The 288,358-nt window shown below is 42.7% G+C and overlaps 1 protein-coding gene and 1 long non-coding RNA gene across 6 annotated transcripts; one reads left to right on the top strand and one right to left on the bottom strand.

Annotated features, from left to right (window-relative positions):
- Positions 1-55,843: 55,843 nt before the first annotated feature.
- SMARCA2 (SWI/SNF related, matrix associated, actin dependent regulator of chromatin, subfamily a, member 2) lies at positions 55,844-230,144 on the top strand. Of its 5 annotated transcripts, none has more exons than XM_055309673.1 (34): positions 55,844-55,959; positions 70,356-70,616; positions 73,978-74,107; positions 80,245-80,631; positions 87,931-88,186; positions 95,822-95,948; positions 97,902-98,075; positions 99,151-99,324; positions 101,829-101,999; positions 110,514-110,567; positions 113,263-113,393; positions 113,620-113,677; positions 115,255-115,355; positions 116,722-116,869; positions 120,546-120,709; positions 122,512-122,578; positions 123,249-123,359; positions 126,175-126,417; positions 128,019-128,132; positions 136,641-136,748; positions 137,346-137,432; positions 140,538-140,584; positions 142,900-143,066; positions 148,222-148,385; positions 154,310-154,537; positions 158,134-158,211; positions 162,960-163,178; positions 191,795-192,012; positions 199,950-200,003; positions 209,437-209,542; positions 210,046-210,147; positions 213,170-213,302; positions 228,010-228,152; positions 229,198-230,144. In XM_055309673.1, exons 2-34 carry the CDS (start codon positions 70,392-70,394, stop codon positions 229,231-229,233), a joined length of 4,725 nt encoding a protein of 1,574 aa, XP_055165648.1. In that variant the 5' UTR covers positions 55,844-55,959; positions 70,356-70,391; the 3' UTR covers positions 229,234-230,144. The 5 variants fall into 5 exon arrangements, with proteins under 5 accessions (XP_055165648.1, XP_055165649.1, XP_055165650.1 ...); XM_055309674.1 differs by lacking the exon at positions 55,844-55,959 and adding an exon at positions 57,703-57,855; XM_055309675.1 differs by lacking the exon at positions 55,844-55,959 and adding an exon at positions 58,022-58,159.
- Positions 186,195-188,136, bottom strand: LOC129499799 (uncharacterized). The gene is made up of 3 exons (XR_008662456.1): positions 187,838-188,136; positions 187,219-187,752; positions 186,195-186,239 (listed from the first exon to the last, which is right to left on the bottom strand). It is a non-coding gene; the product is annotated as an uncharacterized LOC129499799 (long non-coding RNA).
- Positions 230,145-288,358: the final 58,214 nt, after the last annotated feature.

The raw sequence follows: 288,358 nt of genomic DNA on the forward strand, positions 1-288,358 counted from the left end.
CACTTGCTTTTTAGTTTTTACATTGTACTCTCATCTCTGTTTCTGAGGTTACTATCATGCATCGTGTCTACGTGGTTTAAATACTCTAGAACTGTGCACTCCTGTGCACCTCTTCCCAAGTTCACGTTCATCACGTTGACATCTTGAAACCCCACAGGATGGAAGTATTTACATCAGGAAAGTAGATGATCATGCCACAAATCTGCTCTTTCTTCTGATGCCCCCTTCCTGGAGAGCCAGTAAACACTTACCAGCACCACACTGGTCATCTGTTTTGCTAATTAAAAGTAAAACTTCCAAATTTGCAACAGTTTGAGAGTTGGATGAAAAATCCTTTAAAAAAAGGAATCATTGCTCTAACCCTGAGCTACCTGTCAATCCATGAAATTTATTCACCAACAACACCCACAACTTTATATGTTATATTCTGCACTAGAAAGTCCTACCCATAAAAAAAAAAAAGAAACACATTATTTTGGGAAGGAGGAGGTGATTAAATGTCTCTGAAACTTACACACAGAAACCCATATACATGCACCTGTACAAAATGCCCAGCCGAAAAAAAAAAAAAATGCCCAGCCGAGAATAGTGGTACATTCACCTAATGATGGATTTTTTTTTCTCTTTTACCTAATGATGGGATGTAAGCTGCTTGAAACAATTACAACTTACACTTCAAATCAGGTGTTTTACTGTCTCTACTGCTACACATACTCTTGAATACCAATGAAAACAGAGACCAACTTTTTACTCCACATTTTTGATGCATGATGACCTCATTAGCTGCCAAACAAATTCATCCTAATTATAACCTTTTGAAACATTACTCCACTAATAGAATGTGGAAGAAGATGACAGATTGAATCTCTGGTTAATGTATTTTGTCACTTAAGAGGCTGTCAAAGTGGCTGAGTGTTTCAAATGTCCTTATAGAACAAATGGAGAGAGGGACAGCAAATAGAAAAATATAGCATAATTGCACTTGGACAATATATGTGGGGGGTGAGCTTTGTGAGTCTGGCAAACAGGCAAGGTGGGCCTGCCATAAGTCGATTTGTATGATGAGCTAAGGAGCCTCCCAGGCAGGTCTCATCAGGATGGAAAAAAGGAAGCAAGTGCAGCTCGGTTAGGAACAGAGCCAGGGAGAGGTGATTATGAATACATCAGAGCATCTGTCACTTGGATGAGCTCCTGGCCTAGTCCTCCACCCTATGTCTGAGTCCTGAGGCAAGCTGAGATAATAGAAGTAAAAATGATAGAGCTGCTCAGGAGATCCAGAGCTGAGATCTTAGAGCACATAGGTTATTGCTTTGAGAACCCTCTAGTGCTAACAGAAGGCTAAAGAGAGAAAAAGTGCACCTCCACCCCCATTTCACAACAGGATTCTGAACAGCTGTGGTATCTCATGGGTACTTGGCCATTGGTGGCGGAGGAGCCCTGGGGGTAGAGGCCTGCCAAAGGAGCAGCTGGGCCCATCGGAGGCTACAGTCCCCCTGGTAAGGTGATCAGGACAGGCAAATGTATCAATATCTAGTAGTCAAGGCAGAGGTAGACATCACACTTGGACCCCACACCAAGCACAGGACATGGGGAGCAGTGTCAGAAAAACAAAAGCAGAGACAGTGCATGGCAACTAACTTGACTTCTTCTTTGGATTCCCTGGATGTACTATGGAAGGATTTCTGAGAAACCTGGGGGAAGGGGAAGAACCTGCAGAGGCCTACAATCTTGCATTAGTGGGTGGTGACAAGAACTTTTCAAAAGGAGTTCCATCTTTTCCTGTTGGAAGATTCCCGCTGCAGATCTGACTCACATAGAGCCAAGGGCATGTTCTCACCCCAACTGCTCATGCTAATCAGCCATGGAGGCATGTACCGGTGGAGTCACGGGTTGTGCTACTCACTGAGTGGCTCCGCCAAACAGGAGGAAAGCCATTTTGCTAAAACTTCAGGGAGGTTTCTGGAGGCACGTGAAAATACTCACCCTCCTACCTGCAGTGCCGTAAGAATGCCCACTTCCTGCACTGAGGTACGTGCACGAGCTTCCTCTCTTGCAGCATTCGGGTAGCATCTGAGTGCTTAGGGCAGGAGCCACCTGGGTTCCTTGCATGAGAAGCTCTGTGAAGAGACCTAGGGCTGGCCCGTGTTCTCTCTGCCAAGTGGAAAGACCGTTGGAAGGGCAGAGACAATGAAAAATCTAGGCTGGCTCCCAGAGGATGTCATTAGGATGGAGAAATGAACCACTCCTACCAACACCTGTCAGGGCAGCACAAACAGTGTCTTTGTGCAAATTCCAGAAAAATGCATCCTCTGAGTGGCCAAGTTGCAAGGAGGTGCATCTTTTTCAGGCTGACAGCCCCTTATGGGGGCACAGCTTGGCCAACAAGGAACAGGCTCCCAGCACCTTGGTGCATTTCTGCATGGCACAAAATGCCCTGCTGTCTGGAGCGGCCCACCCATCCTTAACAGGCTACGGGAGGGGAGTTCATTGAAGGCCCCCCAAGCGAAGAACCAGGAGTAAACCCAGAAGGATGTGCTCCCAGAGATAGAGCCAGAGGCTTTGCTGGGCCTGAAACATGAAGGGTGTGTGGCTAGAGCAGTAGCCTGAGGAATTAGCATTTCCATCTGGCCGGACAGTACATGCGGGGCACTGCTTGTCGTAAAGGACACAAAAGGCCAGGAAAATAACATTTGCAAAACCAGAAAGTGCCCAATCCGTACCTGAAAAAAACCTCATCGCAGGCCTGGAACAGATCCTGGAACTGCTGGAGGTCATGTGCTCACAGGAGAGACTAAGAAATCCACAGGTGTCCTGGCTGTTGGAAGTGCCCCAGGCGCCTCAGTGGAGGTGGCCTCATGCACTGATGGGCTCCCCAGCGACAGGGACCCTGGCAGGTGAGTCCCCAGGGAGATGGATGCTGCTGGACAGACACAGACACGCGGGGGAGCAGCAAATTGAGAGACAATTACATCCACTCCCAGGGGCTCAGCCACTTATATTTGCATGACTCCCAAGACCAAGATCTATTTAGGGGAACAGCGAGCTGGACTCCACACACGTCCTTCTGAGGACCCATGGGTGTTCTGGCATCCGGGACACAGGTGAAAGCTGAGATTACATCCACAGTCAGAAATGATCTTTGGTATCCTATAAGAGCTTGTCGCCTTTCTGAACTCAGCTGTAAAATGTGAAAATATTCAGGCTGCTGACGCAGAGGCGCCTCACGCCTTGCCTGTTATGCTCAGGCCTCACTCCTCACCGGCCTTATCGGTCCCTGGAACATTCCAAGCTGGCTCTCACCCGAGGGTCTTTTCATTTGTTGTTCCCTCTCTCTCTGGAATATTCTCCCTCCAAGCTGTGTAAAGTGGGCTCCTTCTTGTCATTCAGATCTCAGCCTAAATGCCATTTCCTCGGAGAGGCTTTCTCTGACTATACAATTTTTTATCCCATCTTTCCACCCACAGTCCCTCCCGCACATTATGTAGTTTTATGGTTTTAATGACACTTATCATTAGCTGAAATTATCTTGTTTGATTTTTTTTTTTTTGGTTACTTATCTATCGCCTGTCTATCTCCAACAAAATGTAAGTATTAAAAAAGCCAGGACATTTGTCTATCTTATTCCCAGCTATAATCCCCAAACACGTTACTGCCTGGCAGCTAGTAAGTACTCTTTAAAAATTAGTTCGAATCAATTAATTTTAAATGTTCATTTTCAATTTCTCTGCCATTGGGGTGAATATTCACCATAGGTCAACATAAGAAAGGGTGTCCCTAGACCCTTCGCCTTACCATTTTCCAGGTAAATGAGAATGAGGACTCCTGCCTCAAACTGAGCAGGGAGTTGTGATTTGTTCCTGTGTGCTGACAAATGATTTTCAAGTTCATGTCTCCGACGTCTTTGTGCCCTCACCCTTTGCTCATCTCATACTTAGCATTCATTTTGCTGGAACACCAGATCTCAATTGTTCTGGCTGCACCGCTTCTAACCCAGTGCTGTTAAAACAACACCTCGCTACTGAGAATTTGTGATCTATCAGCGACTTAAAGCATCACATTTACTCCCTTAGCAACGCTAACACCATCCTCATACTTTGTGGCGATTCCCATCCTCAAAACTGTGCCTGTTTAAACGTATTGTAGCCAGAGACCCTGTTTGGAACAGAATTCAGGTCCTTCCCTTGTGTTTTAGTAACTTTGCATACCCACTGGGATTGTGTGTGATGTTTTCCAAGTTCTTTTATGTGACTGGTTTGACACCAAATGAGCTTCTAAGACACACTGCTGAATCATCTTTATTGGGAAGTTTTAAGAATAAAATAGGAAACTGCCTATGCTAGATGAGATGTCACAGCACTTAGAAGCTGGGGAAAGAAACCCATTCACCCCTTGAGATTTGCTCCTGCAAGGTGATTTTTCTACCTTTGGATAATAATTAATCCTCTAAAACTGTCAAGTTTTTGCTCTTAACAAACAAAACTATCTTGAGGGGAGAAAAAAACACTTTATTAATCAATATTGGGGAAAGTATACATATTTTTTATACTTACATATTTTATATATTTTACATTCACATACTATATGCCTATATGTTATATATTTTTTTACATTTATATATATTTTATATTTATATATATTACTTCCCCCTGCCCCAGTTAGGATTACAGCAGAGTATTGAAGGGATGTTTAAGACCCAAAAAGACTATGACTTTTGGGGATATTTCCTGATGTGTTTGGCACTTTTAAATTTTTTTTGTTGTTTTTCTTTTTTCATGTAAATCATCCCCTAGTAACTAGCGTAGGGTATTTCTGAAATTCATTTACTGCCATTTTGCTGTATTGTCCAACAGATTGTTTCTAGTACCTTCTGATGTGTGGCAGCTGTGTTTTAACAATTCCAAGTGTACCATATGAAAGTAATCAAAGACATTAACACACTAGTGTCTGCAGCTCTGGAGGTATTTCCTGAACGTGGTACTTCTGGGCCAAGCAAAGTTGTACGTAAATTACTTTTTCTTTTCTTTTCTTTTTCTTTTTTTTTTTTTGGCATGCTGAAGTGTTCTCTAAATATATGTAGGATCATCACATGTTTGTGTTTGTGAATTCCTGCCTTCATGGACATAGCTCTCTACAAAGGGCAAGGGTACTAAAATCTGCATTCAAGTGCCATTTTTACAGAGCATAGAATACCTAACACATTAATCTGTGCAAAGTGATCTCTCAGATTCCCAAAGGAGGAAATAGTTAAAGTTTAGTGTTTTCTCTGATATAGTGTACCCTGGGTAGAGTAGTAATCGCTCACGGCGTAACATCCTAATGTAAGCGGTTATTGGGAAATGTTTCACAAACAGTATTTTATTATAGTAAGATTGCGGTGTACTTAAAGTAAACATCCCTGGATCCCCTCCAAAGCCAAAAGAATGGAGTTAGGTTACAGAATCTGCTCATTCAGCAGTTGTGTCATGATAAATTAGGAATTTGAATAAAAGAGCCCTTTGTTCATCCTAAAAGGTGCGGAGACGTAGAGTAACCTGAAGAAAGTACACTTTGAGAGTACTGTTGGTCAACAAAATGACACATTGGGCAATCTTGAAAGAAGGTATCACAATATGCATGTCGTGTTACATCACAGATTGTCAAGTCACGTATGTCATGCAAGCTGGGTACCCAAGGATAAAGCTTCAAAGAGGGAGGGTCCATACGTGGCAGATGCTGTCATAAGTCACATTTCAAGATTGAAGTTTAGCTTTCCACACACCCAATTTTACAACACTTTTATGATCTTTAGCAAAAAAACGTAAACTTTTTCACTAGTTGACTATGGATTCCGTATTTCAGTGGACATACATGTTACAGACAGAGGTACAGATCTGGATAGAGATTTAGGGAGAATGCCTAGTGTCACACTTTATTGTACCAGCTTCACTTTCCTTGCTAGAGGAAATACACTTTCCAAACATGCTTTAAATAAGGGGTTCTAGGACTCTGTGGTAGAAGCCAAGAGCCTGCGTTTATTTGACATTCCACTTCTCCCCTATGACCACTACTGACAGAGCCTCGGCATGTCTGGCCCTTGTAGAACTTTCACTCTTAATTAAAATAGTGACACCAAACGCTTTTAATGATTCCCCAAATGCTATTATAAGGTACAGGGTAAATGTTAGAGCTGGGGCCCATCTTTGGGGAATAAAACTGTTTGGAAGTAACATTTTCCGTACTGCTTTGTCCATTGCCTTCCTTTGGCCTTCCCACAGGACTTCACTAGGCACTGGGCCACATCTAACCTTAACTCCTTGCTGAAGGAAACTTTTTGGAAACATCAAACACCAGAATAGGACATTTTTCCAATCAGAAAGAAAAATATTAAAATGTTCAACTCTGTCTTTTCAGTTCCTTGCTTTCTTCTGGATTCCATTGTCTTACTTCTTTACCAGGATAAATATGGAGGAACCATGAAAGAAATTGTTCCCTTCCCAACAGCACCTTGAAAAACTTACACATTATCAGTCCCTCGTGGAGTTTGTATTTTTGGAGTACTTACTACTGGCAAACAGTGATAACGAAGATTTCTCTTTAATTTCTTTTTCATCCCTGTGCTTATAGTTGTGCATGAATATAACCTATTAGATCGTCGTGGATCTATTGACAGACAAATAGATGTTGCTTTGGGAAGGAAGAGTTAAGGATTATCCTGCAGTACAGAACTCTTGCTGTCTACCTCTCTCACTTCTGAACCTCAACTTTGCCTGTTTTTCTCAAGCAAAGAAAATGAGAAACAGTTTCTGAAAAACTGCCATTTGGATCAGCTACTTTAATTTACTACACAAATTCTTTTGATGATACTTAGAATGTGCAAGGTACTGTGCTATGCAAGAGAGGTGCTCAAAATGTGAAATCAAGCACCCTTTCCTACCATAGTTTACTACCCAGTGGGAAGCTGGGTATTTTAAGGAAGGGACTTCCAGCTGGCAGAGGAGCAGAGTGAAGGTCCTGAGGGAGAGGTCCTGAGGAGGCCACATACAAGGGAGATCTTGTATGGCATGCTTAGAAATGAAGAAATTGATTTGGCTGAAGATTAATCTGCATGGAAAAATAAAGAGAGGAGAGGGGCTAAGAATAGGAGTGAGGCTGAGGAGAAAGCCTGTATCCAGATTATAGGACTTGGAACATCAATCTTAAGGTTTGGGTGTCGTGTCCTAAGCAACAGAGGATCACTAGGGGCTTTGCAGTGACAATGACCATTGTGGTAAAATATCTTTCATAAGATCTTCAGTATAGAAAACTCTGAAATTATTCAGGAGACCCTTAACAGCATCCCCAGGACCACCTAAATTTTGTGAGAGCACAGAGGTTTTAAAACTAATAAAATCACAACAGAAAAGGCAGGAATTACATTGAAAACCTGTATTTTCCACTTCAAGAAGCTGTGTGCCTAGTCATGGTTCTTCTGAGCACAGTGTAGAATAGGTTTGTCTTGGGACACACCCCCTGTAACACCCTTCCCTCTCTCCCCTGCATCCTCTGTATTCATTTTCCAACCCAGACCACCAAGAAGAAGAAAACTAGCTCTCCACACTCACCTGGCCGTTAGTTGACGTAACTAATGCTTTCATGGTGTTGAGGGGCAGGGTATTATGTAAAATGAATGTCAGAATAAGTGGAGGACTCCTTTGTTGTGATTCATGAGGAGATTTTCATCTTCTTGCCCTTTCCTCCCCCAACCAGTACAAACTCCCCCTGACTGTTTATCCATGAAATTCCTGGGAACCAAAAATCTTTTAGTGCCCTGATTGGACTTAAAATCACAAAGAGCCAAGGAAGGAAAAAAAAAAAAAAACCCTTGAACTACATTTGTATTAAGATGTAATGACCAATAGTGTACAATAGTGTATCCATCAGGTTCTAGCAGGAAATAGATGGCATGCTGAAATTAGGATCATTCCAGGCAAATTTAATAAATTTAATAAAAAGACTATTTACAGAGTTGTAGGGAAGCCATAAGGGTTACTGCAGCACCCTGAGCTAATAAAAGCGCAGCTGTTAACATTTCTAGGCCCAAGAGAGGAGGGGAGGGAGTGGTTACCAGACCCAAATGAGAGAGTCCTGCAGAGAGGGGTGTCATGAGAGGAGCTCAGACCTTCAGGCAAGTGACACCACTGGTTCAAGGTGAGTGAGGGAGAGAGCCAAAGAAATAAATATGGTGATCTCACTTTTATCTCTCCCTTCACTCTTTTCTCTGGGGCTCCCCATTGGCTGAACTCAACCAGAAAGGGGTGGGGGGGCACTGATGAGGTTATTGTAAGTCAGCTTTCCTGTGCAGAGCCAGGGAGAAGTGAGTGCAGAGCAGATTTGGGGAGGGGGGTGGGGAGTAGTATACCCAGCACTAGAGGGAGAGAGGAAGAGAAAGTAGAAGAAACAAGCTTGGGGGAGGGATGGGAGATGTTAGTGAAGGAAGGGCTAATACTTACTGTTTCAGAGAATTGACCTTGTTGAACACACACACTCCTTTCAAAACTACAGAAACACAATGTTGGGTCTTCCTTGATCTCAAGCTGAAGGGAGACATTCTCAGGCGCTCTTTACTCCACAAGATGATAACCCTTCTCTCAGTGAGAAAAACAAGCTCGTTGAAATCCAGACGCTAATGAGATCTCAAAGCATGGAAACAATTCACTGCGAGGTGTGTAGAAAGTTTTATTAGCCAGCTGAGAGTACCCATGAGGAGCCACAGTTAGAGCAAAGCATTGCTTCCCTCTTCCTATAGGATTACCATTCAGGGATACAAAGTCAGCCTTGGGTGGAAACCCAGGTGTTCCTGAAGTGTCTCCAACATTGTTCTTCCCTCTTTTATGCCTTTGTCCTTCCTCCAACCAGGGTTCCCCTTCTCTAAGTCAAAGCTTTGGAAATCTTCATTCCTGGGTCTGTCCTGGGAAGGTACTGAGAAACTTCTGTTCTGTACCTCATTACTTTTCACCAGGTGTAAGATTCTTCTGCCTGCAGCATCTATAGGGGAAACTTTTCTCTTGCTAACAATGAACAACTTTGAAACATGATTATGCTGTGGAAACCTCTTTCACCTGCACGCATCTCACCCCAACCTCTTCTTCAAAAGACATAGGGGTAAAAGAAATCTGAAACCTTGTTTTGTCACACTAACTTTAGGGAATTATTTTTTCTGCCTCTAATTGGACAATGAGCTTCTTTATTGGTTTAACTGGTTTCACAAAACATGTTCATCTTGTATGTGATTAAATTGCCTTTTTGTTTTCAAATTTTTATTTGGTTATGTGTAGTTACATAAAACTATGCCAAAATGTGGTGACTTGAAACAACAATGTATTAACTTTCACACACTTACAGGTTGTCTGTGTGCTTGCTTTTTGCTTAGGATTTCTTGTGCAGTATCTTGAAGGCTCCATTGGGTTAGCCATCCACCATGGCACTCTCACATGGCTCTTGGCTGAGATGAGCTGAGGTCTTTGAGAGAACACCTCTCTATGTGGCTCTCATTTCTCATAGAATGGCAGTGAGGTTCTGAGAGGGTGAGCCTTCCAAGAGCCCCAGGTAGAGGTTGACAAATTGTTATAACCCAATGTTAGAAGTCCTACCTCAAATCTTCCCCCAAGATCACACAGATTCAAGGGGAAAGGGATTAGACTCAACATCCACCAGAGGTGAGGAGTAATTTCCACCTACAAAGAAGTAAGGAATTAATGATGGCCACATTTGGAATCCAACATAAAATTTCATTTCTTCTTTTGTGTTTTCCTAATGAAATCATGATCATTCATTTGTGCTATCATTATTCAACAGTCTGCTTATTACAATGGAAAGAGCACTGAATTCAGAGTGAGAAGACCAAGCCAACAGCCCCAATCAAGGGCAAAACGTGGCCAAAGCAGCAGCTGGGCTCTGAGGTACCTATGCATCGTTAGTAGCTCTTGGACTCTGGGGCATTTCTATGTCTTCTAATCCTACTCCAGGGAGTGCAGAGTTCATAAGAACTAATCTGCAGTTGTTTCTTCTCCCTTTTAGCATCTCCTACCCCATGAGACATTTAGGGAAGGAAACTGAGCAAGCAGATTTACCTCAAAAATTCAGAGTAAATGGAACAGGGTATCATCTGGAGTGTGCCAACACATCAGTATGTACTAATCCCAAAGTTGTCAGGTACTACCTCTTGGTTAGTCACTTTCTAATTTTCCTTCTTTTTCTCTTTCATTTTTTTTTTTTTGAACTGGAAATTCCTATTGGGCTTTAATTGTCTGAATTAAGAGATTGGGGAGAAACTTAATATCAATATCAATTGATATATCAATATATCAACATACTTCCATTATTGGAAGCATATCAGTATACTTCCATTATTTCCATCTTGACTCCATCCTATCTTTAACTCTATCCCTGTACACTTTGGATTTTATTCTTATTTGTTTTATTTTTAATTGAAGTATCATTCACATTCGATATTATATTAGATTCAGATGTACAGCACAGCAACTTGACCTTTCTATACATTATGCTATGCTCACCACAATAAGTGTCGTCACCATATGTTATTACAATATTATTGACTATATTCTGTTTTTGTTCATTCATTTTGTTTTCTGTTTTCACATATTAGTGAAATCATATGGTATTTGTCTTTCTCTAATTTTTTCCTGTAAAATGGGGAGAATAGACATTTCAGAGGTGCTAGGGGACCAAGATAAATAAGATATGTAACAATGTTGTCAACAGTAAACTCTAGGTACAAGTAAAGTGTTTTCAAGAATGTTGCCTAAATCAGGACAAAATTTCTCAATAAGGGGCCAGTTTGTTAATCTTTTCAGCTTAGGAGACCATATGGTCTCTGTCACAACTGCTCAGCTCAACTGTTGTGGAGTATGAGTGTGAAACCAAACAGACAAAAAATGGTAACAAACAGATGTGGCCAGATTTGGCCATCATGCCTTCTTTGCCAACCTCTGGTCCAATTTATGGTTTTACCCCGGAAAAGAATGGGGAGGAAAGTCCGGATGAGTGAACTTGTAATAATGTCTTTTATTCATGCTTACTATGGTTTAGACACTGAACAAGGTGAATTAGAAATGCACAGAAGCAGGAAAATACTATTTGATCCTACCAGTTGACACCAGATTTCCTCCTAGAAAGAGAATAGTAAGAGAAAATATCCTGACAATGGAGAACATAGGACCTTGGGGAGAAGAGAGCTGGTATAGTTGAGAGAGGAAGAATAATACTCCATGTATTCCAGATAGGAATTGAAATGACAGAGCAAGTCTAAATGATTCTCATTGTAGTCCTACCCCATAAACCTCCATTTATTTCCCTACGAGGGTGGTTTAATTCATGAAATGATTAGTGAGTGATTTATCTGTTTTAAAAACCAGTGAAGAGATTGGGTCCTCATACCTGTTTCATTTAGAGCAGATCCTTGGTCTCCCACCAGGATCTTGGAGTGCAAATGCAAAGAAAAACATAAAAGAGAAATTCCCAGAAACACCTAGAAATCACAGAGAGGCCTCTGCACCATCACAAGCCATAGAAATAGGGTGTAAAGGGAGTTAACCAGATGTCCAGAGGGTGGGGGCCCCAGCTGGAGTCTCTGACAGAAACTTTGAGCATACCATGATGCAAATAACAATGATTATAACACTCTTATAAACACTTCCTATTAAAATGATAATTAAAGTTTTTTAAAGGTCACTAACTGTCCCATTCCATTGAATATGACAATTTTTTGAAAAAGAAAAAACATAAATAACTGGCCAATTCACATGTTTTTTAATGGAGATTTATTCAATTTTGCCTTTCTGAGGTGAAACTTTTTTAAAATGAACAATTCTTTTTGTGAAGAGGTTTCTTATATAGGATATTCTCTGCAATCACATTTCCAAATGGCTCATTGCCAGTTCTGGTTTAAAAAAAAAATAGAAGTTAGCAATTAACACTGGGCACTTGAAGAAAGAATGTTCACAATAATGAAAGACTCCAGATACCCCTTCCATAGTATAGTGACTCGTAAATGTGCGTGTTCACTTCTCTGGGAATGAATGGTGCTAAGAATGTCATGATTGGCTCTGTGCTCACATATCCTGGCATATACTTGGCACATTATATTTGATTCTCGGCTGTAAGATTAAAGTGAGCCACTGCTAATGATGGCTAAAGAAAGCATTTCAGAATGTCTTTATTTTATGGGCAAGCCACTATGATTGAGAAGAAAACCTTCTGACTAAGGAATGAGTGATCTGAATTTGAGTTTGAAATCTGCTACTTCTTAACTCTGTATCCAAAGTTACTACTAGAGATCTAAGCATGACGGTATCATCTGTGAATGGTAATAATACTGACCCTTTGTATATCACCTGATTGTTATGAGAGTTAAGGGAGAAAAGTAGGCAGAAAAACCTTTGCAAATTGATATAGAAATATAAGTTCTTCTAAACTGATGTTTGACATGGTATCATAACTAATTGTTTGATATTTTAACTATATTTTCAGATTTCACTTAGGATTCAAGCATGAATCTATTTAGAATATGTGATTAGCAACTTATGGCCAATACATTTGACTCTTGAACAACTTAGGTTTGAACTTTGGGGGTCCACTGATACACTGATTTTTTTTATATATATAAATACAGTTCTGTCCATGTATTTTTCTCTTCCTTATGATTTTCTTACTAACATTCCCTTTTCTCTTACTTTTTTATAAAATACAATATATAATACATATAACACACAGAATATGTGTTAACCAACTGTTTATGTTATAGTAAGTAAGTATAGTAAGGCTTATGGATGACAGCAGGTTATTAGTAGTTTTGGGGGGAGTCAGAAGTTACACGTGGATTTTTGACTAGGGGTGAGGGGCAGAGTCAGTGCCCTGGACCTCCACCTTGTTTGAGTGTCAGCTGTTTATGTTAAATGTAATATTGTCTTTGCCTCCAGTCTCTTCTCCCAACATCACTACTGTCAGCAAACTGATAATGAATAGAATGAAAGTAACTGGCAAGTTGTGGGTTGTGCGGTCAACACTGTTGGTTGCCTCCCCAAGAGCTGTCTATTCCTTCTCCCCTTCCCTGTTAGCAGAATCCAGGTTTTATTCATATATCCATATATAAATCCACATTTTTGGCTCCCATTTCAAGGAAAAATATTGAGTTTTCAAAGCCACTCACAGTAACCCCATTCCCTTTGCCAGTGACTGATTATGAGCTGGATGTGAAGCTCAATTAGTTTGTTGGATGCATGATAATGGACACTTATGGAGCACTTACTATATGCCAGGCACTTTTCCCAGTACCTTATGTATATTCATGCTAATCCTTACTCCCACCCCATGAAGTAGGTTGTATGACTGTCTAAGTTTTGAGGAAATTCAGAGCTCGGAAAAACTAAAAATACTTGTCCAAGAAGTGTGTAAGTAGAACTAGAATACAAACCCAGGTAGTATAGTTTATTGTACACACTCATTGTCACTGTGTAACTCTAAGGTGGAAGTCTCCTGAAGGCTTTTGGAAAGAGTCTTCTCACTCATAAAAAAAAAAAAAAAAAAAAAAAAAAAAGAGTCAAAAAAATAAAAAAGAGTCAAGCAGGATACAGTCTATTCCTTCAGCTGGATGTCTGATGATTGCATGTGATGGCCAGAAGAATGGCAGCCATCTTGTGACAATGAGGAGCACTAAGCCAATACACTGAGAATAGCCCAGTGAAAAGAGAAAAATCCTGGGTCTTTGACATTGTGTTGAAAACACTGATTTTTTGCAAACTGTGAAACTTGCCCACCTCAGCACTTCCCATTAGATGAAATACTCTATTTTCATCTTTGTATAAACAATTTCAAATTGGAGTCACCTAAGACTTGCAGCTAAACCCATCCCAGCTGAACTAACATGGACATGCTGTTGAGTATAGTATGTCCAACCTAAGAGATTGGCTTCTTTCTGAAGTAGCAATTTACTATCACTAGAAATATGTCCAGGATGCTAAAAGGGGATTAAAATTTTGGGAGAATGGGTTAGACAAAATGATCCAAGGTGCCTTCCATTTCTAGTTGCTGATTTCAGTGAAATTATGTTTTTCTGTATCAAATAGGATCATGAAGATGGAAAGTGTTAAAATACAATTGAACAGTCTTCTGGAGAAAAAAAACACAAATATTTGGAAGATAAAGGAAGAAAAGATAAATTAGGAGAAATGTAGGCAGATCCTGTACTTTGGTCAAGGAACTGAAACCAAGAATAACTTGGAGACCCAGGATAAGCCAAATTTAATTTGGAGACTTGATTCCTCAGTTCCACTCTTAAACATCAAATCAACAAAATTCTTAGTGCTCAGAGCATTCTCCCAACCTCCAGACCCCTGTTTACAGCTCTTTCCTGGATGGCTTCTGTATACCCTGGGAAAACAGCAGTCATCTTGGTTCCTCTATCTCTCTCTGCCTCTACCTCCGTTATATCTCTGGTCAGTTCAAACCCTAAAAACATGTCCTTCATTTGTCCCTGATCCATTTCCATTTCCAATTCCTGATCTGCATCTCTCCTCTAGGCTCCCAGGGGGCCCACCCACAAATTCCATGCTGACTACCAGTATAGTAAGTCTGAACATGAATCAGATGATACTTTTTTCACTTTTTTACTTTGGATGATTACTCATTGGTTTGAATGGTGATTGCCTTCAGAATAACACCCATTTTTCTTTGGGTATTGTTACAATTGGCCCCATCCTACCTACTAGCCTCAGCTCCATTCCCTTCATGTACCCTGTGGTTTTCCTGTGTGAAATTGCCTGCTTTTCTATCTCTGTGCTATGGATGCATGCTGGTTCTTTGATTGAATTGTTCTCATCTACCATTGCATGGCCTGGCAAACTCATCATATCTCAAGGCACAGCTCAGATTGTGTCTTTTCCTTTTATCTTGCCCACCACCAGGCAGACTTTTAGCTCCCCATCTGTTTCTATAAACATGCCTCCATTCAAGCATGCATTGGAAAAGCAGGAGCTGCCTGGATAATGCAATGTATCACCACCCCCAGCTCCATAGAAGTGCCCAAGGCCTGAGGAGCTAACCACAGCTGAGCCAATGTGTCCCTTTCTGGACATCTTTTGAGACCAGAGAGAACTGGAATAAATCTCTCTGACATTCAATCAGGGAAGAAAATGATTATGCTACAGAAGAACTGAACTCAGCCTTAACCTAAAACTTCTGTAAAGAGCAAATGTTTAAAGATTTTTATAAGAGGAAATTGTAACCCAATAGTTTTAACCTAAACCATTTTTTATATGAGTATAAAAATCTCAGAATCTGAGGACTAAAATTAAAATACCACCCATATGTTTGTCTTGAAAACTTCATGAGAGGAAGCAAAACTAGCACTCAATACTAGAAAGGTTGAGTCATTAAGGACTAATGGTAATCTGGGATTATTATTTTTAACCAAAATTAAACACAAATATCAAATTAGCTTTGATAAAGAAGATAAAATAATGATTCAGCAATATTGATCTGGGTATAAAATCACAAAAGACAAAAGAGAAAACAAAGTTATTCACATAATTAAACATTACGATTAAGCATTTTTTGAAGTTCTGGCCTATGCAGTAAGGTAAGAAAAATAAATGGAATACAAATAAGAAAATTATTATCATGATCTTGAGATGTTATTTATGTGAAAAACTCAAAAGACTCATTTGAAAATAATAAAATTAGCTTATTATATGTGAAAAGAATGATCATGTTATGTATGCAAACTTCAGGAGTTTTTCCTATATATCTGCAATAACTGATTAGAAAATATAATAGGGAAATAAACTGTAGTATTATGATGTGTTGGGGTACAAACTGAAGAATAGATAGTTCTTAACTAAAGAGAATTTTTTCCAAAACAAGAGTTACTAAAAAATCATTAACAAGAGTAACCAAAAAATACACACAATACTTAAGGAAAAAAAATCTACCTTAAAAAAAAATACTATTCCCAGAAGACCATAAATTTTTTTGAGGAGCATAATGACTGTAATAAATGGAGAAACATAGCAACAGGAAGCCAACATTAAAGAAACGTCAACGCCTTGTCAAATAGTCCTTAAACTCGATAAATCCAATCAATCTCAATATATTTTTCTTGAAATGCAACTTAATGATAATTTATAGTTCCATGAAATCAAAACAAAACAACAAACGAAAAAGTTTGAGAGATTAATGAGAGGACCTTTGCATTAAGATGTCAAAATGTGTTATGAATCTACAATAAAATAATATAACACTGATGTCATTTTGTAACCTCAATTTTTTTCTCTCTTTCTTTTACAAATATACTCCTGATCCACTCAAAAGCATCCACTTCTATGAAACTTCCTTGGACCACCCAATCTGGAAGTCTTTCCCCATAATATGCCCTTCTCTTTGGTCATTGATCCATACTCTTGACTAATAACAAAATTGGTACATGCCTTTTTTTCCCACAGTTTAATTTCCTCTTTTTATTATCTTTGTCTTAATAGCTTCATACCTCCAAGATAAAGACAGTCGTTTTCAGTACCATCATTGGCAGAGGGCAGTGTGAGATATAATAACATCATGATGTCAAGACTTCAGAGTTAGCTCTGAGGACCACCAGTGTCAGCAGTATCTGAGAGCTTAGAAATGCACAATTGCAGGCTTCATCCCAGATATACAAAATCAGAAGCTGCATTTTAACGTGATCCTCAGGTGATTTGTATGCACATTAAATTTTGAGAAGCAGTGCCCTAAAGAATTTCATGGAATAAAAATATTTCATAGCACTCCTGAAGCAATCAGACATAGTCGGATATCTTCCTGTGCTGCAAATGAATAGAATTATTCAAATCTTGTTTCTTTGATAGGCAAAAATTTAGTGACACCAAAAGAGCACTAAAGAAATGTGGGTTCAGGGCATGTGGTAGATCGGATGATAAAAGCAGACTGAGGAGATGTGTACACAGGGGAATGAATGTATAGGCAGTACTTTGTAATGTGCAAATGATTTGGTTACTTCTATAGTATAGGCCTTGCTAATTACTCCTCCTATTGCTGGTTTCCCTACTAAGACATTCTTTACCATTGCTCTACATTTTAACATGCACTGCCCTAATCTCACCTCCAACTCACTATCTTCTAGCAAAAGCAGTCCTCCCTCATGAGTCCCCCAACCTTCCCACTGTTGCTATCAGCCTAAGCCACACCCCCCAGAGCATCCATTAGGATGGAACTTCCCTAGCAGCCAGAGTGAGGCTGCCTGGTTTACCTGCTCTATCTGCAGGGGATGGAGTAGTAGCACCAAGTACGTAGTAGGCATTCAACAATTGAATAGTCAACAGATGAATCTAAACAAAACAATTTAGACAAACTTTATTATACCAGGTCCCTCTAGGGAATAATATTTGGACTGATTAGCAATCAATCCACATCTCCTTAGAATAGTGTTTATTTTACCCTGAAAATTCCTTTATGTCTCTTTTCATTGTATCACTACCGTCACCCCCTCATGGCTGGACTGTCATAATAAAATCTGAAAGACTCTCCTTTCTCTGATTCCCTAATCTATAGAACCCTTATTCAAAGGATTACACCCAAGCCCTTGACCCTGACACTGAATTTTTAGAGTTCAAACCTCAGCGTCATTTCTAGCTTTGTTTCTTGACTTCCCAAAGGGAACCTTCCTTTCTAGCCAAGACGATCTATTCACGTTTCTTTACTATGTTTTCTCTCCTAGAATTGCTTTCCCCAAAGTAAAAATGTTTTTCTTATCATATTTGCCTGTCGAAAGCTACCCATTCCTCAAGACATGGCTCATCCACCTTCTCAATGAAAGGTGGTAGCCAAGTACTCTAACCTGGCAGGATTCATCACTCATTCATTCTAGGAATATCCAGTGATTTCTTCTCTGAATTCTCCTATTACTTATTATGTATAATGCCCATCACTATACATGGTCTTTGGAACATATATCATTCTGCATATGTGTTGTGCATACAGGTAAACAAAGAGGTCAGGATAGGGTGGCCAGCATCTCTCTACCACATAGTAATGATGTAATATTAGGCAATGTTCTTCCCCACCTGAGGTCTCAGTGTCTTTATGTGTTAAAAAAAAAAGTACCTACTTTACATGATTGTTATAATTAAAACAAATCACATACTTTTTAAAGCTCTTAGCAGGTGTCTGGAACATAAAGAATACTCAACATGGTATTCCTTCCCTAGAGCACCTCACTTACAGTTGGTGCTATTTTATATTCTTATGTATTTTGGTATGTCAAAATATTTATTTATTCATTGGTGAATTAGTAAAGATTAGTGTTGGCTATATCAATACCAACTTTCCACTGAAAGATCTTAAAGAGCAAAATTTCCTACTCCTTTTGGATCAAAGAGTAGGCATTCTTCTCTAAAAGAAAGGTCTTTGGGGAGTGTGTGGAAGAGAGACCAGCAGACAGATAATGTGATTAGAGATTTAGATTATTTATTCTATCTTTGGTAACCTATCTTGTAAGGGAGTCTGGTTTTGTCATTAAAACAATGCTGGGAAATGGAATATGTTGTAAAGAAACTTCACTGTTGTAGCCTTGAACAAGGGGCTTAACCTCTCTAAGCCTATCTGCCCATTTAACTGTGAGATTAGACCAGGTGCCCCCTACTGTCCCTTGGATTGCTAGAAAAGTATAGTTACTTTGCTGTGGAATACCGAGACTACATTATCCCCTCCATCTTCCATCTATGTAGCAGCTCTAAGAAATACCCTTCATCTAAGTAACAAATAATTACAAGATTGATTTCAGATTATAGAATAAGTCTACCAATTGTTAGGATATTAGGTTGTCACTTCATTATTACTAAACCCCCAAATCTTCATACTTACTTTGAAAAAGTATGATGGTCTTATATTATTTAACAGTAAATAATAACAATGCTTAGTCTTACTTCTTTCTGGAAAAAGACAGATTATTATATATATGTTGTTGAGCTTCTTCAAAATTAATTGATATCTACCGGCCAAAGTAAAGATGGCCAATAGGTTCCTTTTTTCTACTTGATTGTATTAAATACTACACATGGTCTTTGAGTCTGAATTAGAATTATGTTTAAGTATGGCAAAGTTCAAGTAGGATACTATCACTTTTTATTCAGTAATACAAAAAAATATCTGCTATTGGGTCTCGTGCATGCCCTGACTTGACAGGTGATGTTGTGTTTAAGACTCACACACACATATTCCCAGCAAATCAACATCCATGCTCTGGGTGACATGGGATGGGAGGGCATGTCTACACTTGCCTTTGACATAGATTTGTTGATATGGGGGATCCCAGGGTGGCTCAGCGGTTTAGCGCCTGCCTTTGGCCCAGGGCATGATCCTGGAGACCCAGGATCGAGTCCCACATCGGGCTCATGGAGCCTGCTTCTCCCTCTGCCTGTGTCTCTGCCTCTCCTTCTCTCTATGTCTCTCATGAATAAATAAATAAAATCTTAAAAAAAAAGAGAGAGAGAGAGCAGAGTAATACATTGGTATTTATTTCCCATCAGCCTTAATTTAGGGTTCTCTTTAAGAGTCTGTGGAAGGCCAGCTTGAAGCCATACCATGGCTGTCTGTGGCTACCCATTCAGTGGCCCATGGTGTGGGAGCCACAGTCTCCTGCCTGAGTCCCCAGGCTTCAGTAGGGAACTGTTGAAGGAGTAGCATGTGTTACATGGGCTTTCTAAGAGACTGCAGCCCTGAGGTCAGTAGCACTGGATTCAGGAGCTGGGCATCCCATTTACGCAAGAACTTTGGTCGCTATCTTTCCAGCAGAGGCTGGGTCTTCCTTTCCTATTTCATCTGTCTCTCTGTACAAGAAAAGTTCAGGTATGACTTTCCATGGAAGCTCATGGGGAATATGCTGTGCTTACTGAGGACTTCCTAGGCCAGTTTTTCCCCACATCAGACCCCTGATGGCTCCCTTATGGTTGCACAAAGTGACTGTCCATATGACATGGGAACACAGTGGGGCAGCTGTGCCGCAGAGCCAGGGGAGAGGCTGGTGGTCTGTCCTGAGGTTGCTACCCGCCAAGATTGAGGCTTCTGGCACACTGCTCAGAGCTGGATGGACAGGGCTCCACGTGTTGATCATTCAGCAGCTGGCAGACCTCCTGAGGCAATAAGCAAACCTCAGAACAGCATGCTGGCTGGTGTTCCTGGGGAACAAGGCATGACATCAGCTGGGTTTTCAATGGTAATTAGGGCCCCAAACTGCCATCAGAAGCATCTCCCAAGTGTTCTATCTCTGCATAGGTATGAGGTTGCCATTTATAGGTACACTGTTCCATTTGAAAATCAAGCCTGGTACGACCCAAATGGGTTCTTCAGCAAGGAACTTGGGGATATTCTTGTTCTTGATCTGTAGGATGCAAAGGCTCTGGGTATTGTGAAGGTTTTCCTTTAAGTTCCTTTGGGAATAAAGGACCACACTGTATGAACCCTTCTGGACAGCATGGAAAGGCTTTAATTTTGTTCTGACTAACTTGACTCATATGATACTCCCAAGAGGTCAGAGTGAAATCTGAGCTCTTACTAAGGTAAAGGACAAGCCAATTCAACATGACTTGGACCATGTACCCTCAGCCTCAATGATAGACACTTTTCAGTTATGGAGGCTAGAAGCACACCCACATTCATGAGACCCTTGACTACCAGTGTATATCTTAGAACCAACCAGGATCATTTTGAACAGATAAAAACACTGTCTCTGTCCCTAGAGAGTCCTGGATCAGAATGCAGGAAGTGGGGGTGATGTCCTTCTGTGATTTCCCTGTGCAAATTAATAATCAGATCATCATTTTACCTGGGGAAACAGTGACTTAGCCAACCTCTCTCTCCTTTCCTAGCAGGCTCTGGGCAGGGAGGCCAGTGATGAGAGAAGCATGGACAGAGATGGGGGTGGGTAATTCAGCACCGCCAAAATGTTGGCCCATCCCAGGTCAGCCTTCTCTCCCGCCTCATAACCCCATTTCTTCTGCCAAAATGAGTGTGCTGGATCAGTGTGCGACCCTTCCTTGAGCTGGACGCTGTCATCTGGCCAGATAAACTAACAGGCTAGGAAATCCAGCTGGGGCTGGTTGTACTTTGCCCACGTCTGTTACAGCATATGGTACACTCACTTGAAGTGACTGACAGAGCTATTTAATTTTACAGTTTGTCTGATGCCCCCACCCAAATACCACGCATACTGTCATGTGCCGATGCAAAATGGTATTTGTGAGCAGTGTCAGCTTGGTTACGGTCCTGGGTTTCATGAGACGAGGACTTCAGAACTGAATTTGAGCTTCACAGACCCCAGGATGGCAGAGCTGAATGGAAATATAAAGAGACCTGTTACTAGGCCCCTTCACATCCTTCACATTCTTCGAAGAAAATTGAGACAGAAAGATTGAGTGAGCCCCCCATCCCCCAGGTCTCACCCAACCAATTAGTATAAGCATTAGAACTCTTGGCCCCTGACTTCCAATCAAGGCTCTCTCCAGCCCAGGCTGGCATCGCATGGTCACTTTCACTTTGTCTTCCAGGTCTGGCCCCTAGAACCTTCCCAGAACTGGACCTCTGGCCCTAAAATGGCTTAATACGCACTTTTGGGAAGGGAGAGCCACAAGGCCTCTAAGTGGTTTTGATCAAGTTTGCCAATATTTACACCGTAGGGTAATCTGCATAAACTTCATAAATAATGTAAAATTCCTCCAAAGTGAGTTAACCGTGAGCTACAGCGGTCTTTTGAAAAATCCATGTTATGCAATCATCCCGACAAAGTTAACAACTCGATGGAGCACTGAAGGTAACCACTGATTGCAGTGACTGCTATTGACCATTTTAAGTGTGACTATTTTTAAAATACTGTATGCCTCATTAAGCTGTGCTCTGAAAATGAGAAATTTGCTTTAACTGCATTGTTTTGAATTGCTGAGAGAAGAATCTATCAACCACAAGGTGCCCTGCTGCTGAACTCAGCCAAAAAGCTGTTAATAACCCCAGCAGATGTTTCAGCTTTTTAGGCCAATAGACTCCCTCTCTCCCTGCCCTCCCCTTTCTAGAATCTGATGCCAAGATGACTGAACTCCAGTTTCTGTGGCTGCTGCCGTGGCCGCCACCACCAGGGCTGGTGGTACTAGTGCTGCTGAGGAATTGATTCTTCAAACCACCAGTGGCTACCGGGCCTCAGCCCTGTACGGTCAGAACATTATTGCTTTTACCGTCAGAAGTTTAAATCTTCGGGGGGACATGAAGGTAGGGCCACCGAATCGGTGTGTCTCTGTTTCGTTGTCTGCCTTCATTGCCAGTCATTTGCCCCACTTGTCATGATTTCTCCTTGCACTCCAAGTCCACTTCTCAGATTCCCCAGGGGGTTGGGCTTACTGGGTGGCCGTCATTAATACCCTGGTGTCCCCACTGGCCGCTGAGAGATGTGGGGTTAACAGCTTCACAGAAGGGTCCTCTGTGTGATGAACAGTTTGGGGTGGCTGTCTTCCTGGCACCACGAGGCTCAGGATGCCCTGACCTTAGCAGGTCTGCAATATTAGAAGTGTGTGTTATAAACACAGCGACAGCCCTGTGAGGTGGGTACGATTGGAGGGCATCCGGGGCCACCACAGCCCCATGTGGGGATTTGTCAACATCTCTGCACCAGGATAAACCTTGCACCTTAACCTGAAATTAAATCTACGTTCCAAGGCTTTGCAAATGAGAAGAAATAAAACAGAGAGAGAGAGCTCCTCTTCCTTCTCCCAGACTCCTGCCCTCCCCTTCCACACTCACTTCTTTTGGAGAGAGCACTCGAAGGCACCCCAGTGGCAGCAGGGTGACCAAGAAAACACAGGTGCACCACATTTCTGGAATATCACGTTGGCTAGGAACGCATCCCAACTGCACTTCTATCCGTACTATCGTGCAGAGAATTGCCATTGCAAAGGGGGGGATAATTGAAAAGCAGAATTAAGTTCATAAATACTTCGCTTCCTTACTTTGATGCAACACAAAGGCGGAATATCCAAGACTCTGTGGACCTCTCTTGTCGGCTGCAACATTTGCCAACCATCGTAATTCAACCCCCAAACCTCTGCTCTCCACCACAGTGGCCATAAAATGTAAGTACCCTTTCCCTGGTGCCACTGCCACCATATTGTTCGCATCCGCTCCACACCGTGTGTTTCTCTCAATCAGGAAGAGCTCGGGAGTGTGGTGCAAGTCCTTTTCTTTTCCTTTCTCTTCTTTTTCCTTTTTTTCTTTTTTAACTGGATAAGGTAACAGAGTCCACTGTGACTTTAGGACCCCGTCCTTCTCAGTACCCACACAGAGGCACCTTAACGCTACTGGAATTTGAGCATGTGCATTGAAGGGAAAACACCAGCGTTGCCTGCACCAGTGTGTTCTCTACTCTCTTGTCAGGCCAAGCACAACACCGTACACTTGGGAGTTCAGTGGCATCTACATCTTCTAGTTCTCAAATTTCAGTAACTTGAATTAGAAATGATCCCAAGCATCCTGAAATGGGGTGTTCCCCTTAGCAAATGGGATGGACGTTTCTGCTTAAATTACTATGATTCCAAGAAGGCTGATGATGAGTCTTTAGTAAAATAAATAACCAATGTCATAATAATAAAATAGGCTAACAAACCCCCAGAACCTCCCTACCGAATCAGTAGAGACTAGATCCTCATTATTAAAAAATTCCATCTTAAATTACCCATACACATCTCCAGAGGAGTGAAAACACAAGATGAGGGAAAGAGAATTGAAAATAATCATTATTTAGTTGAGATTCCACACCTGCTGGCAGTGAATATTGGTACGAGGCATTAATAAACTATGTGGAGGTGTCTGGGGCCCATGGAAATCCAGACCAGGCACTTCATTAGGTCCTGAACTTTACCTGGAATCTTCTACTGCAGGTGATGGCTTCCAAGCTATTTTGTTCTTGATTATTTCCAGTCCAAGTGAAATGGACAACAAAGAAAAGATACTTCTATACTATTTCCATGATGGATGTTCACAACCAAAATAACTCCACCATCTGATGTATTTCACAGTTTTAAGTTAAAACAGACCTAGTATAATATGCTTGTACATCTGGCTCAGGTGCTTCGTTTGCCATATGTTTGTGAAATAATCCAAGGAGATGTTACAATTGTACCGCTCCCCTTGGGACCTGAATAAAATGTGCCCGCAAAGAGTTACCTAATTATTCATTCCTGCCAACAACATCCTCGCCTAATAATAAGGGGGTGCTTACAATGAGACAATAGTGCTTTCAATCTTGAGAGATGTCAATGCCACTTATTGTTTCAAAAACAGAAAGTCTTTTGCATTTTTTTAAATAAGAAAAAGATCTGTGGCCTTTAAAGCAAATAAAGTACCCTGCAGGTGGTATATTTGGTATTCTGGTGGGGACAAATGCTGTGCTAGTGAGCAAGGCCAGTGCTCCCTGGCGCTCAATGGACGAAAGCCCACGTAGCCACTGTGGAAATTACTGACCCCCCCCGAAGTTGATGGTCCCTAAGAAGTGGCAGCTCTGATAACATTACACGTGACTGGAGAACTTTACAGTTGGCAAATTGCTTTCATATATGTCTACCACATTTAATTCTTATACCCACTTTGTACAGCAGGCAAAAGAGGCACACCTCATTTAGCCTTGCCAGTTGTGCTGATTCTTTATAGCACTGATTAGCCAGAAATGTGAGCATCTTTTTTTTAAATGTAAAAAAGTGTTTTAGTCTTGTCCCATAAGGCCCAGTTGCCACAAGTGGTTCTCACTTTGAGTCATTGGCAATCTGCTTTCTCCTTGTTCCTGAACTTGCATCCTCTCTCTCTCTCTCTCTCTCTCTCTCTCCATGTCTTTCTTGATTCTCTTTTGATTCAAAAGACATAATTTGATTTTGATTTTCTATCAAGGATTTAAAAAAGGAACAGGGATGCCTGGGTGGCTCAGTGGTTGAGTATCTGCCTTCAGTTCAGGGTGTGATCCCCGGGGGTCCTGGGATCCAGTCCCCCATCGGGCTCCCTGCAGGGAGCCTGCTTCTCCCTCTGCCTCTGTCTCTGCCTCTCTCTGTCTTTCATGAATAAATAAATAAAATCTTTTAAAAAATAAAAAATTTAAAAAGAAACAGCAAGGAAATTAACTTAATGATTAAAATACAGGCCTGCCACAAAAATGCCGATTTTAATGAGGCTCCAGGCCAGGTCGTAGGTCAAGCAGATAAATTTTGCTCTTGGCCTAGCTTTGTCTACCACTAAATCAATCTAAAAGAAATGTAGCAAAGATGAAGATATCAGCCAATAAATCTCTAGACGTGTGTTAATTGTGTACTTATGGAAGTGCCAAATGCCAGGAGAGCTGTGTCTCCATAAGAATTAGGTTGACCTGACCCCAAAGAGCTAGATTAGTATACAGGTTGTTTTTCCCTGGAATTCAAATCTGAGGGTCAAATAGGACCCAGAGGATGAGAGAAGGAGGATAGGACGTTTATCTCGGGTTACCCAATTTGTAAATGGATACCAAGGTCCATTTGCCTCTGGCTCAAAACAACTGGGAGTTACAAAGCATACCTTGGTTCTGCTTTGCTAGTTAACCTTAATGGTTTTGGATTGCTCAATAGATAATATTTTCTGGACATACCTTCCCCATAAAAGGAAGTGTTAGATATTATAAGGAAGTAATTGAATATTGGCCTCTTGTTAGGGTAAGAGATTCCCCAGGCAAAATTTTTCCACTCATTGCAATTATATACTTTCTGATAATGTATACATTTCTTTCATTTACTTAATGTTTACTGAGTGCCTACTAGTGACCACATGCTATAGATACAAAGTGGAGAAAGCAAGGTCCTACTATGAGGGCATTTAAGCAAGTGGAGACTCAGACTTGAGGACAAGTAAATACAATAAGATTTACAAAATTGGATGATCCACAAAGTTGATTGACACATTAGGATAATACATTTCAATCTGTCCTGGAAAACTTCCCAGAGGAGGGAAAAATATGAATAGGTGTTTCCAGGCAGACAAAAGATTTCAGATTGTATGCTCTGAGTCATGAGATGCTAATGATCGATTGTAAGCATGGCAGTAACGTAATCAAATTTTTACATTTGAACTCTGGCCCAACAATGGAAGGAGGGGTTGTAAATGAAAATTCCTGGGGAGAAAGGGAGTTGATGGACCTAATCAAGTAGAATGGTGGCCCCCTTAGACATAAGAGATAAGCAAGAGGAGAATAAATAGTGTATATTGCTTAGAATGTGAGGAAGTGGTCCAAGGCTCCAAGAATGTTGGCTTGGGAAACTGGGGGAAGGGTCTAAGAATAACTAATATAAAGAATACAGGAGAGAGAGCTGTTTTTGTGTGGTAGAGAGAGATGGGCACAAAAACAGAGATGAGCATGCTCGATTCTGGACATACTGGGTTTGCAGTGCCTGTGGGATACCCAGGTGGAACTATTTAGAAAACAGTTGGAGATCCGGGCTCAGAAAAGAGATATAGATGTAAAAACTTGGTAGGGAGAAGAGTCCCCAAAAGTGAATAAATTTGGAAAGAAAACACATTTAAGGAGGAGAGGAGAGAAATAAAACCCAGTCAAGGCACAGAAAAGGAGTAAGCAGTGCAGATGTAAAGAGAGAGAGAGAGAGATGTCGTGAAAAGCAAAGCCAGAACTGCAAGAATGGCAGAAGAGTCAGCAGGACAAGTGGTATAAGATGAGAATCAAAAATGCTTATTCCCTCGAGTCAGGAAGTGAAGCAGGGCAATCTCAGTGTGGTGACATGCCTGGAGCCAGGTTAGACTGGATCAAAGAGCAAATGGGTGATGTAGACTCAGAGTGAGTAGAACTAGCTTACACTTTGTTAAAGAATAGTTGTTCAAGGAAGAGAAACATGAGGGTGCTAAAAAAAAAAGTTGGTTATTTAAATAGTTTTTGTTTTTGAAGGAGGGGAGTGAACATATTGGAATGCTGAGGGAAATAGCCAATAGAGCATCAAAAATAAGAAAAGGATATTATTGATAAAGCACATTTTCAAAGGAGGCAAAGTAGAATAATGTCCACAGCCCCAGTGGATGGAGTTGCCTTTGACAGGAAAACCATCTTTTGCAAGAGTTGAGGACAGGGAGAGAATGGGTGCAGATGCAGATGGGCTTGCCGGTGAATGGGCAGGAAAATGAAAGCAGCCATTTTGATGGTGACTGGTCCCTAACTTAGAAACCAGGTCATCCCAAAGAGAAAAGACTGAAAGCCTTGAAGAGTGGTCAAGGTTTGGAATAGCAGGTCAGGGAAGTGGGAGAAGCACATGCAATAGGACTGCTGAGTAGCACTGGAGGCACAACTGATATTAGTTTCACTCCAGATTTATGGTCTCCGTTCCCTATGGTTGTGATTTTTCTTTTTCCTCCAGCAGAGCAGTGCTCAAGGAATGTTTACAGCTAAAGAGGCTCCATGGAGGATTGCTTGAAGGACATGAAGTCCATCCATCTCTCTAGATAGTTTACATTATATCTCAAGATCAAGGTAAACCACCCAAACTAAATACTTGAACCGTATTGTTTTGGCTCCTATTACTCACTTTTAGTGAATTGTGTTTTGGCATTGGGCCTCGGCTTGCACTGAGGGACCCAACAGGAAATAGCCATTGGCCCGTCAGCATTGCTAGTGTCATGGAGGATGTTGAGCAAGTCAGTGGCCTCTGAACCATGCATGTTCCACTCATGAGGCCATTTCCCTCAGACCCAAACACCAGGAAACAATTGGTTTTTCATTAGCTTTACCTGGTGTAAAGCTCGTGGCCTTGAACCCACAATACTTGGGTTCAAATCCAACATCCATTACCTAGTAACTGGCTGACCTTGAGCTTCTCAATTTCTCTAGGACTCAGTTTTCTCTTCTGTAAAATAACAAAAATAATCCTACCTACTTCGTAAGGCTGCAGTAAGAATTAAATGACACAGTCAATGTCAGAGTGTTTAGCCCTGCTGTCTGGCAAATCATAAGCCCACCATACACATTTGCCAGTAGTGTTCTTATTATAAATATTATCATACAACTGCTCTTCTTTGGTTTTTGTGTTTACATACTGCCCTCATCCTCATTGTGGCAGGCATTTGCATGTATTAATTTATTTCTGGTCGCCAGTTAATATTTTTTTCCTTTTATTCTTTTCCTATGTCTCAATTCTTGGTTACCTGCTCTCTACCTAGCATCATTTCTGAATGAGGCAGATTACAAAAAAGTAAACTAAAAGAGCCTTATACCAATCGATAGGTGTAAAGACATGTCTATTTTTGCTCTTGCTGTAGGAAAAGTTTCAAAGATGGTAAAAAGGACTTGGAACTTTCTTATCACACATTTGTTTCTAGAAATGCAAGTTTCCTTGAAGTCTGAGTCACCTGATATTTACTTTTCTTACAATTATTCTTGATTGGCCCCTGCAGAGACTTAGTCCTAACTCAATATTTGCCTACACACTTCTCGTTGTGAATAAACCACATGTTAATTTAATTGCGGAGAGGGATGGATTATTGTAGTTGGAGAAGCAGCTAGAGTTTCATGGTGGGATGAGGACCAGATTCGGTAGTCAGAGGGCCTGGGTTTGGCAGCCAGCTCTGCCACTAGTAGCTCTTTGTCATTGAAGCCCTCTGGCTTCAGTTTTGCTGTTGGCTAAGTAGGATTAACAACAGTGATCTCACAGTGTGGTTTCAAGAAATAAAGAAGGTGCTCAGCAAAAATTAGCTAATCTGCATCTAGTGTGAGAGGTGGCATTCAAGTTGCCATTCAAACTTGCACTTGAAAAATTGGACCAAATAATTGAGGCTTCTTTTCAACATATTTAAAGGTAACTTGAACATACTTATCCAACTTCATTATTTGAAATATATATACTAGCCATTTAAGAGTATTTAGTCAAAAGTCAAAACAGAAAGCCCTAATTCCCTTCTAAGAATATTCAAGAAATTTTGTTTAATATCAGAATATCACCGTGGCCTGTAATGTCATCAGAGAAACATGAAAAATATCCCAGATTGTATTCTTTGCTTTCAACTAAACAAATAATCTGCAAAACCCCCAATATACAAATACATCTGCTTTGCCTCCTGGCAGGTAATAGCTTTTTGGTTTGGTTTGGTTTTTCTTATTGTTATTGCTGCGGGGGGTAGGGGAGTGGGATTTGCTTCATGGACCAATACGTACACGCAGATGAAAGGCAGTTTTTGTTTTGTTTCAAATCAAGGTATGTGGCATGGGATGGTTGATCCTACATGTTGTTGGTATCAAAAGGAGAGCAAAAGATTAGGGACATTTCTTTAAGGAAATCAGAGGACCGACTTCTCTATCCTCTGTCCCCCATCCAGGCCCAATGAGGAGAACCAGAGGGCGGGTGTTAGTGGGCCACTCCCACTGCCACAGAACATCCCTGAAAAATCAGTGTCGGATGGCACAAAAAGAGCCCAACTACAATGGTTGGTCTTCAAAGGGGCTCATTTATTATATTGCTCAGTGCCCCACAGAGTTGCTCCAAGCTCATAACTGCCACTGATTTCAAAGAAAGCTCTGAACTTGCATACGCTTCACAAGGCACGGCGCAGGATGAGAAATAGGCTGAGTGGCTTGAAGCCATGTTCAGACATTTTTTAATGTTCGTAAATGTCTTTGGCACCATCACTTTCACATAGAAACCCACTTACCTCCTGCCGCAAAGTGTGAAATAAAGCCATTTTCAAGCCTGGGTAGGGGATGGTCTGGAAATTGGGCTAAATCTTAAAACTGCATGAAGACAGAAAATAGGATTCACAAGCTGGGGCTCAGCTCTCACTAAATCACTTTTAAAGTCAGGTCACCCCAACCCCCGGCTCTGCTAGGTACTATCAGTGCCACCTTTAAAGGGTTAAGACAGTAAATGTGGTCTCCATAATAGCTCCCAAACTGAAGGCTTCTAGCTCCAAGGCATCCCGCAATAAGTGGTCTATAGGAAGGAAGCACTGTTTCAATTGGGGTTTGATAGGGACTCAAAATGGCACAGCTCTAGGGAACCTCCAGGTAGGCATTGGCATTTCCTACCACCCTCCTGTCTCCAGGGATGCTATGGGTCCCCAGTTGATCCAGGAAGTTTGTGGGAGTCAGATTGAGATCCATCAAAAGCTTTCTTATTGGCCATCCACAAAAAGATCAGACACCTGCCCCATTTCTGTTTCTGCAGCTCTCCAGCCACTGACGCAAGGAGAGTTTCCCTGGGGACTCAGAAGTGATTTCTATACTCCAGGAAGCTTTGGGGTAGGTAATTCTGGAACTCTCTGGACAGTTGTCTGAGTGCCTTTCTTTTAGAAGGATGCAGGAGAAAGAGGCATTCTGTCCCCATCCACTATTCAAGAAGCATTCCCTAAATCTTGGACAATGTGTTATCCTGGGTAGCATCTTTAGTTGGAAACAGAAAGGGAGAAAAAGAACTAAATAATGAGACATTAAGGGTGCTTTTCAGAAATCCAGAAATGCCCTCCACAAGTCTGAAAGCATACAGCCTCTTCTCTCAAGTTCCTCAAGAAAATACTGCTAAGCATTTATCTACTACGAATCCTCACTCTTTCTTTATCCTGGTAACCAATGCTTGCTGAGCACCTGCTGTGTGCCGATGTCATTGCACTTTCTGAGATTCAGCAGCGGACAAAGCAGACAAAAGGCCCCACCCTTGGTGAGATTGTGTCTTAGTGGTGAAGGCACAAGATAACAAAGTCAGTCGGAAAGCTCTCGAGAATCTGAGACATGGTTAGTGTCGCGGAGAAAAAGAGCAGGAGAGATCCGGGAATGGCAGGGCGAGAAGAGGGTACAATTTGTGACGGAGTGGTGGTGTCAGGCATTGTTTGAGTAAAGAATGTTTAGGGAGCTTTATTTCTAAATGCTTGCCTTTTTTTTCCCTGTTAGTTGGAATGTTCGTAGAAAGTAACTCTGAATTACCTGTGACATCTTTTTAAAGCTTAAGAAGTAAAGGCATCTTGCCTAAAACAATGAGAAGGCAAAGCAGCCCTGCTCTCAGGCGGCCCCAGTTTGGCCATGCCGTGGAGCACAGTCCATGGAAACAGGCCTACCACCTGGAATCATGTTCTGCACACAGCAAGTGCTCAGCAAATGTGTTCCATGGTCTTAGATCAGCTCTAAAACTAATGTTTTTTGACAAAGAGAATGTCTCCATGTTTTTCTCTGTCTTTTAGGGCCTATGGGTAGATATAGCCATGGAGACAGATGAGGCATCACAAGTAGTTTCTGGATATTTATCAGGCCATGTTTATTCACAGTAGCATCCCGAAATTTCCCCGTCATCCATACATGTACCTTTGACTAATCTGTCTTCACTTCCTGCCACCCTTAAATATCCAAGGCAAAATCCCAACAGGTTGCCTCCTTTCTTTCTGGAACATCTCCTTATCTCCAAGATAAGACAGCCACCCCTACCCCTAACACACAACGTATTTCTCTATTTTCTTCTTTCTTTCCCCTTTCCTTGATCTCGCCTTTTCTTTTGTCGGCGTCCATATCGTGCCAGGCATGTTGAACTCCCACAGGCTCCATCCTAACCACAATAAAAAAATTAATTCTTCATATAGGTATTGTTAGAAATACCCGAAGAGCAGTGTAGAACAGAAAGACATGAAAGTTGGTAATATTTTTTGTTGGAGAGCATTTCTCAGTGGAATATATGAATATTGGCGCTGTTCATGTCACTCACTTGTACCCTCACTTGTACCCTGCAGTTTACAAGTCCTTTGACATGTATATCTCATACAGTCCTCTAAATTTTGGCTTCTCAAAGTGTGGTCCATGATTAGCAGCATCAGCATCTCCTGGAATTTGCTAGAAATGCAGAATCCCAGCTCCACCCCAAACCTACTGAACCAGACTACAGCTTGACAAGATCTTCAGGTGCTTGGTAGTTTGAGGAGCTCTACTTCCAATAGTCCTGTGGAGAAATAAAAAATTCCCTTGCCGATCTGACAAGTAAGAAATAAAACTTGGGTTCAGAGCTACGCATTTCACTAATAGGTAACAAGACAAGACTTGGAGTCAAAGACCAATACTCTTTCCACAAAACTATGTCCCCTCTTTGGATGCTCTTGGAAGAAACTATTGCATACCTCTTTTTGGATCTGACATCGCCCAGCCCAGTATTTTATAAGGAGCATCTGTACAGTAATTATAGCCTGATATTGTCCCCTGGTGGTAAGTCGGCAAATGTTAATCTCCACTTGATTATATATTCCTTATGTAGGCTAGTCTTGCTGCCTCTTGTCTAAAAGGTCTAAGGTTAATTACATGAAAGAAATGTCAGATTTAGCAATATCTCCAATTTCCTCCTGGTTCCTTATCAAAGAAGATCATGTTCCCTGGTTAACATAATTTTTGAAGAATCTATTGCAATTTTGTTTTCCTAAAGCGGGTTCTTAAGGGTTTCATCTGATCATTTTGGGGGGGGAAGGGAACGGCAACTAACACATAGCAAGCACTTACTTCTGTACTGCGCTCCATGCTCTGTATGCATTACCTCATGGTTCTCAGAGAGACCTGGGGCGTTGGCTCCATTACCCTCTTTTTATAGTTGAGCTGAGAGGCAAAGGTGACACATGTGGCAGTGCTGGGAACCAAGTCTGATTCTCTCCTACCATGCTGGCCTCTTCCTAAAAGAAACTCTGGCTGAATTAGCATGGAAGGCAACCCAAGGCAGGAGAAGGGATTACCGTCGCCTCCTGCCTTTTGTCACCATTGATGTGACAGGTACTACCCACCATATTTTCTAAAAGAGAAAAATGACTACCTGACTCCTGGTTTTAAGAATGAAGTAACAGGAGTGAAATCAAATGAAAGAGGTATCAACTGGAAGGACACAAGTTAAATATGCAGGACCCCCCACCCAAAAAAAATGGACCAAAAAATCAGCACAGTGGCTGTTGCTGGGCATTATACTTGAGAATAACCACCTCTACACCAGACAAATTGGCTAAAATCCAGACACATGATCAAAACAAGGCCCTCTAAACTGGTTAGCTTTAAATTCTTCATGCTCAGCAGAGAGGCAGAGAAATGTCACCTTACTCTTTGAGAAAGGAGAAGGATGAATAGATTTCTCCCTGAGAAAGATATCTCGCAGACTCTCTCATATCCGTGTTCTCAAAACTCTAGCTCTGTCATCTTGTCCCAGCTGAGACACTGGACTGAAATGTCCTCCTATGTGACTCTCTGGGAGTCTGTAGATAGTTTGTGTGGCAGTCGCTCTGCTAGTCTTAAAATTTAAATAGAGTTATAACTACTCAGATTTTAATATATGCTACAACTGTTTTGCTGGCTTGGCATTTAAGGATGCAAACTTTCCAATCTCTTCTAGAAGCATGACACCATAAAAGGGACTACCGTAATTAGGAATAAAGCTGTACAGTCCTCATTAACCAGAAAAGCACTTTCTAAACCCAGGGAGGCTCTACTTTTATTCCAAGAGAAGTCAAGAAAATGGTGCCTCAAGAACCCAGTGAAGATTTTGGGTCAACCTGTCCTTGCTGGAATTGACTGGGGTTGATGCAAAATGCTTTTCAAAGGCACAGAACAGCAAGTAGTCTAGCAGAGGAGATGTAAGCAAAGGCTGAAGAATCATGGTAAGCTCAATCTTGCTTCAAGTTGTGTTATTATTTAAGTCCTGATTGTCCAAGTTCATTCAGTTTTAATGTGTTGCAATAGAGCCTACCCTTATTAGCCATGAATATTCTGGTAACCGGTCTACTGCTCTCATGGTTACAACATGTGACCAGAAGAATGCTCTCTGAATTGAGGCTGGGAATGATAAGTCCCCAGTGACTCAAAATAGCTAAAGAGTGTATATAAAACCAGGCACAAGCTAGTCTCTAAGATAATTGCAGGCTTTACTTTAGTTCTTTAATCTCCACATCCATTTCTGTCCTGCCAGAACTGTCTACACAGGGGCCTCACTATGGCATTAGTCACAGTAAGTACCAAACGTTTTGTAAGCCGGTGCCTTCTTATACCTGTCTAAGGGGATTTGGTCACTCAAATCACAAATGAACCACGTTAGAAGGGGTTTGACTGTAAGGCAGTCCCACACGTAGGAGGAAGACAAGAACATTCTGAAGGAATTTGATTTATTTGTGTTTTTTGCATCAATACTTGTGATGTGTCTGCTTCCTGGAAAAGCTACATTGATAGATTGCAGATAGCAGGATAGCTAGCTCTTATTCTCTCTTTCAACTGAAGTTCTTATCACCCACATTTTAAAACCTAATTAAGCTATGGTTCATTTATAACAAAAGGACACCGGACAGGATCCGGGCTCCAATCTCTGCTTCGTCACTAACCAGCTCTGTGGCTCTAGGCAAATTAGCTCTCCACCGGGACCCTGTTGCTCTGTCTTATAATCATAACAGCTCTATTTATTAGACACTTTCTCCAAAGCAGGAGTTCCGCCAAGCACTTCAACTAGATTATCTCATTTAAACCTCACATAGCTCCCCATGGGTAGGTTCTGTTATTACCTCCATCTTTCAGATGAGGAAGCTGAGGCATAGAACAGGCCTAGAAGCTAATCAGCTTGTGCAGGGTGACACAATATGCATGCCAAAGAGCCGAAATCCACCAAGTTTCCTTAGCCTGTGCTCTAAGCCCCTGGGTTGCTTGTTTCTGATCACCCCACTCGCCCAGCCCAAGGAGGTAGGTATTCCTGCTCTAGAAATCCCGAATTGTACTTAGAGATGATATGGTTTAACTTACATGGCTCATCTAAGCCGCTCTGTGTTGTTTCATTTTTTTTTAATTTTTTTCTTAATATTTATTTATTTATGATAGTCACAGAGAGAGAGAGAAGGCAGAGACACAGGCAGAGGGAGAAGCAGGCTCCATGCACCGGGAGCCCGACGTGGGTTAGGGTTAGGGTTTAAGTCTTAAAATTATTTCCGTTTTTAAAATCTTGTTTCAACTAAGTAAAATGTCTGAATGAGTCCATGGGAAGACCACCTCCTTGAAGATGATGAGATTTCCTGCCCTTTATAGATTCCTCCCTTTATAAATGGAAATAATAATGCCTGGCCTAAGGGTTGTTTTGAGGCTCAAAGCAAAATGGCTATAGGGTGAAAAGTACTGTATGAATAGAATTTGTTACTAGTATTTTAAAATATAAGCCATGTGCAAGGAAGACTTTCTTATATGATATATGGAGCACTGTGCCCTCAGAGTTGTGAGATGCCGAAGTGGATGTGTGGATCATTTCTTTGATTGTGGTTTTCAATTAAAAAGAGAATTCTTAAATGCATTCTTATTTACCTTCGCACCATAAATTGATATAGCAGGAAGAACAGTTTAATGGAGATGCTGAAGCAAAAGAAGAGAACTAACATTGGCTGAGGACCTAAATTTGTCCTAGGCGTTACTTCACTGAATTCCCACCATCTGTCTATGAGAAAGATAAGTGAAAACCGAGTACAGAGATGTTAGGTAGCTTCCACAGAATACACAGCTTTTCACTAAGAGCTAGGATTGAAACAGCGACCCGGGTCTTGCCACACCATACTGAGGATGAATTTTCTCTAAGATTTCTGAGCTTAAAAGTCTATGTGCATATTGTTCATGTGTCATGATATTAAAATATCCAACTTAATAGCCAACATTTTCATAATAAATATGATGATCAACCATTAAAGAGTAAAGCTAAGAATCCTATAAGTGTACATTGGAAGTGTCCTTGAAATCAGCAAGTTCAGCAACCAGCCCATGGCTTTTCCAAATTTTACTTGAACCCTTCCTGCAATGTGGAACTCACTGTCTCCAGTGGCCAACAATTTCATCTTGGACACTTAGAAAGCATTACCATTAGGCACTCCCTCAGGCATTTCAAACTTCAGATGCTTAAAACTTAGTTCATAAAGTAGTTTCATAATTTTGTTTATAGTTAATGGGGGAGTTAGGCTTACCAGAAGAGAGTGAATGCTACAGAAGGGAACATTATCCCATCAATAATTAACCACAGATTACTTTCTATACAACCATTCACTTTTTCATTACTGAGGCCAAAGGAAAAAGTCAGTAAAAATTGTTACCCTATCTCCTTGGGATTTTCCAAGATTGTCTTGTCAGAGTTTCAGTGCTCTATTTGCCTTAGAAGACAATTGTATCCATCAGGCCTCCCAGCAAGAAGCTGATGGTGCATTCAAATGGAACTTGAGGCAGGTTAATGAAGGGACATTTACAAAAGTATAGGCAGGGTTCAGGGAAATCAGGAGAGAATGGTAAAGCATCCCCAGACTGGCAATAGTGGAGAATTTCATACCTGTGGACCTTACAGGGGAAGGGGAAGGAGATCCCAGAACCCAAGAAAGTCACCGTGGAAGATACCACCCCACCTCCCAACACACACACATGTAGAAGAACTATGGCCTGAGGTGGAGGTTTGTTGATGATCAGAAGTTCAGCAGAAGAACAGGCACCCTGACCACACTATCCCCAGCCCCAGAGTTCCTACCCATGGCTCAGGTTTTACACTGGTACCAGCTGGAAGACAGAAGACAACGGAGATTACTAATACAGTTTAAGAACTCAGCTGCCTTCAGGACACTGAGCAAGACACAGGTAAGCAGAGAATTCTGGTGCCACTATGTTCCATGTGACCCCAAATATTCCCCAAGCCTTGTTTTTCCTTCTTACTCCTCTCTTGACACTGACCTACACCATTTTCTCCCATATCCACCTACTAAATCGGCAATAAGAAGGACAGCTAGTTTGAAAGTAGTTTTAGGTCAGGGCACCTGGGTGGCTCAGTTGAGTGAGCATCCAATTCTTGATTCCCGATCAGATCATAATCTCAGGACCCTGAATCGAGCCCAGCATCAGGTTCTGTGCTCAGTTGGGGAGTCTGCTTAAGGTTCTCTCTCTCTCCCCTTCCCTCTGCCATCCCTCTGCTCACTCACTCTCTCTCACTCTCAAATCTTTCTTTTTTTTTTTTTTTTAAAGAAAGTAGCCTTGGGTCATGGATAGAAATAATAATCCTAGAACTTTACCAGATTTTGCCATTCAAAAAGGTTAGAATTTGTCTCTTAGGTTGCACAAATTAATTCTAAAAGAAGTTGTATGACCCTATTTCCACATTTTTGTGTCATAATCAGAAGACCAAACCTGTGAAGAAATACATAGAAATACACACACACACACACACACACATACACATTTAGAGGCCATTTAGTGTTCACACATCAAATAAACTCTTTTCTTTTTCTCTGACTTCTTTCTGAGACTTTGTCTAATTATTCTTTGTTAAAGCCTTTATTAAGCTTTAAATACTGCCAATGTAAGTTCTAAGCTCTGAATTACTAGTCTAATTGCTTTCTCCCTATCCCCAATATGTTCAAAGTCTTGCCTATTGGGAATTATGTCTTAACTAAAGTTTCCTGAGACTAAAGTTTTCTGAATAAGGGGTCTGCTCATATGCTTAAAGATAGAGCTGATAAATAGCATTCATTTCAGACAAGCCAGGTCCATTGGGAGAACCATTTGTTGCAGAATCCCTGAGATGGAGTTGACACAATTTGATCAAGTTCAGGGAAATTTTTGCATCCATATTACTTGGATCCTGGTGTGATGGTCTGTTCATAGGCATTTTGAGCCTGAGAGTTTTTTCCAGACTCCGATAAATCACATATTAGTCTACTCCACCATGCTGTGGAACACCAATCACAAGCAATATACTTTGGTGATAAAGATGACAGATTCTTAGGCAGCATGAGCAGAATAAGGGCAACATTTTGTCTTAGAAGGTAGCTGAGACATTAGTAAGCTCACTAGTGAGGGCTTCAGAGTTCCATAATTATTTAAGGTGCGTGTGTATTTCCCCCCCTCATAATATTAGCAATATGGCAGGGACACCGAGAAATAAGCCTTTTAATTCACATACTCATTCAAGTACTTATTAGGCCCCTACTTTGAGGCAATTATGGTAGTAGGAGCGGGTCGTGACAGAGGGAGTAAGACATGATCCCTCTCCTTAAAGAACTTGTAGTTCAGATGAGTTACATTACATCAAAATGGGGGTAAACTCTAAAAGCAAAATATTATCAGAGACTCTGTTTTACTGGGACCTTTTCATTTGTTTCTTACCACAGCCCTTAAACTGACAAGGATCCATGAGGCCATATGCATGACACTCTTGTGACACTCTTGTGATTGCATATGTGCCATGGGCTCAACAAATCATGACTACTGTGGTTATCAGTTGATTGTTATAGCCATCCCTGGCCCCAACCTGATGACACTGTGTGGCCTAGACATTTGCTCTCGTATTAAGCAGTTGTAACAACCTCCTCGTTGATTTCCTTGTTTATACTTGAGTGTCTTTGCTTTATCCCCCCTAAATCCATTCTCTAGCACCCCTGTAATGATCATGGTAAAACATGCATCTGGTAGTCCTATTTCCCTCCTTTAAGGCTTCACAGTTTCCCACATCCTCCAAGGTAAGGTCCAGATTCACCAGTGAGCACAACTGCAATCTGATCTCTGCAGACTTCTCCAACACTTTCCCGTGGCTCGTGCATCTACACCTTCCCATGGACTCTGCCATAGTGACCTAGTCTGGTAAGCCACCCGCAGCTTCTGCTTCATACTTTAACACATCCATGTATTTGTGTAGGGCATAAGACTACCTGGGCCAGTCTTCCCCTTCCCTTCCTAACTCTACCCCTGCTTTATTGGTCTAGCTCCATGTCTGTCCATCTCTACTTCCACCTCACAAGCACCATAATCTATTCCCTGGACAACTGCAGTGGTTTCCTAACTGATCTCCTCTCTCTATCTACTCTTGCCCCCCTCCAGCCCATTCTTGACTGCCAGGATGGCGGTAACCATTACGTGAGCCCCTTTACTTTCCTAACATGTTTAAGATAAAGAACAACGTCTCTCCTTGGGCCAATGCAGAAGGGCCCTTCCGGGCCCTGCTTGTATCTCCAGCTTCATGCTCCTTATGCAGCTTACTCCAACCACTGCCATCTTCCTTTATGCCCTCAAATGCCTTTGAATGTCAGGCTTCATCCTCCTGCAGCTTTTGCACATGCTGGTCCTTCTTAGCTTGTTCTCCTTTCCTACCCATTTCATGGATCTCAGCTCAAGAATTCCTGTCCGAAAAAAAAACCAAACAAACAAACAAAAAAAAAACCACCTGTCCAAAGGAAGCCTTCCTTGATTTCTCATCAAGGTTTGATTCTGCACTCTCATGAGGAGTATTCCTTTTCTTCATCACACCTACTTCAGTCTGCAGGTGGTTGTAATCATTGTCTGGCTCTGGCCCCAAAGCAAGCTTCATGAGATATGGATAACATCTGATTTTGCTCATCATTGAATTCCTAGCCTAGCACAGTACCAGGCACAAAAAGGATACTCAAAAGCATTATAATCAACCAACCAACCAACCAACCAACCAACCAACCAACCAATAAATCCTTCAGGACTCTTCATTTGGAAAGTGCTACCATCATTACCAGTATCATCCCAGGTGGGATTGACCTCAGGCAGCCTGTGTATGTGTTGGAGCACAGACTTTTATTCTGTATTATTTTACTTGCCAGTCCCTTAAGGACCTCAGAGTCCAGGGAGAGAAGCAGTATCTTAATTAACTCTATACCCACTATGATTGACATGTAGATGGTGAACAATACATTCATCAGTAAGTTCTTTTTTAAAAAATTATGGTAAAATTTGCATCACAAAAAATTTTAACCATTTTAAAGTGCCTAATTCAGTGGCATTTATTGCATCCACAATGTTGTACAAATATCACTATCTAAAAAAAAAATATCACTATCTAGTTTCAGAACATTTGCATCCCCCCAAAAGGAAGCCCCTTATCTGCTGAGCACTAATTCCCCCAACCTTCCCTCCCCTCATCCAACTCCTGGCAACCATGAATCTACTTTCTGCCTCTTTAGACTTTTCCATACCGGGACATTTTGTACCAAGGGAATATAAATATGTGGCCTTTTGCATTTGGGTCCTTTCACTTCGTGTAATATTCTCCATGTGATAATATGTATCAGTATCTCATTTTTATGGCTGGATAACGCTCCATTGTAGAGATGCATCACATTTTGCATATTCATTCATCTGACAGACATTTGGGTTGCTTCCACCTTTTGGCCGTTGTGAATAGTGCTATGGACTTTGGTACACATTTTTGTTTGAATACCTGCTTTTATTCCTTCTGCTCTATACCTAAGAATAGAATTGTTGTGTCACATAACTGTATGGTTAGCTGATTGAACAACTACCAAACCATTTTGTACAGAAGCTGCACCATATTACTTTGCCACCAGCAGTATATGAAGGCTCCAATTACTTCTTTTTTTTAATTTTTTATTTTTTTTTTCCAATTACTTCTCAACATCTTCCCCATAACATGTTATTTTCTAGAGTTGGCATTTTTTGAAGCAATCAGTATTATAGCCATCCTGGTTGGTCTGATGTGGTATCTCATTGTGGCAATGCCACTCCATATCCATTAAGATGATTATGATTTAAAATTTTAAAAAACAAAACAAAAAAACAAATCAGAAAGGAACAAGTGCTGGCGGGGATGTGGAAAAATTGGAATCCTTGCACATGGTTATTGGGAATGTAAACTGGTGTTTACAAAGGAAAATCTGTTATGGGAGATAGTAGAAAAGTTCTATTCTCAAAAAACTAAAAATACAATAAGCTATAGCATCCAAGCAATTCCACTTCTGAGTATATACCCCGAAGAATTGATGGCAGAGACTAGAACAGGTAATTGCACATCCACATTAATATCAGAATTACTTGCAATAACCAAAAAGTGAAAGCTACCCAAGCACCCTTCAGCAGATGAATGGACAAACAAAATGTGGTAGGTACATACAATGGAATATTACTCAGTCTTGAAAAGGAAGGAAATCCTGTTAAATGCCGTGAGATGGACAAAGCTTTGAGGACATTATGCTAAGGGAAGTAAGTAATTCACAAAAAGACTTCCATCACCCCAAAAGGAAGCCCCTTACCTGCTGAGTGGTCATTCCCCTGCCTTCCCTCTCTCTCCCAACTCACTCACTCAGTATTGTCTGATTCTACTTATGTAGTCATATTCATGGAGGCAGGAAGTAGAAGGGTGGTTGCCAGGGGGGCTCCAGGAGAGGAGAAGAAACTGGGCAAAATGTTGAGAAAGGCTTCTATTCTCTCCAAAGAGGCAAAATGTAAGCAGCCACTCATGTGGGATTGTGGTCTGGATGTTTCACTGTCCTCTGTGTTCGTCCAACAGCAAAAGGAGGCTCTTCTTAATCTAAAGACTCCCTAACAGCTGGAGATGACTTTAAGCCTGGCACTCAGAAAAGAAGTACCAAATTCACAGCAATAGGAGGGAAGGAACCCCAGAGAAAATGACCAAGAAGGAACTAGACTTTGCTAAAGCACCATAAGAAACCATTTTGTTACTGGGTGTTATACTATATGTTTGCAAGTTGAATTTAAATTTTAAAAATTAAAAAAAAATCATGAATGGAAAAAGCAAATGAAGAGTTCAGAATTTGTGACAAAACAGCTAATCAAGAAAGAGGAAGACATTCTAGAGAAAAATGCTGAGGCCTGGGTTTCTGGCTGATGAGCAGAATTGTTGGCTGGTCAACTTCCGGTTTAAAGAGAGAAAACCACCCTGTTTTCTATAGGTAGCAATTAGTTATTGCTTGAGTGTTAAGTTAGTTCTGATGAAACAGCCAGCATATTATGATATTTGTAAGCAGGTAGTTTAGAAGTGGAAGTCATAGAAGCACCCACTGAAATCAAAAAGTAGAAAGCTCTCTTGTTCAGAGTCCCATGTTTTGGAATTCTTTTTAATGAAAATTCCTATTTATTTTATGTCAGGAAGAACACCATGGAATAAAATTACTTTGAAAAGAGGCTAGATGAAGTGCAATTCATATCTCCCCTGCAAAATGGGCAATAAGTAATTGTATCCGAATAAACTTTCACATCTAGCTGTTTGAGTAAGTACTTAGGCTTTTCTTAAAATGATTATTCAGGAAAAAAATTTCAGTTGGGATTATCCTTACTTTTTATAACCCCTTTTCTTTCCTGGTATGTGGCTTTTAGCCAGTCCTCTGATTCTTAGAATGCTTCTGAAAAAGATGAATTAAGGAAAAGGAAAGGAAATTCAAATAAGTCAATGGGGGCTGCTTGGCAATAGTGAACATAAAACATGTGGTTAGGAAGAGGTTGAAATGAACTAAAATCAAGGCAACTGCTTTTTTTCAATAGTACTTGCTATTTCTATCCTCCATTTCCATAGAGGAAGGGAAACTAAAATGTTATAATAAAAACAGCTAATATTTATCCCACGAAGCATATGATGTGCCAGGGCCAGTTCTAAATGCTTCACACGTATTAACTCACTTAATCTTTCCATCAACCCTGTATGGACAGTACCGTGGAAGAGTCCATTGCTAAATTTTCAGGAATTTTGTGAGCCTGTCAGGAGCTTGAAATCAGTGATTGTGGGAGTGTTTATTTATACCATGGGAATCGACATATGTTACAAATCGGGGCTTTTGAAGGGGGAGAGCCATTTGTTAAACGTTTTCTAGAATACCACTGCTGTTGTCCTTCTTTCACAGATGGGGAAACTGGGACACAGAGAAGTTAGGTAAATTTTCCATGATCATGCAACTAGTAGTTAAAATTGGTAGCTGCCTGTATGCCAGGCAGCACGACTTAAGAGCCCAAGCTTTTCACCATCATACCATACAGTTTCTGATATGACTAACTTGCATTGGCTGGATTTAGAAAGCCTAGGACTCTAATTTGGATGCTTCTACTATCCACTATTTAAGCTTTCTGGGTCTCAAGACATTTTTATAATAGAGATGTTACAATCTAAGAATGTTTCACATTGATCTCTGCTATATCACAAATGAAATAGACTGTGTGAAAATGCAAAATAGTCCTTGATTTTCTCCATCCCTCCCTCCTTCTTCCTTCCTTCTTTTTTCCTTCCTTCCTTCCTTCCTTCCTTCCTTCCTTCCTTCCTTCCTTCCTTCCTTCCTTCCTTCCAATTTTGATTATGACTTTGCTATAAAAGTAGAATATATGTAAATCTCTTCAGACTTTTGGCAGCATTTAAGGAGGACTATAGTGAATTTTCTCCCTAATGCTCCCATACTGCTTTCCTCATTATCGTAGAAAACAGAACAGCTGTGCTGACAGTGGGTATCATCATCATCATTAATAAATATTTATTGAGCATGCCCTTTGTGCAGAGCTCTGAGGACATGGAGAGAGGTAGAAGGAATTGTCCTAGAAGCTTGCCCAACAAGTGGCCCAGGTAACATGCAGAAGTTGTGAAAAAGAAGAGAGTAACCGGGGCATGTGAGGAAGCCTTTCTCGGGGAGGAAGTAGCATCTAAGCTAAGGGAAGCGTCAGACAGCAAGTGGGCACCATAGGTAGGCAGAATGGTTAGAAGGAAGGCACTGGGTAATTTTCATGTGTGGAATAATAAGTGATGTAATTTGGCCCAAGGAGAAGTTCTGTAATAGGGGATGAGCCTGGCAAAGCTAGACTGCTGTTTGAAGAGGGCCTTTGAGCTTGACTCAGGAGCCTGGGCTTCATTTTTTTTTTTTAACAGTAAGGAATCACCCATGGTTCTGAGCACACCAAAGATGCATAAAGCTGTGCTACGAATAAGATGAAATTTAGCCAGGTGTGTCGAATGAACTGAAGGAGAGAGTTGCTGGAAACAGAGATAACAGTAAAACAATAATCTATTATGAAAGCTTCTCCAACATGAAAAATCCTTATGGAATAATTAGAATTGTAAGCAAGATACAATTAGAATTGCAGACTTGCGGTTACAACAGTATAAATGCCTACGCAATGGCAAAGACTGGGAAGACCCATAACTGTATTAGCACAGTGATTGGGGCTGAAGAATTATGGGAGATTTTTTTTTCTTTCATCAAATTTTTGATTATGTGGTCATAGTTTATCATTGTGAAAATGCATGGAAATAATAAAAAAGTTTGATAGAAAAAGAGGTGCTCAAAGGAGACATATATTTTAGGAAGTTTTTCCTGTGTCAGCACCGTGATATGTGCACTACATCTATTGTCTTTTCAAAGTCTCCTAATGGTGCTTAGTGTTGGGAGCCATTATTATATGATCCTCATTTTACAGATGGAAAACCAAGACAGAAAATATAAGCTGGCAGAGATCCTTCCATTTGTAAGTGAAGTTAAAAGTTCTCAAGTCAAGGTCACATGACTTCTCCAGAGTCAAACCTCATTTGAAGAGGGAGCTTTTGTGGGAGGGAGGTTATGCACACAAATTCCCCTCCATGGTGGCCAGCCTACTCTCGAGTTGCTGAGCCTTGCCATAATTTGTTATGTGTTTTCACTATTGATATTGAAAGGATTTGGTGGTATTTCCTCATACTTACTTTCCACATTTTCTCGATACATAAATTGTCTAAATGTACAAATTTTGATGCCTATGTCGCTCAGTGTTATCTGAGTGTTCCAAGTAGCTTTCCTAGTTCATTATTAGCACTGTATCCAATGTCATATATGGCAAAGCTTTTAAAGCCTGGTAATGGGACACCTGGGTGGCTCAGTTGGTTAAGCATCTGCCTTTGGCTCAGGTCATGATCCTGGAGTCCTGCTTCTCCCTCTGCCCCCTCCCCCATCTCTCTCTTGCTCATGCTCTCTCTCTCTCTCAAACAAAAACAAAAACTTAAAAAAAAAAAAAGCCTGGTAATGAATCCATCACTAAAGTGAGAACTTTTTCTTAGAGCTGGGGCAGGGTAGATGTTGTTCAGAAGACAGGAGGAATTGTGATCAGTTAGCAGAACACTGATTACAAGTTTAAATAAAGTCATATACATTGGTGATTGAAACCTACAAAACAAGGTATTTAGGTTATTAGATACCTAAGTGATGTTCTCCTTCAATGTTTATGTTAATAGATATTGTCTTTGATGCACAGAGTTACTCATAGTTTTGCTCGGTTTTCAAAAAGACGCTGAATACACAAATCAGCGGAGGCCAGTATTACGCCCTTCATAATGACTAGCGACCAACAAATGCATCATGAATCTATTAAAACTCGGGGCCCTGGAAACATGACTAGCAAATTTCACACTCTAAATTCTTACCAAGGTGGAAAATTTTATAGATTTTGCTGTTAACATAATATGTAACCTGATACTCATGTGAAAATGTAATCATAAATGACAGTTTTCTCATTATTAATTCAAATTAGGAGATTGTATCTATTTTACTAGCTTTCCCAAAATCTAAAACTGTTGCATATACAGCTTTAGATGTATTTATCTATTATTAATTGGCTTAAAATACTGGTTAAATTTTACAGTTAATATCTTACTACAGTTATGTCTGTATGACTACAGTCATCTACTACAGTCATATATACATATACTATATATGTATAACATGCATAGTATACTCATGCATACTAACCCTCATTTGTGTACCACCAGGATCTTCGTAAAAATGACTTACAAGGAATGATTCTATTATAAAAGTTTAACTATTATTGCTATACTTGGAAGTTTCTACAGAAAAAGAAAAAGGAATTGATAAATCTCTATTATATCTAGCTATTTGCTGATTTTGTGGAAAAAATAAGGCCTTGGAACTGACATGTTTCATTGTCATCCATTATCATTTACTTGGTATCCACACACCACCACAAAAGATGGCCTGAGTGTAGAAGCCTGGTGGAATTTTTTTTTTAATTTTTATTTATTTATTTATTTATGATAGTCACACAGAATGAGAGAGAGAGGCAGAGACACAGGCAGAGGGAGAAGCAGGCTCCATGCACTGGGAGCCCGACGTGGGATTCGATCCCGGGTCTCCAGGATCGCGCCCTGGGCCAAAGGCAGGCGCTAAACCGCTGCGCCACCCAGGGATCCCATGGTGGAAATTTTTATTTTGCTAAGTTTCATATGATAGAATCCATAAAGTCTTGATCACCAGACTCACATTTAATAGCCTGAACTGAAAGAATATTTAGGTGAGGGCAAAAATTTGCTGACATGTGTATCCCCTTTTTGGTCCAAGGAGTGGTTTTTAACTCACTGTGAATTCTGAGTCATGGTGGGGTGTGTGCAGCAGTGACAAAAATAAATAAATAAAAGAATAACTTCAGAGGGCATTGCTGTCGGAGGAGGGCGAGTGTGTCGGAGGAGACTCTGTTGTCCTTACTGTGTCTGCTGGCCCGAGATCCATGCTTCACTCTCCTGCTGGGCTTTCTGATGCAAGTGGGAGCTGACTCTTTGGGGTGCACTTCCCAGGTTCCTGTATCTGCTGCAGTCAGCCCCTGGGAGGCTCTGGTAAGCAACAGGACAGCTGGAGGACAGGAAGGAAGGAGAAGACAGGGTGCTCTTCCCCTCTTCTCCTTCTGCCTCTCACCACATCTCTAGCAACAGCTGTACCTCCATGGCGGCTTGGAGAACCATCACGGTTTCACATCTCTCTAGGAGACCATGGTTCCGGGGCTCTTGGTTAGGCCTCTTCCCTTGGTTCCCTCAGCTCCAGGATGATGGTGACATCTTTCTGTTGCTGTTCCCGGTTCCATATTTGACTTCCCAGTGCTTCCCCTCACCTGTGTAACTGATTTCTTGAATTAAATTCCTCTGTCTTCCTGGTTGGACCCTGACTGGCAAAATCCACTATATACCTAAGTATGTGTATATTGGGTCATGATATAGAACACATTTTGTGCTGGGAGTAGTTGTTAAAACAGTTTGAAAGCCACGGTCTATGAAAATAAATTCGACAGCATGCGGTGGGCTGTGCTCGGCCTACTTCTTCACTTGGGCATCAATGGCTATTACTCAGCTGAAGATCACGAACTTGGAGACTTTTTTTTTTTTCTTGTGTGGAATCAGAAAAGACCCCGAATAGCCAGGGGAATTTTAAAAAAGAAAACCATATCTGGGGGCATCACAATGCCAGATTTTAGGTTGTACTACAAAGCTGTGTTCATCAAGACAGTGTGGTACTGGCACAAAAACAGACACATAGATCAATGGAACAGAACAGAGAACCCAGAAGTGGACCCTGAACTTTATGGTCAACTAATATACGATAAAGGAGGAAAGACAATCCACTGGAAGAAAGACACTCTCTTCAATAAATGGTGCTGGGAAAATTGGACATCCACATGCAGAAGAATGAAACTGGACCACTCTCTTGCACCATACACAAAGATAAACTCAAAATAGATGAAAGATCTAAATGTGAGACAAGATTCCATCAAAATCCCAGAGGAGAACTCAGGCAACACCGTTTTTGAACTTGGCCACAGTAACCGGAGAAGGACAAACAGTGTATGTTCTCATTCATTTGGGGAATATGAATAATAGTGAAAGGGAATATAAGGGAAGGGAGAAGAAATGTGTGAGAAATATCAGAAAGGGAGACAAAACATAAAGACTTCTAACTCTGGGAAATGAACTAGGGGTGGTGGAGGGGGAGGAGGGCGGGGGGTGGGGGTGAATGGGTGATGGGCACTGAGGGGGACACTTGACGGGATGAGCACTGGGTGTTATTCTGTATGTTGGTAAATTGAACACCAATAAAAATTAATTTATATAAAAAAAAAATAAAAAGGGAAACAGAGTGGTATTGGAGAAGGTGTGCTGACTGGGAGTGAGGAGACCAAGATTCTGACCTTGGTGAGTGGCCATGGGCAATCCATGCAACCATGTATTCTAGTATATTATGCTGCCTTTGTGCATAGAACCAAAGGTTCTCAGGTGGGTATGTCTTTTTCTCAAGGGACTCCTATAAGAAGTTAGAGTGTTACTATTTGAAATAAGACTTTGATAGATAGCCTGTGACAGCTCACAGACCAGGAGGACTAGCATTTGTAGGCTGTTTATTTTTTTTAAGATGTTATTTATTTTTTTCATTAGAGATACAGGCAGAGGGAGAAGCAGGCTCTCCCTACCAGGACCCTGATGCAGGACTCAATCCCAGGACCCCGGGATCACAACCTGAGCCAAAGGCAGGTGCTCAACCACCGAGCCATCCAGGTGCCCCCAATAGGCTGTTTAAAAGAATAGTCACTTACCTAGATCATTCCATTATACTTGCATTAATGATTTTCCTCAATTGATAAGTATCTATTTATTATGCTAGCATTATAAATAATAGCTCAACATTCTGGTCATATGTTCTTAGGGAATAAATACTGATATGGGCCATAGGGCCTTCAGAATATCAGGTAATGGGGTGGTTACTATCATTAAGGTGAGTAAATAAATCACACCATAAAACTGAGGTGTCACATCAAGACAAATGTCCCCATAGGTACGTATATTTTTTAAATAGGTTGATAAAATATAGGTAAAGTGTAAGCTGTCGATCTCCTGAAGTTGCAAACCTACCCTAAGTCCTATTCCACAAACAAAAAATGTTGCATGTTATGATGTTCTTTTACCTTATCAGCAATTCCCTTGCTTTTCTCCATATTTAAGAAAAGTCTGTTACCAAAAGGCCCCAAATTGTCTTCAAAATAGTAGAATTCCAACAGATATCACAATGTTTCTGGAAAGATAAGCAATTGAATATGCACAATTCCAGACCAGATGTGAGCTGTTCCTTTATGCACTCAGTGAAGTCAGGTCCTGTTCAGGGACTTTTATCAGGAGATAGAAGATAAAAGCTTCCTGTCTAATGTTAAACCTTGCACCCATGTAGAATCCAGATACTTGCAACCCTTTCCTCAAACTTCATATACTTGGGGTTTTTTGTTTTGTTTTGTTTTACATGTTTGTAGGTTTTTATTTATTTTTTTATATTCATCACTTTCTGGCTGGTAACACCATTGGAAACTAAAATAAAGCCATATTGTTGTGGAATGTATTTTATCCCCACCTGTGGAGAGACTGATTTTTTTTTTGATCCCCAAAGCAGATTATTTATCTCAATTTCTTTAAAGAGTCATCTAAGGTAATTTTCATGGTTATTTCTGTTTTTATATGTTCCCGGTTTATTTTCTACTCCTCTCTTGAATTTGCATAGAACGGCTTCAAGCGCAGAAAAATGGCTGGAATAAAACGACAGCAGATTGCGCTTTTGTGTGCTCAACTAGAAGGGAGAATCTGGTGGGTGATGTGTTGGAAGTCCAGCTGGAAAAGGGTCGCAGACAAATAAAATGCAATGAACGGCAACTGAAAAGATAAGTCCAGTGACAGCTGAAGGGGGTCTAACAGTAAAACACTGCCATAAAAATCTAATAAAACAGGGACACCTGGGTGGCTCAGTGGTTGAGCATCTGCCTTTGGCTCAGGTTGTGATCCTGGGGTCCTGGGATCGAGTCCTACGTCGGGCTCCCTACAGGGAGCCTGGTTCTCCCTCTGCCTATGTCTCTGCCTCTCTCTGTGTGTGTGTGTGTGTGTGTGTGTGTGTGTGTGTGTGTGTCTCTCATGAATAAATAAGTAAATAAAATCTTTAAGGAAACATCTAATAAAACAGCAAGGTAAAAGGATATGGCATAGTCTACCACTGTGGTATTTGGTTGAGGGGCCTTGGAGATGAGCTATAGTCAGTCTCTCACTGGTGCAGTAGCATGTTATCATTCAGAGGAACACAGTATAAGTCAAAGGGCAGTCAGGACAATGGCATCCCAAAGAAATATTAAAATATTTGAACAATTTATAACAATAAAAAAATTTTCGGCTTTGAGTTCATGTTCTGGCTCCTAACACACAACTGCCCCAAGATGTGTCAAAGCCTCAAAGAAACGTTGATGACAACATTCATAGAAATCCTTTCTTGTGTAGTCAACAGTATATATAGAGTATTATTGAGAAAATCCTTTGGAATGAAATTATCCTCAGAAAGCCTATCTCCAGAGACAGATGAAGCCTTCCTTTGGGCAGTTAGAATGCATTTGAACTATCTAGAGAAATATTGAGTTCTAAATGGTTTTTCTAAGGACAGACCTGATTGGATGCATAAAGTACACAGGCTTCACTTTATGAAAGTTAAAGGAAAGATTAATTTCTTATCCGAAAAGTATCCTAGATCGTTAATGCTGCTGATACCTCTATATCAGTAATTCTTACCCTCTGTGATGAAGATCCCCTTGAGAATCTGATTGAATGTATGGATTCCCTTTGCAGAAAGTGCACTTTAACATGATCATGGAATTTCAGACCCAGTTTCAATGGATTGCCAAATGCGCCCAAGCTCATTTATATTCCACCTCCCCTCTGTCCCATAATAGGTTAAGAACCCTGTATTGATGACAAATGATTGAACAGTTTCTACATGAGCAACATAGATCATTGCTGACTCTGGAGTTTTACCGAGCTGGGTTAAAAATTCTGACTTCATCATTTAGTTCTCTCCAAGTTATTTGATCACATTCCCCTTGCAGTTAAAAAAGAAAAAAATAATAAAAAGGACAGTGTATGACTTATGTATGTTTATTCATAATACATGTATTCAGCATTAATATATCAAGTGCACCATAAACATACACAAAATAGAAGTTAGAGTGAGATGAAGATGAGAGAATAAAATATCTTGCTAATCATGATGATATCATACTCTATCAATAGCTAATATCTCACGGCAAAATATATGCTCAGATCAGAATTCATCATTAATGATAGTGCATATAAATCCAAACTGCAAAGAGTCTTGAATAATTGTGAATGTTTTTGACCTATTTCTCGTCAGATCCAATTAGACTGTCATTGTTTTTGCTTCTCAGTGTGGCTGATAAAAAACTCTTAGAACGTAAAGGGGCAGATTTGATCTTTATTTTCACCTGTGAGTGCATTATTGGATTTATCTCAACCTTTGATTTTTTTTTGAAGGAATTTTTTAAGCCATTTGTTTTCCAAATAAGAGAGTTAATTGGTGAAAACCAGACGAGACACTTTGTGGAAGGTGTAAGCTTCGGGCAGTGTCGACACACTGAAAGTGAAAGAACCAGAGGGGTGCCACAGTCATCCTGCCATCTGTGGCTCTTCCCTAAGTACTCCTCAGATACAATACTTTGCAGTGACCACTTTACTTGGCACCATGTAAAGGTGCTAGGGTAAATGAATATCATAAACATTTGTACAGCTCTTCTCTTTCGGGTCATTACATATTTTTTTTAATCATTAAAGGAGAAAGAAATAGAATTTCTTTTTTTAAATTTTTTTTAAAATGTATTTATGATAGTCACAGAGAGAGAGAGAGAGAGGCAGAGACATAGCAGGCTCCATGCACCGGGAGCCCGACGTGGGATTCGATCCCGGGTCTCCAGGATCGTGCCCTGGGCCAAAGGCAGGCGCTAAACCGCTGCGCCACCCAGGGATCCCAGAAATAGAATTTCTAATGTTCTTCCCAAGTCACAGCGAATTCCCTTGCTCACTCCACTTTGGAGACCCCTGTCTTAGGCAAATTATTTACTGCCTCTCAGTTTCTTCATCTGTAAAATGGGGGTAATGTCACATAACTAATAGGGTCACGTGGATACATGGCATAAGTAATGGTCTGTGTACAAACAGTGGCATGTGATTTGAAGGAGAAATACAAGGAGATGCTATTATAATGATTATTGCTGATCACACAGTTGCCAAGTGTACACTCATGTTATTCCTAGCCTAATTTAAAAACCAAACAAAACCTCCTCTCTGTGCTCTTTATATGACTGCAAGAGATGAAGCTTCTCACCTCCCACTTTACACCCCCCAAAACAAAACAAAACAAACAAAATAAAAACATATTAGCCTTTTCAGCTTGGAAAACAACAGATTCTGAACACTTAGTAATCTTGTTCATTGACATGAGAATTATGAATTGGGAAGTCTGGTTAAATCCTATCGGATAATTTTAATAAACATATCTCATCCTGTCATTCAATAAAGTTGTGGGGGGTTTTTTGTTGTTGTTGTTGTTAAACAACGTACAATGTACTGTACTAGACATCCGGCTAAGTGCTGAGGTTTCAAAGATGAATTGAACTTGCTCTACCCCCTCCAGGCACTAACCATCTAGTGGAGGATACCAAACAAATAATCGCATCAAAGTGATAAGTGCTGTAATGGAGGTACACACTGGTTGCTATGGGAGCAGAGTAGGATAAGCAGCTTCCTTTGCCTGGGGAGGGCAAGGAGGGCCACTGGAAGGATGCTGCGCCACAGCTGAGTCTTGGAGGACGTGGACTGGGAATGTGCATTTTGGTCAGAGGGAACTATATCCAATATGGCTCCTTAGGAACCAGTAGGTAGGCCAGGCCTCTGGAGCTAAGTGATGTGAGGAAGTCAACAAGGCTGGCAGAAATCTGTCCTTGCCTGGCCTTGGAAGACATGCTACTGCTGAAATTCATCATGGAATGGACTGGAAGTAGACAAAGGCTCTCAAGCTAGAAGGTGATACCATCACAAAGAGGACTGGGTGGTATTTTGGAGGAATGACTGGTGAAACAAAATCTCTTGAGACTATTGGGTGGGAAGAAGAGCAAGGAGTGTTTACCTCCATAGTAAATTTACTTACTAATTCTACACTCGTCGCTAAAGTCAATTGTCGGCTGATTCACTTTGTCCACGTTTAGGTTCCGTTACTGTAGATGAATGTACTCATTGCCCAAGTGTCTGACTTGCTCCTGTTTGAGCCAGGCAACATTTCAGCCAGCAGTACCAGCGTGCCTGGTGGGATCACAAGCCTCCTAACTTTGCGCACGGCATCTTTCTTTATGAGGGTGTTATAACTAGATATCAATTTTCAAACCCAATATCTACTCTAAACAGAACATCAACCAGAGCCGACTTACATAACAAGTGAATGTGGCCAGACAGACATGAAAAAGCGACTTCTATCTCTTGATGCCAAAGTAGAAAGAGAAAAGCAAGTTCAGAGAACACATTATGACTCATCAAAGTCCAAAAGGAAAAGCTTCATGTGAATATAGCATCCTGTGCAGCCTCTTGGGGTCCTTTTAGCCTCCAACCATACTGGCCTTTGTGTGGATCTTCTGCGAAACAAAAGGACCCCATCTTTTTCCTCCTTAACATCAATTGTTAAATGTTGCTTTACCTCAGAGATGAAGCTTATGCTATACGTTCTACAATCTCTCTCTCTCTCTTTTTTTCCCTGAATGCCTTTTCATTTCTCCTGAGTGTAGGCCTTATTTTTCTAACATTTCTACTTGCTGCAGTGCAAGCTACAAACAAGACGGTGAAGGCAGAAAAGACCTGAAGGGAGAAGGTGGTGCTTTCTTAAACCAATACGAAGGGGAAAGGAGATGCAATATCTATATTTAAGCTCTGCTCCAGAGATAGAGATAGATTTTATTTTTCAATTCCCATAGTTGAGCATATAATGCATTGAAACCAATCCCTCCAAGTACTGCATCAAAATTTTATATGGGCCGAAGAATATACACATGCAGCAAAGTGAGTATTTTCTTTTTAACTCTCCCCCCTGACAAAACGCTGCAAGGAATGTCCAGCTTCTTCCTCCAGCATCTTACCAAGACGATTGTTCTCTCTTTGAAATTTGGCATGGCAGGTAAAGGTGGAACCGTAAAGGGAACACAGGTACTTACACACAGGGGAATAAAGGTATGGGGTTGGCATGCCAGAGAAACCAACTGGGCCTGAAAAAAAAATTAAAACCTAGCTATTAGCTAATGTAATAAGCATTGCCATTAGGTTAAAGCCCTTTTAGAGACAACTAGGTTATCTGGCTATATTATTAGTTGCAATTTATGAGGCAGTTAGAAGTCATACTTTTACTACATCGCTAATTTTAAGGTTTCTCACTGTTTATTTCCCGGGGAAAAGTTATACAGGCATATCCTCAGGCAGAAAAACAAGTTCTTACAGTGGACTGACTCTTCAGGGCATACTATATTGTTTCTCTTAGATGCATTTTCTTTTGTTGTCCTGAGGTTCATCCTAGGATAGACAGGAAATTATAACACCAAAGTCATGGAGCAAGTAACAAAGCCTTCGAAACTACAGGGTGGCTGACACTGGCACTCCCAGAGGCCTGAACTTGGTGCCCTTGCAAACTCTACTTCCCCCCAGCAGCGGGACCAGCCCCGTAAGCGATTTTTGCCACTTACAGACCATGTGCAGCATTGGGTGCACTTTCCATTGCTTCTTGACGGAAACTTCTCCAGTGCCTAATTTCAAGCATCCGAGAAGTGCATTTCAGACCTGGTTGCTCCAAGACTCAATTTTGCAACTGCAAAATGGTCTTAAAATAGGATTTTACTCTAGGGGGAAAATTCTCCACTAGAGAGTCACGGTGCACTTTGAATGACTAATTGAAGCCATTACATTACAAAATAAAGGATACATCATTCTTTTCATAACACTACCATATAGGAACAGTTTTAATTTTAAGAGTCAAGCACTTACATTAATCTGAGTCTGAAATAATAGGCCCCTGATTTAAAATCTCCTAACATTCTTTCACACTTCATAAAACTAAAAATAAAATTGTCTCAGCAAACACTGACCTATTCCGCCAGCCAAAGAACTGTATTTCAAGGAGAATTGGAACAAGAGGTCTCCAAACTGCCAAGTGCCAGCAGTTTACTGTTTGCAGCCTTAATGGGTCTGCAACGTGAGGTGGGAGAGGACAGACTGTGGGCTGCACAGGATAAGAGATTTAGTCCCTTTCTTAAATCAAAAGCAGATTCCACGCTTCAGCTGTCCCCTCACCCGCTCGCCCCGCCCCCACGGGGTTGTTTTTCCCTCTCTCTGTATTCCTTGTATGCATTTTATTCGAAGATGACAGGTGAGGGAAGCTTCACGTGCCGTATCTGGTCCGCAAAGTAAACAGAGGGGTTAGGGTGGGCTTATTTATTTACAAGGCATTCAGCCTCTCAGCTGTTTTTCCCTCGCTGGCATTTGGAAGCTTGCCGTCCTTTAGAAAAGAGACAGATTTGGCAGGAATGTTCTTTGTGCCCGCCTCCCTTTTTTACGGGGGAGAAAGGGGACAGATTTATAATTACAACCTTGGGGAGGGGGGAGGTAACGGGGGGGGTGGCGTAGAAAAAGTTTCAGCCGGCACGACAATGCCTGCTTTTTTTTTTTTTTTTCCCCTTCTTCTTCTTCTTCTTCTTTTTCTTTCATGGTCCACACTGTGCAGTGCACCAACAGCTCCGGTGCCACTCGGAGCCCTCCCCCGGTCCCCTCCCCTCTTCCCTCTGCAGGCGCGCTCCGGCAGGCGGAGGCACAGTTAAATTCCAGCACCTTCTCCACCTACCCCCAAACTACTACGCGCTATTACTACGGCCGCCCTCCCCTCTCGCCTCCCACCCCACCCCCCACCGGGGTCGGGTGGCGGGACGGGGTGGGGCCGCCCGGCACGTCCCTTCCAAACCTCCCCGCTCCCACCCCGAGGCCGACCGCGGGGACAGGGATGCCGGACGCCCAAGTCCTCCGGGGCTCGCCGCTAGCTCCGCGTCCTGCGCAGTTTCTCCGCTCCAGGCACCAGCACGGCCCGGGAGCCGGCGCCGCGCAGACACACACACACACACACACACACACACACACACGGATCCACGCATACAGTAGAGCGGTCTCGGTGCACATTCTTGCACACCGCCCCCTCCCCCCCCCCCCCCCGCCCCGAGCTCCCGGAGTCGCTGAGCGGGCCGAGTGACAGGCGCGTCCCGCCAACCCGCGCCCGGGCGGGCAGGGAGGAGCGGCGCGCGGGGCCAACTGCGGCGCGTCTTCCGGCGCCCGTGGAGGCGGCGAGGGTGGGACGCGGGGCGGAGCCCGACTTTAGGAAGAGGAGGGGATGGCTGTCATCAATGAAGTCATATTCATAATCTAGTCCTCTCTCCCTCTGTTTCTGTACTCTGGGTGACTCAGAGAGGGAAGAGATTCAGCCAGCATACTCCTCGCGAGCAAGGTAAATATAACTTACAACTCCTTTCTCCTCTCCCCCCCCCCCCCCGCCCATCCATCCCTCCCTCCCTCCGGCCTCCCGGGCTGCAGCCGCCGCGCAAACCCCTCCGGCACCGCGCCGCCTTCGCCGGGGAGTCTTCATTATTATCCTAATGATTATTTATCGTGCATGCACGGAGACCAAAACAAACAGGCGGGCCAACCGCCGCCACCGCCACCGCCACCGCCACAACAAAAAAGCCCGCCTCCTCCCCGCGGGCCTCAGGTGGAATGCTCTAACGACAGCTCCCGGGCGGCCGTGGAAGAAACGGGAAAGTTTCAACCGAACCTTGCTGTTCTAATAATAACAGTGATAATTACTACTTCGGGGAGGCGAGGGGCGGGTGGGGGGGATCCCGACACAGCACAGCCGTGGCCCCAGGTGGGCAGTCAGCGATGCGCTCGCTGCCAACTCCAGGTTGCAACACACACACACACACACACACACACACACACACACACACACTCCGCAAGGTTGCAATCCCCCCCGCCCCATCCCCTCGAAGCTGGGGGAGGGGGCCGGCTGGAGGACCCGGGGGGAGGATGGAAAGGCGACAGTTCACCCCGAGCCGTCCTCCCCGGAAGAGTTGGAAGGGGCGCGGGAGAGGAGGGCGAGGAGCCCGGGCTGGCGGCGGGGCGCCAACGATCGCGGCTGCCACCCGCTTCCCGGGGACTTGTTTAAAGGGCTCCGGTGGCCGAGACGCGAGCTGATCGCGGCGGGAGGAGCCGGGGCTGGCGCGCCCGGGAGGCGGCAGCCACCGCCGCGGGGCCGGTGCGTGCGGGATCGGAGGTGTCACCTCCACTTTGGCGTTCCCTCGGGCGGGGGTGAGGACGCTGACCGGTAGGCAGGCCCTTTTTCGGCGGGCGGAGGGGTTCCCGGGGCGCTGCGCCCGGGGCTCTGCGGACGTCCCCGCCTCTGGTACCTGGCGGCCGCGCGGGCTCGGGTGTTGAAGTTCGCCGGGTGTCCGGCCCGGGCCGCGCCGCCGGCGGGGAGGGAGGAGGCCCCAGAGGAGGAGGTCGGAGGTGCCCGCCGGGCTCGCTTACGCTGCCCTCCCCCTTCCCCGGGTTTGTTTTCGTTTGCTCGGCGTCTTTCCCCCCAGCCTGAGCCGCGGGGACCTCGGGCGTGGGTCGCCCGCGATCGTCGGGGTGCTAGGGGCTCGCCGGGGCCCGGGAGAGCCACGGCGGCTGCGGGCCGGGAGGCCATGATCCGGATAATCCTCTCTGCCTGACTGTCACAAACAGGACCCGCGCGCACCCGGCCAGCAGTGGTGGCGTTCGCCGGAGAAGGGGAAGGGCTGCGAGGGGGTGGGGGGTGGGGGGTGGGGGGAGGAGGAGGGCGGGGGTGGGGAGGGCGGGAGGCGGGGAGACCGGGTGGGAGCCTCCTCCCCACGATGACACGCACCCCTTCCTTCTCGCTCCCTGCTTTCGAGTTTGCTTTATTCCCATCCCAACCTGATTTACCCCTTCCTCTGCTCTCCCCCTCCATCCGGCCGTCTTCCCTCCTCCCGTTTGCGTTGCAAAACAGGGCCATGCCATCTGCAAAGGTGTCGCGGTGCACTTCCCCAAATAACCGGTCCGGCGTGCCGGTCCCCAGGCGCCCTCCGGCTGCGGGCGCACCCCGAGCCCGGTGCTCCGGGTGCCCCGCCGCAGGCCTCGCAGCCTGGGCGCAGTTGCACCGCGCGGGGCGGGGCGCAGCAGTGCGGGCTCCCGGGGACACCCGTGCCCTGGCCCCGGCGCCCGGCCGGTTTCCGGTACACGCGGGGAAATCGCCTCCTGCCAGCGTCTTGGCGCTCGCCCCTGCCTCCGCCGCCTGGATTGCATTATTATTTTTATCCGGGTTGCAGCTTTGCGGCGGATCCTGGTGAGCGCAGGGCAGGCCGGACTGCTGGGGGTGGGGGGTGGGGTGGGGAGGGAGGGAAGTTGGACGCGGATCAGGCAGGAAAAAAGAAAAAAAAAAAAAGTTTGGCAGGGCGGCTAAGTAGGGAGGGGGTGGGAGGGGGCGGCGAGCTCCCGCGGCTCGCGCCTCCGCGCCCTCGGGGCCGGCGCGAGTGTGTCTGCGCGGGAGTGTGCGCGTGTGCTGTGCGCGCCGGGGCCGGTGCCCCCGTCGCGGGTAGAGGCGCGGGCAGCCGCGGGGAGCCCGGGGAGCCCGGGGAGCGCGGGGCGAGGTTCGGCGGCGGCGGCGGCGGCGGCGGGGGCGGGTGGGGGTGGCGTGCGCGTGTGCCTGCGGGTGTGAGTGTGAGTGTGAGTGTGCGCGCGCGAGCGGCAGAGAATCAGGAAGTCACAGCAGCGAAGCGCACACAGACATGTTTGATCGCCGTGACATGACGCGCGCGAGGGAGGAAGCGGCGGCGGCGGCGGCGGCGGCGGCGGCGGCGGCGGCGGCGGCGGGGGCCGGGCCGCGGGCTCGGGCTCGGGCGCGGGCCTAGGGCTCGGGCCGGGAGCCCCCTCGGGCCGTGCGGCCGCCGCAGGCTCGGCGAGCCCCGCGCCTCTTTTTGTTCCGCGTCCCCCAGGTAAGGAGCCTGCGCCGGCGCCGCCCGCCGAGCGCGGAGCTTGCCAGCGCTCTCCCTGCCGGCCCCCGCCGGGCTCCCGGCTCGCCTTTCCTGCAAAGTCAGGCCGGCGGGGGCAGCGGGCTCCTCGCCCCGCGATCGACCGCGTGGAAACTTTGCAGCGGGCAGCCCCGCGTCGGGGAAGCAGGAGGCCTCGCCCGCCGCCGCCGCTCGTCGCTCTGGCTCCGCCGGGTGCGGAGAGCGGAGCGGAGCGGAGCGGCTGCGCCCTGGGGCTGTTGCACATCCAAACTTCGGGCCTAACTCTCGCACGGTTTACCCCAGCAATAAAATGCATATATTCCGAGTCGTCCTTTTGGGATTGCCAGGCGTTTGGGGGAAAGAAAAAAAAACAACATTTTTTTTTTTTTTAAGAGAAGGAGACGGGCTTTGGGGAGTCGAGCAAAGTGGGGGTGTTGTGCAGAATCCGTTCCTTCTCTAATGCCTGCGCCGGGTGTTATGTAATTTTAGTGGCACATGGGTGCAAAGCCCACACTGGGCTTCTCCCCTCCTTTGTTTATATAACTTTTGGGAGAGTTTTGCAAGGTTTCGCCTTTTTTCCTTCCTCCCCAGTCCGATGGACGTGGGTGCTTTTGAAACAACAAAGCGACCGGGGTTACTGGCTTACGGAGAGGTGTCATCGTCGTCTCCCGGTCATTGGGCAGACTGGATTCCTAAGGACGTGTAATGGTAGAGCATGAGGGAGGCATGAAGGATACACGTTTGTCTGCTGCATGGAGTGGTTATTTTTAACGTCTGTGCGTCATGAAGAGCAGAGTTAAATTTTAAACTTCCATTTCAGAGGACTTTTTTTTTTTTTTGAATTTATTTACACCTGGTTGTGCCATGCCTGTAGGAGCAGAATGCTAGTATGAACCGAAAGATTGTTTGTGGTGCAGGGTGTGGAGTGGAAGAGAATTTCTGTCTTAACCAAATTAAGACTCCAGAAGGCCCTGAGAGCTGTGCTAAGATAAAAGGCATGCCCAGTGTTGTGTGTGTGTGTGTGTGTGTGTGTGTGTATACACTTAGATATGCACATTCAAATATTTCCGTAATATTTTCCATCAGTTTCTTGGAGGGCCACTGCCCCAGGCTTGTTTGCCAACACCAGACTTGGTAGGCTTCCAGCCCACTTTGAGCACACTGGTTAAGTGTTAAGAGGTGTGGCAGGTTTGAATCCAAGTTGGTGCATTGTTATGCAAATCAAGACACACTTTCTCTTTTAGGGATCTAATTGCGCTTTTATTCTCCTGGACTTTTTTTTTTTCTTTCTTTCTTTTTTCTTTTCTTTTTTTTTTTTTTAAAGCTCTCTGACGACTCAAATGTTTGCTACTGAAAGAAGGGATTTGCAGATACCTGTTAGGTACCAAAGATATTTATTGCAGTGGACTAAGGAAAAAAATCCAAGCCTGGAGACCCAGGTCCATTAACCTGGTTGGAGGCCTTAAGAAGAGGCGCCTTGTAGGTAAAGAGCATTGTAAAAATAAATTAGGAGTTTGGGGTATCAGAAGCATTGAAGGATGGTCAGAGGTGAGGGAGCGCTACCTTCAATGCAGCCTTTCTCTTATGAGTGACAGCAGTGACATCCTAGCTCCGGGACTGAGGACTGGCTGCACTGTGGCGTCTTAAGAAAATATTCACCGCAAGAGTATGTTCAAAGAAGCTTTAGATCTTTTCTTTTGTTCGGTTTTAAAGTGGTTTTTGAGCATTTCACGTCAACTTTCTTGAAAAGTGCTTTGACCAACACCTGAGGCTTGGAATTGACAAAAAAAAAAAAAAAAAAAAAAAAAGTGCCCCTGCTTGTATTTTATCGCCAATGCTTGAATTCTGTTTAAGATATTTCTGACAGTATAGCTAGCTGGAAAGTAACACTTCGGCAAATAATTTTTTTTTGAACTTTTTGACTTTGATTAAGAAGACATTTACAGATTGATATAAAAGCATATTCTGTTCTCTCTGGGAGACCATTGTGATACCCCTGATATTACCATAATATTTTGACATTTCATTTTAAAGGCTTATTATGTATTGGAGCAAGACCATAAAAGAGAAAACTTTCATAAATTTTAAAAGTGGTGGTGTCTTTCAGTATTTTCTTGGCTCTCCCCCCCACCCCCTTAGAAGTCTTGCTTTGTAAACAAGGCCTTTGTTTGTCAAACTCCCCTAGGTCAGCAGCTTTTTGATACTCTAGAGAAATAATAAATCACGATTTGTGATAACTTGACATGCTGCCATGAGGACAACTGAATTATCACAAATATAATGCTAGGCAGTGTTTGCCAGCCCTAGCATATTGAGGGAGTGTTGATAGGACCTGATTTCAACCAGCACAAGTTTTGATTCCCATTATTTGTGGTCATGATGATTTTAAGGGGAGCCATGGACAATTTGTTGCTTAACATGAGTGGACTTGGAGAACTCCCTATAAATGAGTCACTTTTCTCCCCAGCAGTATTTCTGGTGAACAGATGAGAAAATTTCCCTAATGTGAAAGCCATATTTGGGAGCTACTTTTCTGATTTTTTTCTCTTGTCACTTTTTTATGTGAAAGAATTATCTTCTGAATCACTCCTTGTCCCTAAATGTGTTCTGGTGGATTGTTTTAGACCAACAGAGGATGCTGAATTCTCTGTCATCTTTGGAAGACTTTGCATTATGGAACTTTAATCTTTAGCCAGTTGAAAAAGTCCTGGGTCATTCTGTAAGTGGTTGGGAGCAGAAGATATGGAAGGTGGTGAAGTTATTTAGTAGAGTGCTTAGGAAGGCCTGAGACGTTTCTTTTTTCTACATAGAAAGTCATGACTTTCTCTTTCTTTGCCAGAGAATACAGAAGTCTAAAACTTAGTTCTGCCAGAATCGTTGTGGAAGACAGCATGTTTATTTTGAGGTTATTTACCAGCAAGTTAAATGGGATCTTGCAACGTGGGTTTGGAAAACTTTTATGACCTTATTACTGTTTATTATCCCTTCTTTTTCTCTCATGTTAATATGGTACTTTTCATTGAAAGTATTGAGGGTACATTAAAGATTTTAAGTAATACAGGCATTAAAGATACAGTCAAAGATGCTAGAATAATTATACCTTAGCAAAATATAGAATGGAGCTGCTGAAATTCAGGAGCCAGATAGCTGGGTCTTTTCGGATGTTGGGCATAAGCATCGTTTAATCCTAATTATGAGTGAATAACTCATTAATTCACTCTTTTGGAGTGATGGTTTAGATATGGACTACAGAATTTGTTTTTGAGATTTTATTTATTTCTTTGGAACAGAGAGGACGAGCAGGGGTGGGGGGGGGCAGAGGGAGACAGAGAAAAAGACTTTGTGTTGAGCACTGAACAGGATGTAAGGCTCGATTCCAGGATCCTGAGATCATGACCTGAGCTGAAGGCGGACACTTCACCGACTGAGCCACCTAGGCGCCCAGACGACAGAATTTTTGACTGAAATATTGACATAAATGGTGCCCTTCTGGACTTCCAGATTTATAACATTATTATATAACTATAACTATGAATTGTGATGATTTCTTCATTATGCAAGACTTGCAGAACATTCAGACAGTTGTAATCAGGCTTTATGCCTGTATCATGTAAAACCTTTAAAAATCGCAGTATTCCGTCATATTTTTCGGTGCATAAGCATCAACTTAAGCGTCGCTTTTTACACCAAGACATTATCTATCTATGGCTCTGCGAGCACTAATGTTCTTGAAACTGTTTAGAAACATTGAATTTAAATGTGGGGTGACCCTTTTGTGAATTGTCCAGTAGAACCTATAGAAGGCTGAAATAAGTTTGAAAAAGCCACTAAATATAATTATAACTCCGCCCTCCTCCCCTTCTTTCGAAACCAAATTCAGTATTTGGAAATTTAAATCACTTAATAATAGAAAACAAATCTCTGACCACATATATTGTTTTATAGGTTGACAGTGGTCCAAGGGAAATTGTCTTATCAGTTTTTGTTTGTGTTTTCCTTGTTTAGGGTGATTATATATTTCTTCACCTACTTGATTTGTGTGTTCCAGTTGTCACCATCCCACTGGAAGATGAGTCATTGATGTGGAAATTGAATGTATAGGAGGAAAGCCCTCTCCCACCTTCCCCCAGTGCTTTTGAAGTGGGCGTATGTTTACCTTTGCAGTATCTGCACCTCTTCTGTACTTTACTGCTGTGCTGTATTCATGTGTGTGCTAAAATGCTTTAACTCTAAAAAATAAACAATCTACAGGGCACCTGAGTAACTCATTAGGTTAAATGTCTGCCTTTGGCTCAGGTCATGATCCCAGGGTCCTGGAATCGAATCCCATATTGGACTCCCTGCTCAGCTGGGAGTCTGCTTCTCCCTCTCCTTCTGCTCCTCCCCCTATCTCTGCTAGTGCTTTCTCTCTCTCTCTCTCTCTCTCTCTCTCAAATAAATAAATAAGATCTAAAAAAAATAAATAAATAAACAATCTACAATTGAGAATTTGTGTTTTAAAGAATGTACCTAAGCATCTGTGATAAACTGCACAGGCCTTGTAATGCAGGGAGAGGTCAGGGTGAGCTGTCACAGGTCCATGGGGTGGCCTTGCAGCCAGAGGAGGGCAGGGGTGTCGGGGTTGGGGTGCAGATCATCAGAAGAAATTCCAGAGATCACAGAGACTGTCTGAAGAATCCACGAGAAGGCACTTGACCTGACTGTTCAGGGAGGTTCCAGTTGGGGAGAATTGGTGGAAGATGACATTGGAGATGGTAGAAAGACTTGATGTCCAGGCTAATGCATGAATATTTTATGTAGTGTGTATTGGAGGCTTGTGTCAGAAGTTTTGATCAAGGGAATCCATGAGCAAAAACATTCTAGATTAATCCGTGGTTTCAAGTCCAGGGTAGGTATTGAAGCCGTTGAAAGGATCCTGGAGATAATGTACATTTTTACACCATAGCTCATAAGGTGTCTTCAGAGGTAATATTTTACTTGATTCGTATCAGAATTGTGGTTGTAGCCTGAGACTATTTTCCCTGTTTTGTAGATGAAGATCTCGAAACTTGAAGAACTCCAATGAACTATGGTGGTGGTTTTTTTAAATGGCACGCTCATCTGTAAATGGCCATGATCCATTTTAATTGCAGTGAAGGTGAAGGGTTCCTTCTTGAACTTTTGTTGCTACTGTGAAAGTCAGGGCAAGTGGGGGCATGTCAAAACCCGGCTGTCATATACCTAGGGCTCATTTGGCAAGTAAGGGTTGCATTCTGCTGCTGGGTCATTGCATCTCAGCCAGAAGAGTTTTAAAAATATATATTTCAGACTCTTCTATGTTTAGTATATAAATACCATTATCTTAGCAGATAGAGAAGAAAGTGGCTATCATTGTTCTTATCAGCATCCCAAATGAGGTTGTTCTGCAAAGGGGCCTAATAGAACCTAGGAGAGATGGTTGTGTGTGTAAACGTACGCAAGACGTTACAGGTCAGGGTGGCATGCCCTGAAACTAGCTTTTGTTGGTTTCGTTGCTGTGGTTTGGTTTTGACCAATTGCGCAGCATAAATCCAGCTAAATGTTGGAAAAGATAGTAATCCATGATAATCTTTATAACTACCAATGGACATGGGTCCTGCGTTAGAAGGATGCTCCGTCGTAGTTTACTCTTTTGTTGAGGGCCTTCTTCTGATACTTTGGGTTTTCTCGTAACCACCTTCCTCCAGGGACTTTTTCCTTGGTGCTAACCTCGGGTGTCCTCCTGGAGGAGGTCCTGGGGTTGTATGATAGGCAGGCTTTTTGTGAGAAAGCAATCCACCGCCCCTGCAGGGTGATGATGTTAAGTGCCAAGTTTCTGTCGAGCATCGCCTGGGGATGGTAGGGGCAAGAGCTGCCCCCCCCCCCACGCCCTGAGCCTTGGCCAGGTCTTCACTCTGGGCAAGGACAGTCCCAGGGCAGGTTATTTAAAGGAAGGGCAGCCACGAACGTTGTAATTTGCTTCCTTGACTGTACAACCGAAGAGCCCACAGAAGCCTGACAAATAGAGCACCGTGTTTCAATCCAGCCCCTGTTTTTGTTTTTGTTTTAAGATTTTATTTACTTATTCATGGGAGACATACAGAGAGAGGCAGAGGGAGAAGCAGGCTCCCTGTAGGGAGCATGCTGCAGGACTTGATCCCAGGACCCCAGGCAAACTGGGGCCAAACTCAGACACTCAACCACTGAGCCATGCAGGTGCCCAATCCAGCCCCTTTTTAAGATCTAGCTGACTTCGAGTGGGAAGCTAAAAGTGAACAGTTTAGCACACGAAGGAAAGAAAAATGTATTCCATCAGTAAGGCCACTGAATCAGTGACAGGTCATTTTTGTCATGACACAATGCACCTTATTTATGATGGGGAAAAAGTCACAGGAATTTCCATGTCCATCAAGCTTTGGAAGAGCACTAGGAGGAAAATGCTTTCCAGGTTTTTCTAGAGTCTTGGGTCCAGGATCATGTAATGTTTCACACTAGGCCCAGCGTGGTTTTTCACGGTGCGGAGTGTTTAAAGCTGTATGTCTCAGATGGAGAGGCAGGAGGACTTTGGTCATGTCTCACCGTCTATCCAGGCAACCTTGGTCTCTGAAAAAGAAGCTTCTGGTAGATTTATGTCCTTTATCTCCACTGCTGTTCTTACCCACTGCCCTCTCCCCCGTTAAGAATAGCAGTGCTTCTGTTCCACTTGGAGAGATGTTGCTACTTCTTGTAGGGGAATTATCAATTCCTTTATAGAGAAAGCTACATAGAAAAGCGAGAAGCCCTTCAGGTCAGGAGATGTTCTGAATCAGCAAACAGACATAAAAAGAACTCTTATCTTAACTATCTCCTGAGCCTTGCAGTTCTCCCGAAACAGCCAGAAAGACTTGAAAAAGACTGAGCTATTCTCAGGGCTGTGAGCGGGGCCTAATTTTTATTTCTAATGTTCCACCTTTGACCTGTACCCCAGTCTTTCTGTAAGTCCAGCAGCATGATAAAGATGCGCTGCAAGGCCAGGATCTGACCATGCTTGGTGAAGACTTATTTAAGAGGTGCTGTCTGGTCGGGGTGGTTGTATCTCCCCGAAACTCTCCGTGACTCGAAAGCAAACATGTCTGGGAGACATCCATTTATTTATCTGTCTGTTTGTTTATTTATTGATTTATTTCTATGTATTTTTTTTTCCCAAGGCCTAGCTGAAATGGCATCTTCTCCAGGAAGCCTTCCCTCATCCTCTCTTCCTTCCTCCACCCAGGCTGCAAGCAGTCTCTCCTGTCCACCCTTAGCTGTATACCTCCTTGTCCTGCAGGAGTTTCCATTTGATTTTGTTTTTGTTTTAAACATTTATCTGCTTATTCAAGGGAGACACACAGAGAGAGGCAGAGACACAGCAGAGGGAGAAGCAGGCTCCCTGCAAGGAGCCCGATTGCGGGACTCAATCCCAGGACCCTGGAATCACACCCTGAGCCGAAGGCAGATGCTCAACCACTGAGCCAGCAGGGGCCCCAAAGAGTTTCCAGTTGTTTCCCACCCCACCCCCCATGCTATTTATGGATAAGTCCCCTTTTCCTATCTGACATGCAGAGCCTTGGGGGAAGCCCTTGGGGCCTCTTTGTACATCCTACACTCCTTGTGCCTGGTGGAGATTCGGGACAGTTGGCAATAGATAAGTAAACGGGCCCCTGGATGTTTGGTTGGACATTACCAACCTTCGCTCATGAGCTATGTCCACCTCATATTCTCTCCGGGGCTTCTCTGAACTTCACCGATTGGTCTGTCATCACAGCCAAACCCTGTCTGGCACAGTATCCCTCCCATTGCTTCCATCTTGGCTTCTAGGCCATTCTCTCTGCGTCCCTATGCATGGTGGCACTCCAGCCACAGTGGAAACCCTCCACCCTGGTGGATGGCCTTGCCCTGGGCTGGGACGAGAGATCAGAAGTTCCCGCTTACAGACGTGACTTTGGGCCAGCGGCATGGTCCCTTGCTGACTTCCCACCCTCATCTCTTGAAGGAGGATGTGACAAAATGTGTCCTCAACTCAGCGTTGTTCAGATTGCTGTGAAGGCCACGCGAGTGTGTTTAAATATTACCACGAGAGGGCGGGGTGGTCGGTATTCCAGCTGATTGCCGAGGGACAGCAAGGTGTATGTTTGGTCGCGGTTGTCATGGTTGGACTGGCGACGCTTAAAATTCCAGGAAGTTGAACTCCTATTAAATGTGCTGATGGGTGTGCTGGGGCTCCGAGCTAAGGAGGGAGGGAAGGAGGTTTGGGCTGAGGGAAGGTGTCTGCGCTGGTTGCAGCTGTGGGAAGCTCTGCTCCGACTTTTATTTTTAAAAACACACACTCCCCTGGTTGTAAAGGCAGGGTCAGGACACAGAGAAAGACAGGGTGTCCCGCTGAAAATGTCTTGGCCAAGAACACAGCGACCAGTCCTCGGGGAGCACATGAGCAGGAGGATGGGGACTCGCGGTGCCAGGGCATGGGGAGGCTGGGGTTGCCAGGCTTTACCGGCCCCCCACCCTGGACACCTTTCCTTCATTATTTCAACCACTTAACTGTGGAACAGGCTGTGCTCTTCTACATTGTGACAATGTATAACTGTCCCCACCCTACCCCCCAACATGAAAGAGAAGCAGATTTTGAGCAGATTTTGAGCGTGAGCTTGTGCACAGACACACGGCTCCTACCCTGTCCAGGTGGTCTGGGCTGACCCTCCGCTAACCGTCCCCGCTGTGCCCACCGCCTTCGCTGTCTGTCTGCGCCGGTCATCAGTGCATTGAAGGAGGAGGAAAAGGGTTTGAATCTTAGGGACGCCGGCGGCATGGTTGGTGAAGGAGCAGCCGAGTTGGCCAACACTGGACTTTAAACCATAACCCCAAGACCTTGGTCACAACCTGCGCCTCCCCCTGCCTGAGAGCTGTGGGAACGTCTAGCTGCCTGCAGAAATGAGGAGCGGGGAGAAGAGGCCAGGGCAACGACCTCCTCTTTGAGAGTCTCTCCTCTTCAGGATACCGGGGTGCTAGTGCAAGGCGGGAATCCGGGGGCGGCCCAGGTCCTGCCGTGGAGGTACCCTGACGTATGCCACCACTCACCAGGTTGGAGCACGGGGGCAAGAGGCTGCGAGTCCCTAGTGGGCAGGTGCAGGAAGCGTGGAGATACTCTTCTCTGAAGCCCAGAAGGACACAGAGACTGTCGAGGAAGAGCACTCTGCCCCAGGCCCCAGGGTCGGTGACAGCCCTGGGACACGACAGGACCAAGTGGAACCCCGCATCTCAGGACACCCAGTCAGGACAGCCAGAGTGTCCCAATCGAGGTGTACGATCGTCCCGGATTCCTGCCTCAGCTGTTAGCAGGGGGCAAGGCACCTCAGCTGTTAAAACTTCACTGTTTCTCTGGGCTACTACTTTCTCTCTTTTGTTTTTTTGTCTTGTTTTTTTGTTTTTGTTTTTTTTAATCTGTGCTGCTTCTTGGACACATGCGGGAGGCCCATGCATTGGGCCCTTCTCTGCTTATTAAGAAGTTTCTTCTACAACACGTTCCTGTGTTCACATTCCACTTAAGTGTCCAGTATTTTTCCACTCTTCTTCTCATCTGTTTTCCCCTTCTAGGAGTTTCCCTTAACAAAAAACGAGGAGCATTTAAAAAAAAATTTTTTTTTTTTTATGGTACCGTATACAAGGCATCACAGCACTCGGCCAGATTCCCCGCCGAAAGCGGTCGCAGAGGCACGAGGTAGTGCTGTGGGGTAACGTACACTAAAATATACATAAAATGTGGAAACTGGGACTGCCAGGCGGTGTGTTTGTCTCTTCATTGTTCAAACTGGTGGTAGGTTACCGGAATAGCTATTGAAGCCCATTTCAAGGTAAACCATAACAGGAAGTAAGCAATTTCCTTTTATTCACTAAAAAATAAAGGGGTGTATTAGTTTGCTGATACACATGAAAGAACATTCTAACTCGTAGTACCTCTGGATTGATGTCAGCTTCCTAAATTAAGATGCTGACTGAAGGAGCCTGTATGTGAGGGGGTGGCATGCCAAAAAAAAAAAAAAAAAAAAAGTTACTTCTGCCTGCTTTGTTAATCATAAAGAATAAATAATAACATTTGGCTCTCTAGTGAATTCAAGGCTATAATTCACCCTTGAAGCTTCCCTGTTGTTTTAGAAACCACTTCAACTGGGTTCTCTGAGTCCCATCTTGTACCAGCAAAACACAGTGTCACAGTCGCTGCAACGCAAAGCCTTTCATTGCTTCCTGTTTTTAGCCCAAATTCATTTATCAGAATGGCCTAAATTCTTGCCGACACTTCTTAGATTTCCTTACGCGAACATAGCTCGGGCACGGATTACTCTCTAATTTTTTATTTATAAGATAACTTGATTCTTAATAGTTTGCCCTTAGCATTCGCGGGCAGTTCATTGAGATCTTTTTCCGAGCACTTGCGACGTGCGGGCCCCGGGGGAGTGAGGAAGAGCCAGCAACACCCTGTCCTCCTGCCGTCACCCGCGAGGGACTCCGCCGGGGACACAGCAGCTTGCGGGGAATGGTGCTTCCCCTGGGACCTCATTTCACTGGAAAGGCCCCGGCTGTGAGTGGCCGGGAACCCTGTGGTTCATTCCACTCCCGTCACTGGGCAGTGGCTGAGTGAGCAGATCACGGAGGGGGTCTCATCCTGTGTGTCCTGAGGTTGACAGCAGCGAAGTTTCTGTGCATACAGGTGTGTGGCCCCAGATAACAGAAGGTCCTGTGTGACACTTAACTCTCACTAGGGTCACTAGGGCTGTTCAGTGATCATTGATGGGAATCTGAGAAATAGCTTATTTGCGTAGTTGGGCTCATATCCAAGATGCAGGTGTACCCGCACCCTGAGGTGTTCCCCCCCAGGATGGTGGGCTGGGGGGTGGGGGATGCCAAGAAGTGCTGGAGTGTGGATGATGGAATACGCCTTTCCCGAAATCGGGAACTGGGATTTTCTCACCTCGCCTGTGCGGCCCCATCTGGTAGTCGTGGGTGACTTCCCTTGGGAATCCTGGAGCCCGGAGCAGCCTCGGGTGATCCCTGGTCTCAGCTCTCCCAGTGGTCTTCAGTTCATCAGCCGGCAGGAGGACCACGGGTGAAACCGTTTCTTCTGGTCGCTTGGGGTCCAGCGGAGGTGGTGGGCGACGTGGCCCTGCGTGGGGGTGCTGCTGGCTGTGGGGCCCAGAGCTCGACACTGCCTTTCCGGCTCGGCCAGTGGTTGTTCTGCGTGGGTATTTGGACCCGTATTTTGTTTGACTCCCACAGTCTCTGCATTTGTCACGATGGGCAAATTCTCTTTAAACCTCAATTTCTGAAATTGTACTTCTTTCCCCTTTTAACCATCTAGAATTCTCTGTAAAGTTTCCAACGCTCATTTACTTATGAAAACGTGTCTTGGTTGGATATTCTTTCAGAGGTTTTATGGTTTAATGGCTTTGGGGGGTTAATGACTTGTAAGGTGCCCAAGCCAGTAAGTAATGGAGAGCATCTGTTGACTCCAGTAATAAATTTCAAACTTGTTTAGAATTCTGCTTATGTGTTAAATTTGAGTTTCTCTAGTGAGTCTTTTGTATCTTAGATGATTTATATCTTTCTGGGGAATCATTTAGAGTGTTTTTTTTTTCTTTTAAACAAGTGGTCTTCATAAAGACTGGGGCAGATGGATATATATCACACTCACTCAAACATCTGGACAAGACAGGGCAGTTCTGTTTGATGTTCGTTACAGAAATGGCACCATGAAATACTAACAAGTTTCATTCTGGTCTTAACATCATGTTTAAGACATTGCCTTTCTCTTTTCTTCTTTCCAACTCAGCATCACTCTACTGACTGGCAAAGACAGGAGAAGTAGATGTCCACACCCACAGACCCTGGCGCCATGCCCCATCCAGGGCCTTCACCGGGACCGGGACCCTCTCCTGGACCAATTCTTGGACCCAGTCCAGGACCCGGACCATCCCCGGGGTCTGTCCACAGTATGATGGGGCCAAGTCCTGGGCCTCCGAGTGTCTCGCACCCCATGCCAACGATGGGCTCTGCTGACTTCCCACAGGAAGGCATGCATCAAATGCATAAGGTAAGAGTTTCTTTTCTTTTAAAGATTTTATTTATTTATTCATGAGAGATACAGAGAGAGGGGCAGAGGGAGAAGCAGGCTCCCTGCGGGGAGCCCGATGCAGGACTTGATCCCAGGACCCCAGAATCATGCCCTGAGCCAAAGGCAGGTACTCAACCACTGAGCCACCCAGGCATCCCAAGAGTTTATTTTCTTGTTCACTCTTGTCTTCTGAGTCATGGATGGCTAATATCCCTGATAACTCCCCCCACTTCCCCCCCCACACCCGCCACACACATACTTTTTTTTTTCTACTATTGTTAACAAGAGAATCAAGCGAGGTCTTTGTCTTATCTTGTCTGTTATTAAAAACATACGTTCCAAGGCTCTAGTATTGTTACAGATGTTATACAGGAAGATCAGATCTTGGCTTTTTGAAAAATACTAGATAGAATTTGCAGCTCTGACGACAAGATTCTGTGATTTGTGGGCTGCGGGTTGTGGGCCTGGTGAATAAGTGTATTCACGAATAAGTCTTGATTTTTTTCCCCGACTGTATATGTAAAATAACATATCATCCACAGATGGATTGTATTGAAATTTATTCTTATTCCCTAAGAATGTTGATATTTATTTTTCAAAAAAACAGATCCCACAGAGAAAGAAAGAAAATGGGTCATTTTCTAAGGCATAATTTTAAAAGGCTTTATTGTAATGAAATAGTTTTCCAGGGAATTCCTAAAATGCACTTTGCTATCTCCTCTGTCAAGTGGCTTTATTCTGATTTTGGAAGAGGGCTGGGACTCTGCAGAGCACAGGCCCATTTGTTTGTCTCTGGACTACGGTTATAATTTCTATTTATGAGGCTTGGATTGTGGCTGTAGGAATGATTTTATCAGTGCAACTTGGTGGTAGGCCTTTTGCAGGAGATGCAGAGAAGAGCATGTAGCCTCTTGAGAAAGCCAGCCAGGTCCGGTGACAGTTTGCTCTGAAAGTGAGTAAGTAGCCAGTGAGAATCAGTGAGGCCACACTGCACGGGACCTAAAGGTCATGCCTGGCTTCTGGATGGTGGGGCTGCCTCCTGGGATTAAGTAGGCAAGCGGTGGAATTCGACGTCAAAAGAACATGTCTTTCCTCTAATTGTGTAAGACTATAGGTCAGTTTTTCAGGTATAGCATCAGAGCCCAGAAGGGAAGATCCTTTTTCTTTCTTTTCCTTTTCTTTTTCTGTTTTTTTTTTTCTCAAATTTTGTTGATGATTTCCCAATCAGGAGAGCAATATATCCTTATTTTGAAGAGTAAAACCATACTGAGATAAAGAAACGGTTAATCCTGGCTTCACCCCCAGGTAACAGCTTTGTGCTTGCTTTTTATAAGTTACCACCCATCTGCTTGTTCTGCGAAAGTACTGTGGAAAACCCAGGTACATACATCAAAGAGGTCTGATTTTTTTTTTTTATTGTTGTTTTGCTTTGACCTTAACAGAATCCTATCATCACTGTTTAATGACTCTGAAACTTTCTCTTTTTCTTTGACAACATATCCTGGCCCACCCTCTCCTATCCCCAGGTTCACTCTTCGCTTTTTAAGGTTTTTTTTTTTTTTTTTCCTCAACACATTTTTTAGCTTGTCAGGTATCTAAAGAAATAAAGCCACTTATTTTCCATATCATATTCTTTAAGAGATGTATTGAACATATAGCCATACTGAAATCATTACACTGTCTTGTGTTCATATTAAATTAATTTGGGAGCTATTATAAGGTCTGATCTGTCACTTTTGGGCCTTCATCCAAGTGGGTTGAGTAACTTCAGGATGGTTGGAGGCTGTCTCACCTCCTGAAGGAGAGATTGAGCTGACCTTTAGTATTATTCAGGCCTTGGGAAGGTAAAGGTGTGACATGGTATAGGGTCACCCGGAGGATTTTGCACTGGGTTGTTTCTCTGGGTGATTATCTCTTCCGATCCCTTCCGTTTTGTGGCCTAGCATCTTTGTCACATTTTCTCATATTCTCTCCCCACACCACCCCATTTCTCTTTTTTGTTTCAGTTTCTTTTGTTTTGCCAAGAGTCTGCATTTTTTTTTTCCCATCCTGCTTTTCCTTAATCCGCCACTCAGATAATTCCCTGCGAGGGGACACGGTTAAGTGCCTGGAGTTCACACCTGCTGACCAGATGCCTTTTCCTAGAGTCTTTACAGGCAGCTCTATGCCTTGTCTTTTTCCTCCTTCTCCCTCTGAGAGTCAGCTTTTTGCTTTTCAACATCACTGGAAATAAATAAACAAGTGGCCTAAATACATCTGCTTGTGTTGCTTTGATTCCCTCCCCATTATTACTATTTAACAGACTCAGAGACACTCTTTATACCAAATTCTTCCCATTTTTCTTCTGAGCATCCTCTTTATGGTAAATTCTTCCTCTTTTCAAGTGCGTGCTTTTGACTCTGCAGAAATTAACTTTCCTTTCTGTAAAACTGCAAACACTCATACTTTCTTGCTTGAAGTCATTTGGTTTCTATAAACTCCTGGAAATATTTCTTTCAGGCGGTTCTGAAAATTGCTCTTCCAGTTTGGGGAGGAATAGACTTTTTTCTTTCTTTTTTTTTTTTTTCAAACACATGGTCCACTGCCCAATTCTGGATTGGATTAATGTCAACTCGATGGCTCTTTATCGTGTGCCTGTTATGTACGAGGCCTCATGTCCTGTTTCCAGTCCCTGTGTTTTTAACCCCCCTCCCCCAAATTCTGCCTTTAAAACATTTTCAAGTCTTCCTCTCTCTGTGGTACAGATTCATCCATCGTACCTTCTTTCTCCTCTGACAGTACTCTGCTCCTCCCTGGCTGTTCCTCTTTTCCCAACTGCGTGGAACTTTCTGGTTTTGACTTTTAAACTTTCCATAGAGTTCTTTGCTCTCCGATGGAAAAAAAAAATTTACCAAAAACATGGATCATCACCTACATTTCAAAAAGTCTCCCTTTGGTCTTTGAACTAAACTTCAACCTACAACAGGTCTCAGGACTTAATTAAAAGGGTAGTGAAGAATAGCTTACACTTGTCTACCTTGTGAACAGACTTCATTTTTAGTTGTAAGCTTTTGACATTGTTAAAGAAAAAAATCCAATTGTTTAAAGCCTTAACTTTTGACTAATGGATGGTTTTGCTGATCCTGTTGGTGTCATCTTATTTTTTTTTGCACTCACCTATAAAACATATGCAATATATGATGATGCAGGTAGGATAGTTGTGGAAATATATAACTGTCGTATGAGCAACAGATGATTATGTCACTGTTTTGAAGACTTTAAAGGTGAGCGATCTCAATGGTCCAGAGGGAAGTATTGTACCTTAAAGAGGCATCTAACTGATGTTCTTTAACTATTTCAGCCCATCGATGGTATGCATGACAAGGGGATTGTAGAAGATATTCATTGTGGATCCATGAAAGGCACCGGTATGCGGCCACCTCACCCGGGGATGGGTCCTCCCCAGAGTCCGATGGATCAACACAGCCAAGGTTTGTGTCCACCATATACCTGATACCAGCTCCATACCAGAGTCTTTCATCTTACTTATTGGTTGTTTTACTTGTGACTTCCAAAGAACGTGTCTAAGAAAGATTGAATCCCACAGTCTTCTTTTCCCCTTACCTGGACCAATGCAGCTATGATTTGTGTGGGCAGTTTTATTTTCAAAATACTAGTAAATTCTACATGAGCCACCCTGGGTCCAAGAAATTTGCAAAGGGGCTTTGTGTACTTTGTGCAGGTTCTTTATTATGATCTTCTAAGATAAATTAGGTCCCCTCCATTTTGTAGTTGGGGAAGGCAAAGCTTGGAGAATTTACTGTGTTTTTCCTAAGTTAAGGGCCAGAAGAATCCAGGTCTGCCTCCAAATGACAGCATAGATATGAAGGTAAGATGAGCCACCTGTGTCCCTTGAAATGCATGCTCATACATTGTAAGGTGGCTTTTTCTGGCAGTGGAATTAGCTGTCATTGCTGGTGGGTGGCTGTATTAGTCTCTTTGGGCCGCTGTAACAAATTCCTACAACCCAGAGAGCATAAAACAACAGAAATTCATTTTCTCCCAGTTCTGGAGGCTGGAAGCCTGAAATCAAGGTATCAGTAGGGCTGTGCTCTCTCTGAAGGCTTTCGGGAAGAATCTTTTGTTTTGCCTCTTCCTGGCTTCTGATGGTTGAGAGCAATCCTTGGCATTCCTTGGCTTGTAGATCTCTCATTCCAATCTGTCTTGGTCTCCATGTGATGTTTTCCTGAGTGTCTGTGGCCGTGTCCAGATTTCCCTCTTCTCATAGAGGCACCAGTCATTGGGTTAGGGTCTCGCCTAATCCAGTATGGTCTCATCTTAACTTGATGACATCTGCAAAGCTCCTATTTCCAAATAAGGTCCCATGCCCAGGTACTGGGGTTTAGGGCTTTGACATATCTCTGTAGAGAACATAACTCACCCTGCAGTAATGGCCAATCAGTATATGGTATATTTCTCTTCTCCTTGGTGCTTTCTTCCCTCACTGTTGAAGTATCATAGCAAAGATACCTCAGTCTTTGAGTACAGTGTAACCTGTTTTCAGGATCATGAAACGGTGGTTTCAGCATTCAGGGGCATGCATTAATCGAGGACCAGTTAACACTGACATGTTGATCTTCTTATTCAAAGTTTGTGGTTTGTGTGTTATTGTATATACTCCTTTGTAGTTTAATATATGCGAGGGTTTTTTTTCCCCTTTATTCATGATCAACCATCCATCCATCTGAGGGGAGATTTTTGACCTAGGATTTAGAGAAATGTATTCATAATTTAAATATATATATATTTATATATAACTTAATTTATATGAACAATTAATCCTTTATATATTTCTGTATATATATTTGTGTGTGTGTGTGTATATATATATATGCAAATCATGGAGGCATAGTAATGTATCTTCACTAATAGTCAAGCAGCTTTTGAATATGCCAGCCTCTGATCTGATTTTCTTTTCTTTTTTTTTTTAATCTTTTTTTTAAATTTTTATTTGTTTATGATAGTCACACACAGAGAGAGAGAGAGAGAGAGAGAGAGAGAGAGAGAGAGAGGCAGAGACATAGGCAGAGGGAGAAACAGGCTCCATGCACCGGGAGCCCGATGTGGGATTCGATCCCGGGTCTCCAGGATCGCGCCCTGGGCCAAAGGCAGGCACCAAACCGCTGCGCCATCCAGGGATCCCTGATCTGATTTTCGATGTCAGACAGATGTAAGGGTTGCAGATGACTCCTCAAACATTGACCACATTGGCAGAGCAGCCTGATTCGTGGGGACCCTTTGCAATTTTGGAAGAAATTATTTGACCCATTCAGTGTTAAGAATGGATTTAAACAGGTTTCACAATTAAATTCTAAGGAGCCAGGTGTGTTCACAGAACTAATGTAAATTTCATTTTTACTACCTGGGAGGTGTAGATGAGTGACATTCAGTGATTCTCAAAGCCAGGTGCCTGTTCTCACTGCTCCTGGCTCTATAGTACCTCTAGTTGTAGGGCTTGAGGAGAAAAGTTCGACTCAAACACTTTAAATGCATGAGTTTTAGCTGAGCGTTTTTACTTTTATGTATCTTAAAATTTCTCTCATTGCTTGTTTCCTTTTATTCTTCTTGGAGTCCCCATTACTTGGTACACTATCTAGCACATAAATGGATAGATACCTAGTTAATTTTGTTCAGTTAGGTAGAGAAGTGAACCGATGCATTCACAAGTCAACAATTTTAAATAGATACTAACTTTTATAAAATTTCAGCACATTATAATTACTTAGGGATGTAGGGGGTCTGCATTAAATGGGATCAGTATTAGCATATAATATTTTTCTCCAAACTAGTAAACTGCGTTGCAGGCTGGGCAATGAGTTATTTAAAAGCATATTTTTGAATAAAGTAGCATTGGTATAATACAGTCTTATTCTATATAATGATCTAAAAAGAAATTTAGACTCTGTAATAGCATGTATCTTTAAAAACCCCATTGTAAAAAACCATTTATAAACACACAGGTATAGAGAGGTGTGGTATTGATTGGAGAGCTGCCAGCTTTAACTACCTAGCAACGTATTAGGTTATTTTGAGGTATTGGTTGAGAAGCAAAACCATTTCCTTCAATAAATACTGAATTGTGTACCTTATGGTCCCAATGATAACACTGTTTATTTTTAGTCTATTGGATAGGAAAAGCCTTGAAAGGCAAGTATATAATATTTAATGTGTGTGTGTGTGTGTGAAGAGAAAATTCATATAAAATTGGCACTTATAAGTTCAAGATTATTAAAAGGAAAGACATGACTGCTTCTCTTGAGGCAAGGTGAAACCAGGGAGATAATGGCCCTCGAAGACTAGGCAAGGAAAACTGCCACTTTTGGACTACTTTTGAATGAGTAAGTCAAGCCAGAGTTCAAAAAGACCAGATTCTATATCGACACTGGCATCCTGTAGACAAATGTATATTCGCTCTCAGGCAATTTCTTCACCTTGTTTTCTTAACTAAAGATAATTACTAAAATATGTTATGTTGTTTCATCATTTAGATTCATGTTTTTTCCTGAAGTTTTATGGAATGCTAGTCATGTGGGGGGAAAAAAACAAAAGGAACCTCTCTCTTTATCTGAAACACTGTTGCATATTTAATGTCATACTGTGATAGAATGATTCTATTAACATCCCCTAGATTTTCTAGGGAAAAAAGAATTTTCCATCCCTAATTTCTTCTTGTCACGTTGGAGGTAAAATTTTGTTGCATGGATTAATTCCAGAAAATGATTTCTATTCCACTCTCAGCTTCTTCCTTAGCGAATTTGAGGTAAACGTAATCATTGTGGCTGATAAAACTGTCTCACCTTCCAAGCTTCATTTGCCCATACTTCATAGTTTAAAAGAGCCACTTAGTAAACAGTTGAGTTTAGGCTGGATTGTCTGATGCTTGGGGCCATTGTATTAACCATCCAACAATTTATCTTGGGTAAGCTATAACTGATAACCTTGGAGACCAGAAGGCAGGAGACGCGTGACCCATTTCAACACCTTCTACTATGAAAATGCCAGTAGGAGATTTTTGGTAGGAGGTTTGTCCCCTGTGCTAGATAGAGAGTTGGACAAAACGGGGTCAGGAAGGTGCTTTGAACAAACTATACCATCACAGACCAGCATTACAATGAAGGGGGGAATGTAAGCCTCATTAAGAAGGAAGAGCGTTAATGACAAAGTTATATGCATGTTGTGGATCCTCTCTAAATATTTTCTGTTACAGGTAACAACATACTGGACTTTAAATTTCTGCTGGTCTTGCAGGCTGCTTTCGGGGGCATTTTCTTGGCCAACATCTATGACTGACTAGAACCCTGATGGCTGAGTGGTCTGCCCTCTGTTAGGAAGTAGGGATTTGGGAAATGAGAGTTAGTAGATCTTCCAGTTCTGTTCGGGGCAGGTTTCTTCTGAATGAAGCTCTGCTTCTCACCAGCTGATCGCACAGAACCGACCCTTGTCTTAGAGCATCTGAATAAATTTGTTTCCCTTTCCAAATGGCAATGTGAGATCAAAGTAATTACAGCCTTTCTTTTTAAAAAGATTTTATTATTTATTTGAGAGAGAGAGAGAGAGAGAGAGCAAGGGAGACCGAGCAGAGGGATGAGCCAGATGAGCGGCAGAGGGAGAAGCAGGCTCCCTGCTGAGCGGGGAGGACTCTGGGATGGTGACGAGAACCGAAAGTAGACACCCATCTGACCGAGCCACCCAGGCACCCCCATTACAGCCTTTCTTTTCTCTAGTCTTTTGAATGCTGGTGGTGAGTCCCCAGTCAGTGTCGGTCTGATATTCTTGGACCTTCATCCCACAGAGATGCACAGAGCTCTTTCAGCTCAGACCCAACATGGGTTCAAACACACAGCAGATGTCTAATAAACACCTGTGTGATGACCTTTACAATAATTGTGACTCATGTATGTTTGTTAAAGGGCAAAGACCTTGAATCTGATATTTTCTATAGTGTCTTAGGACACCTGTGACTTGATTAATTAGTACTTGGTTTGAACTCAGGGCAACTTTTAGGATTGCAGGAGGCCACTTTGTTCCCTCCTGCACCTTGGCTCTCCCTGAAACAATGCTCAGTCATATATTTTTCTAGGAATTTTTTGGCCAGGATATATAGTTCATCTCCTGAAATGAATTCCTTGAAATGCTCCATGTATTTTTCTTTTTCTTTTCTTTTTTTTTTTTTTTTTACTATTCTTTCCCAAGGAATGGATTCTTAAATTCCCCACATAGGTCTCTTAAAACCCAAAGATTATTCTTATGTTTTTGTTATATTGTAAATGGTTCTAGAAGATTATTGAGACTTTCAAGTCTCTAGCTTATTTTTATAAAACCAAGCAAATATTAGATCTCAGAAATAACATAGACACATCGGAGTCAGACGCACTTGGGTTTGAACCTTAAAGCTGCCAAGACCCAATTGTGTGACAATTTTAAAACAATGAGTGACAACACTTAACTTCTGGTGCTGTTGCAAGGATTGAGGAAGTAAGGTGTGCTCTGCTCACATCCCTTTAATGGTCTTCACCGTGTCTGTGCTCCCAACAGCCTGATGTCCACTCGGCCAGACCTCCATCTTTCTCCAGTGGACGTCAGCCCCTCTTACCTGCACCTGGAAGAGTCCCTGGGGACTGATAATGCCCAGAGTCATAACCAGAGACCTAAGTAGTGACTGGTGATCCTAACAGTGTTAATACCCCAGCTCCCCCCACCCATTTCCCACCTCTTGGACCTTCCTACCTTGTTCCCTAGATAATTTGGAGGCAAGTTACTGACCTCATACCCCAGGGGTTCTGCATAACATTAGTTGGCAGGCACCTACTGGGGCACCTGTTGTCTTTTTTCTTGTATCACCTTACTAGACCCCTGCCATCGGGCCCCCACCTTCCAGATAAATCCCCTGCACTCAATCCTTCAATCAGGCTCTGTTTCAAGGGAGAACTCAACTACGCACCTTGGGTAGTGCCTATTACAGTGGAGGCCCTCCATAATTGTTCAAAATAATAAACCAAATAATAATTTGCTGTCCCCATGAGAGACTGCTCATTCCCAGTTGCGATATAGCACACACCTCCAGGTTTCGTTCTGGAGCTCAGAGCTATTGTAACATATAATCCTGTCCCCTGGTGCCTTTGCTCTAAGGGTTCAACAGCCACTAACAGTTTACCTTCTAGGACACATGTGGCCATTGATCATATCGCTTGAAATGTGGCCTGACCTATTTGAGATGTGCTATAACTGAGTATGAAAGAAAAAAAAAAGAAGGTAAAATTGGTCTTTAATAATTTTCATTTTTTGAAATGATAATATTTGGGGTATGTTGATTTCAGTGAAACACACTATTAAAATTGGCTTCGTTTCTTTCACTTCTTAATGTGACTACTAGAAAATTTTCATTATGTGTATTTGGCACGTAGGAACTCGATAATTACACCTAGTTATATAATTATTAAATGATGATATATACTTTACATTTCTAGCAGGCAGCGCCGTCGTAGAAAATCATCAAAATAGCCTGGAGTGCCAGGCTTTCAGGGTCACTGGGGGCAGCCGTGTGATCTCCTTTCCTGTTTTATTCTAGGTTACATGTCGCCACACCCGTCTCCGCTGGGAGCCCCAGAGCACGTCTCCAGCCCTATGTCGGGAGGCGGCCCGACCCCACCCCAGATGCCGCCGAGCCAGCCAGGGCCCCTCATCTCGGGCGATCCGCAGGCGATGAGCCAGCCCAACAGAGGTCCCTCGCCTTTCAGCCCTGTCCAGCTGCATCAGCTGCGAGCGCAGATTCTGGCTTACAAAATGCTGGCCCGGGGCCAGCCCCTCCCCGAAACACTGCAGCTCGCAGTCCAGGGGAAGAGGACGTTGCCCGGCATGCAGCAGCAACAGCCACAGCATCAGCAGCCCCCGCAGCCCCAGCCACAGGCCCAGCAGCCCCAGCAGCAGGCCCTTGTTAACTACAACAGACCATCTGGTAGGTTCATGTGCAACCAAATGAATAATGCGATGGTCCAACTCGGCTAAGAAGGACTGCTAAGGGCGCAGAAGCGCTGGGTTGCTCTACGCCCAGGGCTGACTTAGCCTTTGTTGTACCTCGTTGCCTTCCCTTGTCTTGCTCTGCTTAGTTGGCCGGCATCCCTGGGCTCCTGGGCCGGGGGGGCCTTCCTAGGAAGCAGCTTCCCCCTGCCCCCCTGCCCCGCGATTCTGCATTCTCTTTCAAGAGGCTCAGGGTTTGTTGGGGGCCCATCCATGCGCCCCAGGTGGAGAACCCCGCCGCCAGCGCCTTCCACTTGCCCACATGCGCCCCTAGAATCAGCTGTCCCCGAGCCACCTTAGGATTGTTGATTTATTTATTTCCACCCCTTTGTGTGGTGGAAAGCGTTTAGAGGGAGAGTTCCAAGAAGCATTCCTGCAGTAAAATAATTATCAAGTAGGGAATCAGGAACAAAGGGAAATAGAAATCGAGGTCAGAGAGGTCATGAGTGAGGAGGCCCCCCCGCCCCCCAAGAGCTCATGCTGCCTCTGAGTTTCTGCGGCGACTCCACCTTCCTGGCAGCCAGGAAAGGAGACGGGGTCTGGTACCGCATCCTCGCCATGCAGATGCAAGGGGCTCACTGGTTTCTCCAAGGAACGCAGAGCCTTTTCTAGCATGAGACTAGAAAGCAGATTTTCCAGGGGGGATTATTTTTGTTTTTAAATTATCGGTATTATTATCATCGTAAGAGATGCTGCATGATAGAGGCATCAATATTTGTAATCAAGTAACAGAATCCACACAGCCCATTTCTCATGTGCACCCTGGCATCAGATCTGAAGCTTATGATATTACGTAACAGGTGGAGATGAGCTGGTCCTTTGTCTGGCCTTCTGGTGGTCTGGCTTGAACCCACCCCTGGAATTCCCAGGTGCCAGGGGGCTCTGTGATGATCTTCCATGAAGGTTGTTTTCTCTGGCAGGGTTTTTGTTAACCACTAGAGAAGCAAAGAGGTGATGGTTCTGTTGTAACAAGAGCACTGAATCCCAGGGAGTTTTGAATTCCGGGGTCTTCCTCAACATTGACAACACTCTCAGCACATACCCCCTCTCCTTGGGGCAGGCCACGACATGCCAATTATGGCCACCAATTAGTTTGGGAAATTGGTACTTTTTTTCAGTTTCGGGACTTTGGCAGTAGGGAGGAGTTCAGGTTATTATTATTATTTTTATTAGAACCTGCCTTCTGAGTTTGTAAATGTTTCTCCACTGGTCAGAGAGGCTCCAAGGGTCAGTCGCCCTACCTGCAAGATTAATGCACCTTGTTAATTCCAGATGTAGCCTTAGGAATGGGTTTTTAAAGAGCAAGAAGGGATCGTGTCAGCCCCAGGTCTTTGTGTAGTGACCATGGCGCTTTGGTAGGTGGAGGGTCGTATGGGACTGGGCATCGGGGACCGAAACAGTTATAGAGGCAAACCATGCAGAAGATGGTAGTTTGAACAGTTGATGTGCTGAGAGGGTTTGTTTTTTTTTTTTTTTTAAGGTTTTATTTATTTTTTCATGAGAGACACAGAGAGAGAGCAGACACAGAGGCAGAGGGAGAAACAGGCTCTCTGCGGGAACCCGATGCAGGACTCAATCTCAGGATCTGGGGATCACGCCCTAAGCCAAAGGCAGATACTCAACCGCTGAGCCACCCAGGTGCCCCTGCTTAGAGGTATTAAAACAGCGTAACTCCAGCTCTTGGGAAGGCAGCCAGATGAAAGAAAAAAAATACATGCTTGTCTCTGGTTTTATAACTTACACTTATTGAGCACCTCCTGGCGGGCATGTCTCAGTGCGTCATGCTCAGCAATGAGTACATTGCATGTGGGACACATCCTAGAATATGGAGAGTCAGGACCCACATGCTAGCAGTCTGACCCCAGAGCCCATGTCCTTACCGAGAACCTTTTTATATGTTCTTGAGGCACAGTGTCAATGAAATTCGTAATCTTGATACCCTACATCATGTAGTTTCCAGTAGAGGCCGAATGACAACAACCAGCTAGTTGGTAGTTTGAGAAGGAGAAAGCAAAACCTGTACCTCCCAAGAGCTAGTGGTGTGGGACCCTGCCACATAGGTGTACTTCACTGTATGTCGAAGTATGTCCCGGGGTGTCAGCACAGACCTTTGTGAGCACTGATAGTTGCTTTTTAAAAATTTTTTATTTATTTGTTTGAGAGAGAGAGAGCAAGGCAGGCAGAGGCAGAGGGAAAAGCAGGCTCCCTGCTGAGCAGAGCATGATGCAGGACCTGATCCCTGGACCCTGGGATCCTGACCAGAGCTAAAGGCATACGCTTGACTAACTGAGCCACTCAGGCGCCCCAAACATTGGTGCTTTTCAAAATAACCTTCGCTCTATAGGAAAAGATCCCAAAGCATCCTTTAAGAAGGCAGGAAGCCGAATGATTCATTTCAGAAACTTTTCACCCAAATTCAAATAAGGAGACCGAATGAACTAGTGAAAACCCAGGGGACGAGGTTTCAGTTGTCTGCACGCTTGTACATAACAGCCACTTCACATCCCACTAAACACAATCCCCATTGCGTTTTCTGGACCACTTCCAGAAGACAGGACTCCATGACGTTGCCCATCTCTGAGGCTCCCTCTTCCCTCACCAGGCCCCTGTCATCAGGAGGAAACAGTTTTGTTCCTCACCACCCATGTCTTCTGTATTTCCAGCAGTCACGCTTCCTTAGAAATGAAAATATTTGGGCAGATCGTGTTTTAAACCAGAGTGGAGGCCGTGGATACAGTTGGGAGGAGCTACCTCCTGCCAACAGAGCAACCCATTCCTGCTGCTGGGAAGGAGGTTACACCTGAGAGTGTCACATCATTTGTTCCCAAACCTCAGCCTTCAGAGGGAGATGACAAGCTTCACTTAATAAAGACTTTTTTAAGGGGGGGTTGGTGTTTAGGGCAAGTCAAAATAAGGCAAAGAATATTTTATATATTTAGAGTTAATTTTTACAAAATTATTATTACGTATCTCCATCTCTCCTTAATAAGAAAAAAAAAGTATTGTGTATAAATACTTCTACTAAAATTTCAGCAAAAAAGTAAGTCTAAGTATGTCCACTTATCTGCAGGTAGCTCCAATTCCATTTTTCTTTTGGTCCCACTTTGTAGTGTTTATTCATGTGCGAAGAGAATCTCTTTGGCTGGGGTGGTCTGCCTCCAACCTACCCCAGATTTGTAACTCACTCTAAGTGACACCCCGAGAATATGGTAGGTTACCTGCAGGAGTTGCACACTGAACAAGTCATTCTTCAATCCTTGCCTCCAATAGCTCCATGCAAATCTAACCCATCCTCTTCCTTTTCATTTTGATTCATATTTTTTTCTTTTATAGAGACTAGAGCAAAATGAAAAATCGGAAGTGTAAAAGTTTGGGGTTTTTGGTTTTGGTTTTTTTTTTTTTTTCTTTTCTTTTCTTTTTTTTTTTTTTTTTTTTGTGTGTGTGTGTGTGTGTGGCGGGGAAGGACCTTATGGTAGAAAGTAAAAGTTTTGTTGCTGCTTTTTTTTTTTTTTTTTTTTAGTGCTTGTCTCTCTCCTGCTCTGCCCCCCTCCCACTCTTTTCAGGTATCTAAAATATCTAGGTATGTTCAGTTTAAATACACTTCATTGCATTTGGTTTTTTTCAAACCCGTGGAAACCACTGAAATCCTCATGTAAGGCACAGACTATTGAATAAGTATCCTAGTATGCTGTGCTGGGAAGCCAGTGTGAGCTCTGAATGAGCAGAAATGCTGTACACGCGAGACTCAGATATTTTAATAAGTTCGTTTCCCTGTTCCTTAAAATCAGGCCTTAGGGATGCATCTGAGAAAGCCCCCCTCCCCACCTTAGCTGCACTTGGAAGCTCTCAGGGCTGTCAGGGCATACATCTGGCCTGATTTCCAAGGTGAGGACTGAGGGAAAAACAGACGTATTTGGAACCTCTGACAATTAAGCCTAAATTGTTTATGTTGGGGGGGGGGAGATAAACTAAGGAATGTAATTTGTCTTGCGTTTGAAGATATCAAGGAGCAATCTTATCATTCAGCAGACCACAAGTGTCTGTAGCAGAGATGACTTCTGTTGATAGAGAGCCAGTCCAGCCAGGCACCTTAAGTCCGTAAGCCACCTGAGGGACAAGCAAAAAACCTGATGAACAGGTAGTTACATTCTGGGCATGTCCGATTGCGGCAAGCTGCACTCGCTTCCCGGCCTCTGGAAATAGAAGTTTTTATGTAATCGGTTGGAAGGAGGAAAAAAATAGACCCAGGCAGTAAATGAACTTGCGGTGTTTAGTTAGGAAAGGAATGTGCTTGGAAGTGGCTCTGATAGCAGATTAGCAGGAAGCACATGGCAAGCCGACTTATCTGAGTATTTGTGCTGAGTTGTCGTGAACTGTAGATGCATTTTGAAGTTTGCTGCAGAAGGGCGTGCTCCCAAAGTTGCCAGCTAATACACTACCAAACTTCCTATAAAAAGCCTTTCTTTTGCCATGGGGTTTTTCTATAAAGCTGTCATTCAACTAGACTTCTCACGTTTGTGGCCTTGCTAGTAGCAAAAACGACAAGAGCGGAGGGGGGAGCGTGTGGTGACATGGTCTCATTGATTCCTCACTCCCACCCTATGAGGTTATGTCATTATCCCCATTCTACAGATGAGGAAACTGAGCCACATGGGGTTCAGGGACTTGCTCAGGCTCACACAACCAGCAAGTAGTAGAGCCGAGGCGGCACCTTGTCCAGTTCTGGAAAGATACAGGATGCTTTACGTGTGCCTGTTCCGTTTGCAGCCAGTTGCAATACTTTTTAAATTGGCGATTTGAATATGTAAGTTCGTGTCTGGGTCTCTCTCTCTGTCTCTGCTTCTCAATTTTAAGGGTCAATCAACCGGATAAGAATGTTTTTGTATTTAATGGATTAAAGAAGTCTAGCCATGTGTATGGGTATTAGATCTAGTTTTGAGTCATAGGCTAAAAATGACGAGAAGTGGAACCAGGGGTATCAGACATGCTCTGGATACCTTCCTTTGATGAAATGTGGCTTTAAAAATAGTGACTTGAATATACCTCAAGGAATCATCAGAGGCTTCTGCATAGGTATTTACAGGCCAGAGGCTAAAGAAGAAAGCTGCTGGAACAGGAGGAATGTGTAACACCAGTGCCCTGTTCTGGCTTTTGTTGATGAATTATTTAAAGTTTGGAAGGAGGAAAACACTTGCAGAACTGAATATAGAGTAATTATTATGATATTCCCGTATCAGTAAGACCTGAATTTTCTTTTTGTTAAAGATGGTGGTGGTTTTAGATTAGAGGGCTTCGGTGTGTTAGGTTTATCATTTAGTATGGTTATACCAAGTCTTTAAATATATTTAATTCTATGAGTTTCTCAAGCTTATTAAGATTGATAGAATCGCAGAGAATCAACCTGTCAGAAATCTCTGTCTCTTCTCTTTTGGCTGGATCACTCCCAAAACAACCCAAATGAAAAATCTACCCTGTTCTACAGACCTCTGGGGAGAAAATATTCTAAAATATCCCTTGGTAACTCATCCCGACACTGAGATTTTAATGGTCAGGAATTGGTTTCTTATATACAGATGAAAGAAACTCTAAATATAAGATATTATGAAACGCAATGCATTATGTAAAAGGCTTCTCATTCAGAAAAAAAAATCAGCAAGTACTTAGCTGAGAAGAATCTCTTTATTATAATAGTGTATCTACAATGCCTAAAATAGAAAATTTTTAAAAATGAGTTTTTCCCTCAAGAGTTTTCCATCCCCTGATGGACCCAGGGCTACAGATCACCTCAGGATTATGTAGTGGCATGTGTTTTGGAAAGTTTACAGAATTTCACAAGGAAGGTGAAAAAAAAAGCACAGCACTAATACCATGCATGCACACACACACACACATACACACTCGTGTACAGTTCCCTCAGCAGTTTGTCCTAATTCTTCACGTTCCTTCTGTCAAAATGTTTTCTTATACTCTCCTTGCATTGTCATTTAAGCCCATTTCTAAACGGTGTTTGCTGGAAATTGAATAAATGTGTCTAATTTTTCATAATGTATGTCTTTGTATGGTTAATTATTAAGGCGCTCTGAAGTATATAGACTATTGTTTTATTACCATTTAATAGTTTTACCTTTTCTTAGAAAAGATAGAGAAAATGCTTGGGAGAATGCCTATCAGAGGTTTTAACAGCTTATGGAGATTTTTTTTTTTCCATTTACTAATTCATCTGGTAGCATCACTAATCTTTTTTTTTTTTTGCATCACTAATCTTATTTATAATTTTGAAGTAAGTAAAAATGTAACTCCGAGGAGAGACAGAACACTTTTTATTTTAGGTCCATACCTAGCAATCAATTTAAACTCCTGAAGTTTAATGTGGAAAATTGCATTAAATTAACTTATTAAGTGCATTTTGATAAGCTCGACGATTGCATACCCCTTTATTCTGTTAGCATGAGAAAAACCGCTCTCTTGAATCTTCATATTTGCTAGTTTTTATTAGGTGGAATGAGCGGATTCCCCCTACCCCACCCCAGCCCCCACACTGAATGTTTTTAGAAACATTTTCGAACAGGTAGTAAAAAAAAGAACTTTGGTTCCTTAGATACACTGATTAATCCCTGAATGTGCCTTCTAGGTCATTAAGGGAAAATACGTGCCCCCTTTCAGTTCACGTGGGAGGCCTGGCCATGCTGCTGGCTGTATTTGGAAAGCCCGGGCTAGGACAGGCCCAGGGTCTCCTAAAGCCCTGCTCCGTGCAGTTTGCAAAAATGTGATTTTAGGACCAACCAAATTGCATCTGACTGTTCTGAACTCGTGAATGCACCTGCAGTTCTTTAAACAACCAACCAAACACACACACACACACACACACACACACACACACACACACACACACACACACACACACCCCGCACTGGAGCTACATTAAATGCTAGCCACCCATTCCTTTAATCGAGATACTACTACCTGGGTCTCTTTTGGACGATCTCACGGGTGTTGATCAGTGAGTGCCAATGCCCTGTGGGATGGAAGCCAGGTTCTGCTTGACTCTCTCCTCCTCCTCCCCCCCCCACCCCCCCGCCCCAGGCCTTCCGCCTGCCTCCCCTCTGTCCTCCCCTCTGTCCTCCCCTCCTCCTCCCTTCTCGGGAGGGGTTTCGGCGTCGCGTGGCGGGGCCCGGGGTGGCCGCAGGGCAGCAGGGCACCGGCCCGCCCAGCTGCCCATGTCGCTCTTGTCCCGCAGGCCCGGGGCCGGAGCTGAGCGGCCCGAGCACCCCGCAGAAGCTGCCGGTGCCCGCGCCCAGCGGCCGGCCCTCGCCCGCGCCCCCTGCTGCCGCGCAGCCGCCCGCGGCCGCCGTGCCCGGGCCGTCCGTGCCGCAGCCGGCCCCGGGGCAGCCCTCGCCCATCCTGCAGCTGCAGCAGAAGCAGAGCCGCATCAGCCCCATCCAGAAGCCGCAAGGCCTGGACCCGGTGGAGATCCTGCAGGAGCGAGAGTACAGGTAACGCACCTCGGGCCCCCCGGGGGGTGGGAGCAGCCCCCGAGCCCAGGGGAGGGGGCCAGGGGTCCCCAGTGGGGTGGTCACCCTTCCCTGCAGGACAGGGCACAGGCCGAAACTCCTGCTTCATGCTACCAGACGGATGGACCCTAGCACCTGAGCTTGTTTGCCCTTGGGGTGGCGGGAGGGGGGCTCTGATGGCCCTGCGATGGCAGGACCGCGATCCTCATTCACTGAGTCAGGGAACTGTCATCACCCGCTATGACATGCCAGGCAGTGTGCTAGGCTCCAGGGAGACCACGGTCAGAGGCCAAGCCCACATGCTTGTGGTTTCAAAAAATTGGCCCTCTCACGCTTAGCCTCCACAGTGTGTTGTCGTGCTTTGTCGTTTTATCCTCCAACGATGACTGTGAGCTGGCCAGATGTTGCGGCCACACCTTCAGGTTAATGGCACATCTCCTGATACTAAAGCATCCTTAGTGGCTCAGGATAATATATTTTTTGTTTTTAATTCATGAATTTGTGAGTCAACCGCTCGGTCCAACCTGAGGGTTTAAGCACGATGTAAGTGTCTTCTTACGGGGTCCGTGTTTAAACTCTTACTCCGGAAACTTAATTTTCACCTGATTTGGCACAGTCATCTACTCCGGTGGTTGGCAAACCTTTTTCTGTAAAAGGCCAGGTGGTAAACATTTTACCCCTTGCGGGACTATCGCAAAGGTCCCTCAGCTCTGCCCTTATGATCTCAAGAGCATCCACAGACAACAGTGGACCGGCCGTGTCCCAATAAAACTTTATTTACAAAAAGAGGCTGCGGACTGGCGAGAGTTAGCAGACCCTTCATGTAAATGATTAATGTTAACCAAAAATAGACTATAAGTATGGACTAAGGTCGTGGTTTCTGGAGCTGGCTACTAATGCGTTCTCTGTTACCAGCTATGTTACCTGGGTCAAGTTACATCTCCCTGGCTTTTTTGTTTGCTTGTTTCGTTTTTTAAGATTTTACTTATTTATTTACTTTAGAGCAAGCGTGTGTTTGTGGGGAGGGGCAGAGGGAGAGAGAATCCCCAGCAGACTGAGTGTGGAGCCTGATGCAGGGCTCTCACCACCCTGAGATCATGACCTGAGCTGAAATCGAGAGTTGGACCCTTGACCAACTGAGCCACCCAGGTGCCCCAAGATACATTTCTTTTCTGTGATTCAGTCTCCTCATGTGTTAAAAGAGAGGGTGTGATAGTAGGAGGAGGAAGATAAAATAATACAAAGACTTTTAGTACATATCAGCTAGTATTATTTCCCAATTATTATTTTATTCAAAAGAATATTAAAGCTTAGAAATGATAGGGAATGTTAGTCAATAACATCTAGGCTCCCTTTATTTATTTCTTTTTTTAAGATTTTATTTATCAATTCATGAGAGACATGGAGAGAGAGGCAGAGACATAGGTGGAGGGAGAAGCAGGTTCCCTGCAGGGAGCCCGATGCGGGACTCGATCCCAGGACCCTGGGATCATGACCTGAGCCGAAGCCAGATGCTCAACCACTGAGCCACTCGGCCACGCGTAGGCTCACTTTAAAGATGTTACCTTAGTCTTTAATGAAAAATGCATGACTTATTTGTTATTAGCCTAAAATACTAAGCGGCCAGCTTTGAGAGTGACTCTACAAGAAATCACAGCAACCTGCCATTAAAGGTGTGTAGCTTTTTGGATGAAGAGTAGAGCTTTACTCTCATTACTATTACTGATCCTCAATGAAGAGCTTTTATATATCAGCTTCCTGAATTTTATGTACCCCTAGAGAGCTAGATAACGCATCAGTCAGTTGGTATTGCAGTGTTGATAGGCAGATCACTGTGTGATACGAAGTCACGTATTCCTACTACATTCTCATTTGGGGCAGAAGAACTTTATTTATACCCAGTACTTAATTTATGTTGCTACTGAATTTAAAGAAAAAAAAAGTCAAAAGTATTTTTTTAAAGATTTATTTATTTGAGAGAGAGAGAGAGAGAGAGAGAGAGAGAGAAGGAGGGGCTGAGGGAGATGAGAAACAGAGCCGCGTGTGATGCGGGGCCTGATTCATGACCCTGAGACCACGACCTGAGCCAATATCAAGAATCAGCTGCTAAACTGCTGAGCCATCCAGGTGCCCCCAAAAGTACCTTTTAAAAAAGAGAGAATACACGATAGAAGGGTATCGTTTAGTTACTCTAAAACTCTGACTTCCTAAGAGCTAACATTTTTCCCCTTCCTTGAATGTGCAAAACTGCCAGTACCATTGTTACATCACGCAAACTACATTCGTAATGTAGACACTCTCTATACCTAGAAACTCATCTGGACTTTTTTTCCTTACTCAGCCTGTGCTGTGTGTGTGTGTGTGTGTGTGTGTGTGTGTGTATTTTAATGACTCCTACATTTCCTTTATCATTTTCACCAGAATTTTATTTGCAGCCCTTTCATGGCATGAGCCCATTTTAGCACCATCTCTAGAAATGTTCGTAATGGGTGGCCTCCGACAGTATACAGCCTTGAGTAGTACTGTTTAGCCTGTTTCAGGGTGTGAAACACTTTGGTCCTCCAATCCCATATCAATAAGAAAATCGTGCATGTGCCAGTATCTTTTAAAATTACAAGCCCTACACCATGTGGTGTAATGGCTACTTTTCATATTATTATCATTGTTTGATGCATATCTCCTCTTTCTGAAAGCCACATGACTTCCGAAACCATCACTCCAGCAACTCTAGGTCCGGAGAGCTGCTGGGGCATTTGGGCTGAACTTGCCTGTGGCCATCTGGAGAAGGAGCGTGGGTTTCCACTGGCAGCATTGCAGGGCATCTTTTATCTTCCTTAGTTAGAGAGTGATGGCTGGCTACTCTATATGGAAATAAATTGTTGAGCTGCACAGATTGGTTGCATTTATCCTTTAGAAAGGGTTAGATGGAGGGGTGCCTGTGTGGCTTAAGGGTTGAGCATCTGCCTTTGGCTCAGGTCATGGTCCAGGGTCCTGGGATTGAGTCCCACATCAGGCTCCCCAGGGGCAGCCTGCTTCTCCCTCTGTGTCTCTGCCTCTTTCTGTGTGTCTCTCATGAATAAATAAATAAAATATATATTTTAAAAAGGGTTGGATCGAGTGCCTTAGGCTCTTGACAGCAGAGGAACCCCATCCTTTTGGCCTTTGAGAGAATGGCTTACTAGTCTTTTAGCATAGATAACTCGAAGGATCCAGTGTATCTTCTGACTGAGTATTTGAACAAGGTCTTAAAAAAAACCTCTTATAATTTTACAAACTTGGAGAAAAAAATCATCTGTCAGAAACTCTTTTAACAGATGTTCATGTCTTTGACCATTGTAATATCACTTACCTCATCTATGAAAATTGAAAGGAAGTTGTCAGGATCTCAGATTTCTTTTTAACTTTTAAGCTACTTTGGCTGTTTCTCTTGTTCATCATAAAATCAGAATTTTGACAAATTGACCTTCTTTATCTGGTGAGAGCATAAATAAGTTTCTGCCAGTGAACACTTTGCCTCAGATCTGTACGAGCCCCGCAGTTAAAACATTTTGTTCCCATTTAAATTGGATCCTTTCTTTCTGACCAGCTTTCTCCTAATGACGGAGCTTACTGAATTTTTCTGTAGTAGGTGTTGGAGAGATATTTCCAGTGCTTTTTTTTTTTTTTTTTTTTTTGGTCTTTCTGGCACACTTTCCTTGTCCTGTCAGTATACTTAACTTTGATTCTTCCATTCCGAGTTAGATATCAGGGCAGAAGGGCTGCAGGTTGTCACATTAGCGTATAAACAAATTGCACAAATGTTTGCATGGAAGATGCACTTGGATTACATATATTCCAAGGAATGTATTTGATATGAGCACCTTTGCATCTTGCCAGCCCCCTTGGGTATCAGTTCTGGACTCAGTATGAACACAACAGTTCACCTTGATTCAGAAGCAAGCATAATCTGTTTTTTTAATAAAGATTTTATTTATTTATTCATGAGAGACACAGAGAGAGAGGCAGAGACATAGGCAGAGGGAGAAGCAGGCTCCCTGCAGGGAGCCTGATGTGGGACTCGATCCCAGGGTCCTGGGATCACATTGTGAGCCAAAGGCGGATGCTCAATCGCTGAGCCACCCAGGTGCCCAAGCATAGTCTGTTTAGCTTATTTTTTGGCCTGCCATACTCCCAATTGCAACCCTGACATTCCTTCTTGAAAATTACCAAGGTCCGTTTTATCAGCAGAAGTTACAAAAAGTCAGTCTCTCTCTCTCTCTCTCTTTTTTAAGTGTCACTCAGCTTCTTGAAGGAACAAAATGTACCAGTGTCATTTTCTGTTCAAATAACTCTCCTACAGGAATCATAAACTTCTCCTCTGGACCTGAACAAATATTCTGTTACCTTTAATGGAACTCTTTTTCTTGCTGGAACAGTAACCCCTCTTGATTTACTGTTCAATCTGTATGAAAAACCTGAGTGACCTAATTCTGCTTCAATTTTCTGTGCTCGTGAGGACACTAAATGAGTCTCCTGCAGTTATGCAGTATTACATGTGTTGTTGTTTCAGGAAGTTTAGAATCCTGAATCTCCTTATCAGGCTACCTGCTGAATCCCATTGATGGGGAGATGAAATTGTCTGGAGAGGAGCACTATTTAAAATGAAGATTTCTATTAACAACAACAGCCACCACAAGGAGATAAAATTTTCTGCGTTAAAGGAGCCCCTCCCGGACCCTTGCTGCCCACCCACCATGGGCTGCATTGAATGCATATAATTTTACTCTGGAATCTACTTTTCCCATTCTATAGTTTAAATGCTTGCACTTTGCACTTCTTGCCTCCCTTCCGTGAAAGAAAGATTCTTTTGTGCTGGGGAATCTGAGATTCACTGGCAAATTACTAGGCCCTTTGGAGAAGCAGGTATTTCGGGGAGAGGTCCCCCCCGCTAGCTCCCCACCTACTCTGAGGATCCATCTGCCCCCCTGTTCCTGCCTCCCTGACTCTGTATTCTCAACTGCATCATCCTAAGATTATTTGGTTAGTCCTATTTCCACAGACCTTTAGAAGATTAAGGAAAAGCAGCTATACCTCTATACCTCTAATTTTGCACCTGACCCACTTTATCAAAGAGAGTAAACCAGAATGCCAAGGGATGGTTGGGGTTCTGGGATATTCAAATGAGAAAGGTCTGCTGCAAATCTAGAACCAAGGAAGCAGCGTAACCAAATCACCAGCTCTTACTTTCCCCACTGTGATACCTAATTTTCCTGTAGTACGGCCTTCTTTCTACATGGGTAAAGCTGTTCAGTTTAAGGCTTTTTTTTGTTCCACTTAAATCACATATTTGAAAAAAAAAACTACAATAGGTTTTTAACATGCATCATCTTTGGCTTAGTTTTGGAAATTTTTGGTTATGTCAATATTTTAAAAATTGAATTAGACAAATGAAATGAACCTTTTGTTCCTACAGTTAAAAAAAAAATCCAAAATAAGAATCCCATGAGTATCGATAATAATAAGAATGTGAAAGAATGTTGGAAAATTCTGAACAATTTGATCAAAAGAGTAAAATAGTGGAAGCTTATTATTTTTATTTATTTTATTTTAATTTTAATTTATTTCTTTACTTCAAAAATGATGGAAGTTTATTAATGTTATTTGAACTCACAAATGTTTAGTCTGTTGCAAAGTTAAGCCATTTAAAGGTGTGATTGCTTGTGTTGGTACCTATAACTGAAATAACAGCTTGATAACAATGACAGCACTACTAATAGCACATTATGATGATAAATCATTCAGTAAATCAGAATTAATAACACGTGTGTACCAAATAAAATAGGAATCTGTCATAATATTATTTCTAGTGAAGTCAGTGAAAAAAATGATGTTTCCTTTACTATCATTTTTGAAGTTTTGAAAAAAAATGACATTTCTTTCTCTACCAAAGCAAACAGCTCTAAGTTATTTTGTTTTTTTGTTTGTTTGTTTGTTTTTAAAGCTCTCATTTTGATATTTGGGCTAAATGAAGTATTAAGATACTTTGTGACATCTAGGTCAGACAAGATTTCACTTTTTCATTGTAACACACAGCATGCTAAAGGCTGATAAAACCATAAAACAGATCTGTATTTATGTGTTTATTTTACTTTTTTAAGATTTTATTTTTTAAGTAATATCTACACCCAACATGGGGCTTGAACTCCCAACCCTGAGATCAAGAGTTGCATGCTCCACCAACGGAGCCAGCCAGGAGCCTTGCACGTTAGGGATTTTTTTAAAACACCTTAAACTATCAGCTTTTATAGTTGAGGCCTAGGAAAGCTACAGTTAGAAAGTGTATATTAATTGTGTGTGGTGACTGCAGGTGCCAGGCAAATAAGGGCTCTTGTCTGGGTTCCCTTCTTTACTAGCTCTGTGAAATCTGCCAGTTTCTTACTGTCTCCAAACTTGAATTTTGTCATTAGTAAGATGCGACCATTATAGCACTAACCTTGTAGGGAAGCATGTGTGCATGCGTGTGTGCATTCATGGATGTGTGCTGGTGTGTGTGTGTGTTTGTGTGTGTGTGAGGACAGAGAGAAGGAGGAAGGGAAAAAGAATTAAAGAAAATTGTTCATTAGATACATGTTAGTGTAGTTAATGTTAACTTACTTTAACTTACTACCTTCTACTATTCTTCATGAAGTCTCTTCCAAGACACTTCTGCCCCAAATTTGGAGGGAGGTGATCCTGAAAATAGTTTTAAATGGTGTGTAATTATTTGTAAGATTAGGATGCAGACGAACCCTGAAGCCAGTTTATATGGGCAAACAGTAAAAGTATCCCAACTGAATGAAGAAAGGGTGATGTCTTGTCTTTTCTGCTCCGCCTTTATTTTATCGAAGAAGGGCCTGCAGCTCTATTTTTGAGGATGTCCTAGGTGAAAATCCCCAGCAATCCTTTTCTAGAAATTCATAGTTTTTAAACACTGCTGCTTTATCATCTACTGCTACCCCAAGCCTGATTTTTTAAAAATGCCTAATTTGCCTTTTCTTTACTCAGACAGGCACTGCTCACAGAGGAAGTGGTTGTGGTTGGCAGGGCTCTCTCTGAATGTTTTGGGGTTGGCTGATTTCTGTGGCCTCAGCACCTAAAACTGCTCTTGTTCACTCAGCTTTAACCGCTGTTGTGACCAGCATCTTGGCAAGAAGGGCAAATGGCCCGGTTGCCTAGGACAGAACTAGAACTTGGGAAGAAAACTCTTGTTGTCTCAGCAATGCACGCTGGCTGGCTGGGCATTTGGGAGCAAATCACACTGTTCTGTCTCTCCGTTTTCTCCCTGTTCAAAGCGAGCTCTGGCCCCTGACTTCCCTCTGGGATGTATCACGAGCCCTTCTTTTCTGGGTGCTAGAGAGAGGTTAATGAAGAAGGCCAGAGTGTTGGGTAACATACAGCACCTGTCTGCATTCATGCAAAGGTAGCTCTTCTCTGTTTAACATCAGAAAATCTAGTAGGGCGTCGGAAATTGGCCAAAAAGCAACATCTGGAATGTGTCTTGCCTGGAACTTAGACCTGAGGGTTATTGTTTATCATTAAGGTTAAATTGTAATGTACATTTCCTCCTCACCCTTCCCTCATTTCATTTGTCTCCTCAAGGCTTCAGGCTCGCATAGCTCATAGGATACAAGAACTGGAAAACCTGCCTGGCTCTTTGCCACCAGATTTACGAACCAAAGCAACTGTGGAACTGAAAGCTCTTCGGTTACTCAATTTCCAACGTCAGGTAATACCTTTTCCCCAGCGAATCTAAGATGTAGGAAATAAATGTAAGTCTGTTCAATATTGTTATAAAGATATAAACTTAGTAAAATAGTGTATCTTTTAGACCAGCAGCATAGAGCTAAAAGTAATGAAGATGAATTGCTTATTATTCTTTTTTTTTTTTTTTTTTTTTTTTTTGCTTCTGTGTATCAGAGACATTTTTTTTTCTTCTCTATTACGGTTTCCAAAGTCAGAGTAATGGCATTTTGTTTCCGTGGATGCAACCTCGAGAACAAATGGGATAGCTTTGCCTTTACGACTCCAAAGAAAATTCAAGAAGGTGGGAGAGTAGGAACTTGTAAACACAGATGCAAAATTCTAGCCATGTCTTTGAAAATAATTTGAACAAATATGATTTGTTAGGCACCCTACTGAATTAATAGCCAATTACTTATAGAAATACATAAAACTGTTTGACCCCATCAGACCCCCATGTGTTGGCTGGTCAGTAGACTGTTATCTATTGTTCTTGCTCTGGTTCTTCGTAGTCCCTGATGAGTGAAGGCTGGCATGATGATCTATTTTTATCATTGCTAAGTCAGTGGGACACTAGTGAAATGAAGTAGAGCTAATTTTTATATTGGTGAGTTTTGCTTTGTGGAGCCCAAAAGGTGCAGGTCTGCTGGCCTGCACACTGCCTCATTTAGCCAAAGAGGAAGAGGAACGTGTGCATGTCAGGCAGGTGGGTTTTACTTGGTGAGAGTCTCAGGGCATGCAAAATGAATTATTAATGAATGAAAGTAGTTTGGAAGTATTGAATTGCATGACACGGTCTATTGCAGGATGTGACTAAAATCACAAGGCCACCCCAGGGCTACCATCCTATGAACTTGGGAGCACATTTGCCCTATTAATTATAATGTTACAAGAGGGCATCCATGGTGGCAGGGGGCTAGTTGGCCATAGCTTTGTGGGGAGTAGGTGTCAGCTGAAATTCGAAAAGAAAGCAAATAAAAGACTCTGAGTTCCATTTACTTCCTTTCTTATAGGTGACATCATGCAATGCCTTGGTGAAATGCTTGATAAAGTAGTGTGAAGTGATTAATAATATAGTATATTTTCACAAATAAGATTATATTCGGATTCACTTCACTATGCTGAACTCAATGGTCTCTGCTTTTTTGCTTGACATTGTAGAGAAATCCATTATCTATGAAGTTTCCCAGTGAATTAACTGTAATTAATGCTGATTTGAAATTCAACTGAATTATTATTTTAATGTATATTCCCAACCCTGCCCCCCGCTACCACCACATAACGTACAATATGAGTAAGATACCGCATTGTTGATAATCTAAAAGAAGTCCATAATGTAGTGTGAAATTTAAATGTCTTGAAGAATATCATCACTGGGAGTGGGTGGAAGCCAAAGCCAGTATTTCCCATCTTTTATATGAGAATTAACATTGAATTAATATTGTTTGAATACCTGCTGTTACTGTACGTGAACAGGAAGTGATCTTTCCACTCTTTCTTGCAGAGCCTCATTAAAGCTAATCTTTAGACACAAAGAGAATGTTAGTATGGCACTTAAAATGAAGTGAAATATTTCAAAAGCTCATTAACTAATTAATATCATTAGAATAATTAAACAGAATAAATTAATTTATTTAAAACCCAATACAGCATCTGCTTTTTTTTTTTTTTTTTTTTTTTTTTTTTAGTGCTGTAGTGCAGGATACGTTGGTGTGTTTGTAATCCCCCTTTATCTGAATTGCGTGGAAAGGAAACTTATACCATCTTTGAAAATACCACGTAAATTTGGCGTGATTCAGGTCCCCAGTGTACCAGCTTTGGTTGGAACCTCGTGGAGCCCGCACAGTCGGCCCCACTAACTGGGAGCTGGAGCAGGGCAGGGCCCAGGAGCCAGGCCTCTGTGTCTGCAGCCTCTCCAACTGCTCCCTTCCCTTGACAGCTGAGACAGGAGGTGGTAGCCTGCATGAGACGGGACACAACCCTGGAGACGGCCCTCAACTCCAAAGCCTACAAGCGGAGCAAGCGCCAGACCCTGCGGGAGGCCCGCATGACAGAGAAACTGGAGAAGCAGCAAAAGATCGAGCAGGAGAGGAAGCGCCGCCAGAAGCACCAGGTACGGAGGCACGGATGGTGGGGCACACGCACCCCCCCCCCCGCTCCATGTGGGCAGAGGTGTCCCCCACCCTGACCAAGAGCTCCGATGGAGCCAGAAGGACTGAAGGACATCCCATTGTGGGCAGTGGGCACATCCCAGAGCAGAAAGGTCCCCCGGAGCTCCCACGGTCCGGCCGCCCCATGTAAGGTGCAGGGAGGCCCGGACAGGCTGCTGGAGGACCCTGCTTTCTGCATTCCAGGCAGGTGTCTCCCTCCTCATCCCCCTGGCTGGTGCCCCACTGGATGGGCAAGGGTGGGCTGCCTGGGGCAAAATCCCGAGGAGCGGGCACTTGGAAGAGGCAAGAGGAGAGCAAAACCAGTAGTTCTTATAGCAAATATACATACAGTCTCCTGGGCTTTTCAAGGGCCCACTTGGAGGTTTCATAGGGACAGATATTTTAAAACATCCTTTTCTAGGGGTTTGGAAATAGTTTGATGTAGGATTTGATTTTTGCATTGCAGTCCTACAAATTTTGTTTGTTTTCCTGTGCTTAATTTAGTGCCCTGGCTTCAGTTTTATTTTGAAAAATGTCAGGTTTTCGTTGGTTCGCATTTCCTCGCCTTTATTTAAAAAGTCAGTCCAAACTCTGTGCAGTGATTTTAGCTGCCCCTCCCACACCTGATTTCAAATTTCGGGGCTAAGGCATTTAAGTCAGAGCAGAAGAGGCATTACTTTTATAACCTGGCTCTCACTAGAAATATCTGCTTCCCTCGGGTTGATTGAAGGGTGATTTGCTTTCAATTTTGTCCTCGCCATTTAGCGGGCTTCTGTTAATCCTTGGTTTTGCTTTTTTTCACGAGGCCATATCCATGGTCCTAGACGCTTCTCTTCCACAAGCTGGCGCCTCTTCCCACCAGCCCCAGAGCCCACAGCTCAGCTACCAGGAGACATAGCAGGGCACCTGCCTCACAGAAGATTCTAGTCTTCCACTGTTGGGAAGTGCTCACTGAGCGTATCCTCTGCACTGAAATCTCAGATGACATTGGGAAATAGACTTTAAGCGTCCTTTTCCTTCTCCCTTTGGGTCCTGTAGGAATACCTGAACAGCATTTTGCAACATGCAAAGGATTTCAAGGAGTATCATCGGTCTGTGGCTGGGAAGATCCAGAAGCTGTCCAAAGCGGTGGCAACTTGGCACGCCAACACTGAGAGAGAGCAGAAAAAAGAGACAGAGCGAATCGAGAAGGAGAGAATGCGCAGACTGATGGTAAGGGGCTTGCCTGCGGGGACCCAGGCCCGTGGGGTCCTTGCATACACCCGTATTGTGGGTGTTAAATACACCATAGCAAGAGTGGGTAAAAGCAGCTTATCAGATACATGAACACGCCCCTTTGAACTAAATGTGAATGGAGTGAAAGCACCTTCTCCTTCCTGGACAACGCATGCTGCAAATCCATGGCCACAGCTGATGAGTGTATAATATCTCTGTATCCTGGGGTAGCCTTGCCATGCAGGGGATAGCTTCTCACATCAAGGCAGGTACAGTTTGTAGGAGGCTTACCAAACAAATCTGGAAGGATGGATATGGTCATTCTTTTTAAAATATTGCCTCTTTGAGACTAATGACACAGGTTGTTTTGAGTGAGTGTGTCATGAAGTTGTGTCTTAGACTCAAAGAAGGTCTGTTTTTTGAAGCCTCTGGTGCTTATCTTTTTTTTTTTTTTTTTTTTTTAGTGGTAGAAAATTCTTCCTAACAGAGTAAAAAGTCATTTTTAAGTTAATTTTGAAATGTTACTTTTTCGGTTATGGCTGTCTTATTGTCAAAGGCAATTCGTGGATCATTACATTTGTGCTGTTATTTTCTTAATGGACAGTTAAATACAGAAGGGATTGGTTTACATCATTGGCCTGGGTATCCAGCTTTATTGACCATTCATTTTTGGAACTGGACCCCAGAGCACACCGTGGATTTCAGAAAAGTGTGTGTGATCTATAATGAGGGGATACTGCACATTCTATCGGACATAATGCCGGAGTATGGGATGGAGATGAAATCGTTAGCCTTGGCCCCTAATTACATCCCTGGAAAATATCAAGTGACGCTGTCTTCCTTGATGGGATTATGGTTGGCATTTTGTGTTCATTACCTTTTTTGGATTCTGGAGAGTAAACACTGTGTTTTAAAAGTCTCTGCGTCCAGGTGCTACTAAATCTCACCACCCACCCCTACATCCCCCTCCTTTTTTTTTGGTGGAGTGGGAGAAAGGAGAGGACTGTCCGCTAGATTTCTAACTAGCTAGGGAGGCCATTTCATAGTGATCTGAGCAGCAAGCAGTCAAATTTGTCTGATTCAACTGGAGTGAAACTATATTAGAACTTCAGTAACAGATTGGCTTGACACTAATGATTAGGCATTTGCAAATCATTAATTTTTGCAATTAAATGATGGAATATACAGATAACAGAGAAACTGAAGTTTTTTATCACTCTTTCTTCAAGTGAGATCAACCATAACCAAATGCAATTAGAGTTATAATAGCATTTGAGGTTCAGGCTCATGCACGGGGCAGACAGCAGCCAGACTGGGTGATGAAACTGCTGTCACTCGGGCATATGCCGAAGTGACACCCCAGGACTGAAGATCCTCAGCATTTCTGCAGTGCACTTGTCTCTTGAGGATTTTGTGACATGTCCCTTTTATCCTGCGTCACACAAGGAAAATATTTTGAGATGTCCTTTTATTGGGATGTGTAAAACAGATTTCTCTTGAAATGGCTCAGAGTACGTCAGAGTTTTTATTGCATTTAACCTCATAATGTTGCTTAATGGGAGGTAGAGGTGGAAATTACTGGATCTGTTTTATTGCTTAGCAGCATCAGACTCCAGGTGCTAAATGCCTTGTCTGCAGTCACCTAGGCCCTCTGTGCTGTGCTGGTCTGTGACAAAAATCCCCCCAAATTTGACATTTTCCATCAACTGCAATGTTTGTAATGCTTCTATATATCAGAAGTTACACTTATTACAGTCAAAGTCCATTTGAGTCTTTGCCTTTAGAAATGATTATTGAAGGGCACCTGGATGGCTCAGTGGGTTGAGTGCCTCCAAAGGTCATGATCCTGGAGTCCTGGGATCGAGCCCCATATCGGGCTCCCTGCTCAGTGAAGATTCTGCTTCTGCCTCTCCTCCCCCCTCCTGCTCTCTCGCTCTGTCTCAAATAAATAAAATCTTTCTAAAAAAGTGCTTACTGAAATGTTTCTGAATGAAACAACATTATATCTGGAATTTGCTGCAGGATAGCCCACTTTGGGATTAGGAAGAGAAGTTGTGGGAAAGGTAGCCATGAGATGGGAGTCATCATGAATTAGTTGCAGTAGCCTGGTCTTGGTTATATGAGAGACTATACTCTTCTCCCTGCTATGGGTTGTTCTTAAAAATTTGCATGCCACAAAGTCGAGGATACACTTTGGATGGTGAATTGTCAAATTTTAACAATTTTTGGGTGCAAAGAAATCTAGGAGAACAAAGAGCTGACTCAAAGTGCTCGCCCATACCAGGAAAATAAGTGTGGTCTTGTGTCCTGGGACTCAGGCATCATGCCCCCGGGCACATCCACGTCCCCAATGGTGCATGGTATTTGTGCAGCCTAGATCATTTGGTTTGCTGCATTCACCACCAATCAAAGTTCAGACCGTGATGGAGAGTGATGAGTGGAAAGTGGAGTTACCAGCCGATCTTCATTGTGCTCCAATCATGTCCTTCTTTCCTTACTAGGCTGAAGATGAAGAGGGCTACAGGAAACTGATCGATCAAAAGAAAGACAGGCGTTTGGCTTACCTTCTGCAGCAGACTGACGAGTATGTGGCCAACCTGACCAACCTGGTTTGGGAGCACAAGCAAGCCCAAGCAGCCAAAGAGAAGAAGAAGAGAAGGAGGAGGAAGAAGGTGAGCACCCTGGTGGCAGTGGCCAAGTCAGTGGGGGGTGGGTTGCATGTGATCAGGGGCCAGTTGAAGGTTCTTTAGTGCACGCTCCTCACTGCCCTGGTGGAAGGTTCAGACAACTGAGTTGCAAAAAATGCTTGTGCACCTGGGCACGGCGTGAGGGAGGTGACCAGGCACACCAGGCAGGATGTTGGAGGTGGGCGTGCAATGGGTGCCAAGTACCAAACTGCAACAGTTCAGTCCGTATTCTCCTTATTTCACACCGTGTTTCAAAATCAAGTGTACATGGTCAATAGAAGGAGGAAAAATGTGGGCCTACAGAAGTGTTTGCTTAAGTAGAGTATCGCCTCATTAGCATGCAAAGGAAAGGGTGATATTTAGATGCTGTGCTCTCTGGCCATCATATGGCCATGCAAGGGTGAACTGCCTGTGTAGACAGACCTGTGAAGGCGGAGCCTCTTTGAAGCTCGAGTGTTCTGGAGGTTTCGTTCTTGGTTCGTATTGGGTCTTCCTGGCAGAGCCTGACTGGCCCCGGGCAGCACATGCCCGCAGGAAACAGGAAGTCTTCGTCAAGGTGGTGGGGATGGAAGATGGGTGGCATTTAATCGTGTATTCTCTGCACTGAATAACTGAACAAAATGTTTTTTGCAAAAAATAATTAATTTCATGGCTCCTGAATTCTCATACCTGCTTCGTAATTAAGGAGGAGGAATAAATGATGGAGAAGGCGCCTTCCTTGCACCTGACTCCTCTGGTATAAGATAGCTTCCCGCATGGTGAAGCTGAGCAAGGGATGATGACTCAGGGCTTGGATTTAGACATTTCATCGGTGAGAAATACCTCATTTTCTTGTCAAGGTAGCATGACAGACTGCAGAATTCCAGCTCCCCATTTCTGACTTTTAAGAGGACGTGTTCAGAGTCAGGGAAGAGCACACGGGGAAACAATTCTGTAACATTCCGTGAGGCGACCCCAAGAAGTGACAGTTTTCGTTTTTCCTAATCCGAAGGGGGATTTTGCAGAGGTAACCCCAAAAACGTCACTGTCGGTGTTTTTTTTTTTTTTTGTACTGAAGTTCACTTTCTACATTTTTTTGTGTGTGTATTAAAAGCTAATGGCCCAGATTTGTGCTTCTGGCTTATAATTAATAGATTCCTGACATGATATTAGATTGTTCTATCATTGTAGGCAAAGAAAAAGATAAATAGATAGATAGATAGATAGATAGATAGATAGATAGATAGATATAATTGAGTGATCGTGGTCATGCCTGTATTTTTGTGTTCATCTGTACAAAGCCAGAACCTGCCATAATATTTTTCCTGGTGCTGCCAATGGCACGTGATCTCTAGGTTGGCTCTCTCCTTCCAAACTCTTGCCTTCACGTGTGCTGCTAGCACGTATTCTTTCTGTTTTTTCCATTTGCCCGACAAATAGTAACTGATCACTTTCTGTGAGCTAAGCAGCTTGCTGAATGCTGGGGGAGAGAGAAGGAGATGTTGGGGGAAAAGCATACTTACCCTGTCTCTCAGTTCCATCAGAGAGCGAGAGACAGACCGACGTTGGTCAGATACGCACCTAAATATATAATCATAAACTCTGTGAAGGAAAGACGGGGAGCCAAATTGGGGAGGGGGCCTGATCTCCTACCAAACGAATGATTCAGACCAAAGCCACCCCTATCTGCCCCGTGGGAACCTCTGGGTGGCTCCTGCAGGACATCCCACGTGATCAAAGGTGCAGAATCGTCACTTTCTCATCAGCCCTCTGCCCCTTCTTTCCAGGGACCATCTCACTGGGACATGCGGGGTTATAAAGAAAGGACACAAAAAAAACCAGGCCCCCTTCCCAGGCCTTCCTGAAAACCTTCTCTTTCACAGGGCACCGAGACTTGGTTTCAGAGCGAGTTACCTAATTCCAGATGCACCTTTATTCATGTGCAAAGGAAACGGATGCTTTCAAAAGCTGATTATTTGGCAGTCTGGATTATCTGTGGCTCTTCCCTCCATTAGAGTGAATGATTGAGAGTGGCTGCTTCCAGCTTCTGTGCTGGGGAGGAAGGCTGTGTCCAGAAGCCTAAAGATTCTGTGTTGACCCTTTCAGCTCTCCCCATGGAACTGAATATTAAGCTGTGCCTATTAGCAGTCCGGTTTCGTTTTTTGTTTGTTTTTTGTTTTTTTTTTTTTAATTAAGTAAGGCATCAAGAAGCTTTGTTTTTCTTGACCCAGTGAACTAACAGCATCGTGCTATAGCAACAGGGCAGCTAGGATCCGGGGGGGGGGGGGGGGGGGCTCTGTCTACGCTGTTAGAGACAAGTGTGGTTGAGCTTGTGATTAAAATTGGAAAAGGATTAATTTTTTTTCTTTTTTAAATATTGCCCCGGTGTAACGTAGAAGGCCTCTTTCTTTCTGCCAGAGTGTATTGTGTTTCCTTGCTGTTGGTAACCAGGAGAGTGGGTTTCCTTTAACCTACCATGACCGTGTTTGCGCCTCTGTTCTCACCATTAGAGCCACTGCTATGAAGTATACATTTATAAATCATTCCAGAACTTCTCATTCTCAGCTTGGCCTTCCACTCATGCCCTTGAAGTGAAAGAAAAGGAAGTGAGCTATACGTATCTACCTAGGTGTTAGAGGAGGAATAATTTGTAAAGTATTGAAATATCTAATTATGTGAAACCGGTCTTTGCAGTGTGACGGGATTAACATACTCCGATGCGCACTCAGCATGACCTTGAGGTCTCTATCCCCTGCCATGATTGTTCTCTAACATCTGCTGGGTGACTACAGGATAAAAAGAGGGCATGAGGCGACATAAAGCCACCAGGGTGTGTACAAATAGGATTGAACATGCTCACGTAGAAAATTGGGCCATTGCCCAATAAGTCATGCTAGTCTGCCAACTTGTAAGCTAATAACTGCATAAGAAAACATATCATACTAATCTGCTTTTATTCCCTTATAGAATATTTCCTTAAAAGATCTATTACCTAGTGCTTTAGTCACTGGATCCCTAAGAAGGTGATGGGGTTACATGGAAAAGTGTATCTAAAGCATGTAGCCTTTGGCTCAGTGTTTGAGCATCTGCCTTCTGCCTAGGACGCGATCCTAGGGTCCTGGGATCGAGTCCCACATCGGGCTCCCCACAAGGAGCCTGCTTCTCCCTCTGCCTGTGTCTCTACCTCTCTGTGTGTCTCTCATGAATAAGTAAATAAGAGCTTTTTAAAAAAAAAAGCATGTAGAAGGTGCCCTGGCACACAGGAAGTGCTCAGTAAATAGTAGTTATTTTATCGAACCACTCTGTGGTATAAATGTAGGAGAGCAATTGTTGAAATGTGGTTATAAGGGTTTTTATTTTTCTTTTGAAAATAAGGTATTTTCTCCCATGTTGTATGTTCTCTGTGATATAGAGAGAATAAATGGCTATCCCCCCAACCCCACCCCCAGTTATGATCAGTTAAGTATTGGGTGGAATGTCATTCAGGACAGTGACAAGTTCTTTGACCACTGAGACATGCAGTTGGAAAAAAGGATTTATAATTTTTGGTAGACTCTGCTTACACCTACCTCCCTTGCTAGTTCCCATAAAGAACATTTCATAATTGTGGGGCTTCTAATTTGCATTGGGTTCTGGTAGTAATAAGGTAGTCCTTGCAGGCTCTAGGGTGATTTTCCTTAAGCTCTAGTGAGGAGCCCAGGCCAGCCACCCTCACCCCCTCCCCCACGCCCCAACCTCCCACATCCAGCCAACTAAGAAGTGTAGTCCCTTCACAGGTCCCTCCTCCTGAGTTGTTGACTTCAGGCCGAAAATAAGTGTTTCATTCCCTCTTCCAGATCTTTCAATGCAGGGTATACCAACAGAACTACACCCTTGTTACGAATGTGTGACATTTCTTGGAAACTCACGACACTAACAGGAACCATGGAGGATCCAAGGATCCGTGGAGGACTGCTGTGCCAAGTATCTTTTGCATTGTGGTGTTTGCTCTTCCTTCTGAAAGTTATTTCATTCTCTTTCTCAGCAAACACTGTTAAAAGCAAATCTCCGGACTGTGACCTTTTGGAGGGGAAATCTTTCTGGCACAGCATACTGTACTGGTCAGTATAGTAGTAGGATGTGTGGGTTTTTTTTTTTTTATCATTTTTGGATACCAACAAATCAGAAAAACCTCCTGGTACAATTTTTGGTGAAAAAAAGCATGAGATACAAAGTAGAAATGTGGTAGAGACATTTCTTTTAAATTCAGGTTACTCTCCAATTCTTCTCAATTCTTTTCTCTCTCCTATTTTCCCCCCAAGATGAGGATTTTCCCCTATAAGGAGAATTTCACAGGTGAAAGAAAGGTTTTTTTTTTTTCTTCAAAAGATTTATTTATTTATTTTAGAGAGAGAGCAAGAGAGCAAGCACACAAGTAGAGGGAGGGAAAGAGGGAGAGGGAGAGAATCCCAAACAGACTCTGTGCTGAGAGCAGAGCCTGATGCAAGACTTGATCTCATGACCCTGAGATCCTGACCTGAGCCAAAACCAAGAGTCAGACACTCAACAGACTGAGCCACCCAGGCGTCCCTGGAAGGAAGGCTCCAAGGTAATTCTGGGCATTTTGAGTGTAGGGACTGTGGTAAAGGTAGGCGAACACAATGCCACCGAGATAAGATTCATTTGATTAGTTCAGCATCAAAATGGGTGAAAACAGAAGTTTGGATCAAAGTCCTGCTTAACTGGATCGACCAGTTACTTGAGTCAAAAATGTTGGAATTGGCTTTCTCTGCAGGGTGCGACCATAGTCATGTGCAACTGCCTGTTAATTTGATATTCTTGGGTATTTTTTACTGCCTGATCATACTCAAAGGTCCACTTAAGTGACAGTAAAAAGAACCTGGGTGGTTTCTGGAAGCTGGATCTCCACTGAAACAGAAGGAGCCATTAAGAAGCCAGCACTTTAGAATGTTGTTTCAGCATAGAGTCAGCCCTGTTGGGGGAAAAATGCATTCACTTTATAATATAAGTGGTAAAATCGTAAAATATTTGGTGTGACACTGTTTCGTTACAGACTGAGGCTGTTTGTGTCCTATGTTCTGGTCATCTGAGTGGCGCCGCACTGGGGTTTATTCCCCTGGGTTCGGCTGACCCGGGGTTTGCACGTCTAGGGGTTCGTCTGCCTTCTCTCCCCTGTCAGGCTGATTGTCTTAGCTTCTGCCAGGAAGATCGGTAGCCGTGCCCACGGCTTGGTGAACGTTCCTGAGTGAGATTTCTAAATTGCCCTTGGCCTTGGAAGTTGGGAAGTCACGTTGTTTGCAGTTATGAGTAATGTGTTCCTTCTCCCCTTCCATCAGCAGGCGAATTCTACTCCTCCCTCCCTCCCTCCCTCCCTCCCTCCCTCCCTCCCTCCAGCAGCATAATTAGTTGCCAACTTTTTGCAGGTAGGAAGAAGCCAGGACAGGGTCCCTTTAGTTCCTGATTCATGGATGAACTGCAGTGGGTTGTTTTGTTTTGTTTTGTTTTGTTTTGTCTTTTCTGGGGAGGAGTGGGCAGCGAGGATAAAGCACGAGTGTGATGTGAGATCCAGAGATGGTCACCACACTGCAAGAATCCAAGGCATGGGGATCCCTGGGTGGCACAGCGGTTTGGCGCCTGCCTTTGGATCAGGGCGCGATCCTGGAGACCCGGGATCGAATCCCACGTCGGGCTCCCGGTGCATGGAGCCTGCTTCTCCCTCTGCCTGTGTCTCTGCCTCTCTCTCTCTCTCTCTCTCTGTGTGTGTGTGTGACTGTCATAAATAAATAAATAAATAAATAAATAAATAAATAAATAAATAAATAAATAAATAAATAATCCAAGGCATGATGGGAGAATGTGTTGTCTCTTGCCACAGAGCAGACTGCCACCTGGCTTCCACCTCCTGTAGTAACAGCAAGATTGGGTGTAAGTTCAGGGCTCCTGAGAGACCTGTCCGAGTGTCAGCTGGCTCAGTGAGGAATTGCGTGTGTGTTAACTATTTTATGGCTTGCAGATACATTGGCATCTAATTACAATCCTGATGACTCATTGTGTGTGTGCTAAGTGAAAAGCATTGTTCTTGATGCTTTCTTTATTTCCTTCATTCACCAAATATTTACTTATGCGCCAGGACTCCTATAGGTGCTGGGGTGGGGAGATGGGGGACACCAATGACAAAACAGAAATCCCTGACTCCAGCCAGTGCTAGAGCCAGCCTCACAGATAGAAAGGGGTAGGCCGGGATCCCTGGGTGGCGCAGCGGTTTAGCGCCTGTCTTTGGCCCAGGGCGCGATCCTGGAGACCCAGGATCGAATCCCATGTCGGGCTCTCGGTGCATGGAGCCTGCTTCTCCCTCTGCCTATGTCTCTGCCTCTCTCTCTCTCTCTCTCTCTCTCTCTCTCTGTGACTATCATAAATAAATAAAAAATTAAAAAAAAAAAGAAAGGGGTAGGCCTCGGACTATCATTGAATCTTTTACCTTGTGGAGATTGCTGCTAGCTGTATATATGTCATGGAACCTTGGATGGTGCACACAGAACTGGATCGTGATCCTCCCTTGTAGGGAGCGATGGTTCCTGTCCCTTTTTTTTATGAAAGGAGGAACCAAGATACAGAGATTTGCTCAAGATGACACTGCTGAGGTCTCTCGTACTTAGCCACAGAGCTGGGGGTCAAATACTGGTGGTCTAATCCTAGAACCAAGTTTCTCAAATCTCATGTTACATTGCCTCTCGAATTTGATACTGAATGGAGTTTTTAAAATGAGTTTAGAGGATTTTTAAGTAAAGGAAGGGCCTGATTGTGGGGCAGTTTTTAGATGCCACTCTAGCGAGTCAGTAGCATAGTCATAGACGAGTATCCCTTAGAATGGTTTCGAATCTATTATTTATGGTCCTTCAAGCTTTTAAACGTACTATTCATTGAGACAGTGATCCAGTTCCACTAGCTAGATATTGGAAATTGGCTTATTCATTGTCTCATTTGCTTCTCTTTGTTGGCCAAATTTGTAGCTTATTTCTGATGTGTATGGAAAGAATGGCGGGATTAATTGACTTTCTCCCATTAATTAAAACAGTTGCCTGAGAATTCCAAAAATGGAACTGTTAGGGGCTGCTGGTTTCTTTTCTGAGCTTTTCTGCCATTGTTCTCTGTATCCATAGCCTAGACCTAGGGCCTGGGGCTTTTCGATGCTGATCACTCCTTTTGAGCTTGTAAACGTTTTCACTTTGGGGTGGCACAAATAGGAAATTAAATTTGGGGGGGAAATCATAACCAAAGGGAGCATTTTATTTCCTACTCTTTGGTAGAAACACTACATTTTTTTCATGCCTTGTGCTTTGGCAAAATATATATATACATACATTTCTTGTAAGAAAAATTTGAAAGAACTTCAAAAATTTCAAACATTTGTGGGAACTGCTCTTCCTTCAGCATAGACCAAAGGGTGGACTTTGAACATTTTCTATAAAAGCTGTTTTGTCAAGAGACAATTGAGTTATTTCCATGGAAAGCAAAAATGTATTATATAATCGATGCCTTAAGTAAACAAAGTAGAGTTAATATCGATTCTGTATCATTATATATATTTTTAATTAACTAAAGAGCCCAGGGGAGGAAAGCTCATTTTCTTAAATGTCTTGATAAAGGAAATGACTAAAGTTGTGTTTTCTTTTTTTTTTTTCTCTCCTCACACAGAGGAATATGTAGCTTTCCAGCAATAACTTTAAAATAAGGATTCTGTAAAGGTGATGGTAAAGATTTCACTTGTCAGGAGGGTTGTTACAAATGTAAGAAATTTGAGAATCTTTTGTGTTTATTGCAGATGAGACTCTCTCGGGTATGTACAAAACGTGACATAATCTTAGCTTTTCATTTAGGCTGTCTTTGAGGCACATAGAGGTTAATGGACTAAGATATTGAAATATTTAGGAAATGGGAGATGATAGAATTTTTCATGAGATCACAGTATCTGCATCAAATCTCCTCATCTTACCCACTGTGGAAATACCATGTCATATGAAAAGCCAATTAGGTAGAATGGAAAACATTCAGAGAACTCACAGAATGTTGTACGATTCTGTATTTTCATGACCCGAGAGCGGTTCCAAGTTTATTGGCGATAGACATTTTTAGAAAACCTGCTAAGGGGAATTAGAAGGTTGTGAGCTGGTGACGTCAGGATTTGTCTTCCTGATGCCAAACACGAGAAAGACATCTCACGTGCTGACCTCAAGCCTTGATATTCTCATGTCTTCAGCCCTTTGGTCCTGGAAGGCGTGATCCACAAATCATTTGGTGTGTGCCAGCCTTGAAACACAGCTGGCTTTCAGTAGCTCCCTGCAAGTTGCCAGTAAAAAGACGCACCTTGTCTCAGACAGTGAAGAGAAAACAATACTTAAGCTCTGTTAGATGACAGTGGCGGGTAGTGTTCAAGTGCTCTTTGTGCCACTGAGTTGGCCACAAAATTCTTCCTGTAGACATCTTCTTGATTGACATGTAACATCTGATATTGTTTTGCAGAAGGCTGAAGAGATTGCCGAGGGAGGAGAGTCTGCCCTGGGACCAGATGGAGAGGTGAGAGGTTTTGCACCCATTCCTGCTGTGTTCTGCATCATGAGTCCCCGCCATGCCCTACAGCACCATTTTCTGTGAATACCAACTTCATTTTTACTCAGCTATTCACTTCTAAGTAAAAATAGTAGTACATTAGCATAGTAGGAAATTAGATGAGTGTAAAAGGGGTATACTGGAAAGTAATCTCCTTCCATCTCAGACTGCCAATCAACTGATATTAAGTTTCTTGTGTATGATTCCGGAATCTTCCGTGCGCATATATGTTTATGAATACATAGAATGTACAAAAATCTTAAGTGATTCTGTAATTGCATTTTCCCCATCAATGATACAGATATGACCCAGTTTCCTTAATCTATTACTAATTTGAAATTATAAAACTCCATAAACACAGTTTACATATTTACATTTTTGTATAGGCTGACGATAGAGCTCCTCTTTGTAGATTCATCAGCACATTCCTAAATGTGATTTCCAAGAATTTTGAACCTTCTCCTGAGTCATGAGAACACAATTACATAGTTATTGGATTTATTTCCTCCAGAAACTCAAAAGTTCTCTGCTCAGGGATTCACATGAGGAAGCATGCCCCTCTGAGCAGGGTGGAAAGGCGTTTGTTTCAAACAGCCTTCTCCTCTCACAGATTCTGATAAATCTGCTTGGGGGACTCTTCTAGAATCTGTGCATGTGAGGCATACTGAGAATGTGAACAACCTAGACCCAGTAAAAAAAAGGTCGAAACCACTATTCTGTGCAGAAACTTCTTGAACAGTAAATGTTGCTTAACCACTGTAATCCATCACAAGGAAAGAAAGGATCAGGAGAAGTGTCTAATGTGTACAGCAGTCTCAGTGGGCCATTCTGGGGGAAGAATACTATATATTGGAGCACTCAGAAACAACTCTAATTCGTAAAAGCCCCCAGCCTTACCTAAGTGTGCCTCTCATGGGTCTGTAATTAACAGGCACACGGGAGAGATTTAACTTGTTAGTGTCACAGCGCTTCTACCTCTTATTATCTTTTGGGGAAATTAGTCACCGATCTTGGTGTGACATGCACCTTTTTTTTTTCTTTTTCTTTTCTTCTTCTTCTTTTTTTTTTTAATCTTAACACATGTGCATTCTGTTTGCTGAAGTTGGCAAAGTGGACATCTTGCTCAGTTTGTTTTGAAATAATGTTCTTACACCCTGCCATGCTGGTTCAGTGCTTTTGCCAAAGTTCTAATTCCAGCTACAGTGATTCCCGATTTTCTCTGAGGCATGACATAAGCAATAAAACAGACTGTGTTATAATAGTTCAAGATAATGGAATATGACTTTTCCAAGGGAGGTGATAGCTGCTGGTAGATTTCCTTCTTTATCGTGTGGGTGTATAGACGCCCTTTCACCTGAACGACGAAGGCCTCCCGCATGCAGAGTAATGGTGTTTGCATCTGTTGCTTTAGCATGCATCAAAGAAAAAAGAAAAGACAGTCTAGAGTAGGCCTTTTCTTTTTTTAAAGCCTTTTTGGGCGATAATCACTAATATATTGTTGTTGTTGTTGTTTTATTCTGACAGTGTTCTGTTGAAGGAGAAGGGTGAAAGAACTTTCTTTTTCTCTTGGTCGCTTCCTATTATAAAATACAGAAGATAAGCTACAGTAGTATCCTGTGTTTCTTATCATGTTTATTTAAGTCCAATTAATAATTACTTTTAAGGAGATAGATAACTTGGATTGCTCACAAATCAAGCATTTCCACGGCAGCGTCTTGCCTGGGGGTCTGTCCTACAGGTGTAGTCACCCTATAATCAGTAGCGTTTATTTGCATAGGATTACTCCATTTTTTTAGGCCTTTTAAAACAATCCGTTCTCTGAAGTAGGTTAAACACAGCCTCCGCAGTTGCATTTATTCTCTTAATTTTCTGAGCGAGCTATTTTTCATGGAGCATCTAATAATGAACTTCAGCTCAGTCTCAGTCCATCCGCCTGGTTTCAGATGAGCAGAGCTTCTGGCTTTATCACGCGCCCAGGTACCAGTGGCCGAGCTAGATAGCAGGCCCTGTGGTTCCACAGAAGCTCATACTGGCCGCTCACGAGGTGACACAAATTACAATACCTTTTTCTTTTCCCATTTTCTCAGAAACCACGACTTTGCAATAGGTGTTGGGGGGGGGCGGTGCGTATTATTTGGGGCTTGACAAATGAAACTCTGCTAGATTTAAGTCAGGAGGGAGAATATTAATAGGATCCTGGGTAATCCATTGAATCTCCAGGGAGCCTGGAGAGCATGCTTTGAGGCCACAGCCAGTGTTCTGCTGTGCTGCTGGTCAGCGAGGCCGTGGCTGACCCTGGGAATTAGCAGGAGCTTGGCACGCCCCAGCCGTGTGCTCTGTCCTCCCTCCAGCACGCCTGTTGCTCCCGGCTTCCCTGACCTTCTAGCTCCTAGTTCAGAGCCTTGGTGAGTGTGTCCAGTTGATGGAACTGAGGTCTCAGTGCTGGCACCCTCGCTGCAAGGGAGGCTGGGGCTTTCAGTTCCTTTAGTAGGAGGCGGTGGCCTCCCACCTCCTTCCAGGACTCATTAGGTGGTGAACTTTCCAATCATGGAAAAAGGTTTCAGATGCTGGGCAGCCAAAAGCCTGAGAAACAGAATTGAGAGGCTGTCTTGAACACTAAGCAGTGATATGTGTTTTGTTATTTTTTTTTCCTCCTTTCTAGCCCATAGATGAAAGCAGTCAGATGAGTGACCTGCCTGTCAAAGTGACTCACACGGAAACTGGCAAGGTCCTGTTTGGACCAGAAGCACCCAAAGCAAGTCAGTTGGACGCCTGGTTGGAAATGAACCCTGGGTATGGCATTAACGCAGAAATATTGATGTCTTTTGGCTTCTTCGATTTTTTGTGGTCCCCGTAAAATCTTGGCACTGAAACAGCATGACCTTCATGGAAATAGTTGAAAGTTATTACCTACATTGATCATTTGTACCTAGAATATGCTAGTTGGGTCATGTGTGTGTATATTGTCTTATAATTTCAAAAATTAAGTCCCTTCTCCTTCCCACTTCTTTTCCCTTAGTTACGAAGTTGCACCTCGATCCGACAGTGAGGAGAGTGATTCTGATTACGAGGAGGAGGTATGTAGGCATCTGCATGTATGTGGAGTGTATGTGGGAAGCACCTGTGTCTGGCTATCACTGGTCCTCCAGGGTTGGCCTTTGGGGCACATCTGGAGCTCAGCATGGATCACAGCTGTGACAGTGGGTGCCTAGCGAGGCAGTGACCCCACCTGGGGCTCCTGGCCAGTGGTGGAACTTGGCAAATTCTACAGTTAGGTGAAACCAAGAAAACAGAAGCTGGCGTTATACTGGAAGTGGTGGAAAGGTCTTCTGGGGAGAACTGGAGATAGGTTCCTTTGGGAAGGTGATACCCTGCCTTACCTGGTTCATGCTGAGGCTGATCCCCCAAAAGTTTCTGGGGTCCTTTAGGCCTAGGAATCTATTCAGAATTATAAGTCTGGAAGCTTAGATGAAAGGGCAACCCACACTTGGTTTGATGAGGTTATCAATCCTCTCAGTTTCTCTTTAAATGTGATTCTTGTTTAAATTCCTTGGATACACCCGTTCCCCAAAGAGAAGCACATCTCTCCGTGTCTTAGAAGGGAAAGGGAACAGTCCCTAAATGTATCTAGAACCTAAAATGGTAATCTTGGCTGCCTTTAACAGAACTTAAGAAATAGCAGTGAAGGTTTTTTTTAGGATCAACTACGAAATGTGTAATAATTACAAACAGAGGGATTAAAAGACGATTTTATCTCCTTTATAAGAGCATTGTTAGTGGGTAGTCATTAATTCTGTTTACCAGTGTAGAGGGATCTTGGTTCAAAGAGAGTAGCCCTGCCACTCATATAGCTCACCAGAATTTTAGACAATTTTGGTTTTCTTCTATTCCTTTTTTTTTTCTAAGTTAATCTACCATAAACACTTGTTTAACTTACAAAGAAATGGAATAATAAAAGTTACGTTCAAAAAGAAAGCATACCAGTAAAAGGCAACTGCTTCAGGTTGCATGCTATTTATTTCTTACAGGCCATGTTTGCCCTGAGGTATTTGAAGCTGACAAAAATCAATGTTTAAAATGTTTCTTATTTACGTGAATGAATGGGTCCGTTGGAAGATTCTTGTCATTGAGTCCAAGATGCCAGGAGGGACAGAGGGGCTGCTGAACCCACTGATGCCAGCCCAGGATTGGGTTTTTAAGCTCCAGCCCCTCTACCTTGAATGCATGGGAGACATCCCAGTCCCACTGGCATTATCAGAGAGCATTTTTATGAGAAGGGCAGTAGTCAGCCTCTAAAGTCTGGCATTGGAGAGAAGGCTGCAGAATGTTTCTGGGTGAGAGCAGATATGGTCTGCAGGACTCTTTGATAACCAAACTGATAAATATCCATCTGCCATGACGTTTACATATTTATTCTTGGGAGCAAGGGTCCTAACAGATCCTCAGAGGGTTTCTTCTCTTCCCTTGTTAAATGATTTAAATAGAAATGGAATGGCGTATCGCCTGGGTTAGGTAGGTGTTAAATTTATTTCCTCCCTCAATCATATGTACTCTGTGAAGTTGAATACCATTCATCCTCTTTTCAGAAGATGCCAGTCATAGAGATTCCCTTGTTGAAATGGAATCCTTCCCGTGTCATTTATTCCCTCCCTAGGATGAGGAAGAAGAGTCCAGTCGGCAGGACACAGAAGAGAAAATTCTTCTGGATCCAAACAGTGAAGAGGTTTCTGAGAAGGATGCCAAGCAGATCATTGAGTGTGTATTGCTCAGTTTTCTTTCTCCTTGTGAAAATGTGTGTCATGAGTATCTGGAAGGATTATCTGAGCACCCATGAGAAATGCCCTTCCCCCCAGATCCGCGTTGCCAGCCAGCACCCACCCCACCATGTGATTTCCACAGTACCCCAGAACCCCTCAGCACCCCATCCTCCTCCCAGATCCGAGTGCCAGCTCCATTCTTCACCATCTTCCATGTCAGCTCTTTGCTCATGTAGCTCTAATATGACAACTTGGGGGAAATGATTGCAAAAGAGAACATTTTATTTTTATTTTTTAAATTGTTTTATTTTATTGTTTTTAAGATTTTCTATTTATTTATTCATGAGAGACACACAGAGAGAGAGAGGCAGAGACATAGGCAGAGGGTGAAGCAGGCTCCATGCAGGGAGCCCAATCTGGAACTCAATCCCAGAACCCCAGGATCACCCCCTGAGCCAAAGGCAAAAGCTCAACTGCTGAGCCACCCAGGCGTCCCAAGATAACATTTTAAAGTGATGAGATTTAAAAAAAGATAAAAAGCAGAAATAGGCATTGTAATATTTTCTTCTTTTATTTTGGGGCTGCAGGCCCCACACAAGGAAATTTGGTTTTCTTGGTCCTCCTTCACTGAAGGCTTAGAACCTTCCAGTGGCTTCTTCCTGCCTGTGCAGTAAAACACCAGCTCCTTAGCAAGGCTTAGGAAGGGGAAGCTGGCCTGTCTCTTTCCCATCTTTCTGGTCATCTATCTCCTTCTCTCATGTGTCAGGCAAGTTCTGGACAGTGTTCTGTGGATAGGATTTATCTTTGCATCTGGGGACCCTAGGACAGCCCACTGGCAGTGAGTTCATCTGCAGGGATGCAGCTCATGCTAATATTGGTCATTTGAGGTCAGGCGGGCCTGTATGCAGGTCCTGACTCTGCCACCTTTTACATGGCCCAGGCAAATTAATTGACCCCTGTGACCCTGAAGTTCTCCCACGTGCATACAATGGGGTGATGCTCATGTCTACCTTGCTCCCGTCTTGTGAGGGTTACCGATAACATGTTTTAACTGGAAGACATGGGGGAATCCCTGGGTGGCGCAGCGGTTTGGCGCCTGCCTTTGGCCCAGGGCGCGATCCTGGAGACCCGGGATCGAATCCCATGTCGGGCTCCCGGTACATGGAGCCTGCTTCTCCCTCTGCCTGTGTCTCTGCCTCTCTCTCTCTCTCCCTCTGTGACTATCATAAATAAATCAAAATAAAAAAAATTAACTGGAAGACATGAAGGAGGTAATAAATAAACCATACTTATCGCAGCTGTGTGAGGCTCGCCATTCATGCACCATGTGATCTATGGATGATTCTCCACTTTCTCTGTCTCAGGACAGCTAAGCAGGACGTGGACGATGAGTACAGCATGCAGTACAGTGCCAGAGGCTCTCAATCCTACTACACGGTGGCCCATGCCATCTCCGAGCGGGTGGAGAAGCAGTCTGCCCTCCTCATTAACGGGACCCTGAAGCATTATCAGGTAATTGTTGGGGTTTGTGCCTTGTTGGCAGGTCATGGCCCCTTACCTAACTTGATGTGTGTCTTGCACATGTGTAAGTGTGTCTTGCACATGTGTAAGTGGATTGCTTAAGGAGGTTGATGATGGTGAGGCATTTGGGGTCACATTGCTTATAATATGATGATTCTCTCTGTCGCACCTATAATTATCGCTTTGGAACACTTCTGTTTTACCATCGTACCAGGGCAATACCCATTTTCTCTTTCATGAATTTAGGATGAGTTGTGTTTTAAGAAATATGGGCTTAACATTTGGAATGGTTTTTTGGGGGGATCTCTTTGCAATGGAAAACCCAGCCACACCCTGAGTATAGGGAACATCTGTGCCTTGTCTTGAGGTGAATGAAGTGTTTTCTCTAAAAACCTCGGTGCTGGCTCTAGTTCAATTCCATGGATTTTCAGCTTCTAGGACCTACGGTCTACATTTATGTTTTTTTTTTTTTTTTAAGACACAGTGAAACAGTGAGCTTTGATGAAAAGTGTGCTGTAAACAGAATAGACATTTCACTTGACTTGGAATAAGGTCAGCTCCTATCTTCTACCTCCCACCACTTTGGTGTTTCCCAAAGTATGTTCCTGGTAACATCTGCTTCATGATATACTTTAAAAAGAAAAAGAAAGATAGTTCTCTGGTCAAATAAATATGAGAAATACTATCACCTGGGGGTAGAATTGCCATATAATTTACTATTGCAAATTCGGATGCTTATGAGAGTAAATAGGGGCCCTTCATATTCATACGAGGCATAGCCAGGACTGTCCTGAGCCAACCAGACCTAAGTGGGCACCTTGGATGTGACCCCTCCTGGTAATCCCTGGTGTGCACGAGCACATTCACCACTCTGCAAAAATAAACGTGTAATCGATGATTGTATAGCAGCATCCTCCAGTGAAATAACTTTTGTTCATATGTCCCCTATTAACCACCTGTAAAATTAGTGTCTTTTGGAATATACTTTAGAAAGTATATGCTTAAAGTTCTCCAACTTTTTGGAACCCGGCTCCCCTAAACTCTTAACACTTGGCACTGAGCTCACTGCCACTGTGTGGGGGTGCAGGGTCCAGTGACTATTGCCACAGCCCCATCTTGATTAATGTTAATGTGTCAGCAGTTTGTACCCACTGCTGCTCTTGCATCATCAGTGAACATGTCAACATGATGTGAACGGCACATAATGCCATTAGTGATATTACAGGACTGCTTTTGACCTCGGGGATGTCCTGAAAATGGATATCCCTGGAGCCCATCATGCCAGCTGTAGTAAAGTCATGTTTTCTCCAATGACCATGCTGCTTTCATGGGGTGTTGATTTCATCGTACTTGGCCTACCTGACATAGATGCTAACTCCTAATCAGTTCTTTTTTTTTTTTGTCACCCCTCCCCCTCCTAATCAGTTCTAATAAATTCTGTTGTGGGTCTGTGCAGGCAAGATGCATTCTTTGGATTATTCATAGATTGCTTTTCATGCCAATTTGATTTCTTCCTGCGATCCAACACCTTCCTCATCACTTGTCCTCAGTCTTTCCAAACCCAATTACCCCCATTTCCATCTGTGCGTTTCATGCTTCTGTCCCTCTGCTGGGCTGCTGTAGACTTTCCGAGCATGCCTCCGTGTCTGTCCCCTGCCGTGCTTTTGCTGCACAGTCTCCCTTCTTCCTGGACTCTGACCTCCCGCCTCTGACTGATGAGATCCTTTCCATTTCTCACAAACCCATTCAGACTATGGCTCAGTGCCCCGCCTGGATCACTCTGCTCAGGAGTAAGTTTTCTGTCCCTTTGCTCCTGGAAAAGTTTTTGTATCATTAATGGTTACAATAACCCTGACATAGAGGGGGTCTTCCTGCTGCCTCCTGGGCAAGTTGCACAAGTTTGGGTCGCTACCCAAACCCTCCATCCAATTCCATGGTCTACGGACATCCAAATCACCTCCCACAATTTTTGTGAATTTCTAGTCTCCTCTGCTGCCAGTTTATGCTTCTGTTTTATCTGGGTTTAACACAGATGCAGAATTCAGCCCCTTGCCAGTTTTCATTAAAAAAAAAAAAAATCCTACTACCACTGTCCAAATGTTTCTGGGATTTAGTTGACTTTCCCTAAAGGTTTGGTGGTCTCAGGGTCCTGTTGCAGGCATGCGGCCCATCCTGCCTGCCCCTGTGATTTCCAATCACTTCCCCTCTATCCTTCTCTGTCTTTGCCCAGTCCCTCAGAGCTCTTCCTGGTTCTCTCATGTCTTAGTGTTGCTGTCATTCTTCAAAATCCTGTAGGGTGCTTTAGAGTCTTGCATGGTACAAGGTACCCCACGTGGCTTATGAAGTATTTCTGCAGACTGTTACAGCACTCTCCCTAAGAAAACCTCTGCTCAGTGGGATTGTATAATGTGTGCCAGAACAATTTTAAATAATATTACATGTATTTATACGTATGCCATGTACTTTCAGCCACTTCCTGGTACATGTTTGTATGTGAACGCCGTTTGTCTCCTCTTTGACTGCAAGCTTCTGAATGGAGCCATGCATCTTAAATAGCCAGGCACCCATCCATCTACTGTACCTGCTTGCATCGTCCTTTGCCCAGAACAATCATTTAATAAATATTGAAAATAATTGAATTACTCACTTTGTTCTTACAGAAAACAAATTAAAATGAACATTTCCCTAAGCATAACTTAATTAGCAAGCTAAATTGACTTGAGCAGATATGCATATTTATATATTTGCATATTTACATATACTCAACTTTATGTAATACATAATATATAATATGTATACATAACTATATATAATACAATATGTAAATATGTATATTGTAAAAATAAAGAAGTATATTGAATTGTTCCTTCCATTTAAACCCAATGTCTGTGCTATGGTGATGGTATTGGCGTTGCTGGTTGGGAGACGGAAGTGGAACAGATTTGTATCTTCACCCAACCTTTCTTGTATTTACGTCCAAAGTGGCATCTCTGGTGCAGGGCTTTTGTATTTTAAAAATGTGTTGGACATGTTTCCAGGCAGTCAGCTTCCAGTGGGCTGCCCTTGGGGAGCCCCCTGACTGCCGAGTTTCCCTGTGATGCCCAGGAACTCTCTCTCCATCAGGAAGTGTACTCCTCTGGGCCCAGCGCACCCCTGGCTCCCTGGTCACCCGGCTTCCTCACTGAAGGGATCCCACCCTCTGGGGGAGGTGCTTCATTGCCAAGAAGGCTGTTTCTAATGATCTCTGATCTGTGTGCCAAACCTGCCTTCTGGTTTGTTTGTCTCTAATCCTCACATTGGCTTTTTGTTCTTGGAGTGGTTGGAATGGATTTTAGTTTGGGTTTTCTTCATTTATAATAACTCTGGAATGTCATATACTGTGAAATGCTAAGTAGGGATGAGCAGCAAAGCTGCTTAAAATCCCACCAGTATGCTACAGCCCGTCATTTCTAAATCTGATTAACACTTAGCACCTGCCAAGCAGCAGGGATGATTATAGGCTCATATTTTAAATTCTTTCTGTGTTGGTGCTTCCCCCACTTTCCTACTGTGGGAAATCCGACGTATAGCACCGAGGAGTTAAGAAGTCACAGCCTCACTTGAGTTGTATTAGTATTAATTACCTGTGCAGATCTTGGATAATTGAAGCAATTACTCTTCATTTCAGCTCCAGGGCCTGGAATGGATGGTTTCCCTGTATAATAACAATTTGAACGGGATCTTAGCTGATGAAATGGGGCTAGGGAAGACCATACAGACCATTGCACTCATCACTTATCTGATGGAGCACAAAAGACTCAATGGCCCCTATCTCATCATTGTTCCCCTTTCGTAAGTAAAGTCATTTATTCTGTACTTACCGTTCTGTAGGTTGTAGATTGCCCTATCAGTAGCTTGTCCTTGTTTTTCATTTAAGGCAGAATTTTAGCACATAGTAAGATCACCAAGAGTGTCTAATCTGGACTAAGGTTGTCACTTCCCACCCCCGGTCTCTTTTAAACATGGGATAGAGTGATTTGTATCAGCCCTTAGCACCACACCGTAGTCTACACAGCCTGCATGCTGCACAGCTGGGTCTTATTTGTCATCACCCCTTAAGCGGTTCACGGAGCAGAAAGGTTTCGATATCTATATTTTTTAAAGATTTCCTTTGCCTTGTCCTGTTTCCAAAAGGCTACCTTCTTCAAAAAGGATGTCTTCTCAAAATCCACCCTTACTGTACAATTTTTTTAAAGATATTTATTTACTTTTTAAAAAGATTTTATTTATTTATTCATGAAAGACAGAGAGAGAGAGAGAGGCAGGCAGAGACACAGGCAAAGAGAGAAGCAGGCTCCATGCAGGGAGCCCGACATGGGACTCGATCCTGGGTCCCCAGGATCACACCCTGGTCTGAAGGTGGTGCTAAACCACTGTGCCACCCGGGCTGCCCAACTGTACAAACTTTTAAAGCAGAATCTAGATCACAGTCATAACTGTGAGTTTTGAATTAAACTGCCTTCAGTACGACCAGCTCAATGCCAGCGATTTTACTGCTCGAGGAGAACAGGTCTTGCTGGTCTCCATTCAATGCCCACCAGAGCCAGGGCGCTCCCTCCAAGGTCTTTCCCAGACTCTCCTCAGAGGAGGACTACCTGTTCAGAACCGCCCTCCTCCCATGGTAGTGTCTCTGGCTGTGGGTGTTAGGTTGCGCTTCTGTTCACTGAGATCCTTGTAGATCTCGGTGCCAATACAGAGTTGGTCCTTGCAAAACAAAAACAAACAAACAAAAAAAACAGGATTCTGGTTTAGCATTTGCAGATTCTGTCTACATGAGGTGAGGAGTGTCTGCAGGCTTCTGAATCTATAGTATGCAAATCCATAGTATTTAGATGTCCTTCGAATTGTATCTCCGATTCAAGTATATATTTTGTTCTTTATGTTTTGTGTGTTCTGACTCCTATATAATGGTGATGCTTTCAGGGATTAAAAAAAAAAGGCATTCTGTATTTCTTCCCCTGCTCCTTCTTGACAGATTCATTTAATATTTTCATGTGCTTCTGTCATTTCTTTTTTTCCTGACTCAACTTTTCTGAGGACTTACGTGGTTGTTCTTAACGAATCACCAAATCACTCGGGCAATTGCTGTTTTCAATATTGAAATTAAGGGTTTCCACCCCCATGTTTATGCATTTTTTAATTTTCTTTTTTCTTTTTTTCCTTTTTTTTTTTAAAGATTTTATTTATTTATTCATGAGAGACACAGAGAGACAGAGAGAGAGGCAGAGACACAGGCAGAGGGAGAAGCAGGCTCCATGCAGGGAGCCCGATGTGGGACTCGATTCCGGGTCTCCAGGATCAGGCCCTCGGCTGAAGGCGGCGCTAAACCGCTGAGCCACCCGGGCTGCCCAATTTTATTTTTTTCTTATGAGATTTCTTATGAACTCACAAACATAACTTGTCATGCTTTGGGGGCAGCTTATTCCCCACTTATCTCTTATTTCCACACCTTTCAAAGAAGTATGTAGTTGAGATATTTTATATTCTCTTGCCCCTTTCCAGGTGAGGCCTGAGCATAAATAAGAACATCTTTTTAACCACTGATTTTTATGCCAATGTCTTTTTCTCTGTATGTTTTCTTTTTTGTTCTATAGGACTCTATCTAACTGGACATATGAATTTGACAAATGGGCTCCTTCTGTGGTGAAGATTTCTTACAAGGTTTGGAATGCTTTATTTATATATAAATGTGAAAAAGCAAAAAATAGACCCTATTTTTTTTCTTCCTCCCATATGCACATCTGTGAACTGTATTTGGTTGTAAAGTTTTGTCATGTACATCATGTACCAAACACTGTGAGTTAATCATCCCAAGAAGATTACTGTAATAAACCATAATTACTTTCAGATAGTGAAATGCAGAAGAAAATTGTTAATTATCATATTGCGAGGTTTCTGATGAGAGTAATACAAATGACAAATATCGCACATCCCTCGCACCACGCCATGCCCGCTGTTCCTGCAAAGTTCGGCAATTACCCGGGCACCCGGGCTGCCTGCTGCACGCTCCCGTAGAAACGGAGCCTTTCAGCCGAGCAGCGGGTTCTCTGCTACCTCGAGGTTGCTGTAATTTCCTTCTCCGGCTGTCCCCTCACCCTCGGTTTTCAGTGGGAAAACCTGCCTGTAAAGGGCCTGAAAAGCATCCAGATGTGTGCGATTTTGCCAAGCACTTTGTCGTGGATAATGGATCTGTATGATAATGCGTAGATGTGCAATCCTCAGTCGTGTGTCTGGGCTCCATTAAGCCATGAATAGTGAAGCAAAATGTACACATTACTTCCTTTGGGTAATGTATATGCCTACATATATATATACACTTTTTTCCATTCAGGGCACCCCTGCAATGCGTCGCTCCCTTGTACCCCAGCTGCGGAGTGGAAAATTCAACGTCCTCTTGACTACTTATGAGTACATTATCAAAGACAAGCACATTCTTGCAAAGGTAGGTTTAAAAAAAAAAAATCTTTTACCTCTAATTATGGGACCATTGCACTGGAGTATAAAGTATTCCCCAAATTATACTCACTGGTATAATTTGATCATTAGATGGCCTCTCTCTCTCTCTCTCTCTATTTTCTATCTCTTGCAGAGTCAGATATATTTTAGTCGGGAGTTTTAATTCTTATGCATGCTTTTTTTTGTTTGGTTTGGTTTGGGTTTTTGTTCTTTTGGTTTTTGGGTTTTTTTGTTTGTTTTTCTTTGTGTGTGTGTGTGGTTGTTTTTTTTTTGTTTGTTTTTCGGGTTTTTTTTTGTTATTTATTTATTTTTTTTTTTTGCATATGTCATTGATTCTGGTTCTCTAACCTAGTCTCTCACAGTTACTGAGTTTATGTCTCTTAAAAAAATTCACCTGGGCTCCTTCTGCAGCTCTTTTTCTCTCCAACGGCCCTAAACGTGCTTGTCGAAGAAATAATTGTTTTTGTAGCCCTGGGTTATTGTCAGCAGCATGACTTCATTCCTCTTGTGCCTTTGTCTCTCCAACGATGAGTAGGCACCTCTCCATATGGTCTTCTCCATGTGAACATTTGTCCAGGCTGCAGCTTTGGTGCTATTCCTGTCTTAGGTTTTTTCCCTGGTAAAATAATGGGCCATTGTTTGGATTACTCCAGGCTGTTTCTGTGACTATTCACTTGAAGCTGAGAAAAAGTTGTTTTCTACCTGCAACATACATGTCTCCTAATTTGTACGTTCTTAAGTTGTCCTTTGGCCAGCAAATAGAAAATGTTTTTTTTTTTTTTCATGTTTATCACCTTGCCCCCTAATGCATTCATTCAGAATACCTTCTTTGGTGGGGCTAGACACGGATACTTCATTTTTCTTCCTCCAGTAATTTCTTTTACCCTGTGGTGTTCTGGAAGTGCCATAATCTGAAATGAAGTGATGGCCAGAACTGAACAGAATAGCTGTTTCGGGGATCTGTTCTCTCTCTGCATTAAACCTTTGCTCAGGGAACTGAGAGTTCCCTTCATGGCATCACAGGAGATAACATATAGGAAGTGTGCTCCCAGGAGAGGTTTAATAATTGAGATGGCACTGGCAACAATGCTGTGTTCCTGCTCCTCATACTCAGAGAAGAATCTGGCAGTGTTGAAAATGACATGTTTTTCGATATTACTATGGGAATGTGTTTGTACATTCGAGATCCTTTAAAAAAATCCTATCACATCTTCTGCATATGTATTTCAGAATTCATCGGAGATGCCTGGTAGTGAGATGAATTGCTTTTATGTGTTGCTAGAGAAATGAAGCTATAGAAAGGGGTAGTAATATTTTGTCCAAGTGGAAGACCCAATTGGCAAAAGAGTAAATTAGCAGAATCGAAGTCCTCTCTGATTCCTTCTTTATTAGATCATAAGCTGAATTAGGAAAGTAGATGTAGACTGTTTGCTTAAATACATTTTTATCTGCTGGCCCCTTCTATGCTATTGGTAAGCTTGGGATAATTGTCCATACAACTTCTTGCTTATGAACACTTTTCTTAGAAATGGTGGAGGAAGAGTAAAACTAAACAAAACCCAACAACAAAACTATGGTAGTTTCTTTTGCCCAAACATCTCAGCCCAACTGAAGATTTTATATTTCTTTTCCCCCGATTTCACTGTCACTTGTAGTGAGGAAGGCAGGGACCATCTAGAATACTCTGCTAGTCTCTCTCTCTCTCTGGGAGCTTTGGAGCAGGATCCGGGGACATCTGAGCACCAGATGCTTTTCTTGGCCATTGCCACTGTTTTGTAGGGAATGAATAGGCTTAGTGGGACATTCCTCATTGTTCTCACTTAAAGAATCTGAGACCAGTGACCTTGAAGAGGGCTGAAGGGTGAGTTATGAGAGAGGAAGGGGCCTGCATGTAGACTTAGGAGGGAAGATTATGTCATATGGCCATTCTTTATTTTTCAAGTGGTAGTCATGCTAGGAAATGAGATTGTGTTTAATTCCAAAGTTCTGGCAAAAACAGAGGAATGATATTTTAGCGTGGTCTTCAATGCCAGTGAGTATATGCTTTCATTTTAGAAATCTTAAAACAGTGATCCTAGACCTGGCAGGTAAGGACCTGGCAGGTAAGGCATATGTCTGAACTGAGAGACTCCAGGTTGCCAGGCCTTATTTTTTTTTTTTAAGAGAAGCTGAATGTTCAGATTGTTATGTGAAGTATTCCAACTTTTAAATGTTAGCAACTCATTCAAATTAAGAAGAAAAAAAAGAACACTGAGCTGAGCCAAGCCCTAACCGTATAACAATAGAAGCAAAGGCATGAAGCCAGAGCATCTCAGCTATGAGTACCGACTGTCGCCATCTTGGAAGATCAGTCATGAACTTCTGCTTCAAGTGGAGAAGCAGAAAATCTGCTCTTCTATTCTTGCTATGAGCAGAGGCAGCACGAGCTCTACATCCAGTAGAGCCATCATGGTATGCCATCGATAGAAGGAGTATTGGTTGCGGAGACATGGGAGCTAGTTAGTCCTGGCCCAACTATTTCATTCTGGATCCAAGTTCCCTTTTTTGGGAAGGGCAATTTGGAATCACATGGTCCCTAAGCAACATCATTGCTTTGACATCCCATTATCTCATGGTATATCACATGATCTATCAGGTATGGGAAACAGACTGTTGAGATCTTTTTTGTTATCCCAAGAAGAATCACACCATATTATGTACCAAGTATGACTACTTTGGTTTTCCACACTACCACTTGCCTGTTGGAAGTGGTTTTATTTTCCCTCGCTCACTGTGTGTTGGTCCTTCCTCTTGTGTTACAGATTCGGTGGAAATACATGATAGTGGATGAAGGCCACCGAATGAAGAATCACCACTGCAAGCTGACTCAGGTCTTGAACACTCACTATGTGGCCCCCAGAAGGATCCTCCTGACTGGGACCCCACTGCAGAACAAGCTCCCAGAACTCTGGGCCCTCCTTAACTTCCTCCTCCCTACCATTTTTAAGAGCTGCAGCACATTTGAACAGTGGTTTAATGCCCCGTTTGCCATGACTGGAGAAAGGGTACTGGTCTAACTTTTGTATTTTCCACTGTATGACAATGAAATGAATGTAAAGAACCCAAAGCTGAGAATGTTAGAGCTGCAGAAAACCCACAGGGTGATTGACAACTAAACACTCATCATTGGGTGCGTGTGTTCTCTTTCCAGGGTTATTTTCTGTCCTAAGAAAATGGATCTAGTAATGAGTCTAGGATCCTTAGTCTTTTGCCGACGTGTTAATCAGGCCACTAGAGAACCGTCCTGAATGATGGGATGCTTATCTAAATGGGCCACAGGGAGGATGAATGGAAAGATATTTGCTAAATCAATTTAACTAGAGCAACCGAACCAACTGAACACAAACCTTGAAGCAAATATTTCCTTGTAGTAAACTTGGGCTTCTCTTTATAAACGGTTTCCCTGTGAAGAGTTCGTGTGTGAGACTGCACTAGCTCACACTGACTTTCAGTACTCATTTTTTTCCGGTTTTAGTGTGAACCTCAGTTCTGTGTCCACAGCAATACTCCTCACATCCCGGAGTACCCGTTGCCACGCTTCTTATTCTCATTCCTCCGATCATCTATCTTCCTCTTGGAGCTCATTTATGAAAGGAAGACACAGGCCATTTTGCAAGAAAAGAAATGGGCACCTGTCCTTTTGATTAGTGGTTTCTCAACTGTGGGAACGAAAAGCCACTTAGAAAGCCTTCGGGACATTTATGTTGGAATGTTCAGCACTTTAATTCTCAAGTGCATTGTAAGGACCTCTGCCTTTTGTCAGTAATTCATTGGCTGGCCCATTTGTAGAAAGTAACGTCAATCAAGTCTGCCCCCTAGAGGCTCATAGGGAAAGGTGGCATAAGAGGTTCTAGAGAAGGTTCTGTGTGAGGAGGACTGAACAAGATGGGGCAGAGGGAAGAAGAGTGAGGAAGAGCGGTATGCACCACCAGCATACACTCGGTCTACTCTCTTCTTTTTATGTCCTTGTTGCTTTGGTGTGTTTCTGCATACGAGATGATCTAAGTTAGGAGCCTAACTTAATGCTCCAACATTGAGTAAGAGCACATGAACTTATTTATGGCCCCTTTATTTGGGTTCTGTTTCAGTCTTCAGTAAGGCCTTGTTGCAGTCATATCCAAGACATTCTCAGCTGGGGGACGCCTGGGTGACTCAGTGGTTGAGCATCAGCCTTCGGCTCAGGGCATGATCCTGGGGTCCCGGGATCAAGTCCTGTAGCGGGCTCCCTGCAGGGGAGGGAGCTTCTCCCTCTGCCTGTGTCTCTGCCTCTCTCTGTGTATCTCTCATGAATAAATAAATAAAATCTTAAAAAAAAAAGAATTCTCAGCTGGGAGACTGGTGGCTCTGATCCCTTTTCCATGGAACTCCACATTATGACAAAGACCCCCATTTAGAGGCCATTTTATTACCAGCTGGCATGTGGGAAGAGGATTCTGGGGTGTGCATACCAGGTAGAGAGAGACCTGGCCTTAATGCACATAAAATTTCAATCACATATCTCAACAAAATAATAAACATAACCCTAAAGCTTTATTTCATGAAACAGCATTTAAAAAAAAAAAAACGCAATAGCAACATGTCCAACTCATCTGAGGTTCTCTTGTAGGTGGACTTAAATGAAGAAGAAACCATATTGATCATCAGGCGTCTACATAAGGTGTTGAGACCATTTTTACTGAGGAGGCTGAAGAAAGAAGTTGAGTCCCAGCTGCCAGAAAAAGTATGTTGCAAATTCAAAAGCTGTGTGGTTTTTTTCCCCCTGCCGATCTCCCAAGTACGTGTGTCTGAAATTGTGTTTCTGAAACAGCAGGCTTGAATTTTAGTCACAGGTACCTTGGAAATAGCATAAAGGACTTTTTTTTCTTCCTTAGAAGCTAGAGGTCTGGGGCACCTGGGTGGCTCAGCAGTTGAGCGTCTGCCTTCGGCTCAGGTTGTGATCCTGGGGTCCTGGGATCGAGTCCCACATCGGGCTCTCCGTAGGGAACCTGCTTCTCTCTCTGCCTGTCTCTGCCTCTCTCTGTGTGTGTCTCTCATGAATGAATGAATGAATGAATGAATGAATAAATAAATAAATAATCTTTAAAAAAAGAAGAAGAAGAAGGAGCTAGAGGTCTCAGTGGAGAGAGAGAGAGAAGTGAAATTTCAGTATTTTCAGCCTGGTTTCCCAAAACTTTAGGGCCAGATTTTATAAGATTACCAAATTCATCGAGCATCCCGACATTTTATCTTTAACTGACATCAACTCAATGTTATATTAGTTTGACATTATATTTTAACTTTAGATTTTCTTTTTTTTCAGTGATAACTTTGTTAAGTTTACTCTGGCAGGCGCCACAGAATTGATCTGCTAGTGAGTCAAGCAGGGTTATGGGTTTGGGGCTTGCATCATCCTCAAAAGGCCTCATAAACATTGAGCAGTTTTCCTAGAAATGTATTTAATGCATGTGAGATGCTTATGATGTCACTCTTCTGATAGTTAAGTGAAAAACAGAGTTCCTGCAAATGGCAGGCACATCATCTAATTATTCTTGGTCATGGTTTTTTTTCCTGCACCATTTAAATCAAGTCCCTGTGAATATTTTAAGCAGTTATTTTTTTCACATCACATTTTGCACACTGACTTCTCAGGGCTTTAGAATGTCTTTTGACCCCTTTACTCTACATTTTTTGGTTTCGTTTGGGTATTTAATATGTTTCTGATCATATTTTTGGAACCATACACTTCTGAGTTAGTTCTCAATTTTATCTTCATAGAGATAGGTTGTTTGGCATCGCCTACTATTTGTTGCATGAGAGATATTTGGATCCGAGTTTTCTCTGTAGAGAAGTCAATTCTGAAAAGTGTATTTCTGCGTTGTTGTGTTTTTCTGTGTAATGACTGGGGGTGGGGTGGGGGGTTGGTACAGATTGGTTCCTCCTATTCATTTCCTAAGTGGGAGTTGACAAGATAGCATACAAAGTTGATCACTTTATTGAGAATTTATTGGGAATTGTTCCCAATTCCCCTCTTCATTAACAGTCAGGGAAAAATAATTAAAAATAAGCACAGTTCTTATACCATGCTCACCTCAGCAGAAGCCTAAATATTTAAGTTTTTTATCTTGCCACTGAATGCATCTTGGGGGTTGAAAGCTGTTGATATTTTTTTGACTTCCTATGGTCTTGGCATGTTTGGGTAACTCTCTTACTGTTCACCATAGACCTAGTTACTGAATAAACTGGGAAATGGGTCCAGGGGTCATGTGGCCTCCTTGAACTATATTCCTGGCAAGGGGTCCTGCAAGGTATAGAGATGGATGTTAACTACTTTGTGTCCTAGAGTTCTGTTGTTTCTTTAGCAGAGATATAGAATAAAAGGTGGTTAACTAAAGGTCTTCATTTTTCATTCTACAAAACTTCATCTTATTTACTTAATTTCTAAGACTGGCTAATCTAGATTTTTAAAAGCATATCACAACTTGGGAGTTTGCCCTGTTTTAAGAAAATCCATTCTATAAAACTCCAAACCTGTCCATCATAAAGGTTATGGGGTGATCGGTTTTATCACAAAGGAATTCTTTGCTTTACTAAAATATTTATTTCACTGTTCCTTCCACAAGACAGCTTCATGGGTTTTGATAAACTTTTAAAAAAAAATTAGGGTTAGATTTTAAAGAGCGTGTCTCCTGAATAAAGTACACTTATATTCTTTAAGACCCAAAGTATTATTTGGGGTATGTTAACTGCCCCATATGTGGTATATCATCTACGGAACAGCTACCTTTTATAGAGACAGCTCAGTGGAGTAGAAATCATGGCTCTGCCTGTCGGAGTGGACACAGGTCCCTATCCCATGCCCTGTCTCTTACTAACTGTGACATTGGTCAGTAACACAGTGGGCCTCTGTGTTCTTATCAGTAACTGGCAAAGAAAAAATACCTGCCTCACAGAATAGTTGAGCGGATTAAATGGCTGTAAGACCCATGAGTCTAACCCTGGCATGCGGTAGGCTCTCAACTCCTGACCATTGCCCCTGCCATACTCCTTACTCTCAACTCCTATTGCTCTGTCCAGTATGTAGAACTAGAATAGTTCATTGCTGTTGGCCTCAAGTTCCTTCTCACCCTCCACTCCTCCTTGCACATCCTGTGGTCCTCCCTCGCCTCTGCTCATCAACCCTTCTACGGGGGTCAGGGGAACCAATCACTTAGTGCACATACATAGCTGTGGATGTGGCCTGTCCTGTGCTCCATCTCCACTTTCTCTATCTTGTTAGGATTTTTTTTTTTAACCTGAGGGAAGTTGGCCATTGAAGCATCATCTCGAGGGGTAAGGAGCTTCCCTCTGCCACCATCTGCTTACAGCCACAAACAGCATGTCTGTCTTTCTCAGCCTCCCTAAAGACCCTGGGAAGGAATCCTGGCTGATGGCAGGAAAAAGGCTAGCTCTTCCATAGCAGTAATTCTCCAATGCTCTCCTGAAAAGCAACCAGTCAGGGAAGTGGTTTTTAATTTTATTTCTAAATTTCCGTATAATAAAATTCAGTCTTTCGGGTATGCAGTTCTGTGGGCTTTGACAAATGTTAACCATACCCACAGTTAAGGGAAAGAACATTTCTCCCTCCCAGCAGCCCCCCAGACGCCCCTGGTGCTGCTTGGTTTTAGTCAGATCCTGTCCGTAACCCTGAGCCTCACGCGACCCCTGATCTGTTCTCCATCCCTAGAGCCCTGCCTTTTCCAAAACGTCACGTGGCTGGAATCAGACATCATGTCTCCTCAGACCTTTTGCATCTGGGTTTTCTTCACTTAGCCCAACATGTTTGAGCTCCATCCAAGTGGTTGCCCATATCAATGTCTGTCTCATTTTTATTGTTGAGTTAGTATTTTCATCTATGGATGCGCTGTAGTGAATCTGTCCACTCAGTTGGGATGCTGGGGTTGTCTCTGATTTTTGACAATCATGGATGCCTCTGCTGTATGCATGGTGTTATATGGGTTCCTGCATGAACAGAAGTTTTTATTTCACTGGAGTGAAGACCCATGGGTGGGGTCGCCGGGTCCTATGCTAAGGGCATGCGTAGCTCTATAGGAAACTTCCAGAACCATCATGCAGTTGCACCAGCAATGTCTGAGCCTTGCATTTCTTCCACGTTCTCGTCAGTTCTCATCGGGTACCGTCAGTGTTCTTGACCTTTTTAGCCATTTCAACAGGTGTGCACTGGTATCTTGTAATAAATTTGCATTTCTCTAACATCCACTGATGTTGGGCATCTTTTCATTGCTCATTTGGCATCCATATCTCTTCTTTGATGAAGTGATTGGTTCCCCTGACTCCCCTGGTATTCAAATCTTTTGCCCATTTGTTTGTTTTTAAAGATTTTATTTATTTATTCATGAGACACATAGAGAGAGAGGCAGAGACATAGGCCCAGGGAGAAACAGGCTCCCTGCGGGGAGCCTGATGTGGGACTTGATCCCAGGACCCCGGGATCGAGCCCTCAGCCCGGAGGCAGACACTCAACCACTGAGCCACCCAGGCGTCCCTATTTGTTTGTTTTTTAATTGGGTCATTTCTTTTCTTATTGCTGAGTTTTAAGACAGAAAAACTCTTAAAATACAAAATATATTTTGTATGTCCTAAACAGTAGTTCTGTCTTGTACAGGTAGACTGAGCTCAGATATAACCGAAGCAGGCATAGAAGGGCCAAAAGCTTGATAAGTACAGCTCTGTTTCATAGAAAAATTAGTTTTTAATGGATAAGCATTTAATAAAAATTAGTTTTAATCAATGAGTATTTAATATAGTAATGAGTCCAGTGATGTACCTAATGAGCAAGGGACTGTACCGTCCCCCCAGTGCTCCCAGCACCACCAGCAAGCTGTAGCATAAAATCCATTCCTTACCCTCAGGAAGGAATGGCAGCTCATACAAGAGGCCATATGTAAAACCTCACATAAACTGAATAAAAATTGATTTTGCGATTTAGCTCCCGTTTGGGGTTGTTTGTGCTGACTGTCCCCTTTGTTAATTCCTGTATAATCAAGAGCCAACTGTACTTGCAAACACCTGTATATGTATTGATGTCTAAACATGCTAAAATATGTATACAATGTCTGAGGTTGACTAAAGGCTGACCTACCTAAAATCGATCCTGATTGTGATTTAATCTGTGTAAAAGAACAAATAAGCTTCGCTCAGATGGGCAGCTTGCATATTTATATTCATCATATAAACATCTGGAAGGCTTGATGTAATCAATCATTACTTTGTTCCTCTCTCAACATCATAGATTCCAGAACCTGGGCCTTTGAAACATATGGTCTTATTGTTTGGAAATCTCAGTTCAGAAGGTGGTAACCTATCACACACAGTTGTCTGGGTTCATTGTTGTTCCAATAATACATCCTTTTGGAAGGGAACTTGTAAGTGAAGAACAGTACTCAGGCAGAAAGTATGAATAAAGCCTGGATACTTCTACAGGGGTATGTGGGGGAGACTCCAGACCGCTACAGTCACCTGCTGTGGCTCCTTATAGGGACCTGTTGATCACTTACTAACATAAGAATCCTTGGGAGGTAATCATCCTGTATGTGAGGTCAGCACCTCAGTTTTACATCTCTCTAGAGCAAAAATAGCCCCAGTGGCCCTTGCCAGCCTCACTCGTGGAGGGGACTCCTCCATGTTAACAAGGCCCAGGTTGCATTTCCTGCAGTGCCAGCTTAGTTTGAGGAACTTCTGCATCCCTGCCGTCATCTGATGCCACTCTGGGGGTGCACTCAGGCCCAACAGAGTTTAGGGGGCATGATTATCATAGAAACTTCTCTCTCTTGGTCCCTGCCATTCTGTCTGTATGTCTACTTTATAACTCTTCTGTCTGTCCTCTCAGTACATAGTTCTGCCTGCTGGGGGCGGGGGGGAGGGCGGTGTAGGAGCCACACTGGAAACAAGTGTGGTGTGACAGGTCAGCAGACGTGGTGTGGAGACAAGGTCTGTCACCTTGAGCAAGGGCATGACGATGAAAGGCAGCCTCGTGTACCCCATCCGGATGAACAATGCAGGCATTCACACACTTCAGGGCAGGGTGTGCTTATAACACACCTGTGGGGGAGGGGACGTGTTTGGGCAGGAGCATCTACTAGGATTCCATTGGGATGTGGAAAAAGATTTTAGAACTTCCCTGTAGGTTAACTTTTAAAAATAAAAAATGAAGCTTTGTTGGCATTTAACCTACAGACTCACCCTGGTACCCATGTGGTGCGGGGGTCAGAAAGTCGCCCATGTGTCTGGGCTGGGTTGGAGAGGTCATCCCAGGGGGAGCATGATGGGGAGCACCACACCTCAGGGGCATCTGACATTCCACCCACCCTCCCCCCGCCCCACCTCCTGCTCTTCCTGCCCACTGTGAGGCAGTATGGGATTCCCTGTACCCAGACCATAGGATGGAGGATCTGATTTTAACTCAAACCAATACTTCTGGCCCCAGCATGCACAAAGAGGTTAAAATGATTCTGCAAAGGATTGCAGGTTGAACAGAAGAAGAAGCACATAAGCCTAGGTAAACTGTGAGCAAAAGGAGGTCCTGTCTCTTCTCTGGTTCCTCATGTGGGTTTCATCAGCTGCATCATAGGGTAACTGGGCAGGAATTGGCTGAAAAAAAAATTAGGTGTCATCACGTTGGCCCCTGGAAATAAATCGGTTGCTTTTCACATTGATGACCATACCCTAAAAGTCACATGTGTCTTTAGACATTGACATTAGTGCATACATATAATTCATAAACAAAGGCATGGGCATATATTGGGAAGATGTGCTCTCGCATTTCTGATGAGGGGATGCCAGCAAAAAAGCTTCATAACTACTTCCTTGAGGGAAATAAAAGGAGAAATTGACTTCAGCCGAGAACTGTGGTGATGGAGGAGGACGTTTTAAGCCCTTAAGGTTGAGTAGGAGGTCACCCCCCAGCCCAGCCCCAGGCCTGGAGAGAAGAATAAAGTCAAACAAAGCTTGGAGTCATCGGAGAAGGCTCAGGGAGCAACTGTCAAACACTGTTGTGAAGCTTATTATGGTGGTGATTTCCATCCTGTGTACCAGACCCACATCTGGGTCCTCTGAGGGTGCAGGGAGGAGGGTTAGGGAGGCTTCCCCATTGTGGGGCAGCTGTTGGGTCCTCCGGATGGGCTCGCCTGTCTGCTGCCTTGAGCACCGAGGGCGTGTTTGGCCAGCAGGACCCATCTCTTCTGGCAGAGAAGCCCTGGTGGTGGTGAACGTGGGAAAGCCGTTCGTAACCAACCGGCTCCTTGGTTATTCATCCTTAGCAGAGAGCTTAGAAGAGTGCACTCAGTTTCCAGTCCTAACTGCATCATTGAAGTTGCATTGAAGAACTGCATCATTTTGAGCCAGCTTCTTAACTTTTCTGATGCTCAGGTCCTGTATAAACTGCAGATGCAACATGTAACCCTCTCCCAGAGCTGTTGAGGGGTCAGATGAGAGAAGGCACATACAGCTTTCCGAAAGAGCTCAGTGATATTAGTCCTTGGTGCCATTATTTTTTAAAGATTTTTAAAAAAATTTTAGAGAGTGGGGCAGGGACAGAGTCTGCAGTAGACTCCGTGTTGAGCACAGAGCCTAACGCAGGCCTTGGTCTCAGGACCCTGAGATCATGACCTGAGCTGAAGTCAAGAGTCAGGTCTTCAGCTGAGCCACCCAGCCCCCCCCCCCCCCCAGGTGCCGTTTTTACGCTCCTGCTTGTCACAGTGTGAAGTTGCCTAACGCTTATCTTCACCATGATCGAATTTCACTGAGGGTGAACAGCTCTTGGGAAATGTCAAAGTGCGTTAAAAATAGGACACGATCAGGAATCCAAAACAGAAAGGCTGTAGTAAGTACGTTATTCTTATTTATCAAACGTGGGGATTTCTGTTTTTCCCCCCTGGCCAAGAAGGTCATTAAAAACAAACAAACAAACAAAAAAAAAAAAAACAAGAAAAAACAAACAAAACAAGTATATGGAAGGTCACCTGCTTCCCTTAACTTTTCTGTAAAAGAGCCAGCCTTTCTCCAGTCTTACTTGGCGCATCCAAACAAGTGGCAAAAGGCTATTAATTGCAGTTTCATGTGGCCTGACAGGTTCCTTCTGAAGCAACAATTGAATGAATATTCAACTTCCCTTCATCTGTGACCTCCTCGCCCTGGCCCTTGGAGCTGAAAATAACCTGATCATTTTTAATCAGTTTGTTAAACATTAGGCAGCTTGCTGATTTACTTTTAATCACATTCTGCAGATTTCTAGGCATTTATCTGGCGTTTATTATGAAAATTGCACATTTGTATTCTGGGGATTTTTTTTAATAAAGAAAATAATACTAGGAAATAATGAAGGCAGATTTTTATGCATTAAGAACATGCTAGAAGTATTGCAGGTGTGTGCTAAGCCAAGGGCACGTGAATTCCCTTTAACTGTTTTAAATAGGATTTTTCACAGACATCCGACTGGAGGCACATGAGGCTTTGCCTTCTTTAGATGGTCATAAAGTTGTGTCCTGGGGCACCTGGGTGGCTCTGTCGGCTAAGCGTCTGCCTTCAGCTCAGGTCAAGATCCCGGTTGGGATCCTGGGATGAAGCCCCAAGTCAGGCTCCCTGCTCAGTGGGGAGTCTGCTTCTTCCTCTCCATCTACTCCTCCCTGCCTCCTGGGTTCATTGTGTGCTCTCTCTCTCTCTCTCTCTCTCTTCTCTCAAATAAGTAAATAAAATCCTTTCAGATTAGTACTGGGAATCTCTACATATGACCATTTAGAAAAATGTCTTATGGAGAAAATCTTGAGATACTGGTTAGTCACTATTTTTCTGTTCATATGAAAGTGGGGGTAGAGCTGGGAAATGGTAAGAAATACTAGGAAATACTCTATATTGGGCTTCTTCGAACAATCCATAAGCTTCTCTCTCTTTCTCTCTCTCAAATATGGAGCAAGTCAGGAAATTTCAGAAAACGTGACCCTAGCCTCAATCACACACAACCTTTGGCAGGTCCCTGCATCGTCCTGGTACCATTAGCAGTGATGACCGTGGTCTCCACCACTGCTCCCATCCCACCCTCCACCCCATGAATCCAAGGAGGATTCCAAGGAGGGGAAACGGAGGCAACCTACAGAATTCCAGGAGTGCCACCTGCTTCTGCACCTCCACAGTCTTCTGAGGACGGGCCCCTTCTCTGTCCTGCTCCTACCTGTCCTCACTGTTCTGTCTCCCCCAGGTGGAATACGTGATCAAGTGTGACATGTCAGCGCTGCAGAAGATCCTCTATCGCCACATGCAAGCCAAAGGGATCCTCCTCACGGATGGCTCTGAGAAAGATAAGAAGGTCCGTTTCAGGAGATGATGCAACTCAGCGTGTTGTCTGTCTTCTCCTGGCCGCGACGCCAGATACCCCCCAGGAAGCAGCCCTGCTAACGCTGGCCTGTTCAAGCAAATTTCTGGGCCTTTCCTATAGCTGCCGTAGCTGCCAAAGGAAATCTCGCAACCTCTTTGTTGCAAACTACATTGGGGCAGGAAGAATGGAGCATGTTCGCATCACCAAAATAGCTTTTAGCTCTGCTCATGTCAGTTCTGCAGGGAATGTATTCCACCCAAATGTGGGGTGGCACCTTAGAAGGTTTTAAAATCCTGTGTCACTCCCTGGGCATCTGTTCCGTGCTTCTGTCTTCCCAGAATCCTGGGAAACAGACAGTCGTGTCACAAAGCCATCAACTCGGTATGATTCCCTCCGGTAGGATAAGTCAGTCGAGAAAGATGCTGTATCTGTAACTCAGAAACTGCTATAGAACAGGAGCTCCGGACCCCGATAGGTGTAGGTTACAGGAAGACGTATGGCCCTTTCTGTGAAAGCCTACTTTTTAAAAACGGGGTATTTGGTCAATTAACAATTTGTTCTGTGTTTGCTCTCTCCACTTGTTCCCAGGGGAAGGGCGGTGCTAAGACACTCATGAACACTATCATGCAGTTGAGAAAAATCTGCAACCACCCATACATGTTTCAGCACATTGAGGTAAGTCTGCTTCGATTCTGATCCTGATTGCATTATTCCTACTAATACTACTTTTAAAAGAGAAAAAAAAAAAGGAAGGAAAGAGGGTTGAAATATGTGTGGACGTTGAAATGACATGTTCTGATAGCTCGGCGAGCAGAATTAACAAACGTGAGTTTTCTGGTTATGGATTCTCATTGGCACCAAGCACTTGAGCATCTGGAATTTTATAACCAAGGGTTTGAAGCGGTGAGAAAATACTGCAAGCTCGTGCTCATTATGTGGGTTTGGGTAAGTGCTGTGAATTGCCTTGTTATGGTAGGAGCTATGAAATTGAAGGTAATGATGAATACATCCGGCTTCCTCAGGAGGATGCTGTGAAAAATATTAAAGTATCGTATTTGTACCCGCTCAAGAGGAAGATGCTCTCGAAATATTTTCTTTGTAAAAGACACTGACTTCGGTACTGTTATTACTTAGATCTGCATTTTTCCTTTGCTGGCTTCTATCCTGACAGTGTAAATCCTGGCTTTTATCCTGGCACTCTGGTCTCACAAAGCTAGTTTTAGGGGTGTCTCACCAAGCTAGTTTTAGGGGCAAGGACATTTTCTGCCCTGTTCACCACGTGCACGTTTCCAAAATTGACAGAATTTCACTCTCATGGGATCAATTGACCAGAGCAGGAAGGAAAAGGAGTGTCACCGCTGATGCATGTGGTTGTGGCACAGCCTACTTCCCACGACACATGGGGCTCCAGGAAACCAGGCACTGCGGGCCCCCAGTGCCCACACTGGTTCATTAAAAAGGAAATAGAAGGTTCTGGAAGTCAGAATTTAAATGATTACAGTGTGAAAATCAAGCTCAAATACTCTTGACTTTGAGTATTTCTTGGCTTTTGATGATTCCTCCCCACCCCCCTCTTATTTTTGGCAATCACTCTTGTCAGATACAAGTATTTATTGCACACCCTCCACCTGTTCTGGAGACCTCTCCCAGCCTGACACTGCTGCTGCCTGCACAGCCAGAGGGCAGAGTGTCTATAGGCTAACAAGCTCCAGATCCAAGGAAAGTGACAACAGCCACCATGCTAGCCACAGAAGTCAAGTCCTACCCACAAGTCACAGATATTTAAGACACAGAGTGAAGGAGAATCCAGCGTGCAGCAGTGAGGCCGTGTCCCAGGCCACTCTGTAACCCTGACCTGGTGAAAATCTCTCCTCATGTCCAAGCTTCAGGGCCCTGGACTTGTCATCACATGGTGCTAGATTATGGGATTGGCAGCGGCTAAACTTTAAAAATAATAATAATGATAATAATAATAAGTGAGAAGCATCTTGGAACCGCTAACATATATTCAACAGATGGAAGATATCCATGAATTAGTGGTGGATCCTTATTGGTTTGTGACCGGTGTGGTGGGGTGGGGGACCCAAAAAAATGTCAGGTGATGAAAAAAGACCAGGGTCTTGTCAGGTGAACCCATCACCCTTCCCCTTTCCCGAAAACAATTTTGAGATATTTATTCTCATTCATAGAAGGGTACAGGACTTAGAAGTCATGAAAATTAAGTGTCAGTCTTACTTCATTTCGGCTGTCATGCAAAAATTAGCCTTTGAAATCTGCTAGATGGTGTCAGGAAGGGGGCTTCTGTCTGGAGAACCTGGGGAGGGGAGAATCATAAAAGGGGCTTCGTTTAAGTAACTTGCCTTCCATTCCCTGCATATTTACATTTTAAATAGGCGTCAATAGAAAGACAGACTCTGATTTGCAAAAATTTTTTTGACGTTAAAACTTTCAGAAGCGTTATTACCAGGAAGGAGACCCTCAGCCACTGGCACGCGGAGCCACAGCTATGGCTCAGAGTTGGCGTGTGTGCATTTTGCCTGTGTCTTCGTACCCTTTGGCACACCACGTTCAGTCATAGGAAGTCACCCCAGAAGCCCCTGTCTCTCTGCTGGGCTCATGGTTTCCCCAAGGACTTCCAAACCAGGCAAAATGAAGACATTTTTAAAACTATGCTAATCTCTCAATTTATCACTGTGCACTGGCATGTCCCATCTCTTTGGTTTTCACAGCCCTGCTTAGGTGATAGGGATGGATCCCAAAAGATCTAGCAAGGAGTGGCTGCTGGTGGAGAGAGAAGGCATGGCTCTTGGGGTCAGAGTGGGCTTGAGGCTGTTGTCCATCGCCTTTGATTTTGCCAGCAGGGCAGCGTTGTGAGGGGCCAGAGCCCACCGTGGGTGATGAGGGTATGTGAGAGGAGAGTCATAGGCAGAGATGTGCCCCCCTGGGAGGCAAAGCTTTGCCGGTGGGGGAAGAAAGGAAGCAGGGGAGGGAGTCAGCGGGCGGCTGATGTGAAGGTGTGATCCGCTCTCCTTCTCCACAGATGGTCCCCCGTTCCATCCAGCAAGCCTGGAAACACCACACAGAGGACCGGAATTTATTTCTTGTACAGGATCAGTGCGGGGAGGGGATGATGGGATCAAGTAGTTTAAGTTCAATTTGAAATCCTAGAAATTCTCACTTTAAATTTAAAATTCTGTATTTTTAAAAATGGAAGCCCAGGCACCAAAGGGAGGGGTCGGTGTCCACTGAGGGCCTTCTTTGTCACAGGAACAAAGCACAGTATGGAGGGATTTCAGGTTTTCTCTAAACACAGATTTAGAACATGGTGCACGATCACTGTTACCTTTACTGTTGGATTTTTTTTGCAGTATGTTTTCGGTGCACATCTGAATCCTGATCAGCTTGCATTAGGCTCTTCCTCGAGTCTAGACTATAAACTCCTTGGGGATAGATCCTTGAGTTGTTTCTGGATCCCCTGTACCTACATGGCTCACCCCTGGCTCAATAGATGCTTAGTCACTGTTTGATGAGAATTTCAGTACAAGATTCTGGAGACAAAACTCCCGGGACACATTCGTGGCAGAACAGAAAGTCTGAATTCAATGACATTGAGTTTCTGGTTGATCAGCTAACGAATATTTTTTTACTTATTATTTTGTTTAACTATATTCTAGAAATACACGGGATGACGTCACTCAGAGTAATTATTAAGTTAATAATTTACATATCCGGGTGGGTTTTTTTTTTTAATCATTTTTTTTTCTCCTCTCCATTTTAAAGGAATCTTTTGCTGAACACCTGGGCTATTCAAATGGAGTCATCAATGGGTAAATCTTAAAATTTATCTTTCTTCCAAAAAGCAGTTTGTTGGTCATACTTAAGCTTTTCCCTCCATAGTGTTTCCTATCACACACGTACCTACTGCCAGGCTCCTGTGCCCTCCCCTCACCTCAGCAGAGCATATAGGGGTTGTGAACCAAAATGATACCTGTTTTCTCTTTTATGTTACTGGCATAAATTACCGCATGCCCTGAGCAGGTGGCTATTCAAAGGACGTAGATCTCATTTAATGAACTTAAGAGTATCCTAGTGTCCTAAAAATGTCATGGAAACTTCAGAGAGTTGTTACTTATCACCAATAGCATACCTTGGGCCAAAAGAGAATTTATCGTATTAAATTTCAAGTTGATACTTAACACTGACGTGCGTGAGAGGAAATATCTCATCTGCCAAAATTATGTGTGACTTTACAGTAATTCATCAAAGTATGGTCCATCTAAGAAACTTTTTTTTAATTAGTGCACATTAAAAGAGTGTCATGCCTTGCAACAACAACAGAAAAGAAACTTGCATCAACAGAAAGTCTCTCTGTTTCGCACCAGGGAAAATTGATTATTAGGATGTAGGGGCCATTCCTGGATCCCAAAGGCAGACAGATGGTGTCACTGGGCTAAAGCAATAGAAACTGGGACCTGTCTAGATAGAACCAGTGCCACTAGGCCCTCCTAGTCCTGCTTGCTTCCCTGTGCTCTGGGTCCCGTGGTCACTCCTGGTGCCATCACATGGCCGGGGTTGCAGGCTGAAACCACGGCTACAGGAGACATTTGGAGGACAGAGGTTGGAGCGGGGGACTGGTGTTGGGAAGACACACACTTGAAAATGTGTCTGTTAGGGACAATGCGCACTGTGTCACAAAATCAGCTACCAGATGACACATTTCAGTGTCGTAGACCTGATGGGTTTCCCCGGCCATATCATCCTTACAATTAAGTTTTAATGATTTAACATGCCCCAGTTGACAAAAGAGAGAAGTTGTTTATTATGGAAGGGAAAAGGCCTTGCTTTGGCTCAGGACCCTCTGGCAAGCAGCACTCACCACCATCCCTTTTTGATCTGAACTTCTGTGTCAGCCAGGCCTCTTGTCTCCTGCCCAGCCTGTTCCTACAGTGGACACGGCGATCTTCTGGAAAGATGTGGGAGGTCTCGCCACAGCCCTATTTCAGATCCGTTGGTGGCTTTCCATGGCACTTAGAGCTAACACACTCAGTGTGGCTAAAAGAGCATCTGTCCCCTCCTCCCACCAGCTGCCTCCCTGTGCGCCTCTCCAGAATGCCCCTGTCGCTCAGGCTCAGCTGCGCAGACTCCCTGGGCTTCTTTACTCCACAGGGCCTTTGCACATACTCGGCCCACTTCCTGGAGTCTCCACCCCTCTCCTGCTCTTCCTTCAAGCCCCCTGTTCTTCAGCCAGCTGCCTTTCTGCTCATTATTTGAGGTTTTGGCGAAACTCTTCTTTCTTCAGCAAGGCCACCTGCATCAAGGTCCTGCAGAACTTCTTCTAGAAAGGGCCAGATCTTGAATATTTTTGCTTTGGTGGGTCGCAAAGTCTCTGTCCCAACTTTGCCATCGTGTGGTGTGAAAAGCAGCTGTAGACAAAAACAGAAACGCGGGAACCTGGCTGCGTTCCATTCCCTCTATTTACAAGAGAAGGCAGCAGGCCAGGGCCTAAATTTGCCAAGCCCTGCTCTAATTTAAAGATGTCACATGTGGGCACACGTTGTCCCATAGCCACTTGTTACTTTTCCTCTGCCGGGCTTATCACAACTTGCAATTGGCCGCACTGAAGGCGGGGATCCTATTTTTCTCATCGCCATCCACATGCCTGGAATTGTGCCTGGCAGGTAGTAGGTGCTCAATAAATATTTGGACGCATCCTGAGGGCCCCTAACTTAATGATCTTATGGGCTTACCAGGTAGCATGTTAAGGAAACACAACACATTCATGACTATGTGTGGACGAGAGAGAGAGATTGAGAGAGAGAGAGAGAGTGCAGAGGGGGAGAGAGAGAGGGAGAGAGCATGCAGGAGTACTAGGAACACGCAAGGATGTTCTTCTCCCTTCAAAATCTGTCGCCGTCCTTGGCATCTACAACGTACTCCTTGTCGGTTGTGTATAGCAGTATTTCCTTTTTGCCACGGCGTGGCCCCATCGCCCTGGAGGGGATACCCACTCATTCCTTCATCCCACCGTTAGTCCACTGAATGTTCCAGACACACCAGGCAGTGCCTGAAAAGCCAGGCCACCCGGGATCCTTCAAGAAGACTGCAGCAATACCGTCTTCTTGTTTTGCCTTTCTGGGTTCAGGGCTGAGCTGTATCGGGCCTCGGGGAAGTTTGAGCTGCTTGATCGTATTCTGCCAAAACTGAGAGCCACTAATCACCGCGTGCTGCTTTTCTGCCAGATGACGTCCCTCATGACCATCATGGAGGATTACTTTGCTTTTCGGAACTTCCTGTATCTCCGCCTTGACGGTGAGTCCCATCGGGATCGGGCTTGGGCTCGGGAGCCCCCGCCAGGGAGGGTGCTGGCCATGGGGGTCGGGGTGGCCTGGGTGCGCCCGAGCCCCCGGCAGGAGGGGTGGAGCTGTTGGAGAGCTAACTAGCGGGGTGAGCGCAGCCTCCCCAGATAGCAATTTTTACATCATCTGGCTTAAAAATCAGCTAAAACCACTTGCACAGCTGTTTAGCCCCCCCAGACAAGCCAGCACAAGTGGACTTGGAGGCAGTTCTAAGAGCCACAATTAAACAGTGAAACGGAATTAAAACCTAGAAGCCGCCTCCGCTCTTCGCACGGCCTGTTACCTGCGGCCGCCGAGTACTGCCGATAAGCGCTCAGCTGTCGGGTCCAGGCGTATTTGAAGGGGATGAGGGCTGTGCCTCCTCTCTTCGCTGACACCCTATTTACTCATTTAAGATGACTCTGCATTATCATTAAAGCTTCTTTCTTTTTCCAAATAGAACATATCTCCCTGCCACGTTGAGAGATAGGGCCCCACTGTGTCCTGGGTTTTCCCGACTCTGTAAAAGATTTGGCTGATCGGCCTGGCATTTCAACTTTTTAGAAAATTAGTAAATAATGCGAACGGAAGGAAACATGAATTTAGAGGCATTTCTGAAACTCCCGTACGATTTGGATGCCAGCCCTCGTATTTTCAAGGTGAAGGATACCAAATTTCCTCTACGATGGCAGGGGGTTGTGCTTCCAAAGGGCGGCCCGTAGGAGTAGGAGCGTGTTTTCAGCCGGCATGGTTGGAATCTGTGCGCACAGAGTAGGGCAGCATTGCTAATATCAATTTGTATCTGATGCGATCTTCAAGTTATTGTTAAATTTTTAAAGTTTATGTTCCATTAAAAGGTTTTTGTTTGGGGGCATCTGGCTGGTCCAGTCGGTTAAAGGTCTGACTCTTAATCGCAGCTCAGGTCTGGATCTCAGGGTCATGAGTTCGAACCTCGTGTTAGGCTCTGCACTGGGCATGGAGCCCTACCTAAAAAAATAAATAAGTAAAAAAAAAAATAATAGATTAAAAAAAAAAGGTTTTGTTTTATATTTAGCCTAACATTTTGTCCTCCTGTTGCCATTAATTCGATAGAAGTGGATATACACCAACCTCAGACCTTCTTTTTGTTGCTCTTATTTTTTAAATGAATTCTCTCTGTGGTCTACCTCTTAGGATATTATTAATTTTTAAATTAATTGTACCTCAGACATGTGAATTTTTAGAACTTTTTTTTTTAAGATTTTATTTATTTGAGAGAGAGCATGAGCAGGGGGTGGAGCAGAGGGAGAAGCAGGCTCCCTGCTGAGCAGGGAGCCGATGTGGGGCTTGATCCCAGGACCCTGAGATCATGACCTGAGATGAAGGCAGACACTTAACTGACTGAGCCACCCAAGCACCCTAAAAATCTTTTTTACCTCTCCCCTCCAAAGTCACCACAAACGGATGCACGGTTAAGTCAGCGTTCCTTCTGAGTTCCTGACACAGTTCTGTCATCCAGTCTGTCTCTTTTGGCGCATCTCCTGCACTGTGTCTCGTCCTCTGTCCTTTGACCTGATTCTCCTGTCTCTCTCTGGGAGGGACGAGGTCAGCACTCGTTTGAAGGGCAGGCCCACCTTCCCTGCAGCTCAGATGAGGGGCAGCCCTGCCCTGGTGTCCTGCACAACCACTGGTATTACTTTGTGGCTTTTGGCTTGGCATCTCCCCCTTTTGAGGACTGTGCCCTTGGAATATTCCAGTCTGTGAAACTGGCGAGAAGCACTTTCCTTGAAACGAATCTCTCTAATGTTTTCTTACCCACTCGAGAGAGCATCTTTCAAGCTGTTGTTGGTTGCTGACCTTTATTGTCCGTTTGTTATTAATAATAATCGTCATAAAAGGTAGCGGTTCTGGAATGCCTAACTGCCAGTGGGATACCAGGCGAGGCGCTTCATGCACCTTATTAATCTAATATTCTCTGCAAACAAGCTACTTTGATTCCCCTTTTACCATGGTACAAATAGGATCCCCATTTGACAGATGGAAAAACAAAGGTTTAGAGAAATGAGGTAACCTGTGAAACCGGTTCCTAACTTAGATCTCTCTGATTCCAGCTTCGTTCAGAATCAGTTTTAGCAGAGCCAGGGAGATACATCCCATCTCTGAAAACGCAGGCTGCTTTCCTGGCGACAGCATTTTAAGAATGATTTTGAACTTACTCAAAAAATTTAAAGCGATGAATTGGAACGAGATACGAGATGAATGGAACCACTCAGTGTTCCTGCCATCAGAGAGCCCTTAACCATTAGGTTGGAGGAGACAATAAGTAAACAAGCTTCGTAATAAAATGTTACAGATGGAGTAGAGAAAACTGTACAGGCTTCTACCCTTGAGAAACAGCAGGCATTTGTTTTGGGGCTGGAGAGGATCGATGGGCAATCAATGTACTCACTTGCAAGTAATCCACCCTCCAACCACCTGCCTCTTCACCCGTTAGTTAAAATGACTTCAGATTTTCATTGCCGAATTTGATGTCTCAGATTTTTGACTTCAGTGGGGGAAAAAAATCACTCAATGACAGCTAAACAGATTTTTTTTTTCTGCAAAGATTATGGTTGCATGAACAGATTTGGCTACTGTCCCGTTAGAGTCTTTGTTTTCTCTGGAAATGATTTTTGAGTGAGAGCAAGTGGTGAAGTTGCATCCCAGAAGACAAAATTTTCCCAAAGCAGCTGAAACTAAGTTAAAATTAGTAATCATGAAAGCCTGGCAGTGTGTTCCTTCTGGCACATTCTGCAACTTGCAACACAATTGGGCTTGCTATTAATTGTGTTCTTGGTTATGTTCTACTTCAAAGTCTAACAGAACATGGGGCTGATGCTTATACTGAGGGTGTGAAATCCTGTGCCACCTGCAAAGAGCATTTACTTGCCTTGTGGATAAACCCTGACACGGTGGTTTGAAGCTCCCTGAGCACATTGCCAAGGATTGCTGATGATCAGCAAAGATCTTGACTTGGGGAACCTGTGGCTAATGGGAATGGTAATCCAGCAAATTCTGAACCTTGTTAACTAGAAACGACATAGCTTTGCATGAAAGGTAATTGAATCATGGATTTTTCTGACTTTGAAAATTCATCAAGTTCCCAGCTAGTTATACAGTTCGAATTCACACCAGATATATGCTCAGTCTATTTACTTGAGGTATCTGGTGTAGGGCTTATTGACCTGATAATTTGGGTGTTTCTTTTGTTTTCCAGGGCTTTATTTTGTACTTCGGGGTATTTTATCCTAAGGAGTCATATCCACTAACTAGTTTAATTTATACCTTAATGCATGTGGTCATTAGCCGATTCATTTTCAGTGGATTTAAAACTGAGTTTACATCCCCAGAGTATATAGATACTGTACCCTACTGTCAGAAAACAGACATCATTGCCTCTGGAAACTCCTTCTTTCCCTTATTTTAGAAACTTTTTTTGTTTGTTTGTTTGTTTTTGTGGCTTTCCATTTGGTTCAAGGCAGAGGGTATATATGTGAACAGTGATTCCATGTAAGTAATTATCGCAACTGGAAAGACGATATAGTGAACAGGTTTCATGATAGCATAGAACTCGTCTTTCATTAGTATCATGAACAAATAGGTCACCTTGGTCTCGGAAAGCCAACTCTGAAAAAGAAAAGAAAAAAAAAAGAGCCTCACATATTTGAAACCTTATTCAGCAGAGCACATTTAGTGCGCCTCCCCCAAGTCTAAACTCTTTACCATTTCTCATTGCAGGATTTGGCCCGCTGGCTAAACTTGAAATCTAATTTAGAAAGCAAAATGATCCCTTAAAGAACATTGCTTCATTTAATGAGGAGAACCCCACAAAACCCCTTGGTCCTAATCTCCGTTGGATATATGGGGCGAATTGGAGATTTTTCCCTCCTTCCTCAGGAGGGTACTGACTATTTTTAGTAATATGAAGAATTAATAATACCCCTCATGTTTGGGTATTATTACCCATGTTACCCTCATGGTAACATGATTTGGTAAACTCGTCACTTAAATGTTTTAATCCTCTGAAATAAGCTGCTGGTGTATTTTCATCCTTAAAAAAAGAACACCATGTAGAAATAATATTTGTATAGCAGGCGTTTAGGGGCTATCGTGTGACATGCATATGTGTTTCCCAAAAGCCTAAAGCCTTTTTCAGAACTCTGTGGCAATGCTTCCCAGGTAAATACATTACAGACGCATAGTGTGTGATGGAGTAGCTGATTTGGGAGGCAGGTTGGGGGGACTTCCTGCCCTAAACGTGAGCACTCTGCTCTGGGGTTTGGCGCTGTCTGCTTATTCCCCATTGTGGAGTTTGTCCAGGCACCATGAGGCCAGCCATCGGCAAGTGGGTCACATGCTGCTTTGTTGGGTTTTAGGTCACCACCCTTTTTAACTCAACAGAGCAGAATGCCAACGTGAGGAACAGACTAAAGACTTTGCACACATGTATACACACACACATATGTGTGGGGGGCTATCGTGGCTTCAAGTCTTGCTAACCAGCTTAAGAATAATTCCTTTCACATTTTATGTTTTTCCCAGCCAGATCATGCTCAGGAGCAATCCAAACGGTAAAACAAGGTGGAAACCGATTTCCCTTCTGTTTCCACCCTCTTGGCATAAAAACGAGTGCTCGCTCTAATGCCCGTCGGCAAAATTGCTTTAAACCACGACCATAATCTTTGTAGACATGTGTAGGTGTGTGTAGGTGGGTTTTAAAAAGTTATTTGGTGTTTTAAAGCACAGAAATAAATCCAGAAAATGTTTTCATTAAGTTTTAGGGTAACGTGAGAATGTTCTGGAATTTGTAAAGGTGCAAAGGCGCCCAGTCCTAAGGGTTTAAACCCAGTATTTTGAAACAATGGGTAGTAGGCAGCGTTCCTTCTTGATTTGAGAAAAGTCTCTTTCTCTCTCTCTCTCTCTTTTTTTTTTTTTTTACGTTCTGAAAGAAACGTTCAGAGTTTCTTTCAAAAGAAAAAGTACAAAACCCTCAGAGAATCACCTCACCCATGCCACGTAGGAGTCTGTTTCTCCAGGAGGCCGCCGTTCTCTCTAGCTCTGTGCCATTTTCAGACAGCACTTAACTGGATTTTACTTTCCTTTACCCATAGGCACCACCAAGTCTGAGGACCGTGCTGCTTTGCTGAAGAAATTCAACGAGCCCGGGTCCCAGTATTTCATCTTCCTGCTGAGCACCCGAGCGGGCGGCCTGGGCTTGAACCTCCAGGCAGCTGATACCGTGGTCATCTTTGACAGCGACTGGAATCCTCACCAGGTCTGTCTGTCTCTGGCGTGGGTGGCCAAGCGTCCCTGCTGGACCTGGAGGGATGACTTATCAGTGTCCTCATTCACATTTGTGGGAAAAAGCAGATTTCCCAAAGAGCGGGCCGTTTCTCTAGGCGGCCCTGCACGCTCTCATGGCCCGTTCCTCACCTCCCTCGCAGCGCAGCTGGTGAGACGTCTTGCTCACGCTTTCCCTGCGCCTTGGCAAGGCTCCACCCTGGGGCACAGGAACTCAGTCTCGGCTTTGCTTTAACCCCATCTCCCAGGGTCGACCCCAAAGCAAAGGAGGTTTGGTTATAGGATAAATCACAAATGCTCCAGAATAGGGTACACCTGGGTGGCTCAGTGGTTGAGCGTCTGCCTTCAGCTCAGGGTGTGATCCCGGGGTCCTGGGTCCTGGGACTCGCCCCCGCGGGGAGCCTGCTTCTCAGTCTGCCTGTGTCTCTGCCTCTCTCTCTGCGTCTCTCCTGAATAAAGAAAACCTTTAAAAACAAAAAAGCTCCAGAATAAAAAACAACAAACTAAACATTTATTGCACCCTGACTCTGCGCCATCCTCTTGATGTGTGTTGCTTCATTGCGTTTTCACAACCCTGTGAGGTTGTTAACATCACGAGCTGCCTCCTTCCAGTCACCGACAGTGAGTAGTCCCCAGAAGCTGTAAGTAAGAAGTTCCCGCAGGTCGAACAATTAGCATAGCATCGTTTGTCTTTTAGTCTGTGTGTTTTGATTAACACTGCCATCAGAGAATATTCCACGGAGCATCTACTAGTAAGTTCTTGGAGACAGGTAACTTTACAGTTATCATTTTTCTAGGAACACTTTGGTGATTGAGAAAGCCCAGGAGAAGGGGCCCCTCGTGGCACACCTGGGGTTGCCTACATCACTTGGGGAGATCGTGCACCTGCTCCTACGAAATGGGGTGGAATGATGTTCATCGGGATCAGATTCATTTTAGAACACATGTGAATTCAAAATAGCAGAAAAGGAAAATGGCAGGTCTCCCGTGTGACTATGAATCGTATGTCAGTCTAACCCCGGGCAGCTCACTGTGCCTCAGTTTCCTCAACTGCAGGCACGCCGAGTGGTACTCCCTCGGTGGGCCGTGGTGGAGACAGAGGACAAGGCTCAGAGCACACACTGGGGGCAGGACACGAAGCCCGAGCTGCACAGTTATGAGAGGGCTTTTTAACACCATGCACACCTGCTTCCCATTCCCTGCCACCCAGTTTTGTAGGTGCTTCCCAGACTTCTCTAGACCTTTTCAAAAGCTCCCCAGAGATTCTGGCAGCGTTTCTCTCATAGCCAAGGAGCGCTAATGTCAGGAACCAACCAGTGGTTCCACGCCTCGGGTTTTGCAGTGGAGCTGGACTCCTGCAGTGCTCGCCACTCATTCTATCTGGGCCAGTACATTAAAGAAAGTTTCTCTGGAAACATCTGGCCCTTGGAAAGGGTTTGGGAGCCACCAGCACAGTATATCAGCTCCAAGTCTTTGGGAAATATTTTCTTTTTTCCAAAAGATTTTATTTATTTATTCATGAGAGATATGCACAGAGAATGGCAGAGACACAGGCAGAGGGAGAAGCAGGCTCCATGCAGGGAGCCTGACGCGGGACTCGATCTGGGGACTCCAGGATCACGTGTGGAGCTGAAGGCGGACGCTTACTGCTGAGCCACCCAGGGATCCCTTTGGGAAATATTTTCATATGTTTTATATATGTTTAAATCCCACGTTGAGTTCCCGGGCACAGGTGCAATTCTTTTTTTTTTTTTTAAGATTTTATTTATTTATTCATCAGAGACACAGAGAGAGGCAGAGACACAGGCAGAGGGAGAAGCAGGCTCATCCTCACAGGGAGCCCAATGTGGAACTCGATCCCAGGACCCCGGGATCACTCCCTGAGCCTAAGGCAGATGCTCAACCACTGAGCCACCCAGGTGCCCCTCACAGGTGCAATTCTTATTCATGTGAAAGACCAGCAGTTTTCCCTTTGACTGTTGTGAATTCAGCATTCATTCCATATTTCACTAGTGGCTGCCAGGCCACAGGCACCGTGCTCGGCCGGGCATCTAGGGGAGGAGTATGAGATTCGTCTCCTCCTGGGGTGCTCAGTGTGATTTAGATCAGCTTACCTCTGCTGCCTGAAAAATAGCTTGTCTATAGGCGAATGGAAATGTCTCTAGATTTTATCTTCGGAGGTTAGCACATCTGTGGCATCTCTGCTGACCACATGCTTTGGCACAGTGCAAATTCCAAGTGCCAGAGGCATTCACTGTCTCTGGAGATGCTGATTTACCAGGGAAGGGATACTGGGACATCCATGCCCCGCCCCCCTCTGTCTCTCTCTCTCTCTCTCTCTCTCTCTCTCTCTCTCACACACACACACACACACACACACACACACACACACACAGAAACTTACAACCATTAACTAAAGGTAGAACTCCAGAACTAAGTAAATTGCACAAGCATTGAACAACTCGTTCATCTTTCACTGTATTTGAACTAAAATTTAGGCAACAAAACACACAGGACCTCAGATTTCCCCTGGCCTAATTTACCATAGATTCCTGGCACTGGGGCATGTATTTGTCCAAATATTTTTATCTGCCATAGGTAGATTTCACTGCCACCTGATTTGGGCAGCAGGGCTGACCAGATACTTCATGCCTGTCACTTAAACATGGCCATTAGTTTGTGCAGAATTTTTTTTCCTTTTCAAAAGTCAGTGATCTTAGGGTGATAGAGCGAGTATTGAGTTTTCCTGTAAAAGGTTAAGAAAACTAGCTTTCCCTGAGCAACGCCCCTTCTAGATACTACAAGGCAGTTTGCGAACCTAACTTCATACCTAGTCCTTGAAATAATTTCCACATCAGGAAACCAGTCACTATTAAGTTGTCTGTGTCTGTCTGGGCGTGAATCCTGGCTTTGGGCTCTGTCCACCGTGTACCCCTGCATAAATGCTGCATGGTCCCCAAAACAAAAGGTGTGGAGCTCTTTTTACTGTGTTAGCTTCAGCATCCGTTGAAAAAAAAAAAACAAAGAGTCTGTAATAATTCTTTGTCATGTTGAATCAAAATTAAGGCACATTGACCAAATAGTGGTTCTGTTTGATAGAAGTCGACAGGTTGAAGATAGAGACTTAAAAGTCGGTAATTGGAGGCCCTCACTAGATGTAGAGATAGAACGTATACATGTGGAATCAGCAATAAAATCCCTCGGGATTACTGAGGCTCTCATGTCCAAACTGTGGATTGGAAACGTGGGTTGGTACTCTTCTCATTAGCCCGTGGAGCTGGAGTTGTGTTGTTTAGACAGAAGGGCCAACCACAGAGGCCTTGGGAGGCCCTCTCCTCAGGCTACATTCTTGTCTTCAGATATAATCACACCTAATTAGTGTGACAGAGTGTCAGACCACCAAGATCTCAGAAGTATCGAAGAATTCATCCAGTAGTGACAGCACGTATTTCTTTGTCACCCTATGCCCTCCCTCCCCATTTTGGCGTAGAGGCTCACAGGCTTATATTCCATAGACTTCTTCAGCCTAGAAACGCTCATTTTTGCTATTTTCCAAATAGATGGTTTTACACAGGCAGAAACCACTGTTGCCACCACAAAACAGAACAAAACAGAACACCTAATTGCAGCCAGCTCCCGAGGCTTCAGACTCGTGACTGTGTTTGTAGATGACCCGTGCCCTCTGCCTCCTTGCCTATCATATTGTGCTGCCACCAGATCTTAGTATTTTTGTGATTTATCAGCCTCTTCCAGGGCAGAGGTCAGCAAACTGACACCTGTGGGCAGAATCTGGCCTGCCACCTGCTTTTCTAAGACCTGCCAGCTAAGAATGGTGTTTTTCCCATTTTTTGGTGTTTTTCCCATTTTTAAGTAGAAAAATGTAAAATGGAGAAAAATAGATGATGATGGTGATCATCCTTTTGGTGAGAAGAGTTGTGTGCTGTTTGCTCTTGGCCCAGACAACCTGGAATATTTGACTATTACCAGATACTTGCTCTTGAGCCCATTACAGAAACAGTTCGCTGACCCCTGTTTTATTTTATTTTTTTTAATAGGGAAATGATACACCTTTTTTTTTAAGATTATTTATTTATTTATTTATTCATAGAGACACACACAGAGAGAGAGAGAGAGAGACAGAGGCAGAAGCAGGCTCCATGCAGGGAGCCTGACGTGGGACTCAATCCCAGGTCTCCAGGATCACGCCCCGGGCTGCAGGTGGTGCTAAACCGCTGCGCCACCGGGGCTGCCCTGACCCCTGTTTTAGAAGAGAATCCAGAGGTTGACAGCACACGACTTGCCATCTTGGCCGCTGCTTCACCATGCTGGTGAGCATGTGTTGAGAGAGATGATTGAACCAAGATCTTGTGAATGAAGTTTAGGGTTCTGCCCCCCAACTTTGGATTCTACTTATCCACCTCACTTTCTCCTCTTTGGAAAACCCTCTAATTTGGAGAGGTGCCTGCTACGTTCATGATTCAGCTGTCTGTTATTTAATGTTATTCAGACATCTTTCTGAGGAACAATTTTTGCCTCATTAGTCATCTTATCATAAAGGTCCCTGCAGCAAAGATAGGTCTCCTAGGCAGACTTTGGCCTGTTGTCATCTTATGCCACGTGTATGACCAGGAAACTCGTCTAGTCAAGAGGATGGGCTTACAGCTATAGAGCATCAACTCTGTGCAAAACCAGCTGCTAGGGGTGCAGGAAACAGGGAACAGACTTTTGCCCTAAAAATGTAAACAGGTCTAATGGGAGACACATGGAAACCACTGCTTAGCATTGGCGCAGAGACCATCACCTGGACCAGAGTGACTGAAAATGATAGACCAAGAGGTTTTTAGTGTGTAGCATCAAGAACAGATAACTCGGCCTTATAGGTTTACAAAGGTTTTTTTTATTAAAAGATTTCATCAAAACTGTTTTCTTCTTATAAGAGTAAAATATGTATAAAGCAAAAAAAAAATGGTAAACCACTTGAAAGTAAAATGAGGAAAATTCAATAGTGACTGTACTCTTGTTACTTGGGAATGTCGATAACGTTGGCATGGCCTTCCTGCCTTTTCTTGGTATAGGTAAATATGAGCATATAAGATCTCGATGTACATACTTCTGTGTAACTTGTAGTTTTTACTTATCAGAGCTCCATGTCATTAAATCTATAATTGATTGTACAGTAGTGTACATATAGCATAGGGCACATACATACAAAGACTAATTTTTTTTAACCAATGTGTTATTGTTGAATGTTGATTGAATTCTGCTTCTTAAAAAAATTGTAAATACACCCTTATCTATAAATCTTTGTGCACATCCATGATTATTTCCATACGTAAATTTTCGGGAGTTAGGGGCCATACCCAGTCTTCACTCTTTTGATACACAGTGCCAGATTTCGGTCCCCCAAAATGTGACAAATTTAGTATTCCACTAGCTAGCAATCCTTTTCATTCCCCAAACTAACGGTTGCGTCTTTGGTGGAATTAGATCCCAGGAGATCTGCCACCAGAGCAATCCCTGTACTTACAGTGTGTATGCATAACATTTGTATGTATTAGTTCATAGATACTTAAAAATCCCTCTTTAACACTATACCAGTGTCTGTGGTCTCTTGCAATTTAAGGTTAAAGTCCTAATTCTGACATCGAATGTATTGGGGTTTTTGTTTGTTTGTTTTGCTTTTTTAGCTAAGGCCTCCTTCTGGTGGCCAAACGAGCCAACCTGAGCCCAGCTTCCGTCAGTTAGGGCTGAACTGACTTGCCCATGTTAAAAATGAAAGCAAAGTCTTTGATGAGCACTGGTGGGTTAAATAACCCTCCTCACTTCCCTCTGGGGCCGGCGACTTGTTTTCTCCGCCAGTGTGCACTGGCCCTCACAGCGTGTTGTCCTCCCTCACAGGACCTGCAAGCACAAGACCGAGCTCACCGCATCGGCCAGCAGAACGAGGTCCGGGTGCTGAGGCTGTGCACGGTGAACAGCGTGGAGGAAAAGATTCTCGCAGCCGCAAAGTACAAGCTGAACGTGGATCAGAAAGTGATCCAGGCGGGCATGTTTGATCAGAAGTCTTCGAGCCACGAGCGGAGGGCATTCCTGCAGGCCATACTGGAGCACGAGGAGGAGAACGAGGTATTCCAGAAAGCCAAGTTCATGAAATCCAACGGTGACCTTTTGTCTCCGAAGGATTAAGAATGACCCCTTTGTTCTTTGAAGAATTTCCCGGGCTGACTTTAATTAAAATGAATAAATTAGCTGCTATCTTCCATCCCAAATGCAGAAAGCCTCTGAAAGTTATCCAAGCCAGTGTCTTAAAAGCATTTGCTAGAGGGAGCGCAGGGCGCAGCCAGTGCAGATGTCAGAGGTGCCCCCCTCGGGCACCTGATTGGATTGTAAATACCGCCTTCTGTAGGGAAGGCACAGAACTGCAGACGGGCCTCCTGGTGGGTTGGGGGTGGGGGGCCAAAATCTGGAAGGAGCCAGGAGGAAGGGCCCCTCTTTGCCTCTTCTCTCTGCCATCCCCCAGGGCCCTCTGTTGTCTTTTGCCTTTTGATTAAGCGCTTCAGTGTGCTTGCAGGACAAGCCGTCACAGCCATCTTAGCTTACTTACTTGTACTCGGAAAGCATGACTCTCACCTCCAGTTCAAATTTTTCTGTAAAAACTGACCAGAGGCTGAGAAAATGACTGGGGGCGGGGGGGGGGGGAGGTGAGGGGTGCAGAATCTCTCCTTTCTTGGGAAGATTGTCCAAAGAACCCACTGCTTATGTTTCTCAAGGAGGGGTGGGGATGGTCTTTAGGTTGTCACTGTATTTCTTTTTAAGATTTTATTTATTTATTCATGAGAGGCACAGAGAGAGGCAGAGAGATAGGCAGAGGAAGAAGCAGTCTCCCTGCAAGGAGTCGGATATGGGACTCGATCCCTGGACCCAGGATCACACCCTGAGGGGAAGGCAGATGCTCAACCGCTGAGCCACCCAGGTGCCTTGTATTTTTTTTTTTTTTTTGATTGCCAGTTTTGATAATTCTGCAGTAAATTTTCAACCCAAGTGGATTTGAAAGAGATCAGAGACATCATTCTAATGTAGTCCAGAAAACGGTGCAAAATATCAGTACCAACTCCTATCATAAAATTGTCTTAGAATGGACACATTTGGTTCGATGTCCCTGTATTTGTAAACTAAAGAGTGAACTGTTTAAGGCATTAGAGATAGCTTGACTTTGCCTTCAGTGGGATATATGTTTTGAGATCTTCTATAAATTATAAGCCAAATTCTTTTAAAAGCCTCACATACTTTTTTTCGCCCAAAACGAGTCTAAATGTAAAGTAGATCTTGATATTTAAATGAATCCTGAAAGGAATCCTTCTGCAAACTGAAGAGTACTTTTTTATCGTGCATCTTCCTAACTTGTCGGTCTTATATATTTGGTTAGTTATATATTAGATTTCATTAAAATAATGAAAAATAGATGTACACAGACATCCATATATTGACACACATTTAAAAAATATTTATCTTGAGAGCCTGGGTGACTCAGTCAGTTAAGCCTCTGTCTTCAGCTTAGGTTGTGACCCCAGAATCCTGGGACCGAGACTGAGTTGGGCTCCCTGCTCAGCGAAGAGTCTGCTTCTCCCTCTGCCCCTCCCCCCTGCTCCTGTGCTCTCTCTGTCTCTGTCTCAAATAAATAAAGTCTTTAAAAATAATAAAAATAAATAAATAAAAATTTTGATCAAGAATAGTTCACCACTCCGATTCTTAAAATTGAATAGTTGATACAGGCTTGATTCTTGAAACTGAGTATTTGGTACAAATTTAGAAGCAGGTTTTTGGGTGATTTTTTTTGTTACTGTGTATACACCCAGAAATTTAAAAAATAAAAGAGGGGAGTGCCTGATACATATCATCACGACGCAGGTGTGGGCAGAGCTGACACCCAGCCCAAGGTCTCGGCTGTGTTTTTGCTTTATTTGTTTTACGTAGGCCTTGTGGAAACAGAAGCTGGCCTGGGTTCAATGGGGTGTGTGGTAGCCTGGAGCTTTCCAGCCTTCCTAGATTGTGGGGAGATGCCAGTGTCTCCCCACCCTGGGGGCCAGCAGGGCTGGACTGGAGCAGAGTCCAGGTCCACTTGCTTCTCACTGCCAGCAGCCTTGCTGGGGCTTCTCGCGCCTTCCAGACTATCAATATGTCAGACATGGTACCGTTTTCTGGGCGTCCTGTGTCAGGATGTGAAGATGTTTGGGGACATTGATAGACTGCAGTCAAGGGCTCTGGCACAAATATTGAGGCCCCTGTCTGCAGGGCTGACAGGCCATGAAGTAGTGAGGCACAGAGAACCCAGGAAGAGACTCTGCCCACCTCCCAGCCACTCCAGTCTCTGGAAGGTCAGGCCACTGCAGGCAGGCTTCTTGCCAGTTTACAAGAGAATCTTTTCATCCTCAGCACAGGGAGGTCCAAGGCCCCCGTTGTGTAGGCAATGAGTGGATCCCATGCGGTTCTGGGTATAGATAGAGTGGGCAAAGCAGCCACCTTTTCACCAAAGGATCTGTTAACCAGATTCTTTGTATGGGGAAGTATCAGCCCACTGTCAGCTAGTCTTTGTCAGATGAAATACAGTATCAAGACAAATCGACTGTAATCAGTCTAGAGATGAACTAGAATAGAAAGATTTTTACAAGTAATTATTAGCTTGAATCATTAGATTTTTGCTTTTTGGAAATGCATTCATTTCTAACACAGTCCGAAAGACATTATCTTGGGAAGCGCCAGAGTTATCTCATTTAAGCTGCTCACACACTCCTACTGTTTCTAGAACAAGGTGCCTCGTTTTGAATGTATAATCTGGGAAATTGGATGTTTGAAGTTCTGGGTTTTGCTAATACCCTGAAATTCTCCATTTGATTTTCAACACGCTTAGCCAGCATATGATAAAAATAATTTTGGAAGGTAAGTTCTGTAGCCTCTGCCCAACTTTTAAAGTCATGTTTTTCTTCAAGGATGGAAGTCATCACATGTCTAGAGAACTTGAGAACTTGGTTTCTGAGGAATTTGCAGAGATTTTTTTTTTTAAAATTAAGCATAGTTGGTGGGAGGTTTGTTAGGGATACAGTCAGAGGTGTCCCATCTGCAGCTTTAACCATTAGAATAATAATTCCTACTGAAAGACACTGATTAAACCTATCTTAAAAGCTCTACATTTGACCTATCTATATGATTTTTAAGGTCTTGTGGCATGCCTCATCACAAGCTTCCACATATGTGTGGTTTTTGTAAGGCTTTGAAAATAAGCACTTACATGTGGATTTAAACTGATAGAAGGATTTACATTAGGCACTTCCTCCTGTTCATTTCCTTACTTAACTCTTAGGACTTCTCTTCAAAGTGAATGTCACACCCATCTTACAGATGAGGTCATTGAGGCGGGAAGACATTAAGTATCTTTGTTTTAAAAGTCATGGAATCAAGATCCACACCCCAAAAAAACAGGATTGTTCAGAGTGTATGTACCATGTTTCTTTTCTAAACAGATTTTTCTCTGGCAAGACTGTCGGAATAGCTTGCAAAATAATGATAGTGACCTTTCTCTTTTCTTTCTGGCTTGAGAAAGGGATCCCTGTGATCTGCAGGACAGATGCACTTTACCCCTTTGTACCTCGCCCCACTTGCCCGAGGCCCCCGCACCGCCCCCCCCCACCTTGAAGCCTGTTAAGTCATTCTGTTCTTAACCCCAGGAAGAAGATGAAGTGCCAGATGACGAGACTCTGAACCAGATGATTGCCCGGCGAGAAGAAGAATTTGATCTCTTTATGGTAATATCATAGAAGCTCACGCACCTTTTTCTGTTAACATGAGATGTCTGGAGCCTGCGTGCCCTGGCGGGATTTTGCTTGCAAAGCCTGTGTCTTTCCGTTGGTCCAGAGGCTGCAAACTGGCTGGATTTAGTCTGCAGACATATTTGGTTTGGCCCACGCAGTGTTTTTTTGAAATTTCAGATTTGTTGCCAACGTAAAAAGATTCCTGATTTCCGGCTTCTCTTGGAAAATGAGAATGGGCAATACCAGGCCCGTGTCCCTATATGGAAGCCACTGGCTGGGGCTCAGTAGCAGCTGTGCCCTCTGGGCAGGCCATGTGGTCCACAGCTTCGCCCCAGATCCTCCCTCTCCCCCCACCCCTCACCACCCCCATCCCTGCCCAGCTCATCTGGGATTCCAGGCCAGCGTCACTCAGGAAACCTGCCCTGCTCCTCCCGTAGGTTAGTTTACTACCATTCCCTCCCAGTCTGCTTACTGGATCAAAACACATATTATGCTGTCTGTGGGGTGAGTGGATACCAACCAGACAACAGGGTCGAGCCTCTCCTTCATGTTGAGGAGAGCTTACCGAAGGGAACAGGAACTTTCCAGATGCACATCAAGGTGTCGCCTTCACTGAAAGATTGACAGTGGTTGGATTTCCCTGGTCCGGACAGATAGAAAAGAACCTTGACCTTTGAGGATTTAATACCCGTGGTTTCAACCTTGATGTCGTGTGCTATGTGGTCATGTGTAATCTGCTGAAATCCGCATTTGATTTATGTGTGTGGACTGTCACAAGGTCCGGCTGTGCAGGAGCAAGCCCCTTGGTGAGCGAGGGAGGCCCTCAGGAGTGAAATTTTGCTGCATCCTTAAGGCATATGCATAACTATTTATCTCTGCATCCCCGATGCTCAGAACAGTTCTTGGCACATAGTACTTGCTTAACAAATACTGATTGGATGGATGGCAGTACTTGTAAAATTTTAGGCCTTGCAAAGATGTCAGCGTGAGGCAGGACATAGAAAGTTGCGAGGCTCCCTCCGGTGCCATCAGTTATTTTGATTTTGCTGACATTTCATGTGATTGCGGGATGAGTGACTAAATGTGGACTGTAACTGCTCTGTGGCTTGAATGCCTCACACCCCCAAATCAGACACCCGCCCCCTGTTTGATGCCCTCAGGCATCAGACAAGCAGTTTGCAGGAGTGAAGCAAGTGGAGGAGTGGATGGGTGGGTGGCTGTGATGAACTGGAGCCACATTGCCTGAGGGGGATGGAGCCCTAAGCCCCATGTAGCCAGGAATTCTAAATTTCCAAGAGAAGCTGGGAATCTCGGTTTTTCATGTGCAGTTTCTGCATTTCAAAATGTTTGCAGCTAAAATTCAATTTTTTATTATGATCTAATACTGCAGGCCAAACTAAATAGGACTCTGGGCCAGATACGACCCACAGGATTTTTGCATCCTCTGGCTTTTTAGTGCAGACAGTCTGAGAAGGGAACTCCAGCTGTGTGGTGGCTTACGTTATTTTTGTGACTTTGTGATTTTTGTCTAGGGAACAGTGGTTGTGTCCACACATAACAATTCCAGTATAAAAGACACTTAATTCTTTCTCAGGGCTTAGGTAGACGTGGGAATAATTCCTAACCTGAGATGTGCACTCCCGCCCTTCCTAAGTGAACCCTCCTCAGGGTGGTCCATTTTGGATAGAAATGATGCAACAGGGTCATGTAACAGCATGGCCAATGCAGGGTGTTCCTGGAACCTAAATTTCTTAACTCTTAATTTCTGTTGGTCACCACCTTTATAGATTGATCTCTACTGAGGGACATTAGAGATACACATAGGAAGCAGATATGTTTTCTCTCCTTGAGGAACTTATTACACTGTGGATTTCTTATTACAATGTAGATTACTGTAGATTCCTGACACAGGGGCAATGGGTCTGCAGCTTCGCTGGCTGCTCACTGATTGGCAGCATGGCCACAGCCTCAGATACTCTTGAGTCCCCAAGAACGGATAAGCTGCCTGTCATTATACAAATTAGATTAGGCCCCGAGATGGAGATTTCCATCAGCAGCCCCAAAGTGAGGGGAAAAAAAGAGTACTTCTCTTTTTCTGACTTTTGGGCTGGGGATTTGTAGAAATTGAAAGCCTCAGGGGAAAAAAAAATTTGAATGTCTGGCTGAGGCTCAGCTTTCTTTTAATTTGGGACTATTTTATCATGCAAAGAGCAGGCTTAGAACAAGTGAAGCTGGCTAGGGAGCACTTTTTTATAGGCATCTTGATTTCGGGCATGTTCTGCTTGTTTCCTAATGGTTCACTTCCCATTTTTGGATTATACAAATTTGGGGTTTGGTTGTTTTGTTGTTGTTGTTGTTGTTTTAAATCTAAGCAGCCTGCTGCCTTTGGCCAATTCACTGTGCATTAGCACCTCCACCAGGGGTCAGGAAATCAAATTTGAATCCTTGCCAACTACTCTGATGAAAAGGTTCAGTGAGACACAAGCAAGCTAGATTGGATTTCATATATTTAACCTTTTTATCCCTTATTATTAAAAAAAAAGTTCTCTATGTAAAATTTAATATAAGTTTATGATTTATCTTAGATACTGTAGTTAAATAACACACATCAAGCAAGCAATCTCTTTAAAATAAGACCTTTCTTTTGAATATTTTTCTAATTTTCTTCTAAACATGGGACTTCAGAAACCGTTATCGTTCACTCTGATCCCCTATGAATTTTACCTAAAAAGATCTTTGACACATCAGGGTATGAATGTGAAACATTCTGATACCGTACAAGCATGAAACTTTAAACTGCTATGTTCCCTACAAAGGCAAGAAGTACTTTTTAAAAATAACTGTCCTTGTTAGCACAACGTTTATTATCAGGTCTTAAGCCAAATATATTCACGTCGTACCTGAATTGTAAATTAGTCTTACTTGAATATCAACTTCGGATTTTGTGCTGGTCTTCTGCAAGTAGAAATCTCTGGGAAGAGATGCAACCATCAGAACTTTAAGCTTATTAAGAAGTACATCAACCTTTTCGAAAAGAAAAAAAAAAAAGCAAGTGCAATTTGTTTTGTTATATCAGATTTTTTATGTCAATTTGCTTTTTATTTTTGATACCGATTTTTTATTTTTATGTCAGAAAAGATTTCTGTTCCCAACTGTAGACAAATACATGGCTTAAGTCATTTTAGCAGTTCTTGATATAAGTAATGGCAGTGGTCAAACCAAAAACTAAAGTGGCAGTATCTTGTCATCTCAGTGGAATACGTTAACCAAAAAAATGTTTTTTTTTTCTTTCTTATTAGCAATCTACAGTACTGTTAGGAGGTCACTCTGAGAAGCCCCTCTGCAGATTGCATTGTCAGCAAGGCATTCTGTGTGCTACCAGTGCAAGTTTGGTGGATCCCATTTCTGATACCAGAGCATTAGGAGTCAGGATTAAGAACAGCCTCTCCAGCTAACTATAGCACATGACAGAACAGGATGGCCACATTTATCTACCAATGGGGCTCCCCCAAGCTGCAGGCCTGGCCCATCTTGGGAATATAATGATTTCCAAAAATGTTGAAGCCTAGTTTAAGGGACTTTGAACTCGAATATCTATGTTGATCTTAGAGGTCAAGTTTGGATTTGAAGAGAAAGTTCATTTATATTTTGTTGCCGGTTTTAGTTCTTAAGAAAAGGTTATGTTGAATCCCTGTTTCATTACGGTAGAACCGAACGAAGAAAGGGGAAAGGTAAATCATTTAATGGTTAATGGTCTATTCGGTTGTAGCAAGCGATATATGTATATATAACATATGTGTAACTAACATATGCAGCGATTCAGTGCAGGTTTGATTTGCTTTTTTAGGCTATCAGATTGTTTGATAACGAGTTAGAGCCAAGTGTGTGGCACTTAATTTACTTACAAGTGCACTGGACTTTTAAAAAAATAAAGCAAGAGGTGGGGACGTCAGCATTTTGAAGTCTATGAAAATGAATGAAAGGGAGACACGTCCCTTATAACCTGATGAGTTGCAATGAGATTGCATCTGAGCTTCTTTTCAGGTGCTATACCATTTTTGTAGGGGCCAAACTTTAAAAAAAAAAAAAAAGCTGGAGAGTTGAAGGACATTCCTTTCACAGAGCCCACGGTGCACCGAAAATTCAATACACCCATGGCCGAATGACTAATCAAGCCATTAATGGGCCTGCATGTCCAAGTCTGAGGGTGGCCGCTCTACAGTGACAACTTGGGCCGCTGACATTTTTTCCTGGTTGTCTAATTAAAAGCATGAGCCCTATTGAGTAAAAGGAAGTTTTCTTAATGAAGTTTCTCTTTTACATGCTCGAAGAGTACTTTTATGCCAGGGCAGCAGTGAATTCTATCTCCAGGGCTCATATTTTTTGAAATACATCCCCAATTGGACGTTTCTCACCACTACTTAAGGGGGAGCATTGCGTGCACACAAACCAAGCACAGGACTCTTTAAAGAGTGTATTTTAAATGCATGCATTTCAAAGATGGGGTATGGGGTGGGAGAAGGGAGAGAAGAGATTTTTACCTTACAGAATCTCTGCGGGGACCGCCTGCTTGAGGAATGAGCCAGAACGAGTCAGCCAGGATAGAGAGACTTTATTGGAAAAGCAGAAAGGGACCCTGAAACCATAAGGAGGTGACTCGTGCAAGTTTTGTGTGCTGTGAAATCGATGCTGTGCAGAATCCCCTTTTCCCACTGGTGAAAAACTTTTGTTAATGCCTCCAGCGTATGGACATGGACCGGCGGCGGGAAGACGCCCGGAACCCGAAGCGGAAGCCCCGCTTGATGGAGGAAGATGAGCTGCCCTCCTGGATTATTAAGGATGACGCCGAAGTGGAGCGGCTCACGTGTGAAGAAGAGGAGGAGAAAATATTTGGCAGGGGGTCTCGCCAGCGCCGGGACGTGGACTACAGCGACGCCCTCACGGAGAAGCAGTGGCTGAGGGTAGGTAGTGGCTTTCTTACCTGTCCTGGCCAGGTGGATGCACCTGCCGGCTTGAGCAATCTGGGGCCCAGGAGCAAGCTGCGAGTGAAAGCAGAAGGGGCTCTTGAACCCAGGGAAGGTCATCTCACTGTTGCAGTGGACTCCTTCTGTTCCAAGGCAGGGCCTTGAGTTATGACGAAGACTGTCTTGCGAGGGCAGCGTTGGCCGTTGGAAGCAATGAGACTGCTCACGTCTTATGACCAGTTGCCTGGTCTTGCATCCCTGTCAGAGTTAGAATCAAAATGTGGAAGGGGGCCTTAGAGATCTTTCTGATTGTTCCCCCTTCAATTTTGTGGTCTTTAATCAGAGTTTTACTTTTTCAAGGCTAGCAGAGATAGTTTGGAGACAGAGGTTTTTTCTAGCTGCATTGTTATTTCCTAGACCCAAAGAAATTAGAGCTGGAAGGTGTCTTTGTACTCTTGGTTTGAAGGAGTTGTGGCCCAAGGAAATTAGAGCTGGAAGGTATCTTTGTATTCTCCTGGTTTTACAGACAGAGTAGTTGTGGCCCAGAGAGGTTCAGTGACTACGCCAGGTCACACAGCTGGCTAGAAATAAGAACTTGTGAGAGCTGAAGCATTTGTGTGCTCAATTTTGGCTCTTTGGATCTGTCTGTCACAGGCCCAGGCTGGGGTCGCTGATGCTTGGAAATGTTATTCTGTAGTTTGGGGGCTCCGCCACCCTTTTTGGAAGATGGTGATTTATCATTTTGCCCTAGGGATGAAATCTCAGAATGTCGCCCAGGGAGCAGAGAAGTATCCCAGTGCCCCCAAGGAGTGACAGGTGTGAACGCCGCCGAGAAGCTTCCCTTTGGAGGTTTCGCCCCACTTGGCCTGACAGGGCGCAGACCTAGTACCGGTGGTTGACGGCACTCTGGGACCCTGGGTAGAGCAGGACCAGAGGATGTGCGCCGGAAACAGCTCGTTCGGGGTGAAAACCAAATAAAACAGAAGCTGTGGTTGTGAGTTGTTCGCTTTATCGAAAGGGGATGCGGCCCCCGAGCTTTGTGAACCACGGCTTCTAGGACCTAGGACATAAGAGGGTGGGTAGGTAGAAAAGCACTGGGAAGTATTTTTGAGATTGGTTATCAAAGGCGGACAGGTCTTGGCTCCACTTGAAATGTGATTTACTCAGGATGCTATATGATGAGAGAGACATGACCTGAATTTTGAAAAGGCTGGAAAAAGAAAGAGACAAAGAGAGCTTTGCTCATGTTTATGGCCAAACGATGGCATGTGAAATCTGACTTCCGTGTGACCATCCTACCATTGTATCCAAATATTCCCATGGTCCCAGAGCATGGTTTTATGGATTTCTTTTGTTTCCCTGTTGTAAGGATGTTGCTGCATAATTACGACTCATTCTATAATGTGACGGGTTTTGTGTTTGTCTAATAATCATTTCTGAGCTCAAGAAAATTCCCTTTCCCTTTCTCTTTTATTTAAGCAATAAATTAAGTACCTGGAGTCCTATTACAGGAGAGGATACAACGATCCAGGCCAAAACGTGCAAAGTCAATCTTTATAGGTAGACTCTCCAGATACTACAGGCAAAATAACCTTGTTTATCAGGCAAGAAAGTAGCTGAACCCACCATTTTAAAAAATAATTGTTGGGAAATGCCCTTAAGAAAAATAACATGATCTTAGAAAGTTTCCAAGTTGGAATATCTCATGTGTTCCCTTTTTCTTTCAGCATAGGTCACTAATGAATAGCGCAGTGCCTAGCACATAGTAGGGACCTGACGAATGTTTGTGAAATACAGTGATAACTTTTAAGAGGAACGTGAAAATTGCCTCATTTACCATAATGTTAGGATAGCATCTCTCTTTCTCATGATCCACCAGACTTCCTTTCACCTCTAGCATACACATCTAAAACTGGAAAACTAGGTACCTGGGTGGCATAGTGGTTGAGCATCTGCCTTCAGCTCAGGTCGTGATCCTGGGGTCCTGGAATCGAGTCCCACTTTGGGCTCCCTGCAGGAAACCTGCTTCTCTCTCTGTCTACATCTCTGCCTCTCTCTGGTCTCTCATGAATAAATACATAAAATCTTAATAAATAAATAAATAAAATAAATAAATAAAAATGGAAAACTAGTTTGTTTTTCAAAATGACACCGTGAAATTCATGTTCACGCTGTGGTGTATCGCGAGATACGAAGCCACCCAGGAAGGACAAAACTGTTCTCGGTGCAGCTCTGTTGTAACATGTCTTTTTGTGATCCATTCTTTGGAAAATCGTCTGTCCATATTTGGTAGGAGCCAATAACTTGTTGTCAACCGGGACCCGCCATCAATGCAGCAGGCCCCATGGCCAAGGCGTTCAAAATAGATACTTCCTGTCATTTGTTTTTTTGTTCACCAGCAGCAATCCTGTTCAATATCAGCCTACTAAGCTTTTTCTTGGTAATAACATTATATTCAAGGGGTTTTCGCGAGCCTGGATGGGAAAAGATGTTCTCTACTGGCTTATGATTGAATGTGCCGAGTGGACCCAGCCAACACAGCCTTGAAAGGGAATATGGCAAAGATGGTCGTGAAAGAAATGCGGAAACAGGGCTAAAATAATTCTTCTCTCTCCTGGCAATGATGCACAAAGCCTGCTTGGCAGAGGCTTGGGAGTTACAGAGCATCCCAGAGCTGGAAGGCAGCTGAATGGAGCAGCTACCCATCCCCTGCTTGAAACCGCATCCTCCGCAGCCCCAGTGCCAAGAGGCTGGTCACCCCTCAGGGAAACGCTCTGCCTTTTTTGTCTGCATAGGGCCTCCAATCTGGGGTCAGCCCCGACAGTTCCTTCCTCTCCGCTTTGAACCGAATCCTCTTTCCTCATCTGCTGTTCCTCACTGGCCTGGATTCTGCTTCCTGGGGTGAACAGAGCCCTGTTTTTTCTGTCGTTAGCATCACGTCCCACTGGATCAAACATGAGGACTCATGTTCAGCCTGGAATGAACTTCCCCACCCTCCTCTTCCTCCTCCTCCTGAACTTCTCTCATCCTCCCAGGCCCAGCTCCATCACCGCCACATCCATGGCACCTTCACAAATAAATAGTAATTGAACTTTTCTCTGTGCTCTCACATGGCCGTGCTCACTCTTTGGTCACAGCTCAAAATCCAGTTTCCTGGCATTCCTGGTAGTTTCCTAGTAGCAAGTAATGTGGATCTTGTTAGAACTTAGGAATTCCATGTAAGTGCCCATTGATTGCCACATTGAATTAGCACCAGATTGATGTGCAAGAGGATAGCCTAGGGGAACATTCACGGCTGCCACGGCTGGACTGAAACATACCCAACTCATGGGCCTCTACGAAAAAATGAGTAGACTTACTCCTCCCATAAAAGCCCAAGGTGGAAAAAAAAAAAAAAGCCAAGGTGGATGGTTCGTGGGGGCAGCTACTCTCCATGTCCAGACTCTCAAGAGTCCAGGCTGACAGAGCCTCTGCCAACTTCTTCATCTGCATCCTGGTGAGGCTGGAAGTGGGGGAGGCAGCACAGAGTGGTGGGTGTGGGGTTTGGATGGGCCAGGCCTGCACGGTCCCCTGTCATTTCCGCTCATGTCCCATTGGCTGGAACTCAGTCGTGTGGCCACACTTGGCTGTAAGGGAGACCAGGAAATGTGGTCTGGCCATCAGCCCAGGAAAATAAGATTCTGGTGACTAGCTAGCAGTCTCTGCCTCAGAACACTTAGGTTAAATTTAAGTGAAATGGCCACTTTCCTTGAAAATTTTATTATGGTTTTATCACAAACAGGTTTTATTTTATAATCCTATTATGCTAAAAATTCCCACAGTGACCTTTAGACAATCTGTTTAGTTGGAAGATCTTAAAATTTTTCTGTATTCATAATGTTGTTTTAAATGAGAAGGATCACAATTTCAAACATAGCTCAATTAAAAAAAAAAGTTTTTTAAAAGTTCTTCTGAAATCCCTGTTTTCCATTGAGGGAAACTTAGATTTCTTTGGTGTTAGCCAGTCTCAAGTTAATGGGGGTTATCTTTATCTTTTGGGGGTTGTCAGGTCAGCACTCGTGTATCTCATGGGCTGTTTCTCTTCCTCTCCTGGGGGCTGCAGTTCCATCTTCCTTCCCAACTGGCATCTGGAAAATGGTAGAAGCTGGTGTTCTGTCATGGCCCTGGGGGCTGGTGCCCTGGTTTCCCGCTGTCCTGTGGGTCTCTGCTAGGTTCGGTGCAGGGCTACTGGCCTGGCCTGTCCCTGGAGGTCTCGACGTGCATCTGATCTGGTCCCATCTCATTCCCTGGGAGATTTCCATGATCCTTGCTACTGCAGTCTGGGGTCCCGGCTCCATCTCCAGGTTGGCAGCTCTCCTGCACTCTGAGGTCTTGTGAGGACCCCCAGCCCTTCTGGTGCTGCCACAGCACACCCAGCTCTTTCTGTGCTCTGCTTGAGAATCTGCAAAAAGTCTTGGCTGCTTCCTTCACACCGTGCTAGAACAGGCAAGAGAGCCTAGCCCCATTTCTCGACAATGGCAGAGTCACCACCAGGGGGTTGTCAAGACTGAAGTTCCCAGACTCTGTGGCTGGGTGGGTGAGGGAGCTTTTTAAAACAAGTGAGACAAAAATGTCTTACTTTTTGCATATTGTGTCTGGCTATGTGAACACATCATCAAGGACCCTCCCAGAGCCTTAAGAGGAGCATGTCAGGTGAGAGTCTTGAAGTTTGCACTTTATTAGCCTCACAGAAAATCTACTTCTGGGCATTTTTAGGATCTCATTCCTCTTGCTCCTTGCACCTACCCCCTAACACACCACCTAGGGGCCCTCACAGGCGAGTATTCATTTCAACCCCAACCAGGTTCACTTCTGGCACTAACTACCCAGAGTTGGCACAGACCGCATAAGTTAAAGGGGCTCAGGCGCCAGCAAGACGGTGCTTATTTCACCCCCCAGCCACACTCTGGGAGTCCCCTGGCCACCGGCTCTTCTGACTGACTGGCTATAAATTCAGGGGTTCTCATGACTCCCTCGGTTTCAGTTAATTGGCTATGATGATAAATAGAACTCAGAAAAGCACTACTTGTGGTTACAGTTTTATTACTGAAGACACAAGTCAGGAGGACCAGCAAATGAAGAGGTGCATAGCACGAGGTCTAAGAAGCAGACAGAGATCCCCCTCCTGTTTGAATCAGGGTGCATCACCCTCCTGACACTGCAGTATGTGCACCAACCAGGAAGCTCCCTCCACTGAGCTTCAGCATCCAGAGTTTTTATCCAGGGCTCATTACTATGTAGGCACAAATGATTAAAATCACTGGCTGGAAAAAGAAAAGAAAGTAAAGTAAAAAGTAAAATAAAATAAAATAAAATAAAATAAAATAAAATAAAATAAAATAAAATAAATAAAATAAAATAAAATAAAATAAAATAAAATAAAATAAAATAAAATAAAATAAAAAAATAATCAGCTGGATGATCGGACTCCTTCCCCAGTCCCCAGCTCCTCCCAGGCCCGCCTGGCTCAACAGCCCAACCACCTACTCAAGTGGTTGGTCCTTCTGGTGACTGCCCCCATCCTGAAGCCCTCTAGGGGCCCTCCTTGGTCACCTCATTAGCATAACAAAGACACCGCTTACCACTCAGGAAATTCCGAGGGCTTTAGAAGCTCCATGCCAGCAACCCAGGACAAAGACCAGACAAATTCTTGATTATACAACAGGTGGCAATATCCTCAGGCCTGACCTCTTACCTCTCTACCCCTTTACTCCCGCTGAGAAAGAAGGCTCTCTGCCCTGCCTTCCTGTCACATACAGATAGCAACTTCCCGTACACTTGTGGCCCCGCCATAGGGTGCAGCACGGTGGCATCTAGCGGCTCTGAGGAGTCCTGTGCCTCAGACATAGCTCTAGATTACAAAGAGCCTTTGGAAGTGAGGAAACCCCTCTCCCTCACCAAATCCTGATTGAGACTGCTCTCTGATGGTGGGCTCATAAATCCGCCGTTGGGGAGGCACTGGTGGCCTTTGGTTTCTTTCCTTTGCATACCAACTTTATCCCAATCCTTCTGAAGGCAGTGGGTGGCTCCCCTGAACAGGGAATAGCACCTCTAGAAAGTTTAAAAGAGAAATGTAAATGTGGTTTTAAAAATATGATATCCCTTAGCATGTTGTAGCTTTTCCCATGGTGAACCCAAGGTGATAACAGTGCTACACCACGTACTATGGGTGTGCATGCTCACGCATGTGTTTGCACATACACAATAATTGGCTCATGTTGTTAATTTCTTGAAAAAAATATGTTCGTGTCTTTATATGTGAGAGCAGGCGTTCCATCGGTCTAAATTGGCAGATGTCTGATGAGCCCAGTGGGACAGGTTTTCCGGTTGAACTCCAGCCATGTGTGCACTGCGATGTCTCTAATATTGCAGTCTTTATCGGGGCAGGGGCTCTGTAAGATTGGGGTGATTGCAAAGCTAAAAGCTGGGCTCAGGGTGAGTGCTGGAGTACTTGGTTGTTTTTCTATTCTTCCTCTTGCATCAGTCCTTCTGCCAACTTCAGAATCCCTTCCTTTCCTTAAAACATTTAGTGACACCTCAGAATTTATTTAATTGCCGAGTGAGTGATTTGTACCCTACAGCACTGGAAGATAATTGGAATGCAAACTAAATTATGTGTTCCGTGTAATATTTAATTGCTAGCCAGATAGAAGAATGAACTTTGAAGACGACACTTTTGTTTCATCGTGGATGTGATGTCTCGAAACTGTAATTCGGAAAGGTCCTTCTTATTTGCTGGGTGTCTCTCCGTGCAGTCCTCATACATGAGGACGAGGATGCTCTTTTTAGTATTCTGTATAAGCTCCTGGTGATGAAGGAACTTACTTCTGTGTTTGCAGTGCCCTGGACAGTTGGGCCCCCAACCAAGTTATGTAAGTGATGGTGATAAGCGCTGCTTCCTCACATCTTTAAATCTAGGGATGGATGCAACTGGTTTTAGAAGGTTTAGGATTTCAAGACGGACCTCAAGGAAGGGAAGCATAGGGAATACTCTCATTTTCCTCAACTAGTCTGTCAAGTAAGAGCCCAAGCTCCCCATGAAGACTGTGTCTGAGTGGTGACTTCCTGGTCCTGTCTCCTGACCCCTAAAAAGATTTGGGGGTTATCTCCTTCTAACAGCTCAAAGTGGAGGAAACAGTAAGAGAGTCTTAAACCATACAGGAGTAGGAGTAATCAGTAAGTAAAATGCAACACTTCTCAAGGGAATTTACCTGGGTGTCTTAAAAAGCTACATAACCCCAGGATGCAAATACAGAATAAGATCCCCTCCTTGGCTTTCCATCCCAAGCAGCCTGTGCCAAAACCTACATGGGAAAGAGACAGAGAAATTCATGAAGAGGTAGTCACAAAGAGCTGGGAACCAAGAAAGTTTAAAGAAATTGGTATTTCAAACAAAACATTTGAAATTCTGTTGAAAACACAATGAGAAATAGCAAAATGTCTTGTCACCCATCCGAAGAGGATTTTTCTCCCTAGAAATCCTGCGTTGGGGCTGGATTAAATACAATCCAGCCTGAAATCAGAGACAGGGGCTGGAAATTTCTAACTGTAATCACAGCTAAGAGCATCTGTGATGCTGTGAAATGTCCTTTTCTCCTATAATATCTTATACTGACAAGATTTTCTTGTCTGTTTTTGTTTTTCAGGATTCTTTAGCAAAAGTGTAACATACAGAATGCCTTTAATATTTTGCTGCTTTTGTTTTGTCACTTTAAGTAATCTTTCTTTGCTTTTTGCTATAAGACATAAAAATTGATTTTTTTCCCCCTTTTATCAAATAGCATTTTTAAGCTTTTAAAATTGGGTCATTAGATCTACGGGGGCAAAATTTCTAGTAAGCTGCATTTCCGTTTTTATACACAAGGGAGAGCTAAGGACCTAGAAAATAGATTTGGGTTTTGCCAAATTCCTAGTTCTTCAGCACTTCAGGAAGGAGGTACTGAACCTATTAGTGGCAAGAGGTTGAACTGTTTGGGGAAATAATTGACAGTAAATGAATTTTGGTAACTTTTCAGCAATTTTTATTTTATCTTTAAATCCACTGGATAGATTGTTTTCACAGCGATTGGACCTTAATATGTTGCTTTTTGTCAAAATCCAGCAGGCTAAGTCCAGTAGAAGAAAGAACCCTCCGAGGGCCAACTAAAATAAATATTCAAGGTTGAGAAGCAGGAGAGACTTGTTTTGCTCAATTTTTAAAACTGTGACGCATGGAATTTCTGGTTTCGAGTCCTATCCTTTGAAATAGGGATTCAGCACTGAAATGTAACTCAGGCATGGAAAGCAACCATGGGAAATTGGATGGGGCTTACCAATATTTACAAGCCCAAGTAAGTTTGCCTTATCTTTATGTGGAGCCAACTCCTGCAGAGAAATAGATGATTTTAGAAATATGTCTGCTTTTTTGAATCAAGATTTGGTTCCTGTCCCATACTTTTTTTTCTTTGATCAATAAAGCTGCATGAAGAACATCTTTCTAAAAGAATTTTTGTTTATCTTTGACAAGTAAAAAGTATATATATTAAAGGCGTACCATGTGATGTTTTGATACTGATATACGTTTTGAAATGACATCATTCATGGGGTAGAAGTGGGGTGGGTACCTGTCAGGAAGTTAGAGGCAGGGCAGGGTGACTTTACCATCACTGTGTCCACGTCCAGGTGGGTGTCAGAACTGTAACTTTGGTGGCTGTGTACCTGAGTAGCTCAGGATAATGGCCAAAAATGTAAGCCTTGGGATGCCTGGGTGGCTCAGTGGTTGAGCATCTGCCTTCAGCTCGGGCTGTGATCCCAGGGTTCTGGGATCAAGTCCCAAATTGGGCTCTGCACGGGGTGCCTGCTTCTCCCTCTGCCTGTGTCTCTGCCTCTCTGTATCTCTCATGAATAAATAAATAAAATCTTAAAAAATGAAAAAACGTAAGCTTTGCAGTCCGATGAATCCAGGTTCAAATCCCAACTCTGTCTAATTATAATTAGCTTGTGACCCTTGGTGCCTCATGTAACCATTTTGCTACAAAATGGGGGGAATAACAGCATATACTTCATAGACTTCTCTGAGGTTTCAGTGTGTAATATTTAACCTGGTTCATATAAGAAGAATTCCAAACACATATTGACTCTTACAAAAAAAGTATTATCTCAGAATAAACCTGGTAAGTAATAGTAAAAGAGGAAAAAAAAATTTCCATTGTGTGTCTTGAATACAGAGTTTGGGGTGACAGGAGAAGGGAAAGAGGCCCCCGGGTGGATAATGAGGCACCCATCCCCCACTCATGAATGGGAATTAGGGAGGAGATGTTCCCTTGCTCAATATGCCGTGTGAGGGGTCTATAGGCTTATTCGCCTCAATCCCACCAGCCTACACACACTCAGCTATCAGCTCTCTCTGTACGACGGTTTTCTACTTAATCCTTCCCTGTAGGAAGAGCATAGGGACCCAGCTATCAGGAACCACGCCTGTGGGGTCCTGGCCCAGCTGCCAGTGAAGGATGTGATTCTGGGCCTCCTGGGTCGAGTTAGTTGCCTTATCTTTGATTTGCAGGGTCCCTTCCACAACCTCCTAAATCACAGGAAGCTGCTTTGACTTTTACTTTGTACTCTGGTTTTAATAATGATCATCTTCGGCTTTCCCATTAGTGGGCCCATACATGGAGGCTTAAAAAAAAAAAAAAAAACAGATTCCGTTCCACACCCATTTTATCGAATGCCCACTAGGTTGAGCCACGCTGTGCTCGGACTGGGGAAAGCAGTGTTAATTGTCAAGTTTCTGTTCTTTTCCGTCGGAACGGTGCCCACCTTATTAGTGCAATTAAGAGCCAGATTTGAGAGATGCTATTAGAGATAATAGTGCACACTTAGCCACCTTAAAGAGCTTGTCAAGAGCAGGTCTCCAAGTGTACACAGATGGGAATTAATAGAGATTAAAATAGACTGTGAGAGGCTCTAACTTGTAGGGCTTTAACTGTTCAAGAAATGAGCAGAGTTTAAGCAATGTGGATCCTACTTGATGCTAGAGTTTTAGTGTCCTGCCTCTGGGGACGTTACTTAGGATTTTCCGTCCCCCAGGTTCCAGACTACCATGGGAGGGAAGGGCGGCTTCTTTTCTATGCCCTGCACAGGGGGAAGGCCATAGAGTTCAACTCCTAGCTGTCGCTGGGAGGCCCTTGCCTCTCTGACAGCCGCACCTGTGCTCCTGAGGTTTCTACTGAGCCTGCTTGACCCCCAGTGGAAGCAAAATAGAGCACAGCACACCCTCTGCCTTTAGATGCTGGAGCATGTGATGTTTGCAGATTCCTGGCATTCCTCTTTGTTCACAACAGTTCAGGTGGTTACCCAGAGAAGTCAGAGGGTACTTTCCAAGCCAAATACCAACTCCTGTCACCCCCTACCCACTATTTCCACTTGTACTTCCCAACACACCTCCACCCCCATCCGCCACATAAAACCCTCTCTGATTGCAAGTTTGATTAAACCCAGACCCTTCAACGTGGTCTATGAGGTGGGGCCATCTGATCTCCACCAGCCCTTGAACCTCAACTTCTCTGCTTGCTGTCTAGGTGGCTCTCACACATGGGGCTTCTGCAGAAGTTCAGAGCCTCTGCACTTCTAGGAAGCCTCCTTCCTAGATCATCACGTGACTGTCTCCTTGCCCTGGTGGTCCCTTTCCAGAGAGATCCCTCCTGACCACACTAGCTGAAACAGTGAGGCCTGGCCAGTATCTGTCACATGACCTGTATCAATTTTCTTCATGGCCCTTGCTATCATGCAAAGGTCAGCTTGTTGCCTCCTTCCACTAGTATTAAACTCCAAGAAAGCCAGAGCCCTAGCCCATCTGGTGCATTGCCATATGCCAGCATCGGAGCACCTCACGCATAGTAAGCACTCCGTAAATACTTGTGATGAAGTGAGCACACCAGCCAGAGATTGCAGTCTGTGTCCTTTGGGCAGAGTCTGCAAATCCTGTGTTTTTTGGCTAATGTGGGTCAAGGTAGACATTGTCAGCATTCTTTCCCATTAGATTCCAATGATCTGTGTCTTCATGGAAAGATTTCTTACTTAAAGGAATTCTAAAGGCATGCAGTTCTAACATAAGTGCTCTTGAGCTTCTCAAGAATTTGAAGGTGCTGTTCTAATTTCAGGGCACAGTGATGAAGATCACTTAAATATGCACACAAAAGTACAACCACTGCTTCAATGCTTCAGCCTTGCTATTCCTTGGAAGTTACCACAGATTTCACAACCGCCTTCCAGCTCAAACCTTTTCTTTCTTTTCGGGCAAAAACCAGATTGAGACATCCAATCTAACTCCAAGTTAAAAGACAAAAAGAACGCACTAAATTAATTGGGTTTTCACTTTGAGTTTTGAGTAAGAAAGTGCCCAGTAGAGAAGGTCATCTTAGGCACTAGGCCATATGCTTTTTATAGAGCTTCTTTCTTATTTTCTATTAGAGAATGTTAGATTGTCAGAATCATGAAAAATTGTAGATGGGGCCATGAAACTGTGCTCCAGGCAAAGCTTACTCTGCCACTCCTAGTGAAATACAATATTGAAGGTCACTGTACCCATAGTCCTTTATAGAAAGCATATTCCTAATGCACAATGCTGGGTTATTTTTTAAAAGATTTTATTTATTTATTCATGAGAGACACACAGAGAGAGAGGCAGAGACATAGGCAAAGGGAGAAGCAGGCGCCATGCAGGGAACCTGATGTGGGACTCGATCCCAGGACCTCAGGATCACACCCTGAGGCCAAAGGCAGATGCTCAACTGCTGAGCCACACAGGTGTCCCAGGATGCTGTTTTGTAAAATGTCCTTCCCTTGTACCATGTGTGTGTATTTTCTAAAGATTTCCTAAAGATTATTTAAAATGATAGCTTCACACCTTTCTCAAGGTTGCGAGTGGATCTATTCCTGTCTTCCAAATTGCCTCTGATAATTTAGTGGAAAGAAGAGGGTGGGGGCTGAGGCATCAGGAGGATATCAGGGGTCTAGTTCCAGATCTGTCTTCATTTTGCTATGTGACATCTTGGATGAGTCACTTCACCTCCCCGGGAGGGAGGAGGGTGAGGAAGAGTGGCCCTGTCCTTCCTGGCCCCGTCCTTCCTGCCCTGTCCTTCTTTGACTTTGCTTTTGGTGATCTTGGAGAGAACTATAGATTCACCCTGGTCTGGCTTCAGCTCTGAGACTCAACTCTCAGGGACTGAAAGCCATGGGCAAGAGATTCCCTCCTTGTTCTTAGGAAGGCTTTCTCTTGAAAATGCAGGTTTGACACAGGGTCCTATAGCATGTTGGTGGACTCAGTACGTGGTACAGTGTTTGCGACAATCCAGTTGTTTGCAGCATTTAGAGAGTGGAACTGAGTCCGTGTGCTGACAGGACATGATACATGGGAAGCCTGGAGTCCTGGGATTGAGTCCTACATCGGGCTCCCTGCGTGGGATTCCCTCTGCCTGTGTCTCTGCCTCTCTTTCTCTGTGTCTCATGAATGAATAAATAAAATCTTAAAAAAAAAAAAAGTACCCATGCCTTCATTTTTTTTGAATCCCCTGCACACTACCAAGCAGTGTGCATAACAGGTGCCAAATGGATCCATTTTGCTCATTGACATGAATATCAAGTCCTCCCATCCAGCCCAAATTATCAAGACCAAATCCATTTGCCTTCATTTTAACTTAAAAGGAAATCAGTACACTAATGTCATGGGGTGTTACTGGAAGCCATAGGAAGATACTGTGGAGTCCAGCAGACCACAGTGTCAACATTGCAGGGGAATCCTGGACATAAATATGCATTCTGCAATAGAAGTAATAAATCCAGTTTAGGGGTTTTACTTGCCACCATTTTATCTTGTTACATGAATCTTAAAAAAAAAAAAAGATTTCTTATTTATTCACAAGAGACAGAGAGAGAGAGAGAGGCAGAGACATAGGCAGAGGGAGAAGCAGGCTCCCTGCAGGGAGCCGGATGCGGGACTCGATCCCAGGACCCCAGGATCATGCCCTGAGCCAAGGGCAGACACTCAACAGCTGAGCCACCCAGGTGCCCCTTGTTACATGTATGACTCTGATGATTGTTGTTTTAGTTGTAGCTTTCTGCATTTTTATAATCAGCACCTGAAAACCCTTGGAGCTTTGCTTTTTTTTTTTTTTCTTTTTTTTAATGTAAAGCTGAAAATAGTGTTTTTGGGAGGCATTTTTCCCGTCTTAAAAAAAAAAGTTACAGAAGAGTGAGGAAAAGAAAACAGAATCACCTGTGATCTCCCTGACCTTCACGTACCCAGGTTGGAGAAGTAGCCAAGTAAAACACGGCCAGGGGTTATTTCAGTGCTATTACGTTCAGAATTATTTTTAACCTGTTACAAGGCTGAGCTCTTTTGTAGCCGTTTCAATAAATCCCAGCCCTTGATACCCATCAAGCCCCAGCCTGCTGTTAGTAATATTTGCATGTCCTTCCACTTGATTGAAGAACACCCTACTTTACAGGGCGCCCTGTGCCAAAGGACTGACCTTTTTTTTTGGAAGGCCGTTAAGGGGTACATGGGGGCATGCCTTCCCACACTGGAATAGTGGTTTTTGGCTTCTCCATAAACACGGCTTTTATGTTACCACTTCAGATTTCACAGGCTGTTCCCCCCTCTTTTCAAAATTGCTTTTACCTCACTGCATCATGTCGTTGGCCCATTTTTACTACCACAAAGTGGGCTCCCATCTCCCCACTCCCTTCCCCAGGACTAATGGGTTTTGTTTACTTTGAGATATAATTGATGTGAAAATATCATTCTTTTTAGTTGCCAGATCTGAATTCTTAATCCAAACTCCTTCCCATAGAATTTTCAGGACTTTGGAGTCCCTCCACTTCTGCCTTCTCTGTTCCAGACAGTGCTAGGCTGGGAGCTATAAATATGTATCACGTTTTAATCCCATTACAGACTTGGAACAGATACTACTTCTCCCATTTTACAGATGAGACACTAAGCCTCACAGACAAGGAGCATGGTTTTTGGATTTAGCATGTGGTCCACGGCTGGTAGATTTGTCGGATGAATGCCGAATGTTCAGTTTATTATTAAATGCACATCAGGCCAAGTCTGCAGGGACTGGGCAGGGGGGGGGGATGTTATGGCCCCTTTGCCCACTGAGCCCACCTCCTCCTGGCTTATGAATTCCAGCTGTTTGTTGAAAAGGTTACAGGAGCTCAGGGTGGATGAACAGCAGGTGAGTCTCTTGACGTTGGGAGGACTAGCATCTAGAGAAATTCAAGACAGCGCTTTAGATGGAAGGAATACAAGATACACCTCGTGAAGGTGTCTAGCCCTGCCACTCTTCAAGAAGGGGTTCTTGGTGGACCCCCATCTGCTGAACAGTGGGACTCCGCAGGCTTTTGAGGACTCAGGTCAGCTTCTCTCCCCTTTTTATTTGCCTTGCTTGTGGGGAGGACAGTGTCACTCTCTGTCCTCCTCCTCACCTTGTTCACAATGCTGCACACACTGTTCTTTTAGCCAGGTGAGGGGTGGTCTTTGTTGTACCTTCCAGGTTAGCGGGATCTTTTTGGCCAACAAGGCTGAATGTCTTATTTAGGCCATTTTATTCCCAAAGCTAGAGCAAGACACAGGACTGTATCGTCACCAGTTAAAATAAAGGCAGTTTGAAGGCTCCTGGCTGGCCCGGTCTGAAGAGCACGCCACTTTCAATCTCGGAGTCATGAGTTTGAGCCCCACGTTGGGTGCAGAGAAGACTTAAAATAACTAAGTAAACTTTAAAAATAGAATAAAGGCAGTTTATAGAGGTGGTTTGGAGCAGGGCAAACCAAAACCAAAATCTTTGCCCCATGTATCTGGCTTATTTTAATTCACTGTATAGTTGTGTAGCTTCTCAAGCAGTCTTACAATATGGTTCCTTGATCAGCCCTGCCATTTTGAGAAAGCAGAAGAATAAAGAGTGAAGATTTAATTTTATTGCAACAAGATTTCTGGGTCCCACTGGTGGGTAAGGCATCAGTCTAAACGCCTTTACATTTTGATTAAGGGGACCTTTTTTTTTTTTTTAATTCCCAAAGAGATTTCAGGCTGATAGGAGATTCAGGCCTATTTTAAAAGAAGAACAAAACTCCTACAAAGCAGAATTGAATCAAAAGTGAACAAAAGTGCATGTGATATATTGTAAAAAGTACGAGAAAAGGAGGAAATCATGTAGGATTTTGTAAAGGAAGTGACATTTTAGCCTGTTTCTTAAAAAAGGAGCATGATTTGTGTAGGACAGGGGGATGAGGAAGAGAATTTGAGGTTCTGCACCCCACCGAGGCATGGGAATGAGTGGCTCCTCCCTCTGTGACCTTGTGTATTAGGAGCACGGTGTTTTTATGCAGGTTTTCATTGGGATAGGAGTGGAGGGGAAAGATTAGGGTAGGGCACTCCCTGGAGGCGGTGCCAGGCCTGAGAACCTGGGCTTTACTCTATTCCATCGAAAGACCATCAAGTCTGAAGTGGGAGAACAAATGTGCGTTCCTCCTTCTAAGCAGAAAGAAGATAACCGTTCGCTTTGTAAAGGATGAATTAGAGCCCAGGAGAGAGGGCAAGAAAAACCCATAGGGAGGCCATTATATCTGACCCTGCCTGTGAGAGAGGAGAATGAGCAGAGGGGAATGAACTATTTCAGAGGTAAAGCACACAGTGACTGGCAGGCCTGCCAGACTGTAAGGAAGGAAACTCATGATTTTAAAGATTGTTTTTTTGTTTTTTTTTTTAAGCCTGGATAATTGGGGGGAAATGATGCTGCCCTTTGATGAGACAGAGAGATCCAGAGAGAAATATTTGCTCTGCTGGGGAAAGAGCGATGACTTTGAGCTGGGACATTTAACAGGATATTGGAAATCACAACTGGCAACTCCACAACAAGTCCAGGCTGGAGAGAGAATGTTTGAAGCCATGTGCGTTGACGTCACAGTGAAGCTAGGGGCAATTTGGATCTCCAGAGAAGGTTTCGCATCCAGAATAGGGGACCAGATGACTTGCAGGTACCTCTCGCCAGTGGCAGGGCTGCTCAGAAGGCACCCAATACCCTGAGGGTTGAGAGTCTATGTCCAGGTTGCTCAGCAGAAGGAAGTGTGCCAGGGACCCCACTCCCCACTCTAGAAGCAGGGAGGCCAATGCCTTCATGAGGCATATATTCTGTCCCCTGCCCCCCAGGAGAGTGGTTTTGAAGTTATTCAGCAGTCCCCCAAGAGCCATTAAGAGACATCTCAGCTGCTGCTGTTCTGGGCATCGGAGGTATTAGTGATGTCTGCCGTGGGCTGAGAGCAGTTGGCCACATTTTACTGCATGTTTAACTATTGGGAGCATAAGAAAAGAGGTGGGGGAGGGGCAAAGAAAAACCTGGGGAATCTGCATGAAGGGGAGAAAAAGGTAGTGAGAAAATATGGGGAAAAAGACTGTAGCATTATATAGGAAGAAGAGATTTTAAATAAGGAGCAGCAGAGGATAAGTAAATAAAATAGGATTTAGACAAGACTAATAGGGGGATTTGGAAGCTCTGTGCAACTTTTGAAAAATCTCAGTATCCTGACCTGTGGTCAGGAGTAAATTCATCAGTTCAGGTGACTCCAGAGATTGAGTGAGCAATGAGAAGATGTAGCAGAGATACAACAAGTTCAATGCTAGAGTTTATGATTTTGTCCTTGAAGATGAACAACAGAAATATGTAGAACAGCTACACTTGAATTCACGACTAGTGGCCAGTGAACAGGTGTATCGCCAAGAGCAGTTTTCCCAGGGGACCCTGCCTAAAAGTTCAATTTGTATTCGACTATATTTATACTGCCTAACTTTTCTTGCCCAAGTGCTGCGTTAGAGACTGTAGGGCAGTGGAAAAAAATGAGGCATGGTCTCGGTAAGAAAAAGATCAGGGTGATGTGTTACAGCTGGGGAAGATCTTGAGCGGGGAATGAGTTGATGACTGAAGCATGGCACACCATGCACAGGTACAAGGTTATTGGGAAGGGCGTTCCAGTTGAGAAGGGTGAGAGAAATCACGATGGTTGGGGATAAATATGGCCTGCTATGGCGAGGCACTAGGTTTCTGCTCTTGTTCCGGGTGGGATGTTCACAGGCCAGGAAGTATGGCAAGTCAGATTAGGTAAAATCAGATTATGGAGACCTGTGGAGTCCAGGCAGAGAAACTTGGAATTGGCAACCTGAGGATCATTTTGCAACTTGAGTAGGGCAGTAACCTGAGGAAAGGAAGTATTTAAGATCTGGCCAGTAGGACGTAGCTCATGACTACTTAGAAAAATTCAGTATCCAGTTATTTAGATCTTACTGCAGGGGAGAAAAGGCTGGATGGCAAGAAAGAACAAGCAAGGTAGTGTGACTTTCCTTTTGACTCCCCTTCTGAAAAGAAAGAACAGCAGAAGCCTTCTTAACTAAAATAATCATAATCCGTAGTGGGTCCGCCAATGAAAATATCAAGCTGAGAAAATGTCACTTAAAGTAGTGGATACCTTTAATGGGAAACAATGGGTATCCATATGCCACATTTTTATGTAAGGCTGAAGTTGCCTCTTCAGGTCGGCTGACTACTCTTTTTTGCATAAGTAACCATATTATATTTCACTTAGGATTTCCAGTTTTGGCATTCTTAGAATTTTTTTTAAGTTCAGCTTTCCTGAGATATGAGTAACAAAGTTAGAAGACTTTTCAAGTATCCACTCTGAAAGGAACCCCCCCCCACTCCAGTTAATGGACGTCTCCATCACCTGAGAATCCTGATATTAGCAGATAGAGTGCAGACCCTTCCCCATATTATAAGAGTCTAGCCCTTGCCAAATTCAGCAGTTTTGTGTTTTAAGCCTCTCCCCTTTATGGAGTCTTTCACTATATTCACTGTTGGTAGAAAATAAGAGCCTTGTTTGTTTGTTTTTTAAGATTTTATTTATTTATTCATGAGAGAGAGGCAGAGACACAGGCAGAGGGAGAAGCAGGCTCCCTGCAGAGAGCCCGATGTGGTACTCAATCCCAGGACCCTAGTATTATGCCCTGAGCTGAAGGCAGACACTTAACTGCTAAGACACCCAGGCGTTCCAAGAGTCCTGTTTCTTTTCACAATTGTATTTCATTTTACATAATCTCCAAGTGAGTTATGTAGTTCCAATAACAAGTGTAACTGGCATCCAGACCTTTGGGAACACAACTGATTGCTGGCATACGTGCTAGGTGGAGAGAGCAGAGGGTCCTCACGGTGGGCAGGGCCTTAAGTGGAGGTGGATTGAAGGAGCCTTCTCACTTCCTTCAGTTTTACCGTCTGACAGACATGCATCTTAAATTTTTTCTAGGTGCTCTTCCTGGGATGCGTTTAAGGGAGATTTCTCTGCATATGAATATCCTGGCTAGGTAGAGCCAGTATCTTTGTATGTCTACACTATGCACATCACTGACCATGTTTCAGGTGATCCAGTGTCCTGGTGTTGCCTCTTCTGCTACCTAGCACTGCCCATACTAATTTTACCCACTAATTCCCAGAAAAATTCTAGTCCTGGCTTAGTGTACCAGGAGGCCATGGGAGGTATGCAAAGCCAGAGTAGTACTGAGCATGTTTGTTAGTAAAACCTGGTTAGATTTACCATTGTTCTTGATCCTTTGTGCTTTAAAATTACAGGCTTGTTTTAAGGTTTGTTGCATGACAAATTGTGTTACAGCACTTAGAGCTTATAGTTAATTAGGGTTCAAAATACTGTTTTGAATTTTTAGCTTTTTTGACCTGGCATTAAATAAAGTAGGATAGTCCTACTTGAGAAATGACTTTATGTATATTTAGAAGTGCCACATAGACCTAACTTGAGCAAATCTAAATCTGAATTTATTATACATGTCCAAGTTGGCTTCTCAAATCTAACTGGGGCCAGGTTCTCCTCTGCTGACACTCTAGTAGTATCTACGCATGCATACATGTGCATATGTGTATGTATGTGTGCATGTATCTGCATCAGTCTAACCAGTTAGGAGTATGTGTCTATATATATGGAGTTGCAGCCTCCCTGGGACCAGCGATGCTCTTGCTCCTTCCATTCAGCTTCAGTTCCCATACCACCAGACATACTCTCTCATGCTTGCAGTCCAAATTCCTAAAAGAAGTGAACTAATTTGGTGTTTGATGCTGAGACCCTCTTGCCAGGCCCTGCACAGGCCTGGAGACAAGCCACCCTGAGAACAGGGCACTGTTCCCAGTTCAACCAGGTGAGACCAGGCCAGGGAGAGGTTGCCCAATTCAGAACATGGCAGCCAGGCAGCCAGCACTAAGGGCAGGGCAGTTTCCCTTAGATTATAGGGCAGCATGAAAGACAAACGCTGCCATCACTTACTCAAAGGGATGTTTATGCTCATACAGGGGGTCCTCACTTGGCATCATTCCAGTATACACAAATTGCCATTACTGTGATAGAGTTAAACATCAGTCCCCGATCACAAATTTGTTACTTTATGAATTAGTTTGCTAGGGCTCCAAGAACAAAATAAACTGGGTGGCTTCAAGAATAGAAATTGACTTTCTCACAGATCTGCAGAGTCCAAAATCAGGGTCTCCATAGGGTTGGTTTCTTCTGTGGCCTCCTTCATCTTCTAGATCCCATCTGCTTCTCCCTATGTTTTCACATGGTCTTCCCTCTTTGTTCCAGTCTCCTCTTCTTACAGGGATACGAGTTGTGTGGAATTCAGGCTCACCCTCATGACCTCTTTCTACCTTAATTACCCTTTAAATTTAGGCCCTGTCTCCAAATACAGTCACATTCTGAGACACACTGGGGGTTAGGACCTTGCCGTATGACTTTGGGAGGGGACGCACCACAGTATATCATAGTATTATTGTACTTCATTGTATAAAGCACAGACTTTGCTGCTAGTTCTTTAGCCCATACTATGAAAGTAACCCATGTACATCATGTTGCAAGACCACTCCCATCACTTCTTTCAAAGTGTGTTGGTGACTTGTCACTTAGTACCTGTTACTCAGTCAAGGAATAGACAGTGAAGCATGGGATTATTGTGCCTCCTTGTACCCCGGTGATACACCCACACAACGTTCCAACCAAAGTAGATCGTTAAGAGCAGGGATTGGCCAACAGAGGCAAAAGTGCAGCAAAAACCAGAACAGCACAGAAAGTGAAATTGGACAGGACTAGAAGGCTTGAAAATGTGGCACCAACTGTGAAGACAAGAGAGTCTTGCAGGAAACTCCACTGTAAACCATATGGGGGGTGGGGAGCATCTGGATGGCTCAGTTGGTTAAGCATCCAACTCTTGATTTCAGCTCAGGTCATGAGCTGGAGTCTGATGCCATGCTCCACACTGAGTGTACAGCCTGCTTGGGATTCCCTCTCTCTCCCTCTACCTCTCTACCCCTCCCATTTCACCCACTTCTTGCACTCTTTAAAAAAAAGAAAACATGGAAAAAGTCTGATGAATTAAAAAAAAAAAAAAACTCAAGTCATCCAGTGTATTTTAGTTTAAATTGAATTGAAGCATTTACTTTGAATTGAGGACTTTTGTGTGTGTGTGTGTGTATGTGTGTGTGTGTGTGTGTGTATCTCCCCCAATCAATTTGGCTAGTGTTCAGGCCGAAGTGTTGAAGTTAACTTTGAAAGAGAATAGTGATTATGAGGAGACAGAAAAAGAGCCTTTTCTGCCAGGAAAGGTTGGTTTCATGTTTCAGAAGCCGAAGTTGGCGTGAACTGAGTGGGTTGGTGGTGCCTCCAGGGCAGACAGGGCTCTGCTGTGAAGTGTGTACCCAGGTTGCAAGGGTGAGTTCAGGCCACCAGTTCCAAGGATCATCCAGTATTGACTGCTGAGGAAACAGGTCTTTGCTGAAAGACCCCTCTGTGGAGAATTTAAGAAAGCTGTAAGGTTGTAGAGTGACCATAAAGGAGGATCTGGATACTCAGCCAGAGGAACTTCGTTGAAGGTGAACTTAGCAAGGTGAATGAGGAAAAGTGCTTAAAGAAAAGGATGAAGAGACAAACCAAGCCCTCTGCATCCAAGGGTTCATCTGAAATATTTCACAACATTGAGGGGGCAAAGGGTAAAATGTTGGAAGCTGATCCTTGGCAATTTGCCAAGGCCTGGGAACAAAGCTTATTCTATATCCTAGGTTATTTGATGAGAAGAGGAAGGCAAATGCTTTAAAACAAAACAAAACCTCTTAAGGCTTGTTTCTAGTGTGTTAAAGTTCATGTACTAAATAGATATTCATGTTACTATGTTTCACATTTTCTTGTGCACATATTATGGACATAAGAGTTTTTAGTTTTTCAACATTCATTTGTAAGGGGCATGGAACAATCACAATTTCCTGATTATTAGACTGGCTTTTGGCAGTTTCAACTTGAATGGTCATCTTTTTAATGGTCCCATACTTCCATGCAAAGCAAGATTGCACATGTGTGTGCACATGTGGATCTTTTTTGCTGAGAGTCAAGATGTTATGTATGTATGGTGTTAAGGCTTTAGATGTATTATTCACCTAAGTTTACACACATAATCAGCCTTTTCCTGGCGGTTCAGAGTCTTCATTTGTGCTGTAAAGTAGAAAATACTATGGTTCAGGGTGTGTGGCTTATGCAGCCTAACTTCCAGAGCTGAAATCCTGGCTCTGCTTGCTTACCTTTTTGTCTGACCTGGAGGAAGATGCTCCATCTCTCAGACCCTCCAGTTTCTCACCCATAACCTGAGCAGATAACAGTACCTGGCTCATAGTGTTGTTGCAAGGATTAAATGAGCAAATGTGTGTAAAGCACTGTGTGCCTGGCAACTGTGGAAACAGTAGGTGGTAGGGGCTGGTGGTGGTGGTAGTAAAAGCAGTGGAGGTATTCACGATGCCATGTATCTTCAGATGGATTGAAACTGAGGCTTTTTCCTCCATCAGACAGCCTCAGGCTGCAATGCTTTTATTTCTTCTTGTGTTCTGTTACTTATGTGTTCTCCTCTGTTAATTTGGCTTTTGCTGGTCTTTTTTTGCCTCTGTCTCAAGCAGAACAAGCGCCCTACTCTGAACCGCCCTCTTGTTGGGATTTGATGTTTTTCACCCACAGAGGGGCCATAGCTCAGAGAATTTGTCTTGTGGCAGTGTGGAAGCCCTGAAGAGGGCTCCGTTGCTCGTGGATGGCCTGTCACCGGCAAGCCTAGAAGAGAACCATTTATTTGGCTCAAGGGCCTGCAAATGAAGTTATACTCAGTCACTGTACACATTACTTGTCTGTCTCAAAAACATGTTAGTCTCTGTAAGCATTGAAATTATACCATAATCTGTTACCTTCTCTTGGCATTTCAGTTTTTATTTTTAATATACTGAGAACCTGAAGTACGAAGTGACCTAGGCCTTCCTGAGAAGCCTCGCATGGGGGATAAGTAGGTTATGAGTTATAGTAACTGATAAATGGTCTCCAGATTAAAAAAAAAAGGCAGAATTGTATTTCTTTTAATTTCCCATCATTTCCCTATGCCTCCTGCTGGCTCACAAATTCAGCTGGAGCATCCTGCTTGCCTAGCTTGTGAGAACAAAGGTGTTGGTGCATCATGTTGGTAATGTGGTAGGGTCTACAGGACCGAATGTTTCTGGGGCCACCCTCTACTAAATTTAAAAGTCATGCTCTGAACAGAGTACTGGGGCTTCATGTTCCCCAAAAGGTACCCTATAGGTTTAGTTGATCTTGTGGCTTAAATAATTTTAATACTTCCTATACTTTTTCCCCCCTCTTTCCACCCCAAAATTGCTTATACCTGAAATAGGGTTTACTTTGCCTCATCTGGATTGTGGAAGCTTACCTTTCCCCCCTACTTCCCCTACATTTCCTCAGGGAGCTTGCTGATGCCATTAGCGGGAAAGAGAACACCTTGGTTCATTTTTGCAAAAGTAATCTGAAGTCGTTAAACAAGAAACTGAAAAACTCGCTGTACTGAGAATTTGGTAAACAGCAGCTGCAGTCACTTACCTTAAAAGCCAGCACTGCCCATTTCAGTGGCCACCACCCAGGTGCCTATCAAATGAGTAAAGAAACCAGAGTCCACTAAATTAACAGGTCATCAATTAATTACACCACAATGAAAAAGAAAAAAAAAACCTATGCTGCTAAAAAAAAAAAAAAAACTTTTAGATCAACTCCTTTCTTTCCTTGAATATCTTAGGCATTTGTTAAAAAATGTAAAGTTTGTGAATAGATGGACCACTGTTTACAGGTATTTTCTTATATCCTGGGTATTTCCTTTAACAACATTTGAATGGATAAGGATCTTTGGAAAAGGCTTCCCGTCCCTGGCGAGGGGCAAGACAGAACGTGCTACCTGTCGAAATGCTATAAGGTCTGAGGTCAGAAGGAAAGCTAGCAAGATTTCACTGGTATCCTGTGTTGTGTGTTGAGGTAGTAGGAACACGTAGGAACCTGCCATTGGGTCTGTTTGTTTTTTAAGTATATACAGTTTGATCCCCCCCCCGCGCCCCACCCCAGCCCCATGATGTTTTTTTTTTCAATTGTGGTTAAAAAGCACATAATGCAAAAAACTATCTTAACTGTTCTAAGTGTACGTTTTAGCAGATGTCTGTGCAGCCATCACTACTATACACTGCATAACTTGTTCATTATCCCAACCCGAAATTCTACACTTCCTGAACAATAACTCCCCACTCTCCCCTCCACTCCATGCCTGGCAACCTCTGTTCTTCTTTCTCATGTAAGTGAAATCATACAGTATTTGTCCTTTGGTGTCTGGCTTATTCTACCTTGGGAACTGGGTTTTATGCGTATTTCTCTAACAGGTTGCTTTCGGGGATGGTATTGATAAAAATTTTTAAATTGTCCAAAGCCCCGAGTCTGAAATCATGTATGCAGAAGTGCTAGTCTTTATTAAACCAAGTGACTAAAACGAGGTGGCATTTTAAGAACTCCATATTTGATTGTTGCTGTCATTAAAAAAAAAAAGAAAGAAAAAAAATCACTATAGTAAGAAAATTTCCCATACCTGAAATCATAAAGTTTCTTTAAAAATCCACTTTTTTGTCACTGCTACTGCTGGTAGTCTGGTTATGTTGGGAATCGCTGCATGTCTTACTGGCATCTGGGGGTCTCAGCAGGGCTTGAGGGAGGTTTAGCCTCTCCTAATATTAGAATCAAGTTCAGCAGTGTGAGAGTGGGCTTCAGGAGGCAGTAGTATTGACATGTAATTGTCTTAACCCACATGCTTTAATGCTTAGCCCTCACTCAGTCTGTAGCCCTACCCCCACCCCAGCAGCATTTGGGGTCCTCTTCTGGAATCTAATGCAAGTTACAAAGGGAGAAAGACCCCCAGAGAGAGCAAGAGACCCTGTCAGGGGGCAGAAACATGACATTTAAACAGCACAGTTAGGTGTTAGAATGCTGAATCTCCCCCCTTCCCTATCCGAGAATTTCCCCATGCATTGTCTGGATGTCTTCAGAATTGCTCCTTTTGATTTTTCTTAAGATGGTCTGTTCCACCGTTGGGGCTGTGCCACTCTGCGCGGTGGGCTTGGAGATCCTGAGTGGAAAAGGCAACCACAGTGAAAACAATGCCCCGGAGTTACGTGTGGCTTTTGTTTGCCTGTCCCTGTTTACCTACTCACAGCCATGGATCCAGTCTGTTGTGCCGTGTAGTACCGTGAAGTCAGGTATACTAGCGCCCCGTTACATCGAGGGTTAAAAACAAGGATAATACCGACTCCCTGCACCGTCCGTCTTTCCCTAAAAGACACCGCGTGTGTCAGGATGACAGAGAGGGGCACGACCAGACCCACGTGTGGCCGATTCCCCGGTCGGGTCTGCCATGTGCTTTTGCAAGCTGCAAAAGTGTTTGCTCTAAAGCCGCTTTCCCCTGCACCGCCGGCTCCTGCGTTTTGTTATCAGAACCTGGTGCTGCTTTCTTAGGAACGAATTGAAGAAGGAGCCAGGCTGGATCTCATTTTTTGTACATCCTGTGTTGTGAAAATGTATTCTTTAAAAAAAAAAAGAAAGAAAGAAAGAAACGAAAGAAAGAAAGCGAAAGAAGGGGGGGGGGAGAAAAGGTTGCCATCCAGTGGAGGAAGGAGTAATTCCCAGCTTCATTCAGGAAAAAACGCAGGCTGGAATATGCTTAACTATTTTAACTTGGCTGGGGATTTTTATCACCAGAAGGGTTTTTTTAGTGACATCCGGAGCCAAATGGGTGCCGTGTGCCTTTAAGGAAAGAAGTGCCTCACCAAACTTCCCTGTAGTTGTGTCTCACCGTTTGGATAGGGAAGGAAAGTGTTAATTTCTTATTTGTACACTTTTTTTCCCCCGACTTCCTTCCTATTCACTTCATTAAATCTAGAGGCAGTTCAGCATGGGAGCCGTCTGTATGTTGAATTAGGGCTCGCACTCTTGCGCAACACGTCACCAGTCGGAAACTGGGGGTTTGCTTCTGTGATTTATTTCATTATTGTGCTGGTAAAAGGTTTGGAAGGGCATTCTTTTCGGGGTAGTACTTTAGCATTGTGTAGCAAGTTTTTTTTTTTTTTTTTGGTGGCCCCCCCCACCTAGCACTGAGTTGAGTCAGTTGAGCCAGTTTAATAAATAATTTTTTAAATAAAAGAACAGTTTTAAATTTCCATGAATAATTTTTACTTCCATGCAGGAGTAAGCTTACTCTACTTCTTTAAGTGCGAAAAGCACTGGGAAATATTTAGTGAATTGATTTCCATTAGAAAAAGACCCTTAGAAATCCCTGAACATAAAGTACTGCATATGGATGTGTTTGGGGTCTTTGGGGAGGAGGGAAGATGTTTTGTAGCTGACTGCATTCCTGCATAAAACCTTAATTTAAGGGGAATAATGGTCAGTACTTTGTGTGTTTCCTTGTGATTTCCAGGACCTAAATTTAATATGAATCTGCACGTATTAGCAATTGTCATAAACATTGTTTCCACTAGTTCTTTTTGCAATTTGTTTTCGCTTCTTAGCTACTCCCAGATTCAGAGATTGATAAATCCAAATATCACAAGCTTGTGCTTTGTTCCGTTTTTGTTTTGTTTTTTCAAAATTAAGGGGAGGGGGGTGAGCTTAGAACTATCCTTTTCACAACTTCCCCCTCTTCATGTATCCCACTGAAAAGAAAAACAATGAAAAATTTTACAGCAGGAAAGTGAAAGGGAAGTGTCACAGTTGTTCGGGATTTTCTTTAAGGAGAAAGAATGACATTGTATTAAAATGTTTGAAATTGAGAACATGCACATTGCTTTTACTGACATGTATTTAATGAAAAAAAATTCTTTTATTAAAAAAAAAATCATCTTAGATTGCTCCAAAAACATGCAGTCTATTTTTTAAGCACTAAAATGAGGTTTAAAATACCAAAGAAAAAAAGCATAAATTGCTTTTAAATTTTTAAAATAAATTTGAATATTAATTTGGTTTTTTTTATTGGCTTAATTGTTAAAATGAGAGTAAGAATCAGAAACCATCTGAGCTAAAAATCTCTAATTCTGCTGCCTGGAATAATAAGGGGGAAAAATATGATAAGTAGTTGTCAATATTAAAACAGGCTGAAGGAGGAAGGCTTCGGGCCTTGTAGTAGGTAGAATGAAACAGCAGATTTGAGTATCCACAATCCTTTCAGTATTAAATTTTCAGTAAAATAAAATTACTTGTATATGAAAACATAGCCTTTCCCCAGCTCTCTTTTTTTTCCTGATCAGCTGATGAAGAGACTAGCAGCTCGCTGCTTTGCTGGCTTGTTAATTTTATCCCCACTAACTGTGATTTCCGATAGCCGGCCTGCTGATAGTGGTAAGGTAAATATCCTTTTTCGTTGCCGTCTTGAAGATTCAGTAGAACTACATCCCAGGCATGTGTAGGTGTGTAACACATCAAAAGCCGGTGTTCTCCGTATTTCTGTGTGCAACTGGGTGCTTGAGGAGAGCAGTACCATTAACTGTTGACAGCCTTGCATGCTGTATTTATTATTAGCATGTTCAGTCTCCAAGATTTGCGGGACAATTTCCTTTTCTTAATCTTCGCTTAGCTGCAGTGTGTTTAGCTGTATAGTGGGTGTCCTGCTTTTAGGCAAATGAATATTAATGAAATAATGTGGAGCTTTTTTTTTTTTCCTTTTTTTTTTCTTTTTTCCTCATAACTCATCAGATCTCGCCTCCTTCATAGTGGTTATCTGAACACTGTAGGATCGTGATGGAAATTGTCTTTTGATTATTAAGGCCTAGCCTCAGACTGTCCCTTAGGATTCTGTCTCTGTGCATGTTGCTTCTGTGGGTTTGCACATTGGAGGATGCATAGAAAACATTCTTTTAATCCCACTAGCATTTTTAACATGCCAGGTTGTTTTGTGTTCTGCACCAGGTTTTCTTCATAAAACCTTTCTTTTTCAGGAGGCATTGTACACAAGTGAAAGAAATTATGTCTGAGCTGTAATCACTCTTTATATTGATTGTTATACTCACATGATCATAAATATTAGCCATGTTTGGTGCTGTGGAGAAATGAAGGTAATTGCTTTATGATTAGGGCTCTTTCAGCTACGAGAAAGGATTGATTAGCATTTGCATACTGGAAGCAATATTGAGAGGCAGGAGGAACAAATAACAACATCAGTTATTCTGTGTGAGAAAGCAATCTTGAAATGTAATTTAAAGGTTTTTTTAAAAAAATTTTCTTTTTCGTGGTCAAATTTTCTTTTATCTATTTTTTTTATTGCAGTTTTTCTTTTATTTTTCTTAAGTTTTGAGATTTATCAGGGTGGGGGGAAGAAAAGTTTAAACTTCTGGGTCTGTCACATGGATCTTTTAGCCATTTACGAACAGGTTTCTTTTATACCTGGTTGTTTTTATAGCTATTTTATTATCTCTCTGCATTAGTGCTGCTGGCTCTGGTTTAAAGCAAGCGTTTGCAGGTAATTGGAAAAAAGTGTTTGTTGTTTGTGAGTGTGTGTGTTCTTTATCAGATGATTTAAGTGCGTTTACCAAGGAATGTGGCTTTGTACTTCCTGTTTCCTTGTTTACTAATTGCTACGTTAGAACAAAAATCTGGATGGAATTCTGATTTATGTTGTGAATCATGAGTAAATTGATGTAAAACCTCAAAAAAGGGTCAGAGCTTATATGATTGTAAGGATGTTTTCTTACAGGGATTTTTTTCTTCACCCATCCCTTGTTTTGTTTTGTTTTACTGTTCTCCTCCCCCCACCCCCTTTACAGTAATGAGACAATTAAGGTCTTTTTCTTACATTGAGCTAAAATTTCATTTGGATTCAGTTATCTTTCAGACACTTAAATGTATAGCTCTTTTTGTACTCGTCATTTCTTCTCACAATTAGTGTTTCCGGCTTTCAACATATTTTGTTCACGGGTTAGACTTGGTTTTAAGATGCATTGATTCAATATGGCGGTCTTTGCTCTTTCTTCTTACTTGACTGGTTACTGTTAACTTCTATTTTTTTTATTATTTGATTTTTGTTAGTTTAATTTTATTCTTACTACTCAGGTTGGCTTTTTAAAATTTTCTTAGTGATTCTCTTGTCTTGAATTTTCTTCCTTCGTTCCCTGCTACACCAGGCCATTGAAGACGGCAATTTGGAAGAAATGGAAGAGGAAGTACGGCTCAAGAAGCGAAAAAGACGAAGAAATGTGGATAAAGATCCGGCAAAAGAAGATGTGGAAAAAGCCAAGAAGAGGAGAGGCCGCCCTCCAGCTGAGAAACTATCCCCAAATCCCCCCAAACTGACGAAGCAGATGAACGCCATCATCGATACTGTGATAAACTACAAGGACAGGTGAGTGTTTCACTCTTAAACCTTGATCATCTTCCCCAAGAGTACGATTGATAATTCACCACAGAGCAAGATTTAGGAAGGTGTGTACTGGGGCCTTAAGGTTCTTTCTACTTTCATGTTTCACAGCTTTTGCCCCAAAGGTGTCAGAAACTTTGTACCATGTTCACAATGGCTGCTCTTGCTATTTGGGATGCTATTTTACCAGCTATTATTTGAGATATTTGGAAATAGTTTAGATTACAAAATTAAAGTCTAAGCTGGAGGAGGATTCTTAAGGATCTCTAAAATACCATCCTTTATGGGGAAGAATTTGGAATGGTAGCGTGAAATTCTACTTTTGGGCTGAGTTGTTAGGGAGAGAAGAATCCTAGCATACTTAAGGTAAATATTTCATGTCAAGACTCTGTTGAAAACCAAACAGATGCTTCGTCAAAAATACCATTCCTTCTTTCCTTCCAACACACTTGAATATCTGAGTGCTTGTTTGAACCATCTCCTTCTTCATAATGATACTACTTAGCATGGCATTTCAGCAGATGTAACTCGTTTTCATGGAACTTTTCAGTGTGATTGTTAAGAAATCTGTGCTGGACACTATTATCCCCAGACCTGTGTCTGTCAGCCCAATATAGTAGATAAACTAGTTAGGCTACATTTTGGGTAGTTGTTTTGGTTTCTGCTTGATAATCATGTGATGCAGTTTTCATAGGAAGATCACCTCTCCTTCCAGTTGAAGAATTAGGAAACAAAAGAATTAAACATTGTATTTCTCTTGATGGCAGAGTGGCATTGATCAGTTTTTGGTTACCATTTTTTTTTTTTACATTAACTAGCGTTGCTCTGTACACCTGGGAGTATTTAACATGAATAACTAAGTTGTGATTTTAGTTTCTCATTGTGACTTTAGTGCATGTGTATTACCAGGAAGAAAACCTCGTAATAAAGATGAAGTAGTATAAAAAGGAAGAAACTTTCCACCTAGAGGTTTTTTTGTTAGGTCTAAGTTATATTTTCTGTAAGAAGTCTCCAGAAATGTTGAAAAGTGGTAGGAGGAGGTGTGTGTGAAAGAGTCAGAATTTCATGCCCCTCTTTGTGTCCCAGATTTTTTAGGTTCTCTGCTTACTCTTTTTTTTTTTGTTGTTGTTCTTTTTTTCTTTCAAGTGTATCCCCTTGCATATTTCAGAAGTGGCAATAAAGAGCAGCCCTATTATATTGGGTTTGGGTAAGCTGCTCATTGACATGGGTATGACAGCCGTCCAGGAAAGAAAATTTGGCCACAGGTCGTTTCTTTGACCAAAGGGAACATGCAGACTTGTTTGTATACTAAGAGTTAGTAACACTGTCAAGTTTCTCTTCGTCCCCAGCCCTACCAATAGATGTGCCACAGGCAGGAACAGTTTCTAGGAAACCAGCTTGAACAGTGATGATGCCTTATTTTATCAGCCTCTTGTGTAAGGAAAAAAAGTAGAAAGAATCACTCTTGCATATACCACCAACTCTTCTGCCTTTGTCTCACGGGAGCACAACATCTGTTACTTTGACCAAGTATGCCTTGTTCATAAACTGTTGAGTGAGAAGGGCCATAGAAACGCTGAGAAGAGCCAAGAAGAGGTTTAGAACCTAGGCCTTCTATTCCAGGTGATGGCTAGCTCCTCCTTTAATGGCATAAAAGAGGTCACCAGCTGCTGGTCCACATACTGCCAACAGATTGATTTGTTTCATGGTTCGTGTTGTGTAGGGCCTGGGTAGAAAAAAAGCAAACAGATAAAACTGGAGAGAATTTCTTATAAACCTCAAGTGTTTTCCGTTATGTTTGCAAAACCCAAAAATCATGCTACATTCTACCCAAGTTTCCCTCAGGTCACAATTGGTGGGACTGAAGAAGTGGCTCCCCCCTCTCCATGGGCTCTCCTGATCTGGGGTGTCCCACTCCCCATCACCTGCTCTCATCCTTCCAGTGTGGAGTGCCTGCTGCCATCTGTCATCATGCTTTTCACACCTGGCCTGCCTGACTCCTTTATATTAACTGCAGGCTCCACAGCTTTTTGGGTTTATGACTTCCTAAAACACAAAGCTAGGGGCTGACCACTTTCCTCGAAACCACCACAAAAGTTGAGGTTCCATCCCTTACCCCTCAGCTGAGCACAGCTCTGTAGGTGACAGCACAAGCTGTAGTCTGGGTTCAGCTACCCTTGGTTGAGTCTAACTCCAGGGTTTACTACCTATGGGGCACTTGGGCAACTTCCTCAATCTCTGTGAGCCTGTTTTCCTCATCCACAAAATGGGATGATAACCATAACTGCCTCTAGAGGTGTTAGGTGAATTTGGTGAGTTAATATAGACCAAGCTCATGGAGTCGTCTCATTATTAATAATCAGCCTTTTAGACTACTTTTAGCTCATCAGGTGGGTAAATGGAGCTCTGAGTGCTTTAAAAGAAGCATCCTTCCTAATAGGATTTCCGTCCTATTTTTTCCCCTGAAAACAGAAAATAGTTTCAGTGGGACTGATTACTGAGCATGTCTTTGGTTGTATTGTAGGGGAAGAATATTTAAATATTTTAGCATGCAGACATTAAGTACTTTTTTCCTCCCCTTTCTCTGGTTTTAATTACTTATTTAACCCTTTCTTGAAAAGTACCCTCCTAAGGCTCATTCTGTGAGCTTCCACATTTGGGTACATTCTGGGGTGTATGTACTCAGTTACTGCTGTGTGTTCCATGGATTTTTTTTTTTGTTTGTGTGTTAGTAATCTAGAAAAAGCACTTATTCTGAATATTTCTGTGTTTTATTTCTCTTACCAAACTTGGTGCTCAAGTAGGAGGCACTCAAATTAGTAGGGCCTTAATTGGATACATTGTTATATTTTTGTTGGTTTTAGAAAATACTGCTGGGAAATTCACCTACCCTTCCATGTGTTGAGATTTCTGTACCATTAAAGTCAGCTACTAATATAGCAATTCAACCTACCTGTGCAAGAAATACCACCTGTACTAATCTCCCTCCTATCACCTCAGCCAAATGTTAGGGCTCTGACAGTCATACAGATTAGCAGTGTATTAAATAAGAACTGCCATCTATATTTAACTGATATATAAGAATTAATTAGCTCTCATGAGACAGTTTTTTTCAAAGTTCTTGCATGATTCTGGGACAGATGTATCTTTCTTTTTTATAAAGAACTAGGATAATTTAAGCATCTATTTATTGCCTTTGTTTTCAGTGCCAGGCCTTTTTTTTTTTTTTAAAGAAGGATACTTTTTCAGATGTGACCCCAAAGAGCCAATAATTTTGTGTGATTCACAAAGGTAAGATCCTCTGTATAGACTGCTGTCTAAAGGTAGTACTGGTCAGCTACTCTCTTGTTTCTACCATTTTCTTTCAAGTCAAGGGTTTGTTAGAAGGTTTTGTTTTGACTCAACTATATCATGCATTGTTTTCTGCCTCTATACAAGGCTTTTAAAAATCCTGTTCTAAGATTATGTAATATTTAACCTAAGACTCAATTTCTTTAAAAAGGATTCATCCTAATCTGCATCTGTAACTCTTTAAAAATTGCTCCAGGGATGAGATCAAGAATAAGGTATTGAGGGATAGGGTCTCAGAGAGAGAACTGTCCCAAATCTAGAGACATGGCTTTGAGTTACTTGGGTAAGGGAAAGATCCTAGATTGTTTCAGGGTTGTAGCTGTCTCCGGTTCCACTTCCCACAACCCAGATGCATCACCCTCATCACCTTTGACAGATCGCCATCCAACCTCTATGAGGGTGCTCCCAAGAAGTTAGTTCACTATGCCATTCATGACACTGAAGCACACCTCTAAACACAGTCCTTTCCTTTATTTTTTTTATTTTTATTTTTTAGTCCTTTCCTTTATTAAAATGGATTCAGCCTTCTGATTTCTAGCGATTCTACTTGGACCTTCCAAGAGTAAATCTGTCCTCATTCCAAGAAATGTCCTTTGTGAACGTGTCCACCTAAGGACACTCTCCTTGAGGCTGAAACACCTCCCTTTGCTCTCTGAGTGATATCTAGATTTATACCACCTAGTCCTGTTCCTTAGGCACATCCTACCTTCTTAGTGTCCCATTTTAAATATGACGCCCAGAGCTCTGAAGGTATTCTGATGGCTAACTGCAGGGTGGCCAGCTTCCTTGATCTGTACACCAGAATTCTGTTACCGTAACTCAGGAGTGTATTAACATTTTCCAGCAGCTCTGACACAGACTTAACCTTTATGGAACATGGGACTTGTTGAAAAGCTCCCTCAAAACATGCAGAAAGTTCTTTTGTCACTTGAATGCTGCCAAGGTTAGCCTTCAACTGAGGGTTTTTCTTTTTTTTTTTAACCTGTATTTACTGACTTCATTCTTTTCCCTGTGCAGTTCCATTTATCTGATTCATGTCCAATCCTTATAGTCTACTTTTACAACTTAATTTTTAGGGTTTAAAAAAAAATCATGTTTCCTTGTCTAAGTCTTTTGGTCATCAGAAGATTTGTTATAAGCTGTTGCTGAGAACCTTCTAAAGGGCAAAGGACAGGTCTCAATTATGTGCCCCCTGAAAATCACTTCAGGTTGACAAGAAAAGTAACTAGGAATCCTAAAGTCGATTAGCCATCTGCGAACTCACATGACCGTGCCATCATGTCACGCACATTCATCTATACTTTGTCAAGGCTATCAAAAAAGGCTGAAACCAAGAGACACCACATTTGTGGCCTTTCCAATCTATCCACCTGGAAACCCTGCTGAAAGAATGAAATGAGGTTAGCCTGCCATGGTTTTTTCTAGGAGACCCCCTGCTGGTACTTAAATGATGTTATTTATCTTCTCTAAATAGCCCTGTGGCATCTGAATAATTTCTTCTAAATTTTTTACTGAGGGTCTACATCAAGCATAGCAGCCTTGAGTTTCCTTTTTCATTTTGACATGAGGACCCTGGCACTCTTCTCATCTTCTGACTCCATTTCTGTTCTTTGTGATTTCTTAAACATTATTAGAAGCAATCCACACGCTCCTTCAGGATTTAATTAGTTTGCAACTGAAACTTGGATTCATTTGAAGCGCCTTCATATGCTCTGTCGACTCTCCCATTGGTAGCTTTTGTTCATTTATTGTGCCTTACTTTTCAAATCTGAGCATTGTTCTCATCCCTAAAGAATCTGGAAACAGAATATGAGGTCATGTCATCTCCTTGCTCCCTGATAACTGCTTGAGGACTGTAGCAGGAACATTCCAGGAGGACTGGCCCTGCTCTCTGCAAACAGTTGGGATTTCAGGTTGAGCGCTGAGGATGGACACAGGGAAGCAGTGGGGGAGGCAGAAGATACCTGTCTGGCTGGCCTGAAACCAGGTGGATGAAACCCTGGCCCCCAATGCAGTTGGGGGGGTGGGGGCAGGGCTGGTGACCCCTGGGCTGGGCCCCTTCCTCCCTGACACTCTTGAGGCTCTGCTGTCCTCCCTGAACAAAGACTGTTATCTTCTTGCCCCAAATTTTAAGAAGCCTGTCAATATGTCTAAGAATGGTGGAAAGTCTTGGCTTACTCCTCACATTGTAAGAAATCATTCATTCATCTTGGAAATATTTATGGCCTTCCTCCCTTATTTTCAGCCCTATACTGCAGAACAGGGACAGAGGGTTTAAAAAACAACAACAACAACAAAAAAACACCTCAAAGTGCTTATCCCACTCATTCACTGTATGGGCATTGGAAGAGATAGTCTTCCTACCAGATGGGGTCTTCCTTCGAACGGGTGGCTGACCAGGGGAATTTGGGGAGGGAAGGGGTCATTTGAGCCCATGATACGAAGAAGGTACATGACATTTTCCTGTGTTTAGAGTCACTTTTAGAAAACAGAACTATCACTGTAAAGACATTTACCTTGGGAAAGGAGAGGCAACATTTCTTTCCTTTACCTTTTAGAACCCTTCCAAGGAAGGACTCCATAGACTTCAAACCTTAGGACTAAGTGTGCTCGTTTACTTCCTGTACACACCAAAACCACTTGTAGCATTTCCCTCGGTTTCAGGAAAGCCAAGCTGCTGTTTTTGAAGGTCCACATCTCATCAACCCATTCTCCAGAAGGGATGGGCTCCTGTTAAAAATGTTGCCTTGTTCCAAGGTTTTCTCTCAAGTGCTTGACCTGAAGTGTATTGTTTACCGAGTGGAGGCTTTCCCTCATGGATCACCAACCAGAGGTTTCGATCTACAGTGGACTGTTCATACCTCTCCAAAATAGATTTGTAGTAACAGAGATTTTTAAAGCCAAATCCATGTTACTGTATTCTTTTTCTGGTTTTTGTTTTGGTATTTTGTACCTTTTTCCTTTGCTCAAAGTGATCAGATCACTGACCTGTGTAGGTCTGTCCCCATGCACACCTTATTGTGATCATTTGATACTATTTGCTGGGATCTCTTTTGTTCTGAGGCTTGCATCCCCCACCCCTCTTCATTAATTTCAGCTCACAGAACCTTGCCCATCTCCTCTGTATTATTTACATCCTGTTCTATAAAATGTGTAAGATAATATTTTCTGTTGCCAAGTTTCTCTTTCTTCATGACTACATGTTCTGAGACAATGTGATCTGGTTTTGGCCTCTGTAGCCCCATGGCTAACATTATCATCAACCTAGTGTCCCAAAGGCGCAGCAGAAAAAGTATTCCCAATCCTGTGCCTTATTCCTGATATTCACTCCGATACCAAGTTCCCTCAACACGTGCATGAGCATCTGTCCTGGACACCCCAGCTTCTGAGGCCTCACACACTTCTCCAAGTAGGCCATCCTCATGGCAGGCCTTGCCTGGGGCAGCCATGTGCTGCCTGTGCCCCCCACCTCCAGGCTGCTCTTCATCCTGCTTGTCTGGGGTGTATACCTGAGCCTGCCTCACTGGTAACTTGCATGGCTTCCCATCGCCTAGTGGATGATAATCGAACTTCTTAGCACAGTTGGAAAGGTAGTTAGTCATCCATGGTCTGGCCTTGATGACCTTCCCAATTTCCTTTTCTGTCATGTCCCTGCCTGTTCCTCCTTTTATTTCAGACATTCCAGCTCAGTCTCTTTTTTTCCGCCTTTTGGCTCCTGGGTTTATGCCTTTCCCCCTCTGCTGTGCCCCCAAGCCCTTCTAAAAGCCAGCAGTGGCTTCCAGAAGGTATTTTGTAAGCGGCCACACCTGTCACACCTGCGTAGGCTGTGCATGCCGGAGGGCGTTGTCCTCCCCTAGAGTTAAGGTCTGGATGGGAGGGAGGTTTCTCCTGCGATTTCTCCTGCTTTATTTGCCACCACACCAAGGGATACCAGTATAGCAGGTTCAGAATGGCTCAGTGGAAGGTGCTTCCCTAGAGGCCCGTGGAAGGGCCAGAGATGTCAGGTGGTGGTTGTCCTTTCCAGTGGAAGCAATTTACTCGAAAAAGCGTAGAGGTCTGGGACGCAGTGCCAGCTACCCGGGTGGTGTCATCTGGAGGGCCCTCCTTAGGCTGGCGGCTGCCGCAACGTGCACTCCAGCTACCTGAGGTAAGTAGGAGGAGGAGCCAGCCTCTCCGCAGCAGATGCTGCCTGACTTGCCATTGCTTCTGGAGTCGTGGATGGAACCTGTGCGCAGAGAAAGCAAACTGGATTAACAGGCATTTGCATGTTTCAGACAAGCAGGAGAAGTCTCAGAGACGTTAGGAAATCATTTTTTTTTGGGGGGGGGTCCTCCCCCTTTTCTGTAGAACTGCGTTTTTTTCAGAGTGTGGTTGCACACGTGACCTCGTGTGGTCTGCCCCCAAATCCCATGAGGAGGCGGGGCAGGCAGGTGGGCAGTCCGAGGCCTGGAAAAGGGAAATGACTCCCCCCACAACCCCCCACCCCAAGGTCACCCAACATAGAAGGAAGAGCTGGGCTGGGGCTCGAACCCAGGTCTTCTGACTCCGGTGTTCTTTCTACTCTACCGCAGGTGTAACGTGGAGAAGGTGCCCGGTAATTCTCAGTTGGAAATAGAAGGAAACAGGTCAGGATCTGTCTTGCATCCCCTTGTCTCTGAATACAGGTATCCCTTGGCACAGCGGACAGACCGACTCCGAAGGAGCCGGGAGCACACTTCTCCACGTGCCTCCCGACCCCCCACCCGCACCCGCACCCGCACCCCCCGCCGCCTTGGGCTGGGAGACGGGGGCGCACGGATACTCGAAAACACCTGCCAGGGCTTTCCAGCGTGTCCGTGCCGTGCTGCGGTTTGGCCGTGGCCGGTCTGTAAACGCCCTTCTCGCACAGGCGGCGTCGGGAGCCCCCGGCAGGCCTGCCTCGCTGCGTCGCCCCCCCGCGAGAGGGGGCTTCCGTGGCTTCACCCCGCGCAGCTTCGGGCTGACTTCCGTCGGCCTCCTAACTTCCGGCCGCCTCAGGGTAGACGCTGCCTGAGCCGCGCCTGTGGCGCGTGGCTGGCTGTCCAGGAGGGCGCGAGGAGCCGTGTGCGCATGCGCCCGCGCCAGTGTCTGCCATCATGGCGGCGGGGCCTGCGGAGGGTTTGCGCCCTGGGCGTGGCTTCCGGGGCCCCGCCCCCGCCACGTGGTCTCCCCATCGGCCGCAGCCTGTTGGTTGGCGCTCCGGGTGCTGCTTCCGCTGCGGGTGCGAAACGGAAATGCTCCTCTAGAGGCCTCGTGAGACTGAGGCGATGTTGGTCGAGCGGCAGAGGAGGATGCGCACGATTTCCCGGGGTTAGGAGCCACTAGAACCACATGGAAGGTTTTTGTTTTTATTTTTTATTATTATTATTTTTTTTTTTTGCTTTCTTTCAGTCAGCCTGAACTTAAAAAGGGTATGATGCTTGACTGTCCGTATTCCACTCTTTTGGGTTGACCCAGTAACATCCTTGACAGCATTTTCTCCCCACTCTAGTGTAGGGTGATCCAGTCTAGGGCCAGGAGGAAGAAGCCTTGAAGCTGCTGCTCTCCTGCCTTCCAGAAGGAATCCCCATCCCCAGTTGTGTCAGTCAATAGGATGGTTAAAGGTGGGGGTGACCTGCGCCTGCCCCATGTCTGTGTGGGCGTGGGACTGTTGGAGGACACGGTGGATTTGTTTGACAGTTCTTGTTGGTGTTCAGGAAACAGCGTTGGGTCCTGGAACCCAGACACCCTAATAAATGTAGGGTGTACTGTGGGACATCAAGAATTGGGTTCCATTTTTGCCATCACGGAACTCAGTCTGGATTTGCATTTGGGATTGAATCAACAAATAACTGGACTTTATTAGTGGGGCCGCTTTAAAATAAGGAAGCAGCTTGGATAACAGCTTCCGCCACCCCAGCAGGGAAAGGAGGAGGCTTTATGGTCCAAATGGCACGATGTGGCTCAATGGCCAACCCAGCCAACAAGGACAGACATAAGCTCATTTTACCCCTCTTCCATCAAAACGGTCTTGTGACCATGAAAAATGGACTAATCACAACTTAAAAGGGGAATTGGAAGCCTCCGATGTCATGCCTGGGCTTTTTGGCGGGGGTGATACGGCTGTGTGTAGTTGACACCTAGATAGATACATTTTTACGGAAGGCACATTTAAACTACAATTTCGAGAGCCACAGCAAGGGCCTTGACGTTTCCTCCCTCCGGGCTCTGGAGTCTTTCTCGTCCGTTACTGTCAGGTATGCTGCTTTTTTTCCACCCCCATGTGCCGGAGTTTATGACGTGTGTTGTTCAGAACTTGCATTAGGATGAACAGAATTTGAAAGTTCTTTTCATGTGTTGAGAAGCACTGAGCATTTTCTGTATCAGTCTGTGCGAGTATTGAGAAAGGGGGTAGAGAGAAATGAATAAAACGGAATGCCTGAAAGCATAGTGGGAAAGAGCTATAAAGGAAGAACACGTACCCAGCTATGAGTACAGTGTGGTGTACGGCGGGTACGGTGCAGGAGAAGTAAAGGCCTCACTCAAGTCTTCTTGTGGGCAGGGTGAGGATTCCCATGTAGACCGCAGGGGTGGTGGACGAGGCAGAAGCACTTGGTCCCGTGTGGCGGGCAGCCATGGTGAGAAGGAAAAGCAGGACCCTCTAGAGACCATGTGAATCCGAGAAGGACGGGTCCCTGCAGTGCAAGGAATGGGGGGAAAGCATGGGACAAGGCAGTGGGTATGAGGACGGATGTGACTTCTCAGAGGTGTGACTGATGCGACTCCAGAGCAGACCCGATGTGAGAGAGGAGGATCTACAGATCACCCTTGGGTCCCTGGTAAGTGAATGTGGTGCCACTCACAGGAACTCGGGTGAAAGGACAGGTGGCATGTGTGGGTGCCACGTGCACGTGTGCACAGCTACCCCGCCCAGCCTACTCCCTCCCTGGAAGTCCTATTTCTCTCTATGGCTATAAACTGCCCTTGATGTTGTGATTGTGTTGCTAGTATTGACTATCCCTTCAGGACTAGCCAAGAAGCTCTTTTAGATGAAATTTATTTTTAGCAGTGTTGTCACCAGACACGGTGTCTTTCTTTAATAGGGGAGAGAGGCTATGATCTGCTATGGATCTCGGTCTCAAGCGCTTTTGTGTATAGTAGCTCTAATTAGACTAGAGAGAAACTGTTGTGAAATAGTAATGTGACCAAGTAGACACACTTGTAGAAAATCTTCCTTCAAGGTGAAGAGCCTTTCTTCCTATATTGGATATTTGGCGCTTAGCCTCAGGGCTGACAGTTTATCTTATGTAGCTACAGCCTGGTGAGGTCATAACTTCATGCGTTGTCTGGGATGGTGCTCCCCGGACTGGGGTCCTCAAACTCCAGCCCTATAGCTTCTGCAGTTAGAGACGCTGAGAAATCTGACCAAAAATAACCTGTTGAGCTTTGTTCCACCTGGTGTATCCCCAAAACTCCTTGGACGACCCCTTTTTCCAGGGAAAACAGTTAAAAATCCATGAAGCATGTGTTCCATGGAGCACACTTTGGGAACTGCTGAGGAGTTGCATTTCATCCAGGGAGAGTTTGCTCAGGGAAATGTGGGTTTCAGTACTTTATTTTTCCCCTCATAACAAATACTGATACTTTTCATCTGTTCAATCAAATAGGCTATTTTGACTCCTGGCGACCTGACATTTTATGATGCTAGGCCAATTATACCCACATAAAGCAAGTGGGCAGCCTGCAAATAAACTTAGCCTGTTCTCTTTCCAAGGCGCAGAAGGCCTCCGGAGGCTTCCAGGGTCAGTCTGGCCCGGAAATCCAGGGTCTCTGCCTCTCAGAGCTGCAGACCAATACCAGCGTAAATGACCTCTCTCTGAGGGAGGAGGAGGAGGAGGAGGAGTCCCAGCTGGAATAACAAACCAGATTTTCTTACAGGCTGATAAAACTGTCTTTAAAGCCACTCTACAAGCATTTTAATAAAAAATGGATTGCTCCGTAAGATGGCAGTTATTGGACATATATGTTCTTTCATATTTGTGGGGGGAAAAAAAATCTGCCTCTTTCCTTAGAATCACATGTCATATGTCTTCCTTAGGAGTTTGCTGAAACAGCAATTTAAGACAAGGCAGTGCTCTGGTGCCCCCTTTAACCCACCCTTTTAACACAGTGACGCTTGGGACCTGTGGCTCAGATGGGGAAGCGTTTGATTTTGTTTGCCTGTGAACATTTTGTGCTTTTGAGTTTGGTCACCTTTCAGCTGAAACCTTGGAAGAGTTTTTACTATTACAAAGTAGAGACACAGGGTTGGATCAAAGGATAAAATACCCAGGGGAAGGGAAGGTGGGTCCTGGCCTTTTGAAAGGACGGCATTCTTCCAGTCCTGTCCAGGTCTACAGGAGGACATGACATAAACTGGTGAAGTAGTTGACCAAGGTCACAGGTGAACAGGTGGGCAGTAAAGACTCTATACTTTTACCTGCTCCTGGGAAATGTCAAGTGAGAAAAAGGGGAGAAACAACCAGACATCCTGGCTCTTTATTTCTAAAAGAGTCACGTGATAGATGATAGATCTCAAAGTTTCCTCAAAATGATTGTCTAAGCAAGTAATATTCTTGGAATCCCATGTCCTGGTGAGCACCTTTGATTCAAAGCAATAAGTTCAAGGAGAGAAACCTGAAGAAAGAAATAGGAACTTAATAGTATATTAGATTTTGATGGTTGTGATACATTAAAGATTTTATGGAATTATTCTTTTCTACTATTTATTTGGCCTTATTATGGTAGAATTAAAAGATGCCAGTTGGTGAAATGTGCTATTTATGGTGATACAAATAAAAGTTGATCATATACCCCTTAGATATCATTTCCCCGGAAAAAATTAGATTAGATTTTTGACTTACAGCATGTTTTTAAAGAAGGTAGCCCAGTAAAAGTGTTTGAGACCTACTTTATTTATGGATAATGATATGGTTCCAAATTACATTAGAGTGTAAATTCTCATTCTGTTGAATCCGAGTATGTTATTGTGAATATTTATTTATGCTCTGGCATATCTCCTTGTGGTCCTTAGTTTATGACTTTTTAAAAACCGACTTGCGGTTGTACTGCATTTACAATTTGATGCTCTGTGTTTGTGTTTTTGTTTATTTTTATTGAAGGTCACAACAATGATTTTTCCCTTCTTTAAGGTATACTCTTCAGATTCAGAATTTCAGACTCTAGCATTCCTTTGCCCTTTTCCCAATAAATATTCTGGATGGTTTAATTTAGTTATTTTAAATAATGCTGTGATGAACATCATTCACGTATGTGTCTGTAATATGGACAAACTTATGTTACATATGTGTGTTATTAGCCTAGAATAGATCACCAAAAATAGAACCATGCGGCAGGGTAAACTGTATTTAAGACTCTTGATGAAGCCTTGCTGCTTTTTCTTACTGAGCTGAGTGAGCCCTTAATCAACTGCTAACATCTGGGCATTTACCTTACATTAACCCAATGTAATCGTATTTTTGTTGATAACTTGGGCACGTCCTGTATCTAGTCCTAACTCAACCCTGGGTGATTTTTAACAGCTACCACTTCACTGTGAAAAGCAAATCTACCTGCATCGCATTCTGTTTTGCCATAACCTCCTGTATCCTTTAGGTTTCCAAGCTTGTTAGGAATTATCGATCAATACTCAGTAAGACTCAGGTGAGAGATCGCAATAGTGAACACAGCACATGTGCTTGTCACACCTGTTTTGTGCCTGGCTCAGGTCTTTGGGGGCTCTCTGGGAAGTGGGTGCCTATTATGTTTCAGGTGCATTTTTAAGTGGTTTGTATTTAACCCTATAGGAATCTGACACTGAAAAGCAACAGCATACTTTGACCTACTACCCTCCAATATTGAGGGCAGTTTTTTTTTAAAGTTTTCTTCCCAAAAGCGTTCCTGTGTTTGATTCCTTTAGGATTATAATAACTTTTTCTTTTGTAAAATCCTTCCAAGTGGGTATTCTAAATCATGACATCTTTTTTTTTTTTTTTTTTTTTTTTTTTTTTTTTATGGAGGCAGGATAGGTTTTGTTCAGTTAATGTGGTTATCTCCATGTTAGGTAAATTCTCTTTTTTCAGAAGTATCCATTATTCATGATTGTCAACGGATTAGCCTGGGCAGATAAAAAGAAAATCATGAAACAAAAACCAAAAAAACCTCTCACCCAATACCTTATCTTCTTGGTTTAGGTTTGCAGGGAAGGCACAACAGCTGGCATTTTAGAGGAGTAGGTTCCTTAGCGTGCATTTCAGGCTTCTGCCCTCTTCCAGATTTGTCCTGCCTAACATGCAATCAGAAGTAAAACTGATGTTTATATAATGTTCATCACGTATGCTGTCACTATTTAGAGTCCCAGGAGTACAGATGTGAAAGTAGCGTCATTTGGTTTATTGAAGTAATGGGAGAGAAGTTGGTTCCCAGATGAAGCACAGCAAAGTTCACCTCACTTGTGTGTCTGCGTATCCGTGCGCATAGAGGCCGTACATGGGTTTGCAAACCACCATTCCCATAGTGACACGCACACCACGACACCATGGCCGTGTGTCCCTGTGCCCATTCACCTCTGTGGAGGGGAACCTCGGGGCAGCTTGCCCACCAGCACCTGTAAACTCCATGAGGTACACACTGTTGTTTTATATTTTAGGTTATACTCCTCCCACCCAGGTTCTTCCTTATCTGGGTCATGGTTGCTCTTCTGTGATAGGTCACTATACAAAATAGAGGTGAAGTCATGGACCATCAGTGCATTCCTTTTTCAGAGGAGGGGAGCGGGTATCGCTTCTGTCATGGAGAGCAGTGCACTTCCAGCCAACAATTTATACTTCGGCCTTAAATTGTATAAAATGACATAATGGAAAATACCTGGGAAGGGGGGTGGTAAGTTAAGCATTTCAACAGAAACAGAACACCTTCGGCAAACCATTATACAATTAGTCCATTGTCCTGGACTTAAAAAAACTTTCCAGCCCTGAAAAAAAAAGCATTTGAAAAGGTATATTGAAAAAGCCTTTGCTCAGCTTAAGTTTGAGAGAGAAATGCCAAGAATTCAAAACTCTGGCAGGCTGTTTCACTTCCTTTTTAATTTATTTTTTTTAACCTTTAATTTAGGAAAGAAGTTCTTGTAGTGATTTGTCAGCAAGTGGTTCTCCTACCTCGATGCATTCTTTCTTTAAGATTTTTTTTAATTAAAAAAAAAAGATTTTTTTTAAATTTATTTTTTTTAGAGTCCATACACACTGTGGTGTGTGTGGAGGGGAGAGGGAGAAGCAGACTCCCCACTGAGCAGGGAGCTGGACTCCGGAATTGATCCCATGACCCTAGGATCCTGACCCTTAACTAACTGAGCCACGTGGGTGCCCCAAACTCACTACATTCTATAGGTCATGTAAAGCTGGGTGCCTTCCTGACATTCCTGCCTGAGCTGGCCCTATAGGTCATGTAGAGCTGGATGCCTTCCTGACATTCCTGCCTGAGCTGGCCCTGACTCTGACAGGGATGGGGAAGGTTTTTAGCTACATGTTAAGATGTTCCCACCCTCTTTGGAAAAGAGAGAAGAAAAAAACCCACATATATAAAAGAATTAAGTTCTGGGCAGTGAAGTAGGAAGGGTTAGTGTGAGAGTAAGAATTTCTTCCCGTTGTTATGGAGGATGGGTTCTTGAAGTATGGTTGGAAGTATGGAGACTGGGAATTAGTAACTAAGTAGGCATTGGCCGTGGTCTTCACAGGCACACAGGAAAGAAGCTGTCCTGACCAGAAGAGTCAGGTCATCAGTACAGACAGGGTTTGCAGAGAATGAGCTGAGGAGGGCTTTGAAAGCCAGACTGAGATGTCTGTATGATGATCGAACCAACATCCACAAGAGGTATTTTCCCGTAGCTTCCAAGTATTCCAGTTGCTCCTGTCCTCTGTCCTTAGGGAGACAGGAGAAAGGAAGTAGGATGGGAATTTTGAGTCATGTGAGCACTAACTTTTGAACCATCTCAACAAAATAAATTTGGTATTATTTTCTGAGTGAGAATGTTTGGCTCCTGTCTCCTCGATGAGCACAGATCAATTCTGGACACGTCTCATCACAGGATCTAGAATCCTCACAACCTGACTAAGGGTAGAGACATCAGACCAAGGTTGTTTTGGCCATTTTGCCCCTGTTCGAAAGCACTTTATCACATTCCTGGTGTAAACAGCTGATTTCTTATTTCACCAGTCTTACAGTTGAAATCAAGAGTCTGTCCGTCACAGGTGTACAAAGATGTCCTTGTAACCCATCAATAGAAAAATGACACCATCTGTTGGCAATGTACAAAATGACAGCATGAAGATGTCATTGAGGGTCAAGTGTTCAATCTTGAGTTTACAAAGGGGTCTGACTTTTGATTGTTGAGAAGACAAGGATAGAAATAGGATAACTGATACCGATAAATTGCCTTTCAGATACTCTTGTTTCAAACAGGTAGAATGTTTGTGTATATAAATCTCAGAATGGTAGGAAAAGAAACAACCCAGAAGTTGTGGCCCTGTGTTGAAGGTGATAGTAAATAAACTGGTTTTTGTCATATACCTTGTGGTATGATTTATGGAGGTACAAACACATTTATCAGCCAGGGGTGGGGGGAGGGCGGGTAGGGGTGGCTGTGGGGTGGGAGACGCTTGTTGGTTCTTCCCACGATAACCTAAAAATCCAATTGTCTGGTAAACTGCTGTGTTCTTAAACCTCTTGTGTGTGCCCCTGATTTTCATATTCATGAAGCTCATATATGTATCTTTAAAAAAAAATAAAGCAGAGACCCAGCTTAACAGAAAAACTCACCCATTCCTTTGACAGAGGATTTTCGGTTAATTTATGCAGGCCCCTATGCTCTTCAGCATTTTCCCCACTGGTTGCTAAGCAACCATTTGAGTTACTGCGCATGCCTTTTTTATGATAACTGTCATTATGAATATTTTTTAATTATACAGCTGGGACTATGGATTAAAACAGCATATTGTCACTCATTCTTAGCCACAGCTTCTAGCATCCTTGCACACTCCTGGACTCACCTTCCAGAATTTACATGGCCGTGATTGATGTTTATTTTTTGGTATGTCTGCCTTCACAAAGGAAGTAGAGACGGCATTGTAAGGGAAGCAAGATTTTTGTGAAAAATGACTCCACCATACCTCACAAGCTGCCATTGATCTGGATAGGCCAAGTCTGTTCTTAGAATCTTGAACTAAATTGGATCTTTGTTCCTTTGACCGTGCCTGCTTCTAATATTCTAAGTGATGTTAAAAGCTTATAATGCTTTATAGACTGGTTTTCAGAGTTATAAATCACTAAGCATTTGTTGCTATTAGTATTTGCTTTCAAATAAAGCTACCATGGATTTGAGGGAGGGTACCACATTAATCCCGGACACACAGGGCATCCATACTTACTAAATGTGTTCTTTTCTGCCCAAATGGCTCCATATGCACAGGAGTGCAGTTAGGCAATCTGAAGGGGTTCCTCTGGCAAATAATAATAAAGGTATGCCTGGGTCACAGTGTGTAAAATACTCTCAAAGGAATATGACAGAAAAGAAGGACACACAAAAGCTTTTCATTTGAGTTTCCAGAGTACATTCTAACATACCATTTCCTAAGTACACAGGGAGTTTGAAGACAAAGGAGCGTGGAAATAAAGCTATTGTATTTTTTTTTTACCAACTCAATTATTATTCATTTAAAAATGGAATTGTTGGTTGAATAGGACATTTTAAATATTTCTATCAAAAAGCAGAGATGGGTTCACTCGGAAAGGAACTCACAGTGGACTTCCCATATCCGATGTGTGACAGAAGAGGGATCTAATGGCATTTTAATGTGATTTCAGAGTTAGCACAAGGAGCATTAATCTCGAGGACAGTTGTGGGATTTCTCTTGATTTAAAGGGCCCTGTGTCTATAAGCATGGGACACAGTTTGCTTTTTTGACATTTTCTGAAATCTCTTTTTGGTAGCGTATGATCGGATATGTTTTTGTTTCTCCCACCCTACAGTTCAGGGCGGCAGCTCAGTGAAGTCTTCATTCAGTTACCTTCGAGGAAGGAATTACCAGAATATTATGAATTAATTAGGAAGCCGGTGGATTTCAAAAAAATAAAGGTAGATATTTTGTTTTACAAGCTTTATTAAAAAAGAAGGATAAATTCATTGAAATGATGACAAGACTTGGCAGTGTCATCCTGTCTGACCCCTATGGACACCCCCCTCCCCCCACACACATGCCATCTAGGGCTTGTCACTAGAATGACTCAAATATCCTTGGGCCTTTATATGTATCTTATTATGTCGAGAGCACATATTGTATGATACTGCGTTTTATTGAAGAAGTTTCAAACTCTTCCCCCCGCCCCCGCCCCCATCCTTTTGCTGTTCTGGTTTCCCATCCCCTGCTCCTCCTTCCGCCTTACAAGAGGGGACACCCAAGTGTGGTATCTCTGAATGTCGCCCCCTGGAGTTGTGCAGACCTGCATCCCCTGCAGGGCCGTTGGCTGTGAAGACAAAGGGAAAAATTAGGCTTTTTTTTTTTTTAACCAAATAATGATTTTTTGCATTTTTTTCCTCTCTCCTTTTCTTTCCTCTATTTTATCCAAAATTTGCATTAGGAAAGAATTCGTAATCACAAGTACAGGAGCCTGGGTGACCTGGAGAAAGATGTCATGCTTCTCTGTCACAATGCTCAGACGTTCAACTTGGAGGGATCCCAGGTGTGTCTTGAGTTGTCTGAAAAATGTTTAACCTAATAGGTGCTTCTGTGCTTTTAAGTGATACATTTCGTTTTCTACGGTTTGAATCATTGCTACTCCCTTGGGCAGAATCAAAAATAAGAAATAAAAGCCTACAGTTGCTAGCTAGCATGTAAGTAAATTGTGGCTTTGGCACTTCCAAATTAAGGCCAGCCCCTTTGTACCTTAGCTGTGCTAGCTCCTACTGGGTGTTTCCCTTCAAGGCTTGGCTTCTAATTGGAGGAATTCCAGGAAATCACTTAGTGTAATGCTTAAAAGGCTAGAAGTACAGTTTTTGCTTTTGTAGAGACTGTGAATTTGATGATACTCACCTTCATTTCTCTGACCATAACCTTGCATCAGGAAGTGAAACTACTGTAATTTAAAATAAAACAAAACAAAACAAAAATACATCTAGAGAAAAACCACTGCCTCTGATTGCTTACAGAAAATGCTTGTCAAGCCAGCTGCAATAAAGAACTGCCCTTGCCTACTACTGTGTAGAAATGAATGACACTCAGTTGATTAGAATAACTAGGGGGTGGATTCTCTCACTTTAATTATACCCTGGTTCCACTCTCCTTTTGTAGGCGCCCCCTTTTTCTTGTCTGTATTTCTGGCCCAATGCTCTTGTATCTTGAAAAAGAAAGGAGAGGTCAGTGTGTCTGCCACCCATTACAGTGTCAAGCCACTGTTAAGTTCTTGGAGTTTCTTTCCAAATCTTGTTTTTCACCTTCGTGTCAATTCTAGCCATTAAAATGGAGAGAACACCAGATTCCTTGCATAAGCTTTCTCTAAAAAGACTGTACATTTCCAGACTCATGGTGGTGTGTGACCAAAACACTAGTTCTTGAGAGCATGTCTTCTGTGTTCAAGGCATTATTCAAAGAATGCAAGAATGAACACGAGGACACAGAAGGTATGTAAGAGTCAGCAAGGATGTGTTCTGTGAATGCCCACTTGCAGTCCCTGCATAGGTTTTTGGGATCTTCATATTCTGCTGGGGCAGCATGGTACCATACATCCAGTCCCCTTCAGTGCTGCAGTCTCCCTGCCTACCCACAGCCTGTCTTGCATAAGAAGTAGAGTCACACATGGCCTCTCGACTGGCTTCCTTCTTACTCCCTCCTGGATACTAGTTGCTCTCTCTCTTACCACCTTTTTCTGCCTGTCTACCACCCACCATCACCATGGGGTATTGGGTTCTAGACCGAATTCCATCTCCATAGGCTCCTTTGCAAAAATTGTATCTCTACCCTCATGCTGTAGCCACCTTCCCCACTGCTTCTCAACCTAAACAGTTTGTGGTCCAATCGCAAGGGCCCCATGAACACCTGCATCCCTGGATACACATGCTGTTGCAAGAAATAGGACAGAGAGAGCCTGTGTACCCTTAATATGGTCACAAGACCACAACATCTTGCATAATGCAGTCCATGGTCATCACCAGGAAATGGACCTTGGTGCAATGCCAGAGGCATGCCCCTCCTTCTCACTTGGTTTCCTTCCCTAAAATCCCCCTCCTCCTTTCTCAGCCCTGATGGAATCCTCCTCACCTGTGAATATGCAGCTGAATTCTGATTTTTGTCAAATTCTGCCCTGGAAACCCCAACCCAGAGCCCCTCCCCATCCTCTGTTCCCTTGTACTAAGTCCTTTGGTACTCTCTCCAGGGTGTCTCATCACCTTCAAGTGTGTGGCTCCTCTTTACAATGAAGGATTCTGTTCTAGAGCCAGAGCCATTGTTTACTATGGTTTTGTATTTGTTGAAACACCTGAAATGTATCATTGTCACCATTTTTAAGGGTGCAGTTCAGTAGTACTAAGTATGTTGTCTTGATTGTGCAACAGATTTCCAGAACTGGTAAAGCTGAAACTCTATACACATGAAACACTTCCCCACAGACGGCTCCCCCCATCCTTGGGAACCACTATTTTGTATTTCTATGAATTTGACTACTTTAGTTGCTTCATATACATGACTCAGTCAGTATGTGTGTATGTGTGTGTGTATACATATATATATAAATTCATTTTCCATATATACTACCTTTTAACCATCCATCCATTGATCAATGGACATGGACACTGGGTCGGCTTTGACTCTTGGCTATTTTTTTAAAAGATAATATTTATTTATCCAAGAGAGACCCAGAGAGAGAGAGAGAGAGAGAGAGAGAGAGGCAGAGACACAGGCAGAGGGAGAAGCAGGCTTCAGGCAGGGACCAGATGTGGGACTCGATCCCAGGTCTCCAGGATCACACCCTGGGCCAAAGGCAGGCGCTAAAACGCTGAGCCACTGGGGCTGCCCCGACTCTTGGCTATTAAGAAAATAATGTGCTGTAAACATGGGTGTGCAGCTCTCCCTTTAAGATCTTGCTCTCAGTTCTTTTGGACATATACCCAGAGGTGGGGTAGTGGGATCAAATGGTACTTCTGTTTTCAGTTTTTTGAGAAACGGGACCACTTTTGAACTTTAGATCTTAGCATATGCGCAGGGCTGTACTCAGGTATGTGCATACACTAAAAGTGAAGTATTGATTGGAATAGTAATGGCTGATACTGATTAATAATAAAGAACAGCTTCCATTTATTAGGGGATTTGCATTTTAAAGAAGGTTGCTTTACCACAGTATCTGACAGAACAATTCAAATTTAGTTTTTTAAAATACTCCTTTTGTTGGCAAAATGAGAGGCCATTTTATGGAAGCTCACCATTCCCTAAGTATCTGTGCCCTTACACACACACACACACACACACACACACACACACACATTATTTCACCTGCAAATGGACTTTTTCCCCTAAGAAGAAGTGTGTCTATATTTGAGTTCAGTGTTTTCCTATTGGGTTTTCTGCTGCCATAAAAGCTATTACTGATGGAAGATAATAGGATTCACGTGTAACAAATCAGGTGTGTTCCTCGAAGAGAAGAGCACACTGTGGATGAGAATCTAGGGGGCTTCGGTTTGCAGTTTTTAACCAATGCCACTCTGACCCGCTAGATCTATGAAGACTCGATCGTCTTACAGTCTGTGTTTAAGAGTGCTCGGCAGAAAATTGCCAAAGAGGAAGAGAGTGAGGACGAAAGCAACGAAGAGGAGGAGGAGGAAGATGAGGAGGAGTCTGAGTCAGAAGGTAAGTCCAAGCCTGTGCTTCCTCCACTTCTTTGCCCTTTGCTGCCTGCATAGACTGTTCTACTGATGCTAACGAAAAACTGGAGTCCAGCAGATCTGGATTCCACTTCTTGGTCTCCTGTGTCCTCACTGGGCAACCTCAGGCAGTGTGCTTAACCCTGCTCAAGGTTGCTTTCCTTCTCTATAAAACCCAGGTACTAAAAACACCCCCATGCATGCATGGAGCTTAGCATAGGGCCAGCCGCCATGCACTCACTCACTGAATGTTGTCTCTGAAAACTCAGTGTAAAATACAATTTCTACCAACATTGCTGTTCATACCACCTATGTTATGTAACACAGTAGCCTTCTCACCTGGAGGGACTGATGGGCATGGATTCCTGGGCACCACCCCCAGAGTGTCGGTTCTATAACCCATGTTGGGGCTTGCGAGCATTTCTAACCCATTCCCAGGGAATCCTGAGGCTGCTGGGCCCAGGACCACACTGTGAAAATCCCTGTCTTAGAAAATGATAATGGTCAAAAAGAGTTGGAAACGTGGTCCATCTTATCCATCATGGATCAGACACTGATCCCACCTTTATTTAAAATTTTGGTATTCTTTATGGATTTTTTTTTTTTTTGCTGCATTAATTTTGAGTTTTTCAAATACTGTGTTAGGGTCTTTACTTTGATTACTGAGTTTCGGTGCCTTCACAAATTTTTTTTAAATTACGCTTTTAATTTTAATGGCAGAATAGTTCCATACAGTGTTCTGTTAGTTTCAGGTGTACAATAATAGAGTGATTCAGCAACTCTACACTCCTCAGTGCTCTGCAGATGTGTGCTGTCCTTAATCCCTATCACAGAAGTCCCCATCCCTCCATCCCCCTCTGGTAACCATCAGTTCTTTATAGTTAAGAGTTTGTTTCTTGGTTTGTCTCCTTTCCTTTGCTCAGTTGGTCTGTGTGTGTGTCTTAAATCCCAAATATGAGTGAAATCATGGTATTTGTCTTTCTCTGAATTATTTCATTTAGCAGAATACTCTAGCTCCATCCATGTCATTGCAAATGGCAAAACATCATTCTTTTTATGGCTGCATAATATTTCCATGTGTGTGTGTGGACGTGTGAGCACAACACATCTTTATCCATTCAGAAATTTTGCACCCAAGGCAAATAACCTCTTGTGTCTTAGCTTCACCCCAGCTCTGGATGATAACCCTTATATTGACAAGATCAAGGCTGTCCTCAAAAGTCTCAACTTTTTTTTTTTTTAAGATACTTTATTCATGAGAGAGACAGAGGCAGAGGGAGAAGCAGGCTCCATGCAGGGATCCCAATGTGGGACTCGATCCTGGGTCTCCAGGATCACACCCTGGGCTGAAGGCAGGTGCTAAACCGCTGAGATACCCGGGGATCCCAAGTCTCAACTTTCTTACCGAATTATGTCCTCACCCGTACCTCCTTCCCAAGTAATAAGTCCCAATGGTTTAAGGTCTACTATGTCAAACACTATAGGTAGACTTCAAATTTATTAGATTTGTTCCTGAGGACACAGTGCAGACGACTTGGAAAGTATTTTCTTAACAAAGGACAGTGTGTAATTCCATGATGTGGTATACATGTAACATTTTGAGAATTTGCCTTCCCGTTTTTTTCTCTCCCTATTTTCTTTATAAAAAGCCCAGCACACTGGTTCGCAGCCTAATTTTTCTATATTCTGAACATTTTCCTATGGCAGTAAGTGCCTTCATATAGCAATATAAACGTTCATTAATGGAGTCTAACACAATGTATCGATCTCACTCTTAAATAATGTCCTGAAAATGTTTACCCGTATATCACTGCAGACATTTTCCAAACATCTGATGTGTGCACACTGCCCCATGGCCTGGAGTTTCTATCTTTCTCAGCAGTGTGCTTGAGTGTCTCACTCCCCACACCCACACCTGTCCTCAGTGTCATTCTTCTCAATGATTCTGCCTTTTATTAATTTAACCTTTCCCAACTTTGTACAGTTTATTCCCCAGTTCTGATATCCCAGCATGTGAGGTCTTTGGTCTACATAACAGACCTTAGCTAGAAAGTTCCTGATTTCAGAGCCACATCTCTAATCTGTTTTCAGAGAGCTGCCCTTTTACTCCAAGCAGTTTAGTTTGAGCTCTCTTGAGACGCAGTGTGTTAACTTGCTGTGGTCGCCGTAACAAATCACCACAAACATAGTGGCTTAACACAACATTCATTTATTAGCTCACAGTTCTGTAGGGCACAGTGTGCTGTGGGTCTCTCTGGACCAAAATCAAGGTGCCCGTGTCCTGCACTCCTCGATGGAGGCTGAAGGCGAGAACCCAGGTCCCATGCATCTTTCTCACGCTGTTTCCCTTCGACCCTCTCTTCTTTTACGTCCTTTTAAAACTGAGCGTATAACAGATACGTTAATTTCAGGTGTACAATCTAAGGATTCAATAGTTGTCTATATTGTAAAACGTTCACCACAGTAAATCTGGTTCAGATCCATCACCACAAATACTTAGAAGTGTTTTCTTTTGCTGGGAATGTAAAAGATGTACTTTGTTAGCAACTGTCACATATACAGTATTATGAACTACAGTTAACGTGCTCTACCTTAAACCACTGGACTATTTTATACCTACAAGTTGTACCTTTTGACCCCCTTTACTCATCCTCCAATCCCCACCTCTGGTAACTAGCCTCAGGGATTTTTTTTGGTTTTATTCTTAAGGATTCACATTTAAGCAAGATCATATGGTTATTTATCTTGCTCATTTCACTTAATCTAAGGCCCTCTGGGCCCATCTTGTTGCCACAAATGGCAAGATTTCATCCTCTTTATAGCTGAACAGTATTCCACTACACATGCGCGTGTGCGCGCACAGACTTTTTTTTATTTACCCATCAGTGTGCACTTAGTTGTTTCAAATCTTCACTATAAGTAATGCCACAATGAACATGGGGGTTCATCTTTTTGATTTAGTATTTTCTTCATGTAAACACCCACACATAGAATTGCTGGATTATGATTATTTTTAATTTTTGAGGACCCTCTATACGGTCTTCCATGGTGGCTGCACAAATTCACATCCCCATGAACAATGTACAATGGTCCCCTTTTCTCTATATCGTCACTCAGATAATAATCTGACTTATTATAGTCTTTTTGATACTAGCTATTTTAACAGATGCAAGGGGGTACCTCATTGTGGTTGTGAGCTCCCATTTCCCTGATGATGAGACATGTTGAGCACCTTTTTATGTACTTGTTGCCCATCTGTGTATATCTTTGGGAAAATGTTCAATTTATTGGCCCATTTTTGAATCAGGGTGGTTTGCTATTGAGTTACAGAAGATCTTTACAGATTTTGAATATTAACTCTGTAACAGAGATGATATGTAGGGTTTTCTTTTCGCCCATTTGGTAGGTTGCATTTTCATTTTGTGGATGGTTTCCATTGTTGTGCAGAAACTTTTTCACCTAATATAGTCACACTTGTTTATTTTTGCTTTTGTTGGCAATGATTTTTCAGATTGGACACCATAAACAAAGTCAAGACCAGTGTCAAGGATCTTACTCCCTGTTTTCTTCCGGGACTTTTATGGTTTCAGGTCTTAGGCTCAAGTCTTTAATCCATGTTGAAATAATTCTTGTTATATAATTTTTGTATGGTGTAAGATAGTGATCCAGTTTCATTTTTTTTCCTGTTTTCCCAGTGCCATTTACTGAAGAGACTGTCCCTTTGCCATTATACATTCTTGGCTCCTTTGTTGTTAACTGAGTGTGCTTTATTTCTGGGCTCTCTCTTCTGTTCCAGTGATGTATGTGTCTGTTTTTAATGCCAGTACTATACTGTTTTGATTGCTATAGCTTTGTAATGTAGTTTGAAATCAATGAGTGTGGTACCTCTGGCTTTGTTCTTTCTCAGGATTGCTTTGGCTACACTGGATCTTTTGTGGTTTCATACAGCTTTAGGGGATTGTTCTATTTCTGTAAAAAAAAAAAAACCATTGGAATACTGATAGACTGCATTGAATCTACCAGTTGCTTTGGGTAATACGGACATGTTAACAATGTTTCTTCCAGTTGCTAGCACTAATATTTTTGCCGTTTCTCTGTGTATGCTTCAGTTTGTTTCATTAATGTCTGATAGCTTTCAGTTTATAGGTCTTTAACCTCTGTGGTGAAATTTATTCCTAGGCATTTTATTCTCTGTGAGGTGTCTGTAAATGGAATAGTTTTCTTAGTTTCTTTCTGATAGCTTGTTAGTAATGTATAGAGATACAAAAGATTTTGGCATTCTGATTTTGTATCCTTCCACTGAATTCTTCGATTAGCTCTAACACATTTAATTTGAAGACTCTAGGGGAATCTTAGAGTTTTTCTATGTGTAATATTATTTGCAAATACTGATTGTTTTTCTTCTTCCTTTCCAACTTTTTTTCTTGTTCTTGCCTAACTGCTCCAGGTAGGACTTCCAATACTGTGTTGAATAAAAGTGGGAAGAGTGAACATCCTTGTTTTTGATCCTGATCTTAGAGGAATTCAGCTTTTCTCCATCAAGTATAGTATTCATTGTGGGCTTGTCATATAGGGCCTTTACTATGTTGATGTATGGTCCCTCTATATGTACTTTGTTGAGAGTTTCTTTCACAAATGGCTGTTGAATTTTTTCATGCTTTTTCTACATCTATTGAGATATCATGATTTTTATCCATTGTTTTGTTAATATGGTGCATCACATTGAGTTATGGATTTGAACCATCCTTGCATCACTGAAATAAATCTCCTTTAAGATTTTATTTTTAACTAATCTTTTTAAATCTTTATACCCAACATGGGGCTCAAATTTACAATCCTGAGATCAAGAGTTGTGTGCTCTATCAACTGAGCCAGCCAGGCACCTTAGAATAAATTGCTCTTGATTGTGGTATATGATCCTTTTAAAGTATTGTTCAATTTGTATTGCTAATATTTTGTTGACAAGTTTTCCACCTGTACTCATCAGGGATACTTGTCTGTAGTATTCTTTCCCTGTAGCATCCTTGTGTGGTTTTGGTACCAGCATAATGCTGGCATTGGAAAATGAGTTTGGAAGTATTTCTTCCTCTTCTTTGAGTTTGAGAGAATTGGTATTCATTTTTTTTTTTCCCAATGTTTAGTAGAATTCACCAGTGAAGCTGTCTGGTCCCAGACTTCTGTCAATTGGGAAGTGTTTGATTACTAATTTGATCTCTTTACACAGTAATTGATCTGTTTATATTTTCTATCTTTTTACGATTCAGTCTTGGTAGGTTGTATATTCCTAGGAATTTATTTCTTCTAAGCTGTCAGATTTGTTGGCATATGAACAATTGTTCATAGTAGTCACTTAAGATCCTTTGTATTTCAGTAGTAGCAGTTGTAACTTCTCTTTCATTTTTGATTCTGAGACCTTTTTTCTTGGTGAGCATAGCTAAAAATTCTTCAATTTTGCTTGTTTTCAAAGAAACAGCTTTTTAGTTTCATTGATCTTTTCTTTTATCTTTTTACTCTCCATTTAGTTCTGCTCTGATCTAAATTATCTCCTCCTTTCCACTAAGCTTTGGACTTGTTTTATTCTTGTTCTAGTTGCTTGAGATATAAAGGTACGTTGTTTGAGGTTTTTCTTCTTTCTTAGAAGTGCTTTTGCTGCCTAAGTTTTGGTTTACTGTGTTTTCATTTTCATTTCTCTTAAGGTATTTTATTTCTCCTTTGATTTTTGTTGTTGATCCTTGGTTGTTCAGTAACATTGTTTAATCTCCACGCGTGTGAATTTTCTAGTTTTCTTCTCATAATTGATATCTATTTTCATAGCATTTGATCAGTAAAAGGTGCTTTATATTAAAGTCTTCTTAAGATTTGCTTTGTGGCCTTACATATGTATGACTTATCCTGGAGATTAAGAAGAATGTGTATTCTATTGCTTTTGGATGAAATGTTCTGTAGGTGTCTTTGAAATCCCTCTGATCCAACATGTCACTTAGGACCGATGTTTCCTCATTTCTTTTCTGTATGGTTGATCTCTCCATTGATGTAATTGGAGTCCTAAAGTCATGTGCTATTATTGTATTGCTATCTATATCTTTCTTTAGGTCTGTTAATATTTGCTTTATGTTTTTGGGTGTGCCTATGATGGGTGCATAAACATTCACAAATGCTATATATATCCCCTTGGTGGATTGACCCGTTCATCATTATGTAATGATCTTTTTCTTATTGGAATTGTCTTTAAAGGTTTATTTTGTCTGATATAACTATAGCTTCCCCAGCTGTGCTTTGGCTTTGATTTGCATGGAATATCTTTTTCCATCCCTTGATTTTTGTCTGTGTTTCTTTAGATCTGAATTCTTTTGTAGGCAGCAGAGTGGTGGATCTTTTTATTGAAGTATCATTGACATACGATATCCTCTTAGTTTCAGGTGTACCTCATAGTGTCTTGATATTTTTATATATTACAAACTGGTCCCCACAGTAAGTCTAGTTATCCTCTGAATCCATAAAAAGTTATTACCTTATTATTGGCTATATTCCCTATGCTGTCCATTATATCTCCAAGACTTTATTTATAAATGGAAGTTTGTACCTCTTAATATCCTTCACAACTCCTCCTCAACCTGGTAACCATTTTTTTCCTGTATGTGTAGTCTGTTTTATTTGTTTTATTTTTTAGATTCTATATGCAAGTGAAATTACATGGTATTTGTCTTTCTCTGCCTGACGACTTATTTCACTTAGCATAATAACCTCTTGATCTATCCAAGTTGTAGTAAATGGCAGGATTTCACTTTTTTATGGCTGAGGACTTTTGTTGTGTACCCATATGTCACATCTTATTTATCCACGTATCTATTGATAGATACTTAGGTATTCTTCCATATCTTGCCTGTTGCAAATGATACGGAAATGAACATAGGACTACATCTCTCTTTGAATTCATGTTTTCCTTTTTCAGATAAATACCCAAAAGTGGAATTGCTGGATCATGTGGTAATACTGTTTTTAATTTTTTAAGGCATCCCCGTTCTCTGTAGTGGCTGCACAAACTTACATTCCCCCCAGCACTGCATGAGGATTCCTTTTTCTTCCACATCCTCACCAACACTTACACTTCTTTTTGATAATAGCCAATCTGACAGGTGTGATGCGCTATCTCATTGTGGTTTTGATTTATATTCCCCTGACGATGAGTGATGTTGAGCCTCTTTTCATGTGCCTGTTGGCTGGCATCTTTGGGAAAATAACCATTCAAGTCCTCTGCCCATTTTTTAACTGTGTTGTATTCGATACTAAGTTTTGTAAATTCTTTATATATTTTGGATATGAATCCCTCATTGGATGTATGATTTGCAAATATCTTTAACATTCAGTAGGTTGTCTTTTCATTTTGTTGGTGGTGTTTCCTTCACTGTACAAAAGCTTTTTAGTTTGATGTAGTCCCTTTGGTTTGTTTTAGCTTTTGTTGCCCTTCCCTGAAGAAACTAGTACCAAAAAGAATATTAAAACAGATGTTGAAGAGCTTACTGTGTGTTTTCTTGTAGGAGTTTGATGGTTTCAGGTCTCACATTTAACCTTTTATTGCATTTTGAATTTATTTTGTCTTTGGTATAAGATAGTGGTCCAGTTTCACCTTTTTGCATGTAGCTATCCAGTTTTCCTGTCACCATTTATTGAAGACATTGTCTTTTTCCCATTATATAGTCTTGTCCTTGTCATAGATTGACCATATAAATATGGGTTTATTTCTGAGGTCTCTGTCCTATTCTATTGATCTATGTGTCTCTTTTTGTGCCAGTACTATGACGTTTTCATTATTATAGTTTGAAATCAGGGATCTTGATACCTCTGCCTTTGTTCTCAAGACTGCTTTGGCTATATGACATCCTTTGTGGTTCTATACAAATTTTAGGATTTATTTGTTCCAGTTCTATAAAAAGTGCCATTGATACTTTCATGGAGATTGTATTGAATGTTTAGATTACTGTGGATAGTATGGACATTTTAATAATACTAATTTTTCTGACCCCTGAGCATGGAATATCATTCATTGTTATCTTCAATTTCTTTCATCTCTTTGGTTAAATTCATCCATAGGTATTTTCTTTTTTTGATGTAATCCTAAGTAGGATCATTTCCTAAATTTCTCTGCTAGCTCATTAGCAGTGTATGGAAACATAAATGATTTCCGTATGTTGATGTTTGTATTGTAACTACTTTGCCAAATCATTTATTCATTCTAAATAGTGTTTTGGTGGCATATTGAGGCTTTTCTATATATAGTGTCATGTCCTCTGTAAATAGTGACACTTTCACTTTTTCCTTTCCAATGTGCATGCATTTTATTTCTTCGTCCTCAATAACTGCTCTGGTTAGGACTTCCAATACCATGTTGAATAAAAGTAGCAAGAATAGGCATCCTTGGCTTATTCCTGTTCTTAGAGAAAGAGATCTGTTTTTCACCATTTGAATAGGTTATTAGCTGTGGGGTTTTTGTATATGGTCTTCATTATGTTGAGGTATGTTCCCTGTATACCTACTTTGTTAAGAATCTTTATCCTAAATGACTGTTGCATTTTATCAGATGTGTTTTTGGCATCTATTGAGATAGAATTTTTATACTTTGTTTTGTTAATGTAGTATATTATATTCTTTTGTGGATTTGAACCATCCTGCATCCCTGAAATAAATCTCACTTGACTGGTATGTGATCTTTTAATGCATTGTTGGATTCAATTTGCTAATATTGAGAGATATTTGCTAATATTGAGAGATATTAACAATTTGCTAATATAGAGAATCTTTGCATCTGTGTCCTTCATGTATATTAACCTGCGTTTTCTTTTCTTGTAGTGTCTTTGTGTGGTATCAAGGTAATGCTGGTCTTGTACAATGAATTTGAAAGAATTCCTTCTTTAAGTTTTGGAATAATTGTGAAGGATAGGTTATAACTGTTCTTTAAGTGGTTGCTAGAAGTCACCTATAAAGCTTTCTGGTCCTGGACTTAGTAATTTAAAAACCCATGCAACAGATTCAATTTTATTACTTGGATTTGCTCTATTCAGATTTTCTATTTCTTCATAATTGAGGCTTAGAAGATAGTTTCTGGGAATTGATGATTTTTTTTTCTGTTTTCCAACTCATTGGCATATAACTGTTTATAGCAGTTGCTTATGTGCCTTTGCATTTCTGATTTTATTTAAGCCTTTTTCTCTTAATGAGTCTGGCTAGAGGTTTATCAATTTTTTATATCATTTCAAACAATGTTTAGTTACATTGATGTATTCTATTTTTTTTAGTCTCAATTTCACTTCTTTCCTCTCTGATTTATCTTCTTTGACTAACTTGGGGCTTTCCCTTGTTTCTTGAGGTGTGCTTGTATTGCCATGAACTTTCGTCTGAGAACTGCTTGTGTTGCATGCACAGATTTTGAAACCGTGTATTTCCGTTTTCAGTTGTGCAAGAGATTTTTTAAATTTCCTTTTTGATTTCTTTGTTGACTCAGTGGTTGTTGAGAATGTTTAGTAGCCACATCTTTGTGGATCTTTTATCCAGTTTCCTTCTTGTGATTTCTAGTTTCATACTGTTGTAGTTTTTAAAAAAATGGACTTTCGATGATTTCATTCTTCTTAGATTTATTGAGAACTTTTCTGTGACCCGACATGTTATCAGTCCTGGACAATGGTGTCTGCGGCCCTGAAAAGAATATCTTCTCCAGTGTTTGGATGGAATGTTCTCTATACATATGTTAACTTCATGTGATCTCATGTGTCATTTAAGGCCATCAACTGATGTGTAAGCAAAGTAATATACATGAAGGGTGGGGGGCTTTTACTGTCCTTTTCTTCCTTTATAATGTTTAATATTTGTTTCATGTATTTAGGTGTTCCTATATTCAGTGCATAAATATTTATGAATGTTATATCTTCTTGGATTGACCTTTTCATCATCATGCAATGCCTTTCTTTTTTCCTTTTTAAAGACTTCCCTTAGTCTAACTATTGTTGCTCTAGGTTTTCATTGGCATGGAGCTTTGTTTTTTTTTTTTTGTTTTTTTGTTTTGTTTTTTTTTGTTTGTTTTCCATCCCTTCCCTCTAAGTCAGTCTGTGTGTCTGTAGGCCTGGAGGAAGTTTCTTACAGGCAGCCAAGAACTGGGTCTTGTTGTTTTTTTTTTTGTTTTTGTTTTTTGTTTTTTGTTTTTTTTTTAATCCATTCAGTCAACCTGTCTTTTGGCCTCTTTAGTTCATTTATATTATTGATAGCTATGTGCTTATTGCCATTTAGTTGTTTTCTGGAATGTTTATGGTTCTTCTCTGAACCTTTCTTTTGCATTTCTTCACATCCGTGGTTTCATGACTCGGTTTAGTGGTATCCTTAGTTCTTTTGATCTTTTGTGTATTTACTGTAGGTCTTTGCTTTGTGTTGCCAGGAGACTTTTATAGCATAGTGTATTTTAACTTGATAACAACTTAAATTTTAACATATTCTAAAGCTCAACATCTTTACTCTCCCCTCTCTACCTTTTTAGGTTTTTTTTTTTTTTTTTTTTTTTTTTAAGATTTGAGAGAGAGAGAGCACCAGTAGAGGGAGGGGCCAAAAGCAGGCTCCTCCCTCAGCAGTTAGCCCGTTGTGGGGCTCAGTCCCAGGACCCTGAGATCATGACCTGAGCTGAAGGCAGACGCTTAACCGACTGAGGTGCCCCCTCCTTGTTTTACTATGACTTTTGTCTTTTAACCTTCATACTAACTTTACAAGTGATCAGTTCACTACCTTTACTATATATTTACAGTGAGATTTATTTTTTCCATACAATTTGCTACTAATATGCACCCTTCATTTTTAGCTGAAAAAGTCATCACTCTTCTTATAAGGCTTGTTTTGGTGTTGATGAACTTTAGCTGTTGCTTATCTGGAAAACCTCTTTCTCTCTCCAATTCTGAATGATAAACTTGCCAGGTAGAATATTCCTAGTTGGCCTTTTTAATTTTTTTTCTTTGAGCACTTTTACTGTGCCTCTAGCAGCTGCTACTTTCCGGCATAGAAAGTTTCTGCCGAAAAATCTGCTGCTACTCTTAGGGGATTTTCTTAGTACTTTTCAAGGCACTCCAGGCCCAGTTTCCTTCGGGCTTCTGTGGAACTACCCTCTGGAGCTTTCAGTTCAGTCCTTGCATTCTTCACCTCTTCCGCTTTTACTGAGTACTCGTTTGTATTCTCTACCTCTTTGTGGAAGTTCTCACTGTGTTCCTGTCCAGTGAGCACTTTTGTGGCCATTATTTTCAACTCCTCATCTGAAACAGTCCCCAAGAAAATGGACGTAAGGGGTGGGGGGCACCTGGGTGGCTCAGTGGTTGAGCATCTGCCTTTGGCTCAGGTCGTGATCCCAAGATCCTGGGATTGAGTCCCTCATCAGGCTCCCCACAGGGAGCCTGCTTCTCCCTCTATCTCTGCCTCTCTCTGTGTCTCTCATGAATAAATAAAATCTTTTTTTAAAAAATGGAGGTAAGGGCAGGGGTACACCTAAGTTTTTATCTTCCTCTTGTTTTGAACACATTCCTGTGTCTCTTCATTTTCCTTGACTCTGTGTTGGTTTCAACGCATGAGTTAAACCACCATTTTTCTCACTCTGGATAGAGATGTAACTTCCTTAGCCCTATCCTTGTTCTTTGTTAGCAGCCTCTTTTATTTTTAGTGGTAACCATGTTAAGGTTGTGCCAAAGACCAGTCATGCTCTCAAAGGGGAGGATCTCTGTGAGCTTAGATGCCAGACCCTCGGGCAGCAACTTGTCAAGTAGGTGATCATACACAGTGCTGCTGGATCCCCAGCATGAGCCAGCTGGCCACCAGAGCCAGGTGACCTCGAGATGTCCCCTGGCTGGCCATCCTCTAGCCAGCCTTTTGAGAGATACTGGCTTGCCAGAGTGTGGCAGAAGAGGAGCTCAAGGATCATGCCCACCCTGTAAGATCCTGTGCAAGGATTACTGTTTGTCCTTAGATAGATGTGGGTTTCATTAGAAACTTGCCCCACACACCACATCTGTGCCTCTTGCCCCAAAAGACTGTGATAATTGGACTCTTGTCTTTGGCTGTGCCCTGAGGGGGTCCTAACTGCTAAACCTAGGGTACCAGAGGAGTACACAAGCTCCTGTCCAAGATATAAACTGGTAAGCTGGTGTGAGATCGAGGGAAAGTGCAAAGAAGTCTCCATTCTGAGAGGGCTCCCCAGCAGACCTTGAAGTGGGCATCAAATTAGGTGCCTGCCCCTTTTAACAAAACCAAGAAGCCTCTTTCACCTAAAGTCTGAGTGGGGCTCAGTCATTGCCTGGGTCCTCAGGCAAGAGACCCACCTCTCAGCTCATTAGAGCCTCGGGACATTTTCTTACATGCAAGACCCACTGGTTTTCAAAATTAGATGTTTTAGGGACTCCTCCTTCAGGTGCAGGTTATTAAAGGTTGGTGTGCCCAATGTGAGGTTCAAGCTTTTAACTCCTCTGGGAGAGTCTCCAAGTTTGGAGTTCCCTCCTGATTTTGGTCACCCACCCCAGGGGTGGGGTTTAGGGTGAGTGTGTAGCTCAGCCTCTCCAGCCTTTTTGATGTGTTTTCCTTAGTTACCTGCTGTATAGGGGTCACTCAGCTCATATGGGGGGCTTTGTTTCCTGTGGATTGGGTATGTTCTTGGGAGATGAGTTTAGAATGTCCCTTCATTGCCATCATGAACCAGTCCTTTCTGAAGGACTCGGGAGCTCACCTGGTTCATCCAGGATGTCTCCGCTTCTCAAGGTCAGCTGCTCTTGCCATGTAATGTCACATTTTGGGATTAGGACTGTTATTCTGCATGCCACCCTTGATAATTAGTAGTTTTCGTGAGTCCATAAAGGCAATATCCTAAAGGTGGAGGATGCTATTTATAGTGCTCAGCTGCTGGTCCAGGCTTTCAGCCTGGTTCTGCCGGGCAGCCTGTCAAGTGGGTTTCCTGGAGGTTCGTGTCCACCAACACCTGAGCCTGATAGTTTTAGAGTATCCCACACACCAGGATGTACTTAAATTATGTACTTGAAAAGACATTTTCTTAAATTTTCTGTCTTGTGCCTTTTTACACTTCGCAGGGATTTTTCTGCACTACAAATGTCAGGAAGGCCTCCACCTGTATATATAGAGATTTCACTCTTTCTTTTCACTGAGACATTTTTTTGAGGCCTTCATATCTTTATGCATTTCTATTACTTGGTCGACCTTTTCATCTCCCATCTTTTCTTCTTTTCCTACACCACGCCAGCCACCAGCCCCTACACCTTATAGTCCATTCTGAGCGGACATTTGAGTACAAGGGTTGGAAGCCTTGACTAGGAGAGAACCACTGTGCAGACTCGGGATGGGCAGAGGGCCTATGCTGGCACTACCCTTCAGAACAGCTCAGATCTCAACTGTGTTGTCAATTTTTTGTAAATGTAGTGATGGGTTCCTTCACAAAAGAGTGAAAATCTCTCCTCTCTAAGTTTCCCTCTGGAGCTCTAATTCTCTCCAGGATAGTAGTATCTCTTTCTAGGTGCCTTGAGAGAGGCCCACACCTTCTGTGAGTTCATCAAGTATTCTATAGATATCATCCCAGAACAGTGCCGTGGAACAGATGTTCCCTGTATGTTGGGCTACAACACTTACCTCCTTGGCATTGCGTGTTGAACTCTCCCACGAGTTTTTCTTTATTCCGATCCTTAGAATAGCCCTGTACAGGTGAATAGGAGTGCTGTCATCCTGAAGGTTAATTTAACAGGACACTTAGAAGTTTCCTATATGGATATATTCACCATACCTCCCCCAAATTCTGCTAGATCTGTCAACAAAGAGGTTTATAGCCGCTTTGCTTTACACTGGCAAATAAAAACTGGGAACTTCAGCACCCATCACTACAGGACTGCTTAAATCATTTATAGCATACACTTAAAAGTAGAACATTTTCAGGCGTTGAAAAGAATGAGGCAGGTATATATCAATGGATAGAAATGTCCCACATTATGTGAGAATAAAGGTGAGGCCTCAAATTTGGGCATGCATAAAGCAAGTGGATATATGGGTGCATGCGCTTCAATTCTCTATATTGTCTCGCTGTACAATTTATAAACTATAAATTGGGTTTTTTTTTCTAGAAATAATCACCAGGAATAATAAGGAGATCCTAGAGATGGGGAAAGAAAGTGTTAATAATCATTTAACTTTCCATTTTGTACTTTTCTGTGCTGTTATTATTCAACTTTGAATTTTCCTTTTAAGTCAACTACTTACACAGTAACATTGGCCTTAAAAAAAAAAAAAGATTTATACTTAACTTTGTAAGGAAAAAGTACAATTCTGTCAAACAACCTCAACCCTCCCCAAGTAGGAAAGGCAGCTCTGCTTATCCTGCTGAGGAAGATCCCTGTCTGACCATTAGGAAGCTGCCAAAGGACCCAGCCCACTACCTTCTGGGGAATCTCATCCCCTAGTGTTGCCTGTTTTGGGTAACAGTGTAATTCTACTCACCAACACATCTTGGTTAGGAGGAGGAAGAGGGTCCTACCAGGACGATGGACAACAGGCATAAGCCGAGAACCTTTTGGGTGCTCTGGGACCTTTGGTTTGTCCTCTGCAGCATGATGATCTTCTTACTACAGGGAAGTCGAAGAACTTCCCTGCGATTCCTCACTACTGTTTCGTTTTGGTTCTAGCAAAATCCGTTAAGGTGAAAATCAAGCTCAATAAGAAAGACGAGAAAGGCCGGGACAAAGGCAAAGGCAAGAAAAGGCCGAATCGGGGAAAAGCCAAGCCTGTAGTGAGCGATTTCGACAGTGATGAGGAGCAGGATGAAAATGTAAGTGGAACTGGCTTTGGCTGAAGCCCAGAAGCCCTCTCCACTCCTTTCCTCTCATGTAACTGCTTTATTATCCAGAAATGGAAATGTAAAGACGTAGGGAGATTTCATTACTGAGGGTTGTGAACTGAGCTTCATGATCTATAACAAAGGATTTTCGGGCTTTTGGTTAGTGCCTGTTTAACTCCTCATGTGAGCTTTCTTATCTTCCTGCCACTTAGGAATACAGTCTTCCCTCTGGCCGAGTATTTTAATATTTGAAAAATTCAGGAGCAGGTATAGAACCAAGCCCTGAAAGACTCACCTTGCCTGCTGGTGTCATCGTTAATGCTTGCAATGAGCCTCCTCAGAGAGTTCTGTCCCTTGCAGCCTAGCTCAGAAACCAGTGCCTAGACTCTGTAGGTCACAGAAGCAAACAAGGTAACTGGTCTAGTGCACTGGCCCCAGATGCAGGCGACACGTGGCAGCGCTGGCGGAGACTTTTGCTACTTTGCCTTGGGAAGTGCCTTCCATGGTACTCATTTTCCAGGAGCCCTCAGGTTCTGTATCACCAACCCCCCTACCTTTTCCCCCCCACCTCTGGATTTAGTCTGCAGGCTAATTTGGTTTTCCTGCAGGAAATGCACTGCCCTTTGAGTCTGATGAAAAACATGTGAGAATTCTTAAGCCACCCCACCCAGCCTTCACCCTTGGCCCAGACTTTTTCAAATATACTTAACAATGCTGTGTTTTCTTTAAGAGACTTACCCATGAAGTAGGCAGCAAATGCATGGTCCTTTTTATCTCTGGTGGATTTTCTAAGCCCATCGTGCTAAAAATAAGAGTTATTAGCCTCGAAACTTTTCATGCCAAAGAGAAAGAGAGCAAGACAGTGGTACAGATGGCAGGTTGTGCTCTGGAATTCCCCAGCAGGAGCTCCTACCACAGAATGAGGAAACGGGTGAACTCTTTCCAAAATGTCATTTATTTTCTACTCTGCCTCTGGAGGGTCTACTATATCTTTTTCTTATGTGTGATTTCATTTTTATCATATTTTTATTTTTAGGAACAGTCAGAAGCAAGTGGGACTGATGATGAGTGATCAGTATGGACCTTCCCCGCCCCCTCGGTAGAACTGAACTCCTTCCTCCCCTCTCTCATTTCTACCCAGTGAGTTCACTTGTCCTATGGGCACTGGGTTATTTCTGTATCATCATCATCTATAAACTAGCTTTAGGATAGTGCCAGACAAACATATGATATCATGGTGTAAAAACACACAGCACACACAGACACACACACAAATATTTGTAACATATTGTGACCAAATGGGCCTCAAAGATTCAAAGATTAAAAACAAAGCTTTTGATGGAAAATATGTGGGTGGATAGTATATTTCTATGGGTGGGTCTAATTTGGTAACGGTTTGATTGTGCCTGGTTTTACCACCTGTTCAGATGAGAAGATTTTTTTGTCTTTTTGTAGCACTGATAACCAGGAGAAGCCATTAAAAGCCACTGGTTATTTTATTTTTCATCAGGCAATTTTCAAGGTTTTAATTTGTTCGGTATTTTTTTTTTTACACTGTGGTACATATAAGCAACTTTAATAGGTGATAAATGTACAGTAGTTAGACTTCACCTGCATAGACATTTTTCCATTTTATGCTCTATGATCTGAAAAAAATGCTTTTTGAACTGTATAAGATTTATGTCTACTGTAAACATTGCTTAATTTTTTTTGCTCTTGATTTAAACAAAAAAAAAAGTTTTGTTGAAAACGCTATTGAATATTGCAATCTATAGAGTGTATTGGATGGCTTCTTTTGTCAACCTGATCTCCTATGTTACCAATGTGTATCGTCTCCTTCTCCCTAAAGTGTACTTAATCTTTGCTTTCTTTGCACAATGTCTTTGGTTGCAAGTCATAAGCCTGAGGCAAATAAAATTCCAGTAATTTCCAAGAATGTGGTGTTGGTGCTTTCCTAATAAAGAGATAATTTAGCTCAACAAACACTGCCTCTTGTTTTTTTGAGTTCTAAGGGATTGAAACCCTGGTGCCTGAGTCTCCTGCAGAGGGCTGGGCAGTCTCTGGCTACAAAACACTTGTGGGGGGGGGGGGGAGGATCAAGAGGGCCAGTCTCTTGGAATGAGCCAGGTTTATCGCAAAGAGAAGAGGCTACTCTCAAGCAATAGGAGGCATGTTGATGTTGCCATGGGCCAAACCACACTAAGTCCCTGCTCAATCTTTTCCAGTGCTTTAAATTGTTTACTAGCCCAATAAGCTATATGGCAATACAGATTTATAGTGTATTATAAATATGGATGTAATAAATCTGTATTAGTTTAATTTTGAAATATTTCACAAGTGCTCAAGTGAAAAACAGGTTCCATGCACCCATATACTCTACCAAGATGCAACAATGGTTAATATTTTGTCCCACTCTCCATTAAACTATTTTGAAACTAAGTCACCAGCCATCATGATACTTTACCCCTCAATACTTGAGCACAAAACTGCGATTAAAGCCATCTCCTGCCTCCCCCAATCCTTCTTTCATACTAAAGGGAACTTAATAGTTTCCTAGTATCTCCTGTGGAATCATAGTCACGTTTCCCCAACTGTCCCAAAACTGTCGTGCACTTATTTGTTTTTAAAAGTTTTCAAAGAAGACTAGCCCCTTCTTTCTTAAAGAACTCATTACTGCAGGGACCAAGACAGAAGTGTTTTCTCTGCTCTCGAGGAGGTTGATGACAACTACCTTCCTTAGAATTGCCCAAGGAGAATGCCACTACTCTTGCTTTCCTAACATGAAGAATCACCAAGGCATCCTACTTGGAATCTTGAAGGAAATCTGACCCACACAAGATGCATCCTCCTGAGAAACTCTTTTGTCCAAGTGTCCATTCTTGTGTCTGAATTTCCAGTTAGTCTGAGCATCACAGAGTGTGCTGAGTTTCTTTCACTCCTTGTAGAGTTTGCAGAGCACAACAGGATTGGAGACTCCCATAGAAGAGTGAACTGGATTAGAGTTTGTTATTGAATGGTTTGGTTTCAGTTCAAAGAGGAGAGTCTTTTTTCACTGCCACCCTTTCAGGTTCCTCTACTCCATGTACAAATTGGACTCTCAGCCTTGGAGGCACTGCTATTCTAAAAACCATCCAAACCACTGCCTTTTATGGTTCAGGATTTCCACTCTGGAAGAATGCTCTCTAATTCTTATTCTGAGGTCTGTGGTATGTTGTTCTCCCTGGCTCTGCAGTCATGAGAGGAAGCAGAGAAGGTGGTTCACACTGCACTTGTCGGTGGCAGGGAGAGGAGTATGCATAAGCAAGAAGCAGGCCATCCTGCACTTGGATACAACCTATTTTTATCCTCATCAGGACAGCCATTTTGGTTCAGCCCCGAGTAGCCAAGCCCATGAGGTAGGCTGGGTTCTTTCCAACGTCCGTGGTTTACTAGGAATGTAGGAAGGAAGCTAAGAGTATAGGGCAATCTACTGGATCTCTTAATGCGTTTATTTAATTCTAGGAACCCTGTGAAGAAGGCACAGTTCTTGTTCCCTTTAACAAGTAAGAATTATGCAAACAAGAGACTGAATAGCTCTGGCCAGTGCACCAAAGTTGAATTTGGAAGTCAGACTGTTTGGCTCAGTCCGGTGTTCCCTGCAGCAAGGGAAGTGTGGCACTGGTCTTGGTCTTGTTGATAAACCCCAGGCATGCATTTGCTCCGCACTTGCTGACACGATGGGGCTTACAGATCAGTCCTGGCTCAGTTCTCTGGATGTCCCTGGCTTAAATGGAACTTTCTCCTGAGACCCAATTTCCTGGGCAGAGCTCCTCTGCTGCCCTGACAAGCCACTCCCCAAGGACCAGACCCTTCCTTGTTTGTTAGACCCCAGCAGCAGTGGGAGATCTAGTGGGTGCAGATAGTCCTACCGCCCTCCAGGTGGCTCTGATCCATGCTCCAGTTGAAAAAAAGCGTTGCTAGCTCCATCACATTCTTTATTACTTCACTCCTGGGGAATGGCAGGAGGCCACATGGAATGTGGTCATGATTTCTATCATTGGCACAGGTAGATACATCCCACATGCAACTGTCATTGTAGTAAAATCAACGTAAACCAGAGTAAATGGAAAGGCCGGATAGTTTCACCCTCCCTCTAGGACACAGCTTTTCTGTCATCTATGTTACCAGGAAGCAACCTTCATTTGTGCTTAATTTAAATCTCATTCAGATTGAAAAGGTGTAATACTTGGGGAAATATATCTGGTCTGCTTACCAAAGGACGGAAACAGTCTCCCCTTATAAATAAAAGTGATCCCGGTGAGAACTTTATATGAACAGTCAAACTTATTACTATATGGATATCCTAGAAGAATAACCAGTTCTATCCCTCTCCTTAAAATTTACTAAATAGAAGCTACGAAAGCCAGATAAAACACAATTGCTGTCCTTGCTCTTGTCTGCCATAGCATATGAATCACAGGGTTTCGATCTCTGCTGTACTTAGGGAGAGATGATCAAGGATGATGGGACTCACCCTGAGAGACCATGACAGATAGATCTGGAACTGCTAAAGGTATGTCCAGGTGAGTGGTATCCATCATTGGTGTGGTTTGGGGTGGGGGACTTAAGGGAAAGTGGAACATGTCCATGTTCTGAATGACTGAGCCTTTTAGGTAAGAAGGCATCTGTATTCTGCGTCACTTTCCATAGAGATTTTCCAAATTGAATAAGGCTAAAACAACTAAGTATGGGGAAACCAGTTTCCTGTTTATAAACACTGGAGTTTAGTGTATACAAGAAAGAGGCCTTTGTGAACCCAAGAACTACTATGAAGCAAGACTCACTGTGGGATTATAAACTTCAAAGAGAACAGATGCACAGTCCCTCCAGCAAATATATGTGTTTTTTAAATTCTCTTGCAAAAGCCTTAATTAAAGCCCATTATAAAATGGACATGGGTCTACCACAACTAGTGAAATAACACAAAAAGAAATTTGGAATTCACCCCCACCACGCAATCAGCTCTAATAGCCTGATGTGGTTACTTCTGTCTCTTCTTATTCACATGAACACATAGAATCACATACATCGTCAAAGGCTAGCTCCCCAGCTATCACCAACGTCATCTGCTAATAAGACGAGCTGAACATACTGCTTGCTGCAGTAAGGGACAGTGCCACCTTGACGGAGCTTTGGTCATTTGAGAGGGAAGGTCAAGGTTGGAGTTTATTGAGATTTGATTTAAAGTATGCCCTTCAATGTGGGAATTTGGTTAGCACTGCATAAAGATCATGACAATAATTTAGGATTGAGTGAAGTAGTAAAACAAGGATTTGGGGGACTCTACCTCTAAAGGTAGAGTCAAAAGGTCTTAGAGCAAAAATACCAGTTTTGGTGCTTTATTGAAGTGAATGTGTCTTTCATGGAAGTTCATGTAATGAACAATAGTAATTTGCTTGGGCAAGAGTCTCCTTGAATACTAAAATTGTGCTAATGACATAATGGAATTGTAAAGTCATTTTTATGTAGATAATAAGCTGGGGAGTAGGGGTGATACATGTTCCTGTTTTTTACTCGTTTTTTATAAGTGCCTTTCTACTTCTCTGCACCCTGCCTTACTTTCTTCCATGTCAATAGAGATTAAACTCATTTTTAATTTTTTCCTTATTTACAAAAACATCTGCTTTCCTGTTCAGTTTTAAAGGAATATTTGCATATTGTAGAAAATGTGGAAAGTAAGCGATGTACAAAGGAAGAAGTCACTGATACCCTATCATCTGGAGAGAAGCATTCGAATTTTTGTGTTTCTTGGCTGGCATTTCAGGAGCAGGGAAGTCCTCTCTTCCATTCACACAAGAAAGAAGCTGAACACACAAAAAAATCAACTCTTCTTAGATGCACCAGAGAACTGAAATCATAGGGCAAACCACTGCCTCACAAAGTGAGGACACAGGCAGAAAGAAAGGGGAAAGTAGCTATTTTCAAATAAGTCAAAAATATTCTGTTCTTTTTAACAAGGCCTGGCCCTCAACAGAAACTCTTTTACCAGAGCCTAATTAATGTGGAAGGAGGGTAATACCCAACTCTAGTGTCCTCTAGCCTTCCCATCTCTCCTAAGGGGGGGAAACAATCTGAGAAGCACTGTGGCAGTCATAGCCCCAGGGGAACAGGGCTCTCTAAAAGACTGAGACCTGGGACGCCTTTGGCTCAGGGCATGATCCCAGGGTTCTGGGATCGAGTCCCACATGAGGCTCCCTGCAGGGATCCTGCTTCTCCCTCTGCCTGTGTCTCTGTTTCTGTGTGTCTCTCATGAATAAATAAATAGAATTCAAAAAAAAAAAAAAAAGATTGGGACCTGACCACAGAGCTGGCAAATAGGGCTCCTCCTCCAGCACCTCACCACACCATTAGGGCTGCTGTAAAGTAACAGGATATAGCACAACTGAAAACACTATGTGTCTCAGGTGATATTTTTAAAGTCTCTAGGGAAACCCAAAGCTAGCAGAGGAAACAAAAAACAAGGACACAGAGGGAAGGTTAGCCCCTGACACCTATAGCTACAGGAAAACAGTGAACACAGCCTAACTCCTGGCCAAACTAGAACATCATACACTGAGAACATCTCCCTGGCATATGGTTATTTAAAATCTCACACCAATACCTATTTATCTAGTACATTAATTTTGTTTTCACTTAGTACATTATATCCTACTCACAACAAAAAATTACAAGGCACACTAAAGGACAAAAAAAATGCATTTTGAAAGACCGCATCAGAAGGAAATTAGATATGGCTAAGATGTTGGAATTATCAGATAGAGATTTTAAACCAACTAATTAATATAGTTAAGGGCGCTATTGGAAACAGTGAAAAACATGAAAGACTATGTATTAATGCAAGCAGAGAGAAAGAAATTCAAAGAATCAAAAGGAAACACTAGAAATTAAAAACATAACAAAACACTACCAGAAATGAAGAATGACTTAGGAAGGCTCATGCATAAACTGGTCACAGCCATGGAAATAATCACTGAGCTTGAAGAAGTGTCAATTGCAACTTCCAAAACAAATCCAAAGAGGGGGCCAAAAAAAAAAAAAAAAAAAAAGGAAGAAGAAAATAGCACCTAAGAACTATGGGACAAAAGACGTACCATATGCATGATTGGAATATCAGAAGGAAAAGAGAAAAAGGAACAGAAGAAATATTTGAAGCTATAATGACAGAATTTCCTAAAACTAGTGACAGACACCAAATGACAGATCCAGGAAGCTTAAAGAAAATGGTGAGAATGCAAACTGGTGCAGTCACTCCAGAAAACAGTATGGAGGTTCCTCAGAAAGTTAAAAATAGAGCTACCCTGTGATCCAGCAATTGCCCTACTGGGTGGTCACCCTAAAGATACAATTATAGTGATATGAAGGGGCACCTGCACCCCAGTGTTTATAGAAGCAATGTCCACAATACCCAGACTATGGAAAGAGCCCAGATGTCCATTGACAGATGAATGGATAAAGAAGAATTGGTATATACAAACAATGGAATATTAGCCATCAAAAAGAATGAAATCTTGCCATTTATAACAATGTAGATGGAACTAGAGAGTGTTATGCTAAGCGAAGGAAATTAGTCAAAGACAAATACTGTATGATTTTACTCATGTGGAATTTAAGAAACAAAACATAAACATAGGGAGGGAAAAATAAGATGAAAACAAAGAGGGAGACAAATCATAAGATACTCCTAACTCTAGGAAACAACTCAGGGTTGCTAGAGGGGAGGTGGATGGGGGAATGGGGTACCTGGGTGATGGGCATTAAGGAAGGCACGTGATATAATGAACACTGTGTGTTATATACAATTGATGGATCACTAAATTCTACCCCTGAAATTAATAACACACTATATGTTAACTAAATTGAATTTAAATTTTTATTTAAAAAAACACTAAGCAGGTTAAATATAAAAGCACTACACTTGAACATATCATTTTCAAACTGCAGAAAATTAAAGAGACAGGGGAAAAAAAAAAAAAACCTTGAAAAAGCCAGCATGTGTGTGGGTAGGAGGGGACACCTTACCTACACAGGAGCAAAAATAGGAATTACTTTGGAATTCCCTCAGAAACCATGCAAGAGAGTGAAAAGAGATATTTTAAATGTTAAAGGAATCACCAACTTATTATTCTGTACCTAGCTAAATTACCCTTTTAAAAGGGAAGGAAATATAAGTATATTGTCAGACACACAAAAATCAAGGGAGGGGACCTGCTTTGCAAGTAATGTTAAAGGAAGTTTTTTAGAGAAAAGGAAAACCATATAGATCAGACACTTGGATCTACATTATGAAAGAACCCTGGAAAAAGGAACAAATACTTCATGTTTCTTATTCTCAATTGATCAAATGGATGAGAGTTTGTTTGAAATAATAATACTAACAATGTATTCCATGACCATAGTTTATGGATAAATGAATGACGTTATTAAGGGATGGGAGGGGGCAACTAGAAATACTTTGTTATAAAATACTTACACTGCCCATGTAGTAGTCTTACAGTGTTATCTGAAAGGGAACTTGCCTCAGCTGTAATGTATATTGTAAACTGCAAGGGCAACCAAATGAAAAAAAGTTAAAAATATGAATTATATGGTGAGAAGGGTAAATATAGAAACATATAAAATACTCAAATCAAGAGTAGGTAAAGAAAGACAAAAAACAAAAATAAAACAAAGGCAAAAATAACAGTAACAAATATGATAGCTATTAATCCAAATGTCATTAATCATTTAAACTGTCAATGGTTTAAATAGACCAATTAAAAGACAGATATTGTCACAGTGAGCCACAGAACAAGACTCAATGTCGTCTACAAGAAACTCCTTTTAAATGCCAAAACATATATAGACTAAAAGTAAAGAGAGAAAGATACTCCACCCTAACACTAATCAAAAGAAAGATGGAGTAACTATAATATCAGACAAAGCAGAATTCAGAGCAAGGAAAATTATCAGAGATAGAGGTTCATTACATGATAACTTGATAAAAGTGTTCCCCAGAGAGAATCACTTTTTTTGGTTGAGAGAAAGCACATGAGCAGGGTGGAGGGGTGGAAGGTAAGGGAGAGAGAGAATCTTAAGCAAGTTCCAGGCTCAGCATAGATTCAGATGCAGGGCTCAATCTCATGACCCTGAGATCACGACCTGAGCTGAAATCAAGAGTTGGATGCTTAATCAACTGCAATATCCAGGCATCATCCCCAGAGAGAAACACTTAAAATTTTTATTTATTTCCTTTACATGATCATCTACATCATCCAGATTTATTAAGATATAATTTACACTCAATAAAAATTGCCCATTTTAAAAGTAGAGTTTTGGGGCCACCTGGGTGGTTGAGCATCTGCCTTTGGCTCAGGTCATGATCCTGGGGTCCTGAGATCAAGTCCTGCATCAGGCTCCCTTCAGGAAGCTTGCATTTCCCTCTTGTCTGTGTCTCTGCCTCTCTGTGTCTCTCATGAATTAATTAATTTTTAAAATGTAGAGTTTTGCCAATTATATGCAGTAATGTAGACACATCCACAATCAAGATAAATATTTTTATTATCCTAAAAACTTTTCTCATACCTTTTTATGATCAATTTCTTCCCCTGACTCTCAGACTCAGGAAACCACTGACCTGCTGCCACTATAGGATTGTCTTTTCTAGAATCTTATATAAATGGAATGTACATTATGTGATCTTTTGTGTTTGATTTCTTTCATTTTCCATAATATTTTTGAGATTCATTTATGTTAAATATGTTTTATGCCTTTTTATTACTGAGTAGTATTCCATTATATGAGTATCTCATGACATTTTGGGTTGTTTCCAGGTTTTGGCTTAAATAAGGCTGCTGCAAATACTGAAGTACAAATATTTGTATTGGTATATATGGGGTACATGGGGGGCTCTTTGGCTTGGGTCATGATCCCAGGGTCCTGGGATTGAGCCCCATGTCACGCTTCCTGCTCAGTGGGGAGCCTGCTTCTCCTACCACCTGCGTGTGCCCTCTTTCTCAAATAAATAAATAAATAAAATCTTTAAGAAATCAAAACAAAAAATATTTGTATCATTAGGTTTTCATGCCTCTTAAGTAAATACTGAGGAATAAGATTATTACATTCTATGGTAAGGATTTAACTTTATAAGATAATAGCAAATGGCTACCTGTATAAGGGGAAAAAACCTTATAAAACTCTTATACCTCATACCATACACAAAAATTAACTCAAAATGAAAAAGTGGATAAATTTCAGAGCTAAAAAATTATATTTATAATAGAAAACACAGGAGAAAATCTTCCTGATTTTGGTTTAGACAAAGCTTTCTTAAATGGGACACAAAAAAAAGCATGAACTACAAAAGAAAATGTTGATAAAACAGACTTCTTCAAAATTAAAAAAAATTCTCTTTGACAAACAGTTAAGAAAATGGCAAGGTGAGGCATCTGGGTAGCTCAGTCATTTGAGTATCCAACTCTTGATTTTGGCTCAGGTCATGATGTCAGGGTTGTGAGATCAATCCCTGCATCAGGCTCTGCACTGACTTAGGAGCCTGGTTGAGATTCTCTCTCTTTCTCTCCCTCTGCCCTGCCCCACCCTCTTTATACTCTCATGCTCTAACAAAAAAAAAAACAAAAAACAAACAAACAAAAAAACAAGTAAGCCACAAAGTAGGGGAAAATATTTGCAAATAGGTATCTGAAAAAGAATTTGTTCAAGGCATTACATCTCTTACCATTCACTAAAAAGACAAACTATCCGATAGAAAAGTAGGCAACGTATTTGAACAGACCCTTCACAAGAGAAGATATATGAATGCTCAGTAAGAACATGAAGGAATAAAAAAAGATGCTCAATCTCTCTCATCATTAAAGAAAAGCAAAAAATTAGTAAATAAACTACAATGAAATATCACTGCACATCCACTAGAATGGCTACAGTTAAAAAGATTGACAATGGAAAGTGCCGACACAGCACAGTGGTGGTGGGGTGCAGGGAAGGGACAGAGGGAGAGGGAGAAACCAATCCAAGCAGGATCTGTGCTGAGCATGGAGTTGAACTCGGGGCTGGATCTCACCATCCTGAAATCATGACCTGAGCTGAAACTAAGAGTGGAGCTCTCAATTGAACTGTCCCTCTCAGGCACCCCAATACTCATGATCTCCTAATGAATGTGTCATAATTTAGATAGCATTTATTCTTCTAACAGATGTTTGAGTTGCTACCAGTTGGAGGGATTTTTTTGGCCATTATAAATAATTCTAGAAAATAATTAGACTCACTCTGACTATAATTTTTATCTCTCTTTTTAAAAACAAATTAGCAGAATTACATTTAAGTCATTGCTGAAAAGATTTCCCCTCCAATTACACAGGACTTTAATAACAGACAAACAAAAACTAAAGTTGATTGGTTTCTTTCTCAGTCATGTTTATGCTTGAGCAGTTAAACCAAACCTGCCAGGCACTTATTTTCATAACAACAATACTTCCACCTTCTTTTTTAAAGGCCTTGCAAAATTACTTTTTTTTCCCCCCCTCCTCAAGCCCTTAAATTTTTAGAGCAGATTCTGAGTTTAAAAGAGATGCTTAGGGCAGCCCAGGGGGCTCAGCGGTTTAGCACCGCCTTTAGCCCGGGGCGTGATCCTGGAGACCTAGGATCAAGTCCCACGTCAGGCTCCCTGCATGGAGCCTGCTTCTCCCTCTGCATGTGTCTCTGCCGGCCCCCTGTGTCTCTCATGAATAAATAAATAAACACATAAATAAATAAAATTAATTTAAAAAAATAAAAGAGATGCTTATGCTCCATAATTTAGTTGCATGTAGAAAGGACTGCTTCTCCTTTTTTCTTTTCTTTTCCTTTTTTTTTTTTTTTTTTTGTGGAAAGGTCCCCAAAAATCAAAGTGCCCATATTCACCCCTGTCATTAAATTTTGTAAAATATTCAGGGCTTTTCTGGATACTCCAAGGCAAAGTTTGAGAACTATAGGGGCATAAGCTCTAGTTCTTTGACAGACCCCTGTGCTGACAGGAATCTCAACACAAGATCATTCTTCACCCTTGGGCTACTAAAGAAATATTCCCAGCCTGGTAAGCCCTTGGGGAAGCAGGTTCATGAGGGTGGTAACTAGCTATAAATCACCTCTCTGTAGTGAGACTATGAGTTTAATGTTTGCTGAGGTTTAATAAAAATACCATGGTTTTTCTCTTTTTAAGTAGGTTTGGCAAGTGGAATACTTGGAGTGTGATGCAAGGGTAAAATCCACCAAAAAGGGGCAGCCTGATAGTCATAATTCACATTCGAATAATTCCAGAGAATTCATATTTATTCTAGCATATTTTAGGCTGGTTGATTTGGAAAAATGATGTAACTTCATTTAAGAGCCTTTCAATATCAAAATGTGTATGGAACCACAAATGACCCTGAATAGTCAACACAATCCTGATGAAGAACAAAGCTGAAAGCATCACAATAGTACATTTGAGGTTATACAACAAAGCTATTACACTCACTACAGTATGGGATTTTCACCAAAAAAGGCACACAGATCAATAGAACAGAACAGAGAGCTCAGAAATAAACCCATGTTTATATGGTCAATTAATCTATACAAAGGAGGCAAGAGTGTACAATAGGGAAAAGATAGTCTTTTCAATAAATGGTGCTGGGAAAACTGGACAGCTATATGTCAAGAATGAAACTGGACCACTTTCTCACACCGTACACAAAAATAAACTCAAAATCGATTCAAGGCCTAAATATGAGACCTGACACCATAAAACTCCTGGAAGAAAACATAGGCAGAAATCTCTTTGACATTGGCCTTAGCAACATTTTTCTAGATATGTTTCCTCAGGCAAGGGAAACAAAAACAAACATAAATAATTGGCACTACACCAAAATAAAAAACTTTTGAGTGGCAAAGGAAACCATCAAGAAAACAAAAGGCAACCTACTGAATGAGAGAAGACATTTGCAAATGACATATACAATAAGGGGTTAGTATAAAAAATATATGAAGAACTCATACCCCTCAATACTAAAAAACAGATTAAAAAGTGGGCAAAAGACATGAACAGACATTTCTTCAAAGAAGATATACAGATGGCCAACAGACACATGAAAGGATGCTAAACATTATCAGTATCAGGGAAATGCAGATCAAAACCACAATGAGATACCACCTCACACATGTCAGAGTGGCTATAATCAAAAAGACAAGAAATAACAAGTGTTGGAGAGGATGTGGAGAAAAAGGAACCTTTGTGCACTATTGGTGGGAATGTAAACTGGGACAGCCACTGTGGAAAACAGTATGGAGGTTCCTCAAAACATTGACACAAGTCTCATCAATCTAGCAATTCCACTACTACATATTTACCTAAAGAAATAGAAAACACTTATTCAAAAAGATATATGCACCTTTTGTTTATTGCAGCATTATTTCCAATAGCTGAGATATGGAAGCAACCCAAGTGTCCATCAATAGAAGATGTTGTGTGTGTGTATAAAATATATATATGCATATATATAATGGAATATTACTCAGCCATATAAAAAATGAGAACTTGCCATCTGCGACAACATAGATGGACCTAGAGAATCCTGTGCTAAGGGAAATAAGTTAGAAAGACAAATACCATATGAGTTTACTTATATGTAGACTCTAAAAATAAAACAAATGAACAAACAAAAGCAGAAACAGACCCATAAAAATATGAATTAAGGGTAGCCAGAGGGGAGGGCGGTACTGGCTTCTAGTTATGAAGACATGAGAACAAAAGGTCTAGCATAGAGAACAGAGTCATTGGTATTGTGACAGGAGCATTGTGTGGTGACAAGTGGCAGCTACATTGCGTGAGCACAGCCTCATGGAGAGTTGTCATATCGCTATGTCGTACAGCTGAAACTAATGTACTGTGTATCAACTATACTTCAGTAAAAATACATTTTAAAAGAGCTTTCAGTACTACACTGACTTAAGCATGGGCCCCATATTTAAATACTACTTCTAGGGGTGCCTGGGTGGCTCAGTGGTTAAGCATCTGCCTTCAGCTCAGGCGTGATCTCCGGATCCTGGGATTGAGCCCTGTGTCCGGCTCCCTGCTCCCACAGAAAGCCTACTTCTCCCCCTGCCTCTGCTCATGCTCTCTCTCAAATAGATAAATAAAATCTTTTAAAAAATAAATACATACATACCACTTCTAGAAAAGAACCAGCCTAACAATATCAAAAGTCATCATGTAAAGTTTCTTTGTCCTACAGCAGTGTTAGGAAGGGATGATACTGTATTTACAGGGCATGACATACTTGAGGTGTCTAATATGACCTTGTAGAATTTCTATGGACTCAGTAGGAACATTTTTGAGAGTCTGAGTACTCCATAAACAGCCTAAATAGGGACAATTTCCCTAGAGTTGAATATGGTTTCCATTATTTTCAAAGTGTATTTCCCCTTTTCAGCCTGTAACTTTGCTTTGATGACCTTCCCTTATAAAACACAAGAGGGTATCCCATCCCAGGTCCTATGCTCAGTGCTGGGAAAATATCAGAAGAGTAAACCCTCGTGCCTGTTTGCATTTCCCCTACAACCAGGACCCCTCCCTGGCCAATGATCTTTACTAGAAGACTACCCAGCTGAACAGCTGTGCAGTGGTGCCTCATCACCTACTGGGTGCCAAACTGTGGCCTGCTTTATAGGGCTGAGCAAGGGCAACCTGCATCTCTTCTGTCCCAGGATGGAGAGGAATCATGACTCAGACCTGGCTCTAAGTTGATTCACTGTTCATTCCCAAACCAGCAAGCAAACAGTGCAAAGGATGTACATCAGATAGATACCAACATGTGAACACACCGCTCTTCGGCCTCCTTCAGTGGCTCATGGAGGGGTATCCAAGGTTCTGTGTGCAGGGTGAGGAGCACACTGAGCAGAGCAGCTCCTCTCCCCACCGGTCCTAGAGGATTTTGTATAAACTAGACTATCCCACGTGCTTAACAAGCAAATACCAGTATGTTTTGTCAGTGCTAAAACTTCTGTTTTTACATCTGTTAAAGACATCAATATTTTTTTAATCTATGATGTCATAATTTTCTTTGGCAGCAATTTTCCCTTCTTAGAGATAAAATCATGATGCATCTACAATTGATGTTGTCTTAGCAGCAATATTTCTGAATTTTTTCCTTTCCTTAACACATATCGTATGTAGCAAAGTTATGTACATTCTTCATTTTTTCACTTAATTTATTTTGGAGAGCATTTGTATCAGTGCATAAAGAACTGCCTCATCCTTTCTAACCACTGCATATATATATATTCCATTATGTTGTTATTGTAACTTACCGAAACAGTTCCATACTGATGGGACGTTCTGGTTGTTTCTAGTCTGTGTTTATTTATTGTTGCCAAAAAGTGATGAATGCTATGAGAACGGTGGGAGCCAGATGCTACGGAGGGAACTTGAAGGTTTTGTAGAGGATGTGAAATTAGATGTGAAGACCCAAGGGAGATAGAAATGAGACATGTCAAACCGCTCTTGGAATTTTAATCTGGGTAGGCCATGAGCAAGCCACCCACCATCTTCCATTGGTAAGGTGTGCTTAGCATGTGCAAATTTCAAATAATTCATAAGAAATATCTTCCCTTAAGCTACTTTTACTTGACTTCTCCTACCCACCACCCAACTTAGTGATCCTGAAAGACTAACATCCATATCACTGTCCTGAAAGGGTCTTGGAAATAGTCATTAGAGTTGACCCTTGAACAACATGGGTTTGAACTGCCTGGGTCCACTTATACATGGATTTTTCTTTTCAATAAATACAGTCCTATAAATGTATTTTCTCTTCCTTATGATTTTCTTAACGTTTTATTTTTTCTAGTTTACCTTATTGTAAGAACACAGTGTATAATACGTGTGACATACAAAATACGTGTTTGTTGACTTTAGGTTAACAGTATGGCTTCTGGTCAACAGTAGGCTATTAGTAGTTAAGTTTTGGGGGAGTCCATAGTTATGAATGGATTTCCAACTGTGCAATGTGTTGGTGCCCCTAACCCCTCACATTGTTCAAGGGTCAACTCCCTTCTTCAGGCTCACATACGGCACATGAGAATAGATATACAAGAGGAGATATTGAAGGTCCTTAACTATTTGATGATGATGATTTAGGTAAGACTGAGAAATTTGCAATAGGTTCCTGGTGAGGAGGGAAGGCATGAATGCCGAAGATGCAGACCAGGATAAAAAGAACTAACGAAATGGAGAAAGTGAAGTCAAGATGGTCCTGAGCTTAAGAAACTTCATCCATCCTATTTTCCTGTATTTGGTCTTGGGAATATCAGGATTTTTAAACAGTACATTATACCAGCATTTCAGTTCAGAATAGAGGCTAATTCCTTAACTCATCTCCTTTTTCTCCTCTGTAGTCCCCCCTTGGGTTGTGAGAATAATTGCAATATTGCTCCACCATGTGTACTGCTCTAAGCTCTTAGAAAGATATACAGATAAAAAGATAAGGACATAGGCTCACTTAAAATCTTTGCACTGACTTTGAGGTAGGCACTATTATTCCTATTTCACAAAGGTTCAGAGAGGTGACCTGACAAAGGTCACCCACCTGCTGGGTAGTAGAGCTAGGATCCAATCTTCAGGCAGACCAGCTCCAAAGTCCCCTCTCTTAACTAGTACTCCAACTACAACTGAATCCTGCTTCTCAGTGTCCATTTTCTATACTTAGAGGAAACAGATTATATTATTCATCTTTGGGTGAGCCCTTTCCCTCCACCCAGCTGAGTAATACACAAGAAGTATATTAAATAGAACACACTTAATGTCAATGCCAGTCCAGTGTTCTCACACTGGATTACTCCATGTGGTCTCTCTGTGTATAGTCTGGCACCCCTCCACTGCATGAACCACCCTCTGGTCAGTGCTTGTCTAAAATACCAATCTGATCACACTTCCCATCAGCTCAGATCATTTCTGAGTCTCCTAGGAGCAAAGCATAGGTCTTTAAGCACAGCTTACAAAGTCCTATAAGGCTCGTTTCTGCTTACCTGCTTCAGCCTCACTAACCCACACTCCCTGCCCCACAAACTACACCCTAGACTTGCACTGAGCAGTGGAAATCCAACATGTAATTTTAAATTTCCCACTAGCCACATTTTAAAACATGAAAAGAAACAGGAAAAGTTAATTTTAAATGATGTTTTATTTAACCCCCTATATTCCTAAAATGTTATTTCAACATGTAATCAATATACAAAGTTATTTTACCTTTTTTATAAAAAAATTTCTGAAAGCCGGTGTGTATCTTACATGTGGAGTATGTCCTAGTGTGGACTGGCCACATTTCAAGGGCTTACTGACCACATGTGGTCACTGTATTGAACAGCATGGCTCCAAACCGAAGGTTCTCAAACTTGAACTGTGTCAGAATCACCTGGAGGATTTATTAAATAACAGATTGCTGGCTTTTCCCCTGGGGGTTCTGATTCATTAAGTAAAGGCATTTCTGCATTTTTGCATTTCTGACAAGTTCACACGTGGCACTGATGGTGGTCTTTGGACCATACTTTCTGAAGCACTGTTCTAGATCAGACATTGTAAGCTGGTGCCCTCAGGATGGATCCAGCAGGTAGACCATTTTATTTGGACTATATAGTGTTTTAAAACTTTTTTGGAGTAATTACTAACGTTTACCAATAGCTAGATTTCACCTAAGAGTTTAGACTCAAGCTTCTGTTGAAAATTTATAAGTCTAATTTTTAGGGTTATATTTCTGCCTGGCAGTAAGTACCAAGTGCCAAAGCACAAGCGCCCTTTCTAAAAAGGTCATGAAGGCCCACTGCACCTTTTACCATATTGAGGCCCCTGCCTTAACTGAGTTGTCATCTTCAAACCTAGATCTCTGGGACTTCTCCCAGTACCTAAATACACTGAGCTCTCTCCTGCCTCTGTGACTTCATGCATGTGGTTCTCTCTGTCTGGAACATTCTTACCAACACCACCATGTCAAGCTGGCTAACTCCCACTTGCCCTTCAAGGCTCAGCCTGAGAGGTCATTTTCTCTACAAAGTCTGCTCTGTCTCTACATGACTGAGTATATTGGCTTCTTCTGTGGCTTCATAGAAGCCTGTGCTTCTCCTATCAGAGCTCTCACATGTAACTGTAACTTCCCACCAGCTTACTTGTCTTGCTCATCATTGAGCTTTGAGGGAATGTTCTTTCTTATTCACCACTTGATCCATACTGCCTGGTCTACTATCAGAATGGCACATGGTTGGTATTCAATAAATATTTATTGACCGTATGAATGGATGAAGACATAAAAAGGCTAGAGCAGGTCTTTAAAATAATATTGCCCAATTTTTTACTTTCCTGTAAGTGGTTACAGTGGTACCTTAGTTTTATTCCTAATGCTAGAGGTGACAACAAAAAAGCAAATTGTAAATTTTAATTTCTCTTAAAACTACAGTGCAAAAATAAATGCATTTAAACTTAATTATTTAAAATATTCCACCAGCTTGAGCTTTACTCCACCCTAACTCAATCTACTGAAAGCCCAAAGTAATGAAATTAAGTACAGTACTGTTATACTGTCAAGTTAGGGACTCTTGCTTAATTTCCTGCATATTCTGCATGTCATCTGCACTGTATCATAATTTTATTGGTTTATCACAAGCAAAAATCTTTCCTCAAAAGAATCAACGATATTTTAAGGCTCTTGGAATATGGCACTGTGAGTTTACAGGAGGGAGATGAGAGAGAAGAAAGAGAGAGATTGATATTCCATATCTATACCAGCCAGTGTTTTGGGTATTTAGGAAATCACAAAGACATAAAGGTAGAAATTTTATTCTTTTTTTAAAAAAATATTTTATTTATTTATTCATAAGAAACACACAGAGAGAGAGAGAGAGAGAGAGAGAGAGAGAGAGAGAGAGAGACAGGCAGAGGCAGAAGCAGGCTCCATGCAGGGAGCCTGACATGGGACTAGATCCCAGGTCTCCAGGATCAGACCCTGGACTGAAGGCGGCGCTAAACCACTGAGCCACCCGGGCTACCCAGAAATTCTATTCTTAAACTGTTCATCATCCAGAAGAGAAGTCAAGTCATAGGACTTAGGTAAATGTAACCTAAGATAGGAAGAGGCAAGCATCCTATGACAGGTGAATTCAGACAGAAAAAAGCTCTCCCAGCTTGAGGTGAGACCTGCAAATCCTACATGGTATAGGTAGGATTGATTGGATCTGATCTAATACTGAGATTGACAAGATCAATGTCTTTCAGCAAATTACATTTCTTCTCAAGCACATTTAAAAATGCACTGCGATCTCTCAAAATTTATAACATATGAGAAAGTAGGTTAGTTTAAGGGAAGAAAAAAAAGCTTAAGATCCTGGAAAGAAAGATTTTAGACCCAACGTTGCCAGGAGCTAGTTTGTGACCTTCAGAAGTTTCTGAATCTTTCTGGACAGAGTTTTCTCATCTGTAAGCTGCACAGATAATAAATGATCTCTGAAGTCCTTTCTGGCACTAGCATTCACTGACTGTCTATATTCTAATTTTTTATGTTGATTAGGTTTTTGTGGTTAAACGCAATTAGTTTTGCTATGTGCTTCACAATAAATTCAGACTTTGCAATTCTTCATTATGCACAGAGGCAGTCATGTCTTATTGCTTAGGAGACAAATGAATTGTCAACTTTATATGAGGAAAATGATTAGAGATTATATGTCTGAAGGGGAAGAGTAACTCTTACATTCAAAAGTAGAATAATAACTTAAGAAGGTCTTGAAAAGACTATTGAAATGTTCTTTCGAGTCAGATAATTAAAGAAGAAAAACTGCATGACTAGGTTCTCAAATGCGATGCAAATAGGCAATGTGTGTCATTAAATAAGTGGTATTTCATTAGTCCTGACTGGGTAAAGGGAGAAGAGGAAGGAAGACCATGCTGATACATTTTGTCCAATTGATTAAATCCTTAGAAATAGCATTCAATCTATTTTAAGGAAAGCCTTTGCTAATGAGCATGGCCAGAATTTGCATTCTTCCTTGTTTACTTAATACCTATCCGTTCCTGGTAAGGATTCGTGCTTCAAAGCAATGCTCAACCAAATGAAACTGAATAGCCCAGGAGCAGACAGATGGAGTCAATTGGAAAAGCGTCCACATAACCTTACTCACCAGTGATATTTCACTAACCCTGGCTACATACCACATGGTATTTGGTGACACTTTATGGACAAAGATGGAGCTACTCCCAAATCTATCAAAACGACTCCCCTAGAAGCAAGCTTGTGGATACAAGAAACTTCAAATTGATCTGTTATTTTTAAAAGCCAGTTGCTTTGCTGAAATTTGAGAACACAGCAACAGTTCCCAAACAGTGGGATGCTTAAAGCAGCAGTGATATTTCGGTGTCATTCCTTCAGAACTACAATAAAAAATACAGTGTTCTGATCCATGGAATGAAAACAAATCAAAAGCAAGAGGAATTGTACAGCTCAGGGGAACACCCAGGGGCTTGGCCCCTTGCTCATCCAAGTTCAGGCTCTGGTTTGGCTGCCTCACAACAGGTCTGAAAGTTGAAGCAGACGTGACCAAGAGGGGAGAGTCCTAGCAGCAATCAAGGTCTGGGGATCTGAAGAAACAGGATCAGGACACTAAAGGATGTGGGTCATGTAGAGCTGATGTTAGGGGCATTTGGCTTAAAAGAATGTCAAGAAAGCTGAAGTGAAAAGCTGGCAGAGAGAGAGCCTCACGGAGGTCACCCAAGGTCATAGAACTAGGGAGTGACTGAAGGTGAATTAAAACCCACAGTCCTGCCTTCTTAGTTCACTGGGTAAAGATGGGCAGAGATCTTGTTTTACTTGGAAGGGAGAGTAGCATGGCGAGATCTGTAACCACATGGATCTGGACTCAATCCCAAGGAACCGTATGAGAAAATGAGGTAATACACGTCAAATGCCTGACACATACTTGATACCCAGTGAGTGTTGGTGTTCCTCTTTGTCATCACCTCCACACCCCAGAATCTAATGATAAACACCACTCGTAACTGCTCTCCATTTTCACCACAAGGTTCAACAATCTCTTTCTTGACAATAGGCAAACATATGGAAAAGACAATCTCTGTTTACTAAACAGCAAAATGTTGGTTTTTAAGCTTTTTACCCACTTCTTTACTAAATGGTAACCCTTGATAACTTCATTGTGGCTTAGTATGCACTAAGCTTGGGTCCAAGTGCTGTTCTAGAAATAATCCTCAAAATGAGTCTCCACGGTAGAGAGTATTGTATTTCTATTTTACACACGAGGATGGTGAGCACGGAGCATTAAACAACTCGTCCAAGGTCACACAGGAACTGGCAGAGTGGGGAGTCAAGCAGACTGCGTGGTGCCAGAGCCCTACCCTGTTTTTAATCCCTCTGCAAGGCTGCCTCTCAACCTTGCTCAAGTTATTCTTTATTAAGTGCATGGCATGTAGATCTAAGATATTATTAATCAGGCTAGGATCAACAGAAACACAAAAACATCTAAGCTCATTTGTTATTAACTTTAGAGACAAATTAAAATACGTCCCGGGAAAAGACTATTTCAGAGTTGATTACAAATCCTCAACAATACAACAAGTTAATTGATCTGTTCCTGTCTCCCCCCCTTGTCCCCGGAAGCTTGTTTCCACAAATGAATCTCAAAAGAAGACACAATTCAGGGAATCACATGTTAGCCTACGTAGTATTATTCATTCACCACAAGTGGTTTAGCTCCTAATGTGACAGAGGATTGTGTAAGGCATGCTAGCACAGGTAGGGAACGAAAACAAATTGGAAATAGGACTTGGCCCAAAATACTCAGCAACCTCGGAAAGTTATTACAGCCAACATGATAAATGAACTAAAATTAAATACCACTAACCCACTATTATTTTTGGTTCAGTTCAGCATAGCAAACATTCACCAAGGAAGAAATTGAAAGGAAAGTTTACTCTGTTTGAGAAAACAACCTTCAAGCAGCCTTAAGCACTTCAGAAATATCATTTAATTATAACAATAGATATTCTGGTTATTAACAGGTATATAATATTAATACCGTAGTTGTTGTATTTTGGGATGCCTTGGTAGCCCATCCATCTTTCTTTAGAACTTCCCTTTCACCTAACAACCTCCTCCGCCCCTCCACCCCGAGATAGAAGGGTGAGCCCAGGATGCTGCCCCTCTAGCTACAGCCATTTGGATCAATGCCATAGGTTCACCGTGGCCAAATGAATTTTTTCTCTTGGGAAGTTTAAGTAAAGACACAGAGACCACATTTAGGTGTTGGAATCGTGACAATAACAAAACCACAAAACTGAGCAAACACAGAATCTAAAGTCAAAGAAAGGAGGAGATGCTCACAGAGGTTCAGGGACAAGTCTCCAAGCAAGACTCTGGAGAGACCCAAGAAATCCAAACTTTCAGTACCTATGGAACCCATCTGAGGAGACAAAGACCCCAGACTAATAATTTGAAAAATACCACCTGGTTAAGCATATGAATTGCATTGCCCAAAGAAAGCAAGGAACTATTCTCAGATCATCATATGGTCAGCAGGAACAAAGGCCCTCCAGATGCTGGGGTAGAGGAGAGTACTCCTATTACTCTGCCCTGATGGGTTAGGCCCTGCCTTCAGTTCACATGGCAGCCCATTTTAAAGGGGCTATTTAGAAAATATTGCAATGTTTGTCATCAAACTATTACAGAGCTACATTGTGTGGAAAATTTTAGTTTCCTTCTCTACTGACATGAGTGCAGACCTAGTATAGATAGGTTGATTTATCTACATGGCTCTCCTTGAGTACTAGTCCTTGTCTGTTCAACAAGGTCATCTCTTGTAGCCTATCATTGCCTTTGCTGCTGTCGTAGGTTAGGTTCTTCCACCAGTAGATCTGAGACGAAGATCTAAGTGCAAGCAGTTTGGGAGGTGATCCCAGGTAGCATGGGCAGGGACATGGGGAGTGAAAACGAGAAGAGGGTCAAGGCGATGTTTGTTAATGAGTTTACTGCTATGGGGCACTAGGGTGCAATCCCACCAGGGACTTCGAGGAGAACTTGGAGAACAAGCTGCCAAGTTGTCCTCCCACAACAATGAGGAGCTAAAATATTTACTGACCAACCCCTGCTGAGCATTGTTTGAGGCTCCTCTGCAAGGATGGTCAACTTCCCAACATGCCCGGCATGGACCTAGCATGCTTCTGCAACAGAGATCACTCTTGGTGGACTAGCAGTAAGATTCTATCAGGATATGAAGAGGGGTGAGTGCTGATGAATGGTGGGGGAGGGAGGAGAATCAAGAGCACATGCTCTACTCACCCATGTCTCTTACTTAAGCTAGAGGGAGTCCTTCTTTGCAACCAAGCTGTCTCTTACTACAACAGTTTCACCAGAAAAGCCTCTGGTAGCAAACCTTAATTCATGATGTTTCTTAAAAAAAAATAAATAAATAAATAAAAATCTATAATTCAAAAAACCTGTATCTTTCATTAATTCTAACTGGCCTCCCTTCCCACAAGCCCCTCCCCACCAGCTGAATTAGTGTCATTTTATTGCATTACTAAAAGTTGATTCTACATTGTAAAAATTTCAATAAAAGTTAACAGGAAGGGAGCTGAAATTGGACTTAAATCTAATGGGCCTGACAGTTTCCTTCACTAGCAAAGTCTCTTTTCATTAATTATTTATAGGCTGGTGGCAGTCCTGTGTCATGAATTAGGATTGCTACACAGGCCATCCATCTCTTGTCCTAGGAATTAATGACCACACAAGACCAGACAGAGATGACTAGACGCATGATTCGCAAAGTCTCCCAATGTTTACCGTAAAAAATAGCAAGAGGGATCAAAGTCAATGAGAAAATAAGTTCATTTTCCTCTGTGGAAAAATGGAACTGACTCAAAAGGCCAGGACTCAAACATTGGTAATTTATAGTCCTACTTCAGTGGGAATCCTCCCTAACACCACTATGGATTATTAAAGAAGCATGTTAACTCAACTATTGTATCAAAGGATAGATTTTATGAGTTACAATGACATGATTCAAAGACCATAAAGGAGAGCTCGGAATCACAAGGGTGTGGCCCACTGTTTGGAACCGAGGGCTGATGATGTGTTTATTATGTGAACAAATGAAAAACATATGCTAGCCTTCCAGTTCGGGAACTTTCAATCATAGCTAAGATAAACAATGCTAAGAAGTGACTCCTCTATAACATCTTCCAGAAAACAATTATGCTTACAGTATGTCAATTCATGTATCTAGAATCCTCAAGAATCTGAGGATTGAGAAAATGGCTTGGGAGCGCAGTGGGAGCACAGTGGGTAAAAGTGCTACAGAGAAATTTAGGGCCTAGAGCAAACTCTGGCTTTAATCATATGGGTAATCTTGGACATGTGGCTTCTTCTCTCTATTGTACTAAGTGAACTCTATTGTGTGTCATCAATCCAATGCTTCACATTTGGGTTCTAGGTAGGAAGATTTAGGCATCATGTCTTACAGTGTTGATCCAGATAGAAGGCCCTAGCACTCAAAAGGTTAGCACTAACTACTAGGCTATGAAGGGAAAGGAGACAGCCTCTGTTTCTTCCTTTGTCTGTGATGGGCAGTGATCAGTACTGAGGCCCTCAGGCCAATGGGGACCAAAGAGTCATCTAGATGGTTCTGTCTTTCTGCAACAAAGGTTCTTGGAGGGAGAGATTTCTACTGGGTTAGGCCTCACTTGCTCTAGTCATCTCGAGGCTACCAGCCACTGCTCCCAAACTGGGATGCTCCAGCCAGGTCAGCACATCGGTCATTTTTTAATAGCTTGAAAACCAGAAGTGGGTGAGAAAACACTATTTGCAAACTTTAAGCAGGTTTTTTTTTTTCTAGAAGCCAAGTCTTGAATTCATCGCAGGGACAGGGACTATCGTGATTTTGGTAGGGAGCAGACAGAATGGGGAAGATCACATTTTGAGCCTTTCAGTCTTGCAAAACTAAAATCAGCGTGATGACACTGTTTAAGACCAGAGGTCACTGTTCCCTATGCATCACAATGGAAAATTTTGTTTATGGGCAGAACTAAGCCCTGAAATACACTTCCTTTAAAGAAAATAGACTCTTAAAAAAAAAGAAAAAGAAAAAAGAAAATAGACTCTTTTAGAGCAGTTTTGGGATCACAGCAAAATTGAGCAGGGGATACAAAGATTTCCCACCTACTCTCTGCCCCACCTCCACACAGCCTTCGTCATTATCTACTTCAGCAACTAGAGTGCCACATTTGCTATAACTGATGAACCTACACTGGTACATCATCATCACCCTGAGTCCATAGTTACCGTAGAGTTCACTCTTGGTGTTGTACATTCTATGCATTTTGACACACGTATAATGACTTATATCCACCATTACAGCATCATACAGAAGAGTTTCACTGCCCTAGAAATCCTCCATGCTTTATCTACTTGTCCCTTCCTCCCCTATATCTCTAGGCAACCATCCATCTTTTTACTCTCCATAGTTTTTCTAGGCAGATTAATCAGTTTAATCAACTGAGCCACCCAGGTACCCCAATAGTACTTTTTTTTAAATTTCAAATTCTATTGTTTATTGATGGTGCATGGAAAAGGGATTGACTTGCATATATTAATTTTATATACCATAACCTTGCTATACCAGCCTACTAAATTTTTTAATCAATTCTTCTGGGTGTCTTATATAAACAATCACATCCCCTGTGAACAAATACAGTTTTATTTCTTCCTTCTCAGCCTTTTCTTTTCTTATTGCATTATTTAGGACTTCCCGTGTGATGGTGAAAAGGAATGGTGAGATGTGACTCCCTGGGCTTGTTCCTGATCTTAGTGGGAAAGCTCTGAGTTTATCACCATTAAATATGATGCTAGCTGTTGGTTTTGTGTAGATGTTCATTATCAAGTCAAGGAAATTCCCCTCTATTTCTAGTTTGCTGAAAAATTTTATCAAGAATATGTGTTCAACAGGCCCCTTCCCCTGGAAGATCAGCTAGAAGGACAAGTTCCAGGGGAAGTCAAGGGACTTAAAGTATACAGAAACAGAAGATACTCCCCATGTTTTTTGTTTTTTGTTTTTTCTTTTTGATTTCTGATTGCTTCCCCCACCCTTTTTCTTCCCTTTCTTTTCCTTTCTCTTTTTATTTTTTCCTTTTTTCTTCCTTTTTTTCTTTTTCTCTTTTCTCTTTTCTTTCCTTCTTTCTCCTTTTTCCTTTTCCCAGTACAACTTGTTTTTGGCCACTCTGCACTGAGCAAAATGACTAGAAGGAAAACCTCACCTCAAAAGAAAGAATCAGAAACAGTCCTCTCTCCCACAGAGTTAAAAAATCTGGATTACACTTCAATGTCAGAAAGCCAATTCAGAAGCACTATTCTACAGCTACTGGTGGCTCTAGAAAAAAGCATTAAGGACTCACGAGACTTCATGACTGCAGAATTTAGATCCAATCAGGCAGAAATTAAAAATCAATTGAATGAGATGCAATCCAAACTAGAAGTCCTAACAATGAGGGTTAACGAGGTGGAAGAACGAGTGAGTGACATAGAAGACAAGTTGATGGCAAAGAGGGAAACTGAGGAAAAAAGAGACAAACAATTAAAAGACCATGAAGACAGATTAAGGGAAATAAACGACAGCCTGAGGAAGAAAAACCTACGTTTAATTGGGGTTCCTGAGGGCGCCGAAAGGGACAGAGGGCCAGAATATGTATTTGAACAAATCATAGCTGAAAACTTTCCTAATCTGAGAAGAGAAACAGGCATTCAGATCCAGGAAATAGAGAGATCCCCCCCTAAAATCAATAAAAACTGTTCAATACCTCGACATTTAATAGTGAAGCTTGCAAATTCCAAAGATAAAGAGAAGATCCTTAAAGCAGCGAGAGACAAGAAGTCCCTGACTTTTATGGGGAGGAGTATTAGGGTAACAGCAGACCTCTCCACAGAGACGTGGCAGGCCAGAAAGGGCTGGCAGGATATATTCAGGGTCCTAAATGAGAAGAACATGCAACCAAGAATACTTTATCCAGCAAGGCTCTCATCAAAATGGAAGGAGAGATAAAGAGCTTCCAAGACAGGCAGGAACTGAAAGAATACGTGACCTCCAAACCAGCTCTGCAGGAAATTTTAAGGGGTACTCTTAAAATTCCCCTTTAAGAAGAAGTTCAGTGGAACAATCCACAAAAACAAGGACTGAATAGATATCATGATGACACTAAACTCATATCTGTCAATAGTAACTCTGAATGTGAATGGGCTGAATGACCCCATCAAAAGGCGCAGGGTTTCAGACTGGATAAAAAAGCAGGACCCATCTATTTGCTGTCTACAAGAGACTCATTTTAGACAGAAGGACACCTACAGCTTGAAAATAAAAGGTTGGAGAACCATTTACCATTCAAATGGTCCTCAAAAGAAAGCAGGGGTAGCCATCTTTATATCAGATAAACTAAAATTTACCCCGAAGACTGTAGTGAGAGATGAAGAGGGACACTATATCATACTTAAAGGACCTATCCAACAAGAGGACTTAACAATCCTCAATATATATGCCCCGAATGAGGGAGCTGCCAAATATTTAAACCAATTAATAACCAAAGTGAAGAAATAATTAGATAATAATACACTTATACTTGGTGACTTCAATCTAGCTCTTTCTACCCTCGATAGGTCTTCTAAGCACAACATCTCCAAAGAAACGAGAGCTTTAAATGATACACTGGACCAGATGGATTTCGCAATATCTACAGAACTTTACATCCAAACTCAACTGAATACACATTTTTCTCAAGTGCACATGGAACTTTCTCCAGAATAGACCACATACTGGGTCACAAATCGGGTCTGAACCGATACCAAAAGATTGGGATCGTCCCCTGCATATTCTCAGACCATAATGCCTTGAAATTAGAACTAAATCACTTTGGAAGGACCCCAAACATGTGGAGGTTAAGGACCATCCTGCTAAAAGATGAAAGGGTCAACCAGGAAATTAAGGAAGAATTAAAAAGATTCATGGAAACTAAGGAGAATGAAGATACAACCGTTCAAAATCTTTGGGATGCAGCAAAAGCAGTCCTAAGGGGGAAATACATCGCAATACAAGCATCCATTCAAAAACTGGTAAGATCTCAAATACAAAAGCTAACCTTACACATAAAGGAGCTAGAGAAAAAACAGCAGATGGACCCTACACCCAGCAGAAGAAGAGAGTTAATTAAGATTCGAGCAGAACTCAACGAAATCGAGACCAGAAGAACTGTGGAACAGATCAACAAAACCAGGAGTTGGTTCTTTGAAAGAATTAATAAGATAGATAAACCATTAGCCAGCCTTATTAAAAAGAAGAGAGAGAAGACTCAAATTAATAAAATCATGAATGAGAAAGGAGAGATCACTACCAACACCAAGGAAATACAAACAATTTTAAAAACATATTATGAATAGCTATACGCCAATAAATTAGGCAATCTAGAAGAAATGGACGCATTCCTGGAAAGCCACAAACTACCAAAACTAGAACAGGAAGAAATAGAAAACCTGAACAGGCCAATAACCAGGGAGGAAATTGAAGCAGTCATCAAAAACCTCCCAAGACACAAGAGTCCAGGGCCAGATGGCTTCCCAGGGGAATTCTATCAAACGTTTAAAGAAGAAACCATACTTATTCTACTAAAGCTGTTTGGAAATATAGAAAGAGATGGAGTACTTCCAAAGTCGTTCTGTGAGGCCAGCATCACCTTAATTCCAAAACCAGACAAAGACCCCACCAAAAAGGAGAATTACAGACCAATATCCCTGATGAACATGGATGCAAAAATTCTCAACAAGATACTAGCCAATAGGATACAACAGTACATTAAGAAAATTATTCCCCATGACCAAATAGGATTTATTCCAGGAACACAAGGCTGGTTCAACACTCGTAAAACAATCAATGTGATTCATCATATCAGCAAGAGAAAAACCAAGAACCAAATAATCCTCTCATTAGATGCAGAGAAAGCATTTGACAAAATACAGCATCCATTCCTGATCAAAACTCTTCAGAGTGTAGGGATAGAGGGAACATTCCTCAACATCTTAAAAGCCATCTACCAAAAGCCCACAGCAAATATCATTCTCAATGGGGAAGCACTGGGAGCCTTTCCCCTAAGATCAGGAACAAGACAGGGATGTCCACTCTCACCACTGCTATTCAACATAGTACTGGAAGTCCTAGCCTCAGCAATCAGACAACAAAAAGACATTAAAGGCATTCAAATTGGCAAAGAAGAAGTCAAACTCTCCGTCTTCACCGATGACATGATACTCTACACAGAAAACCCAAAAGCCTCCACCCCAAGATTGCTAGAACTCATACAGCAATTTGGCAGCATGGCAGGATACAAAATCAATGCCCAGAAATCAGTGGCATTTCTATACACTAACAATGAGACTGAAAAAAAGAAATTAAGGAGTCAATCCCATTTACAATTGCACCCAAAAGCATAAGATACCTAGGAATAAGCCTAACCAAAGAGGTAAAGGATCTATACCCTAAAAACTATAGAACACTTCTGAAAGAAATTGAGGAAGACACAAAGAGATGGAAAAATATTCCATGCTCATGGATTGGCAGAATTAATACTGTGAAAATGTCAATGTTACCCAGGGCAATTTACACATTTAATGCAATCCCTATTAAAATACCATGGACTTTCTTCAGAGAGTTAGAACAAATTATTTTCAGATTTGTGTGGAATCAGAAAAGACCCCAAATAGCCAGGGGAATTTTAATATATATATATATTTTTTAACTTTAATTATTTATGATAGTCACAGAGAGAGAGAGAGAGAGAGAGGCAGAGACAGAGGCAGAGGGAGAAGCAGGCTCCATGCACCGGGAGCCCGATGTGGGATTCGATCCCGGGTCTCCAGGATCGCGCCCTGGGCCAAAGGCAGGCGCCAAACCGCTCCGCACCCAGGGATCCCCAGGGGAATTTTAAAAAAGAAAACCATAGCTGGAGACATCACAATGCCAGATTTCAGGTTGTACTACAAAGCTATGGTCATCAAGACAGTGTGGTACTGGCACAAAAACAGACACATAGATCAATGAAACAGAATAGAGAACCCAGAAGTGGACCCTCAACCTTATGGTCAACTAATATTCGATAAAGGAGGAAAGACTGTCCATTGGAAGAAAGACAGTCTCTTCAATAAATGGTTCTGGGAAAATTGGACATCCACATGCAGAAGAATGAAACTAGACCACTCTCTTGCACCATACACAAAGATAAACTCAAAATGGATGAAAGATATAAATGTGAGACAAGATTCCATCAAAATCCTAGAGAAGAACACAGGCAACACCCTTTTTGAAATTGGCCACAGTAACTTCTTGCAAGATACATCCACGAAGGCAAAAGAAACAAAAGCAAAAATGAACTATTGGGACTTCATCAAGATAAGAAGCTTTTGCACAGCAAAGGATACAGTCAACAAAACTAAAAGACAACCTACAGAATGGGAGAAGATATTTGCAAATGACGTATCTGATAAAGGGCTAGTTTCCAAGATCTATAAAGAACTTCTTAAACTCAACTCCAAAGAAACAATCCAATCATGAAATGGGCAAAAGACATGAAGAGAAATCTCACAGAGGAAGACCTAGACATGGCCAACATGCACATGAGAAAATGCTCTGCATCACTTGCCATCAGGGAAATACAAATCAAAACCACAATGAGATACCACCTCACACCAGTGAGAATGGGGAAAATTAACAAGGCAAGAAACCACAAATGTTGGAGAGGATGCGGAGAAAAGGGAACACTCTTACACTGTTGGTGGGAATGTGAACTGGTGCAGACACTCTGGAAAACTGTGTGGAGGTTCCTCAAAGAGTTAAAAATAGACCTGCCCTACGACCCAGCAATTGCACTGTTGGGGATTTACCTCAAAGATACAGATGCAATGAAATGCTGGGACACCTGCACCCCGATGTTTCTAGCAGCAATGTCCACAATAGCCAAACTGTGGAAGGAGCCTCGGTGTCCATCGAAAGATGAATGGATAAAGAAGATGTGGTTTATGTATACAATGGAATATTACTCAGCCATTAGGAATGACAAATACTCGCCATTTGCTTCAACGTGGATGGAACTGGAGGGTATTATGCTGAGTAAAATAAGTCAATTGGAGAAGGAAAAACATTATATGGTCTCATTCATTTGGGGAATAAAAATAATAGTGAAAGGGAATATAAGGGAAGGGAGAAGAAATGTGTGGGAAATATCAGAAAGGGAGACAGAACATAAAGACTCCTAACTCTGGGAAATGAACTAGGGGTGGTGGAAGGGGAGGAGGGCAGGGGGTGGGGGTGAATGGGTGACGGGCAATGAGGGGGGCACTTGACGGGATGAGCACTGGGTGTTATTCTGTATGTTGGTAAATTGAACACCAATAAAAAATAAATTTATTTAAAAAAAAGAATGTGTGTTGGATTCTGTCAAATACTTTTTCTGTATCAAAATTATCATGTGATTTTTCTTCATTAATCAGTTGATGGATGGATTACATGAATTAACATTTGAATATTGAGGCAGCCTTACACACCCACTTGATTGCAAGGCCTGTTGGATTCAGTTTGCTAATATTTTATTGAGCATTTCTGATTTTATATTCATGAGAGATATTGATCTCTACTTTTCTTGTCATATCTTTGGTTTTGATAGTAGGATAATGCTGGCTTCAAGAGTACATTAGCAAGTATTTTTCCTCTGTCTTCTGAAAAAGATTGCAGAAATTGGTATAATTACTTCCTGAAATGTTTGGGAGAATTCACCAGTGAATCCTTCTGGGCCTGATGCTTTATTTTGGAAGGTTTTTAATTATTAATTCCATTTCTTCAACAGATAAAGGCCCATTCTCATTGTCCAATGGTCTGTTTCTTCTTATAGGAGTTTCAGCAAATTGTATTCTATAAGGGATTAATCCATTTTGTCTAGGTTGTCACATTTGTGCATAAGTTTTTCATAGTATCTCTTTATTATCCTTTTAATAACCATGGGATCTATAGTGATGCCTCTACTTCCATTTCTAATATTAGTAATTTGTGTCCTTTTGCTTTTCTTAGACTGGCTAGAGGCTAATCAATTTTATTTGTCTTTTCAAAGAACGAGTTTTTGGTTTTATTGATTTTTCTCTATTCATTTCTTGTTTTCAAGTTAATTGATTTATTCTCTCATGTATTTGTTTTCTTCTTAGTTTGATTTTAATTTGCTCTGTTTTTTCTACTTAAGGTGGAATTCAGATGATTGATTTCAGATATATTTTTTCTTTTCTAATATGTGCATTCGATGGTATATATTTCCTTCTAGTTATTGTTTTGCCTTATGTTACAAATTTTGATAAGTTGTGTTTTTATTTTCACTTAGCTCAAAATGTTTTTAAATTTCTCTTGAGATTTCTTCTTTGACTCATGTGTTATTTAGAACTTTGTTGTTTAATCTTCAAGTATCTGGGGATTTTCCAGTTACCTTTGTGCTACTGATTTTTAGTTTCATACCACTATAGTCTTAGTGGAGATGCTGAACGATTTCTGCTATTTTCAATTTGTTAAGATGTATGATCCAGCATGTGATCACTCTTAGTGAATGTTCCATGTGAACTTGAGAAAAATGTATTTTCTGATAATGCTGGATGAAGCAGGCAACAGAGGCCAATTACATCCAGGTCACTGATGGTGCTGTTGAGTTCAACCACATCCTTACTGATTTGCTGCTTGCTAGATCTGTCCATTTTTTACACAGGAGTGTTGAAATCTTCAACTATAATAATGAATTCATATATTTCTCTCTATGGTTCTATCAGCTTTTGCCCCACATAGCTTAATGCTCTGTTGTTAGGTGTATACATATTAAGGTTTTTTCTGCCTTGGAGAATTGACCCCTTTATCATTACATAATGCCTCTCTTTGATCCCTGATAACTTTCCTTGCCCTGAAGTCTATTCTAAAATTAATATAGCTACCCCTACTTCAATTAGAATCAGCATGATAGAGCTTTATTCCTCCATTTACTTTTAACCAATGAGTGTATATTTCAAGTGGGTTTCTTAGACAACATATAGTTGGATCTGGATCCTCTCTGGCAATCTGTTTCAATCAGCATATTTAGACTACTGACCTTTAAATTAATTACTGATAAAGTTGGGTTAACATCTTCCATATTTGCTACTGTTTTGTTATTTGTTGCCCTTGTTCTTTGTTTCTACCTTTGTCTTCCATTCTTTTTCTGTCTTCTGTGTATTTTTTAAAGATTTATTTATGAAAGGGCAAGTGAGCAAGGGGAGGGGCAGAGGGAGAGGGAGAGAGAATCTCAAGCCAACTTGGAGCTGAGTGTGGAGACTGATGTAGGGCTTAAGCTCATGACCCTGAGATCATGACCTAAGCTGAAATCAAGAGCTGGGTGCTTAACCAACTTCACTGACAAGGCACTCCTATCTTTTGTGTTTTTAATTGAGCATTTAAATGTTTCTATTGTCTCTCTTTTCTTAGAAATTTTTTATTATTATTCTTTATTTTTAAAATTAGTTGCCTTAGAGTTTACAGTATGTATTTCCAACTAATCCAAGTCCACTTCAAATAATACTATACTGGTTCATGATTGGTGTGAGCACCTTATAATAATAATCCAAATACCTACTTCCTGTCCCTCATATCATCACTATCATTCATGTCATATAAGCATAGGTACATATAGCTAAGCACATATATATTTGCATATGTAAGTGATACATATTACAACACACATGTGTGGACAGTTTAATACAGTATTATGCTGAACAGCTACCCATTAAATCAACTCAAACTGAGAAAAATAAAAGTTCTTATTTTACCTTCTTTTATTTATGTAGATCCAAGTTTCTGATCTATATCATTTTCTTTTTCTCTAAAGAACTTCTGTGAACATTTCTTGCAAGGCAATCCTACTTCAATTATCTCTTTGTCTGAGAAAGTTTTAATTTCTCTTCACCTCTGAGGATAATTTCACAGGGTATAGAATTCTAGGTTGGTGGTTTTTTTCCTCTTAACTTTTCAGTTTCACTTCACTGTCTTCAGGGCTATGTGGTTTCTGAGAAGTCAGATGTAATTCTTATCCTTGTTCCTTTATAGGTAAGGTGGTTGTTGTTTTTTCATCTGGCTTTTTTCAAGATATTTTCATTGTCTTTCTTTTTATTTTTGCATTCTGAGTGTAATATATTTAGGTGTTTGTTGTTTTCATTTATCCTGCTTGGTGTTCTCTGAGTTTCCTGTATCAGTGGTTTGGTGTCTGACATTAATTTGGGCAAATTCTTGGTCATTATTCCTTCAAATATTGCCTCTTTTCCTTTCTCCTTTCTGGTATTCCCAATTACATGTATGTTACAACTTTTGTAATTGTCCAAAAGTTATTAGATATTCTGTGTGTGTTGTGTGTGTGTGTGTGTGTGTGTGTGTGTGTGTGTGTATTTCAGGCTTTTCTCTCTTTGCTTTTCAGTTTGGGAAATTTCTGTTGAGAAACTGACACTCAATGATTCTTCCTTTGTCCATGTCCAATCTACTATTGAACTCACCAAAGGAACTCTTCATTTAATTTAGTGCATTTTTATTATTAGCACTTTTCCATTTTTTTCTTAGAATTTCCATCTCTCTGCTATATTATCCATTAGAGCCCTCAGCATATTTTTTAAAAAAATATTTTACTTATTTATTCATGAGAGACACAGAGAAAGGCAGAGACACAGGCAAAGGGAGAAGCAGTCCTGATGTGGGACTTGATCTCAGGATCATGCCCTGAGCTGTAGGCAGACACTCAACCACTGAGCCACCCAGGCATCCCAGCCCTCAGCATATTATTCATAGTTTTAAATTCCTAGTCTGAGAACCTTCTGCTGTATCTGAGCCTGTTTCTGATGTTGTTCTTCCTTCAAACTATATTTTTGCCTTTAGTAGCTTGACAGCCAGACATGATGCACTAGATAAAAGGAACTGCTGGAAATAGGGTTTTAGTAATGTGGTAGAGTAAGATGTAGCGTAAGGTATAGATGGAGGTATAGAGGGAGAAAAAGCATTTGATTAAACCTCTTTTACTGAGCCTGTCCCTCTGGACCATGAACTTCATGACAGCATCTCAGTATCCCCTCTCCAACTCTTAGGACAGGATGGCTACAGTGGGACATGGAATTGGGTATTTCCCTTCCCCCAAGTAAGTTAGTCTTTGATAAAACCCCAGCATGTTAGGATCTGGTTAGTTTCTCCTGAGGGCTGGCCTTATTACGAACAGAATGCTATGCTGTATTTAAAGGATGGCTCCTTTTCCCTTCCCCTGCCAGAAGTGCAAGCAAGGTGGTTTTTCTCTGATCCTCACTGTGAGAGTCTGTTCAAAGTCCTGGAGGTTAAACTCACCAAAGTGTGAAAATCAGCCTGTGACTGGGTCTCCACTGAAGTCTGTGACTCTCAGACTTGTCTACCCTGAGCCTCCAGCAATTTTTCCATTATACTTCAGGTTTCCCTACACCAGGGAATGGTCCTATGCCCCAACTTTTATATGCTGTGATTCTCCGTGCTGGCCTATCTGTCTCTCCAGTTTGGGGTAGCAATCTTCTCTGTAACCACACTTCTCTTCCAGATCTAAGAAGAGTTGTTGATTTTTCAACCTTTCACTTGTTAGGATAGAGTTGTGACTTCCAAGCTCCTTACATGCTGAACTGGAAACCAAAAGTTTCCTTCCTTTTCTTTTTATTCCTCTATCTGAAGAGCTCAAAGATTTGGACTCTGGGTAGGAGAGGCATAGTTAAGTCACTCCTACTGGAGGAAGATAAAGATGAGTTGGCCTCTGCAACATAGTAGCCGGCCCAACTCTAAGCAGAGAGAGAGAGAGAGAAGCCTGGCAGACAGTCCTGGGGCCTATACCCTATACCTATCACATCTCACATCTCATTTGAAGATTTCCTTTCCATGTGTGATTCCTCCAGTTATTCTTTAACATTCAGATTTTTCTAAACATTACAGCCTACTGTTTTCTATACTTTGGAGATGAAAAGTGTTAAGGAGGATTAAGACGTAGGCTTGGGGAAAAGGCATTGCATATGGCCAAGTAGGTGAGCATTGCTTGAGTTCAGTAGGGGGTACATTTCCCACCCACCACAATGTGGATGGCAGTCCTTGAACTTGCACAATGTGAACCTGCAGCAGCAGTACCAGAAGCAGCCACTGGCTCTGGCAAGAGGCAAATGGACAGGTGTGTGGTATTGGGATTCATTATCACAGAGTCCCAGAAATACTTTGGGTAGGGAATTTAGGGAAGAAAACTGGACTTTCAGAGGTCAGGTGAGAAGAGGCATCAGATTCATGCCACATAGGGATTACAGGGGAGGAAGTGTGACCTCAAGGGCTAGAGAAGTTGGGGATATCTAGCTTACACCTGTCTACTCTCTTCAACCACTCCCCCTGCCTCCATTTCTTCTCACCACAGCTACTGTCACACTCCCTGTAGGCTGATGGCCCCAGTCTAGGCCAACTCTCTGGGACTCTGAGCTTTCCACAAGATCCTGAAAATATTCTCACCCAGCTTCTCTTTCACATTCTGAGAATCCCATCAGCCACAGGCTGCTTGGCTTCTAATCTGATGTCAGAGTGGAGCTGAGAGTGCCAACATGAAAAGAAATAAACTAAGAGGTGTGGTTTCATTCTGCAGCTTTGTATTCTAATTTAGTGTGGGCTTATTCTCTCACAAAAGTTCTATTAACCTACATGGGAGAACATTCCAGAATGAAAGCAATGCCAGATTTCCCAAAGGAGGTTTTTTGGGCGAAGTGGAAGCTGACAAATACATTCAAACACTGCCCAGGCTCCAAAGCATCATGTGGAACTGAAACATAGGCCAGGAGCACCAACTAGTTCCAACAACATGTGGTGCATATTTAATGCATGCCAGCTCTGTGCCAGCACTCTTATGAGTCACTAGGAATCATCCTTGATGCTTCATCACTAAGTCCTAGTGATATTACTGTTGAATGCCTTTTGAATTTCTTCACTTGAATTTGCTTTGCCTTCTCATCCATCACCAACACCTCAGTCTACCTACCACACATTAGCCTCTTAGAAGCTCTCCCCTGTCACACCTGCCCACTATGATCCATCCTCCAGACAGAAGCCAGAAAGATCATTTTGAAATACATACCTCAACATGGCACCTTCTACTCAATACACTTCAGTGGCTGACCAGGGTACTCAAGAGCAACATCAAAATTCTTAACACACAGGTTTAATGGGACCCTGCACGATCCAGCCCTACCTATTTCTCTAGCGTCTTCTCATCTATCATCTCTCTTTCAATACTCCTGTCTAACCCACATTGATTCCTCATTTCCAACAGGTTCCCTCCTGCCCCAGTGCATTTGCACATGCTGCTGCTCCTGTTTATAATCCTAACCCTCTCCTCTTCATACAAAACCTCCCTGTCGTCCTCGAGATCTCAGTTCAAAATTCATCCTCAGAAGGTTTTTCTTGATTCCCCTATTCGAGTGAGATTCCACTGCTGACCTATGATATGTGCTTGTATATACTGGACATTTGTAGCATTTCACACAGCGGCAATTAAAAAATGTTTATATTAACGTCAAAAGACATGAATGCACCTTGGGAAAACCTTTTATGGAAGTGTAACACAAACAGTAAAGTCATACTTGAAATTCAGCTTCATGATTTTTCATGTGTTCAAGGTCAATAAACAGATCATCCAGGATCCTAGAAGCCTCCCTTTCCAAAGACTACACCTCCTTTCAAGGGTGATGACCACTATTTTGATTTCCATACCATGAGAACATTTTTGTTTTTAAAAATTCCTGTAATTCACCTTAAGCATGAGGTCCCCAAACTCCTTCCCACTGTAAATATGTATTCTTCTTTCCCTTTTTGATACAAGTACATACACATAAATGATGTTCGTGTGTAAATGCATAGTTTTATCACAACAAAATTTTACATTTATTTGTATGACAATTTATTTTCTGTCTCTGCCACTAAACTACAATCTCCACAAGGATTAAGCCAATGGCAATAATGCCCTTCATTTACTCCCTAGCACCTAGTGCAAGCCCAGCACAAAGTGTATACTCCATAAATGTCATGAACGACTGACTATACCAGGTGCAGGGGCCACAGGAGTGAACCAAACAGGTTCACTGTCCTTATTCTCTTCTGGATTCCACCGTCATTGATCTGAAGTTTGTCTTAAAGCCTCCCAGAAGTGGTATTCTGAAGTTACAGTGTCCCTCCTTCTGTCCTCTCTATGAGCCCATAGGTACCTTGAAAAGCCCTTCCGGGATGATTGACACCCTTCCCTGGTCAGTAAAGGGCCTCTCTTGACTTCCCTGTGCTACCCACCAACCTCCACTGGCTACAACTTCTCCCCCAACTCTAGCTCCTCTATGTAGATACCCCTGGCTGGGATCCTTCTTCTGCCTTCATCCTACAAAGCCCAACACATCACCTAGAATTAGCTACTAAGACAAATGTGACAGAAAGGGCTTCATGCATGGGAGTCAGAAAACATGGGTTCATATGTGGTTTCACACACATGTGGAATATAAGAAATAGTAAGGAAGACCATAAGGGAAGGGAAGGAAAACTGAATGGGAAAAAATTAGACAGGGAAACAAACCATGAGAGACTCGTAACTCTGGGAAACAAACTGAGGGTTGCCGGAGGATAGGTGGGTGGGGGGATGGGATGACTGGGTGATGTGCATTAAGAAAGACATATGATGTGATGAGCACTTGGTGTTACATGAAATTGATGAATCATTGTAAACTACATCTGAAACTAATGGTGTACTATATGTTGGCTAATTGAATTTAAATTTTTAAAAAAGAGAAAATATGGGTTCAAGTTCTAGCTCTTTCATTTTCTGGCTGACTCTGGGCCAATCACTCTACCTGCCTGGGGCTAAGTTTCCACATCTGTAAATGAAGGGGCTGTATGGACAAAAGCCCCTGAGTTTCTTTTAGCTCTAATATTTTATAATTTTTATGATGGAAAGTATCTATGCCTAAGAGAAGACAGCTTAGCTCCCTACAGATGGCCCTAAGTCTCAGCAATGATTTAATTCCCCCAAGGGAGGCTTCATGCTTCTGAAGCCTTGTTTGGTTTCTTCATTACATAGGTCATTGTCACCCCAGCCCTTCACTTTGATAAGAAGTACTGCGAATAGCAATAGCAGACGGTAGACAAGCAGTTCTTTAAGAGGGTTGACATGGGTGATCAATAATATCCTTGTGAAAATGCCAGCAAGTTTGGGCTTTTTCTTTTAAAAACCTCTTTCTTTAGAAAATTGTCTTTTGAAACACCGTGACCTGATTTTCAGGGAGGGACTGATTACAATGCTTTGGGTTTCTTTCTTGTCACGGCAGTGAGTTTTTGACTTCCACTTGATGATTAAAGACTAAGAGAAAAACAAAACAATAAGAGCATTACATCCTTATTTGATTGTATCAGGCTGGGTTGAGATCCATGGGAACTGAACCCACTGTCTGGAGAGTAGGCTGGCCAATCAGCATGCTTTGGTGATCAGCAGACCATGGGGACCCCAGATTTCATACTTGAACTGCTTGATACCCGGCAACCCAAGCACCCCCCTGTGCTGAGTCACTCTGGTCTGTCCGGGCTGCTCCAGTTCTCAGGATGAGGACAGGCTCCCTAGTAGTGGGTGGCTTGTTCTCAACTCTCTTCATTCTCTGAAACTCTAAGGACTCTCCAGACTTTGGGGGCTGAGAACATGGGTCTTTAGGAGTTCTATGGATCATCTGGAAATGCATCTTTAAGTCCTTGCCTAATTTCATTCTAACAAAAGCATTTCAGTGAAGATATTATTGGCCCCACTGATGAGGAACTATAAAGCCACTTGTCCAATGTCACAGGACTAGGGCAGAGCAGAATCAGGTCAGCTGCCCAAGGAGAGCTTTCAGGGGCTGCACCCTCCCCTTACCCAGAACTCTTTATATGAGGAAAGTCCAGAGCACATGATAAAGTCTGTCATTAAGCCTGGACATTTTAACTGCTGGCCTCACTCTGCCCCTGAGGACCTCTTTATTCATTACTGAGCAGGAATGGGGCTGAATGGGTACCCCTGGGGGGCGCCAAATCACCAGGCTCTTGCAGGCTTTGCCGGAGGCAGAAAACATTGCAAAATCAGTTCCTCTGACCTTTCCATAAAACAGTCAGTGATGGAGCTAGAAAAACTTGGCTTTGAGTGAAAATGACCATAAGGCAGAAAGACACCTCCAAGTAGTTTAAGGGTAAGGTATTCAGAGAGGATATGAGAGTGGATTGTTTTTTGGTGTTTTTTTTTTTTTTTTTTTTTGCATTATCTAGTTCCAGAGCCTAGCACTGAGCCTAGTATATAGTAAGGCGTATGGGATCAATCAATAAATCAACGTGTGAATGCACGAACAAATCTCATGGGGAGACCATCCATATTATTTTATCTTAAATTTGGCTCTTTCATCCACTAACATTCAGGCATCCTTTGTTCTCATACACACATTGGAAATTAATCCTTCCCGCAAACACTGCGATCACCTTGTCTTTGCCATCAAACTTTTGGAAAAGAGTAGTTTACAATCATCGCCTGTGACTCTTCCTCATCTTTAATCTTGAACCTCCAAAAGTAGGATTTACTCTGTTAGAGCAGGACTGAATCTTATTCTTATATTCCCAGCAACTGGCACATATTTCATGATCTGGAGGGTCCCTGCTTTGAGCAGAGTTTCTACGTTCTCTAACTGGGTTCCTCCTACCCCCACATAGACACTAGCCACCCTCCTTTGAGTCCCTGCCCAGTTCTTCCCTTTTCTATCATTTACCTGGGAAAGCTCACTGTTTCAGAGAGACTGTTTCAGAGATGAATCCAAGAAGTCCTAATACCTGCGCCAGCAAGATTTGCAAGGTTTGCTAGGGACTGACATCATAACCAAAGAGTGATTTTGAGCCACTAGAGTATAAGGAAGATGGTGGTTTCTGCAGGTATTCAAACAACTTGCCTCAAGGCAAAAAGCATTTAGTGACTGTTTGCATATCCTATGGTTTGTGAACATTATTAATACCAAACAAAGCAGAGCTTAAGACCACCGGTGCTCTGCTAGACCACCACTACCTTGCATTGGCCACCAAATTTGAAAAACCACACATGGTTTTACTTTCTTGTACCCTCTGAAGTTCATGTAGAAGGTGCTCCATCTAGTGAGTCAATTCCAGAGCAATAGTTGATCAATTGACTTTTTTAAAAAAATTATTTATATAAGACAGACACACACACACACACACACACACACACACACACACGGAGAGAAAGTGTGAGCAGAAGAATGGGGCGGCGGGGGCGGATGGAGAGAGTCTTAATCAGACTCCCAGCTGAGCATGGAGCCGACACAGAATTCGATTTCATCCACCCTGAAATCATGACCTGACCTGAGCCAAAAACAAGAGTCAGAAGCTTACCTGACTGTGCCACCCAGATACCCCCCAATCAATTGTTACCTTAAGTGACTGCTTTTCTCAAAGAATTCTATTTTCTCTCCCAAGACCTGGTAAGGGAAAGGTAGCAGGACCTTCACAAGAGAGAGATCTAAGATTGCGCTTAAAGGAAAAATCTACTGATTAAAATAAAGTCTAAAATCTTATTACAAATAGAAAAATCCCTTTAGCTAAATGATTTAGATCCTGAGCTGACACACGGGTCCTTCCTTTGTTAGTTATAAACTCACTGTCGCTATCTTTGTGGGCTTATCTGGAGGATGAGCTGACTTCTGAAATTTAAGGAGATCAAAATCCCTCAGTATCAGAACAAATCTAAAGAAGGTTTTCCAAGAGCAGGAATCTCTTTCCTTCCCGCATCCTTTAAACAATGGATGTTATCCCAGCCGTATCTGGAGACACCACGGGTAGCTTCTGGGAGAGGGCATTATAATAATTTCTGTTAACTTCCAGCCTCTAAATCCATGTTGAATAAGCATATAATCCAAGTAAACATAGCATGCTGGCCATGTAATTAGAGTTTCAAGTTTCCTAATTTCATCTTCCAACCAGGTTGCCACTTCTGAAACCCTCTTACTTAGGAACCCCAGAGGTCCCACTGCTTGGGAGGCAGTGGGAAAAAAGCACATTAAAAAAAATGCATATTCTTTCTATTGACAATAGAGCCCAAAGAAACTTTGGAGGTGATGGAGGTAAGCCCCCATTTTACTGCTGAGGGTTCTAACCCAGAGAGTATGGAGTTCCCTAGCCTGGAGAGGGTACCAAAAGGAGGTTGATCATTTGCCTCATGTCCTGCCAGTTTTGTTCACCTACACTAGCACCTCGTAGGTACTGAGTGATCTCTGTGCTAGATCGCCAGGGTTTGACGACGCGAGGCTAGAGAGCTAGCTAATGTGGGTCTAGCGTACAAAACAGTGTCTGGCACATAGCAGGGGCTCACAGGATGCTGGCTCACATAGCTAGTGTCTCATAGGGTTCCTTGTAGGATCATGAGATGCTAATTGCCAAAGGTTGAGCACAGTACCTGGCACACCTTGCTCAATAAATGTTATTCTCACAGTGTTACAGGATGGCAGGGAGAACATCTCTCTTGTGTTCAGACTATTTACTCATCAGGGATGAGCAGTACGGAAGAGCTAGCTTTTCAATTTCAAAGTGAGGGTATTTTGACATTTAGAAGTCCTTTTGTAATTCACACAATATTGGATACAGAATGATTAAACAGAAAAGCTTTGAACTATTGCTTCCTTTCTAGGAATGTTTAAGGGAATTCCACAGCAATATCTATCAATCACACTTCCACTTAGTGGGGGAGCCCAGACCAGAACTGTCACCTTGGCCACACTGGTTAAGAATGATGACTACTTCCTTGCTAAGGATTGAAAGATTCCCATCTGAGTCTGCATTTGGACTTCTGGCACTCAAGGACCATTATCACATTTAGTAAATTCCCTGTAATTCTCAAGCCAGAGTGAGGGGTCATCACATCATCAGCAAGCCTGCCATCACAGAATACTCATTAACAATCTTCTCTGAGAGCTGTGTAAGCAGGTACCTGAACTAACTGGAGTCTAGCTGGTGGTTCAAACCGAGGTTCTGGAGGCCAGAGTAGTACAAATGCGGCCAGAGGTACCTTCCTGTTGAGACTTCTATCCGGGTGAGCTTCATGGTACACAGGTCATTCATCTCTCATCCTGATTGCTATCAATCTAAAGAAAGATTCTCTGTCCTGAGATTCCAGTAAAATTCCCACATGCCAGTCTCGATGGCTTGAGTCCTATGCCCATCCTTGAACCAAGCCCCTGTCACCAAGGTAACGGTACTCAGTTTGACCAGATTGGGTCATGCACTCACTTTGAAGTCTGGGAGCATGGAGTCAGCTCTATCCAAAGGACATGGGCACCCCAAGGAAATCTAGGTTACTGTTACCAAAAGGCAGGACTATGGAAGTTAGGCTGGTAAAACCAAGGCATCTACTCCACTTGGCTTGACTAATATTTGTAGGAACTTAGTACCTCACTTCAACTCTCTACTCTAGGACACGGTTTTATCATCTCTAAAATGAGAGGCTTGGACTAGTGTATATATAAGAATCTTCTGCAGGATTTGTTAAAATAGTTTCTTGGACCACATGCTCAGAGATTCCGACTCGTTAGGTCTGAAGTGGGGTCCAAGTGGGGTCCACCCAGAAGATGCCGACGCTGCCAATCAGGGAACCACACTTATGATACCAGGGAGCTGTTAGATGTTGGCTCAGGTCCTGGCAACAGTAATGCTGTGAGTGATCAGAGGTCTTCCTTCTGAGGCTCACAGCTGGGAATGCTGCTTCTGCCCCAACTGGAGGAAGGGCAGCATCAGCTCATGATGGAAACACAAGGATGACAGGTCTGATTTCTCAGCCTGGCCCCCATCCTTGGAGATACTGGCCACGTCAAATCTGTCCCACCAGTAGACAATCAATTCCATTGCATCCTAGGGAGCACTTCCATCTCCCTGACCCACACTCATCCTCCCTCAGATCTCTGCCAAGGCAGTCCAAGGATCTGAAACTTCTCACAGGGACGTGGTAGAGCTTTCAAGGGAAGGACACAGATCTCGGTGACAGGCAGACCTAGACTCCAGTAAGGTATCTGTCCCTCCACTCATTAAAGACGTGAGACCTTGGGATGATTACTGAATCCCTCTGTTCCTTAGTTATAAAATTCAGTGTGGGGGCACCTGGGTGGCTCAATGGTTGAGCATCTGCCTTTGGCTCAGGGTGTGATCCTGAGGTCCTGGGATTGGGCTCCTGCAGGGAGCCTGCTTCTCCCCCTGCCTGTGTCTCTGCTTCTCTCTGTGTGTCTCTCATGAATAAATAAAATCTTTAAAAAAAGAAATAAAGTTGGGTGTGTGCAGGACCTACCTGTGTGGTTGTTGTAAGGATTAAAATTAAGGAGGCTCTGCTCAAGTAAAGGATTAAGCGTAGTGCCTGACACAGGGCCAATAAATGCTCACCCTTTAAGGGCAGGTCCAGGACACCCTTGCCCACTCCAGAGGTGAGCTCCAATTAGCAAGGTTTACTTACCTCTATTGTCTTGGGTAGAATGTCCTATTCCTCTACCCTACCATGCTGCTTTCTCAGGGTAAAAGGTATTCTGGGATCAAACGTGTTTGGGTTCCCTTACTTGGGAAGTTTTACTTTGCTCTGGGGTTTCTCAGGTCTTTAGTAATTTACACTGAGAACCTCCAAGCAAGACAATCGGTATTGGTTGGCTCCCAAGCCTACTGGACCATGGAACACTTTGTTTCATGAAACCCCTATTAACGAGTATTATAATATTCCGACAGTCTGACACATGCAGGGTGGAAACCGCCCTGGAGCTACCCTGTATCCAAAGGCTTCGTACTCTGATGCACAGTTGTGTTCGAACATGTCTCACAGGAACTGTGAACCACGACCGTGAACGTCAGGATAAGACCTGTGTCATGATTCACGGAGTAGCTTCCGTACATTCTCATGTGTTCAGAAGTGGGGATCAAGGTTACATTTTGGCAGCAACTTAGAAAATCAGATTTCAACCACAGGAAGTAAACATTTCAGAACTGAGGGGCTAATGCTGCAGACTCCATTGTTATCTGAGACAAGTGGTAGGAGCTGGGGAAGTGGTAGGACTGTCCCTGTCCTCAGCGGGAGGAGAAGCCAGAAGCCCAGTCCTGAGGACGTGGAGGGAGGTTAGCGGGAGCCCTAGCCTTACGTGTTAAGAGCAAGGAGGGGGTGGCAAGACCTCAAGTTGGGGGGGGGGGTTGCTGATTAGCAGCCATCCTGTATTCCTGATACCTGTCTGTAGGCACTTGCAACATTGCCAGGAGGTTTTTATCTCCTAAAAAAAAAAAAAAAAAAAAAAAAAATTATGAGAGTGTTTTAGGTCAATAGCCAACGTTAAGTGCAGTAAAGATTGTACCAGATTTATCTAAGTTATAAAAATGTGATAGTGATGATTAAATCAGGAAAGCAGCTGCCCTCTTCAGACTGCTACCGACTGCACTAGGATCTCTGCAAAGCGAAACGCAGAGGACGCTTGGGCCGGCTACTCTCATCAGAAGACTCTGAGCTCGGTGAAGCTGCCATGTCAGCGTCCTCTCTGTGGGATTGTGTCGGATTTGCTCCACTCTCCCAAGAACATAAAATAAGTTAAATTAAAACAACTGTGACAACCGCACCACAAGCTTCTAGTTCCGTGCCACATGGATCTGGCGCTCTTGCCCAATTAAGACAAGCTGAGCTTTAATGAGGCCTTGCGAGTAGAAGACAGGCTGCTGGTGTGGAAGTGTTGAGTCTTAAAAAAATAAATGCCCCGGTCCTCCTGCCAGCAGCAAGGCTGAGATTCCCGGCCTCTCCCCCATGACTCAAGGCTCCACCTCTAACCAGCTGGCCTGTGTCATCTCTTCACTAGGACAGGGCTTGAAGAGCCCCCCACAGATGGACTGGAGACTGGGAGACCTGCCACACACATTTACTGAAATGCACTGCTTGTATTTTGGGCATGGGACACTGGGATGTCGCTTTTTAATTGCAACGAGTACAACGTGTCTCTAAGGCAGCAGGCAGGCCTCGTAGGAGGCCCTGCCAGGGGAGGCTCAGAAGCAAGCTCCATTTACCCTGGGGCTCGGTGACTTATGTGGCTCCCAGATGCACCCTGAAGCCTACGTGCTGAGCCCAGGCTGGGCCCGAGGGGCTTTGTCTTCTCTGCAGCAGGAGCCGTTAACTGCTGTCCCCGCAGCTGGGACATCTTCAGCTCTCTTGGGCTGGTGTGTCCTGACAGTAGGTTCGGCTTAATGCCCCATCATTTAATTTCTATGTGTCACTAAATTGGAATCCTCGAGGCCACTGGCTCAGGGCTTCTGGAAAAGAAGGAGTGAGACTAGAAGAGCAAAGACACACCGCAGATGTGAGAAACAGAAATGCCAGCCCTGCTCTTCTGGATTATGGCCAGATCGACTGAAGACAGACCAGAGGAACAGTGGGAACTGGTCCTTTCAGATGAGGGTTCGAGATGATATCGTTGTTAAGGAATGACACTGGCAGTAATATGACAGCAGGTCTGCTGATCCCTGTCTCACTATGTGTTCGATACCCATCACACAGCATCTCTCTCCGCCAGCAGCAGGTGGTTGAGAGCAGCGATCTAGGGACTCGGGGACCCACTAAGGAACCTACAGGTGCCTGCCCTCAATGGGCTTGCACTTTCCACAAGGACCAGTCCTGCTCAACATGGTGCCTCCATCCAACTGGGACAAAACAGAGCTATGTGATGGGACTCCAGCCTGCTGCCACGCTGCAGCCCTGAGAGGGAGCCGGTCATTGAGAAACCAGAAAGGCAGTTCTCCCTAGCAAGCCCTCTGTTATACACAGCACCCAGCACGCCCAAATGTTGAACTCACTTCCCATCGGGTGGCTTGCCACCTGGCCTTTTTTGTGGGGAGGAACAAGAATCCACATGCCAGGAGAACAGGAAGGCAGGAAGGCTGTCAGCGTGAGCTCACCGAGGGCAGAGTCACTGTCTCATTCATCATTGGGCTCAGAAGAACATGAGAGACTCCTAACTTTGGGAAACGAACAAGGGGTGGTGGAAAGGGAGGTGGGTGGGGGTTGGGGTGACTGGGTGATGGGCATTGAAGGGGGCACTTGATGGGATGAGCACTGGGTGTTATGCTATATGTTGGCAAATTGAACTCCAATAAAAAGAATTTTTTTTTTTTTTAAAAGAAGAAGTTAAGGTTAGGGATCACAACCTAGGTGACTAAGGAATACTCGCTAAATAGCACCCGGATCACCACTTACGCTAACTGGGGTAGCGCCTTTCAACTTTCGTGAAGCAGCTTTTACATATTTATTCTTACTGGAAGCCTGTGTGGTTTTTTTTTTTTTTTTTCTTTCTTTCTTTTTTTTTTTTTTTTTTTTTTTTTTTTGATTCTTTAGAAGGGAGATGACACCAGGGCAGAGAGGGATTACATGACTTGGCCAAGGTGTCAGAGCAAGCGTCAGGGTGGCACAAGAGGCAGCTGCCCAGTGGGGGAGGGCAGAGGGCACTCAAGGAAATGGGAGAGAATAAGGTAGCTGCCCCGGCCTCAATCTGTGTCCCTTCGCTGACTTATGTTTTTCAATTTGTGTGTTTATCAGGAGCATCTGAAAAAACACTAACTTTTATTTCAGTTGTAAAGGAGAAAATGCATAATACTGAAGACACACTGTAGGTTATGGATGAATAAATGCCCCTACGTTAAAACTCCCATGCTAAGACTTTTATTAAGCCGGTGAATAATACTAAGACAATCAGACAGCACTATGAGGCACATAACTCCATCCAAAGAAACAATATCAATTTTGGTAATAATGTAAAATGGGAATGATCACTGTGTTATTGGCATTTATTTACTCTAGAAGCAGTTTCTTGTGCTAGAGAAGTAAATATTCCCACTTCTCAGTACTTATCTAGCAGCAGGGAATCATCACATCTGATAGCACCCTGCTCAATTAACATTATCGCTTAATTATTTCTGAAAACTATTAGCAACATAACCAAGTGGATCAGTGGCCTCAATGTGTAAGTTTGTACCTCTGCTACTCTGCTTACAGTGAGTGGCATTTTTGCTTGCACAGAGTAAATGAACACCCCTGAATCTCAAATGGTACCGGAGTCATATTTTTGTCTTTACAAACAATTCTCAAAAAGCAAAATCTTATTCTCAAGATCATGCATTCTCAACAGAGCTGATACTGCTGTCAAGGGAGCAAAACTTGGTTCTTGGGGTGGAAGGGGTAACAAAACCTTACCCTTTTATGTATAAAGCACAGATACACAAACAAAAATCATATTAATATATTACTATATATTATGTAATATAATAGTACTATAGTACACAAAAATATCTCTTGTATTAACATTCCTTGGAAGGGAGAGCAATTAGGGAAAAAAGTTATCTTAAAAAAATAATTGCCACCTTCTGTTTGGGGTGATAAAATAGGGGAAGGGGACACTCGGGTGGCTCAGTGGTTGAGCATCTCCCTTCGGCTCAGGGCGTGATCCCTGGGTCCTAAGCTTGAGCCCTGCATCAGGCTCCCCACAGGGAGCCTGCTTCTCCCTCTGCCTGTGTCTCTGCCTCTCTATCACTCATGAACAAATAAATTAGGTTTTTTTTTTTTTTTTTTAAAAAAGACTAAGAACAATGCTCCAGATCCACCATTCTCAAATGTGGCTGTACACTGAAATCTCTCTGGGAATTTAAAGATGCCTAGGTCACTTCCAGAATTTCCAATGTAATTGGTCTTGACGGGACCTGGGCTGGTTCATAAAAAAGCTCCCCCAGAGGAGTCCAAAGGATAGTCAAGTTTGGGAACCCCTGTTCTATACTGCAGTTGATAGAAGTCTTGCCTCTTTCCACTCCAAGCTATAGCAGATAGGACATTCTTCCCCACTGAGCCCAAGTGTGGCTTGGCCTTACTTCCATCCATTAGTGTAGTCCATTTGAGTCGATGTGTGAAATGAAACCTGTTTGCTGTCCCTCTTCTAGATGCTCCCTGTGGCTAGAACAGAATCCCAAACCACAGCCTAATGTTTCAGCACCCAGAAGTTTCTTATTACCCTTTGGTCTTACATTGCCTCCTTTTCCTTTTATCTATCAAGGAGATGGAGAAGAGAGAACCAACACTGGTGGTGAGGAAAGAGAAAGAAGTTTGTTGAATATCTAAATGTAGTTGTGCAAAGGGTATCTTTGGTTGTACCTGGGAAGGGCTGAGTGATACTCCATTTTTGTTATAAAATAACAAAGGCAAACTACCCCTTTTGGATGTGGACAGACAAATCCACCAGGTCAAGGAATAATTCCATAGGTCCCACTTCATTGCAGGCCTCTTTTGAAGGGCAGTGGTGCAGTTTTATGTAAGCATCTATGGTTAGAATGCGGACTATTTAGTAGACATAAAGTTAATAGTCATTACCAAGAGCAGGGATTAATATCAGGTTTTAATAAAGTTAGATCTTCAAATGAAAACTCATAGGAAATCAATTTCAAGAGTAAGACTTTCTGACTAGCCCCTTGAATTTATTTTTTCTTTTTTTTAAAGATTTTATTTATTTATTCGTGAGAGACACAGAGAGAGAGAGAGAGAGGCAGAGACACAGGCAGAGGGAGAAGCAGGCTCCATGCAGGGAGCCCGACATGGGACTTGATCCTGGGTCTCCAGGATCCCACCCTGGGCTGAAGGCGGCACTAACCCGCCGAGCCACCTGGGCTGCCCGTCCCTCAAATTTAAAAAATGAGGTCTCTTGAGGTAAATATAAACAAATGCATTCTATAAGAAAAGGTGGACGCCAGAAAAATGACAATATTCCTTGAATTTGATGGTTGAATAGAAACCTAAAGCTTGATACCATTTTGATCACTTGAAGGAATGTGAACTATTCACACACACATATATGTACACACATGTGTGCACGTATATGTGGATAGTATGTGAAATAGTAAAATTAGTTTTTGGAAGTGGTGGCCAATGAAGATTTGGAAAGATGCCTATGTCATCAGAGAATTGTAATAAAAATCAAGCCACACTGGATGGACAAATTTTACAAAGCTGAATATACCAAGCTTGGAGAGATGCAGGATGACCGGGTCTCTCATCGAGTGCCGGTAGGAATGCAAAACCAGTTCAAAGACTTTGGAAAGACAGCATTATCTAGTAAAGATGAAGATACATATACCCTATGACCTAGCCATTCCACTCCTAGGGATTTCCTCCTGAGAAACAGGTTCACATGTTGTTGGAAGACACGATGATGCTCACAGCAGCACTGTAATAGCCCCCATGGAGAGAATGCAAATGTTCATTAGAGATTGAATGGATAAGTAATTGTGATGTGTTCACAAATGTACTGCCATATGGTAATAAAACTGATAAATTATTTCTGTGCATGATACCATGGAGTACTCTCACCCAACATCATGGTAAGCAAAGATAAACGCCTCCGTTCACATAAATTTCAAAAGCAGACAGAATTAAATAATGTGCAGGAATGCGCATGTAGGTAATAAAACAATAAAATGAATCAAAGAAATGATTATCACAACTGTCAGCACAGTGGTTAGAGAAGAGCAAGGTGGTTGTCATCAAGGAGGGGCAAGCAGTGGGAGACGTGAGGGCTTCCAGGCATACCATTAATATTCTATTTCTTGACCTAGGTGGCAATCACATACATGGGTGCTCACTTTATAATTAGTGATAATTCATCTTTATGTGCTTTTCTGGATGTGTATTTCATGGGAAAAAAATAGCTGGTTTCTAAACTTGCTGTTTTCCTTATGATTTGTGTATCAATACATTTAAACAAGAATTTTTGAAGGGGAAGTGTAGCAGTCCCAGAATGGAGAAGAGTGAATAATAGACTTTGGAAGATACCAAGGAGCTCTAGGGATCATGCCCTGAGGGACACTTTCCATAGGATGTGCTCATCAGACACCATGCTCAATTTCTTCTGTTCTGGATCTCCCCCAAAAGATCCCAGTTCTCAGAAGACAGGATAGAACTGGTCTGGCCAGGTGCCCAAATGGTCATGTGACTTGCCCCAGCAGAGCCACATGGAGTCAGGGAGACAGAGAGGAAGGACAATGTGCAGATGAAAACCACCCATGCCCACCACAACTGGACATTGCAAAAGCCAATAACTAGAAATCACCAAGATCCATGAAAGTATGCAGCTAAGAATCCCAAATAAAGATTGATTAGATTCTTTGACAATAATGAAATTGTTCCTCGAATTCTTCCCACAAAAGGAAAGCAGTTAATTTGGAGACTGTCGGACTCCAGGACTGGAGAGCATAAGTGATGTGAAAATGGTGAGCAGTGCATAAAGGAAAGATTTTCCCCACTGACAGTGCCCTAACTCATCTCTCTCTCTTCTGAGAAATGGTCACTCTGACCAGCCCTCTTCCTCCTCACAAAACTCAAGTGCCAACCATCCTTTATGATTTCCTCTCTTGTGTACTCCATGGCAGTCCAAGTAAAGAAAAAAGGTCAAAGTTGGTTAAGAAAAGCTAAGAATCAGTGTTCTTGTTTGCTGGGACCTCAAGGCAGAGGACTTATTATCTACAGGTCTTCATCTGCTACAGGGGCCTTCATTTCATTGAGTGAGGGCAGATCTGTAACCTGGGGGACTGGGGAGGCAGGCAGGTAATGTTGCCAAGCCAGGAAGAATCCTGACCACTTCCATTCTTCGTTTTGTACCAGCAATCAAGATAATTAAACAACAATAACAACAACAAAACACACACCAAAACACCAAATGCATTAACATACCCTTCCTACAGCCCTACCTGAACACTGAGGTGTTCACCCAATGGTTCTCACCCAATGAATTGGGTTCTCACCCAATGGTGAGAAATTACACAGGTAGACCGTGCATTAATGAAGCAGAAGGAGTTGCCTCAGCTATAAGAGACCAGTTTGGAAGCCGCATCATAACAATGTTTAAATTAAGCACGAATATCTTTATCCATGAGTCTGGATTCCTAAGAGTGAGGGCGTGAGCGCCTGTGTTCTTAGTTCATTCAGCAGCCACGTTAATCACAAAACCCTCAAGATACATAGCTGGTCTGCAGTCAGCACCTATTTCCCTGGAGCCTAGAGTACTTTATAAATGTAAGTCATTAGCATTAATCAAAGAGCATCCTGTCACACCACAGTTACCACCGACCCGACTCCAAAAACCAAAGATCTGCCTTGCTTTGAGCAAGGGCTCCTTTGCTGGATGGCTCCTGTGGATGGAGTTGACATCTGCCCTCCCCCGTCTGATCTCATTATTTCAGATCCATATATCCTGGCTGGCTTTGCCTCCTCTCGTCCTCTTGTCCTATAAATGCCATTGTTTCATCGCTTCCTCTCTGGAAGCCTGGTTTTGTCCCGCCTAGGCTGGCCTGTGTGTTTAAGGACAAATACCTACCGCCCCCCCCCCCCCCCCCCCCCGTGAGGATCTAAAGCTCGGGGGAGCCGGTCATCCGTTGACCTCCTCCTGTCGGGGCCATTTCTCTCAAGGGCTTCTCTTGGGGCCCCGAACAGGACTCTCGGAGTTGGGCCCCCGAGCGCTTGGCAGGCACTTGGCAGACAAGCCGGGCGATTGTTGCTGGAGACCCCAGGTCGCTTTGGGGCGGGGCGAGCCTTTCAGGAACCCGGGAGGCTGGGACCCGCATTCCGATGAGAAGGGCAACGTGCTGGGGAGAAGGCAAGCCTTGATGTATGCCCCGGTGGACAAAAGCTGCTAGTGTCAGCCTGATTTGCAAGATCAACATTCATGAGTTCGGCTGCTTAGAAAGGGGGATTATCTGCAAACCCGGGCCTGAAAGGAAGCCATAAATAAGTGATTTCACACTACCAAGCAGGAATAATATTCCCCCTTCTAAATTATTCCAAACAGCATGTTCGGCCCCTCCTAGGTTCCCACCACTGGCAAGCCCTCGGGGTGCTGTGCTCAAATGGTGGGCCTCTCGGGGCCCTGCGCCGGCGAGGAGTTTCTGTTAAGGGACAGGGCGCCAGCGCCCAGGCATCGCCGCTTCGCTTCCCCAGATCCACTCCGGGTTTTGCTTGGTGCTGCTCCGTTCCAGGCCCGGCGACTCCACGCAGGGTTTTGCCGCTCGCGCCCCCTCCCCCGCGTTCCCGGGGCTGAAACCACCGCGCAGGAGCAGCAGCGGGAGAAACGTGCTCCCGGGAGCACCCCGTGCATCAAAGGCGTCGGGAGGGGCTTTCATCAGCAACTAAGGAGGGACAGGCTCCCAGCTACCCCCATTTGTAGCTCGGTGTGCTCTGAAATGTAAATGTACCCCCGGATGCCAAAAGAAAGGGTGGAAGGTGTTTCCCCCCACTGGCCCCATCCCTCGGCCCCCTCCGTCCTTTGTGTTCGCCGGGCTGGGTTAGGGCTGGGTTAACCCTGTGAGGAGCTCGGCGCTCCTGCCCGCCTTCCTCCCATGCCTGGCAGGCCGGGTTCCCGGAGGGAGCTGTGCTGCGGCACAGACACGGATGCACAGCCCCACGTGGTGGAGGGCCCCGGGCTCTGAGGTTGGGGTGCGCTGCCAAGGCTGCCTGGCTCCCTGCACCCCACCACCTTGCAGTGCTCCGTGGAGTCTCCTGGAACCTGAGCTAAGCAGGCCTGACCCCCAGCAGCTGAGCCGTGGGGGGGGGGGGGTAAGCTGTCCCCCGACCTCCCCCCACCAGGGGCTGAGGGCAGGAAGCTGGAGAGGAAATGGCCCCAGAGCCACCCGTTCCAGAAGGACTCCCGGAGGAGGTTTGATGCTCACAGTTACCCAGCCCCAACTGAGCAGGACGGCTTAGAAATGACTCCATTTTAAACATCTTCTCCCCTTCCCTCGGGAGCCCTCGCTGGTGGGGGGAGAGTCCAGCTTTTCAGAGAAAGTGGGGGGGGGGGTCTGGGCAGAGTGGGGTGAGGTATGCAAAGCGGGCGGGAGAGGGAGGGGCGAAGGCCGAGCACACTTAGTGACATATTTGGGAGGAAGCTTTGTTCCTGGATTTTGCAGGGAGGGCAGAACCAGACTCCAGGGAAGTGAGGCAAGGTGTCTGCACTGGGCACAGGTAAGGGCCTGTGAGGGCCCTCCGAGGCCTTGTGGACAGGGGTCTGCGCCCTCTGACCATGGGGTTCAGGATAGAAGGTGATGCTAGGAACCTGCCGACCCTGCGCTTGGGGTCGGTGCAGAGCACACCCCAGGAGGGTCTACACTGTGAGCCACGCTCACTGAAGACACCGGACTGACTCACTGATCAGTGTGGGCACTCTGTGCAAAGACACAGATGTTTGCTGAATGAATGTGAGACTCTGCAGAGAAGCCTGCTAGGTCCCCCACATTCAAGGAAACTGGTCCTTCTTGACAATAATACACTCTGGACAGCTGGGAGATCCCAAGATTGGAGGGCATCCTGGTCCTGGGGCGAGGTCCTACCAGAACCTCTTTGTGGAATGCCGATCACTGGTTACCTGAAGAGGCAGCTGCCAGCTTATACTCAGCACCACTGTGCAGACCTCTCCAAATGGCCCCCAGACCCTGTTTGATAAAGCTTTTGCCTTAAAAGCGCTGGGCTTTCTGTAAATTCAAACATTTGCACAAGTTTACTCGCTGCAGCATTACTGTAATTGCAAACTACCTAAATGTCCAAACAGAAGAGAACAATCAGGTAAACTATGGTAGACTCACAAAGTGGAGTAGTATGTAGCTGTAAAAAACAAACAAACAAAAAAAGGTACAAAGCCGACCTACATGAAATGACAATGTTTTCCAAAATATATTAAGCAAAGTGCAAATAAGCATATATATGTGTGTGTGTATATATACACACACACAATGTGTGTTAGCTTTTGTGAAGGAAAAAATTAGAAAAAAATAGAAAATTATACATACTGCATATCTGGCAAAAAATATATAGGATGAATGAAAAATTCAGCAAAACGAAGAAATGCGATGAAAGGAGTCACCTACAAGAGGGAGGTGAGGAACAAGGCAGAAGAGGTATGAGAGGGAATAACAACACTGATATGCATACTCTAAGATTTTGAGTTTGGAAGAGTGTTAATGTAGTATACACTTAAAAATGAAATTAAACTGAGTATGGAAAAGGAAGAAAACAGTAAAATTCAAAGTAAACTGGAAAAAAATTAGATCAAACTATATTTTAAGTGAATAACACTGAAAAGGAAAAAAAAAAAAAACCCAAACTAATCCAAGTAGTTCACAAACAACCATTAGACTACTGTCTGTCCCACTTCGGTAGGATGAGGGTTGGAGAGAGCAGTCAACAAATGCTCAACTCGTTTTACTAGGTTTGTTTTTGTAATGCAACAGGCAAAGTGATGCTGAAATTATTTTAGATGTTTTATAGCACTGAGCAAACAAGTATGTCGATGTTGGGAGCCAGGGTTCTCACTGTGGAGAAGAGAGTTATAAACACAGCAAGGGCAAAGATAGAGACGTAGGAGGGATGGATTGTGATTGAGCTATAGAGAGGGACTCAGGATTTCTGAGATACACGTGTATGCATGTTTATGTGCGTATTGATGTGATATGTGTAGGGTACATATATCCTGGCTCAGTCCCTTTAAACAAAGAACCCCAGAAGCAATAGCACACCTACCACTTTGCGCTTTACCTTCCACTGCAGTTTTCTGACTAAAAGGAACCAGGGCTTCTCAGAGAAATGACTGTTTCCAGGGCTGAGCAGGAAAGGTACAAGATGACGCTGGAATATTTTTTTTTTTTAGGTGAAATTTACATCACATAAAAGTAACCATTTAAGTTACTTTTGGGACAAAAGTATATCCTTTTGGGACATTTAGTACACTCACAAGGTTGCGCAGCCACCACCTCTCATTAGTGAGGGCTGGATCATTTTATGTAGGATGTAACGAAGTGCTCAAAATATAATGGGGCCATGTCCTAAAGAGGCACTAACCCAGAGTGGCGTCCACTGCCTAAGTCTGTGACAATTTGAACACTAAAATAAGAATAGTAACAAATTATAAACCTTTGAAAGAGAAAGGGGAGATTCAAGAATCCATACATTAATAAGCAGAGAAATAAATGCCTAAGAAGGCCTGGCTCTTTTCATAATAGAATATTGTTATGAACTGAACTGTGTCCCCTCCAGATTCATAGAAGTCCTAATTCCCAGTATGACTGTATACAGAGATAAGGCCTTTAAGGAAGTAAGTAGAAGAGGTCATAAGGGTGGGGACCTAACATGAAAGGACTGATATTCTTATAAGAAGAGAAAGAGACACCAAGGGTATGTGCATACAGTAAAAAAGCCAAATGAAGACAGCAAAAAGGTGGCCACCTGCAGGCCAGAGAGGCCTCAGAAGAAATCTCCCCTGCCAGCACCTTGATCTTAGACTTCCAAGCCTCCAGAACTGTGAGGAACAAATGTACATTGTTTCTGAGCCACCCAGTGTATAGTATTCTGTTACTGAAGTCTGAATTAAGACAATACTCCAAAGGGGAGACAACAACTACTTACATAATATTTGGCTGATAATGCATAATGTGAATCGAATAATGAGGAAACGTCACACTAACCCCAAACAAGGAACATTTAGATTTAAAAAGGTAACCATATTTTCAAAAATTAAAAAAAAGGAGAAAGATTGCAGAGCTATGTCAACTAATGCAATATGCGATGCTAGACTGGATCCTGTTCTAGAAATGTTACTGGTGTGGTAGGCAGCCTCCAGGACTATCCCTTATAACCTTACCTCCTGGGATGCACATCTTGTGCAATCACCTCCTATGTTTGTGGGCTGGACTTACTGACTTGCTTCTAATGAACAGAAAATGGCAGAAGTAACAGAATGCCACTTGGAAAATTAAATTACAAAAGAAAAATAGGGGCATCTGGGTGGCTCAGTGGTTGAGCTTCTGCCCTGTGCTCAGGTCATGATCCCAAGGTCCTGAGATTGAGTCCTGCATCAGGTTCCCCGTAGGGAGCCTGCTTCTCCCTCTGCCTATGTCTCTGCCTCTCTCTGTGTCTCTCATGAATAAATAAAATCTTTAAAAACAAAAGCAAAAAAACAGACTGAGACTTCCATTTGGGGGGCTGGCTCTCTCTTTCATTCTAAGGTAGGCAGCTGCAATGTTGGGAATTGCTCTATGGAGAGGCCTGAGTGGCAAAATTTGGTGAAAGCCTTCCTGGCTGCTAGCTTTAAATCCTGCTGACAACCATGTGAGTAAACATGAAAGTGGATCCTACCTGAGTTGAGCCTTCGAATGATACCACATCCCTAGCTTCCTCTTGATTGTGACCTGGTGACAGACCCTGAGCCAGAGGACCCAGCTAAGCCACATCTAGACACATCTAACCAACAGAGAACATGAAATCATAAATGTTGGTTATTTTAAATGACTTAGGTTTGGAGTCATTTGTTATGCAGCAGTATATCACTAACACACAGTGTCAGTTAACAAAATTGGCATATGGATTATACATTATATCTGGGAAAAAGATAGTCTTCTCAATAAATGGTGCTAGGAAAACTGGACAGCCAAACACAAAAGAATGAAACTGGGACACTATATTATACCATGCACACACACAAAAAATCAACTCAAAATGGACTAAAGATTTCAGCACAAGGCCTGAAACCATGAAACTCCTAGAAGAGGGCACAGGGATAAGCACCTTGGCATTGGTCTTGGTGATGGTTTTTTGGCTTTGACATCAAAAGCAAAAGGAACAAAAACAAAAACAAATAAGTAGAACCACATCAAACTAAAGAGTTCAACACAGCAAAGAAAACCATCAACAAAATGAAAAGGCAACTTATGGAATGGGAGAAAATATTTGCAAATCACACATGCGATAGGTGGCTAATATCCAAATTCTATAAAGAACTCCTACAACTCAACAAGAAACAAAATTCTGATTAAAAATGGCCTGAAGATTTAAATAAATGTTTTTCCAGAGAAGACATCCAGCTGCCCAACAGTCATATGAAAAGGTGAAACATCACTCATCATCAGGGAAATGCAAATCAAACCACAGTGAAATATCCCTCCATACCCGTTACAATGGCTAGTATCAAAAAGATAAGAAATAACAAGGGTTAGCACAAATGTGGAGAAAAGGGGACCCTCGTGCACTGTTGGTCGGGATGTAAATTGGCATAGCTACTCTAGGAAACAGTATGGAGTTTCCTTAAAAAATAGAATTACCTTATCATCTAGCAGTTCCACTTCTGGGCATTTATCTGAAGAAAATGAAATCATGATTTAAAAAAATATCTGCACCCCCATGTTCACTGCATTATTTAAAATAGTCAGCACATGAAAAACTCAAGGTCCACTGATGAACAGTTTAAAAAATGTATACACACACACACACAGAGATTATTATTGTCATAAAAAAGAAGGAAATCTTGTCAATTGTGACAACATGGATGGACAATGAGGGCATTATGTTAAGTGAAATAAGTCAGAAATGTTATATGATCTCATGTATATGTACATAGAATATGTATTTTTAAAAACCAAACTCATAGGAACGGACCAGTGGTTGCCAGAGCGGAGGTGGGCAATAGGTAAAATGGGTAAAGGTGGTCAAAAGGTATAAACTTCCAGAAGATGGCTGCACTTTGGGTTTTGTTTTTCCATTTTTAATTGATTTTTATGCAATACTTCTTATCACAAATCTCACAGAGCCAATTGATTCTCACAGAATGCTTTTGTTGAGTTTCACCAAACTCTTTTTTATCCGTAGTCAACTTATGGTTATAATTCAAACACAATATGACCAAATCAGGCCATGAATATATGCTTACCATCTAATATAGCAAAAAGCTGCTTGTCACTGATGAACACAGGTAGTTCTGATATGAATGTTATTTCCTTTTACATTTAAGACCAAAGTCAAACAACAAAGACATGTTCAAACATGTTTGTCCATGACACGATTGGATTCTTTGCTCAACCTGATAGTTTTCAAATACTAGAAGAATATGCCTTCCCTCCATTTTTTGGGCACTACTTACAATGTAGAACAACAGGTATGATACGCTTTTATCTCTGTTAACATTTTCTCTATCACTGAAGTCTAGAAAATCAACAAAATGACAAGCAAGCCCTGATTTGTAGTGTTTGTTTGCACCATGGACAGTTCTAAGCTACCTACAGGATGTCACTGAACAGAGGGTTGGGAAGAGACGTGGACCATTATACAGCATTTTTCTACCATATAGACACAACAGACATAAACTTCAGGAAACAGCCGTATCAATGTTAACTTTACTCGAGTTGATCACCTTATTCTGGGTAAGATAGTTATCTTTGTTCTTAAAAAATATACACTGACTGCTGTTATATTAGGTATAGGGCCATGAGATTTACAAATACACACACACACACACACACACACAAATATATACAAAAACACATATGAGAGATAGAAAAGAAAGAAGAGTGTGCAAGCATAAATGATAAAGCAAGTGGGGACATGTTAACACAAAGTGCAAACGCATCTGTGTTAAAAGGTTAAAGGAAGGGATCCCTGGGTGGCGCAGTGGTTTGGCGCCTGCCTTTGGCCCAGGGCGCGATCCTGGAGACCCGGGATCGAATCCCACATCGGGCTCCCGGTGCATGGAGCCTGCTTCTCCCTCTGCCTGTGTCTCTGCCTCTCTCTCTCTCTCTCTGTGTGTGTGACTATCATAAATAAATTAAAAAAAATTTAAAAAAAAAAAAAAAAAAAAAAAAAAAGGTTAAAGGAATATATATATATTCCTTTATTCCATATATTATATATATATATGGGTGTTCTTACTATTTTTTGTACATCCTTCCTGTACATTTGAAATTATTTTGAAATAAGTTTTTTTTTTTAAATGAGATCACACTAACCTATCTTTAACAAAATATATACCAGTTAGGATCCCATGACTGTAAGTTGCCAATGGGAAATGACACATAACACCCTACTTTTTCTTCTTCTCATTTTAGGTACACCTTAGGGGGTTTTGTTTGTTTTTCGATTTTTAATTACCCATGACACTAAA

This window comes from Nyctereutes procyonoides, unplaced genomic scaffold, assembly GCF_905146905.1.
Source record: "Nyctereutes procyonoides isolate TBG_1078 unplaced genomic scaffold, NYPRO_anot_genome, whole genome shotgun sequence".
In the NCBI taxonomy this organism is placed as follows: Eukaryota; Metazoa; Chordata; class Mammalia; order Carnivora; family Canidae; genus Nyctereutes; species Nyctereutes procyonoides.

Coding starts and splice junctions, on each gene's coding strand:
- SMARCA2 (XM_055309673.1), top strand. CDS start 70,392: ATGTCCACACCCACAGACCCTGGCGCCATGCCCCATCCAGGGCCTTCA. Junction 115,356..116,721: donor GATGCCAAGCAGATCATTGA/GTGTGTATTGCT, acceptor TCTCTGTCTCAG/GACAGCTAAGCAGGACGTGG. Junction 154,538..158,133: donor AGCACGAGGAGGAGAACGAG/GTATTCCAGAAA, acceptor TCTTAACCCCAG/GAAGAAGATGAAGTGCCAGA.